Source organism: Euleptes europaea, chromosome 3 (genome assembly GCF_029931775.1).
Source record: "Euleptes europaea isolate rEulEur1 chromosome 3, rEulEur1.hap1, whole genome shotgun sequence".
NCBI lineage: Eukaryota > Metazoa > Chordata > Lepidosauria > Squamata > Sphaerodactylidae > Euleptes > Euleptes europaea.
Genome location: NC_079314.1, coordinates 92,950,957 through 93,195,019, shown reverse-complemented (window position 1 = coordinate 93,195,019; position 244,063 = coordinate 92,950,957). Strand labels below are relative to the sequence as shown.

The following is a 244,063-nucleotide window of genomic DNA, read 5'->3' as shown; positions in this document are numbered from 1 at the left end:
GATCTCTCACTATTACAACTGATCTCCAGCCAGGTAGAGATCAGTTCACCTGGAGAAAATGGCTGCTTTGGCAATTGGACTTTATGACATTGAAGCCCCTCCCCAAAGCCCGCCCTCCCAAAAATCTCCAGGTATTTACAAACCCATAGCTGGCAACCCTTTGCAACATGTTTATTTTGCTGTGCGCACATGTGGTTTAGCATGGCATACAATGGGCCAAAATAGCCTGCTGTCTATACCCGCGTTTCAGCTTTCTGGAACTTGTAACCAAGCAGGCTCTCGCCCAGGAGAGTTGAAGCCACAGTAAATTTGTCAGTCATCAAACTATCTAAAGCCTCCGTTGTTTCTGCTGCAACAGGCTGTTTTTCTAGACTTCACAGGTGAAATGGCCCCTTAACATTTGCCAACAGTGATCACTTGCATTTCTACAAGGGCTAGAAGAGTTCTTGGAAGAAGGAACAAGAACAGCAATGAAACAGGATGTTCAAAAGTACTGTCTAGGAGAGACAGGCTTCCAGATGGCAGGCTCCTTCCAATAGCTATCCCCACAAGCTTCTACCAGCGCTGAACTAGCGCTGGCCATCTGCAGCACTCAAGTAAGAAAGCTCGCTTTGTTGACAATGACAATCTTGTTGGTACAGGAGAAGCAGCCACTTGAAGATGTTTTCTGCTACTGTGTGTTGAAAGTGAAAGGAGGGGGAAAATATTTTAACATGGTAAAGGTTTGCACATGGCTCAGGCACATACAGATGGGCTCGTGATTACAGGTTCCTGTGAAGCCATTTCCCCCACACCTAAGCATGTGCATCAGCTGAGCCGATGAGTCAGGAATTGTTATTTACCTGTAACCCTAACTTAGGGTTGCCAACCTCCAGGTAGTGGCTGGAGATCTCCCACTATTACAACTGATCTCCAGTCGACAGTGATGTGGTAAACGGGGGTTCGGGGGGGAGAGAGACCCAAGACCATTATCAAGAAAAACAGTTTATTGGCAGCTGCTGACTCAGAGGCCCTAATGGGCAGAAATCTCTGAGTCCCGATTATACTGGGGAAGAGATATTGATCCAAATTCAAGTTATGATGATACATCAACAAGTTATGCATATCTGATTGTATTACAGACAGAAAGGCGACTCAGGACAGTTGCAGTTTCATCCAGTTTCTCCTATCATTGTTTATCGTTCACTCTGACACTCCATGACATTTCACCCACTGCCTTCACACACAGTTATCCTGCCCAGCAACAGACTTCCCTTGCTATCTCAATACATTTACAGTACATTTACAGAAAGGGGAAAAGATTATTACAAACTACTAAGCCAAAATACTTAACTGGATCCTCCACATTCAGAGAAAGTCTACCTTGCTGTCTCAACAGAAATCAGTTGCTCTGGAGAAAATGGCCACTTTGGCAATTGGACTCTATGGCATTGAAGTCCCTCCCCTCTCCAAACCCCGCCCTCCTCAGGCTCCGCCCCAAAATCTCCAGGTATTTCCCAGCCTGGAGCTGGCAACCCTACCCTGACTAGAGGGATGAGGCCTAGTAAAGAACCATTCCCCCCACAAAAGGGTTTTGGATGGGCCAAAGATCATTCAGCTGTGGGGTATTTCTACAAATTCCTATTGCGGAAAGGTCCTTAAGCAGCCAGAGAATGGGACCGTACAATGGTTTATGGGGTGTTTATTCTGCATGGTTACAAAGCTTCTGAAGCATTTGGTACTGGCCACTAGTCACTCACAGCTAGTACACAGGGCCATTTACCTCTTTACCCTACATCCATCCAAAATTGCCCTGGGAATATGTCTATAACCTGAGTGAAGATCATTGTCTTATGCAGCAGAGGTATCCCCCTTTAAAAATCACAGATTGACTTCAACTGCTGCCTGGTGGACTTTGTGTACTGATTTGTCCCACGAGGGAAGTGCTGGTGGTCTTTTGAGAGATACAAACCGTGCAGTTTGGCCAGACTTCCTCTGGCCCAGCCTCTCCATAGTGTTGCGTCCCTGAGATTTGAACTGATTTACCTCACTCCTCTTTGCATGTTGTGGTGGAGTCTGTATGTTCAGCAGCTGCCTAATCAATAGGAATGGCAAAGAAATCAATGCATGTAAGCTATTAGCTCCAAACAGAAGGCAAGCTGTTAACAAGGCATGCCAGCTGGAATCATATTTGGGTAAAAGAGTCTAGGGAGTTGAGCAGACTTTGTAGGCAGTCTGATTAAAGGGTGAGGACTATCTATGAGCCATATTTTTTTTTGGGGGGGGGATAAGCAATTATACAAGAAGCCATGTGTTTTCCTCCAGAATCCATGGACATTCTTCCAGAGAAACAAACAGTGCATTCGCTCATTCACTAAAACTCATGTAACAGTTAATGCATGTACAACCTGCCTCTTCGGCCATATACCTGTTTGTAAGAAGCAGCCAGCATGCATTTACTTTGCAAATTAAACCAGGAACCAGGAGCTGGAGGAATGTGTGGTCTCGATCACATGTTGAACAGCAATTTCATTAAACATAACATTAGGGTTACTCAACACACATATTAACTAAAATCAAGTGTAGATTGCACATGGATTGCACTGTTCGCTGTAACTCGTGAATAACCCTTGATTGACTGACTGGTGTGGGTGTCATAGTTCTTAGCTAGAGCCTTTAAATTTGGTGCAAACCTAACATAAGATACTCTGATGACTACTCTGTGACTAAATAAGGAACTAAAAGTATATACCCATAGAGATCAGCTGCATCCTACTTAGATGAAAAACTCAAACTTCATGCGCTCTATCCATCCATTTTTATGCTGCCTTTCCTCCAAGGAGCTCAGAGCGGCATAAGGCAGTATTCTCTCCCTCCGCACAATTCATCCTCACAACAACTTGGTAATTTATTGCTGATTATCTACGGATTGGATGGGTCTATGTATTTATCTTCATATGTGCTAACTGGAGGTATTATCTATTTTATTGTTTATATTTGTAATATAATGTTTTAAGTCCTTTAAGATTTTTTCATGTTTTAATGTTGTTTTTTATGTATTCTTCATGCTCAAGATCTTTGGCCATAGGAGCTTAATAATAAAGGACAACAACTTGAAGAAGAGTTGGTTTTTATATGCCAACTTTTTCTACCACTTAAGGAAGACTCAAACCAGCTTACCCTTACCCTCCCTTCTCCTCCCCACAACAGACACCCTGTGAGGTAGGTGGGAGAGCTCTAAGAGAGCTGTGACTAGACCAAGGTCACCCAGGCTCTGCCCCCAAAACCTCCCGCCAGTTGCAAAGAGGGAGCTGGCAACCCTTGCAGTTGCTCTAGTCCCCTGATCATTTTGGTCGCTCTTTTCTGCACCTTCTCAGAAATGCCTGCAGTTTGAGGGCAGGTTTTTAAAGAGTTGGGCCTGGGTTCCCTGGACTCAATTTGGTATCCCTGCAGCCATATATCAGCTGTGGAGAAGGGATATTAAACACACACACACACAGCCTGTATGGGCTTAGAAATCTGCTTGGGGGGGGGGGAAAGCAAGGGCTCCCCCCCATTCGTTTTCCACACAGAAACATCATGGGGGGAGTTATTTCATTGTTTTTTGCTGCTCCACAAGCACATAACAGCCCACACAAAACCTCAAAAACAGAAAAATAACTTTCCCCAGCATTGTTTCCACATGGGAAAATGGATTGGGGGTGGAGTAGGACCCCTTCCTTCCCCCATGGTGGCATTACACATTCAAGCCGGCTTTCATTTAAATTTTGATGGCCATTCTCTGCAGTTGCTGTGTGGCCATGGAGAACCCAAGTTAAGACCAGGGAACACCAATCTAACTCTTTAAAAACCCACATGCCCTCTGTGAATACACTTTAATTCTGAAGGCCATCATCCTTACCTCTCCTTTTTAAAGAAACACTGGCCATTTATGCAGGGCTGTTTCCCTTGAGGGCTCCCTGCCAACTGCTCCGGTCTTTTGTTTTCATTATGCATGCCTTTCCCAACCGTCAGAGGTCACCTAGCTCTCCCCGTGTGTTTCCGCGTGTTTTGCCCATGTTTTCCGGATGCCGTTTTAGCGAGAATCTGGAAAATACGGACAAAATGCACAGAAGCATGCACGCAGGTAAACAGCCCTGCATAAATGGCCACTGGTAGGCATTAAGAACGAGTTACAGCAGACCCCTCTCGTTCTCTAATGTCCAGTTAGCACATCAGAACAATTGACAAGAGCCTAAAAACAGAATTTCTGAAAAATGTCACATAAAACAAAAATCAAAATTCTGTATTTACAAGTGCAGCATTGTAAGGGAAACTAACTTGGGATGGGCATTAACCAGTTCACACCTGGTCATTTATGCACGGCTGTTTCCTCGCGGTCACCCCACTGACTACTTCAGGGCTTTGCTTTGATTATGGTTGCATTTTCCGACATGCTGCCTCGCTCTCCTTGCCTCGCTCTCCTTGCATGTTTCCCCTGCTTTTTCCGAATGCTGGCTAAACACTAATCCAGAAAATGCGGGCAAACTGCGCAGAAATGAGAGGGGAGAGCGAGGCAACCTCTGACTGTCAGAAATAATAATAATCAAAGCAAAGCCCCGAAGTAGTCAGCGAGGTGACCGCTAGGAAACAGCCATGCATAAGTGGCCCTAACTTTCTAGATGCTTCAAGCTTAGCGAGAGAAATAGACAAATAAAAGGCTTAGAAGCTCAGGGAGCACAGTCGCCTAGAGGGGCCAAACAATCAGGCTCTCAAACAACATATTCCTGTCTTCACAGGCAAGTGGCTTTGGATACAATCACAGCTTTTAGAGATAACAGCTCCAATGAAAGCCTGCCGCCGACCAGGATGGTTAACACACATCTGCTGCAGGAAGCCCTGAAGGCATTTGCTATTGACATGACCCTATCTATTACAAATTCTATGAAATATCAGCCAAGCTATCGGGATAAAACTTTACTTCATGTTTTCTAGATGCTGCTTTTCATTCTTAGGGGCATCATGTCCACACAGGTAAGTGGTGAGTGACACCACCAAAAGCAGAAGAAACATCCTTGGAAAGAACGAGTCCCCTTCCCAGTCTGAAACCATGAAGCCAACAGTAACGCTTAATTTCCAAAATGAAAGGTGTCGGGGCTTTCAAGCCAGCCTAGAAAAATTCTCCAAAGATTTGTGGTTGCTGGGAGGAGGAAAGGGGGGGGGGAGAGAAGCACTTAGCATATGTTTTTTTTTTGTTACTTGCTTCCAGACAGAGCCATGGCCTTCTCAAAAAAAAAAAAAAGGGGGGGTTGAGGGCTGAGCCCTGGCTCAGACCCTAGAACAGGACAGTCTTCACTGGTCTCCCAGTCCTTTCCATCAGCTAAGTAGGTTCTCTATAGGAATGCACCTGCTTTCTCGAATTAAAAACAGGCTGGTTGATGCCTTGTTGGACCTCGAGAGCAACTTGTTCATCACTGTGTGGAAAAGGATGCTGGATTAGATATACTACAGGTCTGATTAAGCAAAGCACCACTTATGTTATTATGTAAACCTTTCGCGAATTCCACAGGGATCTATACCTTGATTTAATGTGTGTATGACTCTATATGTAGCTTTACATATCCAGTTATGGACTTAAGGGAGCCAGTGCGCTGAAGCAGTTAAAAGCAGTGGACTGGGACCTTGGAGACCCAAGTTCAAATCCTTCCTCTGCCATGAAGCTTACTTGAGCCAGTCACTCATTCAGTCCCACCTACCTCATGGGGCTATTTTGAGAAGACGATGAAAGAAGGGGAAACCATATTCATTGCCCTGAGCTCCTTGGAAGAAGGCTGGGATTAAAATGCACCAAATAAATAAGGGATAAGAGAGCCAGCGTGGTGTAGTGGTTAAGAGCGGTGGTTTGGAGTGGTGGAGTCTGATCTGGAGAACCAGGTTTGATTCCCCAGTCCTACACATGAGCAGCGGGAGCTAATCTGGTGAACTGGATTTGTTCCCCCACTCCTACACACGAAGCCAGCTGGGTGACCTTGGGCTAGTCACACTCTCTCAGCCCCACCTACCTCACAAGGCATCTGTTGTGGGGAGTGGAAGGGAAGGTGCTTGTAAGCCGGTTTGATTCTCCCTTTAGAGGTAGAGAAAGTCGGCATACAAAAACCAACTCTTCTTCTTCACTTGTTTTTGGAAAGTATTTTAAATAGAGCGAGAATTTCAGATTGTGGGCCCTGGGTGTTTAATCTTTTTGCTTTGTTATCACTCATTTACTTTAGGCAGCTATCCTGCATCATGTTTAATGTCCCATGTGTTAGTGGAGCTTTCTGGTGCAAAAATCTATGGCCATCTTGAACTTCACAGTTACCATGGTGCTTCAATGCTCTGGAAGCACAGAGTAGCAGCCACGAGGAAGAAATGGGCATAACTAAAAGCTTGGATTAAAAACAGAGATCTTAAACCTGAGGTTTAGCCCCCCACCCCCAAATAATCTGCAGCTTGAGGATCCACCTGAGGACGCAGCCCAATGGGGTCTCTTTACCGGAGCCAACAATTTTCCCACCAAATACTTAATCTATGAAAATTCTGGTATTTAAGGACTACTCTTATCAATACAGTAAAACGAGTACAGGTTGAGTATCCCTTAGCCGGACTGGTTGGGACCAGAAGTGGTCTGTATTTTGGATCTTTCAGTATATTGGAATATTTTGGAAATTTTGCATATAATGAGATATCTTGGGGATGGAACCCAAATTAATTTATGTTTTATATATACTTTATACATGTAGCCTGAATGTAATTTTAAGCAATACTTTTTAATAAACTTGGGTACATTGAACCATTAGAAAGCAAAGGTGTAACTATCTCACCAGAATACCTGTTATCAGCTGTTAAACAAGAGCAACAACAACAAGAGCAACAACAAACAAAGGCTCCAGTCTCCATTTACGATGCAAGGCACACTGTATTTTGTTCTTTTTAGGGGAGAGGAAACACTGAAAGCAGGCAGCACAGATCTGCCTGCATGCCAGCTCGAAGGGTCCGGTTTTCAGATCAGTCAGGATATGGGATGTCTGGATAAGGGATACTCTACATGTATATTTGAAAGAGCCCCGTGGCGCAGAGTGGTAAGCTGCAGTACTCAGTCACGACCTGAGTTCGATCCCGACGGAAGTCTGTTTCAGGTAGCCGGCTCAAGGTCAACTCTGCCTTCCATCCTTCCGAGGTTGGTAAAATGAGTACCCAGCGTGCTGGGGGTAAAGTGTAGTTGCGAAGGAACCGCTAGGCTACACTGACTGGGGAAGGCCCTGGCAAACCACCCCGTAAACAAAGTCTGCCTAGTCAATGCCGGGATGTGATGTCACCCCATGGGTCAGTAACGACCCGGTGCTTGCACAGGGGACTACCTTTACCTTTTACCTGTATATTTATTTTCCCCTGACATATATTGGAGGGTACCACTTGAGTGGTGAGGGGCTACTGTTTGGCATTAGGAAAGAAGGGATTGTGTACAGTTAAGCAAAAGATCTCTAAGAAAGCCAGTTAACCGTTTGTAGAACTCAAGGCCCTTTTCTGCCAAATGTAGACAGCTTGAAACGAAACAGCACTTCTTGCAGTTCGACCTCTCCTGGGAAAGTGCAGGCAGTGGTCAGGCAAGCTGTTTCTTGACCATTGTCGATGCTCTGATTGGCCAAGATGTAAACCATCTGCTCATGGTCAACAGAAAACAGGAGGCAGCCTATCTTTCTTACTGTGTGTCAGCGCTGGGAAAAAGTGGGATGGCTCTCAGCTGCTCAAAAGGTTATGGAAAGGCCTATCCCTGGAGCACTCTGTGAGCCTCTAAGGACCCTATTCCCCACCCCCAGCCTTTTAAAAAAGAGTTTGCGCCTATATGACATGTGCCTCAAGGGGCACTGTGGCTTACTGTCAATGTTTTTAGACACAGCAGTCTCTTGCAATGACTGCAGAGCTGCTCTTAGGAGAAGTAGAAACCACAACAAAGCTCTGTTAGTCCTTTAACTGCCTGTTCTGCAGTTACTTGTACTTAAGGACTGTTAACCTTATTTTTTTTCCCTAAATGGGTTCTGGTGCCTTTGGGTACAACTTGACAGACTGAAGTTCAGTAGGTGCAGCCTTTACTAGCATGTAGATTAAGTGATGAGAAAACTTCTGCCACTTCTCCCATCTGTTGAGAAGACAGAGGAACGCTCCTGTTCCCTACGCCTAAGGAGAAGTGTTAGGTGAACTGTCTTGGCTTGCTTTACTTCAACTCAGACAGAATTGGTTGGCATTCTTGAACTAAAAAGCTTGCTCTGAAAGTTTGAGAGATGGAAGGTTCTCATTCTCCTCAGCCGATTACTCAGCTGAGGCTTAAGGCAGTTTTATAGTGCTAATCCCACTGAACATGAGGCACACTTACATATATCAATATATTGAATAGTCAACACATGCCCCCACCTGCAGATACTTAAATCTGCAGATCAGGGCCACATGTACAGGAGGGACATTTTGCTCCAAACTTAGGTGGTGCCCCCAAATTTGCAGAAAAATCTGAAATGGTATAAAGTCCTTGAGGGATGTGGGCAGTTAGGCAAAGATGAGCCTCTGACCTCCCTCCCCCACCAAAACAGTGCTGCAGGCTGTTTGTTGGGAAAGAAAGGAGAGCCTCTGCTATTTCCCCACAGTCACCCAAACCACAGCTGAGGTGGCAGTGCTAGAGATGGGTGGGTGGGCAGGCAGGCAAGCAGGCAAGGGTCAGCTAAGGAAAATTCCCCACTGCAAGACCCTTGGTGGGTAAGGAGCAACAAGCTGCCTACAAGTTGCTGGCCCAGTGGGAAGAGAGGATAGGATCTCCCCCTGCCATGTGTCTCATAAGGTTCCCAATTGTATATATATAACATGGAGGTTTATTTCTTCTTGATGGAAATAACGGATTACTCGTGTAACTTTCATCTTTAATGAAAGCCAACTGCTGAAAGGAGAAGAGGAAGGGCAAAGTGCTTAACTCAAGTGTTCAAGTTAGCTGAAGGTACTGAGATTTCAATCTGCTGTCCTGTGAAAGCGCCCCAAATCTCAGGGCCAAAGCTTGAGACCTGGCAACCCTAGTTACAATCACAATTTTATGTTCATTGTAAATCTGTGGGAGTACAAAAAAACTCAGTGTTTCCTTTTTAAAGAAAGAACAAGTTCAAAGTGTGTGAACAAAGTCTGCCGAAGTCCCAGACGTCCATGGGCTAGAATAAGATTTCCATAGCTTGGGGGGTTCTAGTTAGCTCCTGTCTTTCAGTGACTAGCAAAACTATAATGTGGCAAACCAGTAAATATTGCAGAATAATTTTTGCAAAGTAAGTGAAATTATGCCAATCTGCTCAGTTTGAGCTACAGAATCTCTCTAAATTATTTAGAGTGTTTTGTACAGAATTTGGATTTTCTGGATACTGAACTTATTTTTTAGTGCAAAGCACACATTGCCCTGTTATAGTTATTGGTATGTTTTACTAAAATTTTGGGAGATGGTTAATTCCTAGGAGTATCTGGAGGCAATTCATCTAATTTGGTCCACTGTGGGGGATGGGATTGCACATGTCTGTCAAGTGCCTTAGGCCGTTGGTCGTTTGCACTCATCTCTGGCTCGGTGCATGTTTTCTGGCCACGAAGAAAATGCATATTTTTATTGATATACTGACTCTTCTGCAAAGTTAACACAGACATATAAAAACATCCACGTGCAGTACCCAAATCTCAATGTTATAGCTTTTGCAATCTCAAGTGCACAGTTTTACAAGTTCTTAAATTCCACTTCAGTTCAAGAAACTTTAGTCAGCCAGCCAAAAGGATGCAGATGGAGGACGTGCTCTGTAGTAAGTATGAATTCTGTTCCCATCAGCAACTGCTGGAGTAAGAAAATAGACACAATTAGAAAAGATATGATTACATACAGCAACCTGCTTAAAACCTCTTGAAAACATTTTGCAACAAGGGAGACTCTGCAAGACTCTGCGGCTCTGGGTAAAAAGGTGAAGGACTTGGAAGCACTGGTTGTGTTTTTGTCAGTTCTTCCTGTCAAAGGCCGTGGCTTAAGAACATAAGAAAGGCCCTGCTGGATCAGACCAAGGCCCATCAAGTCCAGCAGTCGGTTCACACAGGGGCCAACCAGGGGCCTCTAGGAAGCCCCCAAACAAGACGACTGCAGCAGCACCATCCTGCCTGTGTTCCTCCGCACCCAAAATAATAGTCATGCTCCTCTGATACTAGAGAGAATAGGTATGCAGCATGACCAGTATCCACTGTAACTAATAGCCATGAATACCCCTCTCCTCCATGAATATGTCCACTCCCCTCTTAAAACCCTCCAAGCTGGCAGCCATCACCACATCCTGGGGCAGGGAGTTCCACAATTTAACTATGTGTTGTGTGAAAAAATACTTCCTTTTATCTGTTTTGAATCTCTCACCCTCCAGCTTTAGCAGATGACCCCGTGTTCTAGTATTATGCCAGAGGGAGAAAAACATCTCCCTGTCCACTCTCTCCAAACCATGCAGAATTTTATAGACCTCTATCATGTCTCCCCTTAGCCGCCTTCTTTCCAAGCTAAACAGCCCTAAGTGTCCTAACCGCTCCCCATAGGACAGTTGCTCTAGTCCCTTAATCATTTTGGTTGCTCTTTTCTGCACCTTCTCAAGCTCTGTAATATCCTTTTTTAGGTGTGGTGACCAGAACTGTACACAGTATTCCAAGTGTGGTCTCACCATAGATTTGTACAAGGGCAGTATGAGATCAGCAGTTTTATTCTCTATTCCTCATCTAATTATGGCCACCATGGAATTTGCCTTTTTTACAGCAGCCGCACACTGGGTTGACATCTTCATTGACCTATCCACTACCACCCCAAGATCCCTTTCTTGGTCTGTCGCTGCCAGCACAGATCCCATCAGTGTATATGTGAAGTTGGGATTTTTTGCCCCAATATGCATCACTTTACACTTGCTCACATTGAATCTCATTTGCCATTTTAATACCCATTCTTCCAGTACGCAGAGATCCTTCTGGAGCTCTTCACAGTCCGATTTTGTTTTAACCACCCTAAATAATTTGGTGTCATCTGCAAACTTGGCTACTTCACTGTTTAACCCCAACTCCAGGTCATTGATGAACAGGTTGAAAAGCACCGGTCCCAACACAGATCCCTGAGGCACCCCACTGCTCACATCTCGCCATTGTGAGAACTGACCATTGATTCCTACTCTCTGCTTCCTATTTTTCAGCCAGCTCTCAATCCATAAGAGGACTTGTCCTCTTATCCCATGACTATGAAGTTTGCTTAGCAGTCTTTGGTGGGGGACTTTGTCAAAAGCTTTTTGGAAATCCAAATACACAATATCCATAGGCTCATTCCTGTCCACATGCTTATTGACGCTATCAAAAAACTCTAATAGGTTAGTGAAACAGGACCTACCCTTACAGAAGCTATGTTGGGTTTCGCCCAGCAGCCCTTGCCCTTCTATATGCTTGACAATTCTATCTTTAATAATGCTTTCCACTAATTTACCCGAAACAGACGTTAAGCTAACTGGCCTGTAATTTCCTGGGTCCCCCCTGGAACCTTTTTTATAAATGGGTTTTACATTGGCCATTCTCCAGTCCTCTGGTACAGAGGCTGATCGAAGGGACATATTACATATATTTGTTAGAAGTTCAGCAATTTCCAATCTGAGTTCTTGAAGAACTCTAGGATGAATACTGTCTGGTCCCTGTGACTTGTTAGTTTGCAGTTTGTCTAGACTTTCTAGGACTTCCTGCCTTGATACCACTATTTGCCTCAGTTCCTCATTTTCCCCTCTTCAAAATCTCTGTTCAGAAGGAATCTGCCCTGTATCTTCAACAGTGAAGACAGATGAGAAGAATTCATTTAGTTTTTCAGCAATTGCTTTATCCTCCCTTAGAGTTCCTTTACTCCCATTGTCATCCAGTGGTCCAACCGCTTCCCTAGCTGGTTTCCTACTCCTAATATACGTAAAGCATTTCTTATTGTTTGTTTTTTATGTGTTTAGCAATAAGCCCCTCAAAATCTTTTTTTTGCATCTCTAATTATCTGCTTGCATTTCCTTTGTGCAAGTTTGTGTTTGCTTCTGTTCGCCTCGTTTGGGCAAACCTTCCAGTCTCTGAAGGAAGACTTTTTTTCTCTAATTGCTTCCTTCACCTTACCCGTTAGCCATGGTGGTGACCTCTTGGACTTATTACTACCTTTCCTGACCTGCGGTATACAAGCTAGCTGAGCCTCTAGTAATGTGGACTTGAGTAACCCCCAAGCCTTTTCAAGAGATTTAACCCTTTTAGCTGTTCCTTTCAACTTCCTCTTTACCAGTTTTCTCATTTTAGAGAAGTTCCCTCTTTTAAAGTCAAAGGTAATTGTATGAGTTTTCCCAGTCACTTTCCCACTTACATCTAAATTAAATTTGGTGCCATTGTGATCACTATTGCCAACTGGCTCAACTACATCCACATCCCGCACTAAGTCACCGGCAGCACCACAAAGTATTAAATCCAGGATCGCTTCCCCTCTGGTTGGGTCTATGACCAACTGTTCGAGGGCACAGTCATTTAGGATGTCTAAAAATTAGGGCAAGAAGAATACTGCAAATAAATGACTGACTACGTAGATGGAAAGGTTTGGTTTTTTGGACCATGGCTTATGCTTTCAAGATGAAGCTCTTCTATGGGGAGATGGTTTGCACCTCATAAGGATAGGGGAAAATGTTTTTGGAAAGAGCCTTGCAAACCTGATAGGGAGGGCTTTAAACTAAATCCTATGAGGGAGCAAGACAAAAATTCAAAGCCTAGTATGATTCCAAAAACTGGAGATAAGAACACTAAAGATTTGCGGGGAGTGGCACATACGAGAGGAAACATTAACTTGCAGGTAAGTACAAAGATGAAACCCTCAGGGCACATAAACCATGGATTCTGATGTTTCATGGGAAACATGCAGGAGGAACTTGAAGTCCTAATACAGGAAGGGGACTATGACCTAATAGACATTACTGAAACTTGGTGGGATGACACTCACAATTGGAATATTAGGATTAAGGGGTACAACTTGTTTAAAAGGGACAAATAAGGAAGGAGTAGTAGAAGCATTATATGTCAAGAATGTGTATACGTGTGAGGAAATACATGAATCTGAGCTTGGAAGTTCAGCTGAGAGTCTCTGGGTAAAAATAAAAGGAGTAAGAAATAATAGTGATATTATAGTGGGGGTCTGCTATAGATCATCAAGCCAGGCAGAGGACTTGGATGAGACATTCCTAGACCAGATTACAAAGGGACGGGACACAGTGGTCATGGGTGATTTTAACTATCTGGATATCTGCTGGAAGTCCAACTCTGCTAAAAATGAAAGGTCAAATAAATTCTTGACTTGTCTTGCTGACAACTTCATTTTCCAGAAAGGGGAGAGGGAAACAAGGGGGTCTGCTATCTTGGACTTGATTCTTACCAACAGGGAAGAAGTGGATGATGAAGTGAGCATAGTGGGCACCTTGGGTAGCAGTGACCATATAATTTTGGAATTTACAATCTTGGGGAAGGGAAAAGCTATACATAATCAGACATATAGGCTGGACTTCAGGAAAACAAATTTTAACAAACTTGTAGAATCCCACAGTCAGAAATACTTAAGGAAAAGGGAGTTCAAGAGGGGTGGGAGTTTCTTAAAAGTGAAATATTGAAGGCACAATCACAAACGATTCCTATGAGGAAAAAAAATGAGAGAAGCCTAAAGAAGCCAGGGTGACTCCATAAACAGCTTTCTAAAGATTTTAGAAATAAAAAAGGCTCATCTAGGAAATGGAAGGAGAGTCTTATAACAAAGAATGAATATAAACAAATAACCAGTGCTTACAGGGAGAGGGTTAGAAAAGCTAAAGCTCAGTATGAGCTTAGGTTAGCAAGAGATGCTAAACACAACAAAAATGGGGTTATTTTACAATGTTCAAAGTAAGAACAAGGACATGGTAGTGGGGACATGGAAGTGAAATTGTAACAGGTGGTGAAGATGGGGCCGAACTCCTCAATTCCTACTTTTCCTCAGTCTTCTCTTGCAAGGGAAATGGTGCTCAGAATGGAGAAAACAGAACGCATGATGAGGCTGGCTTTTGAGGTGGCATGGCCTCACCAGAAATCTCTCAGCTCCAGTCTACAGTCAACTAGTGGACCAGTGCACTGAAAGATCCAGGGACCCAGACAAGCACTACAGATGCTCATCCCAGCTGTCCACGGAGTCCAGCAACTGCTCTGATCTCTCTTGCTGCATTAGGGTGATGGTCTTTTGATATATCAGCATGTATCCTGTTAACATGCCGTCATGTGATGGGTAATGCATCCAATATACCTGTGCAGCTCTAGCACTCAGTTACCATCTCGCCAGAAACAAGATACTTCTCTATTACACATAAACAGCTTAAGGAAGGGTCTCCTCTGTAACTGACCTATATTCATTTTAAAACTACTTGTTCTTGGCTGCACTCCCCCCCTTGGCATACACCCTGCCCATCCCCCTTGGAAAAAAAACACACACCTTTCAGATCCAAGGGCAATGTAAAAATAAAATTATCACAAACTGTCCCCTTGGGAATTTCAGTTTTGCAGCTTGTCCCACTATGATGCTGATAGAATTCACAGCCTAGTTCAATGGGGGGAGGGGGAGAGAGAATGAGGAGAAGGAGACAGACAAGAGGAGAGGGAGATTAGCTAAAGGTGTGCCTAAGGCAAACAAACAAAAACCTCAGGTAACTGGAAGGCGAACCCTGCCTGAAAAGAAATTATCTGAGAGAACAGGAAGGAATCTAGTGCAATGCAAAAATGAAGACAGAACAGGAGATGCTGACTGCAGCCAACTGAATGATAAGGACGCAAGAACATGCAAGGTAATCTGCAAGGAAGAGGAGCAAGGCTCACATCCCCCAAGAATGTCCCTTTGAATGAGGCATCACATATGCAACCTTTTTCTGACAGTAACCCTAACACAGTGGTGACATTGATGCCAATCAGGAGCAAGCATCACAGCTGTTCCAAGCACAGTGGATACCCAATCAAGGAAGCATACCCATCAACAAAGATGTTCATTTGCCACTTACGATGGGGTGGTTCCACACAACCCACCCTTTGCTAGTGGTGTGCCTAATCTGAGCAGACAGCTTTTACTACCAAGGCTCAGGTAATTATACATACTCAAGAGTACTGCATAATCTGTATTTGAGGGAGATTAATCCTTGACACTGCCACCACTATTTACCAATTATTTGTATGCATGGGCTGATAAGGGACCCAACACAATCAAAAAGTATGGATATGCTAGAATGTCTGTCTCTTTCTGAACTTGAATGGGATCCACACGTTTCCCTGCAGTAGTGGGGTCCACTGGCTGTAAAAGCAAACCTTCAGCAAACAAAGCCAGAGTATTTGGATTTCCACAGAGAACTAGAATTGCTCTGTCAAAAGATATTTAATAGTTCACTACACACATATACTATAATTGGGGAGAAAACCAAAAGATATATGTGCTTACAAAACATAACCTTAGCTGAATGTTAGTAAGGCAGACAGGCAGAGGAGGCGTGCATAGTAGCTTTACTAACAGCATCGGCTAAGACATGCTCACCCAGTCAGAAGTCGAATGCATCTCCAGAAAATGAAGATGAGAATAGAATCTTGCATTTTACAGGCAACATAAGCTTGGCTTAGGTACTCATACAGTCAGGTGCCCATTAACGCTAATTGTTTTGAGAACTAGACTTAACTGGTAAGAACATTTTCAAACTTACTCTTTTTCACATACGATATTGGGCAGCAGAAGAAGGGCCAGCATGGCGTAGTGGTTAAGAGTGTCAGGCGAGGACCTGGGAAACCCAGGTTCAAACCCCCACTCTGTCGATTCTATTCTTCTGTCTATGACTGGCTACTGACTGATTCAGTCAGTGAGGACTGACTGAATCCCCACTCACCCTCACTCATTGGCCTAATGTACCTCAAAGGACTGCTGCGGGGATAAAGCGGAGAAGGAGAGAATGATGTCGTAAGGCGCGTTCACTCCCCATTGGGAAGAAAAGCGGGGCATATATAAATAAATTGGACAGAGGGACACGAGAATTGTGAGGCGGCATCTTACACGTATGTCCTATATAGGGCTGCCATACAGCAGCCCAGAGAAGTTCTCCATACCTTTAATGTTCTGGTACTCTGTCTGCATGGGGACACACGCTGACTCTCCCTCCCCCCTCTTCAAATATACTGGCATAAATCTCATCTGTTTGCGGCTTCCTGGGCCACTGGATTTCTTTGTTTAGGTAGAAGGTTCCAGAAGGTGGAAGTGAGCTGTATGGAATTCTTGTTCCCCTGCTCCTGGTTCCTTGGAGGATGCAGGAGGAGATGAAGAGTGCCTCCCTCGAGTTAAGGGACTAGATGAGGCTGAAGTTGGTTCTTAGTTTCCTGCGTTGTGGAGTTCCTGGTTCTTTATTCTCCAAAGCAACCATCAAAGTAGACATGCAAGCAGAATAAGGAACCAGGAACTGCAGAGAGGAAACAGGGAACCATCTTCAGCCTCATAGGCACTACTACTGCTTTAAAGTGTTCAGAAGCCTTCTGTGGTTTTTCTGGAACTCATTTGAATACCCAATTCCTCTTTCCTCCCTGTCTGGCTGAACAAGATCTTACAAACTGAAGTGAGGATCTTTGAAACCCCCCTCTTCTTCTTACCTTGGCTCTGGTTAACAAACAATACGAGGTCTAAAAAAAAGAGGACAATAAAATATAGAAACATTATATTACCAGAACTTCTTAACACTACCCTAACAAACTATTATCTTTTGCACTCATCCTGTTAGAAAGAGCACCCAGAATCTGTGACCTGGATTACTTTACTACTGTATGTCTAGTGAGTTACTACTCCCCTCATTTGTTTCACTGGAAGTAAATACAAAACTAGTAAAGATACAATATCATTCTTTCCCCCTACCAATCGTTGAATTTGGCCCTGTATATAGGATGTGAAGTAGTAAGGGGATTGACCCAGCATAACCATTAACTCCTTTCAAATTTAAACATATTAAAATATGGGCAAACTACAAGCCTAAAGAGAGGGTTTCAATGCACCCTGAATTCTAGTAACAGGAAATGATTTGGTACACATGCCAATGGCAGTCGTATACTCTAATGTTCTAAACACTAGAACTCCATTTTGCCTCCTCTTTCTCTGACTTGTCTATTGTCAATACATCTGCCAGACTCAGCAAGAGTTCAATTTACCTACTCCGCAAAGACCATGATCTGTATTTTGTTCTACAGCCGCCTCTCATACTGTTAGGGAACCATACTACACCAACATTTGTGACAGCTAGCACAAAATCTCCTTCTCGCATTTCAGTATCCAAACTCCTGCATCCCTGATAACCTTTCAAAGATGGTGTGGTGCTCTGACAATCTGACGAATCCTTTTACCTACACACTGTAGCATCTTCTTTCTATTCACCTCCCTTCCCCTTGTCCACAAAGTTTCTTTCCTTCTGACTATATATCTCCCCTCTTTCAGTCACTTTGCACAGATATTCATGTAACCCATTTCTCACTCTACCTTCCTCTGCCATATAATCCAGCCCATCAGTACTGATCTATGCTTTTTTTCATGTGCTGGTTTTCCTAAAGGTACCAAGAGACAACCTTCTGGCGCTCTCTTCATTCAAATCTACCAACTCTGGCTGTTCTTGCTACCTTTAGATGATCTCTCCCCTGCCCTCAACTGTCCTGCCCTTTCACCTCATCCAAACTTGGTCCATCCGTCTGTCACCTAACCACAGGTCATTTTTTTTTGCCTCTTTCCCTTCCCCCAACACTCTGATTTTGTCTTCTTCACACAGCCCATGATTCTGCATCTCAAACACTTCCAGGCCCTCACTCACTCTCCCCCATACTGAAAGGAGGAGGTGGCTGCAAAGAATTTGCTGCTGACCGCTGCATTGCTAGGAGGCAAACACATGCCTGGCCTTGTGCAGGCCAGTTTCCGCCTGAGTGCCCCAAGTCACATATCCCCAGCATCATCTCCGGCACTGAGAAAACAGATGGTATAATAAATGAGTGCAGTCTGATAGGGGGATGAAGAGGGTGCCTGCCTAGGAGAAAACCCCCCCCCCCATTCAAACGTGCAAATACTTGAGTTTGCAATACCAGGATTACCCTGTATCCGCTCAGCATCCTTCCTAGCACTGGAGAGCAAAAGAACAGCGAAACTCTGAGCCAAGTGTTAAATGGAGGACACAGAAGCAGGAGTATGCACCAGGAGATAGGACAAGGATACTTTCAGGGTAGAGCTTAGGATTCATAAAAATTTGCATAATAGGCGAGAACCACAAAGAAACTGAAGGGAGATTACGCGGTTGGCTTAATAAACAGGCATGGGAACATACGCAGCGGCTCAAATTCTTTGCCTTTCCCAGGCTTTTGATAACAAACCTCACAGGTAGTGGCTATAGGCACATATGCAGAAGTGTCAAGATATACCCCCTTTTGAACTTGGTAGAGGAAGAGAGGTACATATAGCTGCCTGCTGCCCAGAAGCCTCCACTCTGGCTATGTGCTCTACCCAGTCTCTTCTGCAAGCCTCTGTCACTTCTGTTTAGTCATGTCTCCTATCTGTGAGAACAAGTGAAAGCCACACCACTAGACTGACTGCAGTGACAGAGCTATCGGCAGCAGAAGTAGCAGCAGCTGTGACTCAATCCTTGCCCAAGAGAAACGTCCTCAGGCTTTCAAGCATGAGGAGACCATGGAGGATGGAAAGAGCTTTGTTTTTAGGCTCAGCTTTTGACACAGACATGTAACACTCTTCCCGCTAAGACCAAGTTAAATCTACTACACTGGCTGTAATCACACGTTTGGCCCTAAATGTTCGCTCAACAGCTATCTGCTGAGCCTTGTTCTTTATCTTAGTGTCTCTTTTAAACATTTTCCACACCAGATTTCTAAAGGGATTCTCAGTCTGAACCTCTAATCAACACAATGGGTTGAGAAGGATTCCAGATAATGTCAACCGAAATCTTGCTATGTTAAAGAGTTTTGTATGCAAATCAGCTCTAAGGACTGACCGGATAGAGAGGTTCCTCAGTGGAACAGGCTTCCTTGGGAGGTGGTAAGTGCTCCTTCCCTGGAGGTTTTTAAGCAGAGGCTAGATGGTCATCTGTCAGCAATGCTGATTCTATGACCTTAGGCAGTTCATGAGAGGGAGGGCATCTTGGCCATCTTCTGGGCATGGAGTATGGGTCGCTGGGTGTGTGTGGGGGAGGTAGTTGTGAAATTCCTGCATTGTGCAGGGGGTTGGACTAGATGACCCTGGTGGTGCCTTGCAACTCTATGATTCTATTCTGTCTTCGTTTCTCTAATCGTGTGTAGACTCTTCAAGCCAAAGATTTGTGTCCACCTCAGTTTACACAGATCCTCATACTCACGTGATGAGCTTGACTCGGCTTCTTCCTGGACACAACCTATAAGCTAATGGCCCCAGTCAACCAACATAAATACTATGATACCAAAGGGTGTCCTGTCTGACAGGCGGCCAGTAGTGGACCCTGGGACAATGCAGCACCCGTGACTAAGAAAGCCCCAAACATCTGGATCCACTGCTGCCACATTCATGAGTCCCACATAAAAATCAATTAGGGGTCCTCTTAGCGAAGAGATCAGGCACCCTCACGACTGAGAACATTTGATAAACTTCCACTGAGACACTAGAAGGCAAGAAGCGTAGCATCCCCTGAGCTGTGCCAGCCAACCTCTTGAGAGCCAGTGTAGTGTAAGTGGTTAAGAGCGGTGGTTTGGAGCGGTGGAGTCTGATCTGGAGAATCGGGTTTGATTCCCCACTCCTCCACATGAGCGGAGGAGGCTAATCTGGTGAACTGGATTTATTTCCCCACCCCTACACACGAAGCCAGCTGGGTGACCTTGGGCTAGTCACACTCTCTCAGCCTCGACTACCTCACAGGGTGTCTGTTGAGGGGAGGGGAAGGGAAGGTGATTGTAAGCCGGTTTGGTTCTCCCTTAAGTGGTAGAGAAAGTCGGCATATAAAAACCAACTCTTCTTCTTCTTCTCTTGTGCTTCAGCCTTTTAAGTTGTATTTGTGGAGTGAGACGTGAAATAGTGGCAAGGATAACTTGGAGAATGCAATGCTTCCCGCTCCCCAGTGCTAGCTTTCCTTCCTTGGCACCTCAGCTAGAGCTACTGTCTTCTCTTCCTTCACCTGAGACACCACTGAGATGGGCTGGGCATGGATCCAAGGGCCAGACTGCTTCTGAAGGATGAGGGAACTGTGAGAACCATTCACGTTGGAACACAGATGCACGTGGCAAACCACACGCGAAGCTTGGTATTATCAAGTGTAGCACGCTGAATGGGGATTAGTATATACGATCTCTATCTGGCTTCATGTGTCCATTACTACAATATATGGTGCTCTGTATATACACACAACAAGCCACAAAAGCTGGCACAACAAGCAGTCACATGCCGAAGCCATCCTCTCAGAATATTTTATTGTTCTACATTTCTGTTTCACTGCATGACTTTTAGCTTTGTTCTTTTGTCACCTTGCTATTTTATGGTCCCTGCCAAATACTTATTATTCTGATGGGAATTAATTAAACAAGGGCTGATATACACTATTTGAGAGGGTCCAAGGTTGTTCTGCTAACAAGTTTACCTGACTTGAGCCTACACAGTTTTCCTTGTTACCTATGTAATTAACCACAGATTTTTTTGTAATATTAAATACTGTGGAACCTTATTACCTATGGAATTTATCACAATGGCTAAAGCTAGATTAGAAGAAACATAAAACAGATTTTTATTGGAAATCCCTGAAACAGGCATGTTTCTTGGGGGGGAAAGCCTTTCTTGTAGCCATTCCTTGATTAATCAGCAGGTTTTTCAAATCACTGGCCAACCACAAAGGTTCACCTACAAATCTACATTTGACTTAATGTAGAGGATAGCAGGCTGGAGCTGTCAGCACTTTTTAAAAAAAGATACGTACCGGCCCATGTTGTTTAACTCCAGGAACCTATGTCCACTTGGGTATAAGGTAATTGGAGTAGGGTGGAATTTATCAAGTGCACAAATGAAATCTGGTTTGCTTATATTAAAAAGTCACCCAAGACTTGTTCCAAAAGTGGCAAATATGTGGGGTCATCCAGAGTTGTCTGTGGTCTCTGATACTGCAAATCCTGCTTAGTGAATAAGTTTGATGGCCTATTGCCAAAAGCACAGAGCAGCTGCCAAAGGGAGAAACCTAAAAGGGGACTCCAGAAGGATATTCATTTTGAAAGTCAGGCTCGGTTCACACCAGCAGGAGGAGGTGGCAGAAAGGACTGCACCATTTCAGATGGCAGATGACAGACTGCAGGCTGTTTCAAATGTTACCTTTTCATTAAAAAAAAAAACAACCTCCATGCAAATAGAAAACTAGCACAGCAGGTTGAAAGGTACTACCGTTACCCTCTTTTTGTTTGCTAGATTGACTTTCTATTTGCAGGGATTTTTTTGGAACACAAGGAAGCATTCCAAAAATATGATATTCCACCAGCAAGCTGAAGTGGTATGGTCCTCTGCAGCCCCTCTAGCCTCAGCCACCTCTCTGTCCTGCATGGGTGAACCAGGCACTCTTTCCTAAATATTATATTTTAGTTTACACTTCCTTCAGTTACTTCAGGACTTCAGCAAATGCTACATTTTGCTGATTCAAAATGCAACTGCAGTGTAGGCAGTTAGAAATCTATTTACCTGCAGCAGCTGGCAGAAATTAAACAGCAGTAATGTAGGGGTGTACCAACTACCCAGGTATAAATGGCATACATGTGCAGAGGTCTGCAACACACAAGTCACGCTTGTCTACCTGCTGGCTATTTCTTTTGTAAGTGATAACTTTCTGATGGGAACCAGTGATGTGCACTTTTCCAGAACTCAGTCACAGTTCCTATTACTAGCTCCAAGTTGTTCCAGTTCATACTTAGGTGGCTTGAAAGAGGCTTATCAAACTGACCATTTTCCCAATTCTTGCTTGACACACAGAAGAGTTGGTTTTTATATGCCAACTTTCTCTACCTTTTTCAGGAGAATCAAACCAGCATACAATCTTCTTTCCCTTCCTCTCCCCACAACAGACACCCTGTGAGGTAGGTGAGGCTGAGAGAGCTCTAAGAGAACTGTGACTAGCCCAAGGTCACCTAACTGGTTTCATGTGTAGGAGTGGGAAATCAAACCCAGTTCTCCAGATTAGAGTCCACGGCTCTTAACCACTATACCACTCCGGCTCTCATAGGGTCTATCACACTGCCCCTATAAATACAGTCAGATTTTGATTTGTTCTCAGATTAACAAAGAAAAAGAAGAGGTTCCAGGCTTCTCTTTGATGGATGGAAAACAAAAAAAGACACCGATGTAGGGGAGGAGATATGTGAGGCTGTAACAAGAAAAAGAGAGGAACTTTTCCCTTGGGAGGACATGAATCTAGTGTGCAGGGAAGACACCTTCACCTCCCCAACACCTGCAGCTACTTAAGGAAAAGATGAACCTGGGGATGCTGCTCCCCTCCCCAACATTATCCAACACAACAAAACTGCTACAAGAATTTATAATCCAACACTTCTACATCCAATTGCATATTTGTTTGGATCACATGTATTACAGGAGCTAATAACACAAGAAGAAGCCATCCTTACTGAATGAAGAACTGATCCCCCAGATAATGAGATTAAGCCTGCAATCTCTATAGTTATATCCATTCACTCCCTCCACCTATGTACACTTTGACAGGGAAGAAAATAATGAGCACAACTGGCAACATTTGCTAGGAAAGGTAACAGTAAATTAGGATACTCGGAGAACGCATGGAAAAAAGGGTCCACCAGCACTGGACAGACACAATGTAGAGGTTTTTCTATTATCAACCAGCTATACTAATGTTTCCAAAAGAACGTCAAATGCAGAGTGAAGCAGTTTCTCCTTCAGTTGCAAGCAGAAAAGCTGTACTTGGGACCAAAGCACTGTTTTCCTCTTTTAACGTATGTGCAAACGCCCAAAGCAAACAAGAGCTGCAGAAGAAATGGGAATGTAGCTTTCCCCCCCTCTGCTGTCAGCACCTGTGTCAGAATCCTGTTTGCTCTTAAGAGGCAACTCCTGATGGAGATTTATTATATGCTTCCAGCAGCAGCCTTACTAATTCCGCCTTTAATTGCTAACTTTATGGCATTACTCAGATCTACCCAGACACAATTCCCTCCTTCACTTCTTACCCATTCATCTTATACAAAATGAATTCATTCAGCTCTTTTTACTTTAAAGGGCAGGTAGTACTCAAATAGCTTATTCAGTAAAAGGGCCATTTTAAACAACGGTATATTAAATACATACTAAAATGTATTCCAACAGATTATTATTATTTTTGCCTTTAATCAAGAGCAAAGTCCATAGCAGGTGGTACACAATTTGCCAGGAAAATCTTCTAGGCAAATCTTGATGAAATAATGGGCCTTTGCAAGGACATCATCACACAACTACTATTCATTTCAGTGGGTCATACGCAGAAGTTCTTGACAACTTTTACCACATATCACTAATCAAAGCTATATAGATTTCTTTAATAAGATGGACTGGGTATTGCTTTCACTATATTCCCCCAATTTCTGCTTTGTTGGCATTTGTTGATGGGCTTATTGAAAGTCGTAAGCCTTTTCTGTTTGGAACAACTTCTAATAAGTGGTGTTAAACTCCACATGTATGAGCACATTTAGCTGAGGTTGTATTAATATTGCTTGAATTGTGTGGATTTTATAACGTCACATTTTTATACTATTTTAAATGCAGCATGTTACAACCTGCCCTGAGTCCTTGGATAAGGAGGAATAAAATATCAGAATAAATGTGTTATGACAAGTCTTTCCAGTATAATCCCTCAATTTAAAAATAGCAGTGTACTCCCTATCATCCCCCTAAAATTAATTCTTTACATACTACAGTGTAATGTCAGACACCCATTAATAATCACTGCATAATTCCTAAAAAACAAAAACAAAAAAACAAAAAAGGAAGGAACTATAAGTTTTTCAGCCTGCAGATTCTTTAACCCAAAATGAGGCCATTAACAGCATGTTATGCAAAGCCACTGAGGGTGGCTGACGGCTGTTTCCTGACCCCCACATCCCCAACTTAAACGATCTAAGCACCAGCAGAGGGCAGTGCATTCTCAAATTATACAATGTAGGGGTGGGGGAGAAAGCCCTTGGCTGCCAGATAGCTTCCAACAGCCCCCCCCCCCCAATGAGCCAAATCAAAATAAGCACTCCATTCGGAGAGGTCAGGAACAGAGATCAGCGTTGGTAGCAACACTGCAATGCTCCAAGCTATAAAAGCTAACCAACTGGCTTCTGCCTTAGGAGGGGAAAAAACCCTCATAGCCGCACTTTACAGTGCCGTGGTTCTTTTGCATGCCTTTGGCACCTTCTGGTCGGACCAGAACCAACGGGTTAAAATTAAATCAGAAGAGTTTCCATCTAGACATTAGGAAGAATTTTCTAACAGAGTGGTTCCTCAGTGGAACAGGCTTCCTCGGGAGGTGGTAAGTTCTCCTTCCCTGGAGGTTTTTAAGCAGAGGCTAGATGGCAATTTGTCAGAAATGCTGATATGAACTTAGGCAGTTCATGAGAGGGAGGGCATCTTGGCCATCTTCTGGGCCCTGGGTGTGTGTGGGGGAGGTAGTGTGAATTTCCTGCATTGTGCAGGGGGTTGGACTAGATGACCCTGGTGGTCCCTTCCAACTCTATGATTCTATGAGTATCTAATACAGTATCTACTCCTGATGGTTAAACTCTACCAGCCTGGCTGGACTGATGTACACAGACAGTGGTATGCTGTCTGTCACCTCTTTAGATTTGATCTGTTTTGGGAAATTCCTCACAAGAGTTGAAAAAGACATGCTTTCACAATATCTAAGCAGTGCAATTATTGGGGGGGGGGGGAATCCTACCAAACCCACTTTTTGAAAACTTATGATCACCAAAAAGAAAGAAAGATGAGACCAGAAATAATAATCACAAATAATAATCAGAGAACATGTCTTTCTGTGGTTTATTTTTGTCTGCCAGTATTACTGGAATGAGATACTCATTAAGGCAATGGTAATGGCTCTCATACCATTTAGCCTTTGACATTTCATTATTTCTAGGCTCAAAGAAAGGAAATAGGTTTAGCAGGCTATACTCAGTAGACTCACACAAGCGAGTGAAAGATTTCCACCTTCTCTCTGTATAATCGGTGAAAGGAATTTGCCACAATGTGAAAAGGGACTTCATAATTTTCCATCTCTTTCTGTAAAGAAAGCAAAGATGTTAAAAAAGATGGGGGGGAAGCTGCTACTTGATCACACATCTGCTGCTGGTAATAAGCTATCGTACAAGAGAAGACCTCCTTATCCTGAAAGTGAAGGCAATTCTTCACCCACACCCAATTATGTACGTGAACACACTCACAACTGATATCTCGCAGTATTCTAGGCCACTGGTCTCTGCCCACTCTTGTGCCTGTTTCTGCTCCACAACCCGCCTATCAGTCAAATCCGTCTTATTGCCCACTAGCACACCTAAAAAGGAGAAAAAATTGAATTATTAACAACACACACTACAAAACCTAGTGAGTAAACAGGTAAAGAGACAGGGACGTGGATTGTTTAAGAAACGGATAAAAAAGATCATAACTAAATTGCTCAGAGTATGTACTTACCATGTTTGTTTCAGACGCTGATAGAATAAATGGAGGAAACTACCCGGAATTAAGATATGGCTGTCAGCCATAACACACGAGAAAGAGATCTAGGCATAGACAAGTATAGAATGTTACAGCCTCCTACCTGGGATAGGTATTCCAGAAGTCTGGGTTCTCAACCTCTCTAGCCACTTGGCACAGTTATTGAATGACTGCTCATTGGTGACATCATATACAATGCACATGGCATTGGGCTGTTCCCACTGCACAAGGGGAAAAAATCTGTCAGCCCAATTGAAACTCATGGACCCAATAGTTACCATTTATTGATTTACTTCATTTATACCCTGGCCTTTCTTTCCAGTGGAGACCCAAAAGCAGCTTATATCCTTCTCCTCTCCTCCATTTTATCCTTACAAAAATCCTGTGAGGTAGGTTAGGCTGAGTTTGTGTGACAGGCCCAAGGTCACCCAGCAAGTTTTCATGGCAGAGTGGGGACTTGATCCTGTCTCCCAGATCCTGATCCGACACTCTAGCCACTACACCAAACTGGCTTGAGACCTTTGATGGAGATTGGATCCTCATTTGGGGGTACACAGAGCATTACAACGCTCTCCCACAGTCCCTCCCCTATGAAAATGTCCCTGACGTTCAAAGAGAACAATGCATTTCTGAGTCCCAGCTAGCCTCTTGCCCCGAAACTCACCCAAGAATAAATGCATGCAAGAATGATGAGGATTTATTGTGTAGCAGTAGCTGGTCTATACCACAGTATTAAAAATGTTGTATAAAATGAGACAATAAAAATATCAAAAATACTCTTATGAAGGTGAGAACTTCAGGGAAGGTGGAGGGAGAGAACACCTTAACTTCTCTTTGGCACAGCCAACATTGAGCTTCTGCTGACCAACATTCAATAAATAGAAGGTTAATTATGCCAGTTTTACAATGAGATGAACCAGCCAACCATATAAGGAACAAACCACTTTGGTGGAAGCCACGGATATATTAGGGTAATGGAGGGAGTCTTTTTAAGTAAACATGGTCTCTGTACATTTTCATTTGTTTTGCAAAGAGGCAGTGGAGCGTTTAGGGTCAGGGTGGACTGACTTCAGTTTTGCATGGTCTACTTGCTAAAAAAAAAACCCCAAAAGTAAAACCCTCGCAGTCCACCAGCATGTTTGAAATGTAGAGCCAGAAAACTCAAAGTCTCAACAGTTAAGACAGAAGTAATCCATTTTACGTTAACGTAAATAATGTAAATTTACGTTTAAAAAGTAAAAACTGCCTGATGCATCAGACCAAGGTCTACCTAGTCCAGCATTCTTTGCAGTAATTTCAACAACCAGCAGGTGCCGGGTTTGCCACCAGTGGTCGGTGGCTCAATTTCTGTCCTGCCCTGTTTTAGGTGACTGGCTCCTCCCCCATATCTCCTTTCTCTTGAGGATAGCTTTTGCAACGCTGCTCCAAGAAATGGTAATGTTAACTTAAGTGAATACATTTTTCTTTTTTCTTCGATTTGAGAACATTTTAGAGTTTGCTCTAAAGCAAAAAAAAAAAAAAAAAAACTAGTGAAAAGGGAGGCAAAAACTGTCATTCTGTGTTCTTTCCCAAGCTTTAATCAGGATGCAGGGGTTAGGTTTGCTTCACAGCTCCTCGGCTGAGCGATGGCTTTTATGTTGTACTTGCCAATTTCTCTAGCATCTCAGAAAACAGTTCCTTGCCTGCTGAGTCAAAGATGAAAAGTTCCTGAAAGCAGAAGCAAAACTAATATGAAGCTACAGAATATTGTAGGCTAAAGTAAACTATTGGCGAGTAGCAAATTTCTTCAACCAAAGCAGTGGTGGCAGAAAAAGCCTCCCTCCCCCCAAAAGCTACTAAAGTTGTAGCCAACATAACTCTGGCCTGTCTAGCTCAGTATTGTCTACTCCGAACTGGCAGTGGTTCCCCAGGGTCTCAGGCAGAGAAAGGTATTTTCAAACACCTGATACCTGAAATCCTTTAACTGGCGTTACTGGGGATTGAACTTGAGACCTTTTGCGTGCAAAGTGTATGCTCTACCACTGAGCCACGATTCTTCCAAAGCATCATGACTGTGGGATAGGAACCCGCACAGTGCGGGATTTATGTATAAGCTAAACAAGCTATAGCTTAGGGCCCCACTCTCTTGGGGCCTCAAAAAAAATTTAAAGGAAAAAAAACCTGGATGTACATTTCCAAAATATAAGATAAAAAACAAATAAAATAAAACCTACATACAGCAACAGTGTTTTGTGTTGTGTAGGCTCCTATGATGTAAGTAATGGGCCCCGCCTGCTAGCCTGCTCCCTAAAATATCACTGGTTTGCTCATTTCTATATATAGGGTGCCTACATTCTGCATAAATTACCATATAGCATATATTCAACACAAAAAACAGCGACAATTTGTTGTTGACAAAGGACAGCTGGACATATAAAGGGCCCCATTGCCTTCAATAGCTTAAGGCCTCATCAAACCTAAATCCGACCCTGAACCCGCATGTTCAGAATGGGTTCTGAACAATAACTTAGAGATGTATGTAACCTAGAGAGCAATTGGGGGGATGAAATTCACTACTTTGCAAACACCGAAGGCACATCCCATGATCTGAGGTAGATCTATGAGTCACACACAGTTTGCCAACATTTCTCTCCCCATGTCCCATCTCAACGGCAATAACCAGCTCACAAGTGACTCGCCACATGGTAACAGCGCCAATGATCCGCACAGGGGCAGAGTTTTCCTAGGCTGCCCATACAGCCCACAGGCCTTGAATTGTATTCCATTAGATACAGTTTCTGCTCCCAGAATCATCAGCTCCTTGCATATGAATTACAAACAACTGGGATGCCAACAGCTACGTACTTATACCTTAAATATGTTTGCCCTTTGGGAAAAACATAAGCTCCATGATGGTAGAGAGGAGGGGCTGGTTAATTAAGAATGCAAAAATGGCAGGCGGGGAAGAGGTAAACCTTTTTCCCTCTGTGGCCCCGATCACAACTAGGGCCTCCACAGCTGCTATTTAATTAAAAACAAAACAAAAACAAAACAAAACAGCAGGATGGGTGGCCCATCTTTGTTTGGCCCTAAATGAGCACACAGCTCTAGGGAATAAATTAGATGCTCTATTTTCCCACATTGTCACCATTAAGGTTTCACATATAATTTAATGCACACTCATCCTACAGAATGAGGTTCATTCCAGTAAAGTCAATGAAAAATCCCCTTTAGACAGCGTTGTTAGTTTTGTTTTTTAAACTCTGTTTAAATTATAGCTGAGCTTACCACACTATCACTGGTTTCTGGAACAGGTATTGTCTTCACCAGCAGTTCTACTCCTGTTGTCTGTCAGCCCAAATAAGGAAAACATGTCAGCAAGATTCAGAGAAAGTGGCCATATGTCATACTATGCTTGCCTGAGGCTAACAGAACCCTTTTAGGTCTTTTTAATCACCCTTATAACACCTCCAAATGACAGGTTTTCTTCTGTCATAAGGTAAAGGTCCCCTGTGCAAGAACCGGGTCATTCCTGACCCATGGGGTGACATCACATCCTGACGTTTCCAAGGCAGACTTGGTTTACGGGGTGGTTTGCCAGTGCCTTCCCCAGTCATCTTCCCTTTACCCCCAGCAAGCTGGGTACTCATTTCACCGACCTCAGAAGGATGGGAGGCTGAGTCAACCTTGAGCCGGCTACCTGAAACCAACTTCCGTTGGGATCGAACTCAGGTCATGAGCAGAGCTTTTGACTGCAGTACAGCAGCTTAACACTCTGCGCCACGGGGCTCCTTCTGTCATAGGAACTCTCAAAATTGGATGTCAGGGACTAGGCTGAAAATTTGGCTGGGAAATAAATGGATTTTGCTCACAGAAACTGTGATTTGTTCACTAGAACAGGCTCAAGATTTTTTAGGGCCTAGTTGACATATTTATATGGCTGACAGCCCTCTTCAATAAGCACCTTTCCTTTACTGCATGCCTCTTCCTGCTCAAAAAAAAAAAAAAAAAAAAAGACATTACCAATACTACCAATCAGGCTTTTGCATATGTTGCCTTACATCAGCAACGGGGAAAAAAATTCTGCTTTTCCTAAACATAAAAAAGATCATCGTCCAAGTAAGTATGCAAACTGGCCTAGATGAAGACAACTGTTTGCAACCACTCTGATTAGTTTCTCTAAAATATGCTCCAAAATATTTGGCACTGCTTATGCAGTCCCATGATAAGAATGCTATACACAGTTTTGTAGTGGTGAAGTTCCCTTTGGTCAATTCCCACATTACTGAAAATCAGGTCCCAATATCACCTCCTCAATACCCACTATCCCTCAAGACTCACCAAAGTGTAGTTTTTCTGGAAATGAGCCCCATCATTGCAGAACATCTGGACCAAAGCACTCTTTCCCACAGCTGGATCACCTGCATTACAACAGAAACACCATTTGCTCTAATTTGACTATCTTACTTTTGCCTTAAATTACAACTGCTAGGGCTATATCTAATAGTAAAGTGGTGGGCCCTGAGCAGATGATGAAAGCCACCTTGGGCCATCCATGCAAGTGGAAACGGGGGCCAAAGGGTATGTGTGTGCATGTGTGCGATTGTCCTGGGGACAAAAATTCAAAAGAAAAACAAGGCCTCGTCTGGTTCTTGTAGGTTATCCGGGCTGTGTGACCGTGGTGTTGGTATTTTCTTTCCTGACGTTTCGCCAGCAGCTGTGGCAGGCATCTTCAGAGGAATAACACTGAAGGACAGTGTCTCTCAAATGTCCTTCAGTGTTACTCCTCTGAAGATGCCTGCCACAGCTGCTGGCAAAACGTCAGGAAAGAAAATACCAACACCACGGTCACACAGCCCGGATAACCTACAAGAACCAATGAACTCTGACCATGAAAGCCTTCGACAATATTTTGAAGGCCTTGCCTATTTACAGAAAGTTCTGACCATAGAGCTCCTGGTGATTCCCAGAGCTACCTTTATCACTTCCAGGTAACTCTAGGAATCGCCAACAACTCTGTGGTCAGAACTTCCTGTAAGTAGACGAGGGCTTATTATTTTTTTAAAAAAATTCTCGGGATGCTGCCTTCCCACTGGTTATGACTAAATATGCTCTAGAAATGATGAGACCAGCTGTCTATTAAAAATGGGGGAAGGAGCAGAAATCAAACTACTTGTGCCCCAGGGAACAGAGAAATCTGGAGGAAGAGATTTAGAGTGGCAGAATGGGATTTTCAAATTGTCCACCCCATGATTCTTCATCGGTCCCCAGACTCTTTGTACATCCAGTAGTGAAGGGGTTGGCTCCCTTTATGATAACAAAAATAGCAAAACCAGCCCACCTACAAACAAGGAAGTATTTCTGCAAACACGGGGGACTCCTTAGGCATGCAGAAAAGCAAGACTATAAAAATTCAACAAAAGGGGGGAACCTTAAAACTGACATAACAATTAAGCGGGCTCAAGGAACAAGAATGCTGAGAACAGCTGGATGTCAGTTAAAGGGGGGGAAAGCGTGGGGCAGAACAAATCAGCCTGTTCAAGTCCTGAAAGAAATGGAAATGTTCAATGAGATCTAAATTGTTTTCCCCTTCCATGAGTCTTTATAGGCCCCCAACTTGTTACTTCCAATGAATTAACTAGGTATCGTCCTGTATAAAATAAGAGTGCAAGGCCTCCCTCCCCCCCACACACATAAAATGTACTCAAGCAATATTCAGCTTGATCCATGCAGATTTAGGCCAACTTAAATGTAGTGACAGAATGTACAACATAGAAACATTCCCTTATATTTTAGTGTTAGGGAACTGGTAGTCTGAGGACTTGCCCTTCTAGAACAAGGCTTAGAGACTTCTGTACAAGATATTTAAGTTGCCCTTTATAATGAAACAAGCCATTCCTCCTTCTATCTTTTATTTGTGGACCCAGAAATATTACAATAAACCCACGGAATTCTCTTTAAGTCCAAGATGCATACAGTTCTCAAATTTTTGCAGCATTGGATCCTGCTAGTTAACCACCCTAACTCACAGGTAGCTATGTTGGCCAAAGGTCTGTTTTGATACAAGATGCAAACCAAGGACTGGGCTCCCCCACAAAACAGACTTGGGTGTTTCTTATGCCCAATGGTTAAATAGTTGCATATAATTCTCTAAGCTGAAAGTGTTTAACTATTTTACATCCTACTATTTACCCATTCTTTTGTTTCTTAGAATTTGCCAAAGAGTTTTTCTGTTTTTGTAATCAGGCAACATTTTGTATAGCTTTGGTGATGTGAACTGCTGGTCATGATGGAACAGAGGTTTAAGAGAACAGATCCAGAAGACCAAAATAAATACAGTTCAGTGGAAATCAAAAGATCACATCATCTTTCTGAAGCTACCAAACATTCTGAGGTCTGGAAAAATATTTCAAACATCTAGGCATAATAAAAACATTTTAAGGATCTAACAAGATTTTAGAAATCAACATTTTGCAAGCGGGGGGTGGGGAATTCTGTATCAGCATTAAAGGTGCAAATTAGACAATTACATCTTCCAATTTTGCCCTCTGGACATTCCTGTCTTGCTGGTCATCCATGCATACGCATAATCTATGAATAATAGTAATTTAAAAACACACACCTTGCACACATACTTTCAAAATACAGAAAGGATTTATGGAGTACATGAGAGAACTCTACCATCAGCAGGACTAGTGTGCCTTGGGAAGATGAGATCACACTCTCTCGCTAGGGAGAAAATACCCTGTAGGAGCCCCTGAGCATTTTTTCCTAACCCTGCATTTCAGTAGGAAAAGAAATCGTGTGTCTTCTCAATAACCACAAAGGTCAAACAGCTTGCTTGAATACTGAACCTTACATTGTTTTGATTTTTTTATTATATGGTTTTTACTTTGTGAGCTGCTTTCCCTGACGAAATTAAGGGGTTTTTTTTGTTTTGTTTTTAAAGATCAGATATGGAATAGATCCTAGAGAAACATCCTACAAAATATTGTCGAAGGCTTTCACGGTCAGAGTTCATTGGTTCTTGTAGGTTATCCGGACTGTGTAACCGTGGTCTTGGAATTTTCTTTCCTGACGTTTCGCCAGCAACTGTGGCAGGCATCTTCAGAGTAGTAACACTGAAGGACAGTGTCTCTCAGTGTCAAGGGTGTAGGAAGAGTAATATATAGTCAGAAAGGGTTGGGTTTGAGCTGAGTATTGTCCTGCAAAAGTATTGTCCTGTAAGTATCAAGATAATGTGCTAATGAGGGTATGGTATGTTAATATGGAACCATTGTATCCTGAAGTGATCTGTTAATGTGTGTAATCCAAAGCTAATCTGTATGGCTATTGTTGAATGTTGTCTTTGTCTGGAGGTTTTTCAGGGCAGGAAGCCAAGCCTTATTCATTCTTAAACTCTCCTCTTTTCTGTTAAAGTTGTGCTGATGTTTATGAATTTCAATGGCTTCTCTGTGCAATCTGACAAAATAGTTGGTAAAATTGTCCAGTCTTTCAGTGTCTTGGAATAAGACCCTGTGTCCTGTTTGTGTCAGTCCATGTTCAGCCACTGCTGATTTCTCAGGTTGGCCAAGTCTGCAGTATCTTTCATGTTCTTTTATCCTTGTTTGTATGCTGCGTTTTGTGGTCCCGATGTAAACTTCTCCACAGCTGCAAGGTATACGATATACTCCTGCAGAGGTGAGGGGGTCTCTTTTGTCTTTTGCTGATCGTAGCATTTGTTGTATTTTCTTGGTGGGTTTAAACACTGTTTGTAGGTTATGTTTTTTCAAAAGTTTCTCCATCCTATCAGTGACTCCTTTAATAAATGGCAAGTGGACTGAGTGGACTTCCCATAGCTACTCCATCAATCTGTTCATAAAATTCTTGATCCCATAGGAAATAACTTGTTGTCAAACAATGGTGAAATAAGGCTGTTATATCTTCTGGAAAAATCTGGTTAATCAATGAGATTGTGTCTTTTACTGGAACCTTGGTAAAGAGGGATACAACATCAAAACTGATTAATACATCCTTTTGATTGAGTCTTAACGGACTGATTTTGTTGATGAAGTGAGTTGAATCTTTGATGTAAGAAGTGGTTTTTCCAATGTGGTCCTGTAGGAGGGTGGTCAAATATTTAGCTAATTCATATGTTGGGGAACCAATGGCACTCACGATGGGTCGGAGTGGAACGGAATCCTTATGAATTTTAGGTAGTCCATATAATCGTGGTGGTTGTGCTTCAGTCTTGCATAGTTTTCTGTGTGTGTCGGGATGAAGAGTGGACTCAGTCCAGTAATAGCAAACTTTTACATGGAATATTTTGAAAAGACAGCATTAGAATCAGCACCTTACAAACCTACAGTCTGGTTCAGGTTCGTAGATGATACATTTACCATTTGGAGCCATGGTGAAGAAAAATTAATGGACTTTCTAAACCATCTTAATAATATCCATCCAAACATTCAGTTTACCATGGAAAAGGAAATTGAGGGTAAACTCCCATTTCTTGATACCCTTGTCATCCGTAAAACAAACCTTCAGTTAGGTCACAAGGTCTACCGGAAACCAACTCACACAGATCGCTACTTACACAAAAACTCCAACCACCACCCCCGACAGAAAAGAGGAATAATCAAAACATTAATGGACCGTGCAAGACGGATCTGTGAACCACAGTTTCTCAAGGAAGAAACTAATCATCTAAATCACGCACTGCTAGCAAACGGCTACTCCAAGAATGAAATCAGAAGGGCCATTAAACCAAACAAAAATCAGAAAACTCAAGAAAAACAGTCTCCCATAGGAAAGGTATTCTTGCCATTTATTAAAGGAGTCACTGATAGGATGGAGAAACTTTTGAAAAAACATAACCTACAAACAGTGTTTAAACCCACCAAGAAAATACAACAAATGCTACGATCAGCAAAAGACAAAAGAGACCCCCTCACCTCTGCAGGAGTATATCGTATACCTTGCAGCTGTGGAGAAGTTTACATCGGGACCACAAAACGCAGCATACAAACAAGGATAAAAGAACATGAAAGATACTGCAGACTTGGCCAACCTGAGAAATCAGCAGTGGCTGAACATGGACTGACACAAACAGGACACAGGGTCTTATTCCAAGACACTGAAAGACTGGACAATTTTACCAACTATTTTGTCAGATTGCACAGAGAAGCCATTGAAATTCATAAACATCAGCACAACTTTAACAGAAAAGAGGAGAGTTTAAGAATGAATAAGGCTTGGCTTCCTGCCCTGAAAAACCTCCAGACAAAGACAACATTCAACAATAGCCATACAGATTAGCTTTGGATTACACACATTAACAGATCACTTCAGGATACAATGGTTCCATATTAACATACCATACCCTCATTAGCACATTATCTTGATACTTACAGGACAATACTTTTGCAGGACAATACTCAGCTCAAACCCAACCCTTTCTGACTATATATTACTCTTCCTACACCCTTGACACTGAGAGACACTGTCCTTCAGTGTTACTACTCTGAAGATGCCTGCCACAGTTGCTGGCGAAACGTCAGGAAAGAAAATTCCAAGACCACGGTTACACAGCCCGGATAACCTACAAGAAACATCCTACACTTTTGCTCATGTGATAAAACCAAAACACTAGTCAACCATCTTGCCTTGGGGCTTTCTGTTCTGTTTGCAGTGCTTTCACATATTAAAAAAATGATCTAACAAACTTCACTTATAGACATAACCAGCGATAACCTTTGATTTGTTGACTTAATAGATACAGCAGTTCAAATCCCAGCAGTATTACATCTGGCAAACTGAACCCAACCATCTCAGCCCTTAAATTCCTGTAAGCATCCTGAACCAATGCCCACTTTCCCTCCCATTCTTTCCATTACTTTATTTAAAACATTTATTCAGTTAAAATATTTATACACCTGCCTTTCTCTTGACCAGCTGAGGCCCACGACTGTACCAAAGAACTTTGCCCTTGAAGAGAGGGGCCGGCTAATAATAATAATTTTTTTTACCTCTATAGTTACTTATTATTTTTCTTTTTAAAACACTTAAGCCATCTTCTCACCCAAAGGACCTCAAGGTTATTTCAAATAACAACAGCAAACCACTAAAATTCAAACCACAAATACAAAACTAAAGATGAGAATGCCAAAAGCAGCATCTGGTACGAGTTTAAATCAGGAACTGTGGGGTCAAATCTGATTTAGGACATCAGAATAACTGGCGTGCAGACTGGTTGAATTTTTTGCTTTTTTTGTGTGCGGTGCTCGAAAGACTGCCACTATCTCATGCATACTCATGCAAAAGCAGCATCTGGTACGAGTTTAAATCAGGAACTGTGGGGTCAAATCTGACTTAGGACATCAGAATAACTGGAGTTGAATTTTTTGCTTTTTGTGTGTGTGGCGTTCGAAAGACCGCCACTCTCTCACGCATACTCATGTCCCCGCTTTCACACATCATAAAAACCAACTGGAGGAGTACACTTATACAGCCCAATTCTAACCATGTTCCCTCAGAAGTAATTTTCACCCACTGCAACAGGAACGACCAAGCAACAGGTACGCTCGCACACCAAACCCTTGAGGCTGCCAGCTATTTATGAGGAAGGCATATTATTTTGCCCCCACAGTTCATTTCCCTGACGCAGGGGACATGTCTTGGCTTGGCCATAGATTGATACATTATAACGAGGCTGCCAGATCGAGAACTCACCTGCCACGATGCATTTGGCAGACAGCTTCACCATGGTCTGCACTGACCTTCAGGATAACTGGGGGGGGGGGGCGGGGGCGAGACTGTTTGGGTGTTCAAATTATAACCGTAGCCAAAGGAGAGGGACGGAGTGTGGAGATTTAGGAGTGGTCCCAAAGAAGGGGGGGGGAGTTGGACACCACCTCACGGGAAAACAGCACGCGTGTATGTTTCGAGCCTGCCTGCGGAGGGACTAGAAGGTGCTATGATGAAGGAAAGGCCCAGGCATACAGGCCTGGGCTACCGTCGCGACAAGGCCCACGAAAGCGACCCCAAACCCGGCCGCCCTCACAGAAGGCCACCCTAGCAACAAGACGCTAAGCATCCTTCTCGTCCCCGTCCCGCCCGTCGATCCTCCTACTGGGGGGGAGGAGCCCAGATTTTTAAGAAGCGATTGGTTCGAGTCGAGCCTTCGTCGGTTCTCATTGGCTTCTGCTTCCCTTTCTTTCAAGAGGCCGGCCTTACTTACCGGCAGCTCATTGGTTGGAGAGTATGCCTATCGCGCGATCGCTCGCCAGCGATTGTTTTGGATTGGTGGTTAATCGAATCCGATTTGTTTCCGCCCGCCGCGGAGGCAGCCTCGACTCCGCCCACACGGCTAGCCATGAAGTCATTCCAAGGTACCATTTTGCCAGCGCGGCAAGAGGCATCTTCTTACACTCGCTACAGGTCCTAGCTTGTGATTGGTTGCTGCGCTGAGGTGGGCTATACCATTTAGACGAAACTCTCTTTGCGCGTGCGTTCGAAAAAAATAATTTTTTTTGTATTTTATGTTTTTTTCCTGCGTTTTGTTTTATGTATATTGTATTTTTTTCCTCTTTTTATTATAAAATAATATTTAAAATTTATATAAAAAAGAAAAGAATAATCTTGGAAGAGTTTATCCAGATTATAATAATTTACAATAGTCTACGATTATTTTTGTAGGGGGTTCTACGAGCCCCGAAAAAAGTCAAAGCTAATTTTTTGGAAAATTGCAAAAACAAAAACATACTGGACTTTTTCACGCCGCTTTGTAGCTTCCATGTACTTTCTTACGTCTGTGATGGATTCACCCAAGGGGAATTTAGTTTTCGCGCTTGCGCAAACTGGCGGCCAACTCGTTCTCCTCCTCCTGCTAACCCCCCCCCCGGAGCGTACAAGAGCCGCACATGCGCAGTGCCTTGTTCGAGGTTTGTTCACCTGTTGCTTGGTCTCATGCTCTCTTTATGAAAACCGCGTCCAATGCCTCGTGGACCCAAAAACGTTAAAGGGGAGGAAAGGGATTGTTCCTTTTGTCTGCCTGTCTGGTATTTCTCTTACAAAGAAATTTCAAAGGGAGATTGGAAAGAGAAACTGCTGAATTACAGTTGATATTCAAACTAAAGACAATGCATTGACCTGGGCTGAATAAAGACCTTGCATTCATGGCTCATTACCAATGCTGATTTCTCCACACCCATCTCTCCCCTGGACATCACAGACTCTTCTGCATACCACACCTAATCCCATCACGCCTGCTATTCACATTGACATACTGTTAACATTTACATACTAATGCTTGTCTGAATTCACTCTCCTCTACTTAAAGACAGATGGATTCACATTCTAGCTGTCTCTGAAGAAGTGAGCTGTGGCTCACGAAAGCTCATACCCTGCCAGAAAATATGTTTGTTAGTCTTTAAGGTGCTACTGGACTCTTGCTCTTTTCTGCTACTGCAGACAGACTAACACGGCGACCCACTGTGAATTGTCTGGTATTTATATGTCTCCTGTCAACCATGAGGTTGAGGAGGCGATGTACATATTCAAGCCACAATAAAATACAGTCAAACTTCAAGTAAATTCTACATGGGAAAACAAACAAACCCACACCACACAATGCCAGTAAAATAAGCTTAAATTTTAGAAATGTAGTGTCCATAGGATAATGGGGGGGGGGGGGAGGTGTGAGCTTCCCCTTGTGTTCGTTGATGTTCCTTTCTGAAGAAAAATGCAGCGGGGAGACTTCTTCCCTGGGCAGAATTCCTGCCCTGAAGAGTGCAAAAAAATGGGAAATTGATCACCAATTAAAGAAGAAGAAGAAAAAAAAGTAGGGTAGGGTTGCCAACCTCCAGGTACTGTTTGCATTCTAGTCGTTGTTTGTACTTTATTTTGTTCCTGAACCTCCAGGTACTAGCTGGAGATCTCCCGCTATTACAACTGATCTCCAGCCAATAGAGACCAGTTCACCTGGAGAAAAGGGCCGCTTTGGCAATTGGACTCTATGGCATTGAAGTCCCTCCCCTCCCCAAACAACGCCCTCCTCAGGCTCTGCCCCGAAAAACCTGCCGCTGGTGGCAAAGAGGGACCTGGTAACCCTAGACCAGGGATGGATTAAGACATGTTGAGGCCCTAAACTAGGTCAAGTTTAAGGGGACCCACAGCATTACCCAAATGATAATTCGCTAAAACGTCTGGTATTTATAATTCAAAACCCTAAACAGTAGCTTGCTTATGGCATTTGGTGTGCTTGAAAACTGCAGCAGGAGGAAAGCCCCTCCTCTGCATACCACAGTCCCAAGCAGGACCAGGCCCCCACAGCATTTGTTAAGTGAGAGCATTCCAGCAGTGAAATGGTGGCTTGACCCTGAGCAGTGGCAGATCTACTATGAAACTAATGAAGCTTAAGCTTCAGGGCCCCTAATCCCGGAGGGGCCCTGAAGCAACTTTGTGTTTTAACGGGAATTTTTCAACAAAATCGATGGAGTTTTTTTAAGTGTTTCTTATTAAAATAAGGCTATTTTAGTGATAGCATCATAAGCCAATGGGTTGAAGTACTTAATATTGACCTTAGAATATGCTCTAATACTCATTTCACATGGCCTCAAAATGTCCCTGTAATTGGTCAGATTTCAAAATTTTCTCGGGGGCTCACAGCACCCAAACCCCCAGCTGTTTGGGCTTGCTGGAGTTCGCCAGAATCTATTCATACCCAACATTTTGGCAGCTGGATCCTCAAATCCTTTGTTGGTGCATGGCTTAATAGTTCTATAGCTCAGCCCTTAGGCCTAGAGCCAATCAGAACCACAAAAAGACGTCTGAATTCTCAATTCAGGCTGCACTTGTCTTGCTTGTGCATTGTAACACCAAAAATCAGATTTTCACTTCTTTAACCTGATGAGCAACCCCTGATGACCTTCTACCTCTCTATTAGAGAATGAACCAATACATCTGCCATGGAACAACCCCACTGAAGAAGATAACAGTGGTTACCCAGCTCTCGTTGCTGGTGGGAAGGGGCTCATTGTATGGCCCATTTTCAGTCTCAGACCTAAAATGTTTACTTGGGGCTAGCACTAGGAAGATGAAATCCCAGTTGCTTAATAATCTGTGTTTTAGTTGATTTCATCACTTGATTAAATCTTTATTGATTTGCATGTGAATTAAATAATATGAAAGAGAAAACATACCTTCTTTGCAGTTAAATGATCTGCTCGTATTACAGCGGACACCATTTTTAAGAAAGCATGCCCTCCTATGTGAGATAGGATAAGGAATTCATCTTCTAAGTTGGCATCTGCCACATGCAGATTTTGTATTTTAAAAGTTAGCATTTTTAATTGTCTACTTTCTTAATTGAGGAATCAAGAAACTTTTAATTGATTAGCCAATACATCAACTAAATGTTGCAACTCCGATTTTATTCCTTTATAATCCACTCCTTCCGAAGGGCTCCAGTTGGGTAACAGCATACTGATCATACAGTTTCAGTTATTTGTTATTTATTCCCTGCTTGTCATCCAAAAATTGGCTCTAAAGGCAGTTCACAGCTATGTACAAAAACACCAGATATAAATAAAATATAACAGAGCAAGTGTTTGAAGATGCAGTTCTTTGTCAGATATGAATCCAGATATGATGGAAGCATGCGTGGTTGTTTCCTCTCCTCCCGGTGGCATCACAGATAGCAGTTGTAACTGGAAAGCGGGGGCTTTCACTGGAAGTGGAATCAGATATGGACGGATTTGTGGCTTCTGCATCCTTTCCTTTTGATTTTGCTAATAGCATTTAGTAGTGAGGAAATGACTTGGTGCTTTACCTTTTAGTGAGGAAGAGGAGGAGTTATCAGAGCTGGATTTTGGCATCATGGAGTGGTGCCTGAATGCTTCCTCTTCTCCCTCTGCCCCCAGGAATGGCAGTTGGTAATTGGGAGGAAGGGGTACTCGTCTACAGTCTTATTTGCATTAATTAAACTAATGTCCTTGGCCACAAATCCCAGTTTGAATTAAGAGGCCTATCAACATGTGAAGTCATTTTGTTTTAAGTGGGGGCACCAATGAACATCCGCAAGAATACATTTTCTTCACTACCATTTAATGACATTTGGGCTTTGAGGGTAGAGCTTCCAGACAGGTTTGGGACCACATGCCTTTTAAAAGAAATGTAACCACTACATTTGCTCCCTTTCAAGGGAATGCATTAAATTGAATTATTTGGGGATTGGAGGAGAATTGAATGCATATTAAAAGTAGCAGACCCATTTGCCTGGGATGATAATTTAAAATAATGAGAATGAGAATAAAATCAAATTACAATAAAGAACTTAAAATGCATAACCATATTGGACATGGTTAAGGAAGGCAAATAGACAGAAACTGGATCACAGAAGTAGCAATAAATGGGGACATAAGAAGGACAGACAGACATGCGGAGAAGTCTTCAAATGAAATATCTTCTTTATAGCCCTCCTTGATTTGGAAAGCATATTAAGATCTTCATAGTTACATTAAAATATGTCTTGGAAATACTTTTTTCTAGTCACCAGGCAGGAAACCCCACATTTCTGGTGTGTTATCTAGTTTCGAACTTCAGGCTGTTCAGCTGTAGTGCTGGCAGATATTTGAAGGAATTAGCCAAAGTTTTCAAATATATGCCAAGCCAAGGCTACAACTCTTCAGCCTTAGCCTATTCATGTTTACTGAATAGTAAATGCATGGGGATTACTCCCAAGTAAGTGAACATAGGACTGAGGTTTTAGTAGATTAGTTCATTAGTCTACTTCTGATGCAGCCTAACAGTACTTGCCCCCTTTCTTTTATCCACTTTTCCCAACACCAAGGGGCAAAACTTGACTCTTGCTTGATGTAGTTGAATGTGGTGCTGTGTGCCATGATCGCATCCCTCGCTTCCTTGGCACTTCCAAAGATGTGTGTGGCATCTCCTTGTTGTGACCTGGCAAGTCCAATAATGGGTGATCCCTAATTCCAGCTGTGACAGATCTTGACAACCTCTGCCTGAGTAAACAGCTTGAAAATCGCTGTGCTAGAGGAAGAAAAACTAGCCGTTGACTACCTGGGGGAGTCTGGGAAGTAGCCTTAAAATAAGGACGGGGAAAGCTTTTGACGTAAGTGAGAGGAAGGTTGCTTATGACATTCACTCGGGACTTAGAAGGTGTGAGTTCAGTTCCCTTCTGTATTCGTTTTCTTAAAATCCAATTCACACTATACTTTAGCTTTCTGTCTGTAGAGGTTAACAGTAGTAGTTTTTTTTTAACAGACAGTCAGACACTGTGGGAAACAGAGCTAGCAAAAGACGGAAAATAAAAGAGCTACAGTGCCCGCCTGAGTTCTAAACAAACAAGCTGTAAAATTGTAGTACTGTGTTGACCTGCTCTACTGAAAATGTGGGATTTGGACAGAAGCAGAGGAGAAAGAAGAAACTAAAATGTATATAGGAAGAGAGAGAATAGCAGAACAGAAGAGGGGAAACCAAAGAAAATAGGATGGAAAAAAGTACACGAAGCATACATGAACACATGAAGCTGCCTTATACTGAATCAGACCCTTGGTCCATCAAAGTCAGTATTGTCTACTCAGACCAGCAGCGGCACTCCAGGGTCTCAGGCATAAGGTTTGTTGTTTAATTGTCACAGATCCCTTGATATTAACAATCCCATCCTATACAGAGTTACACCCTCCTATTAGGGTTGCCAACCTCCAGGTACTAGCTGGAGATCTCCTGCTATTACAACTGATCTCCAGCCAATAGAGATCAGTTCACCAGGAGAAAAAGGCTGCTTTGGCAATTGGACTCTATGGCATTGAAGTCCCCCCTCCCCAAACCCCGCCCTCCTCAGGTTCCGCCCCAAAAACCTCCCGCCGGTAGCAAAGAGGGACCTGGCAACCCTTCCTCTTATACGTTCTAAGTCCACTGATGTCTGTGCGAGTGCTAACTTGGGTCCATTACATTTTGTGAAAGGCAGGCTTTCACTCACTGCATCTGAACTACGTGACAGCCAAAAAAAGGATAAAAGAATTGGTATGTTTAGCTAAAGAGAAAAACAAAATTAAGGGAGACATGCAGTTTTCAAATATCTTTTGCCATGCAAAAGAGGCAGGTGGGGCTGAGAGAGTTCAAAGAGAATTGTGACTAGCCCAAGGTCACCCAACAGGCTTCATGTGGAGGAGTGGGGAAACAAACCCAGTTCATCAGATGAGAGTCTGCCGCTCTTAATCACTACACCATATGCATGCTGGAGCTCGACTTCATGCCTTGCCTACTGCCATTTCTAGATGAGCCTCAGGGGAAAACTGAGGCAAAATAGGCATTAAGCCTTTCAAAGATAGGACATTTTGGAGGACTTTCATTCATAGGGTCGCCATGAGTCGGAAGCGACTTAACACACACACACACTTTCTGCTTTCCCTCTGTCCTCTATCAGAGTTTCTCCATTTTCCCCCAATAGTGGGCCTATCGCCTCTTTTACCTTGCGTTTTCTCCTCACATATCTGAAGAAGCTTTTCATGTTGTAGCAAACCTCCCTGGTCAGTCTCAGTTCACCGTGAGCTTTGGTCTCTCTGATGGCTGACCTACAGTGCCTAGCAACCTGCAGCTACTCTTCTTTAGAGGTATGTCCTTCCCTCCCTTTCGTGAACATTTCCTTTGTCTCCCTTAGCTCATCATGGAGTTCATGCACATTGTTCATGCACATTGACTTCTTGGATCCTCTGTCATGATTCCTACTTGCTGGCATAGTGATGGCTTGAGCTTGCAAGAGCTTGTTTCAGGAGAGCCCACTCTTCATTTGTTGCCTTTCCAGCGTTCTTGCCCATGGAATGACTCTCATCATGCCTCTGAGTTCATTAAAGTCCGCCCTACTAAAATCTAACATTTACATCTGGCTATGAACTTCCTTGTACCCATTCCACTGCAAAAGGAATTATAGGAGGACATGGTCACTTCCCTTTAAGTTCTCAACCACTTTCACCCGATCTACCAACTCTTGTCTGTTGGTTAATATTAAGTCAAGTATAGCCAAGCCCCTCATAGCTTCCTCCACCATTTGAAAAAGGAAGCATCTGAATGCTCATTCACAAAAAAACCTCCCTGTATACAGAAAACTAGCATGTCAGGAACGCTAGACAAGAACTTATCTTTCTGACTTCTAGTTTTATAGGTGGAAGGGTTTTTTTTGGATATCAAAGAGCATTCAGTCATGGACCCTACCTCCTATATTCTGAAGCGATGTAGCCCTGACACAGCTTTTCTACCTCAGCAAGATGTCTACACCAAAGTCCAGATGCAATTAAGCTTAGTTAGGATTGCCAACAGGTCTGGAGGAAAAAATGTCTTGCTCCTTTAACAGACAGATGCTCAATCTGTGGAAATGGGTAGCTCAAGCTTTTCATGGAGTATAAGTAAATAACATCACCTGGTAAAGAACAGCTCATTAACCCTCTGTTAGAGGGACAGGACTTTTTTTTAAAGTCCAGGCAGTTGGCAACCCTAAATCAAGGCACTGATGGGAGAAAACATATCATAAATACAGGAAACAAAAGCACACTTTCAACAAACCAAAACTCTTTTCAATCAGCCTGATCAAACACTATAATCAGGTCAATTTTTAGAGGCCAGCCTGTAATTATTCACCAGCCCAATTCTTTCCTACATAAAAGCAATCTCCTGGCCAGGGTAGGGGTTGACTTAAAGCAGCAGGGTCTCAAACTCATATGACTGACTTGACTTGTTACTTGAGGTTGTACAAGATCAAATATATAGTTCTGAGAAGCAGGGAAGCACTCAACGTTGTTTCTTAAGACAACCCCCTGTTGTGCCACTGTGCTTCCCATTACCCTTCAGAAGTATGGAAATTTTTGTTAAAACTAAAAGCCCTCTACCATATTATTAGAAACTTCAACAGGAGAAATGTCAGGCGTGGAAAATTTTCACCCTTGAAGAAACTCTTTCCACACTGACATGTTCTGCCAAAGCACTCTGACATATCTGCTATGGGACGCATTTTAGGGTTGCCAGCTCTGAGTTGGGAAATACCTGGAGATTTTGGGGGAGGAGTCTGAGGAGGGTGGGGTTTAGAGAAGAGAGGGACTTCAATGGTATAGAGTCCAATTGCCAAAGCGTCCATTTTCTCCAGGTCTGATCTCTTTTGGCTGGAGATGCATTGTAATAGCGGGAGATCTTCAGCCACCACCTGGAGGTTGGCAACCCTAGGCATATTCTGGGAAGCATACTCAGTTCATAGGGGACACTAGCCAGCCTTGCTGGGCTTCATTGTTACTATGTGTGCATCAAGGTAGCCAACAGTGGCGGATCTACTATGAAACTAATGAAATTTAAGCTTCAGGGCCCCTAATCCCGGAGGGGCCTTGAAGCAACTTTGTGTTTTAATGGGAATTTTTCAACAAAATCGATGGAGTTTTTTCCCCCAGTGTTCGTTATTAAAATAAGGCTATTTTAGTGATAGAATCATAAGCCAATGGGTTGAAGTACTTCATATTGACCTTAGAATATGACTTTAGAATATACCCATTTCATATGGCTTCAAAATGTCTCTGTAATTGGTCAAATTTCAAAATTTTGTCACAGGTTTGCAGCACCCGAACCCCTAGCTGTATGGGCTCGCTGAGGTCACCATAATCTATTCATAGCCAACATTTTGGTAGCTGGATCCTCAAATCCTTTGTTGGTGCATGGCTTAATAGTTCTGTAGCTCATCCCTTAGGCCTAGAGCCAATCAGAACCATAAAAAGACATCTGAATTTTCAATTCAGGCTGCACTCCTCTCACTTGTGCATTTTAATACCAAAAATCAGATATTCCCCTCTTTATCCTAACAAGACCTCTCTGATGACCTACCTCGCTATTAGAGAAAGAACCAATACATCTGCCATAGAACAACCCCATTGAAGAAGATAACAGCGATTACCCAGACAGTGTTGCTGGTTGCAAAGGGCCCCCCAAAACAGTTCAAGCTTCAGGGTCCCAAAAATATAGGTCCACCACTGGTGGCCAATAAATATCCACTCCCTCTTTTCAGATATTTTAAAGGGGAGATTGCAGTAGCAAGATCCGCCACTGATCCGCATGCAATCACTGGAACACACAAGGTTTCCTCCATGTGATTCGAAACCTTGAAAGAGCAGTGTTCCTGATCACACAGGGGAAACGGTGTGTAGATTCTATGCGTAGGCTTCAATGAATGAGCATTGGCTGTGAACGGCTCTTGCTTCTGCAGTCCCACTGGTGCCCTACGGATATTCATTCTAACCCCTTAGAATCCCCAGACAAGGCTACTATTTTGTCTGATTGCACATTGCTGGGGAAGATGGGTAGCGGCAGGCATAGTGTATTGAGATGGTTAGATAAAAACTCTCCCCACCACTTGGCAGGATGATAACACTGCAGGAGCTTTTTCAGTGAAATTTGTCTGCCATTACTGGTCTCCTGATTGACGAACCCCTGATAAGCATCAGTAGAACCCCAGGATTCCTTGGAACACAAATTTATAATCACTGGTGGAAAACATGCTTAATGAGGCATGTCGCTGTTTCAGCTGTATGTGCGTTTGGCTCAATAGGATGCAGTGTATGTTTGACTCATGAGGTTTGGCTGAGGGAGGCTTTAATTGGAAATTATCAATGCTAGGCTTGCTCAGAATGATTTAGCAGCAGGGCAGGCAAATTTTACCTTGACGTCCTTGTTTAGTTTTGAAGAGTATCTAGCAGAGCAAAGTCATAAACAACTGCTGGGGTCTAAATATTCCTAAATTAGCAAATGATATTATCATTCATGTTCAGTTACTAGGATTTGTGTCAGATGGGAAATGGTATACTTTAGGAAGGACAGGAATCCCACTGCAAGCCCATTATCACAGTAAGATCTATTTATGTCATTTCAGGGAAAAAGTAAAATCATAAGAATGTGTGGGTTGGATCCAGTGAAAAGTTTCCACTGATGTAAGGAGGGGGCCATTTTCACCAATTCCCTGTCCTTCTGCAGGCTTCCAGCTGCTCCATCATAGGGTTGCCAACTTCCAGGTGTTTACAAGTGCAAATCATAAACAATGAAAAATCACTGCATGGGTACATACATGACAAACAAGAAAAAGACACTATATACATGCACAAAAGACTAGGGAAAAAATCCCTTATGCTTCCCAGCCTAGTGAAATTGACAAGAAATCCTTCAATGAGGAAAAAAATGTCAAATTGACTTATCCAAAGGTAAGTGTCCAAGCAAAATTTGTAGCATTTTTCTTCTGCTATGCCGTTTATAAGCCATTTGTAGGTAAGTAGACTTTCTTCTTCAGGTTCGAAAACCAACAATGGAATTAGGGAAACCAACAATGGAACCGGAACGTGTTGTCTAGATCATATTAAGCATGTTTCGCTATGGGCTTCATCAGCCTGAAATAATTGTGCATGCTGTTTCTGGGGGCCTCCTCTCCTCTAGGAACAGTATTTCATGTGCATTGTGAGTGGAAGAGGGGAGGGAAGACAGTCCTAGGCCAGGGATAGAGGGCGGGATATAGATCTAATTTAAATAAATAAATGAATATGCAAAAAGAAAGAAAGCAAATTTAAATAAATAAACAAAAGCAAGAGTTCTGGGTTGCCAGGTCCTTCTTCGCCACCGGCAGGAGATTTTTGGGGCGGAGCCTGAGGGCAGGGTTTGAGGAGGGGAGGGACTTCAATGCCATAGAGTTCAATTGCCAAAGCGGCCATTTTTCTCCAGGTGATCTGATCTCTATCGGCTGGAGATCAGTTGAATTAGCAGATTGAAACCTGGCAGTTGCTGATGGAGATCTGTTCTATGGTGGAGGTCTTGAAGGACACTGCTCCGCACTTTTGATGGAGTTCAGCTGACCCTTGCTGACTCTGTTAAGAGCCTTGGGGTTATACTAGACACAGCGTTATTGCTGGAGAAGCAAGTTACCACAACTCCAAAAAAGGCTTTCTTCCAACTCAGCTTAGGCAGCTTTTTTTTAACTGGTCAGTTTGAATTTTCCAGGGTTTTCTTTCTCCGTGATTGTGCTGTATGCTGTTTATCACAGTTGGAAGACTACTGAAAACAGTATCCAGAAGGAAGCTCCAGTTTTTACACACCTAGCAATTTGCAGATTCAGGGGTAGGAGAAGAAGAAGAGTTGGTTTTTATATGCCAACTTTCTCTACCATTTAAGGAAGAATCAAACTGGCTTACAATCACCTTCCCTTCCCCTCCCCACAACAGACACCCTGTGAAGTAGGTGAGGCTGAGAGAGCTCTAAGAGAGCTGTGATTAGCCCAAGGTCGCCCAGCTGGCTTCATGTGTAGGAGTGGGGAAACAAATCCAGTTCATCAGATTAGCCTCCGCTGCTCATGTGGAGGAGTGGGGAATCAAACCTGGTTCTCCAGATCAGAGTCCACCGTTCCAAACCACCGCTCTTAACCACTACACCATGCTGGCTCTCAAGGATAAGGTTCCCAGGCCAAGCTTAACTTCTGGCAAAAGCACACAGCAGTTAGTGCTTTCAAAAAAATAAAAATAAACATGTAACATCAAATCATGTGCCTAATTTATTTGTATAAATAACAGTCATAGAATAACTAAAGCCCTGAGTGCACAACTACAAGATTGACCTAAATTCTCTTGGAAACTTTCCACATTCACCAATGCAGCAGATTAGAAATTCAGCCATAGCCTTTGATGCATTTGAAAACTGGAAGATTGTAATGAATTAAATATAATGCTGAATAATGGAATCATACCACCTTCCATTCAGAAGTATGATTTTCTATTATGATCTCCCAAATTTACATTTTCTCTGTGCAGTAGATGTTTTATGGGAAATGCACAGTAGCATGGTACACAGTGACAACAGATGATAGCTTTGCCAGTAGGAAAGGAGTAAGCGGGATGTCTTGGAAAATATGGATGGAACTTGGATATGTAGTCGAGAATTGGTTTAAATTTTTTTTGAGGTTTATTGTATATTACGGTTTTATTATATTGCATGTGTTTTGATCATGCTAGCCACCCTGAGCCCGTCTTAGGCCAGGGATAGAGGGTGGGAAATAGATCTAATTTAAATAAATAAATAAATAAATATGCAAAAAGAAAGAAAGCAAATTTAAATAAATAAACGCAAGAGTTCTGGGATGTTATCTGTGTTTTTGCACTGCTACAGTGTTTTGGCCCCTCCTGCTTCATTATCCAAACATTTTTCTTCTCCTCCCCCCTTCTCTTGCAATGAATTTGTAATGTTGCATCAGCACGCTCTGTCATTTTGAAAGCGAAACAACCTCATCCATTTTGTCTGCTCTGTTCTTTCAGCAGCCGCTAAGTGTGGTTACCCCCCAATCTTTTCTGAGATCCCTCCCCTCTGTGCCCAACTTAGATCCTATTTATCAGTGACAGCTGAGGTGTTTTGATACATGACTGCACCAGATCAATCTCCTACTCCAGTGACCGTAGCAGTGAAGCGTTCCATCAAGACGGCACTATCCTTAAGTAACTGCTTAGGAAACCCACATGCAATGTTTCTTTCCAATAACATCCTGGAGGTATATCTTGTATGTGCAAAGTGCCATCAAGTCACAGCTGACTTATGGCAACCCCAGCAAGTGAGAAGCAGAGGTGGTTTCCCATTGCCTTCCGCTGCCCTGATGGAATATTCTCTCTGTTGCAGTTCATTTTGGCAAAATATTTTCACATGGGCTATTTTTTTGTTGAATGCAACAACCCTAAAATTTACTAAGTGGTAAGGGACCCATAGAGTGGGCCTATAGCAAGAGTAGAACATGTTTCACATGATCAAGGCTTAGATTTGCCACGTATGGGCTAGGAGTCCTGTGCCTACAATAGCTGTGAAAAGGAGAGCTGCCATACAATTGCCCCAACCAGCTAAAAGCACGTACACATGGAAACTAACTTAATATGCGCATACCACTAAGTGGATGAGGAACCAAATACATGAAGGAACCAAATACACAATACCTCTACAAATCCAACTGTCAGGGCTACAGATGCATCACCCTGTTAAACCATTGGTAGTAGCACTAATCTGCTTTTGTGGAGAGGGAGATCTAGATTCAGTTGCGCCATTTTTCTCTGTGCCAGGCAACCATTTGGCACAATTGCCAATTGTTTAACAGGTTTATCCCTGCACACCTGTTGGAATTGGTGCCAATGACAGGAGAAATGCGCCACTTCCATCACTGAACACGTAATTATATGGAAGCTGTAGGTTTAGGGTTGCCAACCTCCAGGTACTAGCTGGAGATCTCCTGTTATTACAACTGATCTCCAGCCAATAGAGATCAGTTCACCTGGAGAAAATGGCTGCTTTGGCAATTGGACTCTATGGCATTAAAGTCCCTCCCCTCCCCAAACCACGCCTTCCTCAGGCTCCGCCCCAAAAACCTCCTGCTGGTGGTGAAGAGGGACCTGACAACCCTATGTATGTTCGATCCCATCTGCCTTCAAATTTAGAGATGTAAATTAGAACATAGATGAGTTTAACAAATGAGTTCTCAATGAAATTCTCTCACTTTGAATTTGCTTATAAGGATTTAATGTCTTAATTAAATTTTATGTTTACATTCCCAGGTATGGATACTCTTGGTTTGTTTGTTTGCATCCACACATTCCTTCTGTCGTTGCTGCGGTATTGATTGTGATGCCAGACACACAGTGGTTTTCCCCACATTGTCCTGGCCCCAGCTGCCCACAGCTGCCAGCCCCATTGTGCAAACAAAGGGCTTTACAAAAATCTGTAACTGACATATCAATATAATGATGTTGAGTATCAATCAGATGTCAATGACCAATTTTAAACTATAATGATAGGTCAGTTACCCATGGTAATTTAAACTAAAGAAACAGGTCAATGTCCAAGCTCTCCTTTGGCCAGCTTGTGCAGGTGGGGGAGGGGGCGGATTGACATATGGCTATAGCTTTACATTGTTAATTGACATACAACTATAGCTCATTGTCCATAAAAAAGTAGGAAAATCCTGGCCTGCGAAGTCCACGGATGGCTAGATAACCCGGTATTCCTTTCCTTTAGTCTCAGCTGGCAGGGCTGGGAGGCATCCCCCCTCCCCAAAAAATTCACGGTTAGTTGTGATTTATGGTACTCGTCTTAGAGCAAACATTGGTACCACTCAGTGAAAGTTAGCTCTTTTCAGTATCTTCATGTACAATAATAAAGGTAAACCATGCGCCGTTATGGAATCAGAAGTGTTATGCCTAGCCAGGCAGGACTCAAGCATAGTCCGTTTATTCCTGTGGAGAGAAAAATAACCTGCAATGGGATTGAACAATGGAGGCTGGTTCAATAAAAGGTGCTGGCATTGCTTCACTGTCTACAAGCCATGTAGTACCTGCCAATTACATAGGCAGTGTAATGGCATCTTATTGCCACAGGAGGCCAGTGGCTGCTGGGGAAAAAACATTGGTAGCAAATGCTATCTCAATTTCTTCTTTCTTTTCAGTTATTAGTGCGGGATGGGGTGGGAGTCAGAGGTCTTTTATGCATGGCTGTTTTATGCATCGCCGTCGCCCCTCCAACGACTTCTGGTCTTTGTTTGGATTATGCATGCCATTTCCGACCGTCAGAGGTCGCCTCTTCCCCCCCCCCGCGTTTCCCCGCGTTTCCAGGGACCTGTTTTATCTCGAATTTAAAAACATGGGCAAAACGAGGGGGAAACGCAGGGGGACAGCGAGGCGGTGTCCGACGGTCGGAAACGGCATGCATAATCACAACAAAGACCTGAAGTCGTTGGAGGGGTGACGGCGAGCGAAACAGCAATACGTAAAAGACCAGGGATACATTGAAATTCTGTCTGCGCTACTCAGTACATTGGTCTGTGCTGGGACCAGTATTGTCATTCCTGCCCATGTGACAGGAGGAAGAAACATTAATATAAAGCAGCCTAACCAGGAGGCACGGTAAACTGGCAACCTCAGGCTGTGAGCTGCTGCGTATAGCAAATGTTAACTGTTCACCGTATGTATTGTCTTGATCTCACTGTATTGTTTTCTACCAATGTTATTCCACTTTTTGGTACTAACATATTATGCCTAATATACTTATGCTTTATTTAGATTTCTGTAATCCTGGTTTTATTACTTTGCTTATTCTATTGATTGTACTGACTTACATTGTACAGACTGCCCTGAGTGTCAGAGAGACAGACTATAAATAAGGTAAATAAATAAAAATAAAAATACAATAAAGTAAGTTTTGGCAAGGTGGCTACACCATGGGCTTGCCATTCTGGTTACTTCTGAGTCATTTCGGAGTGTATCCCTGCGGTATTCATGAACAGATATAAAAGCTGTTTTGAGTGCCTCTCGATGTAGGTAGCTACCCTGAGAATGCATGAATACTTTTGTGGCACTTATTATTACTTTTGGTAATTCCACATAAAGCAGATGAAACCTTGGAAGGAATGAAAAATGACTTCTGCCAACATAAGCTAGCAGTTTCTCAAGTATGCTTAATAAACAATGTCACATGCTTTACAGAAAATATTGAAGGCAACTTCAGTGTTGTTACTTATTATGTTACTTATTGTACTTATATTTGCCATTCTTCCAGGGAACTCAGGGCAGTGTTTATCGATTTGACTTATTTTTATATCTGGAACTTCCCTATGCAAAAGGCCTGGCCGAGAGGAAGGGACTTGTCCAAGACCATGTAATGAGTAGGGTTGCCAGCCTGATGAGGGCACGGTTTGGGGAGGGACTTCAATTCTATAGAGACCAAATGCCAAAGCAGCCATTTTCTCCAGGTGAACTGATCCCTATCGGCTGGAGATCAGTTGTAATAGCAGGAGATCACCATCTAGGAGCTTGGCAACCCTAGTAATTAGGTTTATGACTAAGAATTTAAATCAAAGTCTTCCCAGGCAAAGCCGATCATTCTATGGCTGAGTCTGAAGTAAATACTATGGCGCTTTCCCACTGAGGACATTTCTTGCTTCACAGGAATTGCCAGATAGCATCAAACTCCCCAGAACCACACAGAAGAGACCAGAAATAGAAGTTGCTTGAAGCACTAGAAAATGAAACATTAATTTAAAGAACTATTCCTGTGAATGTAGCTGAAAAATGGGTAGCAGGGAAATAAATTATTACAAGAAACCACTTGATGCTAAGTAGTCATAAAGCAGTTTGTGATTTATTTATTTATTCATTTTATGTCCTGCCCTCACTCCCCAGCATCACTGAATCGGTGCCATTTGTTACGCATGCATGTAATTTCTCGCTGCTTATTCACAGATGTAACACCCACACTTCTGCTAAACCTGACATCTGAAAGGCTAGGGCCAGATTAAGGAATATGATGACCGTGGTGGTCCTGGTATCCCATTTGTGTCTGGCCATAAACTATGTTTTCTTCTCTTTCCCTATCATACTAGACAGAGAGCCCCCCTTGTTTTGTCCTTGGTCTTCTCTAGAATGTACACTATCCATTCCCAGCTCTTCACAATGGCCAGACTATGAGTAATTCTAACTTTCCTGAACTTTGGACTTCTATCCCTGCCTCTTGGGATGAAAGAGAAGCCATAATGTTCTGAGCTGCCAGGACAATTATAGGAGAAAAGGCACAGGAAGGGGGACATGCCCTGGGCTGGAAAACTCCCAAACAACTATAGCTCTATTGGCTTGTGGTGCATGGTTTTATTGCTTGCTTGGTGCAACGGCTTGGCATAGCACTCACAACAACCTGTTCCACATTTAAACAGAAATGTTTAATGCCTTGTCTTCATTTCAGTGGGCAGCCTGATCCTGGCTAGTTGTTTTAGCTGCGCCACAGGGCAGCTCTGTTCCATTTGGCTTCATACGCCCTTCAGCATCCCACCAAATTGCACCATTGTTCTTTGCACCAGTCTTAGAACGAGACCAGCCTTCAGGATCTGCACCATGTGTGGTTGGTAGCCCTGCCTCATCCCCTACCCTCAAGCATCCCGTTCCTTGTCCTGTGCCACGGGACACAGAACAAAGCCAGGAAAGAACTGAATATTTTTCACAAAGCAGTATTACAAAGATCTCAGGTAAGCTGTTTACCTTCCCGTCATGTCTTCTGTCCATGAATCATTTTATTTCCTGAGCAAAACTACTGACTAGTGGTGTTGTCTATCCTAGAAATGACTGCGCTACAGCCACTTATGAAACAATTTTTGAATCTGATCAACACAGTACTGTGTAGTTTCGTCAAAATATTGCATTACATTTGATGAACCAAGTGGGCCAGATATATAGGGAAAGATTTATTGAGCATTAAAAATGTTTTGGGGAAAATTTGAGGCTGGCTGTTAGGAAATGTTTTACAGCCTTCAGAACTGCTAAATCAAAGAAAGTGGCTGCCAGATAAAGTTGTGCAATTGCTATCCCTAGAGATTTGTCAAGGCTAAGAGTAGATGCATGTCATCTATCCAGGAAATCAGTCATGCCTCAAAGCAGAAAGAGGAGAGTACATTATTTACTATTGGCATATTCCTGCTAAAATAATGTTGGTAAATGCTTCCTATCTTTTACTCTGTTGCACTAGAGCAGGAGAAGAGGAGCCCAATTCCATTTCCTTCCATTGTCCTTTGCAAACTGAAAAAAAAAAAGGTGCATCTGAAAGGCAGGGAGAATGGAGACTGATGTGACCCGATTGATGTGACCTTTATTATTTTAAGAGCATCTTTCAGCACAGTTACAGTGTTACAGGGCTGCAGAGAACAGAGTTGGAGTATAAAACAACATAAATAAACAGAAGAGGAACTATGGAGGTCAGCAGAGAACAGTTGAAATCAGGCGGCGAAGAGTGGGTGAAGGGTGCAGATTGGCCAAAGCCTTTATGATTCAGCCACCAAGGTTGTGAATTCTGGAGGGGAGATAGAAGTGAGGAGGAAGGAGGTCAGTGGTGAAACAGCATGTGCCGCATTGGAGGCTGTGAGAGCAGGATCATTCCCTTGTTTGTTCATTTAACTTCATTTCTCACCCACCTTTCTCACTGAGACTCAAGGAGGCTGAAGTTGGTTCCCAGTTCCTTATTCAAATCTCCTAGTTCCTGGATGACATTGAGGACAATTTAAAAGCTCCGCACCCCAAAATAAAGTTTGGACCACCACATATCATACACCCCCACACCATGTGTCCTCCGAGGGGGTGCATACTGGGTCCTGGTCCAAAGTCCGGTTCTTGTGCCAGCTGCTCCCAAGTGGGGTGCCCCCAGGACAAATGCACATACCGACACTGAGGCTCATAAAGCAATACACTGCCAGTGTTTTGTCAGTTCTTCTGTGACTCTGAATGCAGTTAACAGATCTCTGATTTTACTGATGTTTGAAGAAGAGTTGGTTTTTATATACCAATTTTCTCTACCTTTTAAGGAGAATCAAATTGGCTTACAATCACCTTCCCGTCCCCTCCCCACAACAGAGACCTTGTGAGGTAGGTGAGGCTGAGAGAGTTTTGTGAGAACTGTGACTAGCCCAGTGGTCGGCAAACTCATTAGTCAACAGAGCCAAATATCAACAGTACAACGATTGAGATTTCTTTTGAGAGCCACCTAAACAAATAAAAGGAGAAGAAAGAGGGGGCAGGAAATCAGCTTGCTTTCCCCATCATTTTCCCCACCCTGCAGTTATTTATGGAGCCTTCAGCTCGCTTTTATTAAGCCCCATCAACATAAATAACACCATTAGGGTCACCCAACTCCTGCAACTGAGATTTTGCTACTAGGTTAGCAATGGGAGGGGGGTGGAAGGAGCCCCAGTGTCTGCCTGCCCTTAACAAATGCTGTATCTCCCATTCAGCCCCTACACAGCAGCCACCGACTCAATGCCTCCGGAGTGATCTCGTGCAAATCGCGCCCCGTCACTGCCGCTATCTCCCCCCCCCAACCCCACCCAATGGGTGCCCTGCTCTGCACTCTGGGAGGGATTCCCCCCCCCACGCCCCACTGCCGCCGCCCTCCCCTCCTTCCCGGGCCAGCTGGGTGAGGCGGTGGCGGCGGGAGCGCATGAGGCGCCCAGCCCGCTCCTGCCCAGCACGAGGCGGAGCCTGCCTCTCCCCCCCTTGCAGCAGCAGCCTGGGCGGCCGGCCACCACCTCTCCCCGCTGCCTCTGATCCCTCCCTCCCTGCCTGAGAGAGAGAGAGAGAGAGAGAGAGAGAGAGAGAGAGAGAGAGAGAGAGAGAGAGAGAGGAGGTGAGGCTGGGGGAGGGGGGCACCGCCTCCCGCTCGCCTGCTGGCTCCTTCCCAGGCCGGCTGGGTGAGGTGGCAGCGGCGGGAGCGTACAGGGCGCGCAGCCCGCTCCGGCCCAGCGCGAGGCGGAGCCTGCCTCTTTCCCCCCCTTGCAGCAGCAGCCTGGGCAGCCGGCCACTGCCTCTCCCCACCGCCTCTGATCCCTCCCCGCCGGGGGGAGAGAGAGAGAGAGAGGAGGGGAGGCCGGGGGAGGGGGGCGCCGCCTCCTGCTCGCCTGCTGCCTCCTCCCGCCTGGGGCGCGCTGGAGCCCGGCGGGAGCGCGGCGCCTCTGCCTGGCTGGGCGTGGGGATGCGGAGGAGCCACTCAGCCAACGGATGGGGGGTGGGGAGGCGGGGAGCCACACTCAAGGGGCCAAAGAGCCGCATGCGGCTCGGGAGCCACGGTTTGCCGACCACTGGACTAGCCCAAGGTCACCCAGCAAGCTTCACAAGGAGGAATGGGGAATCAAACCTGGTTCTCCAGATTAGAGTCTGCTGCTCTTAACCACTACACCATGCTGGCTCACTATAGTTGCGCTATAAGGGAGTGAATGCCATAAATGCCTGTGTTCAGATAAAGGAACTTCTGACTTGTGCAGTTTGGAATTCAGAGGGTCAGAAAATTGGCAGAAATTCCCTCCTCTATACACCTACAAAAGGTACCAGTTTGGTGTAAGAGCCAGAGTGTGGATTTTGACTGGCAAGACTTGGGTTCCAATCCTTGAGCAGCCATAATGCTCACAGGGTGAACATCAGCCAACCAGTATCTCTTAGCCTAACCTATTTTATTTATTTAAAACATTTTTGTGCTGCCTTTCCACCCAACAGAACTTCAAAGTAGATGAAGACTGGGGAGGATGCATGATGTCAAATGTGAATCCCCCAATCCTCATTCTCCTCTGTCTCCATCAATCCAACAGTGCAACTCTACGCAGGGTTATTCCAGTCCATTGCACTCCCTAGCAATTTAGTGGGGTTAGTGGGTGAAATTAGGATCATGGCATGAATGCCAGGAGGTGTGTATCCTCTAGTCTGGATCCTCCCTCTCCCCCACAAAAACCCTCCTCCATATAAAGCAGGAAAAAAACTGGTGAGGTTAAACCATCCTCCTGCATTGTACTCCTCAGGCTAAGGGCTAGAGAAGAACCTTCCTATTTGCCTTGCCCTTAGCTCCAGTATCCAGCCCCAGAATTCAGCAGTGTCAGGCTATTGCACTATGGCCAAAGAATGTCCTAACTGAGTGCCCTTCCCTTCCTTTCCATGATTCCTTGTAGAGGTCTCTCTTACATTTGAACCCTTGGTCCTCTGGATATTCCCCATTACTCCTATGATCTAGACTTCAGATTCTAGAGGCTATCTAGAATGCATTTGCTTGCTAGATATTTGTTTTTACAGGCTGCTTTGTTTCTCTCTCACGCCCATGCCTTACATGGAGTCAGACCATTTGTCTATCAATATTGGCGACTCTATTGTCAATATTTTCTGTTTGGACAGGCAGCAGCTTTCAGGATCTCATCAGGCTCAGCGGCCTCCCTCTACCCTGTAGCCTTATGGGGCTGTGGCCCGGCCTTTGAAGGAGCAACAGTGCCTCCTGAGCAATTTATGCCTGGTTACACCCCTTCCCAATAGCTGATTGCCAGACTGCTGGCTGTCAAAGAGCCAGATGTCAGGGGATATTTGACTCTTACAGGGCCAGCTGCCATTGATCAGCTGGCTGGTGGGCAGCTCTGTAAGGCCTGGCAGTCTCTCCACTGGGCCTAGTGGATGCTGGCCTTGCCCTGTTGGGGGATGAGGAGGCGGGGCATGGTATTGTCTCTACCACCCACCAACAGGAGTGACAACTTTGTGATTGTTCATGGTGTTGGTCGTTTAAAACTGCCTTCCTGGTACCAAGCTTAAACTCCCCAACAGGACACCTACCATCAACGCCGATTTTGCCATCTCCATCTTTATCTCCAGCAGCCAAGAATGCCTTCGTTTCTTTATCAGATAAGTCTCTGCCTTCAGCAGCAAAGCCCTTCAATACAAACCTACAGAGGAGAAGAGGGAAAGTAAGAAACTGATCCAGGAGAGCTCATATTGAATTATGCAGTTTTATTTAATTATTCATTCCTTCATTCATTGTATATTTAGAGAGAGCTTTTTCATCAAAAAGTTTTCAAAGTGGTTTACGAGAGAATGAAAGCTTCATAAAACAAGCTGGGAAAAAAACATTCGGTATTAAAATTAGGCATGCTCAAGAACCTGCTGGTTTGGCTGACATCCAGCTCAGCAGGATATCAGGATAATTTGGTGAGCTGGTTGGATATGGCTGAATGGATATGGGTGCACTTGTTTACATTATTACACTGTTTTCTTGCATGATAACAAGGCTTTTTCACAGATGCCTCCCCAAGCCACAGATGACTTATGACAACCCCTGGTGGGGTTTTCAAGGCAAGAGGCATTCAGAGGTGGTTTGCCATTGCCCGCCTCTGCGTCACGACCCTGGTAATCCTAGGAGGTCTCTCATTCAAATACTAGCCAGAGCTGACATTGCTTAGCTTCTGAGATCTGCCCTTATCAGGCTAGCATGGGGCTATCTATCCAGGTCAGGGCGGATATATACAGTGAGGGGAAAAGTATTTGATCCCCTGCTGAATTTGCCCGTTTGCCCTCTGACGAAGAAATGACCAGTCCATTATTTTAATGGTAGGTCTATTGTAGCTGTGAGAGACAGAATAGCAACAGGAAAACCCCCAGAAACCCAGAAGACAAAAGTCAGAGATTGATGTGCATTATAATGAGTGAAATAAGTATTTGATCCCTTTGCAAAAGATGACTTAGTACTTGGTGTCAAAACCCTTGTTGGCAATTACAGAGGTCAAACGTTTCTTGTAGGTGGCCACCAGGTTTGCACACATCTCAGGAGGTATTTTGTCCCACTCCTCTTTGCAGATCCTCTCCAAGTCAGTAAGATTTCGAGGCTGATGTGTAGCTACTCGAACTTTCAGCTCCCTCTACAGATTTTTGATGGGATTAAGGTCTGGAGACTGACTAGGCCACTCCAGGACCTTAATGTGCTTCTTCTTGAGCCACTCCTTTGTTGCCTTGGCCGTGTGTTTTTGGTCATTGTCATGCTGGAATACCCATCCTCGATCCATTTTCAATGCCCTGGCAGAGGGAAGGAGGTGCTCACCCAGGATTTGACAATACATGGTCCCGTCCATCGTCCCTTTGATGCGGTGAAGGTGTCCTGTCCCCTTAGCAGAAAAACACCCCCAAAGCATAATATGTCCCCCCCCCCATGTTTGACGGTGGGGATGGTGTTCTTGGGGTCGTAGGCAGCATTCCTCCTCCTCCAAACACGGCGAGTTGAGTTGATGCCAAAGAGCTCGATTTTGGTCTCATCTGACCACAACACTTTCACCCAGTTCTCCTCTGGGTCATTCAGATGTGCATTGGCAAACTGCAGACGGGCCTGTACATGTGCCGTCTTGAGCAAGGGGACCTTGCGGGCTCTGCAAGATCTCAGCCTTCACAGCGTAGTGTGTTACCAACTGTTTTCATGGTGACTATGGTCCCAGCTGCCCTGAGATCACTGACATGTTCCCCCTGTGTAGTTCTGGGCTGCTTCATCACCGTTCTCATGATCATTGCAACTCCACGAGATGAGATCTTGCATGGAGCCCCAGACCGAGGGAGGTTGACAGTTAGGGTTAGGGTTGTCACCTTCTCACCAAGCTGCTTGGCAATAGTCTTGTAGCCCAGTCCAGCCTTGTGCAGGTCTACAATCTTGTCCCTGACATCCTTGGACAGCTCTTTGGTCTTGGTCATGGTGGCTAGTTTGGAATCTGATGGATTGATTGCTTCTGTCGACAGCAGAACCCTAACCCTAATCTGGCTGGTTGATAGGGGATCAAATACTTATTTCACTCATTATAATGCACATCAATCTCTGACTTTTGTCTTCTGGGTTTCTGGGGTTTTTCCTGTTGTTATTCTGTCTCTCACAGCTACAATAGACCTACCATTAAAATTATGGACTGGTCATTTCTTCGTCAGAGGGCAAACGGGTAAATTTAGCAGGGGATCAAATACTTTTTTTCCCTCACTGTATATCATATAGGACTTTAAAGGTCAAAAAGAGCACCTTGAATTTAGCCTGGAAATAAACTGGCAATTGGAACAGTTTATAAAGGATTGGTGGTTGTTCGCAATCCCATGTAAAACACATTATAGAAGCCCAGTTAAGAAGTTTTTATGATAGCTGACAGATTCTCAGCGAGCAAGAAAAAGCACCAATGGCAGATCAGCTGGAGTGGACTGAGTAGTTAAAATGGCCCAACAGCCAGTTGGTCTGAATGGCCCCTGTTCTTCTACAAGCCAGTACAACAGGGGCTGCTCCGTTCAGACGTGGCCAGAGGTACCTACAATGAGTACTGGCTCACCCATTGCCTCCTCCTTCACTGGCACAGTCAGCCAGTTCTGAGCAGAGTGGCACCTGCAGTGCCAGCAGAGCTACCGGGGCTTGGCTCTGCTTGCTCCAGGATGCCAGTGGCCGGCCAGGTTCACCCCTGAGATCACCCGTAGCGGAGGGAATGTTCTCCAGGCCACGGCTGCCGTCTGAGTATCGAAAGGCTGTGCTGTATGCAGGAACACTCCCAAACTGCAAGCCTGCTCTTTAAGGGGGAGTATGATTTCCCCCCCTCAGTAAAAGCCAGCATTTCTCTATGGAACGACTTATTTCCTTCTTGCCTGGGTTGAGAATTCTGTTTATTCACCCTCATCCAATCATAACTAAGCTCTGGCACAGAGAGAGTCTGGCCAGGAGTGTTTGGCCCGGTCCTTTCTTGTATGGGTGACCTTACTAAAGTCATTGTGGGGAGGGGAAAGGAATTGTCACATGAAGCTGCTTCAGGTAGAAGAAAGTCTCACTAGGGAAAGCCCCATTTCAGATGCTTCAGTGGTTATTTTGAGCACTGTTACAGATTCTTCTACCTGTTCTCTTTTGAGAATTCTCTCCTTTGAAGTTCTCTCTCCATGTGTATAGCTAATGCAGGCAGCTGTCGCTTGGTGGGGGCAGGGGTCACTGGGCTGCATAAAGATAGCCCTTGAATTATCATCTTTCTTTTTTAAGGTAACTATATAGCCCTTTTATTTACAGGGAAACAAGGGAACAAAACATGCAGGCAGTATTCTACCCAACTGTTCACTAAGTGAAGCAGCTCCAAATTGGGGGCTTATGTTATGTTTATGTTATGTTTATAACATGATTTGGGCTGCAATCCTAAAAACGCTTTTCTGGGAGTAAGCCCCATTGACTAGGTCTGAGCAGGATTCTGAATAAACCTGCTTAAGATTGCTATCTTATAGTGCCATCCTAAGCAAGTGCATCTGAGCATATGCAAAGGATCCTAAGATCTTTCCTTCTCCCTCAATGAACACAGTTCTTTTACCTACAAGGTCAGGGCAGGCATCAGATGCCGTATCTTCTCTTTTTACTAAATCTTTTTTTTTTATTAAGCTCAATCTATTCATATTATATCTGCAACATTTCCTATACTCCATTTTAAAAGTACCACAAACTGCATGCTTGTTACTTTTCTATCATACCCTAGAACATCTTTTTAACTATGTGGGAGCCTTGCTCAATCAGATCAATGGTCCAACTGCTCCAGCTTCTGGTTTTGTTATGGCATTTTTAATTGACTTGTAAAGCCCACATGCAGAGACCAAATCGTGTCCATTATTACTTCCCTTCAGCAACTGTCTCTGCTATACTACCCCTCAACATGGAGGCTATATTTAGCTATCACAACTAGTAGCTACTGATGGATCTATTCTCTATGAATTTTCCTAATCTCACTTTAAAGCCACCCATGCCAGGCCTTGACAAATTTTCTTTGGATCTACGAGTCAAACTTATTTTTCAGCCTTCAGGTTTTTGTACTTTGATGGCCACATTTTCTAATTTTTACTACCACAAAACCTAATCCTGACCTTTTCACAGTTTCTTATGCTGCACACTCATTTCAGAGAAGGAACTATCTTAAAAAGAGCCATTTCCTCCTGTGCAAGAAAGAATATGCTTTTTTTACAATGGTGCCTGCCACCAGTTGTTATAAGCATGTGTGGGTGTGCAGGCATGCACACATACATTTTAAAAATCTGTTGCCAAATAAATAATGGTCATCTTTTAACTGTTCTAAAAGCTTTTAATTGGTTAGTCTAATTAATCAAAATCAAAGTCAATTCAACATTGCATTTCTACTTAGAAATAAATACCATGGCTTTCCCAGTTAATTACGTTTATGTCTGCTGTGTTCATATCAATAGAAATACAGTGTGCAAAATTCACAGTAAATTAAGAGTTGGTGCTTCTGAAACAAAACACATTGTTGTAAGGACTTAAGCCTTCACTCATAACTAGAAACAAACAAAGGAGTGTTGGCACCTCAAATACTAGCAAATGTATTGAAAAATAGACTGGCATACTTCTTAGCAAAAATGAAATTTCAGGACTTGGGACATGCTCCCTAGTAAGTGTGTATAGGCTGCAAGAGGTTTATGAAAATTAGAAGACAGGCAATTAGAGCGTTCTCCAGTTCGTCAGTTGACTGAGGAATGTATTTAAATATATATTGAGTAATAAAATTTTAAAAGTATAAAAAAATACATCAATTTACGTTAGTGCAGTAGACGTGCACTGGCATATGGGTAACCTCTAGCCATGCAGATAGCTGATAAAACTTGTGATATTCATAAATTCAGGCAGCCTGAACCTACATATGTTTACTCAAAGTAAGCCCCACTGAGTTCCTGGGGTTTACTCCCATGTAACTGTGCACAGAATTGCAGCCTTTTAAATAGAGGGGAGGTGGGAAGGCTATTTCATTCAAAGTCAGGAAAAATTGTTATAGGGAAGCCAAGGTAAATGATCATTATGATTCCCCCTTAGTTTCTTTCTTTGGATCAGTATCAAATCTGCCAATGTGTGTTTCTGGTCCTGCAATACAATTGGAATTTGTTAAACCATCTTTGGAGGCTAAAGCATGGATAGCAACAATCCTTTTCAGATTAAAAATTTCTACTCTTCCGAAGGGCGTTATCTGCATCATCTTGCTAATGATGGTTTTTGAAGCACATGGGCAAACTATCACATTTCCTCTAAATGGGAATGGTAACTTAATATCTATGTACACAATGGCTTCCTGCCTGTGGCCACCAGGTTACATTATAGCTGTTGCCCTGTAGGATCATTCTCTATTGCATAGTACTACAATTCACTTTTCAGCTCGCATAAAAGGTAAGAGAAATGCTGGTTTTGCTTACTTGAGTTCATCCTCTTCAATAAAGCCACTTCGATCTTTGTCCAGAATGTGGAAAACTTTCTCCACATCTCCTTTGCTGAGTTTTTTAAGTCCCACCATTTCAAAGAACTTCTTGTGGTTAAAAGAGTCAGCAGCTATGGGGAGAATGGAGCAAGGAGATCGCTGGTGAGGCATGTTAGCAATTTTGGTCCCTCCTTAAATGGCATAGGGTCCATTCGTTTTCAGAAGCCCAAAGGCTGCTTTACCCATCAGCCGTTCATTACTTTCAACAGCCACGTCAGATAATGGCCTAAATGTTTGAGTGAGCCATCCTAGATCTAATAGCAGGGATAAAATCTCAGATCAAGGGCAATACTTTCCAGGGAACTCTCTTCACACACACATTCAGTGGCAAGGGATCATGAATATAGTGAGCAACTGTAATAAAATGTAACAGTAAAATGGCATTGATCTATAGTTAATGACACTGGTTATTGTATGCATCTTTTTACTGATTGTTTTCTAATTTCTGTAATAAAGTGTTTGCATTGTTTGACATTTTGCAATAAATTTTGTAATCCACCTCAAGTCTCAGTGAGAAAAATTGGACTATAAAGCAAATAAACAGATATTATTTGCATGTATAAACCAGCCTGTACCTATTCTTTTCCCCTGCTGATGGGAGAACATTTGAGCCTTGCAAAGCCTATGTCAGGGGTGGGGAACGTCAGGCCCGGGGGACGTTTAAGGCCCGCGAAATCATTTGGTCTGGCCCTCATGGGTCCTGGCAGATCTCTAGCTCAGAAGGATCTAAGTCTGGCGATCCGTCCCCTCCTGTGGCCAGGAATAGCCTCTATTCAAGGTGGATGTGAGTTTGTTTTGCCTAGAAAAGGAACCTTCTTTCCCCCTTGCAGAAGAGTCATTAGCTATGAAGCTGCTAGGACCGCCCAAGAAACTATGCTAACCCTTTCCCACCCGGGCGTATTTCCTCTGTACTACAAGAGGGCTGGGGGCGGAAGTGGCAACAATGGAGGGGTTAAAGGGGCCAGGGCCAGAATGTGTGGCCCGGGAATGATGTTATAAATATCCAAATGGCCCTTGGCAGAAAAAAGATTCCCCACCCCTGGCCTATGTGTAAAGGAAGTACAAGAGATCCCTTGGGATCTTTCAGAGGACAGGGTGGGAAGAAACCAATAAATATAGTGTTTTTTGTTTTGTTTTTTTAGAGCAGGCAAACATTTAAGGTTAAGGAGAGCCAGCGTGGTGTAGTGGTTAAGAGCAGTGGACTCTAATCTGGAGAACCGGGTTTGATTCCCCACTCCTCCATATGAGCAGCCAGCGGACTCTAATCTGGTGAAGTGGGTTAGTATCCCCACTTCTATACATGAAGCCAGCTGGGTGACCTTGGGCTAGTCACAGCTCACTTAGAGCTCTCTCAGCCCCACCTACCTCACAAGGTGTCTGTTGTGGGGAAAAGAAGGGAAGGAGATTGTAAGCCAGTTGATTCTCCTTAAAAGGTAGAGAAAATCAGCATATAAAAACCAACTCTTTTTCTTCTAATAAGGAAGAAAGATGAAGTTGAGTACTAAGATGCAGGCTTATAAACTTGTTCAGTTTCCTGTGGTCAGAGTAGAACAAGGGCCAAACTAGACACGATGGCGTCCACAGGTCTGACTCATGGACGCAGCTGCCATTTTAAAAATGATTTTAAAATGCCATGAGACTGATCCTGATCAGGCCCATAGAGGGGCAAAATGAGCACTCTTGTCCCCTCCATCCATGTGCCTTTTCAACTGCCAAAGCAGCCGCGTGGGGTGTGTGTGGCCATTTTGGCACTTGAAAAGGCGGTGGCAGGAAATAAGAGTGCCTCAGCCTGATGCACAGTATTTTTAAATCACTTCAAACTGATGGCGGCATCCACAGGTTAGAACTGTGGATGTCATCGTGTCTAGTTTGGCCCCAAGTATTGGCCAGATAATCAGTTCAAAAACATTTGTTATCTTGAAGGCAATTGGCCCCCATCACGCACCTACCCCGTCCCTGTTCAAGTTGTTGATGTGGCTTGGTCTGCACCTGCTGCAGAATGAGGTGGGAATGAAATGATAGAATTCTGGGGTGTTGGAATCAACTGTACAGAAGAAAGGCCATGCTGGATCAGACCAAGGTCCATCAAGTCCAGCAGTCTGTTCACACAGTGCCACACCAGGTGCCTCTAAGAAGCCCACAAACAAGACGACTGCAGCAGCATTATCCTGCCTGTGTTCCAAAGCATCTAATATGATAGGCATGCTGCTCTGATCCTGGAGAGAATAGGTATGCATCATGGCTAGTATCCATTTTTACTAGTAGCCAAGAATATCCCTCTCCTCCATAAACATGCCCACTTAAAGCCTTCCAAGTTGGCAGCCATCACCACATCCTGGGGCAGGGAGTTCCACAATTTAACTATGCATTGTGTGAAGAATTACTTCCTTTTATCTGCTTTGAATCTCTCACTCTCCAGCTTCAGCAGATGACTGTACCACTTCACACCTCTAATGGGGATGTACCACCTAGCTGAGAATGGTTATTGTCCAGTCTTCTCTATGTTGTATTAGCTTTCTACTTTCAGTTTTTAAAAGAAGCATTTAAAGAGCGGTATCCCCCACCTGCAATCTGATGTGATACTGGCCAGTGGGCTGTAGTGGTTAAAGCGTCGTATTAGGAACTGGGAGACCTGGGTTTGAATCCCCTCTCTGCCATGGAAGCTTGCTGGGTGATCCTGGGCCAGTCACGTACTCTCAGCCTAACCTACCTCACAGGGTTGTTGCGAGGATAAAAAAGGAGAAGAGAATGATGGAAGCCACTTTGGGTCCCCATTGAGGATAAAGGTGGGATACAAAGTAAATAAATAATTTCTGTCATCTGAGGATGTTACCAATTCATTTTGCTGTTTCTGTTCCCCAGACCTGGCCAATCTAGAAATGTACGGACAGAGACCCTAGTAAAAATATGTGTGGGCTTAATTACAAGGCTACAAGGCAAGAAAAAAATGTGCAGAGAACTAAGAGAGAAAAGCATTTAACAATGACTTCGTTGGTAGACAGTCCCTCTCCTTTTTTAGTCACACATTGTCTGCTAAGAGCTAAGTTCCATCTGGTTGGCTACAACCAGTGGACTTCTCTTGGGGGTTCTGCCTAACAATTTCAACCACTAATCAGCCATTGGAGATTACTGCTGCTATCCAGGGACTTTGGTATTGTGGGAACAGGGACACTTTGTCCTCAGAGAAAGGAAAATCTAAAAGGACAAAGATTAACAACAGTGGGAGAAGCTTTCAAAACCCTTAACAAAAAAGAAAGAAAACCACTTTTCACAACTTTTAGAAGCTTTTACCAAAAGAAAAGCACTTTAATTTCCTTAAACATGATTTAAATGAACAAAGGCTTTTGTGATTGCTTGATACAAGTGTGTAACCAATTGGAACATTTCAAGCTTCAGAAAAATGTGTGCTCATTTAAAGAAAAATTCAAGATTGTACGGGGAGGAAGTAAAGTGGTCCCCGTCTTATTTCAGAAGGGAACAATGAAATGTTGGGGATGGGGAAGTGACCTCCATCTTCTTCCCCAGCTCATGTTGTGCATGTATTCAGAAGTCTCCAATGGGGCTTCCTGTCATGCACAACTGGCTCAGCCCACAGGTGCAAGCTAGATAACTGCACAGTATGCCAGAATATCCCAGGACAACTGCCTATGCTTGTGGAGATGGAGATGACAGGCAAAAGTAGCTTAGCAGCTTATCGACTGGGTAATATTCCTCCCCCACCCCCAAATCCCAGACAACACAAGACTGAGCACATTCTGATCTCTATCAGCCAACCAGGGCATGTGCATAAGTTGTAAAGCAGAGAAGTAAAGGCATGACAGCCATTAACAGTAATTATTGAAACCTATCATATGGAAACCTCAGCATATGGAAAGGCACCAGGTGGTCGTGGGTCGGAGCAGAGCTTTTTAATTTACCTACCACAACTTGGGCCATCTCAAGTAAGCACACACAGGGCTACTTTTCTTAATTTTGGTCTTCTAAAATGATCTACCAGTGCCCCAAAGGGGTAGGGCAAACTAGAAATTGACTAAGAGCACCGGAATTCGCAACAAGGTGTTCCAGTGGTGTGTATTTTTTAAAACAATGGCGAATTTTTTGTGTATATGAACACATGAAGCTGCCTTATACTGAATCACACCTTTGGTCCATCAAAGTCAGTATTGTCTACTCAGACTGGCAGCGGCTCTCCAGGGTCTCAGGTAGAGGTCTTTCATATCACCTACTACCTGATACTTTTAACTGGAGATGCCGGGGATTGAACCTGGGACCTATCTATATGTATCCACTGCTTTCCCAACAAGGACCCAAAGTGGCTTACAACATCCTCCATGTTATCCTCACAACCAGCACCCTGAGAGGTCGGTTAGGCTGAGGAAGGATGACAGACCCAAGGTTGTCCAGTGAGCTTAGATGGTAGTGTGAGGATCGGAACCTGGGTCTCCCAAATCCTAGTAACCACAACCACAAAACCACGCTGGCTGGCTATCCACCTGTCTATCCATGTAGGGCAGTTACCTAGAGACCGCTGTATCGCAGCCCTCTTTTTAGAATCCAGATCAATTAAAAAAAAAAAAAGATGTCTCAGAAGCTTCAAAGTGACTGAAATTAAAGATTCTTCTGCCAGTGGCTTTGAATCCAGGAGAGGCACTAGGGAAATCTAACACAGTGAATGACCTCCAAGAAGTGCCCTGATTAGGTAGGGCTGAATGCTCTGCTTCTTTCTTTATTTGGGCAGCAGCCTTCCTCCAGTCCTGCCAGCAACTCCAGAGTGAATGAAAAGTGGAGGAAGGGGTGTGGGGAGGGGGAGTTGATCAGTTAGTTCCCAGAGGATTCTCTTTCACCCCCATTGCCAGTGATGTTGGAGCTAGAGAAAAGAGGAGCCAGGGATTACAGCAATTTAGGAGGATGCTTTTGTGCCTTCAATTTTGGGGCTGGTCCATGACTTTCCTTCGGAGTTTAGCCCTTCATGTGGTATTTAGCAAGGTCACCCCCTTAAGCAGGTTTCGAGAGGCGGGGAGGACCTTTCTTACATGGCCAGGGTTGGACCTACAAACATTCTGGAAAGCAAGCTGCCTGGACCAGAGATACTGGGACAATGCAGTTGTCTTGGGCGGGGTGGCTGGGCGAAGCTTCCTTGGAGTTCATGAAGGCACCTCGGCTTGATTCTGCTCTCTGCTTCTGGCACACTGCAGACTGGTGGGGTCGTGCAGGGTAATCCGTGGGGAGGGGGGGAGAGGATGCATTGGAGAAGGTGCCGGAGTAGCTATATCTATCTCTGTTCAAAGCCATTAATCCCTGAAGAGCAAATGTCCTGAATAAGTGAGGAGCAGGGAATGGGGGGGGGTGTTGCATACATCCCGGAGTTGTATGCATTAGGAGCAGGAGTCTAAGCTCTTGAGCTCACCCCACCAGTGCCATCCCTCCCCATTCTGAATCTTCCGCGGCAGCTTGCCCGCTGTGTGCTCGAAAGAAGGAAGCCCTGCAGGTAAAGTCTGGACGCCTAGTGGCCTTCGCATCTTCTCCAGCAGCCCCAGTTAACTTCCAAAATAGCCTTCCACGCCTGAAATGCACAAGCACACACAAAAACACGAAAGCACCGGGACAAAGAGGGGGAGGTTTTTATGCACGGGAGGTTTTGTCTTGGATTTGCCACTTTAGATGCATATTTTCCCCATCCGAATGCTCAAAAACTCTGCACGGGGGCTTATTTTTGAGTTTTGAGCATTCGGATGGGGGGGGGGGGGAATGTGCCTCTACAGAGCAGCAAATCTAAGGCAAAGCCTCCCGTGCACAAATGGAAGTTCTGGGCAAGAGGCGGAATTACTGGTGGGAATGGAGCAAGCAGTGCTCAAAAATCCGGGGCTGAAGGACGGTGCCAGGAAGGGAGCTTACTCGGGGGCTCCCCGCGCCGGCCTCCGGGCCGTCCAAACCTGAAAACTTCTGGCCAACCTGCGGGACAGAGCCAGCCCGCAGCGGACCCTTCGTCCTCCGTTGCAAAACCAACGGGGCGTCTCATCTCCCTCGCGTCCAAAGGAAGTTGGCCGAGGACCCATGCCTGGCTTCCCACCAGCCCCGCGTTCTCCCCAGCCCCTCTTCCCTCCAGCTCGCCTTTCCGGCGAAGCCCCCTCCCCGCCCGGGGCAAAGGCGCCGGCGGGGAGGGGGGGGCTCCGGCGCGGCTCACCTGCAAAGGCTCCCACCGCCTTCTTGATGTCGTCCGCTTTGAGCACGTCGGTCATCGCCATCCCCGCAACTGCTGGAAGGAGAGTGAGAGAGAGGGAGAGCGAGAGCGAGAGGGAGCGGGAGAGGCCGAGCGCAGCCCCGCAAGAAAAGTCGGAAGAAAGAGGCGGGCGGGGGAGCAAAAGGGCCCTTATCATTGCTGCTCATATGACCAAAGCTGCAGTGCCGGGCGGGGATGGCACACCGGGGCAGGGCTGGAGCGGCGCCAGCCCCCAGCAGTTGGGCGCGCGAGGGCCGCCCGGCTCTCCCTGGCCATTGATCCATGGCAGGTTTTGCATTGGGGTTGTCACTCTGATAGATGCCCATTTCCCCCATCTGAATCCTCAAAACTCTGCACGGCGGCTTATTGTGGAGTTTCGAGAATAGGGATGAGGGAAAAGTGCATGTAAAGAGTGGCGAATCCAATGCGCAGGAGCCCCGGGTGGGGTCAGGGCTGGGGCAGGGGGTGTTTGGGCGCCGGGGGGGGGGCGGCGGCCCTGCTCCAGGTGCGCGTCGTCGGGGGCGGGAGAGGCGGCTGGCCCAGGGGGTCAAGCCAAGGTCGCGGCGGCGGGCGGGGGCCGCGCGCGCGAGCGGGGCCAAGGCGGGCGGGCCTCCGGGGATTTAGAGATCCGGCGCTACCAGGCCTCGTGCTAATCCCGCCGGGCTTCCCAAAAACTCTGGCCGAGGGACGCGGGATTGCTGCCCTTTCGGGTTTTTTGCAACTGCTCGGCGAGGCGGAGCTGGTTCGAGGTCAGCCCCGTGGCGGAGGGAGCCGCAATCTTTCCCCAGCTGGGGTTGCCAACCTCCAGGGGCTACCTGGAGATCTCCTGCTATTGTAAAGCCCAGATATAAGGGCTGGTTTAGAACACTATGTATTCATACGCACTCACATGGAAGCTTTGGGAAGTTGGCATCCGGGAGCCATGAACCAACAAATCATGCTTGGTACGGCCTTTCGCCAGTAGAGAGCTCTGAATTACCTTCATCTTTAGGAATGTGATTTCTAGTTACTAAGATCACAAGACCTAGAACTTGCTTAAAGACAGCCTTTGGCCAATATCTGTGGCTATGCTAATTAGAGTGAAGTGGACACTGAATGTGCATTGGTGCTTTTGTGTATCAATCTGCTTGTCAGCAGCCATAGGCCTGCCCCATGCGAATGCATAAATGATACTGACTTTCCTTTGTTTCTCGGGTGAGTAACTCTGCATCTTATTTGTGGGGAATTTCACCCTCAGGTCTGTGTTTAGCTAAATAAAGAACTGTTGCTCTTTTTAACCTCCTCCTAGTTGTCTTCATTAGACTCTATAAGACAACATGGCCCTTCACTATTACCACTGATCTCCAGCCGATAGAGATCAGTTCCCCTGGAGAAAACGGCTGCGTTGGGAATTGGACTCTATGGCACTGAAGCCCCTCCCCTTTCAAACCCCACCCTCCGGCTCCGCCCCCAAAACCTGTTGGTTGCGAAGAGGCACCTGGCAACCCTAAGCCCAGTGCTTCAACGACCCTAGTACTGCTCTTGGTACCCCTGCATGCCAAAACTGTAACTGCCTAAGTTCCTGCCCGTTCCCGCAGACTTCTGTGTAAAGGGGCCCTGTGGCCATTTGGTCATCTTGGCTAGTTTTCAACCTTTGGGACCTTTTTAGAAACCAACCAATCCAAGTGCAGCATGTACCGGAGCCATGAGAGTCAGCATGTGTAGTAGTTACTGCTGGACTAGGATCTGGGATACTTGGGATCAGATCTCCACTCTGCCATGGAGGATTGCTGGGTGCCTTTGGGCGGGTCACCCTAACCTACCTCACTGGGTAGTTGTGAGGACAAAATGGACCTAGGGGGAATTACTGGGAAGGGCAGCCATGAAGGAGCTAGAAAAAAGTCTTAAGTGTAAGGATGTATCGCTGGCAACCAAGATCAAGCTAATTCATGCCATAGTATTCCCTCCCTGTTACTATGGATGGGTGTGAAAGTTGGACAGTGAAGAAAGCTGACAGGAAGAAAGTCGATTCCTTTGAAATGTGGTGTTGGAAGACAGTTTCATGGAAACCCTGGACCGCCAAAAAGTCAAATCAGTGGGTTCTAGATCAAATCAAGCCTGAATGTTTCTAGAAGCTAAAATGACTAAACTGAGGCTCTTGTAGTATGGTCACATGAGAAGACAGGACTCACTGGAAAAGACAATGATGCTAGGAAAAGTTGAAGGCACCAGGAAAAGAGGAAGACCCAACATGAGATGGGTTGACTCTATAAAGGATGCCACAGCCCTCAGTTTGCAAGACCTGAGCAAAGCCATTATTAATGATAAGACATTTTGTAGGTAATTAATTCATAGGGTTGCCATAAATCGGAAGCAACTTGACAGCACTTAACTCACACACATACTTTGAGTCATCATTGGGGTGAAAGTAAGGTATGAATGCCTAAATAAATAAACTCGAGTCCAAGCTGCTGCCAATCTGGAGATTAGGCTGCAGCCTTTATTATTTATTTTATCACATTTCTACCCTCCCCGGCCATACTTACTTGGGAATAAATACCATAGAACACTGCTTCTATGCATCGGTTGACTAGTAAAGGAGATCGACCAGCTAACATAGCATCCTGTTTTTAACAGGGACCAGCCAGCCGCTCCCAGGAAGCTCCCAGTTTCTCCCACCTCCGAAACTGGTATTCAGAGTCATTTAGCTATCTTGGCAAATAGTCACTAACAACCCTTTCCTCTATGTATTTTCCCTTCTCTCTCTTATTTCCAAACTATATTTTATAGCAAGGAACTCCACATGTTATTTCTGCATTGTATGAAGAAATACTTTTTCATCTATCCTGAATTTACTGTAAATCAGTTGCAAGTTTTATATTATTACAGAGGGGGTTGGGGGAAAACTCAGTTCACTTCATACCATCCATAATTTTATAAATATCAGTTGTGTAATCTTTGTTCATTCTCAAGTATGTAATCTTTCTTCACCTAGAAGTCCCAAATGACTTTTCCTCTCATTGTTGTAAAGGCACAGAGAAGGATAATCAAGGCTTTAATCATTTCACTTGCTCTTTCTTCGCAGGTCTATGCTTCAGCTCTATGATATCCTTTTTTGAAGTGGGATGAGCAGAAACCCATATTCCAAATGTGGCTGAACCACTTAGATTTATACACAGGCATTTTGATTCTAGCCATGTTATTCTTATGCGGTACTAACAGAGAATTTGCCTTGTCGCTTCTACACACAGCTGATGTTCTTATTAAATTGGTGGTTGAAAGTGCCATCAAGTCACAGTCCACTTACGTAACGGTGACCTCGTAGGGTTTTCAAGGCAAGAGACCAACAAGGGTGGTTTGCCATTGCCTGCCTCTGCGTAGTAACCCTGGACTTCCTTGGTGATCCATCCAAGTTCGAACCAGGGCCAAAGCTGCTTAGCTTCTGAGATCTGACATGGGCTAGCCTGGGCCATCAAAATCAGGGCTCTCATTAAATTACCCACTGCAATGTCGTTCCTTTTCAGTCACCTCTGGTTCAGACTCCAGCAGCATATATGTGAAGCTGGGGGTTATTTTTCTCCCAGTGTGGCACTGGCACACACAGACATGGAATCTCATTTGCCACTGTCAGGGCTGTGGTGGTGACGAAGCCAGACCATCCTCCTTCTTGATGCCCCAGGGTTCTAAACTTGCCATCCATCAGGCCCAGCGGGGCTGTAAATTCACCCTGTAAAAACCTACACTCCAGCCAACTGATCAATGACAGCTGGACATTTAAAAGCCAGCTATCTGACAACCCACGGTCTGGGGACTCGACACTGGGAGTGGGGAAGGGGAGCAGCAGGGGAGAGATAGTTTGAAGGTGTCCACTCTCAAGTTTTGCCTCATCCCTGTAGGGCATCTGGGGAAAAAAATCCATTAGGCATGCCACGGGCATGGCCAGGGCCTTTAAAAAGCCTGAGGAAGAGGAAGAAGAAGGAGTTGATTTTTATATGCCAACTTTCTCTACCACTTAAGGGAGACTCAAACCGGCTTACCATCACCTTCTCTCCCCCTCCCCACAACAGACACCCTGTGAGGTAGGTGGGGCTTTGAGAGCTCTAAGAGTGCTGTGACTTGCCCAGGGTCACCCAGCTGGCTTCGTGTGTAGGAGTGGGGAAACAAATCCAGTTCACCAGATTAGCCTCCTCCGCTCATGTGGAAGAGTGGGGAATCAAACCTGGTTCTCCAGATCAGAGTCCACCACTCCAGACCACCATTCTTAACCACTACACCATGCTGGCTCCTACACCATGTTGGCTCCTAAGGCTAAGGAAGGCACATCATCTCTGGCTCACAGTTCAGAAAGGAGAGTAGTGGTGCTCAACCCTCATCCCTCTTTGTCTGAACCCAAGGGAAGGTGCTTCAGCCAAGTAGGACCCTGGAACATGACATCCATTGTGTATCCATTCACCCAGTTTGGGGAGATCATTTTTTGATCTCACAGTCTGCTTGAGTTTTTACCATCCTGAATAATTTGATATTGTCTGTAAAAAATGGCAAACATCAGGCAAATTTGTGTGTAAGTTCCTGGTTCTCCCTTGACCATTTTCTGATCCTTCATAGAAGAGGCTGATTTTAGATACACTGCACGTTTTCATTAGGAAGATCAACTATTTCACATCAGAGTTCTGTTTAAAAAACTGTTCAGACTAGTGCCCTTTATTTTCCATTTAACCATATCTCTTGTAATCTTTGTTTGATAAAATTCAGATGCCCTCCAACAAAACGTGTTTCAGACTGAATTGATTTATGAATCTCTGAAGTCTTCCTATCCTCCTTCAGCAATCCTTTAATACCTTTATCATCTAATAATCTGACTGCATTCTGTTCTTGCCCTGATATATTTAAACAAATTTGTTCTTAGCAATATTCTCTGAATGTTTTTCCCCATCTGCCCCATTATCAACATACATTTATTTTGCCATTGGTGCTCTTTTTATTTCCCTCATTTATACTTATAAAGGCAGTTTTCTTGCTGTCTAGAGCTTCCTTGACTCTGTTCTTTAACTGCACTGGCATCTTTCACCCCTTGTGTCTGATCAGTAGTGTACTTTTTCAATTAACTTTTATTGTGATATTTTTAAATAGCATGCAAGTCTCCTGAAAATATTTTATCCCGACTCTCTATTTCAGCTCCCCTTTAACGACTACATTTGAGAACTGTTTCTTTTGAGATTTAATGCATCTGCATTTGACTTTCCTCCTACTTATATGTTGATTTTGATAGCATCCTGATCCAGTTTAGCAACATTTATAGCTTGCACTATCAGGCTGCCTTCCATCTTGTTTTAATAGATTATTCTAAAACATAGATCTATCACATCTAGAAATATCTATTTATGCAGTCATTGTGAATCTGGTTGAAATTGCCCATTATTACAACATTTTCTCATTCAATGATACCAGCTGCTTTGCAGTAGGGGAAAATCGCAAAAGCCTCCACCTGAAAATTCACAACCTAAAATATATTACCGTACACAGATAGGAAGTGGAAATAGGAAGGACAGAGAGTTACAATGCTCATTGAAAGAGGTCAGCAATAAGGACAGAAAAATGAAGTGGAGAAGGGGTGGGGGGAGATGAATCTTAAGAAATGCTTTTTAACATAGACCATGGAGTTGCATAACAAATAAGAAAAGAATTCCAAACATAAAAACTTATAACTGAGAAAGAATGGATGAGTCTGAGAAAGCACACAAATGAGGGGGCGTCATCAAAAGAACAACTTGTCCAGGATGGATGGGACATGGCTGTGGGAAAAAGAGATGAAAGGAGGTAAAAGTGAATAGAAGGCTTTAAATACGAGAAGATAGGGTATTTTTAATATGGAAAACAGATGGAAGGCAAGGAAGTTAACACAATAGTAACATGATCGAAAGAGCAAGAATGAGAAATAAGCTGTACATCAGCATTTACTTGATGCTCGCAGCTTGAGGGTTGCTATTTCTATTTCTTTCTCCATGTTAAGATCATTCTCAGAATCTGGGGGGTTCGGAGTAAACTGGGTGATAACGGGCCTCCCATACCATGTTATTTCTTTGGACATAGTGATTCCACCCACTATTATTCTTTCTGTGGAGAAATTTGTTCCTTAGTCATATTCTAACTTTTTCCCACCCTGTGCTCTCCTAGACATATTCAGCACCCACCAACCCTCCCCCTTCTAGGGTTGCCAGCTCCGGGTTGGGAAATACCTGGAGATTTCTGGGGCGGAGCCTGAGGAGGGCAGGGTTTAGGGAGGGGAGGGACTTCAATGCCATAGAGTCCAATTGCCAAAGCGGCCATTTTCTCCAGGTGAACTGATCTCTATCGGCTGGAGAACAGTTGTAATAGCAGGAGATCTTCAGCTAGTACCTGGAGGTTGACAACCCTACCCCCTTCTCCTTTTATAGCTTCTATATCTTGGGAATTCCATTGATTCAGAATTGTCTCTCCAGGTTCCTAATAATACCTATTTATGCTGTCTTTTAGTATAAAACTCTGCAATCTGCTTTGTTCTTGCCAGCAGACCTTACTGACTATAAGTCTAGGGCATACTCTGTTAAGAGAGTATGGGCTTCAGCTTTTTCAGTGGCTGCCCATGCCCGTACTACGGTCTCCCAGAAGAGGTTGTGGGGATTCTGCCCTCCTGTCTTTCTGATGAGGCTGTGAAACAGAACTATTCTGCAGAGTATTTTGGGTAGCCTGAGTCTGAGCCAAAGGGAATATATGCACAGGGTGTTTTCAAAGTTGTTGTTTTAACGTATTAATGCAATTTATGTTTTTAATGATGTGATTTGTTGTGTTTTATTGTACTGTTGCATGACTTGGCCAGGAGAAAGGTGGGTACAGCATACAGACACCTACGGTAAATACTAGGTTGGATCCTATAAACTTAGATTGTATTTGCTACACAGTACACTTCTTCCTTTAAAACTTCCATTGGCGCAATGCCTCATTGAAAACCATTGATCTTGTTCAAGTGGAGATTCTAGAGGAAGAGGAAATGTCTTCCATGGCAGAGGCTAACATGCATGAAACTTTTTTTGGTTTTTATTTGGTTTTTTAAATTTTATTAATAAAATGGACGTGCATGAAACTTGTTCATTGGATCCAAGCCACTGAGTCCTTGAGTCCCAATATCATTTACACATGTACATTTTTTTAAAATACCTTCAACAGCCACAGTTCATTCAGTCCTTCCCCAGCTTTCAGCGACAACTCTGTTTGCATCTCAATTTCAGTAGAACTATTTGCTTTTATGAATGTCTATTTAGCCTTATTCAGAAAGAGTCAAATATTTGAAGGCTACTTAATTGACTGGTGCATCAGTTGTTTGTTTGGGGGAGATGCACTGGCTTTGTCTTCTTGCAGCAGGCCACAGATGGAGCCATCTGCCTTTAAAGTGTAGAAAATAAGGAACTAAAGCGTATATACTAATGAGAGCAAGTCTTTCAGCAGGTGTGAAATAGGGAGGCTGAGCTCTGAGCAAGATGGAATCATATCCAGCATGGTGGAACGGCTCTTGTCACAAAACATTTATCAGAGCTCTGGTATCAATGCTTTGTTCATTTTGTGACTTCTAATTAAAATGCAGTCGGTGGTTCCAAGGTCAAAAGAATCACAGAATCAGAGTTGGAAGGGACCACCAGGGTCATCATGCAGGAAATTCACAACTACCTCCCCCCCTCACACCCCCAGTGACCCCTACTCCATGCCCAGAAGATGGCCAAGATGCCCTCCCTCTCATCATCTGCTTGAGGTCATAGAATCAGCACTGCTGACAGATGGCTGTCTAACCTCCTCTTAAAAACCTCCAGGGAAAAGCAGCTTACCACCTCCCGAGGAAGCCTGTTCCACTGAGGAACTGCTCTAACGGTTAGAAAATTCTTCCTATTGACCACCCATTCCAGAGAGAATGGAAGGGCAGGACTACACAGCCAGACAAGGGCTTCTGTGTGGTTCTCTCCTTTCCCATTCCTACATGGTGGATCAGGGCAAAGAACTGAACTGACAGCACAATCTTGGTCTTTGACTACCAGTTTGTTGCAGATAAACAAAGAGGAGTCTTGTGACACTTTAAAGACTAACAACATTTTATTACTTTGTGCGCCAAAGCCCACTTCTTCAGATGCAAAGGACATAGTGGCTCCATTTATTATGGGCATGAGATTTAAAAGGCAGCAGGCTCTATCCTAGGGAATGTCCTTGCCTCCTTAAAATATGAAAAAGGTGTCTTCCAGGTAGGGACAGACTTGTGGCCATTTCCCCCACCATAACACACAGCAAGGGCTTTCTCACCTTGTTAAAAAAAAAACCAAAACCCCCCCACCCAAACCAATAACTGAATATCATTGTAACATCATCACCTGTCTATCAGGTTCTCTGAACTCCCAGCTTTCATTTTAAGCTGCCTCTAGTCTCTAGCTCCTGTCATTGCAAATATACAAGGGAGAAACATGTATCTCTGCAATGAAAGGAGCTTTCTTTTTAATAAAAGCTAGAGCTCCTGACTGACAGATTATTATAGCATTATAATGATATTCAGCTGCAGTTAAAAAAAACTAAAAAAAACCCTCTTTGGTAAGGGAATTTGTGATTGATAAAGTGAACCTAAACAAGAAGCTTGCAGTAACTGGCCAAGAAGGAGGGGACACTTTTAGTCCCCCCACCCCACCCCAAACTCTCACTTCCGAGCGCCAAACATCTTCCAAGAGTTAAGGGGGAGGGATTACAAACAGAAAAAGCAAAAACATAAAACCATTCCTATAGAGTAAGCGGATCTGGTCTTTCTAATTCCAAATGGTGCAAATAATCATCCAGCTTTACTGGTGAAGTTAGGGCAGAGTACTTGAGAGCTTCACAGCATTCTTCTTTGGGCTGGAAACCTTTCTTAAAGTAACCCTTTAAAAAGTGCAGTGTTGGACCGCAATGCCTTTTGAAGCAACTATTCGAGGAATGCCCTCTGGAAGAAACCTTTTTGTCCCAAACTAGCTTTTTGGATTTGACCCCGAGAAAAAGCCAGCCTCTTCCGCTGAGAACTGGGCCAGGCAAAATGAGGGGAAAGCGTAGGGAGACCCTTCTCTTCTGACCCTCCATCCCCACTGCCTGTTCTTCAGAACAAGGCCTTGCTAATCCCACCTTCTGCCACCTGGAGGCAGGTCTTCAACCTCCCAGACTGAACAGCTGGGTGGCTTCACAAGCTTGCAAGTCTGTGAACCACCAGCATTCCTTGATCCATCCTTCTGAAGGGTGCCTTGTTTTTGCTCTTTTATGTGCTCCCTTTTCTTCTCGTGGTATAAACTCCAAACTTTGCATACCTCATTTGGGGGAAGGGATCATTTTCCCACCGGCAAGACTAAACAAATCCACACGTAGGCAAAGACGTAAGCACCCCCTTCTGTTTTTGACGGCTCCACTGCAAACCATCCCAAACAAGGAAGGAACATCTCAGCAGTAGTAAAAGCACCCAAAGGCCCAACTGACAGCGACTGGGAATGCCTCCTTCACAGGGATTTATCCACCACCTGATCTGGGGGGTTCAACACACAAGTACTACTAGGAGCAAAGGCCATGCCAGTCCTCTCATCCTTCTTTCCCCTAAGCCCCAGGGAAGTTGTAAACCCCCCCCCCCATGTAGGTCCCCCTTTATGCGCACCTTTCTCCACACCGTTTCCCCCCCTGCTTGATCAATTAACCCTTTCCCACCTCTCAGTTGTCCTTCCTCCAGGTTTGTCCCGCTTCCCATCTCTCCTTTCCCCAATTCGCCCCCCCCCTTCTCTCACTGGTTGCAATCTGCTCGCGAGGATGGATCTCCCCCGCCCCTCTTTTAAGGCGATGGAGATTTTTGTCCCCTTTTCACCAGTTGTGCGTGTGTGTGTGTCAAGTGCCGTCAAGTCGCTTCCGACTCATGGCGACCCTATGAATGAAAGTCCTCCAAAATGTCCTATCTTTGACAGCCTTGCTCAGATCTTGCAAACTGAGGGCTGTGGCTTCCTTTATTGAGTCCATCCATCTCTTGTTGGGTCTTCCTCTTTTCCTGCTGCCCTCCTCTTTTCCTAGCATGACTGTCTTTGCCAGGGACTCACCAGTTGCTAGTAGTTCACTGGCCCCCGAGGTGAAAGCGAAGCCGGGCTCCTGACAGCCCTGCGAGGCGGGCGACCTGCTCAGGCGAGGTGGCCGGGGCTGCCTCTCCCCACCTGCGACTTACCTGCCGAAAGTGCTCCGGGAGAGGCTGCTCTGTGGAGGTGCTCAGGGGAAGGCGAAGCCCCAGGTGGGCACCCCGCTTATATAGGCGCCTTCCCTTTTCTATTTCGGGAAGGCGAGGCTCCCTCCCTCGCCGGTGTCGGATACTCTGGGACGGCGGCGGTATCACGTTTACCTTTTCCCGAACCCAACCGGCGGCACTATTAATACTCCTTGGCACCCACCTGCCTCCGGCTCCCGAAGCCGAGTCCATCGGGGCGCTCCGATGAAACGCCCATTGAGCGGTCCCGGGAGTCGAACTGGCATCGCCGCCCTGCCGGGCTATTTCAAAAGGCGGGCCGGAGGGATGAAGGATGGGGGTGACGGATCATGGGGCCGAGCCTCCTTCCCGGGCCGTGACACCTTTGCAGGGGAGAAGGAACGGGGGCCAGGGCGGGACCACCTGCAGGCACAGGTAAGGGGGGGGGCGCGTCTGGACGACGAAGAAGGCGGCTTGGTTTTTATGTGCCGACTTTCTCTACCGTTTAAGGAAGGCTCACACCGGCCTACCATCGCCTTCCCTGCCTCTCCCCGCAACAGGCACGCTGTGAGGTAGGTGGGGCTGAGCCAGCTCTGAGAGAGCCGTGACTAGCCCAAGGTCACCCAGCTGGCTTCGCGTGGAGGAGTGGGGAAACCAATCCAGTTCACCAGATTAGCCTCTGCTGCTCCGGTGGAGGAGTGGGGAACCGAACCCGGTTCTCCAGATCAGAGTCCACCGCTCCAAACCAACGCTCTTAACCACTACACCACGGTGGAACCATGAGCCAGCCTCTGTGCCTTTAAAGCACTGGTTCCCAACCGGGGGTCCATGGACCCCCAGGGGTCCCCGAGAACTAAATTAAGGTCCATGAAACAAAGTTATAAACCCATAATAAATATTTTCAATTAAAACTTCTCTATTAGAATAATATTTGAATATATACTTTTATAAGTTTAATGTTTAACTAACAGTTATGATTGAAGTTTATTTTCAAATTCTCTGAATTTTTATTTTGAACCTTGGGGTCCCTGCACCGAACAAAAAAGTCCTAGTGGTCCCTGGTCAAAAAAAGGTTGGGAACCACTGCTTTAAAGGAATCAAAGTAATTTGGATACGTGGTTCCACCCAAGGCGTTGAAGTTCCCTGCCTAGACCGGGGGAAATCGTCTTAGGAATGTCTGACTTTTGAGGGTCTCACTCACCTCCTCAATTATTTTTCCTCTCCAGGCGAAAAGAATATGAAAGAAAGAGGGTCATGATGCTGGTGTAGTGGTTAAGAGCGGTGGTTAGGAGTGGTAGACTCTGATCTGGAGAACCGAATTTGATTCCCCACTCCTCCACATGAGCTGCGGGCACTAATCTGGTGAACCAGGTTGGCTTCCCCATTCCTACTCATGAAGCCAGCTGGGTGACCTTGGGCTAGTCACAGCTCTCTTAGAGCTCTCTCAGCCCCACCTACTTCACAGTGTGTCTGTTGTAGGGAGGGCAAGATGATTGTAAGCCGGTTTGATTCTGCCTTAAGTGGTAAAGAAGAAAGTCAGCATATAAAAACCAACTCTTCTTCTTTATTCGTTTGCATCGGGGTCACCAACTTTTTTGAGCCTGCAGGCACATTTGGAATTCTGACATGGCAGGGTGGGCGCAGTAACAAAATTGCTGCTTCAGGAGGTGGTGCCAGCTACAAGATGGCTGTCACAGCTTAACTTCAGTAACACAGTGGAGCTCCTTGTGTTGGCAGCTGCTGCCAAAGCAACATTATAAAAAATCTGCACAGGCAATCAAATTTTCATTAGCCAATCCGAAGCCTTGCTGGGAAAAGCCCTACCTGGCCCCACCCACTTCCTAAAAACACTTGGCAGATTGCCAAAAAAGGTGTTGGCAGGTGCCATGGTGCCCACGGGCATCACATTGGGTTTCAATATTTATACCTTGCTTTCCTTCCAAAACAACTTACAACTCCATTCTCCCCTCCCCCATTTTATCCTCACTAGGGCAGCCTTGTGAAGTGGGGTAGGCGGAGAGAAACTGAATGGTCAAAGATCACCCAGTGAGCTTCCATGGCAAGAGGGAGATTGGAACCTGGGACTCCCAGATCCTAATTGGACACACTAATCACTACAGCATTCAGATTCCATGCTTTTGTGTTGGGATTTCAGACATGCAGAATCAATCCGGATAGTTCATTATAAGAGTGAAGTTGAGAGGTTGTCCAGGGATGCTCATGTTTTTGGCCCTTCTCCAACACAGAGTGACTTTTCAAAGTTGTAGCCTGTATCAAATATAGAGATCTGGGTTGTTGCATCTCTGACAATGGCTAGAGAGAAGTAGGGACATACAGATTCCACCCAGAGAGTCCTGAAGTCAGTAGTAAAGATCAGTAGTAAAGATCAGAGAAGTAGGGACCATGTGCATCTTACAGGAGTGGGGGAATGGGAAAGAGAAATGGAAAATTCCGCTTGGGAACTGTGAAAGGGCTGAAAGAGGCAGCCCGAGGCTGTTGTGCCGACTGTGGGCTTTTCCGCACGCTCAACTTACTCCTGATTTTCTTGGCAGTTGATCCACAAGCAGTGCAATTGGTTTGAGCACAGTTCTTCTGCACATCTGCCCTCCCTCTGCATTTTCTCAGTTGTGGAATCGGTTTATTTTCTTCCACATGTGCCTTAAATTATCAGTATTTTCAAAGGAGAGTGCTGTAATCATCAGTGATGTCACAGAATCCCCTTTATTTTTTTGTGCATGCTTATATTGATATATTAATATCATGGCTGCATCTTCTTTTTTAAAAAAGCACTAAAATATTGATATATTTATATACTGTTGTACTGATAGGCTAAGCAGGTTTTCTGAATTCTCAGCTTTCATTTTTAAAGAAAAGTAAGTCTCTAGTCCTTGCCATTGCTGAGATATGCCTTTCCCTTTATATCTCCATGAAGTAAAGAGCTAGAGACTTACTTAAAAAAAAAAGCTGGGAATTCATAGAACCTGCTTAACTTATCAGTACAATGTTATGTCAGTATATAGATATTATAGTGGTTTAAAACATAAAAAAGGAAAGCACTCATCTTCAGAGAGGGGACAGGGAGTGGTTTGACAATGATGAAAGTCATTGGGAAGGGGGTGTGGCTCAGTGGTACAGCATCTGCTTGGCATGCAGAAGGTCCCAGGTTCAATCCTCAGCATCTCCAGTTAAAGGGACTAGGCAAGTAGGTGATGTGAAAGACCCTTGCCTGAGACCCTGGAGAGCAACTGCCGGTCCGAGTAGACAATACTGACTTTGATGGACCAAGGGTCTGATTCAGTAGAAGGCAGCTTCATGTGTTCATGTGAAAGTCCTATAACTGAAAAGTGGGCTGTAGTGAGTAGGAGTGGGCGGGACAAAGAAAACCAACAGAGAAACTACACACAAGGAAAAAGGCTACTCAAAATCAGCTTCCAGGAAAATATAGGAATAAAAATGGTCTCAAACACACACCCCCCCACAAAAACTGGGACACACACACACACACACACACACACACACACAAAGCAGAAACCAAAGGCACAAAAAAGCATACAGAAATCAGGGGATAAACTGAAGCAGTCTGGGGCCAGAACCGATGGGGGAAAAAACATGAGGAAAAGCCAACAATCTACAAACAGCCAAAGTCCCCGTGAGCCTGTCTCTCTGCTTGTTTGACAGTTGCTATAGTCATCTAGCAACTGCTAGACTATGGCTGTCAGCTGGTCCAGATGATCAGGAGCACATGATAAAATTTGGGGACATCCAGGTAGTTGAGGATGATATAGCAGATAAAGTAGGTTCAAGTTGAGGAGATCCCTGATAAGTAAGAGACTGTCGAGAAGCTGAATCATCTGCATGTAGCAGAAGCTGCAACAAAACCCACAAGCTCTAGTGAGAACTGGGACCACACTTTGTGGTGTGCTGGGTAGTATAAATGCTGTAAGGTGTGATCCTGCCCCCTCTAGTTACCTCTGTTGGGCATTTACAGGAAACTGTTACTCAAGCTCACAATTAGATTGTGTCCTTATGAATCACTGGTCCAAGTCTAGACCTCTGTATGTGCGTTTGTGTGCAAAATGTGCATATATTTATTCACACTCCCAAGAGAATTGACAGTCTCTCACCTGCCTTTATTTTGTCCAGATCACAAGCTGAGCTCTTTACAGCTCTCATTCCACTTCAACTGTGTTATATTACCTTTGCATGGTTGTTATGTCCTGGCAAGCAAACAACCACCTTCCTCTCCCCCTCCCCATTTTTAAACCTGGGAAAATGTAAAGGTTTGTTTTCCTTTGACTTAGGAGGTATATTGTGTGGGACTTTCCTACAAGGTGTTCTGCAGGCTGTTGTCACTAGCATTTCGGGTGACATCTCCAGTTTCTAGGGTTGCCAACCTCCAGGTATTAGCTGGAGATCTCCGGCTATTACAACTGACCTCCAGATCTGCTCCCCTGGAGAAGATGGCCGCTTTGGCAATTGGACTCTATGGCATCGTGTCCCCACACCCCGCCCTCCTCAGGCTCCGCCCCAAAAGCCTCCCACCAGTGGCAAAGAGGGACCTGGCAACCCTAATTTTGCTGTACCTTCTATGTCCTGTTCCCTCTACTATAAGATGCAGCCAGGAGGCCATAATATTGTCTCATCCAGTACTGGGGAGGAGACGAGTCCGGCAGAGTAATAAAGACCACATTTCCCTCTGCAAATCTCGGCCTACTGATGCCCCTACTCAGATTTATACTTAATGCAGCCTTCACGTTGATACGTGTTTCAGGAACCTGCTGAGAAGCCATATGTACACTGATGAGCCTTTTACTAAGTATGCTGTTGATGGCGCCACAAATCACCTTTCATCGCTGTTGGAGTGACCTACTTGTTGATCTCTCTGTGCAGTTACCTTTAAAACAAAGGGAATTATGGTGGTATGTGTACATTTCCCTATATGGGCAAAACCGATTCATCGCAGAGATAATTTAGATCAGGAAGGGCACGAGAAGAAGGGTTAAATAACCCCTTCCCCACAGCCTTTCCCTCACTCAATTCTCCCCCTCCTCTTGTGTGGCAAACCTTCAAAAAGCCCACACAGAGGAGGCCTTGATCATATTTCTCTCACATCGTGTGTGGTTAAGTCCTAAGTAAAGTGGGGGAGAACTTATCTGGGACGTGCGGTCTTTCAGACAACCGGAGAAGAATCCATAGAGAAGAGGAGGAAAGATCTATGACAAATAAAGATCTATAACATACTACACCCTCATTAGCACATTATCTTGATACTTACAGGACAATGGTTAGCTCATTACCTTTGTTACTTTTTGCAGGACAATGATTCAGCTCAAACCCAACCCCTTTCCGACTATATATTACTCTTCCTACACACTTGACACTGAGAGACACTGTCCTTCAGTGTTACTCCTCTGAAGATGCCTGCCACAGCTGCTGGCGAAACGTCAGGAAAGAAAATACCAAGACCACGGTTACACAGCCCGGATAACCTACAAGAACCAATGAACTCTGACCGTGAAAGCCTTCGACAATATCTATGACAAAGTTCGTGTCTGGAATCCGAGAACTCAGGATCCACGTCTGAAGTTAGAGCAGGGGTGTCAAGTATAAGGTCAGCCTGAGGCATCCCTCCCCACTCATTGGGCAAATTACTGAACCGTCTTTGGAGCAAAGAACCAGATACTCTTAGCAGAGCAAAGAGGCTGACTCACCAGAGACTTCTACTGCACGCCACTGTACTTGCCGACTCTCCTTCCCCAGTTCCCTGTAAATTAGGCCTGGTTAGGGTTGCCAGCCTCCAGGTACTAGCTGGAGATCTCCTGCTATTACAAAAATATCCAGGTTTTTCCCAGCCTGGAGCTGGCAACCCTAATGCAGGGGCATTTTCATGTGGGATAACATTCAAGGACAAGGTACATCCTTTACCTCGTGTCCACTCAGCCTCCTTATTCCTCTCATAGGTGTTTTTTTTTTTTTGCAGTCAAGTCACAGCTGACCTATGGTGACTGTGGGGTTTTCAAGGCAAGAGGCATTTAACCATGGTTTGCCATTGCTTGCCTCTGTGTCACAACCCTGGTATTGCTTGGTGATCTCCCATCCAAATACTAACCAGGGATGACTCTGCTTAGCTTCCCAGATCTGACCAGATTGGGCTAGCCTGGGCTATCCATGTCAGGGCTGTCTCATGTATACACCAGGCCTAGGTGGGAGGTTTTTGGGGCGGAGCCTGAAGAGGGCGGGGTTTTGGGAGGGGAGGGACTTCAGTGCCGTAGTGTCCAATTGCCAAAGCTGCCATTTTCTCCATGGGGACTGATCTGTATCGTCTGGAGATCAGTTGTAATAGCAGGAGATCGCCAGCTAGTACCTGGAGGTTGGCAACCTTACCCTGCAAATAGAAATATAGAACTGGTTCTCATCCAGTCCGCTCCCTGCCATGTTAGTTTTCCAGTTGCAAGGTGACTTCTTTCTTTTTTATGTAGGGGAACATTAAAAAATGTGATTTCCCCATCTGCAGTCTGAAATTCATTTTGCACATGTGAAGAGCAAGCCCGACTGAAACATGACATTGCAAAACAAAAGCCCTCGACCACGGGACGCTCACAGTGTCTTGTTGGAACCGGGCTGCTCTGTAACGATGGCGGCCCAGTTTAAAGGAGATGCTGTGAGTTACTTTGCTTCATGATTAAACCAGACCTTAGAAATCAGGTGATGCTCTTCAGAGCAGTGGTGGTGGTGGAGCTCAGGCAGAGTTTGCTATTTTCAGTCGGGTGAAAAACAACAACTAAGCATCTGGGTGGGGAATTTGGCGCTCCGGCCCATTTGACAAGTGCCAAACTTGCTCCTGTCGTGAGCCCCCAGAGCCAAAAAACGTTGAGAATCGCCAGGTTTTCAATCACGCAGTGACACCCTGCCCACCCCAAGGCTGATTGTTCACAGATGTCAGCGAGGCTTTGCAGCGGCTCCTAACTACAGCAGGATTCATAAGGGTGACCTCGAGGTGTCAAGCTCTGCATCTCATTTCTAGACCCTCCAGGTGAAAAAAAAAAAAAGCTTGCTGGCTCATTAAATATTACTAGGTAAATTAGCATTTGACAGAGCCCTTTCCCTCTCTCTCTCTGGCTGATGAGGGTTATAGATTTTCCTTCCCTCACTTAAGGTTACTCTGCCATTAAGCCTCACTAAAAGGACTGCTTTGAACTGGTGCAGGTGAGAACCGACTTGGGGAGGAGCTGTGGCTCAGTGGTAGAGCATCTGCTTGGCATGCAGAAGGTCCCAGGTTCAATCCCTGGCATCTCCAGTTAAAGGGACCAGGCAAGTAGGTGATGTGAAAGACCCCTGCCTGAGACCCTGGAGAGCCGCTGCAAATCTGAATAGACAATACTGACTTTGATGGACCAAGGGTCTGATTCAGTATAAGGCAGTTTCATGTGTTCATGGGATTTCAGTCTGTTCCTTGGGTTGCCAGTTAGTTTTTGTACAGGTGAACCTTGCAGGGCCAGCATCAGCATACCTTGAGGTGGGGCAGCTGCCACGGCCCAGGGCTTCTGGCAGGGCCCACTGCTGTCAACCCCGGCCCCCCATTCACTTACTTGCTAGTGCTCCACTGTGCTCCCAAGATACACTCACTGCCCTGTGCCGCTGCACCACTGGCTGCAGGCAGTGGTGAGCATGGGCAGTGGGAAAGCTCACAAGCGGCCAGGGGAAGGACACATGAGCAGGTGGGAGGCAGGTGGGTTGGGGAAAGGGAAGGGAAGCATGTAGGGGGTCTGGTTGTGGAAAGAAGAGGGGAGGGAGGCCCTGGGAAGGCTCTGTCCCTCAAAACCTAGAACCAGCCGTGGTACCTTGCTACAAAGATCCCACTCAGTAATGCTGTTTTCTTTCCCAGCTCCTGGCTAGGAAAGACTTTTTCAGTTTAGCCCCTTCCAGATGTGCCCGCCCTTTGCAGTGGCCTGAAGCAGTAAGGAGCAAATATCTGCAGAAACCAACAAAAGGGAAATTGGTAGGGCTGCCAAGTCCCCCTTCGCCACTGGTGGGAGGTTTTTGGGGCGGAGCCTGAGGAGGGTGGGGTTTGGGGAGGGGAGGGACTTCAATGCCATAGAGTCCAATTGCCAAAGCGGCCATTTTCTCCAGGGCAACTGATCGGAACAGATCTCTATCAGCTGGAGGTCAGTTGTAATAGCAAGAGATCGCCTGCCACCACCTGGAAGTTGGCAACCCTACTGATGGCCCAGTAGGCTTGCCAACCTCCAGGTGGGAATTCAAGAGAAAATAAGTACCAAAACAACGTCAATGCAACCTAAATTTAGTACGGTGAAAAAGTGCACAGTGAACCAACAACAGACATTACAAACAAGGTGGGGCCTGGAGATCTCTTGGAATTACAACTGTTCTCCAGATGACAGAGATTAGTTCCCCTGAAGAAAATTGTTGCTTTGGAGGGTGGACTCTATGCCATTACACCCTACTGAGGTCCATCCCCTCCCCCAGGCTCCAGTCCTGAAATCTCAAGGAATTTCCCTACCTGAAGTTGGCAACCTTGGAAGAAACAGGTGAGCCAACCCCCCCCATCACCGGCACCAGTGGACCTGCTCTGAGTTTAGCGGCTCTGTGGCAGAGCCACTGTGGCTAAGCCACTTACTATCCTGCTTATAGTGTCCTAGTCTGACATTGTAACCACTGTACTGTCCCTCTAATAATTTCATGGTGAAACTTATCTTTAAAGACTCTCTAACATATAATCATAAGGAAAATTACTTTTACACTGCTGCTTTTAATGGCTTCTTAGAGGCACCTGGTTGGCCACTGTGTGAACAGACTGCTGGACTTGATGGGCCTTGGTCTGATCCAGCAGGACTTTTCTTTTGTTCTAATGATGTTTCACACAGTAGCTTGCAGCAAACTCCATTTCATTCTGTTTGGTCATTTAAAAAAGCTTTACTGTGCCTTCCAAACCAAGGTTCACAAGTTTGCTACCAATTCCACTCTGCACAGCCCACCAGTCAGTCCCAGCTCCTTGATAACTGTCTGGTATGATAGACATATTCATACTGTTCCTCCTTGACATTTTAGGCATACCCTCTCCAAAGAAAATGTGTACATAAGAACATAAGAAAGGCCCTGCTGGATCTGACCAAGGCCCATCAAGTCCAGCAGTCTGTTCACACAGTGGCCAACCAGGTGCCTTTAGGAAGCCACAAACAAGACGACTGCAGCAGCACCATCCTGCCTGGGTTCCACCGCACCAAAATTATTGGCATGCTCCTCTGATACTAGAAAGAATAGGTATGCAGCATGACCAGTATCTATTCTAACTAATAGCCATGAATACCCCTCTCCTCCATGAATATGTCCACTCCCCTCTTAAAGCCCTCCAAGCTGGCAGCCATCACCACATCTTGGGGCAGGGAGTTCCACAATTTAACTATGCGTTGTGTGAAAAAATATTTCCTTTTATCTGTTTTGAATCTCTTACCCTCCAGCTTCAGCAGATGACCCCGTGTTCTAGTATTATGGGAGAGGGAGAAAAACTTCTCCTTGTCCACTCTCTCCAAACCATGCATAATTTTATAGACCTCTATCATGTCACCAGTTTTGATTCCTCACTCTTCCACATGAGCGGCAGAGGATAATCTGGTGAACTGGATTTGTTTCCCCACTCCTACACATGAAGCCAGCTGGGTGACCTTGGGCTAGTCACAGTTCTCTCAGCCCCACCTACCTCCCAGGGTGTCCATTGTGGGGGGAGAAGGGAAGGTGATTGTAAACCGGTTTGATTCTTCTTTAAGTGGTAAAGTCGGCATATAAAAACCAACTCTTCTTCTCCTTGTGAAATCCTCTTGTTCCATCTGACCAATTTCCTGAAGCTTTCCCTTGCTGTTTATAGCACAACAGCCTTTTTTTAAACAAAAGATTATATTTCTCATGTCTCATCTTTTTAGCCAAGCTGAATGTAATAGATTATGAACTCTTTTATATAGAACACTCTCTATGTCTCCCTCTAGTTGCCGATCTTAGAATTCTCTCTAATCTTTTTGTTATCCCTCCCTAGATTTTGTGAATCAGTCAGAAAACACATTATGGTGAATTTCTGGTGTGTCATCTGGAGCCTTCTTGCAAGAATTTTGGCAAACCAGAACACATATGCCAGCAAGGCATAGGTTATGTTCTCAAGTAAGAATGCATATTCAAGATCTCTTAAATTTACAAAAAGACTGATTTAATTATTTAAAGTTCTTGGCATGGGTTGGTCAGATATCACATAACTACTATTTAATTAAACTAACTATGGCAATTGTGAGTGTCGTTTATTCCCCTCTTTTTTTTCTTCCATGATTGTGTCTGAACATAGGCCACACTGGTAACGTTTGCAGTAGGTCAAATCAGTATCTGAGACCATGGTCTGAAATTGATTTATTAACCACAGGTGGTCTTAGCTATGGTTTTGCAAGATGAGTGGGCATCCCAGTTTAATCCTCACACACATCCCAGATGGCAGAGATGCCAACCAGAGCAGCTCAAAATCACAACTTCTTTCGCCTTTTCACAAAATATCCCTCATTAAAATAAACCAGTTTTAGATTACACCTGAACCAAGCATCTAGTCCAACCCCACTTGCTGAAGCAGTGCATTCTGACCATTACCATCTTTAGCAGATTTTCCAGTATCTGCTTGAAAACTTGCAAGGAGAAAATCTCATTATGCATCGTATTCCATTCCTGAGCTGCTCTTTGCTTCAGTTTAACTGATGTAAATAGGAGCCCTGTGTCACAGAGTGGTAAGTTGCAGTACTGCAGTCAAAGCTCTGCTCATGACCTAAGTTCGATCCTGACAGAAGTCAGTTTCAGGTAGCCGGCTCAAGGTTGACTCAGCCTTCTCTCCTGAGGTTGGTAAAATGAGTACCCAGCTTGCTGGGGTAAAGTGTAAATGACATAGGTCGTTTATGCATGGGAGTTTTACCTGAGGTTCGTTGCTCGCTGGACCCACACTTTCTTATTGGGAGTGTACGCACCAGCAGTCTCCAAGCTCAAATCAGGAAGTATTTGAATCCCTGCCTCTGGAAATGCTGCTTTGTAATTGGCTGTGAGCAAAACTAAGCTAACGTGTCTCGCACTTTGCCTTATGCATGGAGATTTCACCTGGGCTGAACTCATGGGAGAGGGAAGAACAGAGGAATGGGAAGGTCCAAGATTTGTGAGAGTTGACAGCAAGGTAGGGTTGCCAATTGCCAGGTAGTAGCAGGAGATCTCCTGCTAATACAACTGATCTCCAGCCGATAGAGATCAGATCACCTGGAGAAAAATGGCCACTTTGGCAACTGAACTCTATGGCATTGAAGCCCCTCCCCTCCCCAAACCCCACCCTCCTCAGGCTCCGCCCCAAAAATCTCCCTCCGGTGGCGAAGAGGGACCTGGGAACCCTACAGCAAGGTCATCTCTAATGGAGGGAAAACTCATGCATATCTCCAAGGAACAACAGAGACACACAGGGATGAACGTGAGTGAAAGTACTCATGCATAAATTACCCATGATCTCCCGCAATGAGACCTTAACCCACATGACACTGCGCTTAGGTGTAAGCATATGGGCCGCCTAAACTCCCGGACTGGACCTGGCAACCCGATATGGAGGCACACGACTACTGTTCCAGCTGTGCACCCACTCCAAATGCTACTGGGACGGCCGCTGCACGCTCCGTTGAAACTGACATGGCTGCTCCTGTGAGCTTCGTGCAGCTGGCAGCTAGGAAGCAGAAGCAAGGGCAACCTCCAGTGAACCTGAGAGATTCCATGTTCCTGTGCAGACTCTGTTCCAGTCGCAGCCATGTCATGGAAAGCAGACAGTCACGTAGTCAGTGCCAACACCCCCCTTTACCATTGCAACATCCGCAGCTTAATGGGCAATCAGCAGCGATCCTGATATCAGCGATGAGTCGTTCCTCCAGCTATGCAGCAGCGATCCCCAGACGTTTGCAGAGATCGCGCCTATTGTTCCAGAACGTTAATCACTACAGCAGAGATCTCCCGGTTTCCTCCCGGGTTGCAAAAGCCATTGGAATCAGAATAGATTTCCAAATTCTCACTACCCCACCCTTTTGTCACCTTTTGTCACCTGGGAACCTAGGAGGGGTAAATCCCCTCTCCCTGCCCCCAGAAAAACAGTATATCTGGAGTGCCCTCAGCCCATAATGTTACCTTAGGTCTTTCCTGGCATCTTTGCAGTTACTCTGTTGGTTTGGTTTTGCACAGCCTGACCACGCTCTCTCCCACCTTGCTGGCCAAGTCTACGGGAACCCCTTGCCCCCGCGTTTGCTCTTAATTTCTTCTATCTTAGTCTACGTGAACTTGGACAACTCCTCTTCAAAAATGGTAAATATCACCCTATCAGCGATCCCTGCCACGTTGGCATCTGTGCTTGTACTACTCTCTTTGCATTTCTTAGATTTCTTTGTATGTGTGTATGCATCACGGATTTGAAAGAAAAACATAAACTCTCTTAATTCGGAATCCTTTGCTTCTGTCTTTATTTAAAGGTTAAAGTTACCGGCTCTGGTATACAAAGGTTGCTCTCGCTATATAAATATTGTAGTTTGCCATCTTGCAGTCCCAACACTGAAATTTCAAAATAATTTCTTGTTATGTTCCACAAATTGTGTTTGTCTGAGGTACTTTTATGATTAAAGTACTATCTAGGAAAAGGAATCCACATTGAATAGATGAGGACTTGCTTCTGCATAAATATGTATAAGATCAGATTGTATATGTTTTTAAGCTCTTAACAACATCCATCTCTCCTTTGGTCTGAATATATCTATCCCAGTAGGACTTCTATAAAGTTGCCAACTGGAGAAAAAAAAAGTGCCCTATTCCTTTAACAGAGACTTAATGGGATGTTTTTTACCAGGTGATGTTGTTTATTTTCTTGCCATGAAAAGCTTCAGCCATGTCCACACATTAGGGCTTTTTGAAGGGGCAGGACATGCTGGCAACCCTAGAACAAGACTCTTCATCGTCTTTGCAGCTCTCCTCAAATTTGTTCCATTTGGCCAACATCCTCCCTGAACTGTGTCCAGCACAGCAGTCAACAATCTATTCCAAATGAGCTTTTTCCACTGAGAATATGGTCTTGCCAGCTTCTTGATTTATGATCTTCTATAACCTCTCATACGTCTTCCTAGCCACTTATTTCCTATTTTATATTCTGAAAGGTCTATTCATTTTATTACTTTTCTGGGACTGGAGTTCAAATAGAATAATGAAATGTGGCAGTACAGAGGAGGTCTCAGCGGGTCACTATTGTGATGGGATGTTTGTTTCCTTCTTTTCATAATTTATTTTAAATTATAGGCAGGAAAAAAATGTTAGCTAGTTTTGTACCAGCATGTGAAAATCAACCCTCCCCATTTCTATACCACATTCCTCCCTCTGTGAAAATTTCATTATATGACTATTGACATTGATCCTTTCCTTGAGAAGTTGAAATATTTATGAACATTCTATAGCATCACGGAAGTTCAGTCATAACTAGTATTTATCTATTGTAGACTAGTAACTTTGATCCACCACCTTTCCTGGCTTGGCCTGAGAACACAAGGTCAGCAGTAGCTCTCCAAAGTAGGCCCCGACCTTAGGGACGGAAATGCACATTACCAAGGGTGTTGGCAGAAATAATGGGCGAGCTTCTATTTATTGAAACAGAAGATCACTGGACTGCTAGCATTCTTTATACCAGTAAATTTAGGATTGGGACAGCAGTGTTATTTTTCCTGACAGAACACAGTTGTTGGGTTGTGAAGATCAGTGCAGGGGCTCATTCTCCTTGTAGTTTTCCTGCCAAAAATTGCTACCCCAGGTGATTTTACTACCTCCTGGGAGGAGAGGGGAACTGACAGGCAACTGTGTTTAGGGTTGCCAATCTCCAGGTGGTGGCTGGAGACCTCCTGCTGTTACAACTCCAGCCGATAGAGATCCGTTCACATGGAGAAAATGGCCACTTTGGCAATTGGACTCTATGGGCACTTTTACACATGTCGAATAATGCACTTTCAATCCACTTTCAATGCACTTTGAAGATAGAGTTTACTGTACTGGCAAGATCCACTTGCAAACGATCATTAAAGTGTATTGAAAGTGAATTGACAGTGCATTATTTGGCATGTGTGAAAGTGCAGGCACCACTTGGCAGGCACCAGATAAAGTGTGAGCAGGCACCATTGTTCCCATGGGCACCACGTCTGGGATCCCTGCTTTGGAGTTCTCTGTTAGTAGCTCACCATTTTTAAATAGCCAAGTGAATTAACATCTCATGAGATTCAAGCATTTTTGTTTTGAATCTAGGTGAGTGAATGTGAAAAAGCCGTCACAACAATAACTGTAGTTGCTTTGCAAGGTGCTGTTAAGAGTTAGGCATAATTCACTAAGTGGTGGTGGGGAGAGAAGATAAAGTCCTCCCCTCGGTATCTGTGAAGGAAAGAAGGAAGGGAAGAAAGCAGGAAAGAAAAGGTTTCATTTTAAGTAGAAAACAGTGATGCGGGTTGTAGAAAATTGGAAAGAGCTAGTTTTATATGTAATGGGGACGTTGTGTGTCTATCAGGCATCTGTAGTAATTACCACTGTAGTGTTACTCACACCAGGCTTGAAAAGCCCATGTAATTATTTCTGCAGGAGGTTCTATGCTAGGATAAACTAACAGTCGAACAGTAGTTGCAGTGTTTAATTTCTGCGCACTGTAGACTAAGGATTAAAATTATTTAAATTTGAGGGGGAAATACTGTGGGGAGACTGCGTTCATTTTTAAAATGATCCTGGCCTTGGTCATGGACAACATGAGAAGTTGAATCACCAAACTCTGGCACTCTACACAGCAAAGGTTCCTCAACACATACTAAACTAAACATGATGATGATGATGATGATGATGATGATAACAATAATAAACATTTCACACGGTCATGTGCCCATGGGCATCTATCATCCATGGATTTTGCCCAATAATTCTGCCAAAATTTCTGCATTCTCCCAAGTGCTTGTAGCCATGCTGCCCTCTATTGGGTTATACCACCCCAACCCTTCCACTCCTCAGTAAGGAAAACTGCCTTCCTTTCCCTGGCAAAGGTTTCAGGGCGTGCTGCACTGTTTGTGGGACTAGTTAATCAGCTCTTCTTCCTCTCTTGTTATTGAAGGCTACTTAATATCTTGCAGCCGTCTCGCAAAGGCTACTTCAAAATCATTCTGTAGTGCGTGCGACTGCGTCTCTTCATGCGGTTGCGATGCTTTTCTTTGTGCCAGTACAAATGTCTATGCAGAAAGTCTTGCTGTGCTTTGGAGGCGAATCACCTGTAGTGTTGTAAGCCTCTCTGCATGAGTGTTTGAATGAATATGGATGAATGAATAATATCACATGGTAGTCCTTTTCAGACATCATACCCATGTGTATTTGGAGCCTCCCAACTGCACATAGATCCTGCCAATATGCACAGTCCCCATGATGTCTCAACAGGCACAAAAAACACATTTTGCATGTGTGCACAGCTTCAATATGAAAGAACTGACCACTGGATTTTTCAGGGTTCAATTTGCACATACTGAAGCCGTGCGCAAAGCAAAATACATATATTGCCCCTGTTCTGACAACATGGTGACCACATGTATTTGGGAACATAATGGATAACGCATGTTCCTGGGGATGCCAGGCTCCCAGTACATGTGGATTATCATATCTGAAAAGGTCTGTTATCTCTATATCATAATAACCATCATATGAAGCAGTCTGAAGAAGCCTCTACATTGTGATGAACTGGACATGAAAAGAGAGGTGAAGGGAATGTAGATGATAAATTACAACTTTTCCATAGTCTTCTATGGCCGATTCATGGTTTCATCCTTGCTATACATTAGCAATATTTTTAGATGTAACGCATAAAATGCAGAGCACAGAATAATTGAACTGTAAGGTTCAATTTACTTAAGATAATAAAAGATGGGAAAGTGGGATACCGCTTTGTCACAAACCACTTAGATTTGCTAAATGGAGACCATTGGATCTGTCACTGCCATCAGCAAAGTAGTTTTTTTTATAGCCATACATGTTGAAATACTGAGGTACAATTAGTGGTTTACTAGCTTCATAATGCCGCTTGGTTTATCATTTATTCCATGAAGGATCTATGGCAAACATTAATGTAGGGGTACTACAAAGTGGTTCAGATGACTTTCCTTAGAAACAGAATGTAATGAAACAAAACACACCTACCATGACAACTAGTTCTTCTGAATCTTGATTCGTAATATATTTTAAAAAATAAACAGCAGCCAGAAGCTTTAAGGAATTAAATAGAAATGATGATTACAGTGATCTAAGATGTATTGGTCCAAAATGATGTGAAACGGGGTGCACAGATTTTATAAATTAGTTTGATTTCATATTTAAAGTAGAAAGCAAAAACAGATGGGTCATAGACGTTCACAAAATTTTCTCATTGATAATGGTTCATAACATAGAGGTGAGTCCCAACCTTTTCAAGGTCTTTCAAGTTTTCACATGTATGGAAAAAGATTTCAGTCCCTGGATTTCTGAAGCTTTTAAATGGTTGGCTTGAGTTGGCCTGAGGAGAACATCATGGGGGATTTCCTGCCAACTTCCAAGGTAAAAAGTGCTGGCTAAGGAAGTCTATAACTAGCATCAGGCAATGAGTGAGGATTCTGTCAGCTGGCCAGTCACTTAGCAAGATTTCATTGGTCAATAGTTTCTAAATGGCAGGATCATGGATTCTGTGTTTGCAGTGAGACTGTGACAGTTCTGCTCAGATGCCTCAAGTGAAGCATAGCTGGTGAAAGTCTCCCAGTCTTGCAAAGTACTAGGGCCAACATGGATAATTTTCTTCAGGGGGACAAGGCAGTGACTGCCATCTCTACTTTCTTGCAAGGATGGTGGTCCAAGTTCAGGCACAGAAAACCTCCCCCTCCATGAAAAGGAGGTGGAGGCAGCAAGGGCTGGCGAGAAGATGGTGCTTGTTGACGCACATGTCCTTGGCCTACCCTTTTCAGGATGATGAGGCGGCAGCCCCCAGGTGGCCACAGGGCTACCACCTTGCCTCGGCAATCAATCATTTTGCCTCGGTACTCTGTTACTCAGATACTGCAGTTGGCCTTGCAGGATTACAAAGCGGGGCCCAAAGGGACATAACATTAGGGTTGCCAACCTCCAGGTACTGGCTGGAGATCTCCTGCTATTACAACTGATCTCTAGTCGATAGAGATCAGTTCACCTGGAGAACATGGCCACTTTGGCAATTGGACTCTATGGCACTGAAGTCCCTCCCCATACCCCACCCTCCTCAGGCTCCACCCCAAAAACCTCCTGCCAGTGGCAAAGAGGGTCCTGGCAACCCTATATATCATGTGATGTAAACCAAAAGTGGCCTATCATGTGTAAGAGGCCAAATGTGAAGGAAGCCTCCCCACACAGGTGCAGTTTTAACTTTCCAATCTATATCTAATATCAGCCTGGAATCTTTTGACCTGGCTTAAATCCTGCCTTAAAAAGCAATAATTATAAAAATCACATTTACAATGCAATCCTAGGCAGACTTACACCCAAATCCAGTTAATTCAATGGTTTTAGAACGGTGTAACTCTGCTTAAGATTGGACTACTATACTTTTTACAGTGTTTAAGGGTGCTCAAAGTGCTTTACATAATTAACCTGGTATTTCTTGCAACAACTTGTAAGATAGGCCAACTGGGTATCTAGTAGGGTTGCCAATCTCCAGTGGGGCCTGGAGATCCCCAGAATGACAATGGACTTTATGCCATTATACCCCACTGAAGTCCCTCCCCTTCCCAAACCCTCCCCTTCCCAGGCTCCACCCCCCAAATCTCCAGGAATTTCACAACCCAGCATTGGCAACCCTAGTATCTAGTGAGTTCAGGGCAGAGGCAAGATATGAATCAATCTTTTTGGTTCACTTCTCAGTCTCTTATTAGTTTTCCAGTTAATTAAAAATAATTACCTGATCAATGACTTCAGTTTATTAATTAACATGAAAAGGTGGGAGGTTTTATGAGAAACACAGAACAAGTGACAATTCCTTTTACTGGACCACGTAATGTTGAAATTGGTGGAAAGGTGAGCTTTCAGTTTACTTAGAACTCCAGATGAAGATGTTCACAATAAAGGACTGTGTTAAATAGCTAGTGGCATTAGTCTGGTAGGACCAGAGTGTTCTTCAAAAAGCAGCAAGTTAGGAGTCAGTGCTAATTGGATTGAGATATATCTGGCCTTCTTTGAGAGATCAGGTTGCATCTCCCTCAGAAACAAGGTGTCCGTTTTTTAACAAGATGTAGGACAAAATTCCAGCCAGGAAATACAAAGGATTTCGATTGCCAGACATTCTTCTCTTTAGCGTACCAGTGGGTCAACGAAACCATTGTGTGGAATAGAATAGGTAATGCAAAACAGGCTCACTGTGATCTGACGTTTAAATAACAGGCAGAAGAGAGGCTATTATACAATGTTAATTAAAAAAAAATCCTCTGGCACAATGTCAGGTTTGGCATATTACTGCTTTTTCCATTACATTTGATCTACTCAGATCTTCTGTGGATTTTTTGGTAGTGAATTATCTCTAATTCTTCTGGCAAAAAGTATTAGTGGGCTATTTCTGTGGTGTAGGTGTTGCACACCTCTATGCTTTTTGAACGTCCATTACAAAAATAAGGTATTTGATTCCTTTTTTCCCTTTAGTCTACCTTGTGACAGGGATGCCTATTATTAGGACATGCAATTTTGCATTTGTAACAAGAATACCTGGTCCATTAAAGACGCTTGTTCATTGACTTCATTGGGTTGTGGTTTGCACTGTGTGCCCTATAATATTTATTTTGCTTGTCCTTACTATAGCCCTGTGAAGTAGCATCACAACACATCCACAACTAAATGATTAAAAAAAATCAGGACTGGGTCCCTGATCAGAGGTATGACAAATATGCAGAGAGACTGGGGGTGGGGGAGAAAGACATTAATTATCAGATTCTGTCTAGTTAATCTGTGTAGCTGATTAATACTTGGATGGAAGACCACCAAGGAAGTCCAGGGTTACTACGCAGAGCCAGACAATGGCACACCGCCTCTGCTCATCTCTTACCTTAAACACCCTATGGCAGAGGTGGGGAACTTCAGGCCCGGGGGCCGTTTAAGGCCCGCTAAGTCATTTGGTCTGGCCTTTCGTGGGTCCTGGCAGATCTGTAGCTCAGAAGGATCTAAGACTGGTGCTCCGCACACTCCCGCGGACAGGAACAGCCTCTATTCAAGGCGGATGTGAGTTTGTTTTGCAGAGAAAAGGAACCTTTTATCCCCCTTGCAGAAGAGTCATTAGCTATGGAGCTGCGACCATCCAAGAAACTGTGTTAACCCTTTCCCACCCAGGCCGTGGAGAAACGTATTCCCTCTGTACTACAAGAGGGCTGGGGGCGGAAGTGGCGACAATGGAGGGGTTAAAGGGGGCAGGGCCAGAATGCGTGGGGCGGGGGGGAAGGGGTGAGTTCTTAGCCAGTGTGTCCTCTTTTCACCCCTGCAGTCGGAGGTAGCAGGAGCCGGCTGTAGAATCCAGCCCTGACCATGTGGAGCAGGAGCAACTCCGGCATGTGGACAGCTACGCCCGGCTGGTGCAACAGACCATCCTGTGCCACCAGGTGGGCAAGTGTGCCACTGGTTGGATGCCTGCCTGCTTGCCCACGAGGGCAGGGGGTCATCTGGGGCAGCTGCCTGTTTGGGGCTTGGTCAGCTAATTTTTAAGTTTATAAGGTTCCCCACCCCTGCCCTATGGGGTCACCATACATTGGCTGCAACTTGATGGCACACACACAAAAAAAGCTGACTTAGGCTCCTGTGTAACAAACAGGTAAACTTGACATTTCACTTTCAAATATATAAATGTCTCTTCTCCTTCCTAAAATTTAAAAGGACACTTTTTAGAAATTACGAGGCAACCCTGCCTGACTCTCCTCACTTTTTTGGTGTTCCTCATCGTCCACCCCACCCCCACTAAATTATCTGAGCTGCCATAGCTGGTTTTCTGTTTCTGGTGCCATCCAATCTCTATACATCTCTGAATAATATGTTACTTCTGTTGTTTCTGCTGCTTGATTCAAGCCGAGTTGCTCCCATGTTGCTTCCCCCGTCCCTGTCTGATTCCCATTTGAATGGTTCTGATATAGCGAAGCCACCAAGAGTCAACTCTTTGGCATGATGCCCTATCTTAGCCCTTGTATTGCTTAAGATTTGCCAACTCTGAGTTGGGAAACTCCTGGAGATTTGGCGCAGAGCCCTGGGTTGGGTGGGGTTTGAGAAGGTGGGGGGAGGGGAGCTCAGCAGCAGCAGAAGAGTTGATTTTTGTATGCTGACTTTCTCTACCACTTAAGGGAGATTCGAACCGGCTTACAATCACCTTCCCTTCCCCTCCCCACAACAGACACCTGTGAGGTAGGTGGGGCCGAGAGAGCGTGACTTGCCCAAGGTCACCCAGTTGGCTTTGGGTGTAGGAGTGGGGAAACAAATCCAGTTCACCAGATTAGCCTCTGCCGCTCATGTGGAGGAGTGGGGAATCAAACCCGGTTCTCCAGATCAGAATCCACCACTCCAAAGCTGTCCACCGCTCCAAAGCAGGGTATAATGCTGTAGAGTCCACTGCTCCAAAGTTGTCATTCTCTTCAGGGGACCTCATCTCTGTAGTCTGGAGATCAGTTATAATTCTGGCAACCCTAAATCAGTTGCGCTTCTTTTCACCCATTATGGAGGGGCACTTCTGCCCTGCGGAGCACATGTTAATTTGCCACTCTATACCCAGATCGTAGATGGGTGTATTTTTCCATAAAATAATGAGACCATCATTTCAAAAGGGTTAGTTTTTTTTTTAACTACAAAGGGATAGATTGAAGGGAATACAGAAAGGAAACATAAAAGGCAGTTGGCAATCTAAACCTTTGGCAAGACAAAATAAAATACGTCAAATATCTACTTTGTTAAATTACAGTTCAACAATGACTAAAATGTTAGATGACTGAGATGCCCAATTATGTCTCAGTCATGGCTAGTCCATGAGAAGGCTGTGTGGCTGTGTGCATGGTCTCTGAAGAACTTGAGGTCTAAATAAGGAGGTCTAAATAAGACAGAGAAAGAAAATAAAAATAATGCAAGGAGAAGGCTTGGGGCTCTGACAGCAAGAGTTATGCTGGAGCCATGGGTAAATGGGGACACACACAACAGGAACCAGAGAATCAGGGGTTCTGGAGCAGGGCCTTGGAAGAGACAAAGGGAGCCTCCATGGCAGGAACCAGGAACCGTAGGTTTTATACCCCACTTTTCTCTACCTTAAGGAGTCTCAAAACAGTTTACAACCACAATCCCTTCCTCTCCCCACAACAGGCACCATGTGAGGTAGGTCGGGCTGAGAGAGTTCGGAGAGAACTGTAGCCTTTTATGCAAGCCTGTTTCTCTCACAATCCCCCCCTCCAACGACGTTCGGGTCTTTGTTGTGATTATGCATGCCATTTCTGACCGTCAGAGGTCGCCGCTCTCTCCCCCTGCGTTTCCCCGCATTTAACCCGTGTTTTCAAATTTGAGATAAAACAGGTCCCCCAAAATGCGGGCAAAACGTGGGGAGACACAGGGGGAGAGCGAGGTGACCTCTGCCAGTCAGAAACGGCATGCATCATCACGACAAAGACCCGAAGTCATTGGAGGGGTGACTGCAAGGGAAAAGGGCATGCATAAAAGACCTGTGACTGGCCCAAGGTCACGCAGCAGGCTTCAGGTAGAGGAGTGGGGGAATCAAACCTTGTTCTCCCAATTAGAGTCGCCGCTCTTAACCACTACACCACACTGGCAATGGGGAGAAAGAGTGTGGGGACCATTGGCCACAGTGAGAGAAAGAGGAAGAGATGAAGAAAAAGCGACAAAATAGATCATAGTTACCAATCCTGAACAGCGTGTGCTTTCTCCTTAGTGGTGGATGTAGGTTAGATGGAAAAACATGACCTGACATGTATAGCTGAATCCCAGACTTTATGTATTTAGTTTCCTATCTTTGAGGGTGTGTGTTAGTAGAATCTGTGATAGTGAGACCAAATTAAATGATCTTTTTTGCTAGTTTTAGGATAGAAGAAACTTATTTCCTTGGCTAATATTTGTTTGGGACAAAGCTAACTATGACCTGAGATTGTGATGGAATATTTGCTGACAGAGGCGTTGGGGCTCAAGTTCAGGAGATGAGTTTTTGCCCTTATAATTAGCTCAGGAAAGAGACCAGTTCACTCTCTTTGTGGTAACAAACATTGTCTTAAGAATGCTTTTAAGTCTTCTATATGTGTCCAATGTTGTCACAAACACTGCCCACAGTTTGTGGCTGGAATCTGAAATGATCTCAGCTAATGAAGGTGTTGGCGGGTTTGTTTTCTATCCTGTCAAGTCACATCGGACTTATGGCAACCCCGGTGGGGTTTTCAAGGCAAGAGATGTTCAGAGGTGGTTTTCCATTGCCTGGCTCCGCGCCATGACCCTGGCATTCCTTGGAGGTCTCCCATCCAAATACTTGCCAGGGTCGACCCTGCTTTGCTTTGCTTCTGATATCTGACTAGAGCCAGCGTGGCATAGTGGTTAAGAGCAGTGGACTTTAATGTGGAGAACTGGGTTTGATTCCCCACTTCTCCACATGAAGCCTGCTGTGTGACCTTGGGCCTGGAGCCTCTCCTGGTGTCTGCTGCTGCCATAGCCAGGCCCAAAGTGACTTCCTGTGACAGCAGCCACCGCCAGCTCAACTGGTAAGTGCAGACAACATTTTTAAAATTTGGGGTAGGGATTTAAACCCCCAATGCATTTTTTAAAACTTTTCAGGGTTTTTTTGCAAACAGAAAAATCTGTTTAGCATCGGTGTGGTCCCGATCTGCAGATTTAGGTATCTGCATATGAGTGGGGGTGGGGGGTGGGAACATCGACATTAGGTATATAGATAGTTATGGGAGCGGGCACATATTATGCACAGGCATGCCACATACATGGTCAGATGCCGAGAGAGTCCACAGATCACAGAGTTATACTAGGACATCACATTAGTGTGTGCATGAAAAGGTGAGTCAGATCTGCCCCGCAGCTCATGTGCTAGGCCTGGCATGCTCATCTTGAGACACACTGCTCACACACCTGTTAGACATTAGGGGTTTGTGTGGCAGGCAGCATCCCTGGAATATCTTGTTGTCATGCTAATTCCACCATAAATGTAACAAGTTTGAAGAGCAGAAGAAAGAAGCCTCTGATGAGAAGGAAGAGTCTCTTGGGAACTTGTAATTAGGACACTTGTGGTTCACAGCTCCACCTCCCCTTAACTTGAGTGCATCTGATACATGCTACATGGGATTCCAAAGTTTAATTTAGCTTAACTCTTGGCTGCAAACAACAGCTGATAAATTTAGTTGGAGGGATTAAGAAACCTATAAGACTAATACCTCCTTAAAAGGAGCCTGAAGAGAAAAACCAAAACCCAGGCATCTTTTCAAAACTCACCTTGAAAAGCTGATGTTCAGTGCTTCAAACCCAAGTATAACAGGGCTTTCTTTTCGGATGGGAAGGATTACTCGCACTTTACGGGAGGATGGTAGGAGGTACTTAACAGGGAGATTCCAGCTGGTTATTTCCTCTGCAAATCCAAACAATGGAAAGGGAACACTTGAATGAAACAGGCTTGATGTAGTAAACTGTTTCCTCAGACAATAAGGGCTTAAATCTGCCTTCTTTCCAAAATCCAGGAAGGATTTGTGTGGCAGTGGGTTAAGGAAGATGGTTATCTTCCATCTGTTGTACTTTGCAGCTGTTAAAGCTGCCAATCTCAGATCTAAATGCCCTTTCCTCATATCTCTTGTGGCCACATTCAGACAGGTGTTAACAAGTGAATGCATGTCTAACACCATTTTGAATATCCAAACTTTGCAGTGTTAACTTCCGCCTGATGACTCAAATGAAGTGCATTCATATAAAGACCCTGGGCTTGATCTGACAGTTATTGTCTGGAGACTGACAGAGTCTCCGTGAAATCTGAGGCAGAATTTTTTCCCAACCTTGCAAGAATAAGAGTCCTCTCGAAAGGGGATATCTTACAGGACTGTCTAAAGGCTGACAGTGATGGATACTTTTTACACTTCAGGAAGAGTATTCAAGAAGATGAGCCCGCTGACCAAGGGGCACTAGCCAGAGGAACTGATCCCTGACTGAAGCTGTTCTGTATGGGCTCATGCACAGAGAAGCAGTTGTTTTAGTGATAGCTCTAAGCATGTGCCTATTCTTGCCCCTCACAGAACTAGAGGGAATTGCTATGAAGGAAGCTTAAGACAATGGTGCAGAGATATCCTACTCATTTTTTCTCTTTCCCTCATTCTTTGTTTTTCTGTACAACTCTGTCACTGGTAGTATCATATAACATTTCAGAAGGGGTGTGGCATTAGATCCCACTGAGGTTCCTCCCATTCCAAATCCTTCCCTCTCAAGGCTCCCCCCCCCCGAAATATCCAGAAATTTCCCAACACGGAGCAGGCAACCCTAAATTTAAGCCTCGCTTAGGGTTGCCAACCTCCAGGAACTAGCTGATGTTACCTCCATTCGGTTATGTACCGAATAAAGACATAAAGAGATTCACCTGCCCATTTCTTAGGGTTGCCAACCTCCAGGTACTAGCTGGAGATCTCCTGCCATTACAACTGATCGCCAGCTAGTATCTGGAGGTTGGCAACCCTAAGAAATGGGCAGGTGAAACGGGCAGTTCACCTGGAGAAAAAGGCTGCTTTGGCAATTGGACTCTATGACATTGAAGTCCCTCCCCAAACCCCGCCCTCCTCAGGCTCCACCCCAAAACCTCTCGCTGGTGGCAAAGAGGGAGCTGGCAACCCTAGCCTTGCCTTCCTTCAGAGTGAAGGTTTACTGGCCTTCATTCCAGAACCTCCTGCTGTGTTTCTTGATTAAGTGGAAGCTGCAATGGGAAGTCTTATCCAAAGCTAATAGCTTTGGATAAGTTCTCTCGTGAGAAATTTCATTCTTCTTACAGAGCAGACATGGAGTGACCAGAAGAGGTGGTGGACATTGAAATGGAGCAGAGATCTCTATCTCCAGCCGATAGAGATCAGTTCACCTGGAGAAAATGGCTGCTTTGGCAATTGGACCCTCCCCAAACACTGTCCTCCGCAGGCTCTACCCCAAAAACCTCCTGCTGGTGGCAACCCTAGGGCTCAAGCACAGAGATGTAGTTGTTTTGGTGATGATGCTAATGTCCTGTCCCTTTAATGAAGGCCTGATGTGTAGAAATGGGCAGGTGAATCTTTTTATGTCATGGAGGTAACATCACCTGGTAAATACCCCCCCCCCAAGCTTCTGTTAAGGCAAGAGATGCTTACATTGCAGGCTGTTGGCAACCCTAGTAACACTGCCCTTTGCAGCTACTTATCCACAGAGATGCTAGTATAAGGAGGATGCTTTCCCTACTGTGAGGCAGACAAAAAGCAAGACACAAATCAGTCAGGGTTTGTGTATCACCTTGATTGGTGTGGGCTAGCAGAGGTTGTTAAACACATTGTGATTTAAGTGCAGCAGTGCAAACACGAGGAGCATGGAGCAATCAGGTAAAATTGCCACAACCTCCAGAGAGCCTATAATGTTCAATGTGAACTTATTTGGTAGTTTAGGATGCATTTAGCAACTCTAAGAAAAAATGTCTTGACATTTCAATCCATTATATGAAAATAGTGCAGTGAAATGCGCTTGATGAACTGATCACTGGCAGGTCAATTGACATAAACAAACTCATTACTGCATCTACTGGTGCGCAAGAGAAAATGAGCATAGAAATTTCTGAACATTTGGAAATTTACTATTAATCAGGAACTGCTACATTTCTGCTAATTTTAGCACACAATACTCTACATTTATGGAAGAGATGTTGGGATTCAAAATAAGGCTGCCTTAATGACTGCAATAGGTAGGGTACATATCATTCTAGTGCAGTAAGAACAAGCATATATTTCATGGAAACTTTGGAAATATATTTATGCTTCGCTTTTCTCCCCAAAGGGGACCAAAAGCAACTTACAACGTCACTCCCTCTGCCTCTCTCCTCCTCTTGCTAGGTCCCGCTTTGCCACTGGTGGGAGATTTTTGGGGTGGAGCCTGAGGGGGACAGGGTTTGGGGAGGAGAGTGACTTCAGTGCCATAGAGTCCAATTGCCAAAGTGGCCATTTTCTCCAGGGGAACTGATCTATATCGGCTGAAGATCAGTTGTAATAGCAGGAGGTCTCCAGCTAGTACCTGGAGGTTGGCAACCCTATAATTAGAAGACTGGGGACTGGGTGAGGCAGAGGCTGCCTGGAAGAGAAGAGTTCACACTGCAAATAGTTGGCTGAGGCCACTTATGTGTGGGAGGTTTTGCCTTGGATTTGCTGCTCTCTACATGCACATTTTCCTCGTCCAAATTCTCAAAACTCTCCACAGGGGCTTACTGTTGAGTTTTGAGAATTTGGATGGGGAAAATGTGCATCTAGAGAGCGGCAAATCCAAGGCAAAACTTCCCACGCATAAATGGCCTTAGAGAAATAGGGCTGGGTCCCATGGGTGGACAACTGTTAGGGTTGCCAGGTCCCTCTTCACAACTGGCAGGAGGCTTTTGAGGCGGAGCCTGAGGAAGGTGGGGTTTGGGGAGGGGAGGGACTTCAGTGCCATAGAGTCCAATTGTCAAAGTGGCCATTTTCTCCAGGTGAACTGATCTCTGTCGGCTGGAGATCAGTTGTAATAGCAGGAGATCTCCAGCTAGTACCTGGAGTTTGGCAACCCTAACAACAGGACCAAAAAGAGGCTTTGTGAAAGAACATACTGAGGACGGGGAAACCTGTGAACAGGACAATTAGAACGAAGCATCATGTGAGTGCTTGGAATAATCATTCCACTTTGGAACCCAAAGCAGAGAAAAGCCAATATGTGGAGGCCATGGTAGATACACAGGCGGATACATCCCTCGGCAGAAGAAGGACGTGAAGGAACTTGACCCATATGTGTCATGCTTTCTAATTTATGAGAGGCTGTTGACCAGTCAGCAGCTGAGTCATAAATCACTCCTCTTGGCTAAGCCATGTGCAGGGGAAGGGGTTAGGATGACTGAGTAAAGCAAAAGACCAGTCTGCCATTCCTCCTCCTGTAACTGCCACTCTCTGCTACACACATACTGTTGGTTCAGAAACTTACATTGGTGTCAGATAACTACACCAGCGTGGTGTAGTGATTAAGAGCGGTGGTTTGGAGCGGTGGACTCTAATCTGGAGAACCGGGTTTGATTCCCCACTCCTCCACATGAGCAGCGGATGCTACTCTGGTGAACCGGGTTGGTTTCCCCACTCCTATACATAAGGCCAGCTGGGTGACCTTGGGCTAGTCACAGCTCTCTTAGAGCTCTCTCAGCCCCTCAGGGTGTCTGTTGAGGGGAAGGGAAGGTGTTGTGACTGTTGTGGGGAGGGGAAGAGAAGGTGATTGTAAGCCGGGTTGATTCTTCCTTAAGTGGTAGAGAAAGTTGACATAGAAAAACCAACTCCTCCTTTTCTTCCTCTTCCTCCTCCTCTTCTTATCTAGACACTGAATTAATTAGGCTTTTTGCAACTTTGCTGGTTATGTACCGAATAAAGACTTGACTGACTGACTGACACTGAATTAATCAACACTCCCTCTCCCCAGGATTCTTATAAACCAGCCCTATGCCAAGTGAGGCAGAGTGATGAACTAGCCACTCAACTACCATCAAGTTCTCTTCTTGAGGGACGCTAAGCCATGGCACCTGCTTATGTATTTTCCAGTGTTCACTTGTTTCTTGAGTCTTGAGGATAAAATCCAAAGAGTCTTGAATTGATAAGATTCAAGTAAACCCTATCAGTTGTTCATTGGTCGAGTTCGCTACTTAGTGCTTAGAGAACCGTAGAATGTACCGGCTTGAAGGAAATCATGCGCTATCTGCAATACGCTCTCTTGACACATTTATCCTAGGTAAGCCATGCCCATTCCAGTTTAGGACGGGGAATGATAGAATACTTACAACTGTAATTTCTTGTAATGCTTTGTTTATGACGTACACTTGTTACAGCGCAACGGTCCTTACCGGCAACACTAAACACAATTCGTCTTTAAGTGTACCGGGTCGCTTGGATATCACATCGAGCTGAAGAAGCTACTCGAAACATGGACCCATGACTAGCCACACGTACTCCAGCTGCTAGTAATTGGACCTTGCCTTTGGGTGCGTTTGGACTTTATCCCCCATCCCTCACTGAGGTTTCCCAAATATAGCATTTTCTCTGTTGGCGTATTTGTGGGGTGATATTTCTGTATCCAGAGGCTTCCTGCCTCTGTTGTTTATTGATGTCGTTGTGCTTCACTGTATATAACTGCATTGCACATTGTTGTTCTTTCACTGTACATATTCACTGCTTTTTTTGTGTTAGCATGAAATGAATGTCTAACAAACTCAGTTTGCAAGTTATGCTTTATTATCTATGAGCCTCCGTCCTGCCATTCTCTTAAGGTATCTTAACTCTGGCACCGGTTATCGTTCTTATTTGTAACTGCTAGGTAGTAGCAGGAGATCTCCTGCTAATTCAACATCTCCAGCCAATAGAGATTAGATCACCTGGAGAAAAATGGCCGCTGTGGCAATTGAACTCTATGGCATTGAAGCCCCTCCCCTCCCCAAACCCCGCCCTCCTCAGGCTCCACCCCCAAAATCTCCCGCCGGTGGCAAAGAGGGACCTGGCAACCCTATGAATTGAATAGAAAAAAAACCCAGGGAACTTTGGGTTGGTCCCTATCAGCTGACTGACTAGCAAAGCTGTAGTGTCACAGTTCTGCTCTGGCTTAGCTGTTTATCCCTGTAGCTCAGTGGTTCCCACTTCCCAACCTTTTTTTGACCAGGGACCACTAGGACTTTTTTGTTCGGTGCAGGGACCCCAAGGTTCAAAATAAAAATTCAGAGAATTTGAAAATAAACTTTAATCATAACTGTTAGTGAAACATTAAACTTAGAATAATATTTGAATATATATTTTTATAATAGAAAACTTTTAATTGAAAATATTAATTTATTACGGGTTTATAACTTTGTTTCGCGGACCTTAATTTAGTTCTCGCGGACCCCTGGGGGTCCATGGACCCCTGGTTGGGAACCAGTGCTGTAGCTGAACAGAAGGCAAACTCTCAGGAAATTGAAACCAAACACATCATGTCTTTCTCCAAACAACTGATCCTGGCTCCTCATTGCCCTCTTGGAAAAAAAGGTACTTTAGAAGAGCAAAAAGCTAGAGAATTGCAGAGAAGCAATACCATATGATATATAAATACATATTTTAAAATGTCATGTAAAAAGACTCTGAAACCCATTCCTGACCTTATGGATTTATCATCCAAAAAAACCTATGTATATTTCAAGTGCAGAAATAGTAAAAATAGTGTACATGTTTAAGTAAATACAAAATACCCCTTTATTTACAAAGCATTTACGGTAAATACCCCTTTATTTACAAATTGTCTTTTTTAGATTGTCACATTTAGTACAGACCATCCACATCCCTTTGTTTATTACGCATTCTTTGCATTTTTGTGTGATGTTTCATCCCTGTGTGTTGCTATTTATTTTATGACCACCGAGGAAGGCGATTGTCGTTACACATTTGATCTTTTATCAGTGCTTTATAAATAAAGGAATATTTTGTATTTATTTAAACATGTACACTGTATTATTCCTGCTTTCGAAATGTACATAGGTTTTTTTTTAAGGATGGTTATAACTTGAGGATTACGTTTCAGAATCTTTTTACATGACACTTCAAAAATTTTGTATTTATATATGGTATTTTTCTCTCTGCAATTCTCTGCTTTTTGGTTTTGATTTTTGTTGCAGTTGTTCCCTTTTTGTTCGGATGGGTGCTTTAGAAAAGGCCAGGAGGTATTACTTTTGCACCTGCACAAAGCATCCACACATTAGCCGATGTCTCCATTGCAGGAAGACGTTGCTTGGAACCTCACAAAAATCTGTGACTGTCTCTGCTCCCACTGCTGACATTTCCTGGTTGGCCCCATCCCCATGGCAAACATTTTGGGATTCACCCCATCCTCATGGCTGCCATTTTGGGGTAGTGCCCACTGTTTCTCAAAATTCCAAATGCTCTCAACAAGATTCAGAAGCCCTGCACGAATTTATAGGATGCTTTGGAGGACATTGATTCATAGGGTCGCCATGAGTCGGAAGCGACTTGACTGCATTTAACACACACACTCTAGGGTTGCCAAGTCCCTCTTCGCCACCGACGGAGGTTTTTGCGGCGGAAAGGGTGGGGTTTGGGGAGGGGAAGGACTTCAATGCCATAGAGTCCAATTGCCAAAGCAGCCATTTTCTCCAGGTGAACTGATCTCTATCGGCTGGAGATCAGTTGTAATAGCAGGAGATCTCCAGCTAGTACCTCACCTGTCTGACTTCTGATGAATATATTGTTTCCTCACCTGTCTGACTTCTGATGACTATATTGTTGCTAAAGAAGAAGGAAAGAAAAAAATATATTGTTAGAATCATTATATACATGGTGATGTGTTTATTTACCTATATTTAAACCAGGATTATATACTTACCTGTTTGTATGCACCTACTTGTGAACAATACATGTGACTTTGTAATTTATGACCTGTGCTTGGATATGACTTTTGCATTATGATGGTAATATTGGAATTATATTGAAATTGCTTGGAATATTTGTTTTCAGTGTGAATTTTGGTTTAACTACTATATACACAGAAGTGTCTATCTTTATATTAATTAGTACCTGGAGGTTGGCAACCCTAACACACACACATCTAAACTACCATAGAGTAGATAGTAGTAATGCCATAGTATTCCCTATGACTATGTATGGGTGTAAAAGCTGGCCAATGAAGAAAGCAGAGAGGAAGAAAATATATACCTTTGAAATGTGGTGTTGGAGGAGAATTTTACAGATATTGTGGACCACCAAAAAGACAAATCAGTGGGTTCTTGATCAATTTAGCCCAAACTGTCACTGGAAGCTAAAATGATGAAACTGAGGCTTTGGTCCCATTATGAGAAGACAAGAGTCCCTGAAAAAGACAATAAGGCTAGGAAAAGTTGAAGGCAGCATGAAAAGAGGAAGACCCTTGAGATGGATTGACTCTATAAAGAAGCCACAGCCCTCAGTTTGGAAGACCTGCCTAACTCTGCATTTGACAGCAGCCATAAAAAGTGCCTGCAAGCAACTTTTTTACTACCGGTATTTCTGAAACATGCAAATGCTAATGCAGGACTCAATGTGGGGGGAAAAGTTGCTTTCTAGCAAATATAGACTTGTAATGACCACAGTGGGGGGAAAAAGATTATTTACCAAGGATGCCAGATAGCCTAAATCCAATAGAGTTGTCAGGTTGCAACCCAGAGATTTGCACCGTACCTTTGCATTCTCTGGAGATGAGGCAGCCACAGGTTCTACCATCTGTTCTGTTTTCCTGCCTCCTCCCCCACTTGTTGGACTCAGGAAGATTCTTGGTGTGTGGATTGTAGGGGAGGAAGAGATGACAGGTCCAGGGTAGGACAGGTTGGAGAAGCGCTGTAGCATTGGTTGCACCACTAAGGTGGTTTCATGTGAATTGCAAAATAGATATTGGAAGAGTTTGTTGTCTCTAAGAATGTCATGTTGGGAGAGGATCTGAATCTCTAGAGCAGTGGTTCCCAACCTTTTTTTGACCAGGGACCACTAGGACTTTTTTGTTTGGTGCAGGGACCCCAAGGTTCAAAATAAAAATACTGAGAATTTGAAAAATAAACTTTAATCATAACTGTTAGTTAAACATTAAACTTAGAATAATATTTGAATATATTTTTATAATAGAAAACTTTTAATTGAAAATATTAATTTATTATGGGTTTATAACTTTGTTTTGCGGACCTTACTTTAGTTCTCGGGGACCCCTGGGGGTCCGTGGACCCCCGGTTGGGAACCAGTGCTCTGGAGGCAACCCTCCCTGTCACATGACTCTTCAGTACCCCAAGGGGACTGAATCCTGTGTGTGTAAATTGCTGTCAAGTTACAGCTAACTTATGGCGACCCCGTAGGGTATTCAAGGTGAGAGACGTTCAGAGGTGGTGTGTCATTGTCTGCCTCCACATGGGCTGAGAGAGTTCTGAGAGAGCTGTGACTGGTGCAAGGTCACCCAGCAGGCTTCATGTGGAGGACTGGGAATTGAACCCAGTTCTCCAGATTAGAGTCTACCACTAGCCCACGCTGGACTGAACTTTGGCAATCCCCAAACAAGCATTTACTTACCCTCTTCTAGGCATCAATCACCCTGACCCCAATTATCTGAGATATAAACTAGCTCCCCTCAGCCCTTTATCAGCCTGGTCTTTACTTAGGGTTGCCAACCTCCAGGTACTAGTAGCTGGAGATCTCCTGCTATTACAACTGATCTCCAGCCAATAGAGATCAGTTCACCTGGAGAAAATGGCCGCTTTGGCAATTGGACTCTATGGCATTGAAGTCCGCTCCCCAAACTCCGCCCTCCTCAGGCTCCACCCCAAAAATATCCCGCCGGTGGCGAAGAGGGAGCTGGCAACCCTACCTTTACTATCAGGGGAGCTCCAGCTGTACCTGCCCAAACCCAAAGACCTTCAGGATGCGTGAGAAGAATTAAAGCCAGAGTGCCATTTCGGTAGCCGCTAAGACTACTGCACAAGTTAATCAGCTCATTCCAGCTTCTTAAATAGCAATGCTTTCGGCCTTATTAAACGAAATCAAAAGAGACTGATTAAGAAAGAACTGTTATGCAGGACAGGATGGAGATGAAGAACAAGTTCATGCAATTTAAGTATTTTTGGTGCAGAGGTTTGATTAAATTGAGGACAGGGTCTGCCCAGCTCTGATAACTGTCATCTATTAATGATGACTGATCGCTTCTCTTCCTTTCAAACTGTGGTGGTGGTTTCAGTCAAGCCAATTTGGAGGCAGAGAAACAGTGCTTTTGAGAAAGAATTTACGGGGCTTTCTTCAGCCTGCGGTCCATGAGTTAATAAGTTGCTTGGGTCTGGGAGATGGGGGTTTAAACCTTGCTTCTGCTCCTGACTCATTCAGTGACCTGGGGCCAATCACACTTGTTCAGCCTCAGTCCCCCCTTTATTTGTAAAATGGGGACAACAAATGTCCCTATTTCGTGCAGTTATAGCAAGTTATATAAAGGCCGTAATGCACTTTGCAAATGAAAACTGTTTTATAAATTACTGATTGTACTAAAATGGAGAGGGGATAGAATCCTCCACATGTCTAAATATACATCTGTCTTCAGCTTGAAACTGTTGATCGTTTTATCAGAGACCCAAATGTCACCTGAAAGCAGGATTGCTCATGGTATGTGCTCTCTTGCCCCAATCTCATTTTAAATAAAAAGGTTTAGTGAGGGTTTGCATTTGGGAAGTGCTTTGAAATGGCAAAGCCTTACTTGATCAGAGGTGACAGAGTGGGACAAAAGAATATAGGTTTCCCAACCTCCAGGTGGGACCTGGAGATCTCCTGGAATTGCAACTGATCTCCAGACAGAGATCAGTCCCCCTGGAGAAAATGGGTTCTTCGGCGGGTGGACTCTTGGCATTATACACTGCAGAGGCCCCTCCCTAAAACCCCACCCTCCCCAGGCTCTACCCCCCCAAATCTCCAGGAATTTTCCAATCCAGAGCAGGCAACCCTAATATATGTATATGTACCATGGAAAGTGATAATATGTTTCAAAACAGTTTGCATTATTGCCCATCTCCAGGTAGAGCTGATCCTTGTGTGTGGCTTTCATCCAAGGAATGGTAACAGAATGCCACTCATACTCAAAGCATCTTTAGGCTTCAGACCGATACAGAAGGCAGAGTTAATAAGGCCGCTGGGCCGCTGATCCCTGCTTGTTGACATAGTCGGAGGGCAGAGCAAGGGGGAAGAAAGAAATCTGGGCAGGTGCAGGGCAGGGGCAAAAGTCATCTAAACATCCTCCTGCGAGCTTAGACATTGGCCTCATGTCTTTTCCTCCCCTCCCCTTATGTCTCAGCAGCCGTGCCAGAGGGTGGATGCGCTCTGACTGGCAGGCTGCTTGGAGGAGCCGCTAGTCTCAAATTACACAGTCTCAGAGCCCTGAGCATAAAATTAGCAGCAGAGTTTTTGGAGTGAGGCGCCAGGGGAAAATGTCACATTCAGCAGAAAGGGAAAAGAGGGAGGCCTGGACCCGTTCGAATGGTTTTGCGCTAGCTACCTTATTGTCCCCTCCCCTCATACAACCGTGTTATTTTCCTAAGGCAGCAGGTTTCTGGACATAAAGTATTTGGGAAATAGAAAAATTAGTTGAAGTCGGCCTTGAAAAAACACCACCGCTCAGATTTTAGTTGCCCTTTTCCTCAGATATTTCTCTGTTCCAGGTTATATCATTTCACAAGAATTCACATTGTCCCTCAAAAAATTCCCTACATGCTCACCGTGGGGTGGTCAAAAGCTAACATGACAGGAGCTGATAGGATGGTACCCTCCTTTCTATATTGTCATGGCCTAATGCCTGGCAGCAGTTCCTTCCTTTGAAGGGAAGGCCGGGAGTAGTCCACAAATTGTTTCTTCAAAAGCAAAAAATTGCCAAAGGGCGTGAGAAGCAGAGGCTGGCAGCTTTTCAGGAATGTGTTTAGGCTGTTATCTCCTCTAATATTATTTTATTCAATCTTGCCTTATTCAAAGGTGGAGAAAACTCCAGCGGAACAGGAAAGAGTTTGCAAGATAAATCTTACTCTGTCCTTGATTTTCAAGAAAGTAAAAGCTTTTGTTGTGTCTGTATATTCTCCCACTGTCATTTTGCCTCCCCTTATTTCCCTTCTCGTGCCCTCTTTTTTGATGAAGCTGGCTTTCAAAGGGGAATTAGATAAATTCATAGAGGATAGGGTAGGCTTTCAGTAGGGTTGCCAGCTCCGGGTTGGGAAATACCTGGAGGTTTTTGGGGCGGAGCCTGAGGAGGACGGGATTTGGGGAGGGGAGGGACTTCAATGCCATAGATTCCAAAGGCCAAAGTGGCCATTTTCTCCAGGTGAACTGATCTCTATCGGCTGGAGATCAGCTGTAATAGCAAGAGATCTCCAGCTAGTACCTGGAGGTTGGCAACCCTATCAATGACCTTTGTATCATGTGCTGCTTTTATGCCTGCGCAGTTAGTGGCATTCATCGGGTTGCCACAAGCTCAGAACTGACTAGATCAAATTGGACTGACCTTTGCTCTGAGCTGAATTGATGGTGGTTGTGGTTTTTATTTAGTACATTTTAGACCCACCCTCCTCTAAGGAGTTCAGGGCAGCATATATCGTTCTCCCCTCCTTGATTTTACCCTAACACTGAGGTATGTTTAGGATTGCCACCTCCAGGTAGGGCCTGGCAATCTCCCAAATTTAGAACTTATCTTCAGGTGACAGAGATCAGTTCCCCTGGAGAAAATGGCTGCTTTGAAGCGCGGACTCTATGGCATTATACCCCACTGAGGGTATAATGGCATTATACCTCACAGTGTCTAAAAAGCCCTTTTTCAGGGCCAAACTAGACATTTGGGCCCTCACAGTGTTTTTAATGGCCATCTCTGAAATGGAATCAGCCCCCATGGGTAAACCCTGTGGACGTGTAATTGATAGTTTGGCCCTTAGGCATTCAGTTTTGGTACTCCAACGTTGTGTAATGGATGTCAGTACTACATGATCCTCCTGATATGCATTTATTTTTGCCATTTTGGGTGAATAGGGCATACAGTTTCACTATGTGTGAATGGAAACCCAGATTTTTCATGGAACCTGTTCTTGTGTACCAAAGCTGTGCATACTTAGAAAATACATGTGTTGTCTCATTCACACAAAGTACCGTCCATGGTTATCAGCTGTTGTGTAGCATGCACCTCATTATAAGGAAGACCTACTGGACTTTTTGTTTTCTGAATCAGAACACTGCCTCATAATACTTTTCTTGAAAAAGAGTAAAGACTAAGTATTATGAGATGGATGGACTCAATAAAGGACACCACAGCCCTCAATTTGCAAAATCTGAGCAAGGCTGTCAAAGATAAGACATTTTGGAGGACTTTCATTCATAGGGTCGCCATGAGTCGGAAGTGACTTGACGGCACTTAACACACACACACACACACACACACACATTATGAAGCAGTGTTCTTATTCAGAAAATGAAAAGTCCAGTAGGTCATCTTCTTCTTTCTCTTCTTCTGCACAAAGTTTGTATCACAAAGGTTTGTTTCACAATCTTCCTTCAAGCTTTCCCCATCTGGGTGCTGGATTGAGTTGCCACAATAGAACAGATTTTAGCTGCTTGGCTGCTCTGGAGACCCTTTGTTGAAAAATTCGATATGCCAGGATGCCATTGGTATATTTCCCAATAGTGCTAAAACCATAAGAGAGGAAGAAACAGAAAACGTGTATCTTTGACCATTATAGTACCTTGCATATACACTGACGGGGCGCGCTTTTTGAATTTTTGAGAAAGTCAGAAGACCAAACCAAAGTGAAACGTTCTTAGTGAACTGACTGTTAGTTGGTGAATCAACATAACCCTGAGGACAGCTCCTCTGGCGCAGGGCAGTGAAGGAGCACAAGGTGATTGAGGCAGGGAGTGACAACTCCCTTGCGAGGGAGGAAAGGGTGGCTATAATTCTGGCCAATAAACCAGTTGTTTGAACGCTGCTCCAAGAGTCTGTCATGTTCCTGGGAGCATGGACACCTGACCGCTGCCCAGCGAACACACCCACTCTCCCCCACCTCACTCTGGGATGGATGCGGGCCCCAATACTACAGAACCCTGTTCAGATTTATGCCAGCGCACTAAAGCAACAGTGCAGGCTGCTCTTTCATATGTATTGTGAGACCCTGTACGTGTGCATGATATTGCCACTTCCTGATAAAGCACTCACAAAAACCTGTGTTTGGGCTGTAAAATATTTAACGATTATGAAGCAATATGTCAATTATCAGTTAGATTAATTTGTATATTTTCAGTTACGCAAATGGGCTTGCTTACACTGGCTTTTTGTTGATCTCTTATTCTGAATTTTGGCATAGTTAGGCTATTAATGAAAGGTTGCTGACCCCTGCAATTGGCAGAGGGGAAGAGGTTGGAGGAGATTGCCAATGCAGAGTTTGTTTGTTGTAAGTGGCAGCTGCAGGCAGTTCCAGTGTGGTTTGGGGCTACAGTGTGCGGGAAGGAGAATTAACTTTTTCCCTCATGCCTAACTTTTTTTTCACAGTCTCAGCTGCCCACTCCCTCAGGCTGTTATTTGCCATGAGATATGTTTAGCCTGAAGAGGAGAAGACTGAGAGGGGATATGATAACCATCTTCAACTACTTGAAGTGCTGTCATGTAGAGGATGGTGCCGAGTTGTTTTCTGTTGCCCCAGAGGGTCGGGCCAGAACCAACAGGTTGAAATTAAATCAAAAGAGTTTCCGTCTAGGCATTAGGAAGAATTTTCTAACAGAGCAGTTCCTCAGTGGAACAGGCTTCCTCGGGAGGTGGCGAGCTCTCCTTCCCTGGAGGTTTTTAAAAGGAGGTTAGATGGCCATCTGTCAGCAAGGCTAATTCTGTGACCTTAGGCAGATGATGAGAGGGAGGGCATCTTGGCCATCTTCTGGTCACTGGGTGTGTGTGTGTGTGGGGGGGTAGTTGGGAGTTTCCTGCATTGTGCAGGGGGTCGGACTAGATGACCCTGGTGGTCCCTTCCAACTCTATGATTCTATGGTACTTGTATATTTTATCTATGGACCAATAGCAGCTCTGGAAGAAAGGGATTGACAACACAAAGAGCTCTCTTGCTATTTCTTAAAACAAAAAACAACCCAAAGCATTGAGAGCTCTTTGTGGTTCTCCCATCTTCATGCCTAGAAGAAGATAATTAAGGGTGTTGAAACAGGATTTGAAGGGAGGGAACAAGGGGCCATCACGCAAGGTTTCTGGAAGGGAGTTTGGCGTAAGGGCATGTGCAAAAATGTTCTCTGTTCTCCTTGTGGACCAATTTATGCTGGACCTAGCTTTTCTTCAAGGTGATTTGGCATCACATCCCTCGAGTCTTCTGAGGATGGAGCAAGGCTATGGACAGGAAGCCTTGTTAACAGATACCCCAGAGGAAGGAAAGGCAGTGCTGATTCTGCCTCCTCGGTTTACACAAGGACTGCGCAATCAGCACCACCGCAGGAAGAGAACACCAAACAAGCACCAAACGTGAAATTCCAGAGTGACCCTGGCATCCAGCAACCTTCTGTCCTGATAGCAGGGCCAGAGGAAAGAGCAGAGCTTCTCTTGTGTGAGCATAGCCCAATGAATGAATAATTGGACCTTTGGGCTATAACTTCTGGGAATCACCTGAAGCTGCCTTATACTGATTCAGACCATTGCTGTATCAAGGCTAATAGGACTTCTCTGCATGGAGTTTTCCCCATCAGTTCTGGTCCCCATACTGCTTTGGTTTATCTCCTAATTTCCACACACCTTTTTATTGCTTCAGTTGCCCACCCCCCCGGGGGGTCCGGTTCTTTTGAGACCACTTTCACCCAGTCTTTTTCTGAAAGCTGATTTTAAGTCACCCTTTTCCTTGCGCTTAATGTTTCTGTTGATTTTCTTTGTTCCGCCCAAGTCTCACCCACTTCCAGCCCACTTTTTAATGTTTGGCCTGTCATTGTCATCAAACATCTCCCCTCCGCCCAGAAGACAAGTGCTTTTGTTTTGTTTTGTTTTTTAAGGCACTAAAATATTGATAGGTTGATATAGTGTTGTAATGATAGTTTAAGCTGTCTCTAGCATCTTCCAAGATATAAGGGGAAAAGGCATTTCTCTGCTAAGGAAGAGGCTAGAGATTTACTTTTCTATAAAAATGAAAGCTGGGAACTCAGTGGAACAGGCTTCCTCGGGAGGTGGTAAGCTCTCCTTCCCTGGAGGTTTTTAAGAAGAGGTTAGATGGCCATCTGTCAGCAATGCTGATTCTATGACCTTAAGCAGATGATGAGAGAGAGGGCATCTTGGTCATGTTATGGGCATGGAGTAGGGGTCACTGTGTGTGTGTGTGTGGGGGAAGTAGTTGTGAATTTCCTGCATTATTCAGGGGGTTGGACTAGATGACCCTGGTGGTCCCTTCCAACTCTATGATTCTATATTGATATATCAATATTTTAATGCCTTTTAAAAATGCAGCCATCATATCAATATAAGCACGTGCAAAAAAATAAATAAAAAGGAGAGGTGTTGTGACGCCACTAATGATAACAGCACCCTCCCTTGAAAATCCTATTATTTAAGAAAGAAAATAAACTGACTCAACAACTGTGAAAATGCAGAGGGACGGCAGATATGTGGAAGAACCATGCTCAAACCGATTCCACTGCTTGTGGATAGACTGCAAAGAAAATCCGGAGTAAGTCAAGCGTGCAGAGAAGCCCAAACTCTACTATGACCAGCAGTGAATCTCCAGGGTCTCAGGTGGAGGTCTTTCACATCACCTACTATGTGAGACTTTTAACTGGAGATGGCAGGGATTGAACCTGGGACTTTTGTATGAAAAGCAGATGCTTTACCTCTGAGTCACAGCCCCTCCTGGTGGCTATGATTTGTAAGTTCCCAGTTCAACTATCATCTAGGAATTCCTAGGTAAGTCACCATCTCTCACTCTGCAACCCTCCAACCAGAATAGAATAATACTGGTCTACACCACAAAGTACTTGTAAGTATTACTGAGATTATGTGAATTTCTTGGTGTACACTGGACATGTGATTGTATGAATATTATTATCATTATCCATTCAAATCATTGCTCGATCCATCACGGTCATACTGGGTAATTTTGGGAAAGTAGCTATTTCAGTCTTGCATAGTCTACTTCTGTTTAACTAACCCCCTCTCCCTGGTCTACCACTGTGTATTTAATTTACTGAACCACAATATGAAATCTTAAAGCATATCTACTTCGTTAAATGATCCTGAGAACACAGTTTTTTTTAAAAAAAGAAGTGTTCTGTTGGATCATACCATGTCCCACCAGAAAGCATTAAAACAGTGATATTTAACCTATGGGTTTGCTTATCTACCACTGAGTCATTTCGTACCCCCTGTTAGTGATCATTCAAAGGCTAGAGTCTGGGACATATCTGGTTTTTTTTTTTTTTTAATATATTTTTTATTGCATTGGAGGTCTCCATACCTTTATAATTACAATTTACACTTTCCTTCTTCCAATACAAATTTCCCCCTTCCCCCCCTTTCCCTCCCCCACGGACCAATCCATAATATCATATTTTCATATTTTCAGCCATGAGCATAGCCTTTTTAGTTTTACTAAAGTCTCTTCGTTGGCTTCCAATTACTGTATGGGTTCCACTTAGTCTTCAATTCCATTTCTTCTGTTTCTCCCATCGTCTGTTGTATTAAGTATCCCAGTACATCTGTTTGCACATATTCGATCACATAATTATTCCACCTGTCCATAGTCCACTTTGTTTTATCTTTCCCTCCAAAAGCTATAACTGCATGAGCCGCTAATATCATCGCTTTAAACATCTCTTGTTCACTCTTTTCTGCCTTCTCACACCCCATTTTAGGACATATCTGGTTAGAAAAAAGATGACTGAGGAGGGAAATGATAATAATGCATAAAATTGTGCATGGGGTGGAGAAAGTGGATAGGGAGAACATTTTCTCCTTCTCCCATAATACTAGCACTTGAGGGTACCCAGTGAAGTCGATTCAATGCAGACAAAAGTAAACACTTCCTTACTCAATGAGTAATTCACTGCTACCAGATGCAGGAATGGTCATGAGCATAGATGGCTTTAACTGTGGTTAGATAAATTCATGGAGGAGTCTCACAGAGGAGAGCGACTAAAGGGAACCTTCATTTTCAGAGGGAGCAAACCTCTGACACCCAGTGCTAGGAGGCAACATGAGGGGAAGGCCTTGCCTCTAAGCCCTGTTAGTGGGGTCTCCAGGGTAAACCTGTGTGAAACAGGTTGCTGGACTACTAGTCTGATCCAGCAGGGCTCTTCTTATGTTTTTATCATAGGGATGAATAAGATAGATAATAAAATTCTTTGTACCCCGAACGTTCTATGGGATAAGTATGTGTAATGTGTGTTAGATTAATGGTGCCTACGGGTGCCAGATCTGCTTTTCACAGGAGATCTCCCACTTGCTCCCCCTGGATTTCTGCTGCTGCTCCACGAAGCAACAAAATGGGGGGGGGAAGGGTTGGCATCATGCCAATGCTGTGATGCCAGTTCCACGGTGACACTCTAAAACCATGGAGTTTCAGGTGAATCGTATTCTGAACACATGAAGCTGCCTTATACTGAATCAGACCCTTGGTTCATCAAAGTCAGTATTGTCTACTCAGACCAGCAGCGGCTCTCCAGGGTCTCAGGCAGGGGTCTTTCCCATCACCTACTTGCCTAGTCCCTTTAACTGGAGGTGCTGGGGATTGAACCTGGGACCTTCTGCATGCCAAGCACATGCTCTTCCACTGAGCCCCGGCCCCTCCCCTAAAGCATCCTAGAGCATCCTGACATGGTGACATCACTTATGGATTCATGCTGGAACTGACATGGCTTTCGTGTGACACCAATTACATAGTGCCCACCCCCCAGACTCTCCCACCAACTGACAGCGCTCAACTGGCAACCCTCCCCTATTTTCCCTCATCAAGCACTGGAGAAAAGAGGCTCAGGGCTGGGCTACATCCATGGCTTATATGCACCAATAAAAACAATTTCATTAACAGCAATGTCCACTAATCCATTCTTCTCCCACTCATCATTTTAATCAATGGACCCAGAACTGATTAATTATTCACACCACCAAATACCAGTCATTGTACCTAATTTGGATGATTAACATAAGCAACCCATCTGTTCTGTCTGACCTTTTTAAATTCCTGCCTTTCAAAAGGTTCATCAAATCAGCGGAATAATCTGAAGCTTACAAGTGGGGAACCTGCAAGGGCTCATTTCCTCCTGTACCCCCTTCCAACACTATTTCCTCTTTCTCTCCTCCTGGGAGTCCCCAGATTCTCTCCCCTTTCTATGCTTCCTTCACTCCTCCCCTCTCACCAACCAACCTTCTTTTTATCTGCCCCCCCCCATCTTCAGCTTTATTTATTTTGTATTTACTTCATTTATACCCTACCCTTCTCCATAGTGGAGACCCAATGCATCATTCTCCTCTCCTCCATTTTAGCCTACAACCTTGTGTGGTAGATATTAGGCTGAGAGAAAGTAACTCGCCCAGGGTCACCAGCAAGCTTTCATGGCAGGGTGGGGATTTGAAACTGGGTCTCCTAGATCCTAGTCTGACACTCTAACCACTACATGACTCTTGCTCTCACCTTTTTCTCCTTCCTTTCCTCTGGCATCCTCTGCCTGGAAAATGTCTGCCCAATAGAGCTTCCAACCTCCAGGTACTAGCTAGAGATCTCCTGCTATTACAACTGATCTCCAGCCAATAGAGATCAGTTCACCTGGAGAAAATGGCCACTTTTGTAATTGGACTATATGGCATTGAAGTCCCTCCCCTCCCCAGCCCCTGCCCTTTTCAGGCTCTGCCCCCCAAACCTCCCACCGGTGGTGAAGAGGGACCTGGCAAACCTATTGAATGGCCATGCCTCTCTCCCATTCCACACTCAGGAGCATGATCAAGGGTTGCCAGCTCTGAGTTGGGAAATTCCTGGAGATTTGGGGGACAGAACTGAGGAGTACAGAGTTTGGGGAGAGAAGAGAGCTCAGAAGGGATGTGATGTCATGAAGTCCGCCATCTGAAGCTGTCATTTTTCAGCAGGGGAACTGATCTCTGTAGTCTGGAGATCGGTTGTAATTCTGGGAGAACTCCGGCCCCTACCTGGAGGTTGGCAACCTTAGGGGCATCAGTGACTTGCTTGAGGAGAGCTTCTTGTTTTGTCCTTGGTGTATTTTTTTCCTGAAAAACTGAGCCTGCTGTTAACGTAGGAATCCAACAGTGTAATCTTTCATATCAACACAGAATGGGCTGAAAAGCTGCCGTTATAATATAATTACTTATTTATTACTACATCACTGTGTATGAATGGGAAACATGAGCACAGAGGAAGGACTGCTTCCTCTGATCAGCTAAACAAGAACCTGAAAGAACTGTGTTATGAAATCTGAATCTCCTCAATGATCCAGGAAAGACTCAGCACTTCTTAAGACTTTCTCTTGTGTTTCCGTTTGGGGCATGCCCTCAAGGTTATACCTCTGTTGCAATGCTAACATTTTGTGTTGCTCCTTGCTTTCCTTTTGATAGCCCCATGCTAGTCTTTGTTTCCAATGTTTTCTCCCCAGGATCAATGTAAAATTCTTTGCATTGGGGTTAAGAATCTTTTTGTTGGTAAAAAGTGGTAAAGGTGAAGGCTTTTTGGTGAATCTAGAAGAAGAAGAAGAGTTGGCTTTTATATGCCGATGTTCTCTACCGCTTAAGGGAGAATCAAGCCGGCTTACAATCACCTTCCCTCCCCCTCCCCACAACAGACACCTTGTGAGGTAGGTGGGGCTGAGAGAGCTCTAAGAGAACTGTGACTAGCCCAAAGTCACCCAGCAGGCTTCATGTGTAGGGTTGCCAGGTCCCTCTTCACCACCGGCGGGAGATTTTTGGGGCAGAGCCTGAGGAGGGTGGGGTTTGGGGAGGGACTTCAATGCCATAGAGTCCAATTGCCAAAGCGGCCATTTTCTCCAGGTGAACTGATTTCCATCAGCTGGCGATCAGTTGTAATAGAAGGAGATGTCCAGCTACTACCTGGAGGATGGCAACCCTATTCAAGTGGAAGAGTGGGGAAACCAACCCGGTTCACCAGATTAGCATCTGCCGCTCACGTGGAGGAGTGGGGAATCAAACCTGGTTCTCCAGATTAAAGTCCACTGCTCCAAACCGCTGCTCTTAACCACTACACCACGCTGGCTCTATGAAGCCACAATGACATTTGGAATGTTTCTGTGAGTTTGTGGAATAGCCTGGAGTTATACGAGGTAAAAGGGAGGGAGGGGGAGAGCGAGAGAGAGAGGAATTATTGATAAGGATTGGTGAATCAATAGATGCACACAGTGTTAAAAAAAAAACTGATTTAGAGGACGAAGAGAAGAAAGACCTAAGAATACCGGAAGGGTGAAATGGGGTTTGTCTAAAAAGTCAGTTATATGTGTGGGAGATCAAGCCACATTATGCTGTAATCGGGCTACAGCATTGACTAAGGGCTCCCTGCCCATCACTTCCTTCTCTTTTCCTCTGTATGATCATGCTCTGCAGGAGTTATGCTATCGCTCAGCAGCTGTAGCAACAAGGCAGGGCACAGAAAGTCTGCTGCATTGCTCCCTTCTTCCTAAATGGAGAAGGTATGGTAACTGTTCCCTGCACTTTCTGCATTTGGACTGGTCACTGGACGGTGCATGAAGGACTGCTGTCATGCTGAGCGCTCCACCTGTCTCTCTTTGAGACCCATCAGATGCAGCCTTCTTCTCTATCCATTGTTCAGTTAGTGTTTGAAACCAGTGTGTGTGTGTGTTTTAAGTGCCGTCAAGTCACTTCTGACTCATGGCGACCCTATGAATGAATGTCCTCCAAAATGTCCTATCTTTGACAGCCTTGCTCAGATCTTGCAAATTGAAGGCTGTGGCTTCCTTTATTGAGTCAATCCATCTCTTGTTGGGTCTTCCTCTTTTCCTGCTGCCCTCAACTTTTGCTAGCATGACTGTCTTTTCCAGTGACTCTTGTCGTCTCATGACGTGACCAATATACGATAGCCTCAGTTTAGTCATTTTAGCTTCTAGGGTCAGTTCAGGCTTGATTTGATCTGTAACCCACTGATTTGTTTTTTTGGCAGTCCATGGAATCCGTAACACTCTCCTCCAACACCACATTTCAAAGGAATCTATTTTCTTCCTATCAGCTTTCTTCACTGTCCAGCTTTCACACCCATACATAGTAATAGGGAATACGATGGCATGAATTAATCTAGTCTTGGTGGCCAGTGACACATCGTTACACTACAAAATATTTTCTAGCTCCTTCATGGCTGCCCTTCCCAGTCTCAATCTCCTTCTGATTGAAACCAATAGACGGTGACAATTTATTTCTCATCAGCTTAGAAATTTCTCATCAGCTTAGAAATCGTCCTCTGTTTATAGAAAATATTTACAGCTTGGCTTACATTTGTAGGTTTGCTAGTTCTGAGTTGGGAAATTCCTGGAGATTTTGTGTGTGGGGGAGCCTGCTTGTGGAGGGGAAGGAGCTCAGCAGATATAGTGCCATAGAGTCCACCCTCCAAAGCAGCCATTTTCCTGAGGGGAAATGATCTCTATTGTCTGAAAAACAGTTGGAATTACCCGACTTCTCCAGGCCCCACCTGGAGGCTGGCAACCCTATTTCTTGGTTTGCAAACTTGAGGTATGAATGCCACCATGGGTTGTACAGAGAACTTGGCAACCCTAGGTAGAGTCCCTTCTTAGTTCTGTTCGTTAGCTAGAAGTAGACTGCATGAATTCCCTTGTCCTGAAACCGATTGCTCCCATCCCTGTATCTTCTAATAAATGGATGTTGTTTTCAACACCCCTGCCTCTGCTATTTGAACCAAAGAGCAGGAACCTGAGTGAAGAGATCTCTGAAAGCAACTGTTGCGCTTATCTACTCTTCCTCTCTTAGCTTGGAACTTGAACTTGTCTCCAGTGCCAGCTGTTTGGGGGCCAATATGGTTACTCACATTATGCTCCTTTTAAACTTCTGAATTTTAGGCTGTCTGAAACACAACAATCTGCCCTAGCTAAATTTCATTTCCGGTTTTATTATCAGCCTCATAGTCAGTAGGATTGCCAACCTGATCTCCAGCCGATAGAGATCAGTTTACCTGGAGAATATGGCCACGTTGGCCATTGGACTCTATGGCATTGAAGTCCCCCCTCTCTCCAAACCCCGCCCTCCTCAGGCTCTGGTGGCGAAAAGGGACTTGGCAACCCTAATAGGATGATTGACGTTACGCCAAGCTACCCTTACCTGACGCCTGTTTCTGGGCCAAAAACTGCTCACTACCTGACACTTCTGAACCATTTATATGTCTGCAAAATGGACAGCTGGGGTTGGCTTTTGGAATTTCAGGAGCCTAAATCTCATCCTGTTCCACCAGCTGCTGCTTTTTGGGTTGGTTTGCTTTGCAGCACGGTGCCTTTGACTCAGCCGCCTGTCATGCAACCTTGTTCTGCGTTTCAAAAGGCCTTTCTTCCGGCAGCACTTCCTCAATCAGAGGAGGGAGGGCCATTGTCAGAAAACAAAAGCCTTCGGCAAGGTGGAACTCGCGGAAGCCTTGCAGAGAATTCGTGGTGCCCATTTCTTTTTCGGAGCAGAGAGAAAAAGCTCTGAAAACTATCCTTCTGCAACTGAAACCGTGGACCAGGGAAAGGTCTGTTGCCCGTCCCAATTTTTCTCCTGAGCTGTAAGGAGTTGGAGGAATGTCTCTTCCTAGGCAGCTGAGGAATGAGAGGTGAGTCCTTTAAAATCTTCCTCCTGGTTATTGATCCTTTGCCATGTCTGGAAAGCAAGACCCCTTGAAGGGCATGCCAGTTTTAGGAAATGCTGCTCCAGTTCTTGTGAGGCTGTTAAACCTTCACAATGGCATAAACACATTTACACTGAGTTTGCTTTTTTTAAAAGATTGCACTATTCCATTCCTTTCCAGATTCTCTCTCTCTTTGTCTCTCTCTCTTGCTCATACACACACAGAGACTGAGGCTGCCAACTCTGGTTTGGGAAGTTCCTGGAGATTTGGTGGTGGAGCCTGGGGAGGGTGGCATTTGGGAAGGGGAGTAACCTCAGCAAGGTATAATAATGCCATAAAACACATCCTCTGAAGTTGCCGTTTTCTCCAAGTGAACTGATCTGTGTTTGTCTGGAGATCAGTTGTAATTTCAGGAGATCTCTAGGGCCCACCTTGAGGCTGACAACACATTCTCATTTGTATTTTGGAACCCATGACTCTAGTGAATCATAGCAACTGTGCTGAAAGTAAATGGGTCCTATTTGGTTCTGGGTACCAGTATAAACTTTAGAAGTGGCATGCTAGTACCAGTATATGCTGCTACTTCTGAATTTTTTCTTTAAGAGTGTTTCAAAAGGATAGGCTGCACTAGTTTACTTGTGTCAGAAACGTATTTCTTTTTTTAAAAAAATTATGCCACCTTTCCACTCAATTTAGGGTCCCCAAATTGGTGAACAATTGAATATACCAAAACAGCTTTAAAAATACAACATATAAGCAGAAGGGAGAGTCAGTGAGGAAATGCCAAACTAAAAAAAGTCTTCACCTGCTGGTGCAAAAAAAAAAAAAAAAGATAGTGGGAGACAGATGAATCACCCTGAGGAGAGAATTCCATAATTTTGGTGCCACAACCAAGAAGGCCCTTGAAATGAACTCTGTTTCTGCTTGCAGACACATTTCCCTTCAAATAATCTGGGACTGAATCTCCTGGCACAAACGAAGCTCTGAATCCAGTGTGCTGTCTTCTCAGTACTTTTTGATTTCATTTGCTGGACTACAAGACTACAGCTAGAATACCAGACAGATTTCCCCACCACCGCTACCCAATTGACATCACTTCATGTCAAGCACTAAATGGCCAAGGCCCCGTACAGAGAATGTGACTCTGTATTAGTAAATTCAGCCACCTGCATTGGTCCTTGTGAGTGGTCTTTTAGTAGGTTCCATCCTATACCGAGCAATGCTGTGGGGGCAATGCAGGGTGGGGGGCTTTTCAGTATTCGCTGAAGTCTTGTACAATTCTTTCAAAAAGTGAAACTATGTATTATGTAGGCAAACCTATCAGACAGATGTTTAAATTAACCTTTTCTGAACCTGTTATACAAAATGCTTATTGGCTTTCCCTTAGACCTTCACAGACGTCCCGTTCCAGTCACATGAACTAGATGCCTGTCAGTAGGGTTGCCAGGTTCCTCTTTGCCACTGGCGGGAGGTTTTTGGGGTGGAGCCTTGAGGAGGGTGGGGTTTGGGGAGGGGAGGGACTTCAATGCCATAGAGTTCAATTGCCAAAGCAGCCATTTTCTCCAGGTGAACAGATCTCTATTGGCTGGAGATCAGTTGTAATAGCAGGAGATCCCCAGCTAGTACCTGGAGGTTGGCAACCCTACCTATCAGCCATGCATATTAGGAGTGCGTGGATCCCCACCGTACACCTGACATACATGGATGTTACGTCATGAATTAGGCAATGTGTGGGCTTTCCCATGCAGGTATAGCTTCCATTCATGCACTGATTCATGTGAATGGAAGCTCTACCTGCTTGGAATATCCAAAAATTGTCCAATTTACACAAGATGATAACAGTGTGTATCATGCTTCCCAAATGTGTGGCTGGTGGGCTTCTGGTTCACATGAACAAGACAGAATACAGCAATTGCAGGGCCCTATATTTAGTATTTGTAATCCAACTTCCTGTGTATGTAAATTAAGAAGAAGAGTTGGTTTTTATATGCCGACTTTCTCTACCACTTAAGGCAGACTCAAACCGGCTTACAATCACCTTCCCTTAACTGTGTACACATTTTACTTGTTGTTATACTATGTATTTAAATCTTGTTTTAATGTTTTTGATTTTTGTCCACCTGGTAGACCTTAAGCTGGGTGCAAAAGAGGCCTAAAAATATGTTAAATAAACAAATAAGTCTTGGTTGTAATTTAAAGGTAATCACAGCAAAATACTATTCCATTGCTATCATCACAGTAACGACCATTGCAATTCAGTGATAATCTTCCCACTTGTCTCTCAGTGACTATGACCAGCTTCCAGATGATGTTGCTGTTTCTGCTACTATTGCAGACATCGAAGAGAAGAGAGGCTTCTCCAGTTACTACGTAAGAGAAGGATTTTTCTCATGCATGATGCTTTGTATCCCTCTGTGAGTCAGGGAAGCTGGCACTGCACTTCCTTTAAGGGTTGACAGTGCTTGTTCACTTGTTTCAGAAAAGGGACGTTCCAAATGGGAAATTACAGTGTTGGCTAGATTTCACAATAAATATTTGCTAGGACTGTTAAAGCGAGTACAGTCGTATTGCTAGATTCTTTGGGATGCAAGCAAATCATTCTGAAAGTCATTATTCTGACATTCATGGTCAAAGGAAGAGCTAACAGCAATTTCTGTTCAGCATGCATGGAGAAAGCCACAAATTGAAGGATAAATAGGAGAAGAAGAGAGAAACAGCATCTTAAAAAAAAACAGGTTTTTATTGTAGCATCAAATTTTGTGGGGTAGAGCCTACTTCACCAGATAGATACATGTAGTGGGTCACCTGTAGAATCACACAAACACACATATCTACACACAGACACACCTGTCAAGAGGGCCATGAAATGAGGAAATACAGGTTGAGATGTAACAATATAAACTTTAACTGTAATCAAGGAAAGTACACAACCCATTGATAACAGGGTAATCCGCCACTGGATTGGATAAAGGCAATCTATAGCTGTGGGCTGTGATCAGCCTTTCAGCATTACTTGATACAGCCAACTGTGATATTTTAGTGGATCATCTGTAGTCAGTATATGGGCTAAAACGCTCTTGGTTTTGCTCTTTCCTTGCTGGCAGACCACCAATAGTCTCCATAGGAGAGGCAGTATCAGCTAGTCGGGACCTCATGTATGGGACCCAAGGGTCCATTTCATTTCCAATGTTCTTAAACTTCTATGTTAAAACATTTGGTTGAGATAATCTGAATTAGCTTTAGAGTGAACTGTTCACAATACATGTATTGTACCCAGATTTATATTTCATTATGGAAACCTCCAAAATCAGCTGTGAAGATCCTGTACCAGTGTCCACAGCTGTGCTCAGATGGGTGAGGATGAGCAAACTGAATCTTAATCCAGACAAGATGAAGGTGATGGTGGTTGGGAAGGCAGATTGTCTGGCTAGTACTGATTTACCAGCTTTAGATGTGATTAAGCTTTCTTCAGTAGAGAAGTTGCCCTGACCTGGATGGCTTGGCTAGCCTGATTTCGTCAGATCTTGGAATCGAAGCAGGGTCAGCCTTGGTTAGTATTTGGATGGGAGACCTCCAATGAATACCAGGTTGCTATGCAGAAGAAGGCAATGGCAAACCAACCACCTCTGTAAGTCTCTTGCCTTGAAAGCCCCATAAGGGGTCACCATAAGTTGGTTGCAACTTGATAGCAATTTACACACACACAGTGTAGAGAGGTTAAGAGCCAGGGGGTGCTCTTGGACCTAGTCTTATTGATGAATAAATGTTTTTGCACTGCTGCTAGGACTGCCTTGTTTAAGTTTATTTATTTATTCTATTTTAATTTTATTCCATTTCTATCCTGCTCTTTTCTGGACAACCAGGCTCAGGAAGGCTAATGGCAATATTAAATTTACAATTTATCAATATTGAAACATAGATTCATAGATTTAGAAGGGTCCACCAGGGTCATCTAGTCCAACCCCCTGCACAATGCAGGAAATTCACAACTGCCTCCCCCCCACACACCCAGTGACCCCCTACTCCATGCCCAGAAGATGGCAAAAAAAAAAAATCCTCCAAGATGCTGTTGAATTTTAAAAAAATCGGTATAGTTCGGATTTGGCCGAATTCGGCCCGTTTAGATTCGGGATATGCCGAAGTCCGAACTCCCCACTTCGGATCCGTTCAATTCGGCGGGAATTCAAAGTTCGGAAAAAAAATTCGGCCGAATAAAGCCATTAAAAACACAACCGCGCCTTTCCGTGGCTCTGGGGGGGCATTTTTGGGGTTAGAGGTCCCAAACTTTCAGCAGAGCTTCAAAGGACGTTTATTGAAAGACTCCCCAAGTTTTGTAAAGATTGGGTCAGGGGGGGGCTGAGATATGGGCCCTGAAAGGGGTCCCCCCCACCCTTAATGTGCATCTCTCAGCAGAGCTTGCCGCCCACGCACAAAGCTCCCAGCCCCGACAACAGTTTGCAAAAAAACTGCAAAGCAACACAACCTTGTAAAACAACACCTTTGCAACAGGAAAAACCAGAAGACACACAACTGAAACCTCCCCCCTCAAATCAGGGAGCGAGAGACTCGAGGGGGAACACACACCCCAGGCAGAACCGACGAAAGCCCCCTTTGGCTTCCCCCCCACCCACAGAAACTGCTCCCTCCCCACACACACACAGACTCTGCTTCCCCCCCCACACACACACATACACAGGAGAAAAATTATAGATTAAAGCCCCCAAAGGGGTTTTACTGTGACTGTCTTCTGTTCCATCAGGAGGGGCTGGGGAGGACTTGTAATCCAAGATTATTCCAATTAGGCACGGGACGTTTTGCTCTGGAGAAGATGCACACAGGATCGGCTGATCCATTCATCCCAATAGGGAAAAGGGGAAAGGGGAAAGCCCATATCTCGGGACCCCCTGACCCAATGTTCACAAAACTTGGGTGGTCTCTTAAGAACACTGGTCTGAAACTCTGCTCAAAGTTTGGGATCTGCACCCCCAAAAATGCGCCCCCTGCAGCCACGGAAAGAGAAAAGGGGGGAGGCGATATTTCTGCCCCCACTGAACCCATCTTTACAAAACTTGGGTGGTATCTTAAGAATAATTGTGTAAAGCTATGCTGAAAGTTTGGGGGCTATATCCCCAAAAAGCACCCCCTGCAGCCACATAAATGGAAAAAGGGGGGAGGGAAAAGGGGGAGAGCCCATATCTCGAGACCCCCTGACCCAATGTTTACAAAACTTGGGGGGTATCTTAAGAAGCTTCATCTGAAGCTCCACTAAAATTTTGGGGTCAGTACCCCCAAAAATGCGCCCTCTGCAGCCATGGGAAGAAAAAGGGGGGAGCCCATATCTCGGGACCCCCTGACCCAATGTTTACAAAGCTTGGGGGGTATCTTAAGAAGCTTCATCTGAAGCTCCACTGAAAGTTTTGTGTCTGTACCCCAAAAAATACGCCCCCTGCAGCCACAGAAAGGAGCAAATGTGCACAAGCACTCCCCACACACACACGAGGATTTCGCTCTCTCTCTCTCTCTCCCTGGCCGGGCCGCACATCAGCTGATTCCTCCAGTACTCAATCCTGACTGATTGGCCAGAAGAAGACCCAGCTTGGCCACCGATTGGCCGGGGGAGGAGAATGCTGCTTACTGACGGTTATGCTGCTTACTGACGGCCGAATTTGCCGAATTTATTTGCGAACTCCCAAACTCGCTGAATTCGGCCCCCCCGGTTGCCCGCCAGTTTTGAGTTCGGTTCCTCCCGAACTAAAAACCACCGAATCAGGGGAAATTCAGCTGATTTTCAGTTCGGGCCGAACCGAATCAACAGCCCTACTGGCCAATCTGGTCTGGATGAAGATTGCTTCCTGAGCCCAAACTTGTAATCAGCATGTAAGAAAGGGCCATGAGAGCCAAGCACTGACACAAACCTTCCTACCCTCCCGCTCATGATCTGCCTAAATTCACAGAATCTGCATTGCTGTCAGATGGCCATCTAGCCTCTGCTTAAAAACCTCCAAAGAAGGAGAGCCCACCACCTCCCAAGGAAGCCTGTTCCACTGAGGAACCGCTCTGTCAGAAAGTTCTTCCTAATGTTTAGCCGAAAACTCGTGATTTAATTTCAATCCTCTTAAATAATTAAGTTTTGCATAATTTGCAGAAAGCCAGGAGAGTGGGAGCCTTCCTGACATCCTCAGGCAGGCTGTTCCATAAGGTGGGAGCCACAACAGAGAAGGCATAACTGATTACCTATATGCACATTAAAGTGCCGGTTGTTACCATTAAAACTTTTTCTGGCCTAGGGCCCTCATACTTATCAAACCCCATCTCCTGGTATGCTAACATGCATCAGAGGTGCTTCTAAGATAACCTTTTCCTGGTGGTGCCCTTTCTCAGGACTGTTTGGCTGCAGTTAGGTCGCAGGCTTTTTCTGTGATGGGACCAATCCTTTAGACTGGTTTACTAGGATAGGTCTTCACTTCCCGCATTCAGGAAGTCACATGAAATGGTCTTAATTCAGAGGGCATTTCACAGGGGGCAAACTGTTTTAGGGAGATTAGGCTGTATTTATCTTGCTGATGGATTGTACTTTATATATTCGCAACTTGTTTTGCTAGACGCCTTGAGTCTCAGAAGATAAGGTGCAAATTTTTGAATGAAAGAATAAATAAATAGCATTAATTGGGATTCTCCCAGTTTCTCTAAGCTAGTTAAAATGAGTAATAAGTAAGGAATCCCAGGTTTAAATGTAAGCTGCCACAAGGAGACTCTTGAGAGCAGGCAGTAAAAAACCATCTTTGAAAAATAACAAAACATTTCTACGTTCCCTGTTAAGAGGGATCCTTAATTGGAGATGTCAGAGACTGGACGTGTCACTTTCTACACACAATGCAGAGCTGTGGCCCCTTTCCCCTTAACACTGATTTGCTCATGAATGAGTTTGGCTCTCAGGGTTTCTTCCCTTCCAGGTATTTGTGATTGAGGTGAAGACAAAAGGCGGAGGAAGGTACATGATCTTCCGGCGTTACAGCCAGTTCTATAGCCTGCATGGGAAGCTGGAGGAAAGATACGGTATGGGAAGCAAAAACAGCCCTTTTACCTGTACACTCCCCATCCTGCCAGGTAAGCAGCAGAGACTCTCAGATCCCATGCTTAGGTTTTCTTCCTAGCTAATCTAATGATAAATCATTCCATGTTGGTGAACAGTACAAGACTGATGGGTACTGTAGAGAACAGTGATCAAACTGTACATTGGGTTCCCCAGACACAATTCACTTTCCCAGCAGTCCCACAGCAGCTGCAGGGAACAGCATTTTAAAAGTCCTTACAGGCTTGATTCAGCTCAGGACCTTGGAGGGGAAGGGGGAACCCCTCTTCCTCCCCATGCCATGGTCATAAGGCAAATTGGGCCCCTGTGGACCTTTGAAATGCCATTTCCTGCAACTACTATGTGTCTGCAGGGAAAGCAAGTTGGATTCAAAGAATCTGGACCTGACTTGTTAGAAAACGTAATGTGCCTTTTGGTCATAAGGTTGTCTTCCCCAGCAGAGGACACTGTAGGCAATGGTGCAGTAGCGCTAAGGAGAAGGAAAATAAGAATCATCGTATGATCATTCTTTGGTGCCCCACATTCTTCGGGATACCTTTTATATGATTGTCGCTTTTAAATGATATCTTTCGGTTGTTTGTTCCCACTGCAAACTGTGGTGGTTATGATAGGTTTCAGCTTTGGTTTTCCTGCACCAATGACTGATGCTTCTTAAGGATGGGTATTAAATGAAGGACAAGTTGAGATGGCCCTAATTTTGGAAAACAGATGTGCTGATTCAGTGTTCCCAGCCCAACAGACCAGAAATGTGACGTGCTTGTTTCGAACTGGTCCCCATAATATTTGCCTTGCCCAATGGAGGCTTCCTGGTTGTGGCCTGCCATTTCTAAACAGGAATATGGGGCGCTGGTAGCTGAGCATTCTTTAATAGTGCTGTGAACTTTGGAGATCTATTTTCCCCAAAGAACTAACATTCAGATCTAACATAGGAAGCTGCAAAAGAAGGATCATCATCAACTTCACTCATGGCTAGTGTGAGGGAATATTAGCCAAATTTGTCAGTGATACAGATATACTACCGGTACTCTGTATTCTCTCATTAGGATACCTATTTTATGTCACACCATTCCAGTGATATAAAACACTTGTATTTAGCTTCCCAAACACCTGTAACTTCAAGTTGCTTTAAGGACCTCTATCACACCACTGCATCTCTTTCTAGGGATTGAAAATGGCTGCTGGGGCAAGGGGAAAGTGGGGAATATCTGCAACTGATGACAGATTGCTGGCTCCAGCCCATTAGTTATAAAAAGCTGGATGCCTCTGTCTACTTAATTTCAAGATATTGGGAGTTCCTGCTTTGTATTTTAAGGAATACACAGAGTGACATTGGTTTAACAGTCGTTCTGTCATGCTGGAGAACTCCAGGAATTGTAATTCCACGAGGCAAGTAAGAAATCTCTAGGAGAATTCTTAGCAGTCAGGAAGCTACAACTCCCAGGGGTTATTTGGAGAAAGCCCTGAGAGTTAAAGGGATCTAAGAGCAGCAGACATTTGTCATGTAGATATAGTCTTGGAGCTGCTAAAAATACTTTAACAATCAAATTTGACGTATCATTTCCCTTTGCTTCCTTTCCTTGGCAACACCAGTTCTTTTAATTTTGTGCTTTCTAGGGAAAGTTTATGTTGGTGCAAAGAGAGAGATTGCAGAGAGCCGGATCACAATACTCAACACATACATGAAGGTAAGGGTTAACTTTCCAGCTGGGTTTGTGTTGGGCATAATGGTTACTCCAGCAGAGAGCTGCAATCACTGTATCTTAGTAGTAAACTGGCTATTCCCCCATTATGGTCATGAAAGCAACAAAACTGAGCCATCCACAGAGGAGATAGAGAGCCCTAGATACTGGGGAAGCTTCCTAGGTATACATTGTATACTAACATAAATACTGGCTTAATGAGGATATGCTCAAGAAGGCACAGAATGTGAAAAGCAGCTGAGACTGTTGAAGGTAAAAGAAGGGGGAAGAAGGAAATAGACCTGCTCAAGACCATAGGAGTTTATAGAGTCCTGGAGGGGAAGATTTTGGCAGTGTGGGAATTCCATGTTGTATGCACCAAATCTGTGCTGTTTCATCTACATCATTACTGTGTTTAAATTTGTATTGGCTGGAGTGGGTGTTTTACTTCAGGGCCAAGTCCTGTCCCATTGAACTGCAGTTACATATAACACAAATACACTAAGCAATTCTGCAGTGTACTTGTATCTGTTTTACTCCCGTTCGTCATGGGTCCTCACAAAGAATGCTGGGATACATGGTTTAGTAAATGTGCTCAGAATTTATTACTAAAGATTCTTGTGGAGCAACAATTTCCAGGATTCCCTGGGGAGAGGGGATAATTCTGAAACCAGTTGCCCTAAGAGATTCACAGTGCAATGCTAAGCTGAGTTGATTTCAATGGACTTAGAAGGATGTAACTGTTCAGTAGTGTACTGTCAGCTTCAACATTTCATCTGCCACATTCGTCTTCCCCTTACATGAACTCCAGAGAGCAATCAATTTAGGAACAATAAGGGCTCCTCCATTAGTAGAGTTTTAGTTCTGCCTGCCATATAAACTCACGCGCGCACACACAGACGGATGGATGATGAGTACTTGCTGAAAACTCCTCTTGAATCTTCTTACCACAGAATTTAAGGCCAGTTGCTTCTATGCTGGGCTTTGTTACTCAATGTCAGAAAAAGGCTTTCAAAAAAAGGCAGCAGGAAACGGCTCACTTTCTAACTTTGGAAAGTGACACGTTCTGAGAATGTGTTCCAGGCCCACGCGCTCAAGCAGCCATGTAGGGCCAAAGCCGTGGGAGTTGTCCAACTCCAACCTGACTAGTGAGTAGATTCCTGATCCTGACAGTGAAGTGGTCACCATTGCTTGAACAAAATATCATCATTATTCATTTTTGTTTATTGTGCTTTGATGGAGTTGTCCTGCTTTTTTAATGTTAGTATTTTAATGGCCTTGTTTTTAATGTTTATGTTTTAATGGTTTTGTTTTATTAGTTGTAAGCTATCTCAAGCCAGTCTCTGGAGAGGCAGCATATTCATTTTCTAAATCAGTCAGTTGGTCATGAGGGAGAACCTATTCTGTTGAAAAACTTATTTGCTTTCCTCTCTTAATTCAGAAACTACTTAGCCTGCCCGCCTGGTTTCTGATGGATGAAGATGTCCGGCTGTTTTTCTATCAGTCCCCCTTTGACACTGAGCAGACACCACTGGGGCTGAGAAGACTTCGGCCACGCACTCGACGAGTGTAAGTGTTTTCTTTGGACTTTTCTGCATGTTTATTTTCCTTGCTTGTAAGTTTCTGTTTCTTCGGGGGGGGGGGTTCTATTCTGCACATGGTTTGCTCCCTTTAGTCAATTCTATATTACCCCTGTTTATGGCTGGCATAAAACCTGCAGTTTAAATCTGCAGGGAGATATGCTGGACATAAACCGGTGTAATATTGAATCGTAGGAGCCCGTGGCGCAGAGTGGTAAGCTGCAGTATTGCAGTCCAAAGCTCTGCTCATGACCTGAGTTCGATCTCGACGGAAGCTGGTTTCAGGCAGCCGGCTCAAGGTTGACTCAGATTCCCATCCTTCCGAGGTCGGTGAAATGAGGGCCCAGCTTGCTGGGGGTAAAGGGAAAATGACTGGGGAAGGCACTGGCAAACCACCCCGTAAACAAAGTCTGCCTTGGAAACGTCGGGATGTGTTGTCACCCCATGGGTCAGGAATGACCCGTTGCTTGCACAGGGGACCTTTACCTTTTTTAAAATATCGAATTGACCAATAAAGGGAGCAAACAACTTGTGGGACAGACACACACACACCCCTCGAAGAAACAGGGGCTTACAAGCAAGGATAATGAGAATATGGAAACGCTCTTCCTTCCTTTTCTGGTTGCCAAATTATGGAAGGCACAAATCTGGCAAAGGATGGACCTAGGGTTGTTAGGCCTGTGTCTGGTACTAGCAGGATCTTGTTGGGACAGGACATGGGGAAGGGTAGTATTGTGCAACATGGCACCAACATGTTGAGGGACCCTCTAGGAATTTCCCCAGTCTCTGTGGTAGAGATTCCATTGAGTGATGCTCTATTCCTACAGCATTGCTTAATACTGTGTTGCTATGTTGCTTGATGTCATTTCCCCCCACACTATTCCACCCCCTTCCGATGCTCCATTGAGCACCAGCTCCATTTTGCTTATAGCAATCAAATGGCAGCCCTATAGGAGCCCCATCCAGGAGTGGAGCCAAACCTAGGGCCCACCCAGCCTGGGTCAAGGGATGGAACTTGGTGGGGTGAAAAGGTGGAGTGAAAGAGTCCAGGGGCAGGGCCAACAGAAAATACAGATTCATTAATGTGCACGGATTGCTCTTTCTTTCTGGGTGAGAAGATATCAGGAGGGAAACGGAAGCAGAAAAGGCAGCCAAAACAGCTATAGTTTGTAGAGAAGCTGCTTTTGAAGCTCAGAACTGCCTAGGTTGAAAATATAAAGCTAAAATTGGCTACATAACTAGTGCTGCAGAGGCCTTAATATCTCAGGATAGCAAATTCTTTTGCCTTAAATGGCAATAAAGAGTTCAAAACTGGCCTCTCTCCTATTCTCTCCATTATAAGAAGAAAAGTTGCAACTGACCAGAAGGGGGGGAAACTGGTCCTGCCAGTGGAAAACTGGCCAGTGGGCAGTGCTATTTCTCAGCCCTTACCAAATACACATGCCATAAATAATGTACTTTTCTGTACACACATAGCTGAATCAGACCATTGGTCTGTCAAGGTCAGTATTGTCTGACTGGTATTGGCTTACCTGATCCTTTTAATTGGAGATATTGACGATTGAACCTGGGACCTTCTGCATGGAAAACAGATGCTTTACTACAGTGCCATGGACCTCCATTTAATTTATCCTTATTCCTTCCTGACCTTTTTTGAATGGATCTGATGAAAAATTATTCTCCCTGTTGTTTGTCACAGAAAGAGTGTATCTCCCCAAGAACCTGGCTTTGACAGAATGGCAGCTCCGCGGGCTGAGGTGGGTAACCTTGGGCAAGTCACTTTCTGTCAGCCTAACCTCACAGAGTTGTTGTAAGAAAAATATGGGAAAACTCCACGCATATTGTCCTTGGAGGAAATGAGAGATGGCCATTAGTCTACTCCAAACAATTCCAGAGGGGTAGTTATGTTAGACTCTTGTGGCAAAATAAAACAGAAGTGCAGTGGCACCTTAAAGACTCCTGAAAGATTTGTGATAGGATCCACACATTTCTCTCTTCTCCAGGTCTTTCTTTCTTTCTTTCTTTCTTTCTTTCTTTCTTTCTTTCTTTCTTTCTTTCTTTCTTTCTTTCTTTCTTTCTTTCTTTCTTTCTTTCTTTCTTTCGCTTCTGTGATTTCTCTTATAAAAACATCCAAAATGATTTCCTTCCTATATCATCTGAAGAAGCCAGCTGTGACACACAAAAACTCATCCTGGAGTAAATGTTGTTAGCCTCTAAGGTGACACTGGACTCCTGTTTGATTTGTCTAAACCAGCGGTTCCCAACATTTTTGGCATGGTGACCCACAAGTTCAAATGTACTTGGTATGGTGACCCATCCAAGGCTGGCCCAAGGGTTTTTTTTGGTGCCCTGACCAAACTATAGCCTTCACACCCATCTACTTCAGTTTTCCATTTTCTGCTGTGGCTAACCAGATGTTTTTGAGAAACCAACAAACATCACACCAAGGGCGCAGGTGCCCCCACTATGAACCCTAAGCAAGTGGCATTCTGACAGACACAGTCTTTGCATATGGAGGTTACATTCCAGCCCCGGTCCACCCTCTCCTTCATTACTCCCTCTAATCCCTCCCTAAGATTCTCACAGACTCTAGTGACCATCAGGGCATGTTTTACTTGATCAACACGTAAAAGCAGTGAAGAAAAAAGTCCCAACTAATGTATGAAATGGAAGATAGTGGCTCCAGGTCAGATCTTGGTTTCCAAAATACAAAAGAGAACAGTGGAAAGGGCAGGGTCTTGGTGACCCACTTTTAGTTCCCGACCCACAGGTTGGGAAGCACTGGTCTAAAGAAGGCAATTTACCACATTCCTGATTGTGAGATGATGTCTGGCATGATAACTTTCTGCATGTGTTGATTGTTGCCAATGTTAATTGGCATTGCATGGTCTAGAGCAGTGGTTCCCAAACCTTTCAGGCCACTGCCCCCTTGGTTCCACAAACTCAACCCCAGTGCCCCCTACTCTATCCTATAAAAAGCGTTATTCAAAATAGGGGTTTGCATGACTCACTAAAGCAGATAATAACAATAAAATTTCAAAACAGTAACAACAATAAAATTTCAAAACAGTAACAATTAATTGCACATCTATTCAGAATTAAATTAAAACTTTTCAGTTGAAATGTATTCAACAAAACTGAGGAACGTGATCCAGTGGTACCAGCTTTTCAAAGTCTTAAAAAAAATTCTGATAGTTTCCACCAAATTTGCCAGCATGGTGCCATAGCTTGATCTAGTGTAAATTAGTGAACACAGTTCAAGGGGCCCACCTCTAGCGCCCCCTGCTGCCTCCTTGCCTCTTAGTGCCCCCCTAGGTAATCCCACTGCCCCACAGGGGGTGGTACTGCCCATTTTGGGAACCACTGGTCTAGAAGATTTTTTTTAAATTCTCCCAGCATGCTGGAGGGCTTCTCCCATAACTCATTGCAAATGTTCTAAAGGAAGTAGTAGGAGACAGTTCATTGAAAGGAGAAGACACAGTTGGCTTGATAATTCCCCATGATTTCAGACCATTTGGAATCAGAACTCTAAAGCCAGCCAATCCTTGAAAGCTTTCTTCCCCAGCAGTGTAATGCAAACATTTCTAATTGCTATAGGCTAAAAAGATCATGGGAAGCCATCCCGGAATTGTTGAGGTGGATTCCTGAGGTGGCAAATGTGTATAGTAAATCTTTTAAATGAACCAATATGTCATGCGGAAAAGGGAAATGTCCCCATGATGCCTGAATCGTTTAGACTGAGCCACAGACAAAGGCAGAGACTTAATTTCATTTCGCAGATGTGTAGACTAAAGGTGAAGCTAGAGTTGCCACATTGTTAACTGGGTGTTTAATTAGGTGAATAAGTAATGGTAATTAAACTACACTCACAGATTAAAACTGTCCATTGTGAAGCGTGGAGGCTGAGGGCACAGGCTCTCTGGGCATTTTTCCCTCTTGTAATATATTGCGTTGTGTACTCGAGACTCATTTTTAAAATTTAGTGGTGAGCGTACCTGCATGCTGAATTTATGGGCACATTCCTCCTGGCTCATGTTCTCTGATGGCCCTTGTGACTGTAGAGGGGCATAGTTTTGCAGTGGGAGAGGGGGCGTGCCTGTAGGATAGGGTTGCCAACCTCCAGGTACTAGCTGGAGACCTCCTGCTATTACAACTGATCTTCAGACGATAGAGATCAGTTCCCCTGGAGGAAATGGTTGCTTTGGCAATTGGACTCTATGGCACTGAAGTCCCTCCCCTCCCCAAACTCTTCAGGCTCCGCCCCCCAAAACCGCCTGCCAGTAGCAAAGAAGGACCTGGCAACCCTACTGCAGGAGCTATGCCCAGGGGTGGGCAAAGGTCTTTGCAATAAAGCAGGTTTCCGCTACAAAAAGGCAGAGCACTTTTTATTCTGGTGGGAATGTCATTAGATGCTGGAACTGCCAAAGTAAGTTGCTGGATTGGTTCTAGTAGGTTATCCGGGCTGTGTAACCGTGGTCTTTCAGTGTCCTTCAGTGTTACTACTCTGAAGATGCCTGCCACAGTTGCTGGCGAAACGTCAGGAAAGAAAATTCCAAGACCACGGTTACACAGCCCGGATAACCTACTAGAACCAATGAACTCTGACCGTGAAAGCCTTCGACAATATTTTAAGTTGCTGGATACTTGGAAGGGGAGGAGCCTTCAAAAAGATAAACGTGTTGCTTGGATTTAAAATTAGAGAATTAGAGAACTGGCAAAGCTAAGATGAGCTCATGATGAAAGAAAATGATGTAGGCCCGCTGAACATTTCCTTATTCAACTATAAGGTCAAGTTGCTGTCAAGTTGCGACTGACTTGTGACCCCAGCTGTGGGCTTTCCAGGCAAGTGAGAAGCAGAAGTGGTTTGCCATTGCCTTCCTCTACAGAGTCTTCCTTGGTGGTCTGCCGTCTAAGTACCCACCCTGATGAGCTTCTGAGTTCTGATGATATTGGGCTATACCATGCTACTTTCCTTCCCATGTTTACGGTGTAGACCTTCCCTTATACAGTCCTGCATGTGACTGATGGGCTGTATGTTTTCCTGGCGGCTTTCTGCTGTGGGGCTGTGGCCCAGCTCCACTTGAGATGTGAGTGGTTTCTGCTGTCCCAAGAATAAAAACCCGTCACCCAATCCTGTAATCCACTCTGCCTTCCTAACCTGAATCCATAAAGGATCTAATAAAATCCCCTCTTTCCTTGCTATGATGTCACTTACATCATCTGCAGTCAGATTTATGAAGCTAAAACACAACCTAGCAGTTGCAGAGCTGAGCAGAGCAGTCACTGCAGTGCCACAGGGGACTCTCATCTCAGCCCTAGGCCATGGTGGTCGTTTATGCACGGGGGTTTTACCTGAGGTTCGTTGCTCCCTGGACCCACACTTTCTTGTCAGGAATCTGTGCACCAGCAGTCTCCAAGCTTAAACCAAGGCCCCACCCCTTTAAATGCTGCTTTGTAATTGGTTTACATTGTAGTGTTTACTGTGAGAGAAAATTCCCTCCTCCCAAATCCAATTGCTGCATAAAAAAGCATTTTAAAACCAAAAAGCAAAAAATGGAGCAATCTGAAAGGGGTGGTGGTGGAATCCAAGCCTTGTTTTTAAAAAGCTTTTCTTCTGCTCAGACAGAGCTTTGAGGAAGCAGGAAGTATTTGAATCGCAGCCTCTTTACATGTTGCTTTGTAATTGGCTGTGGGAGAAACCAAGCTTGTGTGTCCTGCACTTTGCCTTATGCATGGGGATTTCACCCGGGCTGAGATGGAAGGAGAGGGAAGAATAGGGTAAACAGAGGAACGGGAAGAACTGGGATTTGTGAGGGCGTGCAGCAAAGTCATCTCTAATGGACAGAAAACTCGTGCATAACTCCAAGGAACAACTGAGACAGACCGGGGGCGAATGTGAGTGGAAGTACCCATGCATAAATGTCCAGTGATGATAAGGGGTGAACCTACATTGTAATCAGGGCCAGCCCAAGTACCAGCCCAGGTACCAGCCAATTGGTCCCCATGACACTACAGAGGCTTTTTGGCTCAGCTTGGTCCGAGCCTGTGGTAATGTCCTCATCGGCTCCGTTCCCCAGCACACGAGGCACATACAGAACGAGAGCTACAAGCATGCAAACCTTATCTTCTTGAACCGCATCTAGTTCTTCGGCTCACTTACCTTCCAGTGTTGATATCTTTTTTGTAGGCACTGTTTGATTTTACTGGGTCCAGTAAACTGGAACTAAGCTTCAAGAAGGGAGACGTGATCTATTTACTAGGCAAGGTCAACAAGCACTGGTTTGAGGTAAGTGTTATGGCTTCATCTTAGCATAAATCTGCAAGCCAGTCCAATGTATAATGGCCACTTTTAAGCAAGTGGCTTAGCTTAATTGCAATTTTTGGATTGGGTGGGGGGAAGCACATCACATGCTAAATGTAGGTCTCTCATGTCCTAATAGCTAGAAGCTCTTTGGAATTTTGTCTAAAATCTCAGTATGAGGAGACAAAAATAAGGTCGAGGCCAATGGTTCAAACTAGGTCTTATTTTTATCTCCTGTTATTGGGGCAGTCCTATTATTTCTCTTTGGAAACTCAATATGACAATGACATCCAAGATGGTTGACATCAGCAGCAAAAATAGGTACTTGTAACTCAGTAGTCCTTTCAAGATCCAAATCAAAACAGTGCTATGAGTGCTCGTCTGCATCTCTTCTGAGAAATGTACTGTTCTTGCTGTTACACGTTGTATAGATCAGTGACACTCACTCAGTGGCTTGGGAGATGTGGCTTTGACACGTCACTTGCGGCTCTTCTGAGCACCTTTTTCCAATGTGGTACCTGCCCCATGTTTCTGGAAAGTGGGCAAGGACCCTGCGGTTGGCAGGTGGTTCTCTCCTTGAAATGGCTGCTGCCAGAAGAATGGGTTGGCTACAACGCTCCATGAGGTGCAGGCCTCATGTAAGGGATGGAAGTAAATATGGCCCTATGTAGGTAAAGGTAGTCCCCTGTGCAAGCACTGGGTCATTACTGACCCATGGGGTGACGTCACATCCTGATGTTTACTAGTCAGACTGTGTTTACGGGGTGGTTTGCCAGGGCCTTCCCCAGTCGTCTACACTTAACCCCAAGCAAGCTGCGTCCTCATTTTACCGACCTTGAGCCGGCTACCTGAAACCGAGTTGAAACCGACTTCCTTCAGGATCGAACATAGGTCATGAACAGAGCTTGGACTGCAGTACTGCAGCTTACCACACTGTGCCCTTTGAGTTGATGGTAATTAAATGCTTATCCAACTGCAGAGATGTCAGGTCGTTTTGCGAAAATTCCCTACTCAGATCGAGTTTGTGAATGTAAATCTGGAGATATTGGGACTCTACACCATCTCTTATTGTTTTGTCAGCATTGGTCAGCTCCTCGGTTGCGTTGGATCACCCCAATATTGTCTAAATAAAAACTTCCCTTGGAGTCCTGGGTGATATCCCACATAATGGGAGATATTCACCCTGATATCACTAGTTCTGTTGCAAGATTTTTGGCGGAGGTGATGTCGCTCAAACTTCAAAATAGAGTAAGCGTGTAAGCTGCAAGTTGAATGTTGAAACAAATTTTGTGATTTGAATGATTTCAGTTCAATGAGGCTGGTTCAGGGGGAATATATTGTTATGGTATTAGTGATACTATGTTTAGTAATTGTTTTCTTCTGTGTTTTAACCTTAAGTATATGTTGGGTATTGTAAATTGATTATTTGGAGTTGTATTATGTATTATTGTTATGGTTAAGCTCAAGACCTTTGGTCAAAGGAGCTAGTAAATAAATGGAAATGGAGTTGATGGTAATTGTGAAAGTGGCTCCCTGTAAGCTGTGGACTGAGCACCACTGGTACAGAGCACCATTGTTATAAGGTGAGGCATGAAATATCTCAACCCGGCACAAATCCCGTTACCTCCATTAGAGCAATCTCCATTTGCCTCTCCACAATGAAAGTGACTCAAGTTCTCATGCCTAACCTGTGTGCATGCTTATGCTGAGCATCTTGTATGCTAAGACAGAAGACACAGGGGGACATCTTGGGAGGATCTGTCTGGGTAGCAGCCTGCACAGTCAGTGATGGTGTCCCATGGAGTTGCAGACTTACTCAGAAAGGCAGTTCCACCTTACAAGGACCAAGGATTTCAGGGGTGGGGGAGTGGGAAGCAGCGGGTGGGGAAAAGGCTACACATCACCTGCCACTTTGTTCTGCAAATTCTCTGCTTCCAAGAATGCTCCGCAGTGTAGAAGTTGATGCTGGGTGAATGTTGAATAAAACTGCATTTTAATCTCCCCAGGTCTCTAGTACCAGGGTTTAGAAAGCAAAGTGTAGCACCCTGGATATTTAGGTGTGTTAGTGCTGTGTTCTCAGCCCACTAATTTTCTCATCGGAATCTCCCCTCTGTTGCACATGTCAGGAAAACTCCGGAGTGACATTAAGAAAATGAGCCAGGCATTTTTTGTTTCTTGTTTTGCTCTGATTACAAGTGACCCGCCCCCCCCCCGCCCCGTCTTGCCACATTTCCCATTGTGTGGTGCATTCCTCTTGTCCTAGGGAACTGTCCGAGGTACCACTGGCATTTTCCCATGTGCTTTTGTGGACATCATTAAAGACCTCCCACAAGAAGAGGACACTATCAATTGGCTACGCTGCTATTACCATGGTGACAATGTCAGCTCCATCAGGTAATCCAGTGAGATCTTTTTCTTGCTCGTCTTCATTTCTGTACTTGGCTGAAGAAGCTTTGAGGTCTGGTGAGGCTCCAAGAGAACACTTCTTTCCTGTCTGTAAGTTCTCTGGGACCAAATGGCAACGTGAAGTGAAAACTATTGGAGAATCCCTGGCTCAAATCTTGTCTCTGCCATGGTCAGTTGGTGGCCTTGGCAAACAACTAGTTCTTAGCCTCTCTGTAATAAAAATATTAATGATATTGACCTCTCTTGCAGGGTGGTTGTTAGAATTATTGAGATAATATGTTTGATGCACTTTGAGTAGTGCAAACTGCTCTATATATTTGCACTTGTGGCTAAAAGAAGAGAACTAACTGTGATCTGGGAGGAGCTGGTTCCAATCTTGCCTGTTCCAAGCTCGCTACAGCCTCGCTCATATAGGGATAATAATGCTGACCTACCTTAGAGGGCTGTTGCAATGGTTACAAGACATTGTATGCTTTCATTATTGAACTGCCAAGTATTATTTACAAGCCAAATACTGTCGTTGCAATTGTGTGTGTAGAAGGGCAGTATATTTGAAGGACCCCAGTGTTAACATATTGTATCCCTTTGTGGGCCGTCTCTGAGTGACGGGCAGTCTATACATTTACCAACCTTCTAACACAAGTAACATTGCTACTATGCCCTTTTGGGGGGTGGGGAATGCTAAGCCACTTCAGGAGAGGATAATTTAGAGCAGAGAAATATTGTGGTGCACCGGGGAAGAATGGAGATGCTTAACATTTTTGCCACCTGTTATTTTCCTCACTCCAATTTCCCTCCCCAGGCAAGTTTTCCTCTACAGGCTTTGAGAGGGGTTTGACCCCCCCCCCACACACACACATCCTTTTTTTTTTTGCAGTCAAATCACCTCTGTCTTATGGCGACCCCTGGTGGGGTTTTCAAGGAAAGGGACGTTCAGAGGTGGTTTGCCATTGCCTGCCTCTGTCTTACGGAGGGAGAATCTGGGAGGCGCTTTGGAGGGAGAGGACAATGGACAGGAAAAGGTTAATCAGTTACAAGAACGTGTGGTTAGCCCTATAGAGCCAGGCCACCCACTGTCTGGATAAGGTTGCCAACTTCCTGGAGGAAAAAAATGCCCTGGCCCTTTAATAGAAGATTAATGGGATGGTGTTTACTGGGTAATGTTGTTTAGCTCCTGGCCATGAAAAGCTTCACCTGCCCATTTCCACACGCTAAGCCTCTGTTTAAAGGAGAGTCCTGACCTGGATGGCCCAGGATAGCTCGGTCTCGTCAGATCCTGGAAGCTAAGCAGGGTTGGCCACGGTTAGCATTTGGGTGGGATGCCACCGAGGGAGACCGGGGTTGCTACACAGAGGCGGGCAATGGCAAACCACCTCTGTTCATCTCTTACCTTGAACACCCTGTGGGGTCCCTATAAATCAGCTGTGACGTGACAGCATTTTTCACCACCAAAGGGGCAGTACATTAGCAACCCTACACAGAGAACCACTACCACTAAATTGGGCTATTGTAGTGCCCTCACCCACAATAAACATGAAAGCGGGGCACGATCCTTTAAAAATTGCCACTTCGGTATTTACTGTGGGGAAGCCTAGTGCCATCTAAATGTGCATGTGCCATTTGCCATTTACAGTGCTGGACATTTAAACACTGGCATTGCCCATTGTGTCTGGGTTCAAAGAGTACAGTTTGAACTAGAGCAGGGGTCTGCAAACTGCGGCTCCCGAACCGCACGCGGCTCTTTGGCTCATTGAGTGCGGCTCTCCCAACTTGGTTCGGAGCCCCTGCTCTTGCGCCCGCTCGCGCCGGCAGCTGGGCTGCGGAGCCGGCGCTCCTGAGAGAGAGAGAGAGCGGGCAAGCGGGCGCGCTGTCTCTCCCCCCCCCATTGTGGAGAATGGCCGGGTCCCCCTTTCCCTTTCCCTCAATGGTTGGGAGGCTAAAGCCTCCCCTCCCCTCTAGCCGCACGATTGCTGGGCGGGCGGCTCAGCGGTTCCTGGGCCCCCCCGCCTTTCAGCTGTTGGGCGGGGCGGGCTTTCTTTGATAGACCTGGCCTCCGGCTGAGTCCCATTGGGAGGCCATGTCTCCCCACTGGCTTTCTTGGCGGTAGACCTGGACTCTGGGGGGGGGGGGGGAAGTCTCCCTTCAGAGGCCAGGTCTACCCATTGGCTTATATAGGCCTCCGGAGGCCAGGTCTACTGCCAAGACCTGGCCTCCCAATAGGACTCAGCCGGAGGCCAGGTCTACCAATAGGCTTTGATGGTGGTAGACCAGGCCTCCAAACGAGGACTCCGGAAGGGGAGGGGGAAATGGCAGGGACTTACAATTTAATTTTTATCAATAAATAAGATCACTATTAAGTATGATATCAAGTTTTATTCAGTGTACCTATAATTTAATTAAGACTTAACACTTTAATTAAAGTTTATTAAGTTAATAAACAGTGTACCTACCTATATAGATAAGTTTAAGAAATTTGGCTCTCAAAAGAAATCGCAATCGTTGTACTTTTGATATTTGGCTCTTTTGACTAATGAGTTTGCCGACCCCTGAACTAGAGGGTCAAACTAAAGGAATTATTTGGAGTTTTGTGATCAGATCCTGAAATGCTAAAGAAAAAAAAAACTGCGGGGGAAGAGGATGATTCAGATCAGGGTTGTGCGATAGGGAAAAGTGGGCTTAATGCCCCCTGTGTTAGGGTTGCCAGCTACGATTTGGGAAATACCTGGAGATTTGGGGGGTGGAGCCTGGGGAATGCAGGGTTTGGAGAGGGGAGGGACTTCAACGCCATAGAGTCCAATTACCGAAGCGGCCATTTTCTCCAGGTGAACTGATCTCTATTGGCTGGAGATCAGTTGTAATAGCAGGAGATCTCCAGCCACCACCTGGAGACTGTCAACCCTACCCTGTGTGGTTTCACTAGTCAAAACTAAACCAACTGAAGGTCTAATCACTAGCACTCTGAGGTTTTTAATCAGCAAAACCACGCGGGGGTGTAAGTTAACCCCCCTCTTTTTCTGCTGTGCAACCGAGATGCAGATTTCTACACACACACACACACACACACACACACACACACACACACACACACACACACACTGTTTCTATTTGCATTTTTAATATACTTGGAGGATCCAGTCACTGATCTCCTAGCATCTCTTCTGTTCCAATGTCCAAGCTTCCAGTTCGGTGATCTTGTTCTTTTCTTCGGTAGGGACATTTCAGTGGAAGAGGACCTGAGCAGCACACCATTGTTCCAAGACCTTATGGAATTGATGAGGTAAAAAAAGCACTCTGTTGGAAGATGCCGGAAGTGTTCGTGTTCCTGTCCCCAGTGAACAAGGGAGTCCCCTCTTTTTTCAGGATATCCCCCCCCCCCGAAATGCTCATCACCTCTGCTGTCGTGTCTGGAAAGGTTTTGTTCTGCTAGCGGCCCAATTGTTTCTACGGTCCCTAGGATTCTCTAATAGTATCCAATTCCTTAACCAACCAAAACAAGCTGCTTCATAATACATTCTTAAGTCTGGAAGACCCAAGCCTCCAGTTTCTTTTAATTCAATTAAGTTGTGATAAGCTATCCTATGTCTTTCTTTTCCCCATAAAAAATTCAAAATTTCCTTCTTCCAAACTTTAAAAATCTTTACTCCTTTTATAATCGGCAAGTTCTGAAATAAAAAGAGCATCTTTGGTAATACCATCATTTTGATTACTGAGATCCGTCCCCGTAATGATAACGGTATCTTCTCCCATTGCTTGAGATCTTTAACAATTTGTTGCCAAATTTTTACATAATTATTCTGAAATAAATTAAGATTATTTGGAGTTAACCATATTCCTAGATACCTGACTTTACAATCAATAATAAACCCTGTTTTACTAGTTAGATCTGCTTGTTGTGATAGAGTCATATTCTTTACCAAGATTTTCGTTTTGCTCCTATTTATTTTAAATCCTGCAAGCTTTCCATAGACCTCTACAATGTTATTCCATTTTTCCATTTGACAATAAGGATTAGTCAAAATACACACTAAATCATCCGCATATGCTTTAACCTTATAATGATTTCTCCCAGTTCTGAAAAGAAAAAAACTTCTTACTGAGAACTTTTATCAAAGCTGTCCTCCGCCCCTCCCCCACACTTTTCTTTTTGGCATTCGCCAGCAGTTACCCATGAGCAAATTTGCCTTGTTAAGCCCCCCCCCCCCCCGACTCCACAAGCAAAGACCAAAGACCATCACAAGATCTGGAGAAGGGTACAAGTGAGAGAACTGAGCAGCACAATCTGGCCCTTTAAGAACAAGTCTGTAAGTGTCTTCTTGCACACTTGCACACAAAGGTCTAACTGGTTGTTAAACATTTGAGGAGCTTTGGCTCAGTAGCAGAATATCTGCTTGGCATGCAGAAGCTCCCAAATTAAATCCCATGCATCCCATTGCCTGTGAAGGTATGTAATACTGACCTTGATGGACCAGTGGTCTGATTCAGTATAAGGCAGCTTCATGTACTCATTCCTTGAGTGCAGTTATGGATACCTGTCATTACTGTGTCCATTTTGCTGTGGGTCCATGCCTTCAAGTGGCCCCTCACCTCTGTTCCCTGTGTTCTCTCTGCACTTGGCTTTTTCTAGTCATTTGATAATTCACCCTTGTGTTTGGTATATCCGTTTCTGTATATACACCACCCCATAAACATAGTCTGCCTAGCAAACGTCAGGATATGGCATCACCCCATGGGACAGTAATGACCCGGTGCTTGCACTTTTACCTTTTTAAGTGAGGGGTGTGAATATCGAAACACTGTTAATATGAATATGTAAACTGGCATATATACGAGCAAATGCATTCGTTCATTCAGCGAAATATTTGCATATAAATGTTTAGGTTAAAAAATACCAAACTGCAATTGGTACCATCCTTAAATCAAAAAGGGACAAACTTGACACACCCCCACCTTGTGGCCAAATGCTGAAGCACAGTTCTAAAGCTACTGATTTAGGGCAAAGTAACAAGCCTACTCCAAACTGAAAAGAATCATGGGATATCATCACAACAGTGAATCCACACAGCGGTGCAGACATCCATTAGGGTCGACACACAGAGAACCCCAAGCGTGGCCAGGGTTGCTAACTCCAGGTTGGGAAATCCCTGGAGATTTGGGAGTGGAGCCTAGGAAGAGAAGGGTTTTGGGGAGGGGAGAGATCTCAGCAGAGTATAATGCCATAGAGTCCACTCTCCAAAGCAGCCATTTTCTCCAGGGGAACTGAGCCATGAAGTCTGGAGATCAGTTGTAATTCTGGCAGATCTTCAGCCCCCATTTGGAGACTGGCAACCCTAAGTGTGGCTGAAAATGTATAAGAACATAAGAAGAGCCCTACTGGATCGGACCAGTGGTTCATCTAGTCCAGCATCCTGCCTCACACAGTGGCCAACCAGTTCCTCTGGAGGTCCAACAGCAGGGCATAGAGGCCGAGGCCTTCCCCTGATGTTGCCTCCTGGCACTGAGATTCAGAGGTTTACTGCCTCTGAATGAGGAGGTTCCCTGTAGTTACCATGACTAGTAGCCACTGATAGACCTATCCTCCATGAATTTGTCTGATCCCGTTAAAGCTGTGGCCATCATTACATCCTCTGGAAGTAATTTTCACATTTTAATCACTCACTGTGCAAAGAAGTATTTCCTTTTGTCCAACCTGAATCTAGTGCACATCAGTTTCATTGGATGCCCACAAGTTCTAGTGTTTTGGGAGAGTGAGAAAAAGTTTTCTTTGTCAACTCTCTCCACTCTGTGCGTGATTTTATAAACCTCTATAATATCCTCCCGTAGACATCTCTTTTCTAAACTGAAAACCCCCAGACTTTTCAGCTTTTCCTCATAGGGAAGGTGCTCTAACCCCCTAATCATCTTGGTTGCCCTATACTTTTTCCAGCTCTGCAATGTCCTTTTTAATACAAAGTGACCAGAACCACGCACAGTATTCCAAATGAGGCCACACCACAGATCTTTACATGGGCGTTATAATATCAGCTGTTTCCTTTCAGCCCCTTTCCTAAAAATCCCTAATATGTGTGTGAAGTGGGGTCAAGTCTCAGTTGATTCATGATGACACCAGCAAGGGGCTTTCAAGGCAAGTAAGAAGCAGAAGTGGTTTGCCTTTGCCTTTCTCCACAGAGTCTTCCTTGGAGGTCTCCCTTCTAAGTACTAACCCTGCTTAGCTTCCAAAATCTAATGAGAACAGGCTATACCATGCTGCCTTCCCTCAATCCCTAACACAGAGTTTGCCTTTTACACTGCTGCTGCACACCGGGTTGACACTTTCATTGAGTTGTCTACAACCCCAAGATCTTTTCCCTTTCCCCTCTCAGTCTCAGCAAGTTCAGACCCCATTAGCCTACACTTGAAGTTGGGATTGTTTGTCTCAATGTGCACGTCTGCTACATGTGCCATTTGAGATATATTACAAGGGCAAATGCATAGAGGAAGGGTGGGATGTAACATTTGGTTAGACCTAGGGTTGCCAACCTCCCGTTACTGGTATATTGGAATATCAGCATATTGGACAGTGGACCACCAGGGCTGGTTCTTTGCAGAACCTCCAGGTACTAGCTGGAGATCTCACGCTATTACAACTGATCTCTAGCCGACAGAGATCAGTTCACCTGGAGAAATTAGCTGCATTGGCAATTGGACTCTATGGCATTGAAGTCCCTCCCCTCCCTAAACCTCTCCCTCCTCAGGCTCTACCCCCAAAATCTCCAGGTATTTATCAACACAGAGTTGGCAACCCTAGCTAGAACCTCAGTGGCATGGTTTTCAGGTTAAGGAGGATCCTTTTTTTTTTCCTTTTCCAGGCGAGAGTTTGGGCGCGATGATATTGCCCTGAATTATCGTGATGCAGAGGGTGATCTGATCCGTTTAATCTCCGACGAGGATGTTGAGCTTATGGTGTTACAGTCCAAGGGCAGGCCTGTCTTCCCAAGACACATCTTCCCGTGGAAACTGCATGTAACCCAGCAAGACAACTACACTGTCTACAACACCAGCCCACCAATGCAAACAGAGAAAGAACCCTGATCTTCATGGCTCATTCTGCTTCAGCAGGAAAGGATTGTAATTCAGCAATCAGCAACAACAGTGAATTTCTGATGCCTCCTCCATACTTTCCTGTAGCATTTCTCTGATTAAGAACAAAAAGAATGAACGGCCTTTGGAAAAGGTTGGATAGGTTCCTTAAGAACATAACAGTTGCCGTTAGCAGGTCAGACCATACCACTTCATATAACTGAAACAGCAATCCTAAGCAGGTCTCCTCAGAAACCTACTCAGGTCTATTCAATGGGGCTTGCTCCCAGGAGAGTGCTCTTAGCATTGCACTGTGAGTAGGTTAGACTTAGTTCTTCAGCAGTTGGTGGAGATACCTATTACAGCAGTCTACTAAAAGAATGCCCTGACCTGTACCGCTCAATCTCATCAGATTTTGGAAGCTAAGTAGGGTTAGCCCCAGTTAGTACTGAGATGGGAGACCACCAAGGACGTCCAGGGTTTCTGTGCTGAGGCAGACAATGGCAGACCACCTCTGTTCGTCTCTTGCCCTGAAAACTCCACAGGGTCACTATAAGTCGGCTGTGACTTGAGAGCATTTTCCACCACCACTAAAAGAATGTTCCACGCCCTGTGAACCATTTTCAGTTTCCATGAACCTACTGGTTATCATATCATTAACAACAATTTTATTTTGTTCATATTAAAATATTTTACTTTGTTCCTATACAAATGCTGATTATTAATTTCTTCAAGCATCTCTTATATTATTCACCGGCAAACAGATTTCTTTCTTCAGGTATCCATCTTGCAGTGCAATCCTAAACAGAGTTGCAGCCTTCTAAGCCCATTTATTTCAATGGACATAGAAGAGTGTAACTCGGTTTATAGTTGCACTGTTTGAAGTGCAATAAACTACAGCTAAGGTTTCTTAAAAAAAAAAAACTTTTCCCAGGCACAACATTGTGGATGTCACTGGATTACCCCGAGTACTCTATAATCCTTCTTTGAGATAGCTCTACTCCAAAGACAGAGCATCCACAGCCTATGGAAGCTAGAGTGTTTGTTCAGGCCTAGAGAGAAGGCCATTCTGAAAGGCAGAAGGATGTGTTCATCACACTTTATGCTACCATTCCCTTTATGGTGGATTTAAACGAGGCTGGTAATCTTATTTGTTGGATGAAGGAATGGCTCGAAGGTTTCAGTTCTCTGGCACCACCTTCTCTTTTTTTGAATGGGAAAGAATGTATGTGTCAGGCATATGGATCTTCAAATGGGCCTACTGCCTTATATATGATACTATGTCCATGGGACAGGGAAAAGGTCATAGTGGTCTTCGACCACTGCATGAACTGGAGCATCGGATCGCTGAGTGTATGAACTGAGCTTTAGACATGAGCACTCAAAACTGACATGAGAGTAGGCTGATCCTATTTATAGAAAGGGCAGGAATCAGTTGAATAAAATAGCTTTGGGACTGCCAGGAGCATTTTGTACACTAAAGATGAAAAATCTGTAGGATAGATGCTGCTGGAGATCTACCAGTGGAACTCCAAAAATATTTTTGACTCCAAAAAATAGCTTCAGGGAGGCCTGTGGTGCTTTGCACAGGGGTTCTAACTCTTGTTCCCGTGTGTGTGTGTGTGTGTGTGTGTGAAGCGCCGTCAAGTCGCTTCCGACTCATGGTGACCCTATGAATCAAATTCCTCCAAAATGTCCTATCTTTGACAGCCTTGCTCAGATCTTGCAAATGGAGGGCTGTGGCTTCCTTTACTGAGTCAATCCATCTTTTGTTGGGTCTTCCTCTTTACCTGCTGCCCTCCACTTTTCCTGTGCCATTTTCTGTGCCCTGGGACATTTCCTGATTTTAATTCTGACAGTTCATGTAGTTCATGTTTGGTGTGTTCTTAAGAACTAAAAGTCAAAGTTTACTAGACTCTTTGCCTCTCTCCCTGGGTGGAGTGCAACATTACACTAGGGCCACCTCATCCCTGCATGGTCCTGACCCAACTCCTACGTTTCAGCATCAGCTGATATGAATGCTACCATTCTGACTGCCTCTGAAATTTGTAAAATAAGTTGCCTGCTTTCCAATTGGACAAAATTCCTGATAGTTTCCCTCAAGAACAGTATTTTCTGAAACCCTGATACGGGATCGCATCTAGTACCTTTGTTCTCACAGCTTTGTTCTTTGAGATACAGGCTTGGTTCAGACATCACATGAAACCATGGTTTCATTAAACTGTGGTCTGATTGTCGGAGCATGAGCCACTCCCCTGGGAACAGTTAGTTTGGCTACATCAAACCAAGATCTGAAAGCAGGGTTTTGAAAGTGGCCAGTTAATCAGTCATAACTATGATTTGGAGTGAGCTTATTCCCTGGTATCAAACCTGGGATACCAGTTGGGTCTTGGGCAAGAGCAAAGGCAATGAAAACCAGTTGAGGAAAAGCCAGGATTTGAATGATCTTCTGCATGCAAAAATCCTGGTTTAACAAACTAACCATAGTGAAAACCACCGTGGTTTCTGGTTATGTCTGAACTGAGTCACAGCACAAGTCAGGAGAATGCTGTGCGTCAGTCTCAGCTGCTGATAGGGTTGCCAGCATGAGGTTGGCAGCTGGCAAGAGACTCACTGCTGTGGGGAGGGGCCCTCGCTGGCAACAATCTGGTGTAATGTTCGGCACAACCAGAAGTGACATCAGCCCGTAACCATCCGGGGATGCATCAGCATTAAGCCAAAACTCTGTTGCTTAACCATAAAGTTTTGGCTGAACGCTAAAGCATTCCTGGCAACACACTGATGACATTCGCAGTCATGGCGGATGTGACAGCTGTTACACACCATTTCCCTCTCATTTTTCTCCCACCACCCAGCTGAGTGGTGGTGGGAAGGGCCAGCTGGGAGTGTGAGATGCTCCTCCCCCAGCATGTGTGGCAACCCTAGCTGCTGAACATGTGTGCACATGTTTCAGTGCTGTCACGATTCAATCCCATATTGGGTCTTGATCGAAGGGAAATCAGGTATGATTAACTACATTATTGCTATTTTTCTACTTGCATCTGACAAAGGACGCTTTGCGTCTCAAAAGCTTATACCCTGAAAATCTTTTTGGTCTCTAAGGTGCTACTGGACTCAAATCTAACTGTATTAATGCAGTCAAAGTAGCCACAGTAAATTAAAACTACTCACTTTGATTATCTTCTTATCGCCCTGGACACACACTGTGTGCAATATTCCCTCTGTGATCAATGAGAATTCCCTTTCTTTTTCTTTACCATTGTCTGTCTTGCCTGGGATTAAGGGGGGCAGATGGCAAAAACCAAGAACTAAACATATAGATGTGAAACTGAGAAACTCAGCTAGGGCATGTGGTAGCAGGAAGAAGAAGAAAAAGAAGGAGTTGGTTTTTATATGCTGACTTTCTCTACCTTTTAAGGAGAATAAAATCAGCTTACAATCTCCTTTCCTTCCTCTCCCAGCAACAGGCACCTTGTGAGGTAGGCAGGGCTGAGAGAGTTCAGAGAGAACTGTGACTAGCCCAAGGTCACCTAGCAGGCTTCATGTGTAGGAGTGGGGAAACCAACCTGCTTCACCATATTAGAGTCCACCACTTCTAACCACTACACCACGCTGGCTCTGGTTTTTTTGAACCATTCACTGATGTGTAGCAAAAGAAGGTGTGTATGTGTGAGAGAGAATAAGATTTTCTTGATAAACCCCAATTCTACATCATGCAAGGTTGCTTCAGACATAAATTTCTTAGAAGAGGAGTGCCTTGCCTTGACATGTTGACATCTGTGTTACATGGTAAGGTTGCGAGTACCAGAAAAGCAAAGTTGCAGTGCAGAACTGGAGAAGTGAAACTGAGCAATCCATGAAACCATAGCATGACTTGCAGCCCCTGCCTCCCACCCGGATTTCTTTTAAGGAAATGTGAAGAAGTTTGCGGTCCTGCCGGGGGTGGGGATTGGGGGGGCACCAAGCCCGGCTTACCAGCGGCCGCAAACGGGCATGGCTCTCCAAATCTGGACACTCCTGTTCACTCTTGCAGCCTTCAGGGCCCTCTGTGTTCACAGCTGGGATAGGTCAGGACTGCTGAACAGGTATTTGGGCTTCGGAACATGCATCTGGATGAATCCCAGGCCGGGCCTGAATTTTAACTGACCATCCCAGACCGAGCTGAGCTCCTTTCCTTCTTTCAAGCTCTCTTGACCGAAAGGTCTTGAGCAGTAAAAGGGGAGTCTTTATTTCTTTAAGGAAAATATGGTGGACAGATACTTGGCTACTGCTAGGATTACCAGGTCCCTCTTCGCCACCAGCGGGAGGTTTTTGGGGCGGAGCCTGAGGAGGGAGGGGTTTGGGGAGGGGAGGGACTTCAATGCCATAGAGTCCAATTGCCAAAGCGGCCATTTCCTCCAGGTGAACTGATCTCTATTGGCTGGAGATCAGTTGTAATAGCAGCAGATCTTCTACCACTATCTCAAGGCTGGCAACCCTAGCTACTGCTGATGTTGTTCTTGGGTCTCTATTCGCCAGGTAATTTGATTAAGATAGGAATAATCCATTGATTGCAATAAGAACTGTATTGGGGACATTCCAACATCATATGGGCTAATGAATCCACTCTCTTCAGATCACGTGGTCAAAGCCCATCTGAATAAGGTAAGTTGCCATATCTTCCATTTAACACCACTGAAGGGGTGGCATTCAAGTGAGCATGCATGAATGCTCTGTGGTAACGAGGGACTATTGAACTGCTAAAATAAGATGGAGTTTGTAAAGATGGAAGGATACCCCAAAATTAGGAAGAGCATACTCTCCTGGCAAACACAGAGCCGAGCAACATTTTTGGTACCTTTTATGCACATACTGCAAGGAGGAACTACCAGGAGAGCTGCCAAAAAACACCCTACAGATTGTGCAGTAAATTCTTTAAAAACAGCTGTAGCTACGGCCATGGTGACACTGCTTATAATGTATGTTTCAATGGGATAATTGTATTTGTCTGTTGCAGCGAACTCAAAAAGAAGGCTGCTGTAGCATCTTCCAGACAAACACATTTACTGACGTGACAACTGCTTCCTGAAATGATCCTGCCAGCACGTACAATTCACATTTAGACGTCAAAACATCATCATTAACATTACAGTAATTAACTGTGTGCTAAATGTGAAATGCAATCGTCAGACTATTGCCTCCCATCTCCAATTTACACATGCAGTAGTTACCAAAGGGAGGCATGCACAGAAGCCTTAGAAGAAGCCATATGTCAGTAATGTGGCATGCTATCTGCAGTCCTGGAGGAAGTGCCTCGCTGATAATCACATTGTCAGTCCTTTGTAGATTTGATTAGTGTGCCGGTATTCTTCTCTCTAGATCTGCTGCAGGGCATACGGGTGTGTGAGGTTGGGGTGGAAGATTTAGGAAAGCTGAGGGGTGGGGAAGATGGCAATGAATTAGTGCCTTAATTACTAAAATGGGAGATTCTTGTTATGCCTGTCTGCAGATCAGTCCCTCTAACTGAGAAATCCATCCTCTAGTGCCAGGTAGGTAGATGTGTGGGGTTGTTGTGTAGTAAGGGGAAATGTCTCATCACATACGCAAAGTGCTTGCAGTCTTGGCATTCAGAGAATAGATTTTTCTTGGCTCAGATTCATTTAGTTGCCCCCAATGATCTATGCAATGAGAGGTGGTGAGACTTAAGACTGTCAATTTACTATACCTCCTCTGTAGCGAGAGTTTAAATGTGACTGTTACGCCTCTGCAGTCCTTTAGCCCTAATCTCAGATTTGGAGGGAAGTGAGCTAGTAGTTTGACAGTGGTCTTTCATTAGTGAATAAAAGGCATTTTGCACATGCTCAGAGGCATACTATATTTCACACAGGCAAATTACAGCAAAGTGGTTTGCAATTAATGATTAAAACCAGATACCAGGTAGAGTGAAACAGGATATTTAGATTTCTGCTCCTACCTCACTCCATTGGCTCCATCTAATCCCGAGGTAAATTCTCCACTGCAAACCAAAGCAACACCTCCAAAATAGTATAACTGTCACTCCAGTTCTCCGCCCAATCTCACTTGTCACTGTTGCTATTAAAGAGGAGGAAAACAAGCAAGAAAGATGCAAAAGGCCCAGTGAGAAAACATGAGAGGACAGGGTATATTTGGCCCATTATGAATGTGGTCAGAAAGCGGTTAGCTGATTCTGGTCCAGTCAACTTGCAGCTTCCCCTCCAGCACTCCTTCTCAGGCAACCTGGTTGGATTGCTTGCACATTTTCCCTTATATGTCCACAACAAAAAGGGTTAGAGGCTTACTTTTTAAAAATGAAAACTGAGAAATCAGGGGGAAGGCATGACATATTTCTGTGGGGGCATTGTCCTCATTTGCCCCCTGTAGCTACAGGCCTGCTTCCAGTTTTAATGTTACGTTCTTGCTTATATGGACTCATGAGGGGTGCTTCAAGTAGTGATCCTTTGAGTGCTAAATGTTATGTCAGGTTTGGTCCAAGCAGGACTATTGTTAACGATTGACACTGTTGTTTAATTCTGATTCTTCCTTCTATTCTGTGGGCATTAAACCTTGAGCTTATTGGACAGTCCTGCCCTTAACTATATGCAAAGAGAGATGTACTACTAATTAGTTTTATAATACTAGAACTGCGGTTCTCTTATTGGTTCTAGGCTGCCATTAGACCAGTAGCTAGAAAAGTAAAGCAGCAAATGTAATTGCTGGTAAATGCAGTGGAGCCCTTTCTAGTAGGATCACATTCCTATTCTCTCACTGAAATAAAAGCTAAACAGAATCTATGACTTGCTGCAGGAGGGCATGAATACAGGTCCTATAAAGGAAGACAGTCACCCCCCCCCAAAAAAAAAAGTTATTTGCAGGGCAGAGAAGTATTTTGGGCTTTGTGCTTTATAAAAGACCCATGAAGGATCACTTAGCCTTAAAAGTCTTTTTAAAAATTAAGCTGCACACCACTCTCACTCTTGCCTCTTAAAAACCCAGCATAAAGAGTGCACAGGGATGGTGAGATAGTGACTCTTCTAGCTGTTGATGTCACAGGCATTATCCGGGATGTACCTGTACAACATGCAGATATCGCAATTTCAGTAGCAATGGAAATGCTAGCTGGGAAGGAAAAGTGTGTGTGTGGTTAAGAGCGGTGGTTTGGGGCAGTCATCTGGAGAACTGGGTTTGATTCCCCAATCCCCACTCCTTCACATAAGCAGTGGAGGCTAATCTGGTGAACTGGATTTGTTTCCCCACTTCTACAGCTGGGTGACCTTGGGCTAGTCACAACTCTCTCAGCCCCACCACTACTCACAGGGTGTCTGTTGTGGGGAGGGGAAGGGAAGGTGATTGTAAGCCATTTTCATTCCGCCTTAACAAACTCTTCTTCTTCTTCCTCCTCCTCCTCTCATGTATTGCATTAAAACTATCAGCCTAGCTTCAGATTCTCTGATGCAAATATTCTCTGCTGCAAATATACACTTTGGAAGGAAGCAGCCTGAAAAATTCCCTTCATTCCCTCCCTGCAATAGGGCAGTTTCAGGAAACCCTAAGTGTGGCCACATGGAACCATATGAGTGATCTCATAGAAACCTGTGGAACACATCAGCTATACTGTAAATGGACTAAGTGTTTTGCTAGATCAAGCACTATGTGCACTTTCCCCACAAGGACTTTATTTATTCATTCCACAGAGCCATCAAATGTGGTACACACTTTGAAGGGAGGGAGAGAGCTCAGGTATAAGAGAAATCCTTGTACCCCATGGAAGAGGAAAGAGTCGTTCCTGCTGCTTGACCAACCTTTGGCTGGCATCATTGCCAGCAGGAGTGTACTGAATGCTTCCTGCTTCTAACTGCAAAACCACTGACCCTTATAATCCATGCAAATTTAATTTCACAACTAATTAGTGTGCCTTTCATAATGCTCTCTGTTTTCCACTAACTCTTTTACAGTGAAGTTAGATCACGATGGGTAGCCGTGTTTTTCTGTAGCAGTAGAAAAGAGCAAGAATCCATTAGCACCTTAAAGACTAACAACATTTCTGGCAGGGTATGAGCTTCCATCAGTCACAGCCCACTTTTTCAGATACAGCTAGAATGTGAGTCCATCTGTCCTTAAGTACAGTGAATTCAGATCCCCAATGGCAATAGCATGTAAATGCATGTAAATGCCAATAGCAGGTAAATGATAGTAGTAGACGTGATTGGATTAGGCGTGATATGCAGAGGGGCAGTAGGATGGAAAAATCAGCATTGGCAATGAAACAGGAATCCTAGGTCTCTATTCAGTCCAGAAGAATGCATTGTCTTGAGCTTCATTATTAGTTGTAATTCAGCAGTCTCAGGCTCTGCCCCAAAAACCTCCCGCCAGTGGCGAAGAGAGACCTGGCAACCCTATGCCAGAGGCTCTGAGCTTAAGGCAACCACCAAGGGAGCTGACAACTCCGACTCTCCCTTGGACTGGTCTGAAGCCGAGGAGGCTCCTCTGGTGAGAGTGCGGCAGGTCCTGGAGGGCACTCCGATTCCCCCTTCCAGGCCAGCGCCTCACAGTACTGATCTGCTCATCTGCACAGAGCCTACATGGTCTACAAGCTGTGCATGCATAGCATCTGTGTGCTGCACACTGCAACAATGCAGGAGAGAGCTGGTGCATGTACCGCTTGCACACTTGTAGGCTGCAGGCAGAAGCGCCAATCAGTGTACGGACAGTTGGGGCGGGCAGGGTCAGCAGCCGCAATTGCGCTCACCACTTCCATGTACGGATACCATGCAAAGAGCTAAAAACTAAAACATCAGTGTAGCCTTAAGTCTGTTCCATGCTGCAAGCCAACTTCCCTAGGGTTGCCAAGTCCCTCTTCGCCACCGACGGGAGGTTTTTGGGGCAGAGCCTGAGGAGGGCAGGGTTTGGTCTGTACCACAATTGGTCTGTACACCAAAGGAACAGAGATTGGCTGACAATACAGTGAGAGTTTTGGAGACCAGCACACTTGAGAGATAAAGCTGACAACTGACCTTGAGAAAAAAATGCCATGTCCCTTGAATAGTGGCTTTATGGGATGTTATTTACCTCCACATCATTGAAAACTTCAGCTGCCATTTTCCACATTTTTACCTTCTCTTTCCTTTCGAGACACTTCGGGCGTTACACTCTGATGAGAAGTGAGGAGATACAACGGGGGTTCTGTTGCCAGTATATTTTAAAAAATAATCCTTTCCCCTTTTTCTAGAGAATGAAGTTGTGCAAGCAATAAAAACAAAGCAACTTCCTTCCTCTCTCTGAGAAGTGGTGATGTGCTTATTCACCAGAAGAGGAAATGAAATAAAAATAAAAATTTGAAGTGGAGACAGAGAGAGAACAACCCATGATTTGCATGCAAAGTAATGTTTTCACTCAGGAAAGGGGAGATTTGGAGACTTGGGAATTGGCAGGCTCCTATGGTCTGTGAAGAGGTTCAGCGGGCAGTGAACAAGAACCGAGAGCCCTAGCTCTCCATTGTCTCCAAAGATGTCTCTCATTTCAGCTAAGGAACATCTGATAATAGCAAGGTCAGTGGATTATTTTTTTGTTTTGCTCATGTGCTTCCCCCCCTGCTGTTTGATGAACTGAACATTATTAGAAGAGAGCATATTCAAGAAGATGGCAGACCACCTAAGAGACTTGCCTTCTGCTCGCTGACAAATCAGTGTTCCTGCCATACAAAATCTAATGTCTTTAGACCTTGTGGCCCAGGAGGGTCCTGGGCACTGGGACTATGGTGGAAGCTGGAAAGCCAGATCCTTGGCTGAATCTAGAGATGCCAGCCTCCAGGTGGGACCTGGAGATGCTCTGGAATTACAGCTCTTCCCCAGAATACAGAAATCAGTTCTCTGGGAGAAAATGAATGTTTGGAGGGTGGACTCAATGGCATTGTACCCCACTGAGGTCCCTGTCCTCTCCAGGCTCCACCCCCAAATCTCCAGGAGTTCCCCAACCTGGATTTGGCAATCATAGACCCCCATCTTCTAGGTGGTCATTTAGCTACTTAACTACAGAAACCACAATTGGCATTGTGGAAATGGCCATGCAGACCTGTTAAACGTATTCTGGCTTTATCCTAGGGTTGCCAACTTGGGGTTGGGAAATTCCTGGAGATTTGGGGGTGGCACCTGGGAAAGGCATGGTTTAGAGTTCACCCTTCAAAGCAGCCCCTTTGTCCTGGGGAACTGTTTTCCGTAGTCTGGAGATCAGCTGTCATTCTGAGAGATCTATTTTCTTACGGAAAAATCAACCCACCCACCCCACGCTTTGGTAGAGTAGCTTAGAAGAGTCTGGTCAACAGCTTTTATGTCTAACTTGACATACTTTAAAGGATCAGTTAAAAAAAGAAGACGAATCGGCTAACAAGGTTTGTAGAAAAATTTATTTTGTAGATTATTGGAACATGAGATTTCAGGATAATATCCAACCATTTTATGAACTTGTTATGAAGATGTTATTTATGAAGGGAAACCCTTTTAATAAACAGACTATAAGAATTGTTTTGTAAAATGGTGGGAATAAAATGCTCTTTATTTGTATTTAACACTCATTACTTTTTTTGTGTTTGTGGCAAATTTAAATATATAAAAAAATGCAGAAACAGCAAAGCACCGGTTGAACACAACATACCTTATCCTTAAGCAAGTACACAATCTTTAGCAGTTTTGCTTACAAAACCACTAATACCAAGACAGCAACCTCTTGACTTCAGCCTTCCAGAGCCAGTGATTGAAATAAGGCAGGAATGGGGAGGGAAGCATTGATACAGGCTTCTTGGAAGAAACTTTGGGTTCTGGGGGAGGCACAGTCATGGATTCCTGCTTCCCGGTACAGCTCTTTCCTGCTCAGTTTCTTGGAGGAAACCGCGGGAGAAAATGACAGGAGTTTCCTACAATTTCCAGTTTGATCATCTCCTGTTCAGTGAGACAGGAGCTGTTCCCCATTTTTCTGGCCTTTGTCCCAGGATCAGTCATGGGAAACTTGAGATTAGATTAAGACCAACCCAAATCACAGTTACAGAACCTCTTGCCGAATCTCCCCAGAGCAGCTGTTCTTCACAGAAGCGTGAAAGATGGGAGCAGAAAATCCCTGGCCACTGTGGTGCATGGAAAGTCTCTCTTTCCTGCCTTCTCGTTATTTGTACAACAGCTTCCTGAAAATGAAGTATCATCAGTTTCTTCTTCTTTCACATTATTTTTAAATCATTGCCTTCCCTTCAGCCAGCTCAGGGTTACATACATTGTTCTGCCCTCCTTGTTATCCTTCCAAAACCCTGTGGGGGTACATTAGCCTGAAAGAGGGTGACTGACTCAAGGTCATCCGATGAGCTTAGCATGTAGCCGCAATCAAAGCATGTGCTCTTCGGATTGTGGGTTCTATTGTGAGGTTTTATTACTCCAAAGGAGATTTGCTTATTGACCCGATCTTAAAATTATTTAAGAGTAAGGTTGTCCCTCATGTGCCATACAGCATGGAAGTATGGGGGTGGATGGATGCTACTCTCTCTGGTATAGAGGGAATTCAAAACTATTTTCTTAGGTGCATCCTAGTTCTTCCCAAAGGAATCCCGGCAGCCCTGATGAGAGCCAAAACAGGTTTCCCATCCCTCCGGGCCTGAGCGCACCTTGCTATAATGAATACTGTAAAAAAACATAGGACTGTCAGGCCAGATGGGTTTGGTGGCAAAGCTTTTGATTACTTATTGACAAAAGATCAAGTCCAGCAGAGACACCTTAACAATATCTACCGCTGTTACTCTATACCTGACGATCTTTTAGATGCTACCTCAGATAACTCTGCACTTGGCAACTGGGTGTTTAGGATGGATGCCTTAATTGATAAAGAAGTAATCTGAGAATCTAAATTCCCCCCCTGGTTCCATATTTATAAGAAAGATAATCTCAGATCCCCCTATTTGGTCAACCTCACATCACAGAACCTTAGGGTGGCGTTCACCTCCCTAAGATTTCAGACTATGCCTTTGGCCCTTCTGTCAGGACGGTATAACGAAACCCCAAAGGAACATCACACATGTATCTGTGGATCCTCATCATTGGAAGACATCTTTCACTATGTGTAAATATGTCCACTGTATAGTGAGCCTAGAGCCCAATTTCTGGATGGAATCCTGAAGGGAGTAACTTTTTGTTCTGAATTTGATAAATTGATCTTCCTACTTTCTGACTCTGATTTGCATGTAACCTTTAGAATATCACAATTTGCTATTGCAGCCAGGAAGATTAGAGCTCTTGAAGTTATTAAGAAAAATTCTGCACAGGAATCCAAGTAATGTTTTAACAGAGATTGCGTATGTAATTGATTTTACCAGGGAATTGCATTCCGTTGTAATTTTATCTTTTTTTGATATCATTTTAAGTTTTCTGTATTTATGTAAGAAAGTTTTGTAATGGCCTATGGCTAAACAAATAAACAAATACTACTACAAGGAGCTTAGGGTTGCCAACCTCCAGTTGATAGTAGTCAAAGACGGCTATAAGTGCTAATTGGAAGTTTTGGCAATTCAAAATAAAAGCACCAGCGAATTTACACACTTGAGATAACAACAATGCAATTGCTATTAGAAAAATTTATATTCAGAAGTAGTTCTAATTAACACAACCGAAGTTGAGCAAAACACCACAATAATAATTTACAAATGGTCTAGGAAAGACCCAATGTGAAGACGCAAAGGTGTTACAAAATGAGTAAATATTAGGCACAGTTGCTCAGTTATTTAAGAGTCCATACACAAAAAGTGCAAATGCAATAATTTAGGCAGCAAAGACCGGACGTAGTGCGATGGAAATCTGGTATAATTCCATTTCATGCAATACTTTTTCAAGCTTCATAAGTCCTTCAGTGCATTCATTCCATGAAGGAGTGTACCTTCCTTGTATGCATGGACGGCAAAGTAAGACGTCTAGACCGCACTACGTCCGGTCTTTGCTGCCTAAATTATTGCATTTGCACTTTTTGTGTATGGACTCTTAAATAACTGAGCAACTGTGCCTAATATTTACTCATTTTGTAACGCCTTTGCGTCTTCACATTGGGTCTTTCCTAGACCATTTGTAAATTATTATTGTGGTGTTTTGCTCAACTTCGGTTGTGTTAATTAGAACTACTTCTGAATATAAATTTTTCTAATAGCAATTGCATTGTTGTTATCTCAAGTGTGTAAATTCGCTGGTGCTTTTATTTTGAATTGCCAAAACCTCCAGTTGATGGCTGGAGATCTCACACTATTACAACTGATCTCCAGCAATAGAAATCAGCTCCCCTGGAGAAAATGGCCGCTTTGGCAATTGGACTCTAAGGCATTGAAGTCCCTCCCCTCTCCAACCCCCGCCCTCCTCAGACTTCACCCCCAAAATCTCCATGTATTTCCCAACCCAGAGCTGGCAACCCTAAGTGAGCTACACGACAGAAAATGTAGAAAAGAAGGAACACTGGGTAGAGCTCACAATGAAATGAAGCTGTGACCTGAGACAACACCACTAAATGGGTTGTAGAGGGGAAGATGGTTGCAAGGCGGATTTTTAGGAAGAATCCAGCACTGAGTGAACAATAGTTAACACCTGGTTTGTGCTTGACTTCATTGTTTACATCTTATGCTTGGTAGGGATGGGTTCAACTCTCTGTACAACATTTAGTATGAATCAGGGTTTATACATATAGGCCTTTTATGCAGGGATATTTCCCCACGGTCACCCCTACCGACTGCTTCAGGGCTTCCTGTTGATTATGCATGCCTTTTCCGCCCATCAGAGGTCATTTCGCTCTCCCCGCGTATTTTGCCCGTGCTTTTCAGAATCTGGAAAATGCAGGCAATACGCAGGGGGAGAGTGAGGCGACCTCTGATGGGCAGTAAAGCCAGGCATAATCAAAAGGAAGCCCCGAAGCAGAACATTTAAACACCAGGTGAGACAGTTCTGGATTCACATTTTTCACGCTGAACATTTTTCTCCCATATTTATTAGGTGACAAAGAAAGAGTTGCAACTACCATTTCTCAATACAAGGGAAGCTCTTCTACCTCATATATCCAGAGGAAAAGCAAAACTTGGAAGAACATGAGGTTCTGCAGTGCTCTCCTGACTTTGAGCCTTATCTTGCATATTAATGAAGCTAAACGTGAGTTTTACATTAAGTTTCTTCCCTCTCTTTCCTTCCTTTTACTACTTCTTCCTTCCATTCATTTACTCTTTAGCATTCTGTCCAGTGTCCATTTTTTTGGGTGTACTGTTAGCTATACAGTTATCCATAAGATATGCAAACTGGCTCCTAGAGTTCTGTCTAGTGTTGCTCCAGGAAATGGAAACCGGGGAGAGAACATACTTACAAAGGGGTGGGTTATGCCAGTAGAGGATGGCTCAGTTCTCAATGGCTTCCACGAAGTTCTGTGGGATTTATTTAGTTCTTACAATATTTCCAACCCACCATCAGAAGAGGCTCATAGGATAAAAGTGGGTGTAACCTGGGAGGGGCTGGAAGGGGACAATATCCAGCTGCTATGCCAGACACTGAGGTCACCAAGGTAAGTTTAATCTCCACAGTAACGGAGTTCTGGAGTTACAACTCATGTAACTGAATGGCTACCATTAATTTCACTGGAAAAGACAATCATGCTAGGAAAAGTTGAGGGCAGCAGGAAAAGAGGAAGACCCAACAAGAGACTCAGTAAGGGAAGCCACAACCCTAATTGGTTCTTGTAGGTTATCCGGGCTGTGTGACCGTGGTCTTGGTATTTTCTTTCCTGACATTTCGCCAGCAGCTGTGGCAAGCATCTTCAGAGGAGTAACACTGAAGGACACTAAGAGACACTGTCCTTCAGTGTTACTCCTCTGAAGATGCCTGCCACAGCTGCTGCCGAAACACCAGGAAAGAAAATACCAAGACCACGGTCACACAGCCCGGATAACCTACAAGAACCAATGAACTCTGACCGTGAAAGCCTTCGACAATATTTTCCACAACCCTCAGTTTGCAAGACCTGAGCAAGGCTGTTAAGGATAGGACATTTTGGAGGACATTGATTCATAAGGTCGCCATGAGTCAGAAGCGACTTGACGGCACTTAACACACACACAATTTCTAAGAGGAAGTATAAAGTACTGTGTTTACGGACAACATTTCTGGAGGAGCTGGGGCTCAGGGACAGAGCATCTGCTCTGCATGCAGAAAGTCCCAGGTTCAATCCTTAACATCTCCAGTTAAAATGCGTAGGCAGTAGGTGATGTGAAAAACTTCTGCTTGAGACCCTGGAGAGCTGTTGCCAGTCTGGGTAGACAATACTGTCCTTGATAGACCTATGGCCTGACTCAGTATAAGGCAGCTTCACATATTCTTATCATGTGTTGTTACATCACAATGGGTGTAAATCCCAACCACCAACCGTAACCATGGGTGGCTGGGCCTCTACCAGCAATGGGAGTGCAATGGAGAGGACACAGGAGTTGATTATTTTTTGTTCTTTAAATTCATTAGCAAGGGATTTGGGAGTTTATACATTAGCTGTTGGATGGGGCGGACAGCTCTTTGGTCATCTGCAGAACAGGAGGCTGCAGCAAGCTGGATGGGGTTGTCCTTCCATAGCCCCACAAACTCACTTGCACACAGGTCCCAGTCTTCAACAGGTCTTTATTTGTGGCCTAGCAGTAAAGTCACATTCACCCACCAAGTTATAAGGTATCGAAACCTTCCATTGGCCACCCCCAGGCGTGCTTAATCATTGCTTGTAAGTCCTGGCCCAATATCTGGCCCTGCCCATGGGCCCTTGTTCCCATTCCCGGGCCAGCACAATCTGACCTGTGCATTGGGTTGCCAACCTCCAGGTACTAGCTGGTGATCTCCTTACAACTCCAGCCGATAGAGATCAGTTCACCTGAAGAAAATGGCCGCTTTGGCAATTGGACTCTATGGTATTGAAGTCCTTCCCCTCCCCAAATCCTGCCCTCCTCAGTCTCTGCCCCAGAAACCTTCCGCCGGTGGCTAAGAGGGACCTGGCAACCCTACCTGTGCATGCCCAATGCCACCCCTCTTCCAGCCAGCAATGATAAGCTACAATCCACCCCCATCCCACATTATGCGTATCAGGCCAAACTCATCCCACCGGCCTCTATCGCCCCAGACTCCTGCCAGCCTCCCGGGCCGACCTGTGCCACCCCTTTAGGCCAACCTCCCCTGCTGCCAGTCACACTCCACTGGGGTCGGCTTGTCACATTAGTCATTAATTCCCTCCTGCCCCCTTTTTTCTTACAAGGCATCAGTTAGAATCTAATTTCTGAAGGAAATTGTTTTTCCTTTTCAGAGACTCAGCTCATGGAATCCCTCCAGTGTCTCAACGACTACGAATCATTCGTATCTTGCACCTGGTCTGAGCGCAAAGATGTACAAAAGTTTATCAAGATGAACCTTTTCTATAAGACTGAAAGTAGTAGGTGAGTGGCCCAACAGTTAGCCATTGTAAAATAAGGAGGAGAAATGAGGCTGTTGTGTTCCGGGGTGGGGTGGAGGTGGGGGGTCCAGAGAGATAATTTCTTCTCGTGATTATCCACAACGCTTCTGACACCAAACTAACTACAGGGTATGAATAATGTCCCTGTCCCTGCATAAGGAAAGTGGATGAGGCTTGGAATAGACCTAAGACGCTGCCTCTGTACTACATAATCGGTTACAAATGTAGATCCATTTTATACCAGTTTAACTGTCATGGCTTCCCATCAAAGAATTCTGGGAACTGTAGTTTGATGAGAGGTGATAAGAGGTGAAGAATTCTGTGTTGAAGATTCCTGACTTTCTTCACAGAACTACAACCTCCTGGGTTTTCTATTCATCAAGCATCAACTTTTGGCACAGGGATCTCGTCAGCATTTCCCTCCATTGTCTCATTGGCAAAAGAGGCTGGAAAAATCAGTCATCAGAAGGGAAGTGAAAGACAAGCTTCTTCTCTAATGTATCATGCTCAGAGAGGATAAGGGGAAGAGTTTTCAAGAAACAGAGAAGTGGACTGACAATTTACCCTTTGTGGTCTCTTCCAGGAGATGAAGTGACGTTTCTTTTGTTTTCCTATCCATTTATTTTTAAAGCAAAACTGTGCCATTTGTGAGAAGTAAACAAAAAAAGGAAGGAGCGGTGAGGGGGAAGAGGAGGAAGTGGTAGCAGTAAGATCAGAAGGAGAACAGTGTACGATGTTGCCCTCCAACACTTGGCCCTGTTAAAAACAGGAATATTCTGTCCTCACCTCAAGGCTGTAACTCTGTTTAGGATGGAACTGCAAGTCAAAATTGCTGGGAATTGACACTCACTCAAAGATCTTGGGTGGGGGGTGGGAATCTTAGATGGATGCTCCCAGCCCTTCTCCTGGCCAGGAAAAGGCAGCAGGATGTTAGCCTGAACTGGACAGAGTACCACCAAAGGCTTCTGCTTGCTGCTTGGGTAGAGGAGTGGGGTGAATGAATGAGGCTTGAGGGCTTCGTAAGGTTCATATCCACGCCATAGGGCAGGGGTGGGGAACCCTTTTTCTGCCAAGGGCCATTTGGATATTTATAACATCATTTCTGGGCCATACAAAATTATCAACTTAAAAATTAGCCTGCTATATTTGGACATTTAGCCAAGAGGCACGACTGGAGACAGCTCCGAGTGTCTGCCACGTAGAGCAACTCGCTTTTGAGCTCTGCCATCCCCCGAGAGATTCAGGCAGGGCAGCAAACACAAACTCACATCCACCTTGAATAGAGCCTATTCCTGTCCGCGGGAGGGGGAGGATCGCCAGTCTTAAATCCTTCTGAGCTAGAGATCTGCCAGGACCCATGAAGGGCCACACCAAATGATTTCGCGGGTCTTATACGGCCCCCAGGCCTGACGTTCCCCACCCCTGCCATAGGGCTTAATATACTGCAACTGAGAGTGAAAAGGAAATCTTTGGGAGGAGCACTAGTTACCCCTGGACACAGCCTTGAAATCAGTAAATAAAATTAGGCTCTTCTGGTGCTTTCAGGGACTTCAAACAGATGACCACTTGTAGCTCCCCAAATATGGACTTTCAAAGTTGGACATGGAACTGCTACAGAAACCAGTCCTTTTTCTCTGCTTCAGAGACAGATTACTACACTTTCAAACCAGATCGGCAACTGGAAGTCCAACTGAATGTCAGCCTCTTTGATAATGGTATGTATCCAAGTTTTCCAGGAATATTATAGGGTGAATTCACACACAACTGTCTTTCCCACCACAAGATTATTATTTTTTGTACAAACCTTATGGGAGACATATGTACACTCACCTTGCAAATATTTCTGTACCGGTACTAAGGGTTGGTCAGTGTCAGTTTAGCAAGTTACACTGGCATGGAACTGAATGCACGACCTATGCACAAGGCTGAAATTCAAGTAGGTTTCTATGATAAGACACACAGTACAACATAGAGTTCTGTAAATTCCTCTAACCCTAATTCCTCCCACACACAATCTAACTTTCAAGGGCATCATTAGGATGGACTAAAAACTAAATTTGACCCATTTGATAGCTGATAATCCTGAGCACAGGTGTTTGATACAGCTCTAGATCTGAGTTTCCACTGTGGTAGTGTATGTGATCACACATGCGTAATTTGAAGGAAGAAGAATTGTCAATGCAGGGATTGCTTAATCATTTCCCCTATTCTCTACTTCTGATCATCTGTTACCTCAAAAACCCTATGATGAGACAATCCAAAATGAAAAAGACATAGTGCTGGAAGGCAGGACCCTCAGGTTAGATGGTACTCAATCAGCTACTGAGGAAGAGCTGAGAGTAAGTATGAGTAGCGCTATTCTTACTGACACAACTAGACTACAGCAGAAAGGATGTTCAGTTGTTGACATGAGTGGATGCAAAAGGAAAGTCCAAAGCTGTTTGATGCATGTAATAGGAACAAGGAACATGAGAAGTATGAATCAAGGTAAGCTCAAAATTGTAAAACAAGAAATGGAACATTTAAACATTGCAATTCTGGGAGTGAGTGAACTAAAGTGGACTGGATTGGGGCATTTTCAGTCAGAAAATTACAAAGTGTTTTACTGAGGAATGACAAACACAGAAGAAACAGCATTGTTCTAATTGTGTAGCACAGCCAGTCAGGGGCTATATTGCAAAGTGACTGAATAATATCAATCAGACTTCATGGAAAGCCTATCAACATAAACTTCAGTCAATTTATGCCCCAACTCCAGATGCTGATGAGGAAGAAATTGAAAGCTTTTATGCAAACGTCCAGGAAGAAACTGATCACACACCTAAACAAGGTCATAGGTCACTGGAATGCAAAATTAGGAAACAAAGCAAAAACAAATGTTAGAAGATTTGGGCTAGGAACACAAAATGAAACAGGAGAGCGGCTCATAGAATTCTGTGAACAGAACCATGTGTTCATTGTGAACACACGTTTCAGGCAACCAAATAGACAATTGTATACATGGACATCACTGGATGGTCAAAACAGAAAACAAATAGATTATATAATCAGAAGCAGAAGATGGAAAAGCTTTATTCTCTCTGCTAAAACAAGACCAATTGTGGTACAGACCATGAATTGTTAATATTGAATATTAGAATAAGATGAAAAAACACCAAAACATTCATAGTGCCAGACTACAATTTAAACCACATTCCTGAAGAGTTTAAATACCATGTAAAAATCAGATTTGCACTACTGAGTTCAAGTGATCGTAAACCAGACCAACTGTGGATTAGAACCAGAGATATTATCAAAGTAGCATGCAAAGGCTATTCCTGAAGCCAAAAGAAATTAAAAGCTTCAGTGGATGACTGATGAAACTATTAAAATTGCTAAAGATAGATGAGAAGCAAAATTAAAAAGTGACTGAAATAGAATCAGAAGTCTGATGCAACATTCCAGTGACTGGCACACAGAGACAAAGATAACCATTATAATAACCAGTGTAAAGAAACAGAAGAGAACAACAAAAAAGGAAGAACAAGAGACCTGTTCCACAAGATCCAAGAAATCAAAGGGAGATTTAAAGCAGTTAGGCATGCATACATTAACTGAACAGGGCAAATAAAGAAAAGAGGGAAACAATACACTGAAGAACTTTACAGAAGAGGTGAAAAGATGACAGATTCCTTCAAAGAAGAATCTTTGAAGAAGAACCTACAGCTTTAGAAAGTGAATTAAGAACATAAGAAAGGCCCTGCTGGATCAGACCAAGGCCCATCAAGTCCAGCAGTCTGTTCACACAGTGGCCAACCAGGTGCCTCTAGGAAGCCCCCAAACAAGACGAGTGCAGCAGCACCATCCTGCCTGTGTTCCACCGCACCCAAAATAATAGGCATGCTCCTCTGATACTAGAGAGAATAGGTATGCAGCATGACTAATATCCATTCTAACTAACAGCCATGAATACCCCTCTCCTCCATGAATGTGTCCACTCCCTTCTTAAAGCCCTCCAAGCTGGCAACCATCACCACATCCTGGGGCAGGGAGTTCCACATTTAACTATGCGTTGTGTGAAAAAATACTTCCTTTTATCTGTTTTGAATCTCTCACCCTCCAGCTTTAGCAGATGACCCCGTGTTCTAGTATTATGGGAGAGGGAGAAAAACCTCTCCCTGTCCACTCTCTCCAAACCATGCATAATTTTATAGACCTCTATCATGTCTCCCCTTAGCCGCCTTCTTTCCAAGCTAAACAGCCCTAAGCATCTTAACCGCTCCCCACAGGACAGTTGCTCTAGTCCCCTAATCATTTTGGTTGCTCTTTTCTGCACCTTCTCAAGCTCTGTAATATCCTTTTTTAGGTAATTGAAAGCTACACTGAAAGCAATTGGGAAAAACAAATCACCAGGAGTAGATGAGATATCAATAGAGTTTAGGGGTGTGCACACACAAAAAAACCGCACACAGTATTTTTCAGATTTGGGTATATTATACTTGAAAATTCTCAGGATTCCTGAAAAATCCCGAATCTCCATTACCGGTATGGGATTTTTTCTGGCTTTTTGGAGGAATCTCAAAAACATTCGGCTCCATTATGTTTTTTAAGGTAGAGGCACCAAATTTGCAGCATAGTTGCTGGTGACTCCCCTTAGAAGAACCACTGAGTTTAGTAACGATTGCGTCAGCGGTCCAATTGTATTGGCCCCATACGTCCTCCATATGGGGGCCAATAAAATTGCCCCCCAGATCTTTACCAAACTTGGAGGCTCTTCTAAGGAGATTCACCAGCAGCTATATTGCAAATTTGGTGCCTCTATTTTAAAAACAGCCGCCCCCCCAGAGCCTCAGAAATATTTCCCTTAGCCTTTAATGGAGACGAAAAGGGGGATTAACGTTTAAATCCTTGTGAAACCCGGTGCAACCTGAAGTATTTTTTTTCTTTTAACAGTGAATTTCCCTGTGCCATAGCTGGGGATCCCAAAATAAGCCTTTTTTCTCCGCCTTTTTTGGGATCAGAATTTTCGGCTACAGTTAAAAGGTGTCTTTTTCAGTTCAGATTTACTGAATGAACACCACTAATAGAGCTATTTCAAGCCGCAGAAATTGAGTCCATCAAAGTCTTAATAATATGGCAACAAATACGGAAAATAAAACATTAGTCCACAGACCGCAAACAATCAATCTGCATTCCAATTCCAAAAAAAGGAGATGACAAAGACAACAGCAACTGGACCATCACATTAATTTCTCATGCAAGTAAAGTGATGCTCAAAATCTTACAGCAAAGACTGTTACCATATGTGGAATGAGAAATGCCAGATGTCCAAGCTGGATTCAGAAAAGGAAAAGGCACTAGAGATTATATTGTAAATTTATGTTGGTTACTGGAGCACATGAGATAATTTCAGAAGAAAATCAGTTTCTGTTTTGTTTGAGCTGCACATAACCATGATCTTGGCTTTAAAGTCCCTTGACAATAACCTCCAGCTACAGTTTTCAGAAAACTACAGGGGGTCAAAGGTGTGTAGCTCAGATCCCCCTCTAGCTTTGCTCACAAAATTCACGGATTTGAGCATCCACCAAACATCTGTTGTTGTTTTTAATATGAACAAAGGACTGATCTGTGCACATCTTTTCACCCTCTCAGTCAAGCCTCCTCCACCAAAGGAACTACATATCAACCTCACAGAAGAAGGCGACTTCCTGTTGACATGGAAAGCAGGTGGTAGAACAAATGGAAGCCACTGGATGGAGGAAGCCCTGGATTATCAAGTCGCCTACAAAAGAAACTGGGAACCCTGGGAGGTATTTGTGACTATTTAGTTTTATGGCAGCATTATCCATTTTTGTGTTATATGGATAACAACTGTTTTATATAGTATTCAACAAAAGACCAGACAGAGCATTTGAATTGACTTCCAACAACCAGACGTTTTGTTTGAATTCCAGAAGAGCAGTCATATTGGTTTGTTGCAGGGGAAATGACAGTGAATCTGGTCACCACACCTAAAAAAGGATATTACAGAGCTTGAGAAGGTGCAGAAAAGAGCAACCAAAATGATCAGGGGACTAGAGCAACTGACTCCTCACTTGTTGTGTGCCTCGTACCTTGGCTAAACAGTGTGAATGGAGTATTGTTAGTGGAAGGCAAGTTTCCTGTCTCCCCTTCCACTCACTGTAGCCTTCTTTACCTCCTGAAATCATGCCCCTTGGGGTTGATGGCTCCAAAGGAACTGCGTGTGTGTGGAGGGGGACTGGGAGGCTGCAGCAATGGGGGGGGGGGGAACTGGGAGAAATTGCCATCCCCTCCTCCACAAATGGAAAAGCTGTTTTGTCAGAGGAGCAGCTACTGTGTAGAATGGAATGGCACCACAGGGTCCTTTCCCTGGTCAGTTATCTACATCCAACTTGTACTGGCTGCTTGGCTATCCATTCTTTAATGGCTTAAAAAAATTTTTTTTTAAAGAAGCAGGATGGACAGAGCATATTGGAATCAGCCTCCAGAGGTGTAACCATGTTAGTCTGTTACAGCAAAAATAATAAAGGCTGTTATTATGGTACCTTAAAGATTAACAGATTGATTGTGGCCAAAGCTTTTATCCTATCCTATGCTTATTTTATGTTATTTTATTTCATTTATACCCTGCCTCTCTCCACAATGGGACTCAATCTGGTTTGCAACATTCTCCCCATCTCCATTTTGCCTCACAACAACTCTATGAGGTAGGTTAGGGTGAGAATGTGGGATTGGCCCACGGTCACTCTGCAAGCTTCTATTGCAGAGTTTACTTCTTATGAGGCAGGTTCTAACCACAATGAAACTGTTATTCTTTCTGGTTTTTGCAATTCACCGGGGATAAGTGAGATCATATGGATAAGAAATGTTTTGGTTCATCCAGTTTGGATGAAGCCTACTAGTTTCACAACTAATCTGGGGAGGACAAGGCTTCCATGGTGTAAAAACAAACAAACAGCTGTTACCCAAATCAGTTGGGTCTGACATGTGAGATGGGAGAGGAAACAAAACACTTAAGCAGCAGTAAATTTATCCTCCTAACAAGATATGTGTTTTATGTGCTGTCAAGTCTCTTCTGACTGATGGAGACCCTGTGAATTAATGACCTCCAAAATGTTCTATCATTGACAGCCTTGCTTAGATATTGGGAAGTGAAGGCCGTGGCTTCCTTTATTTCATGTTAGGTCTCCCTCTTTACCTAACAAGATAAACACTAGTAATAGAGAATCAGCAAGGAAACCAGAGAACATAGGCAGGTGAACTGTAGAAACCAAATAAAAACAATCAGTTTATCCAGTCCTAGTTTCAGGTAGCCAGCTCAAGGTTGTCTCTGCCTTCCATCCTTCTGAGGTTGGTAAAATGAGTACCCAGCTTGCTGGGGGTAAAGTGTAGATGACTGGGGAAGGCAATGGCAAATCACCCTGTAAACATAGTTTACCTAGTAAACGTTGCGATGTAACGTCACCCCACAGGTCAGTAATGACCCGGGGCTTACCTTTACTTAGTATGTAGTTGTGTTACTTTAAGCTAAGTTCCCAACTGGAATTATCTTTAGGATCCAAATTATGTGCTGCTTGGCTAGTCCAGAGCAAACCTACCCAGAAAAAAGAAATAGTTGATGGGCTTCCTGAAATGAAACTGGGAGGTGTGGAGGGGTTAATGGGAATGAAATTTAGGATAATAAGGAAGGGAGTCCCTGAACTGTATTCAATGGGAAGGAGCCAGTTTTGGTAGGGTGCAACAGTCCACAATGGAAAATAGGAGAACTAAGAGAGAGAGAATGAAAAAGAGGACATGAAAGGTTAAATTGAGAAAGGAAAGCTTAATAGAGGAAGAGAAATCATGCCCACCTGTCTTGAAGAGGAAAGATCTGATGCTGCAGTGTTCATGGTGATAGTGGAAGATGAGTTTGAATGGAAGCCACCTACAAAGAAGAAGAAGAGTTGGTTTCTATATGCCAACTTTCTCTGCCACATAAGGGAGAATCAAACCGGCTTACAATCACCTTCCCTTCCCCTCCCCACAACAGATACCCTGTGAGGTAGATGGGGCTGAGAGAGCTCTAAGAGAGCTGTGATTAGCCCAAGGTCACCCAGCTGGCTTAATGTGGACGAGTAGGGAAACTAACCCAGTTCACCAGATTAGCGTCTGCCGCTCATATGGAGGAGTGGGGAATCAAACCTGGTTCTCCAGATTAGAGTCCACCGCTCAAAATCACTGCTTTTAACCACTACACCACGCTGGCCCAGGGAGCCTCTGTTATGCCCCTGAATTTACCTCATTGCCAAATTGTTATTGGCCCAATATTGTGGTCTATCCTGGCATTGGACCAGGACATTATGTGTCATTGATGGGCTTTGGGCTGGATCCTGATTGGTGTAGCCTGACTGTGAGAACTTATTGGTATGTATTGAGAAGTTTGGACTGTGATAGGATAATGTACTTGTATAGAAAGAGGAGTACTAGAATATCCATGGAAAGTCCACCTTGGGACCTTGGGTAGGTGTTGAGATTGATATGAATATGCTGAAGGTATAAAAGAGATAATTATAGCAGTCCAGGAACTACATTTGCAAAGGATATCTTAATAGCTTTGACCATTTATCTTGCAAAGCCGGTGTCATGCATGGTCATTGTCAAGGAGGATTAAAATAGGGCTTTGGTCAATGGATCTCAGGTGTATCTGGGCTATTAGACTGTTCCCATGTACAGAATGCTTTCAATCAATTCTGTGCCTTGTTCAAAGTTCTTGCTTGGATGGGAACAGGAAAAATGTGTTTCTCCCTGTTATGGGTGTGTGTGATTGAATCAAGGGAATAACGATCCTTGTAATTGCATCAGGTGGAACCCTGGGCAGCTTGGTGTTCCCTAAGGCCCTTGAACTGTATGTTCCCACTGGCTACTGGGTTTCTCTTCCCCCCCCCCAATCACGAGAAGGGAAACTAACCGCAGGCGGTCAGGGGGGCATATAAGCAGGGGTCTGGTCACTGTAAGTTAGTTCTGTTCCCGTTCACCTAATAAAGCGGTTGCTGTTGGAACTCCGTCTCTGACTTCGTGTGTTCCCCCACGCAGACTTAACACTCCCCACTCTGACACCATGAGGTCAAATGATCTTGCGGCATTGTGTTACCTTATTCCTGATCCTTTAAAGTCCAGAGATCTTGTGTAGGAGGCAGTCATAAGAACATAAGAAAGGCCCTGCTGGATCAGACCAAGGCCCATCAAGTCCAGCAGTCTGTTCACACAGTAGCCAACCAGGTGCCTCTAGAAAGCCCACAAACAAGACGACTGCAGCAGCATTATCCTGCCTGTGTTCCAAAGCATCTAATATGATAGGCATGCTGCTCTGATCCTGGAGAGAATAGGAATGCAGCATGACTAATATCCATTCTAACTAACAGCCATGAATACCTCTCTCCTCCATGAATATGTCCACTCCCCTCTTAAAGCCCTCCAAGCTGGCAGCCATCACCACATCCTGGGGCAGGGAGTTCCACAATTTAACTATGCGTTGTGTGAAAAAATATTTCCTTTTATCTGTTTTGAATCTCTCACCCTCCAGCTTCAGCAGATGACCCCGTGTTCTAGTATTATGGGAGAGGGAGAAAAACTTCTCCCTGTCCACTCTCTCCAAACCATGCATAATTTTATAGACCTCTATCCTGTCTCCCCTCAGCCACCTTCTTTCCAAGCCAAACAGCCCTAAGCGTCCTAACTGCTCCCCATAGGACAGTTGCTCCAGTCCCCTAATCATTTTGGTTGCTGTTTTCTGCACCTTCTCAAGCTCTGTAATATCCTTTAATATCCTGTAATATCCTTTGGCCTATACAAAACCCATGCCTTAGGTTTTGTATAGGCCAAAGAATCCTTTTTGAGGGATGCACCCATAGTTGATATTCATGGAGGTCCTTCAGGCTAGGTAACACAGCATGAGTTTACACTAGATTGTTCCTGGTAATACTTTAGTGGATGAACAGTGTGATCCTATGCTCAGTTATCCCAGTCTAAGCCCACTGAAATCAATGGGCTTCGACTAGAGTACCTCTGCAAATAATTGCCCTAGAAGACTGCTAAAGTAAGAGAATCCTTCTGCTTGGGTTAATGCATTCATTCATGGTAATGTGAACATTCTGTCCCTGGGCTGAAACATCTGCTCTGTAGAAAAGCCATGACGTCAGCTGAAGGGGGGCAGGTGCCAATTTGATCAGAGCAGCAGTTAGGTGAAGGATGTCAAACCGTTTCCCTGTGCCATTTTTTCCCAATCAAAATCAGCCCCCTCTCCCCGCTGCTGTTCACCCCATGTGGAGAAAATGCGGGTAGCCGAGTAGCGATGTCTCAGTTAGGATCAATCAGGACTTGCACGTCAATGCTAAATAAAACAAAAGTCCATTGGAACATTAAAGACTAACAGCGCTTACTTCATATGAGCTTTCATGAGTCCCAGCTCACTTCTTCAGTGAGCAAAAGCTCAGACTGAAATAAATTTTGTTAGTCTTTAAGGTGCCAACGGGACTTGTTTTGTTTTGCTACAAAAGACTAACATGGCTACCCCTTTTGTAAATATCAACGCTAAGCTGCTTTCGTTGGGCTGATGATGAACTTGCCGTTGCATTCAGAATCTGAGAAAGGCAATAGAGAGCTTGTTCTTGAGAGAGATACATTTCCCACAAATACTTAGGTATTTCATTTCATTTCCCCTCTGTTCAACAGGATTCCTTTTCCACCAATTTCTGCAAAGTTTCCTGAAATGTTCAACACTGAAAGGATAGAATGTTTGACATTCTTTCATTACAGATTGAAACACAGATACTATAAGAACAGGCTATGGTTTTTCTTAGCCATATATAGATGCCATACTGAGTCCAACTGAGTTCATGTACCTTAGGACCTTCTACTGTTACTAGCAATAGCTCTCTCTATGCTCTCAAGTAGAAACAGGTTGTTTACCAACACCTGTTAATTCAGATCCTTTAAGTGGACTTAACAGGATTGAACCTGGGGTCGTTTGCAGGCACAGTGGTGTCTTTCCATCATGGAAGAGAGTCTTCCTGTGCTCCCTTCCTTCATTCCCCTTTCCATGACCATCTCTCTCACTCTTGACAGAGCTCTACGTCTGTGTTCATCTCAAACGTCTCACACTGCCTTCTCCATCGCGGTGATCTTGTGACTGGGAGTGCCTACATTGCTCGTGTTCGAAGCAAACTACGCCAAGATGGTCGTCTTTCCGGTCGTTACAGTGAATGGAGCTCTACTGTGAAGTGGACAAATCAGGAAGGTAAAAACCCTGGAGCAAAGGTGCACATGAATGCTTGCGAGTCATGATGACAGCAGACACTGGTCGTGGATTGCATCTGAGCTAGTGAAAGTTCAGTATGCAAGCTGGCATATTAAGATTCAGGCTTGAAATTCAAGTAGGTGTGGCGTTGAGAGTGTTAGATTGGGATCTGGGAGACCCAGGTTTGAATCCCCACTGTGCCATGGAAGCACTCCAGGTGTCCTCGGGCCAGTCACACACTCTCAGCTTAACCTCCCTCACAGGGATATTGTGAGGATAAAATGGAGGAGGAGAGAATTAATATTGCAAGCTGCTTTGGGTCCCCATTGGGGAGAAAAGAGGGGTATAAATGTCTTAATAAAGAGAGAAATAGTGACAGTTAGTACAAAATGCATAATATGATGTCATCCTACTTTGCCTGCCCCCAAAAGGGGAAACCAAGTGGAGTGTGGGCAGAGAAAAATCACCTTGTGATAGTATCATATCACTCATTCTGTATCACTAAGTATTATGGGAGAGAAAGAGAGGAAGAAGGTGAGATATGGGGGTGTGGTTTTTTGTGGCAGACTCATGTCTGCTGCGATACCCTCATTTCAGCTTTAGGTTATGTTCACACTAGTCAATTTTCTTGTGAGCAACAATAAACTGACTGCATCATGGCAAACAGAGGGCCGAAGTAGGCAGTATGTGTGAAAGGAGTTGGGTTGGAGGTCCCCTGACCTGACTTGTGTCACAGGAAACATTGGGGAACCAACCTTCCCAAGCAGTTTGGGCTCAGGAGCCTGGGACAGGGGGAGGAGGGGCTTCAGACTCCCTGCCACACTGTTTTCCTAAGCAAAGGAGCCATGGAGGGGGTCCTGTGTGCCCCACGGTGGGGTTCCATGTGCTGCAGTCAGTACACATAGTGCCCTACAGTGGGGCAAACAGAGCCCTCATGGCCATTTCTGCTTGGAAAATGTAATGGGAAGGAAGACTGAAGCCCCTCCCCCATGCTCTGCTCTTCCAGGCCAAACTGGGCTCCGAAGCGCTTAGCAATGTTGTTCCTATGATGTTACATGTGACCCCGTCCCAATTCGTGTCACGTGCGTCCTTGAGTTTGACCCTCAGTCTGTTGCTGTGCGTGTGCTCTCTCCTCCTCCCTCCCCTTGTACATGAAGAACACTTGACGGCCTGGCTTGGGAATCTTTGAATCCAGATTCAATTTGCCAAGACCTACGAATGCAAGTGCAGGGACAAAATGGAGCTTCTTTGCCCCTAACTCCTCTCCCCAGATTCAGGATTGTTTTATCTCACACATGTGTGCAGACTGTATTCAGGAGGAGAATTTGTGGCTGGCACAGAACAGATTGTTATGATAATATACCTAAAATCTCTAGATGATGGCAGACTCTACTATGGGGATTTGGGTCCAAGAGTCTGAGCTGTATGTGCAATCCAGAGTTTCCAAGTGACTCAGCTTTTGGGGGAAGTGGAAGGTTGTGGGCTGCGAGGGGTCACAGGATGGGAAACTGCATCAGTTCATGTGGGAGAAGACATCAGACTTGCAACATGCAACGAGTTTCAACAGAGAGATAACAGAGTGGCCTTTTATAAATTTATTTACTTTATTTATACCCTGACTTTCCCCCATTGTTCTCTTCTCCTTCATTTAATCCTCACAGCAACTCCGTGCATTAGGTTAGGGTAAACGTGTGTGACTGGCCTTTTCGTGTGGTGTTTTCCCCATGCATAGAAGCACATGTGTGCATCTGTTAGGTACAGAACAAAAAGAATGGTGTAATCACACGAACGAGCATAGGGTGACTGGTTAAGGTGACTGTGCACCGGAAAGCTTTCTGATACATTATGGCTCAAAAACATTTAAAAAAGAAAAAGAAGGATGAGTACCACCAATGAAAAAACAGCTTTGAGATTCAAGGCATGGCTTGGATGCAGAGTTTGGGAACATGCCCAGAGATAGAAATATTAGAGTCACACATGCTACTGGGATTTCAGCTTGCTTCGAGAAGTCTGTTGGTCTCTGCCTAATTTGCCTGCTAGGTGGGGCCAGCCATGCTTTCATATGCACCCCCCCCCCAAAAAAAAAAAAAAAAAAACCAACAACCCAAAGTGACATAATACGTTGGGTGGATCCAGTGTTGAATGGTGATGCATGCTGTAAACTTGGTGGTAAAAGGGTACTGTCATGCAATACTGAGACTACTGTTGATCATATGTGCAGTCCCTTTGAGGATGCTTTTTGCAGTGTTTTATCAGTGTGCATTAGTAATATGGGGATGGGGAAATGCAAATGCATTGAGCTACACATTATCTAGGAATTAATTTTAGACATTCTCCAGAACTAAGAGGGTGTAGATTGCAGGACTGAAACAGCAGTACAAGAACAGACAGGGGAAAATCCACTCAGTCCTCCATCTGCTAAGTTCCAGATGTCCCACACCTGAGCTTCAGATATGATACCATGCCCCACCTCTGTTTGTTTTAGCCAATGCTCTTTTCAGTACCCCAAAAGCAGCAGTCTTGTCTGACATCTATGCATTCAAGCGCCTTCTCCGGTACCCTAAGGAATGGGCCTGTTGCAAGGGTGAAGAAGGCCTTTAGGAAGGCATGCAGATCCTTTCTATTTGTGAGAACATTTGGCTGAGCGGATTTTGATGGCATTTATCATTTATGGACAGATTGATGCTTCTTATGTTTTCCCCCAGTGGGATTAGATGGTTTTATTTGGTTGCATAAAGCTGTTTTTAAGCTCTTTGTAAGCCGCCCTGAGTGATGGAAAGGGTAAGGTATAAATATTTTAAAAAATAAATACATATTTCTGGTTTCTCTGCTAGGTGACGAAGCGCAACCCAAGAACCTTTGCTGTCTATTTAACGGCATAGATCGGCTAAACTGCAGCTGGGAGGTGAGACGAGAGCTCACCAGTTCTCTCTTGTTTGCACTCTTCTACAAAATCAGCCCAGAATCCGAGTAAGTGAGCTTTCTTTGAGCAAAGCTGTCTTGGAGTCTGCTCTTGGAGTCTGTCTTGGAGTCTGCAAAGCTGTCTTGGAGTCCCCCTCCATCCTCCATTTGTGCAGTATATATAAATTGGCCTGTGGATTCTACACAGCAGTGCATCGTGGTGTAGTGGTTAGGAGCAGTGAACTCTAATCTGGAGAAGTGGGTTTGATTCCCCACTCCACATGAAGCCAGCAGGGTGACCTTGGTCTAGTCACAGAGGGTAGGACTCGCAATAATGGGTTTATATCGAGGGTGGAAATGTACCGGCTGGGTATTAGGAACATTTTTTTACAGTAAGAGTTGTTCGACAGTGGAATCAGTTATTTAGGGAGGTGGTGAGCTCCCCCTCACTGAGCTCCCCCTTTAAGCAGACAAATACTGGTCAGGGATGCTCTAGGCCAGGGGTCTGCAAACTGCGGCTCCCAAGCCGCATGCGGCTCTTTGGCCCGTTGAGTGCGGCTCTCTGAACTTGGTTCGGAGCCCCTGCTCTTGCGCCAGCAGCCAGGCTGCGGTGCCGGCAGCCGGGCTGCGGAGCCGGCGCGCCTGAGAGAGAGAGAGCGGGCGAGCGGGCGCGCTGTCTCTCCCCCCACACACACACCGTGGAGAATGGCCGGGTCCCCCTTTCCCTTGCCCTCAATGGTTGGGAGGCTAAAGCCTCCCCTCCCCTCTAGCCACGTGATTGCTGGGCGGGCAGCTCGGCGGTTCCTGGCCCCCCCGCCTATCAGCTGTTGGGCGGGGCGGGCTTCCTTTGGTAGACCTGCTGAGTCCCATTGGGAGGCCATGTCTCCCCACTGGCTTTCTTGGTGGTAGACCTGGACTCCGAGGAGGGGGAAAAGACCTTCAGAGGCCAGGTCTACCAATTGGCTTCTATGGGCCTTCGGAGGCCAGGTCCACTGCCAAGAAAGCCAATGGGTAGACCTGGCCTCCCAATGGGACTCAGCCGGAGGCCAGGTCTACCAACAGGTTTTTATGGCAGTAGACCAGGCCTCCAGACAAGGACTCCGGACGGGGAGGGGGAAATGGCAGGGACTTACAATTTAATTTTTATCAATAAATAAGATCACTATTAAGTATGATATCAGGTTTTATTCAGTGTACCTATAGTTTAATTAAGACTTAAAACTTTAATTAAAGTTTATTAAGTTAATAAACAGTGTACCTACCTATATAGTTTAAGAAATTTGGCTCTCAAAAGAAATCTCAATCGTTGTACTGTTGATATTTGGCTCTTTTGACAAATGAGTTTGCCGACCCCTGCTCTAGGCTGATCCTGCATTGAGCAGGGGGTTGGACTAGACGGCCTGTATGATTCTATGATTCAACTTTATGATTCAACTTTATGATTCTATGACAGTTCTCTTAGAGCTCTCTCAACCTTGGCTACCTCGCAAGGTGTCTGTTGTGGGGAGAGGAAGGGAAGGAGATTGTAAACTGGTTTGATTTTCCTCAAAAGGTAAAGAAAATCGGCATATAAAAACCAGCTCTTTTTCTGATGAAGTGATCTTTGACTCACAAAAGCTTATGATGGAATCAATTTCATTAGTACCACTAGCCTCCTGATTTATTCTGCTTGCCTTTTATTTGACTTAGCTTTTTTGCGTCATATTTCTTGTTCCTCAGAGAGACCACATGCTCTCCAGTTGAGGAAAAGGAATTGCCGGACACCCTCCACGTATTGCAGAGCTGCGAGATCAGTGTCGCCGACCCCGAGAGACTAAGCCGATACCTCATAACTGTGAGGCCCAAGGAAGAAGAGAAAAGTATTGAGCCCGTATGCAACAGTGAGCCTCTTTATTGATTCACGGGGGAGCTTGCAGGTGCCTATAATCCTCGATTTCATGGCCAACAGCCCATTCATGAAGAAAAAAATGTGAAGCGATCACATGACTGTAGCCATGGCAGATTCAACCAAAAGACAGACGCAGCAACCAACTGGGAGTAGCGCAATTCAAGAGACGTTTGCCTCTTGAAGAAATTACAAACCCAGGCACTAATGGTGCTTTTGCCATGATCACTTTTCCATGTGAGGGGACTGCACAGTCATAGGTGTACTGGATAGTGATGAGTGGATTCCTCTCCACTCACTTCAGAATGGGCTCATCTGAAGTATTTTCTGAAAAATCAGATGGTGGCTTATTTTTTTCTGAGTATATTCAAAACGTTCCTCTTGCAACAGATGATGCTTTAGGGATTAGGACAGGGCCCAAGTGTTTTACCCTGTGAGCCTCCAAATACCCCATCAGCTCCCCCAGTCCCTTCACCCCTGAGCTCTTCTCAGTCATTTCTGCCATTTGTTGGGGCAGTAAGGTTGCCATCCTCCAGGTGGTGGCTGGAGATCTCCCGCCATTACTACAGATCTCCAGGCAACAGAGAAAATAGCTGTTTTGGTAATTGGACACGATGGCATTGAAGTCCCTCCCCTGTCCAAACCCCGCCCTCCTCAGGCTCCGCCCCCAAATCTCCATGTATTTCCCTACCCAGAGCTGGCAACTCTAATTATACCCCATTGAAGTCCCTCCTCTCAGTAGAGATATGAGGCATTCTGGAAACTACTCATCTAAGGATTCCTTGCACTTGCAGGGACGCTACTGAATATGCTCACAACAGCATCCCAAGAACTAGCACAGAGATATGTAGTTTCCAGGTTGCCGGATTGCTAGAGTGAGACGTAGTGGTTAGAGCGTTGGACTAGGGTTGGGGAGACGAGGGTTCAAATTCTCACTTGCCATGACACTTACTGGGCCAGTTGTTATCTAAAATGGAGGACAGACAAACCATGTGCGCTACCCTGATCTTAGCAGGAAAAAAATGCACAAAATAAATAAATATACCAAGTGCAAGGAACCTTGGGATATGTAGAGAGAGATCTCAGGACATGTGCCTGAGATCTCTGCTGAGCATTCAGGTACCTGGAAAACAACATGTTCCAGAGTTATTTGCTAACTTATGCTAGCTCCAAAGCTCAGTTTATGTCCTCAGGGATATGGTACTCAATATGTAATACAACCTACTACAAGCAAGCTGGAAATATTCATACACTGGACCAAATTAAAACAAACACTAGTGGCATCACTAGTTTTGAGGTGCATTTGTACTTTATATGATTTTATCTTGCCCTGGTTCTGACTAGGTTGGCAATAATCCTTCAGCCTGCTATGATCCACATTGTAAAAATAACTGGTTATTGTTTTCTGCTAAACATGTCCCTTGCAAGCACAGAAGGATGCTTTGTCCATGGACCAGTACCCCCTGGGAAAATGCCAGAGAAGTGAGGGCAGGAAATTAATTAGATGGATGAGTCTACAGCCTGATACAGTTTCTGTTTTCTAGTCAAGGCAGAGCCTCCTAACGGGCTCTCTGTGACAAAGTTGAACAACCAGCCATACAAACTGTGGTGGAAAGAGATGAAACACGAGGATTTGAGGGAATATCATTATCAAGTCTTATACTGGGAGGCTGACAAGACGTCTGAGAAGGTAAGCAGCAGTTCATGGCATCACAGTAGGTGAACAAGACCGGGAACTGAAAAATAATAATCCCCCCCTTTTTCTTTCCCAGACCCAACTTCAGAACATCAGTGAAAATGTCTTTCAGTTCATCTTTCAGTCACTGGAATCGGGAACCCGCTACAAGGCACGAATGCGGGCAAAAGTACGCTATGGTTACATTGATAGCCCTTGGAGTGCGTGGAGTGAAGAATATGAATGGGTTACTGAAAGTGGTAAGTAACAGGGATTTCTGAATGAGGGCACTTAGGCCCACTTTTAGTGGGAGGGAAGGAATGAAGGGGTTTGTCCCGGACCTCACGCACGGAGGGGGACAGAGCAGCACTGACAAGTATTATGATTCAGTGTCTGAAATTATCTGATCCTTTTCCTTCCAACACAGTACCAATGGTCAATGCAAATGTAACCCTGGGACCAGGAGCATATTCAGCACTTGGCGATTGCCCCACATTTCACTTACAGGACTTCAGTGGAGGGTCAAGCTCCTAGAGTACTGTTTCATCGGCGGATTTAATCAATCATTAAGAAATGTTTCCTTTTCCTTTGCCCTGTCTCCCTAGGCAGGCCGATAGCTTGGCTGATAGCCTGGCTGGGGAACACAACAGTGGAACTGTCTCCCAGTCAGTGGCAGCAAAGAATACTTATTGGCTCAGGTCAAGTTCCACTTAGGCAGGAATGCCAATGTTTTCCCCTTCAGAATCCTACTAAGTTGTCCAAACCTACTAAACAGTGGGAGGATCCCATCTGCAGCAGATGTGCTGGCATTTGCTGATGAATCCAATAGTATTTTTGGTCTTTCAGGTGGAGATGTAAATATAGTATCCTGCTTTCTTGAATTCAGATATCACATATGGATTTTTTTTTAAAAGGTTGTATTCATAATGAGTTTATGACATTGAGAGGGTGCAGTGAGAAGAAAGAGGTAGGGAATCGGGTGAGCATTCCGCCTCTGGACTTTTCAGAGTTGTAACGAGAACCCAGAGGCGCTGGTGCTTTATTGGTCTCTCAGAAAGAATGATCATCCTGATGTCTTCAGAAGGAGGAATGGGTGGGGGGTGGAGAAAGGCCCTTTTAATTCATTCTTCATGGTTCTGTTGGTTCTTGGCAGTCAGAGGAAAAAAAGAGAGATCATTCAGTTAAAGACATTTGAGCCAGAATGGGCCCTCCCCCTTGCTTCCCTCTTCACCTTAGTAAATAAAACTGGTCACATCCCTGCTGCTTGGCGAAATGCAACTATTGTGCCCATTTACAAAAAAGGTCCTTATCACAATCCTTCCAATTACAGACCTATAAGTTTATTATCTGTAACTGGAAAATTATATGCCAAAATTTTGCAACTTAAACTCACCAATTGGATTTCACTCCTTAAAATCTTAGGCCCTGAACAAATCGGTTTTAGCCAAGGTAAATCTCTCCTTGATCACTGTATCCTTCTCTCCCACCTTATAAATAAATATGTCAAAAGAAGGAAAAGTAAGCCTTTTGTTGCATTCTTAGTTAAAAACATTTTCACTGTCTGGGTTTTAATTGATCAGTTGAGTTCTCAACTAAACTGATGCATACATTTGCATATGAGGAAAAAATGTTCTATGGGTGTGTTTGTTTTAGATGATGCATGCATAAGCCGCCTCAGGGATCGTCTTAGGAGAGGCATTCCACTCCTGCATGTGAGTGATGGGGAGTGCCTCTTCTCAGATGATTCCTGCTGTGGCACTCATATGCAATAGATTCCTTTAAATGTAATGTCTTTTAAGATAGCTCTTGTAGTTTTTATAAGTACTTGTAATGAATTTTTTAAAATTAATTTTTATGGACTTTGTAGATGATCAAAATGTTTTATCAATTGATATACTAATCGACTATTTATCTTCCTGTCTACTAACACATACACACACATCCCTGTTTGTGAAATAAAGAGCTTTGGATAATCTTATTGTGTAGAGAGGTTAATGAGATGTCACTTTAATGACAAAACGTATAGACCTGCAGAGTACAGCTGCTTTACTAAACAAAATATGGTGTCAGTAGATTCATGTGAGTCAGCCCAGCTGCCGAGGTGTTATGGAATGTTTGTAAACATTCCACTGCTCCGAAGTTCAAACAGCTGTCAGCACACAGTCCCATGCTCCATAATTCCTTAGCATTTTACATTTTCACATCCCATTCTATTTTTGATTGAGGATGGTTTTTGACTTTCATTTTGGTTTCTCGTCATTTCCCTTGGTGATTTTTTCTGTTTCAGAATTGCCTTTCTGGAGTTTTACCCTCGCTGTGCCAGTCTTTATCATTTTGGCTATGGTGGGACTCTACTGCAGCAAAAGATGTCTACTCAGGTATGCCGACATTGTGTATAGGATGGACTCCTGGATGCATTGGCACAATGGTGGACAGATGAATGTGGGGGGGGGCAGAAGGGAGGAGGAGCCAACCAGGCTCCCCTCTCTTGATTCTGAACCTGAGTGTAGATGTATTATAGCCACTACTGAAGCTGCTTTTAGTTTATTTCTTTTCATTTTCCTGCATAGGTGGCAAGATTGTTACTGTCCCGCCCATTTTCTCTGGCAAATTTCTGTTTTTCTTACATTTCTTTAGCAGCCTTTCTAAGCAGTTTGATGCTATTTTAATGCCATTTGATGACAATTATATTTTATATGTTGTGTATCTGCAACTGATGCAAAAACAGGCATCCCTTTTAATGGACATATTTCTTATCATGTTTCATAGACATGGGGGGGGGGGGCAGAAAGATAACAACAGTTTTGTCCCAAGTGTGGGGAAACTGTAAAGAAACCCAAAGGTTTGAACTGAACCAGTTATCATGAAATTCAGTGCCATCTCTAATGGCTTTAAATCACTTTGGCAGCAGAAATCCGCAAAATGAACTGTTTGTGTGTAGCATCCTGCCACACAGACCAGGTCATTTTCACCATGCCGTTACTAATGTCCCAGAATAAATCTTTGTAATGGTGAGCCATTACATCTGAACAGCTCAGCTTGTAGAAACAACCACCAAGTACAGCAACTTTCCTTGGGTGGCGATAATATGGAGAACTGTCTCCCACTATACTTGGAAAGATGCAAACAGATAAAGGCAAAATGCAAAATGTCATGGTAGTTATGGGGCTTAATTTGGGGCTGAGGAATCTCAGGACTGCAGGGCGAACACCATCCCCTTCAATTTCCTATATGATCATTTGTCATTTCCTCATGGTGAGTCCAGTTAAACTTGCCTCACCTGCATTTGGTCCCCTCCTACATCTGTCTCTATAAATAAACAGGTAGGAGCTGGTCCAGGAGAGTTTTCCAAGAGGAGAGTATGTCAGCAAAATGACCAAGATGCCTCTGAGCATAGTTTTTAAAGTTTGCCCAGTTGCTGGATTGGCATCAGTAAACCTCGGAGAGTGTTGTATGTTTCCTCCAAATTAAAACTAATAAACATGATTCAAATGCCTCATGGAAACCACTTGGAAACAGCTTTCATGTGGCTGTGGTAATGGGTACAGCAGCTCACCATATGGGTCACCCTTGACCCCCCCCCCCCGGAGAATATTCACACCTATCCCAAGCATCTAGCAGTGGTGTGGCGACTCTTCATGTGACAGAATTGATTCATGTGGTGAATTATGGATGTCACGTGGGAGCAGGTTTCATGTGGAGGTTTCAGCAGGCTTCCAAGTGACATTTCTCATGTGTAGGTTGTCCCACACTGGCCACAGAGTTCTGAGGCAGGTGAAACTCTGCTTGGTCTGATATATTAAAGCAATTCTTATGTTTCTACCACAGAAAGAAAAGGGAATGGGAGAAAAACATTCCAAGACCTCCTAGTACATTTCTGCTCCCAGATTATTTTATGGTAAGTGACCTCTTATTGGATTCTTCTTCAAACACCCCATTGGGATTCTTTGTTTGATGACAGCCCACAATGTTTCTACACTATGTATTGGAACTCAGTAAAGGGTTTTAAGACCAAGCAACATCTCTTTTGAAGGTTAGGCAACCTTCCTTTCCATTGCCACACTCCTCCATGGTCAATCAGAGCATTTCATTTTATATATCAGAGGACTGGTTACCTCCTTGCACCTCAAGAGGTATGGATTGCTCTGGCTCAGAACATGAGGCTCAATGCATAGAGTAAAATAGCACCTCTCTTCAACTTGGTAGTTGCAAAAGGTGATAAGGCACCTGTACCTTTCTTATCGGTGCAGAAAAGGGGAATTTCATCACAAGCAAGGTAAGCTGCACCTGCCAGTAGTCTCTCATCTGCACAGGTCTACCCAGTCTGCCTCGCAATGAACTTTCTTAGCCACAGAACCTTGCCCCTAAATGGTGGCCAGATAATGGCAGGGCAGCAGTAAGAAAGCAAGCTGGTTTTACAACACCCAGAGTGCATGGGAGGAGAAGGAGAGGAGAGTTGGTTTTTATCTCTACCACTTATGGGAGACTCAAACTGGTTTACAATAACCTTCCCTTCCCCTCCCCACAACAGACACCCTGTGAGGTAGGTGGGGCTGAGAGAGCCCCAGAGCTGTGACTTGCCTGAGGTCACCCAGATGGCTTTGTGAGTAGGAGGGGGGGAATCCAGTTAACCAGATTAGCCTCCCCCGCTCATGTGGAGGAGTGGGAAATCGAACCCGGTCTCCCTATCAGACTCCACCGCTCTTAACCACTACACCATGCTGGTTACTGCATCCCATTTTGTAGGAAATCCCCCCCATCAGTTTCCTTCTTACGATGAGTTCAGCTTTGAGCTAATGTCTGCAGTTTCTGTAGGTTAAAGAGGTATAGGATATATGCCGACAGGCGGGATAAGGGCTCTCTCGCTTGTCTTGCAATACCACCGCTGCATTCCCAGAAGGGCATTTGGAGCCCTCTGAAGCACAGCTGTCCTATAGCAGCACTGAGAATGAGGCACTAGGATGGCAATACTGATGACAAATGCTACCCCCCAGGTAGGGGTTTGGCCTTTGTACCAGTGTGAGAAAAAATTTTGCTCTCTGTGCCAGTGCTACAATTCTTTATCCTGGGTCAGATGGAGACAGAGATATTTTTACCCCTACAAACAGGGTTAGAATCATAGAATAGTTCTGTGCCTTTTACCTGGGTAGTATTTTCGCAAGAGATCTAATCAAGAGAGTCTTTAAAAAATAAAATCATAAATCAACACAGTGAACCTGGCACGCTATATTTATATCTCTCAAGTTGCATCACCCTGTGTTTCCCCCTATCTGCAGTGCCCTGTGACCTTCCTGAGCAAAACTACCAACATAGGCAAACATTCCACGATAGCAGCAACAGAGACCTTTAGACCTACTAGCCAGATCAGGGCTTCTCCGCTTCTGCAAGCAGCTCCTTGCAGCATTCCATGGTCCCTGTTTTCAATTTACTTCTGACTTCGCCTTAGAATCCTTGTGGGTTATTAGGGATCAGCTATGACTGGAGGATCCCAATTCTCCAGGAGCTCCTCGGGAGCTGTGTGTCAGGCTAGCACCTGACCTATCTTGCCTATCGTGCCATCATATTGTCTGTTTGTATTCCACCATTCCCTACGTGTGTTTCCAGCATGCAAGCACAGGAATGCAACAGGGTGTCGCCCGTGGGACGTGCAGGTGGGGAAGATCAAAACAGCATCAAAAAGCAGGTGAAAGCATGCCCTACTTAGCCTGAGACAGAATCACTTGTTCAGGCATCTTGGACTATTCTTTTGAGATCAAGGAGCTGCTGCCATTACATTCAGTGTAACGGCTTCTAAATTCACATCGCTGTGAGTCCCAAACAAGCTAATGCAGACACAGAAGAGAGAATCTAACTGTGTCTGTGAAGTCACACATGGGTGCAGAGCAGAAAAATAGCCACTTGCTGTAAAAGCACAGAAGGGCCCTGAATCAGCACCAAAAATTATGACCCATCTGGGAAGAATTTACAGACAGAAGATAGTTAGAGTTTTACCATACATACCGGCACAGTTATGGCTTGTTCCCTGCATTCTAGGCGAGCTCCCTATATGCCACTGATTTAGGGAAAACTGATATTTATTGTTTTTTCTTCCCAGAAAGTACAGCTGCCAGACAGCTCTGAGGAAAGCAGCAGACAGAGCTCTTTAGAAGAGGAAGAGTTCGACAGCAGCAATGCATTAGACAGGTAAATATATTAGGCTAAGCATTGCCGGATTTTTCTGGGGAATGCAGAGTAGAGCCTAAGTTTCAGTTCCACTTGTCAGTGACTGAAGACAAGGAACGACTGAGCAGCACAAAACGGTTCTAGTTAGGGCTGTTGAATTAAAAAAAATTCGGTATAGTTCGGATTCGGCCGAATTCAGCCCGTTTAGATTCGGGATATGCCGAAGTCCGAACTCCCCCACTTCGGATCCGTTCAATTCGGCGGGAATTCAAAGTTCGGAAAAAAATTCGGCCGAATAAAGCCATTAAAAACACAATCGCGCCTTTCCGCGGCTGGGGGGGGGGGCATTTTTGGGGTTAGAGGTCCCAAACTTTCGGCAGAGCTTCAAAGGACATTTATTGAAAGACTCCCCAAGTTTTGTAAGGATGGGTCGGGGGGCTGAGATATGGGCCCTGAAAGGGGTCCCCCCCCACCCTTAATGTGCATCTCTCAGCAGAGCTTGCCGCCCACGCACAAAGCTCCCAGCCCCGACAACAGCTGAGAAAGCAACTGCAAAACAACTGCAAAACAACACAACCTTGTTAAACAACACCTTTGCAACACACAACTGAAACCTCCCCCCTCAAACCAGGGACCGAGAGACTCGAGGGGGAACACACACCCCAGGCAGAACCGACGAAAGCCCCCTTTGGCTTCCCCCCCACCCACAGAAACTGCTCCCTCCCCACACACACACAGACTCTGCTTTCCCCCCCACACACACACACATACACAGGAGAAAAATTATAGATTAAAGCCCCCAAAGGGGTCTTACTGTGGCTGTCTTCTGTTCCATCAAGAGGGGCTGAAGAGGACTTGTAATCCAAGATGATTCCAATTAGGCACGGACGTTTTGCTCTGGAGATGCACAGGATCGGCTGATCCATTCATCCCAATAGGGAAAAGGGGAAAGGGGAAAGGGGAAAGCCCATATCTCGGGACCCCCTGACCCAATGTTCATAAAACTTGGGGGGTATCTTAAGAACACTGGTCTGAAACTCCGCTCAAAGTTTGGGATCTGCACCCCAAAAAATGCGCCCCCTGCAGCCATGGAAGGAGAAAAGGGGGGGAGGCGATATTTCTGCCCCCACTGAACCCATCTTTACAAAACTTGGGTAGTATCTTAAGAATAATTGACTGAAGCTATGCTAAAAGTTTGGGGGCTATATCCCCAAAAAAGCGCCCCCTGCAGCCACATAAATGGAAAAAGGGGGGAGGGAAAAGGGGGAGAGCCCATATCTCGAGACCCCCTGACCCAATGTTTACAAAACTTGGGGGGTATCTTAAGAACACTGGTCTGAAACTCCGCTCAAAGTTTGGGATCTGTACCCCCAAAAATGCGCCCCCTGCAGCCATGGAAAGAAAAAGGGGAGCCCATATCTCGGGACCCCCTGACCCAATGTTTACAAAACTTGGGGGGTATCTTAAGAAGCTTCATCTGAAGTTCCAGTGAAAGTTTTGTGTCTGTACCCCAAAAAATACGCCCCCTGCAGCCACAGAAAGGAGCGAATGTGCACAAGCACCCCCCCACACACACACACGAGGATTTCGCTCTCTCTCTCTCTCTCTCTGGCCGGGCCGCACATCAGCTGATTCCTCCAGTACTCAATCCTGACTGATTGGCCAGAAGAAGACCCAGCTTGGCCACCGATTGGCCGGGGGAGGAGAATGCTGCTTACTGACGGTTATGCTGCTTACTGACGGCCCCGAATTTGCCGAATTTATTCGCGAACTCCCGAACTCGCTGAATTCGGCCCCCCCGGTTGCCCGCCAGTTTTGAGTTCAGTTCCTCCCGAACTAAAAACCACCAAATCAGGGGAAATTCGGCTGATTTTCAGTTCGGGCCGAACCGAATCAACAGCCCTAGTTCTAGTTTGGAAGCAAGAAAAAAAATCCATGTAATAGCTTTTATTAAAGGTAAAAGTAGTCCCCTGTGCAAACACTTGGTCATTATTGACCCATGGGGTGACGTCACATTATGACGTTTACTAGGCAGATTATGTAGGATGAACCAATTTAACAGAAAACATTGTGCAAGTTTTTGAGCTCACCAGAACTCTTAATCAGGCTGGATATTACAAAATTTCAAAAGACACAAGGGCAGAAGGCGGATTGTTCAGGCCATGGTATTATGGTCTGATCTTGCATGCATCCTCTGTGAGATGCAAGCAGGCAACTGGCTTAACTTTATTGCTGAGGTGCTGAGTTACAGCATGGTTTTGGAGAAACTGTATTCAATCCATCTCCTTCATGGAAGTAGTTAGGGAATCAACCTGAGATAATCTTTTTATTAATGTTTTTTTACTTATTTTCTCTTCTGCAGGTCAATGCTGGGTAGATGTTCAGACTCTCTTGGAGCCGAGTCAGGGAAAATAAGACAACTTTCAGCTGTCTTTCAGAATATAGAAATTACTGAATTTTCTGAAGTCAAACTTGACCAGTGTATGAGTCACCCTGAACCACCCCCCACACTTAACCATAGTCACAATGCTGAGATGGGTCTAGCTAAGAAGGGGTTTGATTTTAATGGTCCATACTTACTGTCCCTTCAAGAGTCACCTGTGCCCGATGTTTGGAAAGATACTGTCCCTTTAGAAATGAGGGAGACAGCAGGGTGTATGCAATATGTGGAACTGCCCCATGGATCATGTCCTCAGGTTTTGCCGGTGGGAAAAGAGAAAGGGACAATTCCACCACTCTGCACTGTCCATTCTGAGGGAGAGGAGAAACTACCACTTTCTGGAAGAAGACAAGAAGTATCTGAAGGCCAATTGGCAAGTGGCATATTGAAAAAAGGGGGAAACAAAGGTCAGAGGCCACGAAGTCCTACCAGCACCAACCATTCCTCAAAAAATGGGATTTTGGATTATATTACCACTGCAGATCTATCAAGGAACACAGAGCGGGGTACTTCACTTCTGGTACCCGAGGTGGCTTTGAAGGACGGGAGGCTCACTTGTGCCACTATGGAAACATCTGCCTCACAGCTGTCCCAAACAACAGATGGTCCCTCCAGCTCAGAGTTGTACCAGAAGAAAACAGGCATTGTTCTCCCACCTGAGGACCAAGCACCAACTATTCCTTCAGTAACATCCCAGGATATGTTTGGAGACTATTTTATGACTCCTCCTGATACCTTAGGATCTATGCCAAAGGAAAGACATGCTTTATCCCCAAAAGACCCTGGACACAACAAGGACTTTCTTGTGTTCAACCCCGATGGCAAAAGCCCCATTTTTTTAAGCCAGGTGGATGAATATTGCTTCTTCCCTGGCACCAAGCCTATCACAAAAACCCAAGAAGGATGCAAGGGGCACCAGCTTGCAGAAGACCGTCAGTCACTCACAAAGCAACCCTGTGAAAGCAAGTTGGTTGAGAGTGAGCTGCAGACCACATCTCACATCTGCCAAGTATGAGAAGGAGTGTACCTCAGTGAAAGCACTGTTAGTGTATGAACATGATCTCATTGCACTGTCCCTCCTTGGCGCTCCGTCCACGGCTAGTGCAAATCCTCACTGGCTGCCATACTTCAGAAAAATGCTTCATGCGGCAAAGATTCATGTGGCCACTGAAATATTTAAAAGTCACATGGCTGTGCAGTCCTAAGCAGAGGTACACCCTTCTAAGCCCATTGACATCAATGGGTTGAGAAGGCGGTAAATGTTCAGGATTGGACTGGTTAGTCTACCTTTAGCCCAAATTAATGCATCCTTTTCATGCCACAGCCCAAAGTGCTGGCATTGCTGTGCCAGTGTTGTGTACATTCGGGCTACTTAAAAGAGAAGTTAAATGTTACATTTGTGTTGCCACAATCTGCAAACATTCTCAGTTGGCCTCCACAAGAGAGCTCTTATTTTGAATAGCTAAGTAGCAAGCAGCCCTGACCTGGATGCCCCAGGCTAGCCTGATCTCGTTAGATCTCAGAAGCTAAGCAGGGCCAGCCCTGGTTAGTATTGGATGGGAGACCACCAAGGAATACCAGGGTTGCTGTGCAGAGGAAGGCACTGGCAAACCACCTCTGTTAGTCTCTTGTCATGAAAACCCCAAAAAGGGGTCGCCATAAGTTGGCTGCGACTTGACTGCACTTTACACACACAAGTAGCAAGCAAAAGAGTTGTACAGGACTTACAAGAGCGTGACTCTGCTTAGGACTGTACTTCTAAATTCCTATCGTTCCTCAAATTCAAGAGTATTATGAGGTATTCACTTTAGTAATCCTAGACTGGAATGACATCAGAATCGCTGGGCCCAACAACCTTGTTCTGAAATAGCTTTTCACATGCAATCCTGTTGTTGAGGCCCAACTAAGAATCTGAGAAGAGAGATTCTGAAATGATGGATATATAATGATGATGTGGGGAAATGGGACTTACATGCCTTCGCTTTTGCCCTGTGGGCATGAGGAAGTTACTTAGGGTTTCCAGGTCCCTCTTCGCCACCAGCGGGAGATTTTTGGGGCGGAGCCTGAGGAGGGTGGGGTTTGGTGAGGGGAGGGACTTCAATGCCATAGAGTCCAATTGCCAAAGCGGCCATTTTCTCCAGGTGAACTGATGTCTATCGGCTGGAGATCAATTGTAATAGCAGGAAATCTCCAGCTAATACCTGGAGGTTGGCAACCCTAAAGTTACTTAGTCTTCTTGGGTCACCTGCTTAGCCTGGCCCCTCTCTCTTCACTCCTGGTATCTCATTCTCTCTCTGGGTAATGTTTCCTGATACTGGCTAGTTCATTCTTAGGGCACTGTCCTCCTCAGGACTAGCACTCAGTAGCCCTGTGCTGCGTTGCTGCTGAGAGGCTTTGCTCTGTGGTTACTTGGCCAATAGGCCTGGCTCTCAGGGGGTAGGATTAATTGCTTCCTCTTACCCCTTTCATCCCTTTTGGTAGACATGGATCAAACAGGAATTAGTGTGGCTCTCAGGCTGACCACATTCCAAATGAAAGGAAATTTATTAAGAAAATAAAAGCACACACAACATATGTGGGCACAACAGATTGAGTAAGGACAAAATAAATGGTGATAAAATGGAAGTTTTCTGTCCCTCTCATAGAGCCTAAATGATTAGACATTAGGATAGGCTATTGATTCTCAGAGTTGCAAATATTTAGAAATCCTTCATTACATTATTCCATTGTTTGGGGCTCTCCCTCTGTTGTCTTAGCCATGTGTGCCGAGTTGTTTTCTGTTGCCCAAGAAGGTCAGACCAGAACCAACGGGTTGAAATTAAATCAAAAGAGTTTCCGTCTAGACATTAGGAAAAATTTTCTAATAGTTAGAGCGGTTCCTCAGTGGAACAGGCTTCCTCGGGAGGTGGTAAGCTCTCCTTCCATGGAGGTTTTTAAGAAGAGGTTAGATGGCCATATGACAGCAATGCTGATTCTGTGACTTCAGGCAGATGATGACAGGGAGGGCATGTTGGCTATCTTCTGGTCACTGGGTGTGTGTGGGGGGTAGTTTTAAATTTCCTGCATTGTGCAGGGGGTTGGACTAGATGACCCTAGTGGTTCCTTCCAACTCTATGATTCTATGCTGAAGATGAAGTCCAGGTATAGAAGAGAGAATGGCTTACACCCTAATGGCAAATGACTGTTAGCTTTTTCCTTGTGTCCAGGGGTTTTATAATCTCCCACTTCTGCCCACTCCCTAGACGTTCTTTTGCTTCCTGTCCCAAAAGGAAGGCTCATTCTTTTGTTTTCGCCTCCCAAGCTCTGTAGCTTTAGGTGTGATTATGAGTGAGGTATGGTGTTGCCAATTGGCCTTCTCCTGGTTAGAGTAACTTGCTGTTCTACAGCACTGGATGGTTTCATGCTTAGGATGTGAGTCATACCCACCCATCTTTCTCCTTCCCTCCTATTAGCCAGCTAAAGGCACTTTATATACTCAAAGCCTGTACATGGTGCAGACCCAGTTATAATAGACCTCAGTACAAACTTTGGGGTGTGTAAATTCTGAGGTGTAAGGCATTTAACCACAAACGGTGGATATAAAGCTGGCAATACCTTTTAACATTTGTCCAGCTCTACAAAGGCAGTCTTTGACATTATTAACTGTTTAAAAGCAAAAGATTTTCATACAGCTTTCCCAAGAAATGCACAATTATATATTTCTGTACTTCTGATGAAGGGGATCACTACAATGACAGTCTTTGACATTTGTAACTCTAAAAGCTAAAGATTTTCATATAGCTTTTCTCAGAAATGCACAATATATTCCTGTACTTCTGATGAAGGGGAACATTCTCAACCCAGCGTCAGGAGTCATTTTGATGCTGTGAAACCTGGTGAGCTTGCATAATTTTTAGATTATTTGGAGATTCTATAGATTTGCTTTTTTGAATATATGTTTAGTTAATTCTCCAGAACAGTGATATGTACCATTCCTATCTAGACTCTAGATGGTTTTGTCAGTGATGCATTTAACGGATATTGCATTTTTTTAATTAAATACATAATCATAAACAATTAAAAAAATAGTATCTCATCCCCCCAAAAAGTTTTTTTCTCTCTTTTCTATTAACTGTCTTTAAAATCTTTAGTTTGCTTGCTGAGTCTAGCCTCAGATAGTTTGGTTTTTTTAATCCATTCATTATCTAAAGCACCATTTAAACCATCCTCTTCCAAAACCCTACTTGGGTCTCATTTGTATTACTATCAGGGTTGCATGCTTGCCAACAGCACAATATAAAATAAGCCCTCATTGAAGCTTGGTAATTACTGTAACAGTACTTCAAATGCTAGTGTGGCAGCTTGCAAAACCCAACCTGGCTGTGTTCCTTTGGGATCTAATGCACACAACTGCCTCAGTCCATGGCGCCCACATTGCACCTGGTACAATTTCACTATGACAACTCATGTCAAAGTGGCACAGGCTCCAGTCTAACATATTGACTGCTTGGGAGTCATTCAAAAAGGGCACATGACCCAGTTCATTCTGGTGCAGCTAGAACGTAATGCATGACCTGGAATGAACCTTAATCAGCCGCTGCCATTGCAAACAATATTCACACCCACACTGCTGAGTGATTCTTAAATGCTAAGCATGGCGTTGTGCAGCCTGGATCAGCTTGATCTGGGATACTTCTACAGTGCTGTGTGAAATCGGCAAACACACCCCTGAATGGCAGACTTTGCATTTTTGTGACAGATTATATTGCTAATCAGGCTGCAGTCCCCAACAAACACACCTGTCTCAAGGTTGGTCCATTGACTGTTGAGTCCACAGCAAACACACCTGCCTCAAGGTTGGTCCATTGACTGTTGAGTTATGCTGAGTTATGGGATGCAGTGTCTGTCCCCGCCTTGAGTCTTGGCAAGAATGGCAAACTGAAAATGAAGTAAATCAACCTCATTCCCAATAAGGGTTTAGAGATTAGCTCAGAGTTATTTTATTGGGAGAGTAAACACAGCCCAACACAGACAAGGAATTCCAGCCTGATACCTAGTTTAAATGGATTTGCAATAGGAAGGCTCCTCAGATGAAGATCAAAAAGCCCAGGTGTGGCAGAGTCAGCTGGCAACCTTAATACTTTTGGTGTAAGAAGTACAGTTGTGTCTGGTCTATCATCTCCTTTGCAGAAGCTCTGAGTGGCTGAAAGCAAAGTACCTGCAAGATCCTGAAAATCAGTAAAAGAGCACCTTCCCATGCTGCCTCAAACAACGCTTGACTCTTTCCAAAGTAGTAATATCCTGACCAGAATTGTTGTCGTCTCAGGTCAGAGTTTTCAGATAGTGTTCTGCGGAATTGAGTTTCATCAGAAGATCAGTAATGGTAGACAAGCTGCCCAGAAGCTTCAGAGGAACAATCGAAATGTTCTCAAATGCACGGTTCATATTCGTACAAGAGTATGGTGCCCAAAAGACCTCATCAATGCCTCATGCAAATTGAGAGTTCGCCACACAATGTGCCCCAGACTTTTCTAAAGTGTATAGGGATCATGTGGGAGACACACAAGGGATCTGTAATCTATTGAATGGGTGTGTAAACGTTTCATGACTTCAGGAAATTTAGTGGTTATAAGAACTCTCCTGATTAGGATATTTTCACAAATTACTTTTGATGGTCTAGAAAGTGACCTGTGTCAAATGAGAACAGGAAATGGAAGAAAGTCGTTTGTCGATCAGATTACCACCTAGCTAATACAGATTACTTTGAGTAATAAAACAAGGAAATACCAAAAACCCATTCAAGTCTCAGGTTACCAGTCTCTCCAGATTTTTTAGCCTAATTTCACAGTTGGTTGCTATTCTTTATAAGAAGGAAGTGCTACCAAGATAGGCCTCCTAACTTCCTGGTTCAGGGGAAAGCACGAATTTACAACTTCCCCGCTATTTCTGGAGGTAAAGTACAAAGTAAGAGGTAGTCATCAGATCTCTTAAAACACTTCAGATTTTTTTTTTTTTGGTAGCAATACAGATATCCATAAGAAAATGCATTGGCACAGAGTTTGTTATGAGGATGGCAAAAAGTAACATAACCTTCTGTGCAGGCGTGTTGTCTTGGAGAATTACTATGATGGGAGACCTGATAAAGGTCATTTTAAATTGCTCTCTCAATATGTTACTGAAAGTGGTAGATATAGTGTGAAGCTGGGGAGATCCCACATGTGAAGAATTGCAGCTCTGGGTTGGGAAATACCTGGAGATTTTGGGGGTGGAGCCTAAGGAGGGCAGGGCTTGGAGAGGGGAGGGACCTGAATGCCATAGAGTCCAATTGCCAAAGTGGCCATTTTCTCCAGGTGGAGTGATCTCTATCGGCTGGAGATCAGTTCCTTCCTTTCCTTTTATCCCTTAGAAGCTCCTTGATCCATTGATCTTGAGCAGCATATATCTAATGTTTGAGGGACATAAGGACTGAAACAAATCTTGCCACTGACAATGTAGCCTTGGAATCGCTGTCACTTAGTAAAAAAGGCATTATGTCAGACACAGAGGTATTAGATTTATATGTTAAAAGGGGAGAGATATAATGTGATGCTGGATATCAGTTGTAGTAGCGGGAGATCTCCAGCCATCACCTGGAGGTTGGCAACCGTACACATATGTAATATTGCAGGAAATGACACTAAAGGTTTCTAGTAGAAGAAGAGGATACAGTGAGGGGGAAGAGATTAGTATCCTCCATTATGGTTGTCAGTAGGGTTACCAACCTCCAGATGGTGGGTGGAGATCTCCCACTATTACAAATGATCTCAAGGTGACAGAGATCAGTCCACCTGGAGAAAATGGCTGCTTTGGAAGGTGGACTGGACTCTATAACATTATACCTCATTGAAGTCCGTCCCTCCCCAAACTCCACCCTCCTCAGGCTCCACCTTCAAAATCTCCAGGTATTTCCCAAACCAGAGCTGGCAACCCTGGTTGCCAGTGACCCCCCCCCCCTCCCAAGCAGCTTGGACTGCAAATGTCAGCTGAGGATTTTCATGTCATGGAAGTAAACATAATTACCTGCTGGTGATGACTGGCCAAGCTGGCATTAACAATACTGGAGCAGGGGCAGTTCTCCCATATATCTGTTTCTCTAGTAAACCACCCACCCCGATTGCCAACTGGTCAGAGAAAAATGTCGGGTCCCTTTAATAGAGGCTTATTGTGTACAAATGGGTAGTCAAGGCTTTGCACAGGATAAAAGTAATTAACATCTCCTGGTATTTACTGAAGGTCAAGCACATTAAAGGAACAGCCAGAGGGACCAATTTAAAAGTTGGCGAACCCCCCCCCCCTCCACCCAAATAATTCAGCTTGTCCCTCCCATTGCATTTTTCCAGTTTCTATTGCTATCCTTGCCCTGACCTGGATGGTCCAGGCTAGCCTGATCTCATCAGATCTTAGAAGCTAAGCAGGGTCAGCCCTGGTTAGTATTTGGATGGGAGACCATCAAGGAATACCAGGGTTGCTGTGCAGAGGAAGGCACTGGCAAACCACCTCTGTTAGTCTCTTGCCATGAAAACCCCAAAAGGGGTTGCCATAAGTCGGCTGCGACTTGACGGCACTTTACACACACACACACACACACACACACACACACACACACACACACGTTGCTATCCTTAGTTTAACGTTGCCTGCTTTTGAATTGGCTCCTTTAGGCCTTTAACAGTTATTTGATCAAAGGCAAGTAGCAATAGAATGCCTTGAAAAATGTCACTTGATGACTTTTGCATATGAGATGACTGTCAAAAGCACTGGAACAGGCCAGTTGGCAACTTGTTATTTCTTCTGGCCAGTTGGCAAATTTACTTGCCCACCCATCAATACTTAGCACATACAACATCAGAGGCTGCATGGAGGTTTATTCCATCGCTAGGGAAGAGGCAGATAACTTTCCCAAAAGGCTCTCATCCCTCTTTTTATGCGTTCTTAGGATTTGCTGCCTTTGTTCTTCTCCCCATATTTTTCCTCCAGTGCTTTTTGCAGGTTAAGGTTTAGGGCATTTTTCTGGAACCATCTCCCTGTTGAGAAGAAAAATACAGTTCATATTGACCCTTCAGCGAACAATGACATTAAAGAAATGTTATTTGGAAGACCAGACATTAAATACAAAGGACCGAAAGGGAAGAAAGAAAACCAAGGTTTGTATGCAGCAGAGAAGGAGCAAGTTGAATATGAAGTTATTTGATAACACATTGCTAAAAGTAGCCATTAGAACACAAAGATATGAGGGATCTTTTAATATTTGCAGTGTAAACACAACAGAACATGTTCCTAATTTAAGTGCTCAGTCATGTGACATGAGCTTTGCAGGCTATAAATCCGGTGAAATCCAAATGTTTAGATTATAATAATACTTAGTATTTATATAGCTAGCTGTCTTGTCTAAGTGCTCCACAAGTATTATCTTCATAATCCATATAACAGTATAGAAAACAGGCTGGAGTTGTTATTATGTCCATACTACAGATGGAGTTACCAACTTACTGGACAAAAACATGCTCTGTCCCTTTAATAGAGGCTTAATGTGATGGTATTTACTAGGTGAAGTTATTTAGCTATTTGCTGTGAAAAGCTTCAGCTGCCCATTTCTATGAATTAGGCCTCTATTAAAAGGACAAGACATTTTCCTCCAAGCCTGTTGGGGGCTGGGGACTAAATGATATAGCACTTACTTAAGGTCTCCAAGAGAACAATCCTAAGCAGGTCTACACAGAATCCTACTCTCAGGTCTATTCAGTGGGGCTCACTCCTAGGAAACCGTTCTGAGGATTGCATTGTTGGTTACTTCCTATGTTTCTTCTGTGCTCTTAAAATCTAAAAACCCCTACCTAGATCATCCGTTTTTCTTCCATGCCAGTGTTTGGGGTCCCGGACTGCCCTCTTTATCACATCTGGGGTATAGGAATCCTTCATCAAGCTCTTGCTTTCTACTGGGCCTCCTGCAAGAAAGAACATTTGGAGAACTTTTACGCTACTTGTTCTGTAATCATTGATGATTAGGATTGCCAGCTCAGGGTTGGGAAATACCTGGAGATTTCTGGGGTGGAGCCTGAGAGGGAAGCCTTTGAGGAGGGGAGGGACTTCAATGCCATAGAGTCCAATTGCCAAAGCAGCCATTTTCTCCAGGTGAACTGGCCTCTATCGGCTGGAGATCAGTTGTAATAGTGGGAAATCTCCAGCTACTACCTAGAGGTTGGCAACCCTATTGATGATGTATTTACCTTGACCATGGGATAAGGTCTGAGGAAAGGAAGAGAACAAGTTAAAAGGGGACCATATGATTTGGGTGTTGTAAAGTATTAGACAAGGGAGGTGATCCCCAACTTAGTGTCCCTGGATGCCATGTTGCCCACTTCCTTCTTCACCAAAGCAAAAGCCCACCCTGGCTTTCCTTTATCACATTGGAACAGGAGGTGCTTCAGAAGAACCTAGGAAGCGGTGTCTTCAGGTAGCACCCAGTTGGAAGCAGGTGTCTCCATTGAAAGAGGATGCTCAGTTTGAAGCCTCCCAATGTTTTTTGATTGGCCAGCCCCCATGGCAGCCATTTTGTGGTAGGGCCCACTCAATGTTTTCAAACCTTGAAAAGTACCCACAAAAGCTCAATAATATTGGGGATCCCTAGAGCCTGGGGTTGTTGTGGTTGAAAAGTTGATTCATACAAGCAGGGGAAACAGGTTGTTTATTTGTGACTGTTGTCCTGAATCAACCTTCTCCACACAGAGTTTGTTTACACGGAGAGAGGATCCAAAGGTATTTATTTAACCACACACCTTTGCCCAGTCATATTGTTATGAACCTCATCCAGCTTTTCTTGTTTTGGATTCCCAATTGTGATGTTGTTTAAACATTTATTCTAAGGTGAAGGTGAGGGAAAGGAAACTTGATTCTCCAGGAGCCCATTTCCTCATTTGAGCTCTCTCATCAGTGTCATGTCCACTCTTTGGTTTTATATATATAAAGAATAGATATGACACTGATGAGAGAGCTCAAATATACTATATATACATGTATATGTTTATGTATACACATGCACACATACCCCAAAAGTGAGTGAAGGGGCTGAAGAAATGGGATAGGTGATCATAGGGCCATTGGGCTAAGAAGACGGGATCGGAAGAGTGAATAGTCTCAAGGATAGGAGTCCCCCTTTCTGACCCATACATACATTCCACATTAAAGGCTGCAGTTCTAAGCATACTTAATGGGATTAAGCACATTAAATTAAATGACCCTTAAATGAGGCTACTTTTGGAAGGGGCTGTGGATGCAGATAGTCTAGGGGTTCGAATCCTGGCATTTTCAGTTTCTGGTGTCAGAAAAGACTTTTCTTGCCTTAGAACCTAGACAGCCACTGCCAGTCACCGTAAACTATATCAAACTCAGTGGCTGTCTAAGGTTGACCCAGTATAAGGCAACTTCATAGAATGTCTGAGCAAAGATGTTGCCCCAACAAATTAACCTTTGTAATCTATTTTCAAATAGATCACAAAGAAAGGAACCTACACGGAACTCTGATTCTGAAGTGCATCTCTGAGGGAACAGGACTTCTGTGCCTAGAAGCTAGTTGTAAAAAGTTCCAAATACAAGCAGCAAGCTGTATGCCCCCATAGATTAACTCTTGTGACGCACTCTAAAGCAGATCACAAGGAAAGCAATGCACATAGTACCCTATGCCTGTACGATTCATGGTATACAAATTCCAGTGGGATATCCATGCTAATTTGTTGCAACAAGAACAATAAAAGTGTGTTCCTCTAGTCTGAATGGAGATGAAGGGTTTTTTATTTACCTTTCCATTTATTATTATTTTTATTTTTTTAAAAACATTTTTATGCTGCCTTTCCACTAGGTTTGGAGTTTGGGGTTGGGAAATACCTGGATATTTTGGGGGTGGAGCCTAAGGAGGGTGGAGTTTGGGGAGGGACTTCAGTGGGGTATAATGTCATAGAGTTCACCTTCCAAAGTGGCCATTTTGTCCAGGTGAACTGATCTCTGTCTCCTGGAGATCAGTTGTAATAGTGTGAGATCTCCAAATAGGTTGGAAACCCTAATAAAAGGGTCAGTTGCCTACATCAATTGCTTTCCTGCCAACTTGGTAAGTCTCACGGAGGTGGAAAGCAAATCTGAATCAAGAAACTAAGATTTTATCATACGATGAGAGAGTGAGGAAGGAAGGAATTGATAGTGTTGATAGAGAAGCATTTGCTGCTAACTTTTCTTTAGCTATGCTTTAATGGCTATTTGTCCTCCAACAATTGATGGATGCTATTATGAACATATGAAGCTTCCTTATATTGAATTAGACCCTTGGTCCATCAAAGTGAGTATTGTCTACTCAGACCAGCAGTGGCTCTCCAGGGTCTCAGGCAGAGGTCTTTCACATCACCTACTTGCCTAGTCCCTTTAACTGGAGATGCCAGGGATTGAACCTGGGACCTTCTGCATGTCAAGATGCTCTACCACTGAGCCACGGCCCCTCCCATTTATTATTTATAATAAATGAATATTATATTTTCATGCCTGCATATGAAGCTTCTGTTAAAGGCACAAGAGAAAGGCAGGTGGCTTTCTGGCCATGAAAAACTCTGTCTGTCTGTTTGTAAGTACATATGAACATCTGAAGCTGCCTTGTATTGAACCAGACCATCATCAAGATCAGTATTGTCTACTCCAACAGAAAGCAATTTTCCAGGGTCTCAGGCAGAGGTCTTTCACATCACCTACTACCTGGTCCTTACAACTGATGATGAACCTGGGACCTTCTGCATGCAAAGCAGATGCTTCACCATGGAGCCAGGGCCAAGGCTATTACACAGACATAAGACTCTCCTTGAAAGGAAATTGAACCTGTGAAAGATGCAATATATTTTTTTCACTTTTCTCAGAAAACAGAGCATGGAAAAGTGGTGTAACTGGTAGGATTTCTATGAACCCGGAACTACTAGATCAGTTCAAACCATAATTGGAGGAAATATGGAGATAGCTCTAAGAAGGTCCTTTACCTTGGAAAATGTTGGACCTCAGGTTGTAACCTAGTTCATAATAATCGGCATAAGGTGAAGCTGCCATTGGATTCTCCAGTGGCTTAAATGTCCAGTCACTGAGTCGCTTCTGCCCTTGAATCAGTCCAGCCTCACAGAGAGTCCGGCGAGCCTAGAAAACACAAATACAATAAGCTCAAAGTCCATCTGAGATTCTTATGTGCTTGATGCCTCCTTGCAGTACCTGTGACTTTTAGGGTACTTCCTGTAACTGGTGTAACCATGGGGGATCTGGCTAGCCCAGTCTCATCAGATTTCAGAAGCTAAGCAGGGTTGGCCCTGGTTAGTACATGGATGGGAGACCTCCAAGGAGGACCAGGGCTGCTACACAGAGGCAGGCAATGGCAAAATACTTCTGTTTATCTCATGCCTTGAAAACCCTATGGGGTCACCATAAGTCAGCTGTCACTTGATGGCACTTTCCACCACCAAGGTGGGATCTAAAGTTGGCTCCCTGTCGGAAATGTTATGGATCATTCATATTTTGGGACTCCTTTGCCTAAAAAGAATGAAAGACATTTGTTTGCTAGTTTGCATTGTCTATTTATTGTATTTCTACCTCGCCTTATGGTTTCACAAGAGAAACACAGGGTGTCTATCTAAGAAATAGTACATACATATGATTGATAGTACATACATATGATTGAAAACAGGCCCACTGACGGGGCCTTGCAGTATCTCACTCCAGGAGAGTGAGTAGGCAGCCTCAGCATGCAGAAGAAGAGGAGGAGGAGTTGGTTTTTATATGCCGACTTTCTCTACCACTTAAGGAAGAGTCAAACCAGCTTACAGTCACCTTCCCTTCCCCTCCCCACAACAGACACCCTGTGAGGCAGGTGGGGCTGAGAGAGCTGTGACTAGTCTAAGGTCACCTAGCTGGCTTCCTATGTAGGAGTGGGGAAACCAACTCAGTTCACCAGATTAGCATCTGCCACTCATATGGAGGAGTGGGCAATCAAACCCAGTTGTCCAGAGTCCACCGCTCCAAACCACTGCTCTTAACCACTATACCACTCTGGCTCCACTCTGGAAGGGCAGCCTGGAAACCAGCAAGATTCAGAGGCTGGGTCTGCAGAGCAGCCATCAATTATTAAAAATCAGAGTTTGGAGAGTGCTCATTGTGAGAGTAGGAAGCAGTTCTGTCCCACCAGAACCCTCCTTCAGGACCAGACATGAAACAGGCATTTTTTTCACCTGTTGCAATCATATTTCTAAACATATGCATCCAAAGCTAAACCACTGATGTTTCATACTGAGAAATATCAAGCAATCTCATTGTAGTCTTTTACTCACGTGCTGGGGGGGAAAGATCTATATACAGCAAATGCAGTGTGCTTAGCCAAGTACAATCTTTGTCATTCCCCTCCATGTTGTGTGTTGGCACATTAACATCTTCACAGGTAGATGTTGCGATGGGGGAGGGGGAACTTGGGCCAAGAAGATTGCCTACCCCTGGACTAGCTGCTAATGGAGGGATGGATAGCGGCATCTCTCATTCTCTTTTGATAAGCTACACAATGGCTGACCTCTGGTAGAGCCATTCACTGCTCCTGAAATGATACCTCAATGCACAACTACGGATCTTACGTAAATGATGGATTTCAGATGAGGTTTCTGCTGCTTTGATATGTTCTCTGATCTGGAGAACCGGGTTTGATTCCCCACTCCTCCACATGAGCGGTGGAGGCTAATCTGGTGAACTGGATTTGTTTTCCCACTCCTACACATTAAACCAGCTGGGTGACCTTGGGCTAGTCACAGCTCTCTCAGCCCCACCTACCTCACAGGGTGTCTGTTGTGGGGAGGGGAAGGGAAGGTGATTGTAAGCCAGTTTGAGACTTCCTTAAGTGGTAGAGAAAATTGACATATTAAAAACCAACTCTTCTTCTGTTGATAAAACGCAATCAACTCCGAGAAGCCCACATCTCTTTAATAACAGTAGAAATGCAAAATGTGGAAATGTTTCTAGGCTATAATGATGATTAGATAATGGTGTCCTATTTTGCAACTCCTTAGTTAATTTTAAAAATAAACATGATTATACTGTGGATACAATAAGCTCCTTAATGGCCTGCCTATTTTGTCCCATGGATTCATTTTGCAGGGAGGGTTACCACCTTTTAATCTGGCCAGTGACAGCCAGTTCAGACTCAGGCTATTAATACCCTCGGGAAAACGAGAATAATTTCCTTCACCTGCTCTTCAGAGACCAGTTTTTCCACCACAAGTGTGCCATACTTGGCCTTGATGTTGTTGGGTATCAGACTGCTTTTCTTCTCCTGAAGGGGCTTCCCTTCTGCTTTAACATCCTGCCCACTCGATGCCAGTGACTCTTTGGCACTCGAAACTTCCTTGGCATCCTTCATGTCTTCACGGCTGCCCTTCATGGTCTTCCGAGGAGATCCAAGTAATCGGGTCCCTATCGGGCGATACTGTCTGCCCAGTAGTTCATCGGTGTTACTGTAGTTATCTTCCATCTCTTCCTGGCTAGACTTGCCAGACTGTCGGGAATTTCCAGACCTTCCTTTTTGGTAATTCCCATTTCCCTTGGGATTTGCATTAGCTAGACTTTCCTTTCTGCTCACAGATATTTTGGGTGATCCAGTATGAATGCATAATTCAGAGGGAGTTTTGGACCTGAGGGTCTGTTTGTTGTGGTTTTTGGTTTGGAAATGCTGCATGGAAGGTGATGGTTGCGGCATGGCAAGTGGAGAGCCCATACTTAGTCTGTTCTCTGTTGGGCTGATGGGGTTCTTGCATGAAGTTCTGCTGGAGCTCCTTGAGGGGGGTCTTTTGTTCTTGGCCCACTCCCCAGCCATGCCATATGTGACCTGCTCCTTGTTCCCATATCCAGGCACTACTGGAAGACAAGATAAAGTACCCAATCACATGGTGCCCTAGTTTGTGTTTTATCAGAAACTGCATAATATTTTATTTATTTACTTACATTATTTATAGTCCGCCTTTCTCACTGAGACTCAAGGCAGATCAATGCAGTCAAAAGGACTGGATATCCAATAAGCAATGTAATAGGATTAAAGGTAAAGGTAGTCCCCTATGCAAGCACTAGGTCATTACTGACCCATGGGGTGATGTCACACCCCAACATTTACTAGGCAGACTGTTTACGTGGTGGTTTGCCAGTGCCTTCTTAGGATGCTGACATTAAAACCAAGTAAAAATCTGTCCTGGATGGCCCAGGCTAGCCTGATCTCGTCAGATCTCAGAAGTGAAGCAGGGTCGGCCCTGGTTAGTACTTGGAGACCAATAATGAACACCAGGGTTGTTAATCAGAGGAAGGCACTGGCAAACCACCTCTGTTAGTCCCTTGCCTTGAAAACCCTACGGGGTTGCAATAAGTCGGCTGCAGCTTGACGGCACTTTACACATACACACAAATCTAGAACAAAGTTAAAACAAAGAATAATATTAACATGGCACGTTAAAGATGGAGAAATTACATAACAGGATAACACATACAAGCAACAGAGCGTGCATACTATACACAGTAGTATAGTCCACAGTCTCTTTCCCTTTATTAGAGCATTCTTTCAGAACCAATTGCATTACAATAAAGCCCTGTTACCTTTGTAAAAATGCCTTCCTGAATTATTCAGCTTTGCATAGTTGTGCAATGCCGAGAGAGGGGGAGTCTTCCTGACCTCATCAGGCAGGCCATTCCGAAAGGTGGGGATTCTCTCCACCACAGAGAATGCATGCGCATGGGTAGTTGATGTTGCTTCTTTGCAGGGTGGCACCCGCAGAAAGCACTGATCAGATGACCAAAGCTCCCATGGCAGAGCATAGGTGGAAAGGCAGTTCTGCAGACATGAGGGTCCAAGGCCATGAAGGGCTTTGAATATGATAGCCAGGACATCAAATTGAACACAGTAACTGATGTGTAACTGTTGCTGAAAGTTAAAGGAGAAAATGCCAAAGGAGGACTACGGCTGAACATCAAGAAGACAAAAGTAATGACTACAGGAGAATTACTCCACTTTAAGGATGACAATGAGGAAACTGAAATTGTTCAGGACTTTGTATTCCTTGGCTCCATCATCAGCCAAAAGGGAGACTGCAGCCAAGAAATCAGAAGGAGACTCAGACTGGGAAGGGCAGTCAAGAAGGAGCTAGAAAAGATTTTTAAGTGTAAGGATGTGTCACTAGCAACCAAGATCAAGTTAATTCATGCCATCATATTCCCTATTACTATGTATGTGTGTGAAAGCTGGACAATGAAGAAAACGGATAGGAAGAAAGTAGATTCCGTTGAAATGTGGTGTTGGAGGAGAATGTTATGGATACTGTGGTCCGCCCGCCCCCCCCAATCTGTGGGTTATAGATCAAATCAAGCCTGAACTGACCCTAGATGCATAATTACTAAACTGAGGCTGTCATACTTTGGTCACATTATGAGAAGACAAAAGTCACTGGAAAAGACAATCATGCTAGGAAAAGTGGAAGGCAGCAGGAAAAGAGGAAGACCAAACAAGAGATGGATTGACTCTATAAAGGAAGCTACGGCCCTCAATTTGCAAGACCTGAGCAAGGCTGTTAAAGATAGGACATTTTGGAGGCTATTGATTCATAGGGTCGCCGCGAGTCGGAAGCGACTTGATGGCACTTAACCCACACACAACTGATGGGCAGCCAATGGAGTGACTGAAGAATGGGACTAATATGCATATTCTGCCTGTGTGTGTGTGTAAAGTGCCGTCAAGTCGCAGCCAACTTATGGCGACCCCTTTTTGGGGGTTTTCATGGCAAGAGACTAACGGAGGTGCCTAGCTCCTGATAATAACCGAGCTGTGGCATTCTGCACCAACTGGAGTCTCTGAGTTGACTTTAAGGAGAGACCTATGTACAGTAGTCTAGAACTATATTACAGAACTCTAGTCTCAGTGTTACCATGGCATGGCGAAGTTGTTAAGATCAGCCAAGTCAAGGTAGTAGGCCATCTTCCAGGCTAAATTAAGTCGGTAGAAAGCGTGTTTTTTTTTTGCAGCTGCATTAACTTGCTTCTTCAGAGGTAACACTGGATCCAGTATAACCTCTACGCTCTTGATTGCATCAGCAAGGATCAGTAGAACCCCATCAAAAGGATCAGTAGAACCCCATCAAAAGTTGGAGCCCAGTAGGCACCAAGATCTCAGCCAGCATTTACCTCTGCTTGGCAGGATTTAGTTTCAATCTGTGTTCATTCTTAGCCATTTAGTTAAAGTGGACAGGCAGTGATTCAGGACCTCTACTGCATCACTGTGACCAACAAGAGATGAACTGACTCAATAAAGGATGCCACAGCCCTCAATTTGCAAGATCTGAGCAAGGCTGTCAAAGGACATTTTGGAGGACTTTCATTCATAGGGTCACCATGAGTCGGAAGCGACTTGACAGCACTTAACACACACACACACACACACACACACACACACACACACACACACTGCATCACTACAAGATTTGGATAAAGAGGTATCGAGCTGGGTGTCATCAGCATATTGATGACAGCCAATCCTAAAATGATGAACAATTTGTCCTTTACGTAGAGGTTGAATAAAATGGATAATAGGACTGCGCCATGTGGAACCACGGGGCAGGTCCTACACTGATGGCAACTGGTCTCTGATGGCAACGTTCTGAGTTCAGTCTGTGAGGAATGATTTGAACCAGTCCAGAGCACATCTCCTAATGAATACTTCTGCTTCCAAATGCCTCAACGAAATGGCATGGCCCATTGTATCATAGACTGCAGGTAAATCTCGTAGAAGCAAAAAAAATGCATGACCTTTTCTGTGTTCAGATTGGGGGAGGGAAGCAGCAAACTCCATATACACATTAACATTTCTCCATATTTCCCTGACCATATGCATATTCTGACAAAGAGGCACTATTGCCACCTACAGAATTATTAGCTCGGAGTCAGAGAATGAACTTCCACCTGATTAAGCAGAAAAGACTGTGGAAAGGGAGGAGCTGAAGGGAGACTACAGAAGCAGTTTCAGCTTCTTTCCCCTCCCTGTCACAATGCAGACCTAGATTGTGATGGTGTGTTTGTGTGTGTTCGGGATGCCAGCCTCCAGGTGGAACCTGGGGATCCCCAGGAATTATAACTCATCTCCAGACTACAGAGATCAGTTCCCCTGGAGAAAATGGATGATTTGGAGGGTGGACTCCGTGGCATTATGCCCCACTGAGGTCCCAGTCTTTCCCAGGCTCCATCCCCAAATCTCCAGGAGTTTCTCAACCTGGGTCTGGCAACCCTACCCACCCCCCATCCCCTGCCAGGGGCCGGGGGGATATGGCAACCCTAGTGTGTGCGTAGGGAGCCTACATTAGCCTTCACAAAGATTATAATTCTAGAGAATTTAGATGCCATCCTCCCACTCTCCCCATTAGATTTCTAACCTGTTGCTTCATCGGCCATTCTGGTCTTATGATGTGTGGTGGCAGGAAACGGGAAGGCCAAATCCATGGGCACCTGCTGTCAAGAGAAACAAAGTGTGGATTATCTTAAACTTTTTGAAGGTGGATTCCTTTCTAAATTTACTTTTGGGGAACCACTTGCAAAGTTATTCTGTCCCACTTTCTCCTGCATAAAATGCAGGAACCTCACATCAGTTAACAATGAACACATATCATTCTGATCTTTAGTATTTATAAATATATAGCATTTGTGAGCAACAGGCTGAATTCTGTGACCATGCCACACTCAGAGGCTACCCCACATTTGCCACTGAGCCTCCCAGACTCAACTGTTCTAGTTCACTGTGCCCCACACTTCCTCCCTTCTGGACTCACAACACACCTGTAACTGGTAACCCGCAGTGTGAGAACCAGTGGATTCTCTCAGGGCTTGCAACACTATATAATGTAGACTTCTTTTATTCCTACAGCACAAGTGGAGAGCTCAGAGTGAAAATAGTCTGGCACCCCAAGGGAGCGTTTTCAAATTTAAGATAAAACAGGTCTCTCAAAACACAGGCAAAATGCAAGGAAACGTAGGGGGAGAGCAAGGTGACCTCTGATTAGGGTTGCCTGTCCCTCTTCACTACCGGTGGGAGGTTTTGGTGGTGGAGTCTGAGAAGGGTGGGGTTTGGGGAGGGGTGGGACTTCAATGCCATAGAGTCCAATTGCCAAAGCAGCCATTTTCTCCAGGTGAACTGATCTATATGGGCTGGAGTTGTAATAACAGGAGATCTCCTGCTAGTACCTGGACATTGTCACCCTACCTCTGATTATCAGAAACAGCATGCATAATCCAAACAAAGACCCAAAGTCGTTGGAGGGGTGACGGCGAGGGAAACAGCCATGCATAAAAGACCCATGTCTGAACTTTTGAACCAGCATCACCAAACTCACTGCTCACTCTCTTAATCATAGTAGATCACCTGTAGATGTCACCAGGTTTGAACTTTATTTTAAACAAAATTGTGAGCATTACATCCAATAGAGTGTGTATAAGTTATTTCAGGACATCAATATATTGCCGCTGGTTATAAAGTTATGTTACAAAAGCCCTTGTTTCTGTTCTGAAAAGGAACGGGGTGGGCATCTTTGCAACCAGGCTCTGTAGCTGTTCTTTTACCGGCGACTCGACTCAGAGCAACTGGTAGATGATATGAATCTCCAAGTAGTAACAAGTTTCACTTGCTAATTCAGATTGCCCTACAGAGACTGGGGGACAACAGGCTTGAAGAATGTAATTACTATTGTGGTTGCCCAGCAACAGCCACAAATGATGGGGCATTCACTTCTTAAAGCTACAGGCTTTTTTTCCTTTTGGTAGAATATGTAGAATATGTATGATAGCCGTGACCAATTGTGTCTCTGGAGGGCGGGGTTGGGGAGGGGAGGGGCTTCAATGCCATAGAGCCCAATTGCCAAAGCAGCTATTTTCTCCAGGTGAACTGATCTCTATCGACTGGAGATCAGTTGTAATAGCAGGAGATCTCCAGCTAGTACCTGGAGGTTGGCAACGCTAGGTGATTTTGATAGGAGTCTGTGTGCTGTCACTGTGCCTGAGACAGAGCTAGGGTTGCCAGTTTCCAGGTGATGGCTGGAGATCTCCCGCTATTACAACAAATCTCCAGCCAACAGAGATCAGATCACCTGGAGAAAAATGGCAGCTTTGGAAGGTGGACTCAATGGCTTTGTACCCCATTGAAGTCCCTCCCTGAACCCTGCCCTCCTCAAGCTCCACCCCGAACCCAGAGCTGGCAACCCTAGACAGGGCAGAGCATCTCAGGGGACTAGCTGGGAACACAGCCTGCCGTATTTCAGGGTTGTATAAAGGCTGAAAGAAGAACACTGGCAACATCCCCTGACTCACACAACTCTGTGAGACAATATATATGGAAAGGCCTCAGAACTCTTCCTTTCCGGCAAGGGTGAGGGCAGAGAGCTATCGCATTGTGCACGTCAGACTCTTACTCCAGCCTTTTTCAGACTTTTGTACATGTGCAAAGAACAAGTTAGAGTGGAGAGTAGGATCCTAAGGACAGTTCCCTTCCCTTGTATATATCCAGCCAGTGAGAGGATAGAACAAGGCCTAGGAGTATTGGCTTGTGTACAGTCATGATGAAAGAGTCCTACATGCACACACTTATATGCATGTAGCCTCTCTTCCACTCATCCACTGAATACACACAGGTCAGAACTGATCCTATATCCCTTCTTCAGTGATATGCCTACTTATGGTTTCCCAACCTCAAGGTGGAGCCCCCTGGAGTTCTCCCAGAAGTACAAGTGATCTCCAGATCACAGAGATAATTTTCTCGGACTGAAATGGCAACCTCAGAGGGCATCACATCCCTTGCCATGCCATCATGGTGGAATATGTATGACAGCAGTGACCAATTGTATCTATGGGTTTCATAACCATGGTATGACATCACAACCCTATTGAGATTCCTTCTATCCCCAAACTCTGCCTTCCCTAGGCAATGCCCCCAAATCTCCAGGTATTTCTCAAGCCAGAGTTGGCAACCCTACTACATATCTAGGCTAAGAGGACTTTATCTCCTTGTCCTCCTCCACCCCCCTAGGTGAGGTGAACAGCAACAGCTTTCTGTCATGAAATTCTTATGATATATCTCATCTTCTCTCACTCTTGTTCAATTGGGAAACATAAAACAAGAACATTGACAGACCATCTGTTGCTGATGGTACCGTCAGCAGAGAAGCATAAAATGACCCTTTTATCTGTGTCTCATTTCACATTAGAACAATCATAAGAAGTCTCTTGGGGGAAAAGCCTATGCTAGAGAGGAACCCCTAAGGCCAGATAAAGCCCCTGAGGTCACTTATTGCTACTTTAATAGGAATGGACTCTGACTTTGTATTATTACCCTCTCAGTCTCCTTTTCTTTATTGCTCCTCTCTACACATTTTTCAACATCTCGTTGCTAAACCTAAATTCAGGCGATTATGAACAATCTATGAATTAAAGAAGAGTTGGTTTTTATATGTTGACTTTCTCTACCACTTAAGGGAGAATCAAACCGGCTTACAATCACCTTCCATTCCCCTCCCCACAACAGACACCCTGTGAGGTAGGTGGGGCTGAGAGAGCTCTAAAAGAGCTGTGACTTACCCAAGGTCACCCACCTGGCTTCATGCGTAGGAGTGGGGAAACCAATCCAGTTCACCAGATCAGCATCCACCACTCATGTGGTGGAGTGGGGAATCAAACCCGGTTCTCCAGATTAAAGTCTATTGCTCCAAACCACTGCTCTTAACCACTACACCAGATTGGCTCTCTGAAAGCTGAAAGATCATTCCATGGAGCTTGAACCAGATGTTTCCGGAGATGGAGTATCAATTAGTTTGGAACATGGCTTTACTTTCTTTTAGGAGAATCCCATGTGATTGTGACATTTCTCCAAACTGTAGGTATAAGTGTCACTCACAACACAAACCTCCATGTGTCTCTGAAATTCTTGCTGCTCACTTTAAACTGAATCAAGTTGTATCAAATACATAGTATTTTAAATTATAGTTATCAACCCTTGTTCATTATCTTGGGAATTCTCAGTAGAAGAAGTGGGGCTCTTACTTCACAATACTTCATATTCCTGATCTCATATTCCTTCTCTCACATTTTTATCTCACCCTTCCTCCAAGGAGCTCAGAGCACCATATATAATTCTCCCCTATGCCTTTTTATCTTCACAACAGCCTCATCAGGAAGGGTAGTCATAGCCCAACCACTGACTCTCCTCCACTTTGTCCTCACAAAGCCTTTGTGAAGTAGGTTTAAGTTGAGAGAGAGAGGCTCTGGCTCAAAGTCACTCAAGTGAGCTTCATAGCCAAATTAGAATTTACTGTAGACTCACTGAAATCAAGTGTAGCCTTCCTGGTTGTTAAGAATTTTTTTTACCATATAATCCAAAAACAGTCTTACAGCCCTGAGGTAAAAAAAAGGTACTCCCCTCCACACACATCAAGTGTTTCAATTCAAAGTCTGTTTGGGGGTTCCTAATCTAAATTTTAAATATAAGTAGATATCAGTATGATGGTCCTTGGTCACCTTAGCTGTCTGCGAAACATAGTTGGTGACTGACAGCTTCTCACAATTCACCACACTTGTTTCCTTCACAATTATGACAGCAAGATTAGCAAATAAGTTGTGACCTTCTAGCTCATGGCTTTTCTTTGGTGCTGACAAGTCCCCCATCCCTCTGCTCAACTCATGCCATTAAAAATAATCTAGATTTTTCTTCCAGAGGTCTGCTGAAATTCTGCCTCCTATTCTGAAATCTCTTTCAGATTCCAGAGGCCTCCAAGACTCATTACTGGAAGAAGTACCTGCTTATAGACCACCTAGTCCATAGTATTAAGGCAGCCATCTGGACCTGGGTTGAAACTCTCTAGACTCTGGTCAGTTCCAGTGTCTGGTTTGGTACAGTACCACTGGTAGGTGGAACTGCAAAGACACTGCCAAATTCCAGTTATTACCAAAATCTTGTGGTATCTATAGGTGACCAAGCACAGCTTAAAAGGGACATTCCCTCTCCTCATCACAAGCCAGAAATGTAATATTAACTTTTGGTGTTCCCCTGAAGATCCTGATACAGCTTCACCAGACCCACATGTTTTCACCTGAGTCACATTCTCCACTTTGTTGGCATTTCCCTGGCAGGAAAACATGAGACAGCTGTCCCTTTTGACGAGGTTACTACCAATCTCCTCCAGCTGCTGTAGATACTGGAGCACAGGACAGATTTTCTCAGACTGCTGAACTGAGGTATCATCCTCTTCCTCTGGCTGTGGTAGTTGTTGATGGAAGGCAGTAAATTCTTCGGGGTGCTGCAGATATCGTAGCACAGGACTAACCTCTTCAAGCTCTTGTATGTATCGGGGTAAAGGCTGAACCATCTTTTGTTCTGGTTGGCACTGGAGCGAGGAACTCACCTCCTCAAGCTCCTGCTGACACTGAAGCAAGTCTCTTCTCTCCTTATGCTTGTACAGATATTGCCTGGCCATTTTCAGAAAACCTCTGGCTGCGAACAGCACGACAATGATTAGATATGAACTGTATACATGCCATGCGTTTCCCAGGGTTGCCAACCAGATGTGGCTCCAAATCAGTGGCCAGAGGTGGCCAAGGAGAGCCCAACATGCCTGCCACATGTGGCCTGGACTAGCAGCAAGACAGCAGCAAAGGCCCCACAGCACTGACCTGTGTCTAAAAACCAAGCCCCCTTTGTGTAGGTCACACTACCTCAACATCTTTGTTTGTACATAGCTGCCTGGGAGGGTTATTTTTATCTCTGAAGTCAAGCCTCCCTCATAAATGTTTACCTCACCTCTTCCATGGTCTCAACTGAGGTGCCAAAGTAGTTCATCAAGCAGGTCCTTGTCCAGAACTGGAGACAAAGAGTTGGAACTATGAGACCGCCACCAAGGGCAGTTGCTTAGTAACAAGCATCCTCATCTGTGAGCTGTAGTAGTTATAGGAACCCCAGTAAACATAGGTACCGGTTGAGAGTTATCCTGTATCACAGGATACAAGTCTTGGTTTCCTAGCCCTCATCATACAATAACAGTTATTTAGAACTTCTTTAGCCATTTCTTTTCAAGGACATCAAACTACTTTACTGTCTTCTTTTGCTCTTGAGTCCCAATAACACTATATTGAGGTCAACTATATTGAAATCCATCGAATTTATTTCCACAACCCATCACAAAGTTAAGCATGTTTAAGCCCATTGGGAGTCAATGGACATAAGGACATTTACCTCTGTGTTGGATTGTCACCACTACATTCACAAGTGGGGTATCTTCATTTTCAGTTTTCTGGAGGGCTAAGATGTATTTTTTTTACACCAGTTAATTGACATATGAGAAAGGTAAGTAGGAACTGAACCAACCCATACATGATTTTATACATTACACATAGGTAGCTCTTGATTGGTTTCATGGAAGTAATGTGACAGTTGCAGTAATTTCAGTCTATAGGTGCGTTCTGGGGCCACCCAGATTATGCAAGATGCTGCAGTTCAACTCTTTTGATGCTCACACAAAAGCTGTGTGAGTAGAATGTTTATCTGAAGAGCAAAAAGAAAAAATAATATAATTCATGAATCACATGGGTGTGCACCTAGTAAAAATGGATCACTATCACTAGTAAAAATGGATACTAGTCATGATGTATACCCAAACTCTCCAGGATCAGAGGAGCATGCCTATTATATTAGGTGCTTTGGAACACAGGCAGGATAATGCCACTGCAGTCGTCTTGTTTGTGGGTTTTTTAGAGGTACCTGGTTGGCCATTGTTTGAACAGACTTCTGGACTTGATGGACCTTGGTCTGATCCAGCATGGCTTTTTTTATGTTCACCTGATAAATAGGGACGGGTGTGACTCAGTGGTACAGCATCTGCTTGGCATGCAGAAGGTCCCAGGAGATTCAATCCACTGCATCTCCGGCTGAAAGGATCAGGTAGTAGACCTCCACTTGAGACACTGGAGGGCTGCTGCCAGCCTTAATAGACAATGTTGACCTTGATGGACCAATTATCTAATTCAGTATAAGTCAGCATCAACGTGTACAGCGTGCCTACAGGAGATCACTGGAAGCTCTTATGTAAGTCACTCTGAATTTGCCAATGGAAAATGAATCAACAATAACTATCACCTAATATAGCGGGCTGCTTTAAATGTCACATGAACACATGAAGCTGCCTTATACTGAATCAGACCCTCGGTCCATCAAAGTCAGTATTGCCAACTCAGACCGGCAGCAGCTCTCCAGGGTCCCAGGTAGAGGTCTTTCACATCACCTACCTGCCTAGTCCCTTTAACTGGAGATGTCAGGGATTGAACTTGGGACCTCCTGCATGCCAAGCAGATGCTCTACCACTGAGCCACAGACTAAGAGTGTATATCATCACGAGCTAAAGGGTTACATAGATTTATTCCATTACATGTACACCTGCTGGGGAGCTGCAACCGATCACAATTGCATGCCACATACAAAAATAGGAAGCAGAGAGTAGGAATCAATGGTCAGTTCTCACAATGGCGGGATGTGAGCAGTGGGGTGCCTCAGGGATTTGTGTTGAGACCGGAGCTTTTCAACCTGTTCGTCAATGACCTGGAGTTGGGGTTAAACAGTGAAGTAGCCAAGTTTGCAGATGACACCAAATTATTTAGGGTGGTTAAAACAAAATGGGACTGTGAAGAGCTCCAGAAGGATTTCTGCATACTGGAAGAATGGGCATTAAAATGGCAAATGAGATTCAATGTGAGTAAGTGTAAAGTGATGCATATTGGGGCAAAAAATCCCAACTTCACATATACACTGATGGGATCTGTGCTGGCAGCGACAGACCAAGAAAGGGATCTTGGGGTGGTAGTGGATAGGTCAATGAAGATGTCAACCCAGTGTGCGGCTGCTGTAAAAAGGCAAATTCCATGCTGGCCATAATTAGACGAGGAATAGAGAATAAAACTGCTGATATCATACTGCCCCTGTACAAATCTATGGTGAGACCACACTTGGAATGCTGTGTACAGTTCTGGTTACCACACCTAAAAAAGGATATTACAGAGCTTGAGAAGGTGCAGAAAAGAGCAACCAAAATGATTAGGGCACTAGAGCAACTGTCCTATGGGGAGCGGTTAAGACGCTTAGGGCTGTTTAGCTTGGAAAGAAGGCGGCTGAGGGGAGACATGATAGAGGTCTATAAAATTATGCATGGTTTGGAGAGAGTGGACAGGGAGAGGTTTTTCTCCCTCTCCCATAATACTAGAAAACGGGGTCATCTGCTAAAGCTGGAGGGTGAGAGATTCAAAACAGATAAAAGGAAGTATTTTTTCACACAACGCATAGTTAAATTGTGGAACTCCCTGCCCCAGGATGTGGTGATGGCTGCCAGCTTGGAGGGCTTTAAGAGGGGAGTGGACATATTCATGGAGGAGAGGGGTATTCATGGCTGTTAGTTAGAATGGATACTAGTCATGCTGCATACCTATTCTCTCTAGTATCAGAGGAGCATGCCTATTAATTTGGGTGCGGTGGAACACAAGCAGGATGGTGCTGCACTCGTCTTGTTAGTGGCTTCCTAGAGGCACCTGGTTGGCCACTGTGTGAACAGACTGCTGGACTTGATGGGCCTTGGTCTGATCCAGCAGGGCCTTTCTTATGTTCTTATGATGGCGAAAATTGAGTAGCTTCTTTAAACATGACTGTGTAAGTCCTTCACACAGTTATTTGGAAGTAAGTCTAACTAAGTTCAACGGCATTAACTTCTCCATATGTGTGCCTAGGATATGTGTTAATCTGTAACAAGAGGGAGATTTGCAAGGACGTGTAGGAGAGGGGAAATAATATCCCCCACTCCTACTCTTCCCACTATAGCTCTGCCTCCACTTCCTCCTGGATCCATCTCTGCTTGTCATTACTTCCTTGAGTTGGCAATGACGACTGCCACCAAGTTGTGTGCCATTTTTTATTGTAATGACAACCCAATATATGCCACCTGAACTCTGATGGGGGAAGGCAGTACAATGTCTGAGCATGGACAGATTATCGCTCTTAACGTTTTTGAGGTTTTTAATAATAAATCAGGCATTTAAAAACAAACCAGAGGATTCTGCAAACCTTACATTGAAGAACTCTAAATTTGAAGAGCTCTAACCTGAATAGCCCAGGCGAGCCTGATCTCATCAGATTTCAGAAACGAAGGAGGGTCAACCATTTGGATGGGAGACCTCCAAGGAATACCAGGGTTGTGACATGGAGGCAGGCAATGGGAAACCACCTCTGAATATCTCTTGCCTTGACAACCCCACCAGGGGTCACCATAAGTCAGGTGTGACTTGACTGCAAAATAAATAAATAAATGGGAAGACCCCCAAATTCTAGTCATGGCTGGCCTCACTGTGGATTTTAAAAAATCTACATTGGGACCAGCTCCTCACTAGTCCCCATGCTTTCTTGTAGGCCATCAGGGGAAGCATAACAGAAAGATCCATGTTCTTCTAACACCTGCAGTACGCAGTAAGAAAAAAGAACAGGCCAATTAACTTGAAATTCTAGTTTATTCAGTTACCTGATTAAGAAAAGTAGATAGGGAAAAAACACACATACCAAGTGGATTAGAAAACTGGGAAACAATGATAAAGAACTATAGGTTTCACATGACTTCCCCTTCCTTCACTTAGTTACAAATGATTAAGAAACCCAACTTTAGAGCATGAACTAGAAGAATCACTGCAGATGCACCTCTCGTATTATGCTTTGTTGCGATTCCAGTTGGAAATTCTATATTCCGGTGGGGCACGACGAAACCATTCCGACCAGGATCCATCGTAGACAGCCACATCTGGTTTGCCACACAGGTAGGCTGCCAGGGCAATGTGACAGGCTGAGACTCCCTTGCGGCAGGTGGCAATCAGTGGTTTTGAGAGATCCACCTTCTTCTCCTGGAACATGATACGGATCTCTTCTGTGTCTTTTTCAAATCCTTCCTTGGTTAAGAAATCGAAAAAAGGCATGTTCAAGCTGCCTGGAATATGGCCTGGTTCAAGCCCTAGAAGAGAGGAGAGAAAATGGTTTCCAGTGAGACTCCATGCAGGCAAGCTTGTAAAATAAACCAGCGAGTACATTTCTAAGCTGAAGATGCCATACGGAATGAGGACTGAATATATATAAACATATATGAGGCTGCCTTATACTGAATCAGACCACTGGTCCATCAAAGTCAGTATCATCTACCAGCGTGGTGTAGTGGTTAGGAGCGGTAGACTCTTATCTGGAGAACTGAGTTTGATTCCCCACTCCTCCACATGAGTGGGGTACTCTAATCTGATTAACCGGTTGGTTTCCCCACTCCTACACATGATGCTGACGCGGAAGCCAAGCGGATTAGCAGTCTTGTCCAGGATACCCATCAGAAAGTCCACGGCCACATAGAAAAAGTGTAGTTTACGGTATTTGTACAGTGCAGAAATATATACAGATACTCCTTTCACACTCTCCGCTCATAACATCCCGCATAGAACTGCGGTTTCACTTCATTATATACACCTGGTGGAAGCAGCCACCAATCACAGTAGATATCCAATTATCCTGGTATTGCTACTGCATTGCATCAGCCACCTGGCTCTAACTGGATCAGGCCAGCTTTCTCTAGCTCCCCAGGTACTTTCCAGGCTGATTACATCATCCTTAGATCTCACTGATCTATCCTGCACCTGTCAAACTATCTGACAGACTTGTAATCTTGACAGATGCCAGCTGGGTGACCTTGGGCTAGTCACAGGTCTCTTTGAACTCTGTCAGCCTCACCTACCTCACAAGGTGTCTGTTGTGGGGAAAGGAAGGGAAGGAGATTGTAAGCTGGTTTGATTATCCTTAAAAAGGTAGAGAAAATCGGCATACAAAAACCAACTCTTCTTCTTCTTCTTAAACTGGCAGCAGCTCTCCAGGGTCTCAGGCAGAGAGGTCTTTTGTGTCATCTACTGCCTGGCCCTTTGAAGTGGAGATGCAAAAGACTGAACTTGGGACCTACTGTTTGCCATGCCAAGCAGAGGCCTCTTCCAATGAGCCACAACCCCTTATTTCAGAGTGGTAGCCAACAAATGCTAAAACTTGAAAGACTAATTCATAAGCGTTTGTGAATTAGGACCTCATGGGTCACCTGATAAAGTGGGCTCTAGCCCTCCACAGCTTATGTCACAATAGATCTGTTATTCTTTAAGGTAGCATAACTCTTCCTTATTTTGTAAGATGCTAATTACTTTATGTCTAAAAAACTACATACTCAGAGAATTTCATGAAAAGACCAATGGAAACGTTGTAAAAAGATGATTCCTTAAAATTAAAAAAAATCCAAAGTAATCTAGAATGGACTTGGCTTCAGGTCTGAACAGCTCATTTCCTGTCTGGGATAAATCCACAAAACTCACACTAAACAATTACTCTGAGGCTGCTTCCACATGGCAAAGATTCTCCAAGTGGCTTTCATTGCCAGACAAAGGCAGAGGAATGCATGTTGGCAACAAAGCTTACATAAATTGATGCTTTCTGCATGCATTCCGACATGCTTCTGCTGATTTATCCATTCTACACATGCTCCGCAGCAAATCTACGCTGACTCTTGGGGGCGATATCACCCTAGCTGCCATGACCACTCACCACCCTCCCTTTTCCATGCATGTCCTACAGCACTACAACAGTTCTATTAAAACTTGGAATAGAGAAGTGACAATAGGTTGTTGTAGAGCACTGGTAATTACCAATGCCCTCTAGAGGTACCGCAGGGAAAAATGGCATGAGGGGCTGATGGTGAGAAAATGGCATCAATGGGGGTGGGAGCAAGAAAATGCCCAACATTCCTTCCAGATGGCAAGCTACCTTGCTTGGATTGTGTTTTCTTCCAAAAAGATGCAGAGGTAAAGCCGGTTTGGAAAGAGCACACGAAGACAGGGAAAAGCTGGACAATTATGTGATTGCTACAGATTTACGGTAGGTTCAGGTAAATAGCTAAAAATAGAATGTGCACATTCATTCATTTATTCATTCGTTTTACTCGAGGAAGTCTATGTAGCACATAGGCTTTTAGACAAAATAAGATAACAATAATTAAAATACAAGAGAAAAGGAACATTCAGCCCTTACAGGAAAGTTAATATTAAAAACATATTTTAAGATAGCGAATTAAAATTACAATTAAAATAGCCACAGAGTCACAGGATATTTAACTAGGCACTGAATTAATGGCAGTAGCTTGAATTTTTAGTGCAGCCGAGATATATTTGGCAACTGCCTGAGAGGTGATTTTCATTTCCAGGCAGAAGATTGAGTATGTGATAGTCCTCCAAACGACTGGGAAAAGTTACAAGATATGCGTGCGTGTGTGTGGAACATTTGTTTGAAGAAAACTAGCCATGAATGAGTCCTCCTTCTATAAAACCTGGGTTTGCTGCCTGCCTGGGATTGCAATAAACCGTCAAGCATGGGACAGATTACACGGCCTGATGGGCTTCACAGGTCACAACTTGTTCCTATGACAGAGGTCAGGAGCCTATGGTTCTAGAGCCAAATGTGTCTCAGTATGGAATCAAAGTATGGCTCATATAAAAAGAAACTGAAATATTTAAGGTATATCGGTGGGATGCTAGAACAACCAATATGTGTAAAGGAATGGCAAGCAGAAGCGGGACTCAAGGGCTTCTTAGAGATGCTTTATAGGAAGGGAAATTATAGAGGTAGGGTTGCCAGGTCCCTCTTCGCCACAAGTTTTTTGGGGCAGAGCCTGAGGAGGGCAGTGTGTGGGGAGGGGAGGGATTTCAGTGCCATAGAGTCCAATTGCCAAAGCGACCATTTTCTCCAGGTGATCTGATCTCTATTGGCTGGAGATCAGTTGTAGTATTAGATCTCCAGCTACTACCTGGAGGTTCAATCCAACAATAAACCTGTGTTGCTACAGTAATAACTGATAATTAAAGCAACACACCAGCTAAAATATTATTTATCGTATTGCTATGGTTATGTTTATTAACTCCACAAACATCAATTGGTAATTGTAAATATTCTATGTTCAATTTTTCATTTTTTAAAAGCAGTTCAATATTCAATCCAGTGTGAATTCACCATAATCCATAACAGGAAGAACAGTTCTATATTAAACAATGTAGGCTAAATAATAACAGGAAGAACAGTCCTGTATTCAACAATGTAGGCTAAATATATCAAGTTAGAAGGTAAGCAAGGAGAACGCGCCATCTAGATCCTGGCTGCATTTCGAAGAAGCCGTCCCCAGCTCATTGAATATTGTTGAGTCAGTCACCACAGTAGTCCATAGACTTTGCAATAGGGACACCACCCTGGTAGTGGAAGCCTTAGGGTTTTCCCTATTGAAAAGTCTATGGACTACTGTGGTGACTAACTCAACAATATTCAACAAGCTGAGGAAGGCTTCTTTGAAGCCTTCTGTTATTATTTAGCTTACCTTGCTTAATATAGAACTGTTCTTCCTGTTATGGATTGTGGTGAATTCACACTGGATTGAATACTGAACTGCTTTTAAAAAATGAAAAATTGAACATAGAATATTTACAATTACCAATCAATGTTTATGGAGTTAATAAACATAACCATAGCATTACCTGGAGGTTGGCAACCCTATATAGAGGTGAACAGTTGCCAGAAATCCAAGTACAAACCATGCATGGATTTATGCCAGTGTCCTACAGCTACTATGTGTTCAACATTCCCTTGCCAGGGCTTCCCACTGTGACCTCGGTCATGGGTCTCCTGCATTATGCCAAGGCCATGGCTGCTTCATCCTCTTTTACTAGGACAGCATCATAATGAAAAGCTACAATGACCGGTGACATCTTTGGCTTCCGCACACTGGAATCCTGACTCTGCAGCAGTCCCTGCCAAAAGCTGGACTAGAATCATGCCATAGTGGCTCTCTCACTATTCCAGATGGACATTTTTCATCTCATTTGAGTGTTGATTTGTCTCCTCTGTGCTCCTCAGGACCTGGCCCTGCTTCCTCTGAACACTGTCTCAGTCACACAGGGCCAAAAATGTTGAACTGAGAATATTTATTTCATCCATTTGACTAACTTGGATTTGCACTACAGCTCCCCCACCCTCTAAAGAGTACCAAAAAAGCAATATATTATAGTGCTCAACAGTGGCAAACAGGAACTTTTCTTTTAATAGAGTTCCCAGCTCCAGGCTGGGAAATACCTGGGGAAGGACTTGAGTATAATGCCGCAGAGTATAAAGGAGTATAATGCCATAGAGTCCACCTTCCAGAGTGGCCATTTTCCCCAGGTGAATTGATCTGTCACCTGGTGATCAGTTGTAATGGTGGGATATCTCTAGGTACCACCCGGAGGTTGGCAACCTTACCTTTTAAGTTAAACAGCCAGTCCACCCTTGATGGCCCTGGTGGTCCCTTCCAACTCTATGATTCTATGACTGTCCCATATGCAAATTAACAATACAATCCTTAGCAGAATTACACCATTCTAAATCCCTTGAAGTCAATGGATTTAGTTAGGCTCGAGTCCAGTAGCAGCTTAGAGACCAACAAGTTTCAGGGTATACGTTTTTGACCGTCAAAGCTCCTTTCACCAGACACAAGTAGGAATGGCGACCTCTGAGTCTTTATACCCCAGTCAGAAGGTGGGAGGGGTGTTTAGAAAGCTGTAGCTCCGTTAGGATGGTGCTGTGAGAGCTGCTAAAAGCCAGATTATGTGAATAAATGTTACACTCATTTTTTTCAACAGAGATGTTCCCGCCCTTCTTGGGCAGGTGGGGCTGCCTTATTCTTAGGTGGGGCTTTAAAGAATGAAATCTGGGATTTTTCTCGTAATCAACAAAACGTTGTGGCCAGCTTCAAGCTATCTATGTGTATTTTAGCATCTAGGGATTGATAGCGATAGGAATGTGTAAGATAGTTAAGAATAGTTGTTAATTCAGAAGCTTTTTGCTAACTTAGAAACAAATGCCTTCCTTAAATAATTCAGACAAGTTTATGCAAGCTGTGTCAAGTGGAATGGAAAATTAATAAGGAACATCTTGACCTGAATGGCAGGTATAGTTCTTGTTTCATAAGAATTAAGGATGTTAATAGTATGCAAGAATCCTTGCTGATCATTACTATCTTTGAATGAACTTGAAAAAACCCAGCCTTTAGCTATGCACTCATGGTGAGTGTAGCAAGGCACTTAAAGGTGATAAAGGAAGACTAAAATAAAGCGACTGAAACACACACACACGTGCGTGTGTGTGTGTTTCAATGGCCAACTAGCAAGCCACAGATGCGTCCAGCCCCACACTTTTTTCCGCACCCCCTCCCCACATTTCATGACATCCATTATAGTCGAATGCTTCATACCAGCACTACTGCCCTCCAGATAAGGCTGCCAGGTCCCTCTTCACCATCGGCGGGTGGTTTTTGGGGTGGAGCCTGAGGAGGGCGGGGTTTGGGGAGGGGAGGGACTTTGATGCCAGAGTCCAATTGCCAAAGCAGCCATTTCTCCAAGTGAACCTACCATTATGTGACAACATCCATGTTTTTTCATGCCTTTCCTGACAGAGAAGTGCTTTCCTTGAACACATGAGCACATGAAGCTGCCTTATACTGAATCAGACCCTTGGTCCATCAAAGTCAATATTGTCTACTTAGAATGCAGTGGCTCTCCAGGGTCCCAGGGTCACATCACTTACTTGCTTAGTCCCTTTAACTGGAAATGCCGGGGGTTGAACCTGGGACCTTCTGCATGCCAAGCAGATGCTCTACCACTGAGCCACAGCCCCTCCCCTCCTTGTAAGCCAAGAGCTTTGTATGCTTTGAAGCAGTCTCTTCAGATAAGTTATCTGTTTGGAATAAGAAACTCATCTGGCTGGGTGGGGAAATTCTTAGAGTCCCGTCCCCCCTTCTAAGTCAATAGTGAGATTAGAAAGGTGTGACTCTGCTTAGGAAGGCACTCTTCGTGCTTATCTGAGTTCTACTAGGTCAGACTGCAATTCCTCCCCTCTAGCGCTTTGCATAGGTTGATCAAAAGACACAGATCTGTAATTACCAAGGGAGGGGGAAGAATCAAGAATATGAGGTGGCATTTTGGAGTAACTATCTGGGTTTTGAATAACAGAGGTTAAAGAACCAGTCAGTCTAGTTCTCGATCTTGTGCAAAAAAAATAAATAAAAAAAAATAGTTGCATGGTGTGAAAGAGAAGCATAATGACCGGGTTACCAGAAAATGGGTTAAAATGTGCTTAAGTTTATCGGTTCTTGTAGGCTATCCGCTGTGTGACCGAGGTCTTGGTATTTTCTTTCCTGAAGTTTCGCCAGCAGCTGTGGCAGGCATCTTCAGAGGAGTAACACTGAAGGACAGTGTCTCTCTATTAAGTTTCTTGCTTACGTTTCTTGGGCAGTGTTACTGGCAAGAGTGAACGCCCACAACTCTTGCATCTGCTAGCAGCAAACTCTGTTAGATGAAAGTACCAGATATGGGGCCAGGGGGAAGAACATGGTACCTTTGCTCCTCTGACAATAAATGTATATAACTATCTGCTTATGCTGTATAAGGAGGAGGAGAGCAAGGTATAAAGGGCTAAAACAGTCTCCTAGAGAGCAGTTTTTAAAGGCACCCACGCCCTTCTAACAAGCAGAAAAATTACTCTAGGATTAAACATTTCCAGACTTCCAAGGAAATCTGACTCTGGAGAATCTGCCCTACACCCCAGATCATCTGAAGGGGACAAAGAGCAATCCTAAGAAGATCTACTCAGAAACCTACTTAGGTCTATTCAGTGGGGCTTACCCTCAAGAAAGTGATCTTAAGATTGCCCTGTAACAATGCAGCCCTAAAGATAGTCCATGGGGTTTTTAGATGTTAACTCTGCTTAGGATGGCACTGTAACAGAATCGACATAACGAAGGTGACATCAGAAGGCCAAAACAGACTCGACCTGGGAGATTTGTAAATAAATCACACAGCTGAACACCCTTCTCCCAGTGCTTCTGTTTTGAGTTTGGAGCCCACAGTAGCGGCTTAAAATCTTTTTTTTAAGTTCTGAGATCCAAACTTGGATCTCCCATACAACATCTGCTTTTGAAAGAGTTGAAGCCAGTAAACATCCCTTGTGGCTGACTGCAGTTCCAGGTGCTAACCCTACCTTCTTTCCCTGGCTCGGGTTCTGTTCCTCGGAACCTTCCTTCAGATCTGGAGTCCACCATCTGGAACCGCTTGGATGTCATGTTTGTCATCATCTCTTCATAGGTCTTCAGCAGTGATTTGTCCAAGGAGGCTTTAAACACACCTGGCTCTGGCGGGGTAAACTCGGACGTCACGGGGTGACCTTCCTTCACCCAGTTCTTGAACCCCCCATTCAATACAGAAACAGTTCGATGCCCGAAAACCCGGAACATCCACCAGGCTCGTGGTGCATAGAAGCTGCCCAGGTGATCTCCGTCATACACCACCACATGTGTGTGATTGCTGATGCCCAGGTGTCCAACATAGTCAGCAAAGTGTTTTTCACTGGGCAACATGAACTCATAAGGAGAGGACTTGTCTTTGCACTCCTCAATATCAAAAAAGGAGGCCCCAGGGATGTGCTGCTCTCTGAACTCCTTCTGGGCATCCCTCTGCCCTGGTTCATACCAGGATGCATCCAGCACGCGCAGATCAGGTCCGATTTTACTGGCCCGGACACGTTCTGCAAGCCATTTGGTGGAGACCAGAGCTCTGTATAGGATTTGCTGCACCATGTTACCCAAGAGTCTTTTGACTGAGACCTCTGCAGCAGAATGAACTGTAGAGATGGCTGCCAAGCCCCGGTGTCCGGTTCTCCACCAATCCGCTAAGAAGGGGAGGGGACTGCATTCACTTGTCTGCAGGCCTGTACTTTGGACTGACACAAATCCTCCCACAACTAACTGCCCGTCCCACAATATTCCTCTCCCTTGCCGTTTGATAGATTTTTGAGAACCTGAACCAGAAGCGTCCAGAGAGAACAAAAGCCTCTCCGAGTTCCTTCGAAAACCTTTTTGTATCTTTTCCTCTCGCCTCCCTACCTCTCCAAAGCCAGCTGTTGGAAGACGGGCAGTTACAAGACTAAATGTCTCAGGCTCCACAGTAAGTGACGGCGCAACAGCAGTGCGATTGGCTCATATGGCAGGGAGGTGAACGGTGAACCTGAAAGTGGAAACTGCAAAATGAGTCCCAGGAATGTGGGGTCAAAAAGGGGGACGAATCCCAAGCAAACACAGGAGGAAAAGTTATAAGAGGAGCCGGGATATCACCCTGGTAACTTAAGAACATGTTCTGTTCTGCTAGAAGGCCAAGGCACTGCACGGAATACAGATCTGCTAGAAGGCTGAGAAACCCCCCCGGAGAACGCTTACGTTGTTCTGTTCCTGTAGAGAGTGAAATACTAGCTCCTCATATAACTTTTCCTCCTGTATGACAACTCCTGTGTGTGTGTGTAAGAATAGGGTTGTAGATTTTTAATAGTAAAAAAATGGAGGCAGTTTTATAGCATTGTTTATTGTATATATTATACTGGTTTTATTGCATTTTTTTGACAAAATGTAATCTGCCTTTCTCACTGACACCATAAATGAAATAAATAAATAAAATCCACACACACACACAAAAACCCAGTATCTAATAGTAAACTGGCTGCCCCCTGTGCCAGTGATGGTAGCTGCAAACATGGGCCACAGAAAAGGTGGTGGGCTCTACATAGGAACCCTGCAATGTCTCCCCTTCCACACTGTTCCTCCCAGGCCTCCAGCACAGGCAAGTCTACCTGCGTTTCTACAATCAAAAAGGAAGCGGAGGTCACATCACAGGACCAAGTCCAAACCAGGGGAGATCTCCCGCTATCACAACTGATCTCCAGCCGATAGAGACCAGTGCCCCTGGAGAAAAGAGGCGCTTTGGCCATCGGACTCCATGGCGTCAGAGCCCCTCCCCTCCCCAAACCCCGCCCTCCTCTGGCCCCGCCCCCAGATTGCCAGGTATTTCCCAACCCGGAGCTGGCAACCCCAGCTGTTGAGCCCTAGACTCCACCGGAGCCCTTGAGTTTTGAAACAAGCACACAAAAACCCTGTTGCGTTTACTCCTGCTCCATGGAGTTGTGTCCTGCAGATTCACTTTCAGTGCTGGGCACGCGGCCGCATAGCAATATTACAGGACTCACCCACGGTCACAGAGTAAGTCTGCAGCAAAGCAGTCTTTACACCTCTGGCTTTAAGTAGCAGAAGGTTAACTAGCGAAGAAGCCATTGCCCTTCTCGGTCCTCCCCAAAGCAGCTCTGTCCCATAGCCGCCTCTCCCCTGCGTCCTCTGAGTAGCCCCTTCCCTTTGTTCTTACCCTTGAAAGCATGGAGACTCCATTAGAGGGGCTGTTTCCCCCCGTCCCTCCCCTTCTCTTTGGCTCATCTGATGAGCTCCCCGCAATTTGCGCGCACAGGCGCGGTTTTAAAAGGGGGGGGAAGGGTTGAACGGGGAAGCCAGGAGGGTTTCGAGCTTTAATTTTCCTTTGTTGCAATTAGATCCTCAGACCGCGAACGGCTGGAAAGACCCTTCGCTAGCATAGGCTGCATTTTACCGAAGGAGACGGCCGCCCCTCTAAGCGCGCGCGATTTAGCAAACTGCCCCTTTCCTCTTAGACGCAACACAGCCCCGCCTGGTTCTTTGTGTGTGTGTTAAGTGCCGCAAAGTCGCTTCCGACTCATGGCGACCCTATGAATGAAAGTCCTCCAAAATGTCCTATCTTGGACAGCCCTGCTCAGATCCTGCAAATTGAAGGCTGTGGCTTCCTTTATTGAGTCCATCCATCTCTTGTTGGGTCTTCCTCTTTTCCTGCTGCCCTCAACTTTTGCTAGCATGACTGTCTTTTCCAGTGACTCTTGTCGTTTCATGACGTGACCAAAATACGACAGCCTCAGTTGAGTCATTTTAGCTTCTAGGGTCAGTTCAGGCTTGATTTGATCTAGAACCCACTTATTTGTTTTTTTGGCAGTCCACGGAATCCATAACACTCTCCTCCAACACCACATTTCAAAGGAATCTACTTTCTTCGTATCAGCTTTCTTCACTGTCCAGCTTTCACACCCATACATAGTAATAGGGAATATGATGGGATGAATTAATCTAGTCTTGGTGGCCAGTGACACATCCTTACACTTCAGAATCTTTTCTCGCTCCTTCATGGCTGCCCTTCCCAGTCTCAATCTCCTTCTGATTTCTTGGCTGCAGTCTCCCTTTTGGTTGATGGTGGAGCCAAGGAACAGAAAGTCTTGGTTCTTTGTAGTTCATTAGAAAAGCGGAGTTCTCTTTCATTCTCCAAAGAGACGCTGGGGGCGGGGCCTAGAGTCGAAGCCCCTCCCCATTACCTCGGCAGTAAAAAAAAAAAAAAGAGGCTGGTTCGATGATTGGAAAGTGAAAGGGGGTCTGGAATCCTCGGGTTTGTCCTCCCCTCCGGTGTCGCCACCAGTTGGTTTGGCCCGGCAGGCCCTCCTCCCACTGGCTGGCGAGGCGGTATGGGGCGGGGCGCCTGGATTTCCCGCAAGGGGCGGGGGGAGTCTGATGGGAGAGGAAGGAGCCGGCCTGGGCGCAGCGCTGGGATTCCGCGGTCGGCGCAGAAGCCAAGGAGGGGGCGCGCAGGTAACCCTGCCGGAGGACCCTCCGGGCTGGACTTCGGAGGGAGGGTTGCGCAGGGGCTGCCGCCCACGTGCTCAGAGGTCATCCGAGCCCGCTGGAAATCCCCCCTGGTCAATGCCTGCAGGCAAGGAGAGGGACCCAAACTCCGGCAAACGCCAGAGTGTGCAGCCGCCAGTATCCTGAGTGTGCCTGCATTTTTATCACGGCGCTAAGTAGTATACTCCTTCTCAATACTAGAATGCGGGGTCCTCTGCTGAAGCTGGAGGGCGAGAGATTCAAAACAGATAAAAGGAAGTATTTTTTCACACAACGCATAGTTAAATTGTGGAACTCCCTGCCCCAGGAGGTGGTGATGGCTGCCAGCTTGGAGGGCTTTAAGAGGGGAGTGGACATATTAATGGAGGAAAGGGGTATTCATGGCTATTAGTTAGAATGGATACTAGTCATGCTGCATACCTATTCTCTCCAGGATCAGAGCAGCATGCCCATCATATTAGATGCTTTGGAAGACAGGCAGGATAATGCTGCTGCAGTTGTCTTGTTTGTGGGCTTCCTAGAGGCACCTGGTTGGCCACTGTGTGAACAGACTGCTGGACTTGATGGGCCGTGGTCTGATCCAGCAGGGCCTTTCTTATGTTCTTATGAGAGCTTGCGCACCTTGCGCTGGCATCCACAAGCCCTGGAAGCTGAAGGCTCCGCAGCAGGTGTCTCTGGCCCCAACAGAACTTTTCTTTGGCGAAGGGCTGGATTTCTGCAGAGCAGTGGAGTCTGAGATGTCTTCCTGGAAGAGTATATATCTTGCGTGCGGAAAGGGGTCGATCCCTGAACAGATTTTTTAAAAAATCTGCTAGCCCGGGTTAGGAAAGATATCTGCCGGAAGGCCTGGTTGCTGCATGCAGGAAGAGGTGGCTTTTATATGCCGTCTTTCTGTACCACTTAAGGAAGAACCAATCCTGCTTACAATCACTTTCCCCTCCCCTCAACAGGAACCCTGTGAGGTAGGTGGGGCTGAGAAAGTGTGACTAGACCAAGGTCACCCAGCTGGCTTCATGTGGAGGAATGGGGAAACTAATCCAGTTCACCAGATTAGCCTCTGCCGCTCATGTGGAGGAGTGGGGAATCAAACCCGGTTCTCCAGATCAGAGTCCACCACTCTTAACCACTACACCATGTTGGTGTGATGCATAACTTAAAGGTGTTGCTGGTGGGACCAAAGAATGTTCCCTGTGCGGTTTGGTAGGTGTCTCGCAAACTCTTTAAACTGGGCCGCTATGTGTGCCATAATAGTGTTCCAAGGCAACACTTGCCTGGGCTTCAGAGCTCTGGCATTCTGACATAGCACACCAAGTGTCTGAGACCAAGTTTAAATGCAAAGTTGCAAGGCTACAGTCTTCTGTCCAAGCAGTGTCACCTTGAGTCGGACCTCAGCTGGGAGTGTCGTGGTAGAATGCTGAGGATGTTCCACTGCACACTGTAGGAGGAAGATCACATTTTCAAATGCTCCTTTTACATTTAAAAATAAACTCCCTGCATGTAGAAAGCCAACACTGCAGGCAAAGATGGGGAGGAGCAAGTGGGGTGTAGTGGTTAAGAGTGGCGGACTCTAATCTGGAGAACCAGGTGTGATTCCCCACTCCTCCACATAAAGCCTGCTGGGTGACCTTGCGCTAGTCATAGTTCTCTTAGAACTCTCTCAGCCACTCCTACCTCACAAGGTGTCTGTTGTGGTTAGGGGAGGGAAAGGTAATTGTAAGCTGCTTTGAGACTCCTTAAAGGTATAGAAAAGTGGGGTATAAAAACCAACTCTTCTTCCAGGTGCAATGTTTTATTTTGGTAGGAAACATTTTATGCAAAGGGACTTTAAAGTCCGGACTCCACTTGCAATCTGAAGTAGTACAGGCCATTCTAGTACCTGAGCTCTTCTATCACCTCATTTGCAACAGGTTGTCCTGTATGTGTGACTGAGGCAACAAAACTGAGCATGTGCAGAGCTATAATCCATTTATCTGAGTTTGGGGAAAAGAGTTTCCTGCTCAGAGGGGTGTTTTCCAACAAGACCTGAGCTTAAGATTGAAAGACTTCCTTGATTAGTCAGTCAGATAAATTAATAAGAAAGATGTCCCAATTAACTAGGCAGCAGATTAAAAAACAAACAAACCCAAACCACAATGTAGTTTAATGAATTTCTAACTTTTACAAAAATCATGGTTGCCAGATACCATCTTAGAAGAGACATCTGTCCTCTCATGCTCCAGAAGTCCTTTTTCCAGGGCTGGCTCCAGAGTATGGCAAGACTGAGCATTTTCTGGGGCTCCAAGATCAGCAAAGGAATCAGTGCTGAAACAAAAAAACATATTTTTCTCCCTTTGCAGGGAGCAGCCAATGAGGTCAGAGGCAGTGGGAGAGCATTTCTGATTTTGCACGTCCCACCTCTCCCAAGTGAAGGGGGCCATTGTGGGTGGCCTCATTCAAGAACTTGGAGTTGGCACTGGCCTTTCTAAAAATAGTGTCTGCTGCAATATTTGTATGTTTAATCTGGAGGGGAAAAAAACAGACCATAATTCCAAGAGAAGGGGTGAAAGTATTAATTGTGCAAACTGATGCAGATTAAAACTCATAAATTTTCAATTTAAAACAAGATCTGGCTCCTTTTTAGAACATAGCCACATTTGGAACCAAATTTGGCTTCTTGGTGGTAGAGAAAGGCAGCCCCGTGTAAACAGTTGTTCTCCACCTTTTAGGCACTTTTAAAAAATATAGATAATTGAAAAACGCTGTCATGCGTCTTCTAATCTTTTTTCACTGGGGGTGGGCATAGTGCCCTTTTCCCTTGGTGTGATAACCTAAAAAAGCATTGTCATAATTTCCAAGAGATTCTTCCCGTTTTTGAAGGCCATTCAAGCTCAGACTTCTAAGTATATTTACTGTACACAAGCAACAATGTACTTTTGTAACATGGGAATACAATGGCTTAGTGGTCGGGTATTGTCAGGTGTCATATCGTAACTATGGGCTGGTTTGCACATGCATGCCCATTGATCACTTGATGGCTAGCAACTGAATATGTGAATTTGGGGGACAAAACAAATTCCTTAATGTTGAGTAACATGAAACCTCTGTTCATGGTTAGATCTGAATCCGGACAGGACACAGGTACTATGTCTCAGCAGCTTCTCTACCGGGCTTTGGTGTCTGCAAAGTGGGTCTCTGAAGCTATCAAATCTTCTCAAGCTGGGTTGGCTGTACGGCTCCTGGATGCTTCCTGGTACCTCCCGAAAATGAAGCGCAATCCTCGGAGTGAGTTCGAGGAGCGCCACATCCCTGGAGCTGCCTTCTTTGACATTGACCAGTGCAGTGATCGCACTTCACCGTACGATCACATGCTACCCAGTGCAGGGCAATTTTCAGAGTATGTGGGCAAGCTGGGTGTGGGCAGTGACTCCCATGTCGTGGTGTATGATGCAAGTGACCAGGGCTTGTTCTCTGCCCCTCGTGTCTGGTGGATGTTCCGAGCCTTTGGGCACGATGCGGTTTCTCTTTTGGATGGTGGGCTGAAGAACTGGATGCGGGAGGGGTTTCCGGTTACCTCCCAAAAGAGCAGACCTGTGCCTGCAGAATTCCATGCCACTCTGGACAGATCATTAGTCAAGACCCACGAGGAGGTTAAGGAGAACATTGAATCATGCCGCTTCCAGGTTGTGGATGCACGATCGGCGGGCCGGTTCCAAGGGATGGAGGAAGAGCCACGGGAAGGTAATAAATCTGTTATGACCTCCAGAGCAGAAGAGTCAGGTTTCTTTAGCACATGGTTTTCTGAGGTGGTTGGTTTGCAAATTAGACTCAATTTCAGATGTAAAATTTGAATACTGATTATTGTCCCACAGATGATGGCTATTTCAGATGGTACATTGCACCCCATTCCTACCCAGAGTGGACCCATTTAAATCAAGGCCATTAAATCAATGATTTAAAATCCCCAAGAAAAGAGATCTATTTAAACCATTTCCTGCATTTTTAAGTTCATACGTTTTCTGAACAAGCACACATACTAACTGGTTTCTGTAACACTTCCATTTGCAACAGTTTAGTTTGCAACATAGATTTTTTAGGTGACCTAGGAGCATAACCCAAAATCTTTGGAAATCTGCATTCCTTTCACACTGTCTGCTTATAGAGAAAACACAGGCAATTTATGCATGGCTGTTTCCTCGTGGTCACCCCGTTGACTACATTGGGGCTGTGCTTTGATTATGCTTGCATTTTCCAACCATCAGAGGTCACCTTGCTTTCCCCGTGTGTTTTGCCTGCGTTTTCTGGATGCTGGCTAAACACGAATCCAGAAAACGTGGGCAAAACATGTGGAAATACACGAGAAGAGCGAGGCGACCTCTGACGGTCAGAAAAGGCAAGCATAATCAAAACAAAGCCCCGAAGTAGTCAGCAAGGTGACCGCGAGGAAATAGCCATGCATAAATGGCCACAGAGAATTCTGTCTGTGCAAGGATACGAAGTATGATCACTTATGTGAAGGCTAAGGCTGCAGTTCTAATCACACTACTTTGGAAGTAAGTCCCCTTGAACAGAGTAGAGCTTATTCCCAAGCAAAAAATAATCAGGAGAAGCTGTGGCTGTCCAAAAGCTATGGTTACTTGACAAACTGTGTTTCTCAGTTAAACGGAAAGTAAACATTTCAGTAGAGTCATAAAGATCTGTTGCAGAGGTCAGGCCATCAATATAATAAGAGTAGAGGATCACCTATATGGCCTCTGTGGATGACTGTGCATATTGTACACAGAATGGTACATCCTGGATCCTACTGCCTGGGATGCCTTGCTAGTCCCTGGGTGCCAGAGGAAACCCACATTAATAAATACAGTACACGGTACTTTAACAATAAGCAAGAGTCTTGTGGCATCTTACAGACTAAGAATTTTTTATTCTAGCATAAACTTTTGTGGACTAAAATTCACGTAAAGTCAGTCATCACTTGACAGATGTGTATACAAAGCTATGGAAAAAAAATTTAAGCAGCAGGCCCCGAAGGCTATGGAGTGCAAGGAAGAACAGGGTGAGATGTGATTATGTAAAATTAAATGTAATCAAGAAAAGTACAGGAAATCATTCCCTTCATAATGATAATGCAATTTCCCTTGTTTTGCTAATTTGACTAACCCTTGTAATGGCTAAGCAATGGTCCTTGTTAAGTCCTTGGGAAATGCTGTCAAACTGACGGATGAACTCTAATTCAGCAGTTTGTTTAAGGTGCCACAAGATTCCTCTTTATTTTGCTGTAACAGGCAAGTGATTTGGCAGGCTAGACGAATCTTAATGTCTAGCATCTCATTTGAATGGCAATCTCAGTCACCTGTTTTTGGAACCATTCCCTTTCACTCAATTCATGTCCTTCCTGAAATCTGAATTGCTTCAGTCATGGAACAGTTTTGCCACCATCTGCTGTTTCTGTGAAGTAGGCCTTAAACATTAGTTCTCTGTCCTGGAAAAACACTAGGGGTACCAGGCCAGGATGCAGATAGTGGGTTGTTGTTGGTATTGCTATAGCCTGAACTCTAGTTCACATTGTTCCCCTTTCTCTTTCTTCTTAAAAAAACACCCCCACCCCAGGTATTGAACCTGGACACATCCCTGGCTCGGTGAACATCCCATTCACTGAATTCCTTACTGAGACTGGCGTGGAGAAGAGTCCAGAGGACATCCACAGCTTATTTCAGAAGAGGAAAATGGATCTCAAGAAGCCCCTCGTGGCCACTTGTGGCTCAGGAGTTACTGCTTGCCACGTGGCGCTGGGGGCATATCTCTGTGGCAAGCCTGACGTGGCCATTTACGATGGAGCTTGGGTGGAATGGTTCATGCGGGCACAGCCGGAAGACATCATCTCAGAGAGAAGGTGGAAGAACCCTTGAGGGGCAGCCCTCCTGCCTTGATGGGGGCAGAAAGGTTGCCTGTTAACGGGTGTCGGAGGATGTTATTGTGGTCCAGGGAAGCATCTTTAACAGTGAATCTGCTGACATTGGGGAGGGTGTGTGTGTTCCTTCGCATGTCTCCGTTGCTGGGCATAAGTGATGTCTTTTTTTTCTCTCTACAGCAATTTGTTGTTGGGTTGGGGGGAGGCACACTGGGTCGTGGGATGGTGGATGCAATTTCAGATTGAACATAGGATCAAGAGGTCCGGCCACACTGGGTGTACCCAGGGCAGGGTTGGGGATGAGATTAATCTTGCACTTGGTCAGGTGGTGTCCTTCTTCTGACATCTTAATAACAATATTTTCCTTCAAAAACTGAAATCGGGTTTCTACTCATTTAAGTTGATCAGACTCTGAAGCATGTTGTCCTGATGCTATATGCTGTAGACTACATCTTAAGCTCCCACAGTTGTACACTCCTTCACAGGAACAGAACTATCAGAATGATGCAGTATCATCCTAAGTAGATGAACACCCTAAGCAAATGTATTGAGAGCCAGTGTGGTATAGTGGTTAAAGTGTCGGACTAGGATCTGGGAGACCCCAGTTCAAATCCCCACTTGTGCCATAGAAGCCTGCTGGGTGACTTTGGGCCAGTCACACACAGTCAGCCTTATCTACCTCACAGGTTTGTTGTGAGGATAAAATGGAGGAGAGGAGAATTATATAAGCAGCTTTGGGTCCCTGTCGGGGAGAAAGGCAGGGTATAAACTGAGTAAATTAAAAATTATAAGCCTGTTGAAGATAATGGGCTTAGAAGGCTGTAAATCTGCTTACGTTACACTGATATTGCCTCTGTCACACCCAGGTCAGAGTGTGAAATGGGGGTCCCCAAGAACCGCCACAAGAAATGCTGCACTTTAGCTAGCAAGAGAGGAGCAAGGCAGGAGTTGGCCTAAGGCGGGGGGAGCAAAAGGGCAGGCAGGGGCAATGATTGTCAGTACCAGCCTCGTTGGGAGTGTAAACGCTGCCTGGGGAGGAGATCCCTTAGGAATAAGGCCCACTCAAGCATAGGCCAAGACAGCCAGGGAGTGTGTGTGGCATAGTGATGCCAGCCATTTGCTAGAAATCTCCAGGAGCATTGAATGGGCAGAGAGCCAGCGTGGCATAGTGTTTAGGAGCGGTGGTTTGGAGCGGTGGAGTCTGATCTGGAGAACCAGGTTTGATTCCGCACTCCTCCACATGAAGCCAGCTGGGTGACCTTGGCCTAGTCACACTCTCTCAGCCCCACCTACCTCACAGGGTATCTGTTGTGGGGAAGGGAAGGTGATCGTAAGCCGCTTTGATTCTTCCTTAAGTGGTAGAGAAAGTCGGCATAGAAAAACCAACTCTTCTTGGGAGTCACTTCCTGTTTCACAAACAAGAAGTGACATCATGACACTAGGATTTTCAAAAGTCTCTTATGGTTTTACAGGGACAGGGAGCATCACTGGGAGGTCCCCTGCCGTTACTGGATCAGTGTCAACCCTAGGGTGGCAGGAAGAAGGTAAATAGAAGGCCAGAGCAGGAAAGAAGAAAGATAGCTAGCTTGCACGGGGGACCTTTACCGTTATATAAAGCTTTAGATTGCAAAGCAGCCACCCCACTCACTGGTGCCAGGCTACATAAAAACAAAGTTGCAGATCTTGTGAGACATCAAGACCAATGTGGGACTTCCTCAGGTGAGGAGCTGCCAAGGAGAAGTGTTCACCATCGGAAAAAAGCCCTGTTTGTTGTGGCTGTTCTTCTTACCGGGTAGATTGATGGAACAGTGTTTGTAAGCCTGATCTCAGTCGGCACGTCAGCATAGTTGGGAGAAACGATCCTTCAGGTACGTTTTCACAGGCTGTTAAGGGTTTTAAAGTTTTACACCAGCATCTTGAATTAAATCTGGAACCAACCCACCGGTATAATTAGCACAATACATGGCCTGCTGTCTGGCACCAGACGACAGAGGCAGCAGTCCAATTGCTTTCAAAGGTAGCCCCATGTGGAGCACACTACAGCAGTCAAGCCTGAAAGTTACAGAAGCACAGGTGAATATTGCTAGGCTGAGCTATGTCTAATGTTTCTTAAAAGCATCTCTGGATATGTGTGGCAATGAATTGTGGGGGGGGGGGTAGGAATCCATGTGTATTGATTTAAGGCTCCTGTTCATGTCTAAAGTGGGGAAGGGGTGTTTTTAAACAATAATGACGTGCATGAGGGAGACCTCAACCCTGCCCCCTTCTTAGGCCTAACCCTCTCCCCACAATTGATTACATGTCATTGTGTAGAAATGCTTGTCTTCTTGGATTGTCAGGAACCTTCCTGTTTTCATTTCGTAAGCCAGAGTTTTTAAATGGCACATTAGCGGGCGCACTTTCTCCTATCTGCCTGAAATTTAACAGAGAAGAAACTTTTGGTGGTAGTTCCAGTCCCTGAGAATTTAACCCCAAGTGTATGAGTGGGATGGGGATAGAGTTGCATCTGGAAACATTTCCCATTGAAATAAAAAACCAACGTGTGATAGCAAAATAAACCCTGCTTTGAAAACTAAAGCCAAAAAGTGACACAGTTGTAGCACAAACTCCTAACTGAGCGAACTGCATTGGTCGGGGCCGAATTGGCCATGTGAACAATATCATTAAAGTAAAGCAACGGAGTGAACTCTCTCATCCCAGCTCAGTGCTCAAGAGGAGCAGGAGTGTGGGACGGCAGGATGGTGAGTGAGCTTTCCAGAGCAGAGTGGCTGCTTCCTCTTTATCTGCACATCTGAGTGCTTGCTGCAATGTTTATCACGCAAGGACCAGGAAGAAACCTCAACATTGTTAGCAACTGCCTGACCCTCCCAAGGGAGGTCTGTTTATCCTCCTGCTCTGAAAAGCACTAAATTAAACAACACCCAGCTGCCGACTACTAGAGTGGAGATTTGTTAGTGTTTGAGGAACTTTAGGCAGAGCAGACATTTGTGGCCCATAGTCCTTGAACCATGGGATTCTCCCAGTTTATATACGTGACCTAGCCAATTCCTTCCTGCTTTAGGAGTCAGTAATTCATTACTGTGACTCTTGTCCTGCAGTGGAATGACCTCAAAAGAATTTTTTATAGCATTTTATAGCAATGTGTCATTTTATAGCTTTTGAATAATTAATGCTACAACTTTTCATGAAGTTTTCGCGATGGAGTATCCACGGCAGTCCCAAAGGGGTTAACTATCTCTTTGTTGGTGCTAATAGCATTGCTGGAGAGACATCTGGCATCATAAAAAGGAAGGCAAACCGCAGCTCATATAAATCCTTAAAGGGTCCATTGACTTGCTCTCTGGGGGCCTGCATGGGGGTGCATACTTGTCCCGCAGTCCCTAACATCTGATGCAATGCATAACTTGTGGCAAGTGGAAAACTACAGATCATGGATGTCACATGGTTGCAAACATGCTTGCCGCCACATCCACATGTGCTGAGAAGCTGTGACCAATCGCAATCCTTTGCAATAGCATTTGCCAACCGAGGTCTCATGGCAATACAATTAATTTTGATATGCCTGTAAAAAAATGTGTGACGTTGAAATCGGAGATCACTTGTGGCTGCACGACATTGCAATCCCTTGGCAAGCAGTACAAAAACAAGCAAATCAATGTTCGGAATCCTAGCACAATAAAACAGGAATCGGTGGCATTTGAGAGACCAACAACATTTATTCCAGCATCAACTGTCTTGAGTCTGAGCTCACTTTATTAGCAGCATGAAGTGCATGCGAGCATGTATCTGATGAAGTGAGCTCTGCATGATGGTGGAATAAATTCTGCTTTGAAGAACATAAGAAAAGCGCTGCTGGATCAGACCAAGGTCCATCAAGTCCTGCAGTCTCTTTACACAATGGCCAACCAGATGCCTCTAGGAAGCCCACAAACAAGATGACTGCAGCAGCATTGTCCTGCCTGTGTTCCACAGTACCCAATATATTCGGCATGCTCCTCTGGTCCTGAAGAGAATAGGTATGCATCATGGCTAG

General features: G+C 44.6%; 7 protein-coding genes across 8 annotated transcripts; 3 read left to right on the top strand and 4 right to left on the bottom strand.

The window, feature by feature from the left end:
- Positions 1-16,701: 16,701 nt before the first annotated feature.
- Positions 16,702-212,264, bottom strand: IFT27 (intraflagellar transport 27). Of its 2 annotated transcripts, XM_056847383.1 has the most exons (9): positions 212,255-212,264; positions 36,476-36,528; positions 30,107-30,186; positions 29,054-29,113; positions 27,434-27,493; positions 25,890-26,007; positions 25,513-25,622; positions 25,257-25,351; positions 16,702-16,731 (listed from the first exon to the last, which is right to left on the bottom strand). In XM_056847383.1, the coding sequence occupies exons 2-9, from the start codon at positions 36,507-36,509 to the stop codon at positions 16,713-16,715; spliced, it is 576 nt and encodes a 191-aa protein (XP_056703361.1). In that variant the 5' UTR covers positions 36,510-36,528; positions 212,255-212,264; the 3' UTR covers positions 16,702-16,712. The 2 variants fall into 2 exon arrangements, with proteins under 2 accessions (XP_056703361.1, XP_056703360.1); XM_056847382.1 differs by lacking the exon at positions 212,255-212,264 and having other exon boundaries at positions 36,476-36,553.
- PVALB (parvalbumin) lies at positions 54,417-234,144 on the bottom strand. The gene is made up of 6 exons (XM_056847386.1): positions 234,139-234,144; positions 79,802-79,830; positions 69,556-69,624; positions 63,310-63,442; positions 57,916-58,025; positions 54,417-54,634 (listed from the first exon to the last, which is right to left on the bottom strand). The coding sequence occupies exons 3-6, from the start codon at positions 69,614-69,616 to the stop codon at positions 54,606-54,608; spliced, it is 333 nt and encodes a 110-aa protein (XP_056703364.1). The 5' UTR covers positions 69,617-69,624; positions 79,802-79,830; positions 234,139-234,144; the 3' UTR covers positions 54,417-54,605.
- NCF4 (neutrophil cytosolic factor 4) lies at positions 126,421-152,594 on the top strand. The gene is made up of 10 exons (XM_056846564.1): positions 126,421-126,452; positions 128,753-128,837; positions 133,421-133,574; positions 135,175-135,245; positions 136,681-136,808; positions 138,519-138,576; positions 143,007-143,105; positions 145,384-145,514; positions 148,738-148,803; positions 152,372-152,594. Exons 1-10 carry the CDS (start codon positions 126,421-126,423, stop codon positions 152,592-152,594), a joined length of 1,047 nt encoding a protein of 348 aa, XP_056702542.1.
- On the top strand, positions 166,718-196,408 carry CSF2RB (colony stimulating factor 2 receptor subunit beta). The gene is made up of 14 exons (XM_056846563.1): positions 166,718-166,732; positions 168,909-169,038; positions 170,601-170,770; positions 174,687-174,844; positions 180,159-180,330; positions 183,165-183,300; positions 184,951-185,111; positions 186,661-186,806; positions 186,889-187,051; positions 189,079-189,169; positions 190,620-190,689; positions 192,886-192,974; positions 195,316-195,326; positions 196,134-196,408. Exons 2-14 carry the CDS (start codon positions 168,920-168,922, stop codon positions 196,406-196,408), a joined length of 1,761 nt encoding a protein of 586 aa, XP_056702541.1. The 5' UTR covers positions 166,718-166,732; positions 168,909-168,919.
- Positions 203,332-209,845, bottom strand: CIMIP4 (ciliary microtubule inner protein 4). The gene is made up of 4 exons (XM_056847384.1): positions 209,654-209,845; positions 207,420-207,570; positions 204,246-204,356; positions 203,332-203,435 (listed from the first exon to the last, which is right to left on the bottom strand). The coding sequence occupies exons 1-4, from the start codon at positions 209,843-209,845 to the stop codon at positions 203,344-203,346; spliced, it is 546 nt and encodes a 181-aa protein (XP_056703362.1). The 3' UTR covers positions 203,332-203,343.
- TST (thiosulfate sulfurtransferase) lies at positions 223,198-231,280 on the bottom strand. The gene is made up of 2 exons (XM_056847385.1): positions 230,612-231,280; positions 223,198-223,496 (listed from the first exon to the last, which is right to left on the bottom strand). The coding sequence occupies exons 1-2, from the start codon at positions 231,204-231,206 to the stop codon at positions 223,198-223,200; spliced, it is 894 nt and encodes a 297-aa protein (XP_056703363.1). The 5' UTR covers positions 231,207-231,280.
- A 3,097-nt stretch (positions 234,145-237,241) lies between the features above and the next one.
- Positions 237,242-240,028, top strand: MPST (mercaptopyruvate sulfurtransferase). Its single transcript, XM_056846726.1, has 2 exons — positions 237,242-237,860; positions 239,730-240,028. Exons 1-2 carry the CDS (start codon positions 237,266-237,268, stop codon positions 240,026-240,028), a joined length of 894 nt encoding a protein of 297 aa, XP_056702704.1. The 5' UTR covers positions 237,242-237,265.
- Positions 240,029-244,063: the final 4,035 nt, after the last annotated feature.

What these genes read in the sequence shown, in the direction of transcription:
- PVALB (XM_056847386.1), bottom strand. Translation starts at nt 69,616, where the DNA reads ATGGCGATGACCGACGTGCTCAAAGCGGACGACATCAAGAAGGCGGTG. An exon ending in ATTGAAGAGGATGAACTCAA is followed by an intron (nt 58,026 to 63,309) that starts GTAAGCAAAACC and finishes TCTCCTCTGTAG; the next exon opens with GTTTGTATTGAAGGGCTTTG. An exon ending in TGGCAAAATCGGCGTTGATG is followed by an intron (nt 54,635 to 57,915) that starts GTAGGTGTCCTG and finishes TCTCCCCTCCAG; the next exon opens with AATTCACAACCTTGGTGGCT.
- IFT27 (XM_056847383.1), bottom strand. Translation starts at nt 36,509, where the DNA reads ATGGTGAAGCTGTCTGCCAAATGCATCGTGGCAG. An exon ending in TCCAGAAAAACTACACTTTG is followed by an intron (nt 29,114 to 30,106) that starts GTGAGTCTTGAG and finishes TTGGGCTGACAG; the next exon opens with ACAACAGGAGTAGAACTGCT. An exon ending in AATACTGCGAGATATCAGTT is followed by an intron (nt 25,352 to 25,512) that starts GTGAGTGTGTTC and finishes CTTTCTTTACAG; the next exon opens with AAAGAGATGGAAAATTATGA.
- NCF4 (XM_056846564.1), top strand. Translation starts at nt 126,421, where the DNA reads ATGTCTCTTCCTAGGCAGCTGAGGAATGAGAG. An exon ending in TACTCAACACATACATGAAG is followed by an intron (nt 135,246 to 136,680) that starts GTAAGGGTTAAC and finishes CTCTTAATTCAG; the next exon opens with AAACTACTTAGCCTGCCCGC. An exon ending in GACAATGTCAGCTCCATCAG is followed by an intron (nt 145,515 to 148,737) that starts GTAATCCAGTGA and finishes TTTCTTCGGTAG; the next exon opens with GGACATTTCAGTGGAAGAGG.
- CSF2RB (XM_056846563.1), top strand. Translation starts at nt 168,920, where the DNA reads ATGGAATCCCTCCAGTGTCTCAACGACTACGAATCATTCGTATCTTGC. An exon ending in AAAATCAGCCCAGAATCCGA is followed by an intron (nt 183,301 to 184,950) that starts GTAAGTGAGCTT and finishes CTTGTTCCTCAG; the next exon opens with AGAGACCACATGCTCTCCAG. An exon ending in TATTGAGCCCGTATGCAACA is followed by an intron (nt 185,112 to 186,660) that starts GTGAGCCTCTTT and finishes TCTGTTTTCTAG; the next exon opens with TCAAGGCAGAGCCTCCTAAC.
- CIMIP4 (XM_056847384.1), bottom strand. Translation starts at nt 209,845, where the DNA reads ATGAAGGGCAGCCGTGAAGACATGAAGGATGCCAAGGAAGTTTCGAGT. An exon ending in GAGGTCCAACATTTTCCAAG is followed by an intron (nt 204,357 to 207,419) that starts GTAAAGGACCTT and finishes TCTTTCTTGCAG; the next exon opens with GAGGCCCAGTAGAAAGCAAG. An exon ending in AAGAAAAACGGATGATCTAG is followed by an intron (nt 203,436 to 204,245) that starts GTAGGGGTTTTT and finishes TCTTCTCAACAG; the next exon opens with GGAGATGGTTCCAGAAAAAT.
- MPST (XM_056846726.1), top strand. Translation starts at nt 237,266, where the DNA reads ATGTCTCAGCAGCTTCTCTACCGGGCTTTGGTGTCTGCAAAGTGGGTC. An exon ending in GGAGGAAGAGCCACGGGAAG is followed by an intron (nt 237,861 to 239,729) that starts GTAATAAATCTG and finishes CCCCCACCCCAG; the next exon opens with GTATTGAACCTGGACACATC.
- TST (XM_056847385.1), bottom strand. Translation starts at nt 231,206, where the DNA reads ATGGTGCAGCAAATCCTATACAGAGCTCTGGTCTCCACCAAATGGCTT. An exon ending in ACCCGAGCCAGGGAAAGAAG is followed by an intron (nt 223,497 to 230,611) that starts GTAGGGTTAGCA and finishes CCTCTCTTCTAG; the next exon opens with GGCTTGAACCAGGCCATATT.